The sequence below is a fragment of the Anas acuta genome, chromosome 4 (genome assembly GCF_963932015.1).
Source record: "Anas acuta chromosome 4, bAnaAcu1.1, whole genome shotgun sequence".
Taxonomy (NCBI): Eukaryota; Metazoa; Chordata; class Aves; order Anseriformes; family Anatidae; genus Anas; species Anas acuta.
The window spans coordinates 32,290,131-32,578,488 of NC_088982.1; the positions used below are offsets into that span (position 1 = coordinate 32,290,131).

The 288,358-nt window shown below is 37.6% G+C and overlaps 6 protein-coding genes and 4 long non-coding RNA genes across 20 annotated transcripts; 4 read left to right on the forward strand and 6 right to left on the reverse strand.

The window, feature by feature from the left end:
* The first annotated feature begins 12,083 nt into the window (after positions 1-12,083).
* Positions 12,084-30,746, forward strand: MYOZ2 (myozenin 2). Of its 2 annotated transcripts, XM_068680607.1 has the most exons (6): positions 12,085-12,245; positions 12,816-12,919; positions 18,283-18,452; positions 20,960-21,089; positions 22,859-23,042; positions 30,308-30,746. In XM_068680607.1, exons 2-6 carry the CDS (start codon positions 12,844-12,846, stop codon positions 30,537-30,539), a joined length of 792 nt encoding a protein of 263 aa, XP_068536708.1. In that variant the 5' UTR covers positions 12,085-12,245; positions 12,816-12,843; the 3' UTR covers positions 30,540-30,746. The 2 variants fall into 2 exon arrangements, with proteins under 2 accessions (XP_068536709.1, XP_068536708.1); XM_068680608.1 differs by lacking the exon at positions 12,816-12,919 and having other exon boundaries at positions 12,084-12,245.
* Positions 21,917-46,200, reverse strand: LOC137855918 (uncharacterized). 2 transcript variants are annotated; one of them, XR_011096046.1, is made up of 3 exons: positions 46,051-46,200; positions 30,038-30,114; positions 21,917-24,698 (listed from the first exon to the last, which is right to left on the reverse strand). It is a non-coding gene; the product is annotated as an uncharacterized lncRNA (long non-coding RNA). The 2 variants fall into 2 exon arrangements; XR_011096045.1 differs by lacking the exon at positions 46,051-46,200 and adding an exon at positions 34,907-35,175.
* A 23-nt stretch (positions 46,201-46,223) lies between these two features.
* USP53 (ubiquitin specific peptidase 53) lies at positions 46,224-84,627 on the forward strand. 3 transcript variants are annotated; one of them, XM_068680586.1, is made up of 16 exons: positions 46,224-46,363; positions 55,543-56,273; positions 58,599-58,691; positions 62,527-62,661; positions 64,139-64,252; positions 64,339-64,421; positions 64,755-64,860; positions 65,671-65,817; positions 66,333-66,482; positions 66,953-67,124; positions 67,937-68,086; positions 69,152-69,295; positions 69,534-70,266; positions 73,635-73,708; positions 79,603-79,702; positions 80,512-84,627. In XM_068680586.1, exons 2-16 carry the CDS (start codon positions 56,130-56,132, stop codon positions 81,494-81,496), a joined length of 3,330 nt encoding a protein of 1,109 aa, XP_068536687.1. In that variant the 5' UTR covers positions 46,224-46,363; positions 55,543-56,129; the 3' UTR covers positions 81,497-84,627. The 3 variants fall into 3 exon arrangements, with proteins under 3 accessions (XP_068536687.1, XP_068536688.1, XP_068536689.1); XM_068680587.1 differs by having other exon boundaries at positions 46,251-46,368; XM_068680588.1 differs by lacking the exon at positions 46,224-46,363 and adding an exon at positions 53,157-53,282.
* Positions 84,628-85,720: 1,093 nt separating this feature from the next.
* LOC137855916 (uncharacterized) lies at positions 85,721-86,800 on the reverse strand. The gene is made up of 2 exons (XR_011096042.1): positions 86,366-86,800; positions 85,721-86,269 (listed from the first exon to the last, which is right to left on the reverse strand). It is a non-coding gene; the product is annotated as an uncharacterized lncRNA (long non-coding RNA).
* A 2,196-nt stretch (positions 86,801-88,996) lies between these two features.
* Positions 88,997-91,773, reverse strand: FABP2 (fatty acid binding protein 2). The gene is made up of 4 exons (XM_068680614.1): positions 91,669-91,773; positions 90,820-90,992; positions 90,102-90,209; positions 88,997-89,241 (listed from the first exon to the last, which is right to left on the reverse strand). Exons 1-4 carry the CDS (start codon positions 91,733-91,735, stop codon positions 89,191-89,193), a joined length of 399 nt encoding a protein of 132 aa, XP_068536715.1. The 5' UTR covers positions 91,736-91,773; the 3' UTR covers positions 88,997-89,190.
* An 8,119-nt stretch (positions 91,774-99,892) lies between these two features.
* PDE5A (phosphodiesterase 5A) lies at positions 99,893-231,371 on the reverse strand. 6 transcript variants are annotated; one of them, XM_068680596.1, is made up of 22 exons: positions 231,194-231,371; positions 214,449-214,560; positions 149,642-150,224; positions 148,109-148,198; positions 137,878-137,949; positions 136,713-136,802; positions 135,389-135,526; positions 134,154-134,221; positions 131,971-132,079; positions 128,638-128,722; positions 124,311-124,486; positions 122,767-122,826; positions 119,925-120,071; positions 117,719-117,844; positions 116,352-116,446; positions 112,905-112,992; positions 111,655-111,755; positions 111,488-111,565; positions 109,651-109,714; positions 109,000-109,074; positions 108,399-108,482; positions 99,893-105,105 (listed from the first exon to the last, which is right to left on the reverse strand). In XM_068680596.1, the coding sequence occupies exons 2-22, from the start codon at positions 214,541-214,543 to the stop codon at positions 104,968-104,970; spliced, it is 2,562 nt and encodes an 853-aa protein (XP_068536697.1). In that variant the 5' UTR covers positions 214,544-214,560; positions 231,194-231,371; the 3' UTR covers positions 99,893-104,967. The 6 variants fall into 6 exon arrangements, with proteins under 6 accessions (XP_068536697.1, XP_068536699.1, XP_068536696.1 ...); XM_068680598.1 differs by lacking the exon at positions 214,449-214,560 and having other exon boundaries at positions 231,194-231,370; XM_068680595.1 differs by lacking the exons at positions 214,449-214,560; positions 231,194-231,371 and adding an exon at positions 163,611-164,020 and having other exon boundaries at positions 122,776-122,826.
* LOC137855919 (uncharacterized) lies at positions 207,407-213,840 on the forward strand. 2 transcript variants are annotated; one of them, XR_011096047.1, is made up of 2 exons: positions 207,407-207,641; positions 213,769-213,840. It is a non-coding gene; the product is annotated as an uncharacterized lncRNA (long non-coding RNA). The 2 variants fall into 2 exon arrangements; XR_011096048.1 differs by lacking the exon at positions 207,407-207,641 and adding an exon at positions 213,047-213,318.
* Positions 231,372-252,580: 21,209 nt separating the features above from the next.
* Positions 252,581-256,161, reverse strand: LOC137855230 (uncharacterized). Its single transcript, XR_011095615.1, has 3 exons — positions 255,873-256,161; positions 255,581-255,638; positions 252,581-255,130 (listed from the first exon to the last, which is right to left on the reverse strand). It is a non-coding gene; the product is annotated as an uncharacterized lncRNA (long non-coding RNA).
* Positions 256,162-268,804: 12,643 nt separating this feature from the next.
* Positions 268,805-272,533, forward strand: RPL7L1 (ribosomal protein L7 like 1). The gene is made up of 7 exons (XM_068680619.1): positions 268,805-268,960; positions 269,107-269,215; positions 270,296-270,459; positions 270,633-270,770; positions 271,026-271,135; positions 271,363-271,575; positions 271,815-272,533. The coding sequence occupies exons 1-6, from the start codon at positions 268,947-268,949 to the stop codon at positions 271,569-271,571; spliced, it is 744 nt and encodes a 247-aa protein (XP_068536720.1). The 5' UTR covers positions 268,805-268,946; the 3' UTR covers positions 271,572-271,575; positions 271,815-272,533.
* A 692-nt stretch (positions 272,534-273,225) lies between these two features.
* MAD2L1 (mitotic arrest deficient 2 like 1) lies at positions 273,226-276,006 on the reverse strand. Its single transcript, XM_068680620.1, has 5 exons — positions 275,865-276,006; positions 275,519-275,665; positions 275,312-275,432; positions 274,776-274,879; positions 273,226-274,018 (listed from the first exon to the last, which is right to left on the reverse strand). The coding sequence occupies exons 1-5, from the start codon at positions 275,938-275,940 to the stop codon at positions 273,846-273,848; spliced, it is 621 nt and encodes a 206-aa protein (XP_068536721.1). The 5' UTR covers positions 275,941-276,006; the 3' UTR covers positions 273,226-273,845.
* Between the last annotated feature and the right edge of the window lie 12,352 nt (positions 276,007-288,358).

The following is a 288,358-nucleotide window of genomic DNA, read 5'->3' on the forward strand; positions in this document are numbered from 1 at the left end:
ATAACTGCTTTCTAGAAAGTAGTGTTTTTCCAGCCAAAGTATTTTCAGAAGCGAGTATGATAGGATACAATATTGAGACTCAACTGCAGGTCTTCCTACAATGAATGCATGCAGTTTCCATTGACATTCAAAGAAGCTATGCATGTGCTAAAGTGCAAATCTTATTTGGCAAGTGACACTACCACACAGCATTGCAATCTACTGAGTACAGACGCAAATCCTGGTTTCATACTTTTGCACTAACAAAGACACCATTAGCTGACACTCCCTTCCCTCAACCAATCGTGTATACACTTGTTTTCATTTAAATATATTCCTGTGCAGGAAGGGCAGCAGAGGATAATTTATTTTCACATAAAAAGATGAGCAGCTATACTGATTAATGGGAACATAATTTTCATAACACTGGGATACTAAAAAGAGAAAGAAATGTGGGACAAGTTATGTAATATGTACTTACTGAAATATGCCGCATGTTTCCGAAAGGAGATTTGATCCTGCTGTCTCTGAAGTCAACAGGACCCATGCCACTGAGGTAGACCTCAGTTGCTTTAAATCACAAATAAATTTCCATTAATTTATTCTAATTTACAGCAAAATATTCTTGTGAGGATAGTATCAGGAACATATTAAGGAAGAAGAATGAAAAAATACTACACCCAACAGCAGAACAACGCTGCATGACATAATTTCTATTCCTACTTAATAAAGAACAGTATCATCCCTGTGACACTTAGAACTAAAACTTGGTGATACCAATGAGAACAAGAGCTGCCTAGCCCAAAACAACGGGGGGTAAAGCAACATTAACATGTTTGCCCTTTGTCAGGACTGCAAGTTCTTCCATACTTGGAGATGCTAATCTGAATCACTTACAAAAAGCAACTCTACCCAGATGAACAAGTGTCTGGAAAGAAACCACTGTTACCTAAGATGACACTTCTTTTGGAACTGTGCTGAAGTTTCCAGGATAGCCTCATCTCAAGTCAAGGGCTTATAACGTCTGTAACATTTTTTCCTCGGGGCAGCAGGGATATCACATAATTTTTCCATTTTTCCTGTAAAACAGGACTAGGTGCCTGGTCATAGGCACTCATGCACATCTGCAACAAGAAACTTTGATTTGCATTTTTAGATCAGGTCTACTAAGTCAATGGGGTCACCTTCTGAAATTATATTACAGCCTACACAGTGACTTAGAAAGGGGATACCAAATTATCTGGGTCTCTTCTACTTCAGGTTGCAACTCAGCAAGGAGAGCAGCCTCCTGAGGGGTGATATTCTTCACCCTCCCTCTGCCATGGGGTTGTGGAGAGAGATGCTTCAATACTGTGACTCCAGTGAGGTGCTGTGGGAGTGCAGGCAGGGTGGCTTGGAGAAAGCTCCTCTCTCAGTGACACAGCTGCTGCAGACAGTTTCACTGCTGCGTGACGGAGGGAACCAGAGACACGGGGCTCAGGAGCTGCACAGCTATTGCTTGTCCTGAAGCCTGTTGCAAACTTGCAGTCCAAAGCCCATTCTGGGTATGCAGACAGTGTCATGTGCTTGGAGAGAGGCTGAGAATCTCCAATGAAACCAGACCCTGGTAGATGTACTGGATGCCCCCTTACATCACGACACACAAGTTACCTCCTGGGCCAGAGGAGGCAAAATTTGAACCTACCTTAACTTTATAGCTTAACTTTATATTTAAACCTATAGCTTAATCTTCTGCGTCTCACAAGTTTACCTGCACATAACTTGCATTATCCACCAATGGTATAACAGTGCGTGTTATCGTAGACAAGAAGGAAATTTGTTACATTCGAAGTAAATTTGTTGGCAAGTATTTTTTATATCAGACCATGAACAAGTATAACAGTAGAAAACATATAGAAAATAAAAAATACACTTAGAAAAAATATTTGGAAAATATATCAGATATGAGAATAATTTATGAAATTTATGAATTCATTAAATTCATTTAACCCAGTTTGTCCTACTGTACTTGCACATGTTTAAAGGTAAATTAAGGAATACCTGATGAAAAAAGATAACAACCAAAAAAAACAAGACTAACTTCCATTAGCTGCTACTTTAATTATCATAATTTATTCTCATAAAATATTTGCCAACATAAATGCAATTTATATTTAACCTGAGTATATGTGGTTGTGAAGCTGCAAGGCTGTACTATGATCTGATCTCTGTATTTCTAGTGCTGAGAAGGATTTCATAAAAGTGATGGAGACATTTTTTCTTAGGAAAAAAACAAAACAACAACAAAAAAAATCAACAAACAAACAAACACAAAAACTAGCTGTTTTTCTTAAGGAAGCTTAAGCAAACACTTTTCAGTTAATGGTTATAATCAAGTGGATGCTGATCCATTCTAAAGTCTTGTGAGGGTAGTAATTAGAAGTTATGTTAGATTATATTTTTCATGAAGACAAAGAAATCTGAAAACAAAAGAAGAAAATTCTAATTTGAAAGGTGATGACCTCTGAATACAGTTTGTAGTTATAGAAGAGGGCAGTGTTCTTTCAGGAAGAATTCAGTTGGCTTAAAAATATACATATGAATAAACATATAGCCCAATAGGTTTTACACCCCAATACATTTACCAGTTGGGGAAAAGAATTAGAACAAGTGACTAATGAAACCCGAGACTCTAAAGGAACGTTGACATTGGTCATGGAACCAGAACTCCACTGAAATACTATGCAGAGCTCCAAGGCAAGATGATGAACTGTGCAGGGCACCAAACAATGGAGGAGCAAACTGAAACAATACTGAACACCTGGTTTTAGCAAAACAGTACAGAAAAACAGAGAAACCTAGAAGGCTACTGATGACTTGTTTCTCATGATTAGTCTTCCTGAAGTTGTTTTACATTATTTGTTTTTCTTTATTCCAAGGCTTTGCAATATGTCTTGTTTCTTTTATTTTTATCGTCTATATTCGTTTATTTTATGTTACAAAAAACATGCTTGCTTTATATATTTGTTTCGGGAAGAAAAAAAGTGTTTAAAATAACTGAAATGCCAGTAATAAAACAGTTACTGTGTTAACCTTCTGTGGAGCGCTTCTTGCCGGATGGTGATGGTTACCATGAAGTATTAGTATCAGCCACAGAAATGTTTTCACAGCAGGGCTAGCTATGGCTGCCAGCCAGGCTGCCTGTTTTTGAAGTAAATCAAAATGTTGATAACTGTTCTCTTTCTCAAGGGTGGAAAAAAAAAAAAAAAAAGGAAGCACTAAAGTAAGCTTTTCCACCTTATTTGTACTGCTTTTTTTTATACAGCAGAGATTTCCTGCCAACTTCTTCCTAAGAAAATATTTGGCCACCTGATTTTTTTTTTTTTTTTTTTCTGATTGACTATTTCCTGCCAACACAATCCTTGTGAGTGCATGCCACAGTGTTCTTACTTAGCCATAATTCCAACTTCTCTGCCTTTACACGCAGGTGATATTCTCAGTTTGGCAGTTTTTATGTTTAGTCTTGAAATAATTTCAGCATGAAAAGCTATATAAGCCATACTTAATAAACACAGGCTTGATACTGCTCATGCTTTGACATATCAATTGGACAGAAAACCAGTTCAAATGCTCTTCCTAACTGTTCAAGTTTGTTTCTAGCTCTGGAAGCTTTTATTCCTTAAGATCACCTTACAAGTTGAAGCAGTCTGAAACTTGTGCTCCATCTTGTCCTTGGAATAATAACCCCATAAAAATCCAAGAAAGTATAAAATCAAACAGGTATTTATTGATATTGATATTGAAATTATTTTCCCAGATGATTATTCTCAGCTTTGTTTACCAGTACTTACCATTTTAAGGTTGATTTTAAAGTGGTGGAATATTATACTCTTGTTTATTTTTAAGGTTTCACACCATTCTGACTTAAAGACAAACAGATGAACTGTAAAATGAATATCAAGAAACTTTCCCTGCTCATAACAGAAGATGTTGTCCTCTCTGAGTTAGTTTCATACCACCAAACTTACAGAAGCTTATCAAAGTGACATTTTAAGCATGATGACTATGTTCAGAGTTGGTTGTTGAGAGAAGCTTTAAAACAACTTCTCAGATTAAATTTACCAGAAACAGGTTGAGGAACCCTTAAGAGTTATAGGACTGCTTAATCAGTGGAGTCACTTGAAAGTTAGCCCGTGGAACTGGGGAAACATTAGGTTTGAACCTCTCTATGGCTACACTAGTTTGGGTATAACGGTGGCATCCCTATCATGCATGGGGTAGCCATGCCCGACTATGGACCTATCTCCACTCTCACAAAAAGGAGCTGCTCTCAGCTATCCTTTATGGTGACTCCTCCAATTCACAGCAGTTTAGGTGAGATAGAAGCCACATCCAAAGTTTTTGTCATCTGATGGCATTTCAGTAACTGAAATTCCTATTGAAAAGATACTTGCAAAATGAACACCACCAGCATCACTGGGTAAAATTAACAAGCTTGTAGCTGTCTGAAAAGATAGAAAAAAATTAAATGGTTATGAGGTATATATATATTCTCTAAGTCAGGACTGAGGCAGAGCAGCAAAGAAAAGCCAGAGCAGCAATGTTACTAAGATATCAGGATTTAATACCAAGTTTCAAAGTATTGTTTTAAATTTCCAACTCCTGCATTCACTAGAATCCCACCTTTCCTTAAAAAGTGAGTTTCTACTCACAGAAAACTGATAACATGACTGAAGTGCATATCATAAAAAAGTCTGCATGTACAGCCCCCCCCCCCCCTTTGAGACTTTGAACTTCCTTTTGGAGTGGGAATGTAATACTGTACAAGTAATATGCAGTCAAATTATTATTGCTTTCTTTAAAAAGGATAGTACCAGTATCTAAAGCTCACAAAATAAAAACAATCAGACATCTGAATACTGTAGTGAGGGCATCTAAATATATTCACTGGATATGGAAAAAAGAAGCTAGAATTAAATGAAATATAGAAAAGACTTGTTTCCAAACAAATATCAACCTGCCAAAGACACACACAGATATTCTGTTTGCTATGCAACACTTAAGAGGCAAGGCTTCACCCTTTAAGGGCTTCTCACACAGACCTAATAAGTGCTTGTGACACTGTGTCAAACTGCAATGTTGTTATAAGCAGTGTGAAGACTTGCATCACTTGGATGAAAGAAAAGAATAAACAAACAGCAAAAAGCAAGCAATATGTCAGCTTCACAGTGCAAAGGACCACCCATAGAAATGAGTGGGTTTTCAACTACCAATCATCAGAAAATGCATGTTCTAAATTAAAGTTTCCTGGCCAGCTGCTGGCTCTGATTAAGTCTTTGACAGTCCAGGCCTGGGTTTGTTGTCATAGCTCTTGGGATTAAATTAGACTCTTAGCTTTCTGTGTTTGTTTGTTGTTTGTTTGGTTGGTTGGTTGGTTTTGTTTGTTCGTTTATTTTGTTTGTTTCTAAATGCCAATCTGTTAACTCTCAAAGACTGGAAGTAAAGCATGAAAGTGTGAGTCAAATATAAGCAATAAATCTGGAGAAGTTACCCCCAAATCTGTTGTCCATGAAACTAGAACCATCTCAGCAGTAACACAGCATCCCAGGGGCTGCTGTGGCAATTGTAACGTTCTCAGTGAGAAGTAGAGGCAATGCAGTGCCTCCAGGAAGAAAGCAAGCTCTGCCCCATCACTACCCCGAATGGAAAATATATTTCCAATATGCATGTCCTCAATAGAGAAGTGTCCCACTGCACAGAAAAAAAAATGCTGTTGAAGAAAAGTTCCTTGCTCCATGTACATTCTGTTAGAGATTTATTTTCCTTTCGCCAAATACAGGCCACAGTCTCCAAATGAATTATAACCATCCAACCATTCCTTTCAATGAAGGGAACTATTTAGCAAGTGGAAAATAGGATGATTAAGCCAGCTGATGAACAAGGACAATATTTACCTGTCTTCTTCCTTATGGTCATTTTATCTTACAGACAACATTTAAAACAGGAGGGTTTCTTTTTTATTTTATTTTGCAAGCTTTTAATGTAAATTGTTACTAGATATGATGTAGCAAAAGTAAATACTACAAAATATACCATTATGTTTCCTTTTAAGAAACTTGAGGTTCACCTTGAGAATACTCAATCATGAAATGTCTACCTATGGATCCAGAAAAACGATGACAGTCTTTCGATCTTAAAAACAAAGGCAATGCTCCCAGTACTTCGAGAAGTTGATCAAATACATTTTACACTATCGAATGCTTTGTATCAATACCTGAAACATACTGATCTCTTCCCAGTCTGTTCAATGCATCTACAGAAAAATTACCAATGCAGCACATACTTGCTAACCATTTTATTAGATACTATTAGAGTTTACTGTAACTCCTTACTAAAGTATTATATTATTCAATATTATTAATTATTTCAATATTAAGTAGCAACATACAGACATAGAAGTGACTGAAAAGTATTTAAATATATTTTTTTCAATAGAAAAATGGATTTGGGTGAAATAGAGATTTTTACTGATACAGATTGACATAAAGACATATCCATAAAACCTGCTAGCTAGCAATTAAAAACAAAAAAGTGAAATGTAGATATTTTCATTTTCACCCAAAAAGTTGTATTTTAAGGCTACAAAATAAAAATAATTCACTGTTCAGATGCAAAAATAATGACTTTTTTTTTTTTCCCCAAGCTGAACTTAAACCTGCATATATTATGTCTTTTTTCCATACTTCTCATATGTGGGGAGGTATGTTCCAGATAACTTTACAAATTCATTCAAATGAATTTGGATTCAGAAGTGAAAGTAGAGAACCCTGTAGTGCCTCTGTCAGAATGCAAGAAATACTTCATAAGAACTGTAGCAAAAATAGGTTTTACTTTCATTTATAACATGTCTGAGGTTTAGGTTACCTCAACTTTAGAATTTAGGTAATATCTTCTTCTTTAGGTCTATCTTCTTCAGTATTTGACTTGTACAAAAACATAACAAAGCTTCCTACTACTGAAAAAAAAAAAAAAGAAAAGAATAATAATAAGAATGTCAATCAGTTAGATCACGCTAAGGTTGTGAAAAACAAGTCTGCAGATTTTCCTGAAGTTGACAAAACTGACAAAGAAGATTATTCTATGCATTCAAGATGAAAATACAAGTTAGGAAGATCCGTGACAGAAAATGTGACAAGCCTCTAAAGGATTTTGTTTTAGCAAACATATTAAAATATAGACTTTCTTTAGTAACTTGTTGCTTGACAAATGGAACAAGCTTTTCCCTGATGTCAGTCTTTATTTACAATAACGTCTTTATTACACACCCATTATCTGACTTTAGCATGAACAGAGCATGTTCCATACATATATGGAAATCCCTTATTTTTGCACTGCTTTATTGACCTCCACTTCTATATTTTCTTCTAAACATAGACTGAAGTTAAAAAAAAAAATAAAAAATTGTAAAGTGGACTTCAAAGTAGATAAACCAATACAGAGGGGAGGATAGAGGAGGGGAGGGTTAGAGAAGTGGATGACTGTGTAGTTCAAGCCTTTTCCACTTGCCAGCCTGGGCTTCCTTTTAAGGACAATTACGCAATTTAGAGGAAGCAGTATGATGAGAAAGATCCCACAACAGCTGGAAAAGACAATACTAAAAGAAAAAGTCTTACTCAGTTAAACAAAAATGACTTTATGGTAGAAGACAGGTAAATGTCCTTGTTCACAGGGTGACATAATCATCCCTGTTTGCCACTTGCTAAATAATACTTCCTCTCATTGAAATACATGGTTTGATTTTGTTATGATGTAACATGCTACTGTAATTATTTCGCTTTATTCATTATTATGACATTCAATTAGTCACATATACATATGAATAATGTTTTAGCAACTTGGTATAATTTATGGGACCTGAATTTGTTTGAGCATTATAAAAGTAAGTGGCATTTAGCAGCATCAGTTCTTGTTTTGCAGCTATGAGAGTTAAACATTCTTTATTCCAAATGCAGTGACAGATGCTTATTTTATTTGTTAATGACAAAATCTTGGGACAGTGGTAGTAAATTAAATTCTAGGATAATTATCATAAAATATCTCTTCAATTTCTGAATCATAAAGTTAACAGATAAAAATATCTGTCAGGAAAGTTACATGTTCAGTCATCTGCAAGTTGCTGTCACTGCTTTTATTGTGGAACAAAATACGCTGTTGAAGTCCAACAATGCATATAAACAGCAATAATCAGCAACATATAAAACAAAAAAAAAAGTTTAAAAATAAATAAAAGTAGTAAAAACGTTCTTAAGACTCTAATCAGAAGCACTTTGCCATAAACATTTGTACTTCTACATGAATAAGTAGGATGAATTCACAAAGAAATCAATAAGATGAACTTCCAAACATTTCAGTGTTTTTGTCCTCATTTTTTTCCTTGTGGCCACCAAATGTGACATGTGATACTCTTACACTATTTCCATTACCAAGATACTAAAATATTGCAAACAAAATCAGAAATGGCTTCTGGATGCATAACTGAAAGCTTGTGAAAATCACAAATGAAATATATGTGTGTAACTGAAATACGCGAATACTGTGTCTTTGTGAAGGCCAAACAGGAGCTCCTGGATTTTCTAAGTGCTGGAAACAAAGCTGAAAGTGTAGAAACTAATTCCAGTATCAATTACAACAAAAAAGCAAAACATGAATCTAAAAGGCTAACTGGTGGGATTGTTAAATAAGGGTTACTTCTTTCTAGAGGTTATCTATTTTCAAACAAATTACACAAAAAACAAGATTGAAAGACAAATCTAAACTCAAGTTCATACCTACGTCCTCAGGCGGGAATCAGTATGTCTAAATTATCTCCTATTAAAAATTGAAAAAAAATGTATTTCCATAACATTGGTCCAATGCCCGCTATCCTCCCAGAAAGAAAGTTCTTAATATTTCATTTATACTTCTGTTATAAACTGATTATTTCTTAATTCACATTCTGTGAACGAGATCAGAATCCAGATTACAGAATTATTTCACATGTTAAGAGACTGCTATTATGACCCCTCTCCTTCTTGTCCTCTAAGCCAAAATAACTAAATCCTTTTCTTCTGTCCTCACAGGTAATAATCCTTAGCATGTGTTGCCTGGATTTTATTCAGTTCTTGACATCTTTACATCTCATTTAACGAAAATCAAAATGTTCCAGCTCCTCAGTGTCAGAAAAATGAGACTATCTTCCTTTTGGTATTCTGTTCACATAGCTCAAAATATCTGCCTTTTTTTTGTACTGCCCTAGTAACTAATATTTATTTTGTAATTCAATGTAAATACTTCTGCCACATTATTTGTGTAGTTATTCCTTAGTTTCTTTCTCTGAAATTGATTTTTCTTTCTTTTATGCAACTAATCTGCATTTTATTTCTTAGGTAAATTTTATTGATTTTGAATAATTTATTCTATTTTTCAGTGCAATTTTGAGTGGGAATCCTACCATATTCAAGAACTTGCAGTTATGCAGAAGTAACAGATGGCATAATTGTATATGCTTGTATAATACTCTGAAAGCATGATTCATCTTGCTCATGTATTATTTATTCTATCAAATAACTAGTAAATGGAAATCATAATAGACTAAACCCTGGACTACTGGGGATTGGCAATAGCAATCCCAGTCTTTGGGATGCCTCTTCATATACCTGCCTGGACCCAAAATTCAAGCTTAAAGACAAGTGTCAATCAGCTGTATCTCCATTTCAAAATTTCATTTGGATATGGTCTTCTGAATTGCATTTGACTTTTTCCCCGTTCATCAAGCTAATTAAATGTTTAAATTCTTTCCTGCAGACTGCTTGTAATTTTCCTAGGTTGGCACTTAGCTGAGATTCTTGGCTTCATCACTGAAGTTATTAATGAAAACATTGATGAGCATGAACCCTTGACAGACTCTTTCAATTTCATTTGACAGCTTGGTGGTGAATCATTAATTCCTAGAGTACAAGTTTCCAATGAGTTGTGTAGGAGTTTAAAGAACATTTGTTCTTTCATTTGCTTAAGAAAATGTGGCATATTATCAAAAACCTTACAAAAGTCAAAATATTTATGCCTACTGCTTACCCCTTCTATCATAGGCCAACAACTACTGTCAAATAAAGAAAACGAATTGGTTTAATAAATTTGTATTGGTAGTTTCCTACCAGTTTAACATCCTGCTAGTGCTTAGAAACTGATGATTCAGTCATTTATATTTGGGGTGAATAAAAGAGATGTAAATCTGTTTCCTCTACAACACTTTCCTCTTTTGATACCAAAAGAAAAATGTAAGTTAAAGCAACACTCATCTTTCTTGTATGTATGGAAAGTAAAAATTCAGTAAATGTTCTGTGATGACATGCATCTTTGTAGCTCTTGTCACCTCAGCCTAGTTTCTGAAAGTCTTGGAAAAATGTGCCCAGAATTACAGAGTAACTGCCATTGGATGAGACTTCTGGGGGCTCAATTCCCTGTTTAATGTGGGGCCTACTACGTCTGCACATGGCTTTGGCCAGTCAGGTTTTCAGGGGACACAAAAAGGAACTATTTGGGTTGAATTAAAACAGGATGCGGTAACATACTTCGCATTAAATTGTTGTCTTCCCTTTGGTTTCATTATCCTTCCTGTTCATATTCTGCAACTTCTCTTCTCAAATATGTAGCAGGAACTGAAAGGTTCATTGTGTACTTCTTTAATTCACTTATTTTGTGGGAGAGAGAAGGGAGGCTTAATTTTTTATTTCAAGAGTATCTAGAGATCCACCCTAATTTTCCCTTCACTTTACTGGAGAAATCATTGAAGGCCTCCTGACAAACAGATGGACAGCAATCTTGCCCATTAGTGAAATTGATAAGATTCAACCAAGACTTTGATCACGTTTGCTGGTAGCTGATCCAAGCACAATAAACTGAGAAAATAATTACTGACAGGTAACAAGAGCAGGTAGATTGTGATAGTGAGGATTAGAATGAATATCTCTTTGGGGCAGAGATGTCTAGGATCTCAGAAGAATGTTTTGCAAAGCTAAGTCTAGGAACAGAAATCTAGAGGGGAAAAAAAAAAGTAATTTTTTGGTTGAATGCAAATGCTTTCAGGACATTAAATCAGGCACATACATCGCATCTGTCTCAGAGTGCTTGCTGTTTGTAAAGTTATGCACACTGTGTTGATGTATTTTATTACTCTCCAGATTCAATTTACAGGCAGAATTCCTTTCTCCTGTCATATCAGGATCCAAGCAATTTTCTTTTTCAATACCCCAAGCCAAAAAAGACCATAATTTTCCAGAAGAAATAGAAACTTCACAGAGCAAAGCCAAATCCTAATAAGAAATACAAAAGCTTCTTCATCTTGCTGTTACTGCCCATAATTCAATTATCAGCATTCAGACAACAGGTTGTGGGGAGAATGTTTCTTTCTGCCTGTTTCTTTCTGTCCAAAGTTGTTTGCTGTCACGTAATATTTGTACTCCACATATCACACATTTCTTTGACAAGCTGATACAACAGTATCCTGGAATGTTGAATATGACCAAGTTTCAAATTACTGCAGATTTCTGCTCCTAATGCACAAAGAAAATTACAAGATTTTGAATAAGAGTTTGAGAAGTGTGCTTGTTGAAAAATTACTCCCAGACATTTATAATACTGACAATTACTCCCTACCACTTATAATACTGAAAAAATTCTCATTTCTTTATCAGAACAGACTTTGTGTATCGGCCATCTGCTACTGACTTTAGCTATCAGCTACTATTGAAGCATGGTTTCATCTTTCACTAAGGATTAGCCCATGCCATTCTCATCTGATAGTCTTGCCCATCCATATATTTAACACCTTATTTTTAAATGTCTCTTTCCTGGTTATAACACAGAGATTATTATTCTCAGAGGTGATGAGGAGATGATCTGTACGCGTATGAGAGGAGCATTCCATTAAATCTTCCAATAAGCTCCGAAAGGGACATAAACTCTCTTTGTTGTGGGTGCAGCTGAATCTTTTCTGTTCTCTTCTTTTGCCAGGAAGATATGAGTGGCTGGAGTGTTTGATGCTATATATAACTAGTTGATGTCAGCTGGATGCCAATCCCTTTGAAGAGGATCAGCCCCCAGTTTGTCTCGGTACTAGGTACCATGCAGATCCAAGCACAAGGGTAGAAACCATCCTGGACCAGGCAGGTCATCCCCATTCATAACTAACTCCTGAAGCTTCAACTAAAGGGTTGAGAACGCTTTTATCTGCACAACAAAACAGTAGGGTAAGTGTATTGTTTCCTGAAATATTTTGACATTGTCTGTCCTACAAACTGTCAGATAAAAGACATTTATGTAACCTCTTGACTCTGCAATTGAAAAGATGTTTATTTTTTTACCTAGTCAAATTTGCACTTCCTTTAAAGATGCCAGAGCATCTTATTTAGTTGCTCAAATTCTTTATTAGATTAAAAAAAAAAAGCAAAGAAAAACAACAGAATAACATTTCTGAAAACATATAGCAAGTTATAATTAAAATATTAATTATGAATTTAAATTTTTTAATATAATTTGTAGATGTGAGAAGGCCTAGATCACCGACACTGATTTTGCTACAAAATGTATATATCCAACTCAAAGTTCATTCCTTGGAACTTTCTATCCATCAGAATACATCCTAGCATCTGTCTGCAGGCAAAAACTGCAGTGCATTTTGCATAATTAAAACCACTGTATTTCTAGATCAGGAATAACTAAATTCAATATTCAGCTGTTCTAACCATGCTATCAGAAATTAAAGTTGGCTTACTACTGCAAGCTGGCTCAACAATATAAAAATGTGTGTTTTCTTTCAGCAAGGAAAAATCATATCAGAAAATCACAATGTTATCACATTCTGCCATGGTCAAAGAGAGGAAACAACAAGCATCAGCCATTATGGATGAAATACAGAGAAATGGTATAGCGCTGAACCCAACTTACTCTATATGCACTGTCCTCTAGCCCTCCCTGAAATATTTTTAATCACAGAGTTTAACTCTCTTACAGCTTTGTCTCTGGGTGTTTTGCCATAAATAATCTTGGGGGAGTATCATGCTGCCTATGGTAACTAATCCTTTTGTAGTTGCCTCTTTTCATTTGAAAGCTATTTTCAGATGAACAACTGCTGTGAAGGAATGAAGTAATCTAACAGCTGATGTACATTCTGCTAGGATAGCCTTTCAGAATATTATTTGGGGTTAATAACATGACTTCATTCCATTTTAAAAGGCTATCATTTGAGAAACATGCTGATCTGTCTGCATCCTCTTCTTTTGCTCTGTTTCACTTTGCTTTTTCATATGAATGATATAAATTTTTGAAACAACTGTTTACAGCTCTGTTCCTCCCATGCATAATTAATCTTTGTAACTAACAAAATTTACTAGCAATGTGGCAATTTTCTTTAGTGCATAGCCACCACTCTTCTGTTGTTGCACTGATGAAAATGCAGACACTAAGAAGGTAGCTTGATTTGCAAAAACAAGTTCTTAAAAAAAAGTAGGCTTCTAGTGTGACACCTTCAGAAGCAATTAACTCATCTGGGAATACAAGTCTTCCTGGCTTTCACTCGGTACGTACTGGATGTTTTTGGAGATCCTTTCAATCCTCCCTATGAACGTTTTTTATCATATGAAAAATATGATAAAATATTTTAGCATATGAAAAATACCAATTTAAAAAAAGTGATAAACACCCCACAAGTCTCACTGAAGAAAAAGAAAACAAAACAAACAAGAACAACCAGCAGGGAGCTCTTTTAATATTTAGATTTTATGAAAATCATACTGCCTACATCAGAAAAATACTGGACATTACATTCCAGTACTGAAAATCTTTCTTGTGGTCTTTTGCTCCAAAGAATTTGGGGATGGTTTTTGTGCTCACTAATTGACCTGTCTGATTGCAGAAAGAGTAGGACCAGAGACCTAATGAATTCAGAAAAAAAGAAGCTACAAGTTTCACTGCCTGGTCCTAGTCCTGACATTTCCATATTTTTTTTTCTATACTTTCTATTTCTAAGCAAATACCTCTTCCCCCCTTCCATTCTCCACTGAACACACAAGTCTGAAACCCAGCCTGCCCTTACAGATTTCATTAGAATTCTATTATTTTTTTTCCACTGAAAACCCAAGTACTATACTTGCCTGAAATTGCCTGTAAGCTCTTCGGGGCAGAAAATCTGTCTGTCATATGTTTGTTTAGATCCAGGCAATTCATGTGGTAAATGATACTGTTCATAGTAATACTAATAAATGTACCATACAGTTCTGGAAATCATTGGAATTACTGGATAATCTGTGCTGATGCTTGCATTTACTTCATGTTATCTTTGTTTTCATTATTTATGTATTATCAGATTTGCTGTCGAGTTTAGATTTATACACATAGATACTACAGTTTATTCTACAAGATATGGTATGATACATGGCCACTGAAGGCAATACAGACTCTTTACATGTATGTTCTAGTTCTATGTCTTGGATGTCTGGGACACTTAACGTTAAAAAAATACAAAATTACATGAAATGTGTGTGATAAAAGTCTGAAATTTATAACTGTAAAAGCTCAGTGAAACCAATTTAGAAACAGAGGATAACCAAAGCCATAATGAGACAAAGCATACACTAGTCCTTTGGGACCAAATCTTGGAAAAATCAGGGATAAATCTGTTTTTTAAATGACTAAATTCAGTTCTTTTAATTTCGAAAATGTATTTTTCCCCTAATTGTTAATTGAGCAAGTTTAACCTGAGACAAACTGCTGTCTTTCTGGGTTTTGCATCAGTATTAGTAATGAAGATTCTGTATCTGTAAATTGCATGAAAACTAAATTTCATCCAGAAAAGAATCTACCTTGTTTTGCAGACCTATAAAACTCTCCAGTGTTAACAGAGGTAAACAGTAATAGAAGATTCTGTAGTGCAAGTCCCTGTGGCTTGTAACGATTCTCAGAAAGTATACCCGATATGTTCTCATTTTATCCCCTTTTATTATAATGCTTTCAGGTAAACAGTTAAACTCCATGTAAAAGAAGAAAAAAAAAAAAGCAGAAACAGTTGTGAGTAAGATACAAAGTCGTCCAAGTTTTTACCAGTGTCTCAGTTCTGGGCTAGGTTAGTAATGACTGAAAGCCCACATCTCCCTGTGGTACATGACTTTGTGTTCTAGTGAAATCCTACATGTCACTACATGTTGCAGTATAGACACTACCTGTAAACCCTCTTACAGTGTTAGAAGAGAGAGGAACGTGGTCACCTTCCTAACTGTTTTTTCTCTGGCTGACTTTGCTTAATGTTAAATTTCCTAAGTCTGATTGGCAGAGGTATACATGTATATATGTATGTTTGAGGAAGCCGTTAACATTCAATTACACTTAAATCTCATGTCTAGTTCTGTCCTATTTCTTAAATTAATTCTTCAGTAGCTATATGATCTTTTATGATGGAGTTACACATTCTTATTCCTGATACTATGAAAAACTGTATCATATACTACGACACTCATTATTAAAATTTATAATCCAGATGAAGGTATTTAGAAGATTGTTTACTGGAAGATTAAAAGGGATTGGGGGAATGCAGGAGAAAATAGATAAATCATATTTAAATTAAATCTGTTAAGATTTTAAGGGCAGGATAGGGAGGGCTTGGCAGGAACAAATAAAAACATTAAACTAGAAAGTTAAGATGAGGATTGAACTACAAATTAAACTTCCAGTATGAATGCCCATTTATGAAGTGGACTTGGAGATGTTTTCTTCCTATCATCCTCTAAATGTCCCCCTTTTCTCATTCTTCATCACCTTTCCTGCAGTGACACTGAAACAATCCCTAGACACATTATAAAACCAGACAGCAGATTAGATTTTAGTTGGCAGGGGATTCAAATGAACTTCACACCTATGCTTCTGGGATGCTGCCTAGATACACAATAGTACACAACTGTAGGTTACAAAGTACCTTGGAGCCTACAGTAAACATTAACAAGAACAGCACGTATGTAAGGGAACAGCAAGGCCCAAAATAGTTAACATCCAGCATGTCCCAGAAGAATATTGAGTGGTTTGGACAGAGAACTGCAATCATCTTGGCACCCCAGTCTCTTAGGACTTACGTATTACCCACTCCACAGACAATGAAGACAAGCTTTTTCTACAGGAAAATATTGCTGATCTGAAAGGTAAACTTCCCTTACTAATATAAAACCATTCAACAGTCCATGCCCCTGAAGTAATCTTGAAAAATAAGAACATCAAAATATGAGTTGTTGGTCAACATGTCAGGCTGCAGGCCAATAACTAGTGCGCTTATCTCAACCACAGAGCCAAAACCCCACCACTATCTGTCACTGATATGGCTTATTGGACAAGCTGAGTCATTTTCTTCCATGTTAAGAACTCCCTGTTTTGTAGCTACCCCTTAAATATCAGAAGGGTGTTAGGATTCTTTATGCATACTATTTTTAAAGCAGAAGTCCATGCTCCGGTTCATGACACAGTTAGCCTGCTCTTTCTCCAGTTTAATCTACTGCAAGCATTTGATTGAAATAAGTATGAACAAAAGAGGATCAGCAGTGACGAACTCCACGGCCACAAACCTGTTTGATTTAGTACACAGAACACTCATCCTGTACAGCTTGGGCTAAACAGAGCACTGATCTCAGTTACATTTTCCTAAATGTCAGCAATCCACATTGCTTTTCCATCATAAAGTTAGTAGGAGACATATGCCATGCACTCCAAATGAAAGTCTGAAACTAAAAATAAAACTCTTTTTATTTTTTTTCCCCCAGCATATGCAAAATTAATTTTGACATTAGGGACCTACCCAGCTAATTAAACTGGGATTCCTGTCTGCTTGCCATGGAAGCAAGATACAGTGTTTTACATCTAATTTGCTTTCTTTTTGTTTTAATGCATTAAAACATATATTGAAGTTCATACTTTCAAGACCTGTAGATAATTAGAATATGTAAACAATAGGAGGATTTATTATTAAAGAAATAACAGAATGTGATACTGAAAAGTGGATCAGAGAAACACACTGCACCAATTTGATATAATCCTCAAAGCATATTGCACCTTCCCATTTTTCTTCCTGAAGTTTATGAACAACTGAGGAGAATAGTTTTAACTAATAAAATGGCAAATATTAATGTAAGTGGCAATAGGAAATGATTTTCTTGAAAATTCAGTTTCTACTATATGATCTAATTATTGTTGCATTTGTTCAATTCTACAAAGTTCTAAGCAGAAATAAATTAATACAAAAATAGTTTGTTCAGTGTTGAAGTTATTGTATTCTAAGGTCCAAGCCTTGTCTATAGGTTGAGAACACCTAGTGAGAGACTTCAGTCACTTGGCTCGCTCATTGCCACCAGCACCCCAAACTCCAGAACATCACCACAAAGATAACTGGTACTTTCTGATATTCCGTGTTCTCTATTTACAGTCTCAGTTGATCTCCTCTTCCATGCTTATGCACCTTCATTTTCAAAACCCCTAGGAGCTCACCAAAAGAATACAAGATTTTTTTTTTTCTTCAACGGTGAATAAACTAATATTGCACCTAATAATTCAGTATCTGCTTATGTCATTTTGAGAAGACTTGCTTGTAACTTTCCCCCTAGACAGAGTAAAAAATAAAACATTCTAAATCTATCGTTTCCTAAAAGCATGTTGTAATTTGTTCTGTCTCTCATTTTCAACACCTTAAGCTTTATTTTGAAGCTTTCTTTAAAAATAACAAAAAATACAACTTAATACAGACTTTCTAATACAAACTCTTCTTAAAGTAGAAAATGGCCTAGATTTCAGAAGAAAGTGGGGTTTTAAAGAGTAAGTCATAATAAAATGCTTTAAGCAATAAGAAACTGGTAGCTGTGCTTAAAAGGAGCAATCTGCTCATCTATCCAGTGCAGGGCAAAAAGTTAACTTAATGTTTGATTTGGGAATGCTGAGGTCAGATAGAATTTTGTTCTAGGTTTCAGCAGAAGCCAGTTTTCACTAGTCTGTGTGCAGGACAATATAGACTTGATTTTCAGAACAGCCGAATGTCATTGAATTGAAATAAATTTGGAGCTTGGGGTGCTTAGCATCTTTGAAAAACAGGTTTGTGGTGCTCCAAAATTTTAGAAAATGATTAATTTCACTAACACCATATGAAGCTGCCTCATGTATTAGATAAGTATGCACTGATGTGTCATCAGGTTTCAGGTGTAGGGTATGTGACATCAGGCATTTATGAAAAACAGAGGTATGTATTTATCCCTTGTATTTCAGTCTCACCCAGCTTAAACCTTGGAAAAAAGGTCAGCACCCCAAGAGATATCATGGTAGAGGAACTATCGACACTCAGCAACAGAGGGGCAAGACTCTTCAAGAGACGTCAGCGGAGATCTGACAAATACACGTACGAAAATTATCATTATGTAACAAACAAGCCAAGAAACGTGAGTATTTGTAATAACTTATTAATGAAACACAGTGAGACTAGCCTGGGGTTCCCTTGGTGCTCATGATACATTATGTACCTGATTTATTTGTAGCTTCAGGAAGAATAAGAGTAAAATACTGTACTAGAACAATGTTAATATGAAGTGAGCTATTTGTATCTATTGGGCTCCTGTAGAAAAATAAAAATAAAAAATCTGAAGACCTTAATACTTCAGGACATCAGATTCAAATAATTTTCATGCAAATTCAGATTCAGGTTACTAGTGACTGGAGTTCTTGTCCTGCAATAATGGGCACATTGACTACTGAAAGTTAACTAGTTAATGATATTCAAAAGGTTGGAAGAAGTAACAGTCTGTTTTACACATCCAGGAAGTATTCCTATTAAAATAGGGTGGTGGTCTCAACATAGTTGCCAGGCAGCTATGTGACTCTCTCAAATGACAGAAATTTTTGAGACTTCTTGCCTTCCATGTCTCAGCAAGGGGACAAACGATGAAGCTTGTCACTGAAAGACAATTATTCTCTGAACTAGGCCCTCAGGAACTGGGTTAAAGCATTAGTGATACCCTGGGAATCCTCATGGGAGGAACTAAATGCACCTGATGTATGTCTCATTTATTGCCTTTGTGAAATACTTAAACCTTTTTGTTTGATCTCTGCAAAGAGGGAGAAAAACATTCATAAATTTTGTCTGATTCTCCAATGTAATAATGGTTTATTCATTTAACAATGAATACTGTATGCCCAGTCTAATAAAGTATGCAAGCAGCCCCTCTACTTCCATTGTAATTTCATGTCTTTATTGTTTTAAATCCCACATATGTGATGCTATGATTATATTAGCATCCGAACCCTAGAGAATCCATAGAAAGACTTTGACTGAATTCTTTAATCAAAACCTTCACTTGGAATAAAAAAGATAGTGACTATATGTAATGTATTGTTGTGATAAAACCTAAAGTTTGTATTGGTACAAACAGGGAATGAATAATTGATGAACCAAACAGTAAAACATCAATGGCTTTGCTCAAACTACGTTCAGTTTTATTAATGAAAACACACACACACACACTTGCAATTAAATAAGAAACAATAAAATGAATGCAGTTTTTTTGAGTCTATTGAATTATTTTTTGTTTTACGGCATCTCATAAGGAGATTTTGGGAGCAGAAAGTAAGATGCATTTGTAATTTACTACTGTCTTGCTAATCCAAATGCTGAAGGATCTCTCTTCTTCTTCCCTGGAATTTCCCCCAAAAACACATGCATACTGCACAGTCATTATGACATTCTGACACGGGAAGAAATGATGCCTCTTTGGTTTCTGTTCCCCTCCCTTAAACGCCTATTTAGCCACCACTGGTGATATCTTCACCAACGTTATGATTCTGGCTGCCAAAATTAATATTTCTAACATATTTTAGGATGGCTCCAAAACATACTGCCTTGATATATTTTGTTTGCTTGTATGTTTCAGGTTAAAACAAGTATAGTTTCTTTGCTTTCCTTCTTTAAGAAACTCATACTCTGGAACTGTCTATATTTAAATTACTTTTAGCCTATGTGTCATAGCTAAAATAAGATACTGACTTCTTATAAGACTCCCATCTATATTTATGCAACAATGATTAAGCCTTTAGATGTTTCCTTAGAACTGATGACCCAATAGGAGGGTGGAAAATAACAGCATATCATTAATCGCCAGAAAGTGGCCTGCACTGAAGTTGTTATTTCTATTATAAATACAGGAAAAGAAAAGCCCAAACAAAAGCAATTCAACAAATACAGTGCATTTTCAACCTATATAGGAAGAGAAGCTTTGATGAATCAGTGATTTGAAACTCATATGCCTTAAACCTGCCGGATTTCTTGAATCTTTGGGCAGCAAGGGGGCCCTGTCTGGCACATCACAACTTCTAGCATCTGTGATCCATGGGCCCCCCTGCCAAAGTGACCAGCTTTACTCTTTGCTGTGAACTATACAGCCCACAGGCACAGGTAGATATAGTGGTGACTGGTATGAGCAGCAGATGGGATGAAATCTCTTCTTAGACTACCTATTAATATTCAAATATCCCCAAATTTGGAAACAGTCAGAAAACTTAATTGGATGGTAATGAAGCTTCAGGAGTCTTGTTCTAGCTCCCAACACCCCCAGTCCTTTGAATAAATCCATCACAATCACACACTTGAAATACAGACATTTAAAATTGTGCTGTGATAACATTATTAACACTGATAAATTATTCTTTTGCTTACATAGCCATTGTAAGAGAGTTGTGAAACTGTTTCATCTTCTGGGTAACAGCCAGAAAATCCAGAGGAATGCTGTCTAGCAAAAAGGGTACCTAACAGCAGGACAGTGTACCTTTGGATAATATACCCTAGGTCTCAGATCTGGCCTGTAAGCTGAAGTAATATTCCATCCCTCAACAGAGAATCAGAGGGACTCATTTTTTGCCTGTGCTATCAATGATATTTATTTCTGTTTGAATGCAGCGTGGAGAGCCCATGCAGGGTGTTAAAATGGATGGCCTCAGTGTTGAAGGAATTCCCCAGCATGCCCCAATGACGCCTCCTAACACACCTGATCCCCGAAGCCCACCACATCCTGACAACATTGCCCCAGGTAATAGATGAATTTATAGACATGGAATGCATTTATTACCCATCTCACAGCAGACGAAGGAGCTCTTTATAAAACAATGTCATTAACAATAATTTATTAATGGAGTTACTATTAGAAATACATAAATTGAGTCAGATAACTAATCATAATCACCCATGGAAATTTAAACCAGTTGCTTCTGTTCGTTCTTAACGATTTGATATGTCCATTGTACTACCTTTCCCTCAGCTGAAGGCATGCATTATTTTCCAGTGAGACTGCTCATATATTTATTGATCTTATAAACATTGAGAAACAGATCTTCAGATTTAAAACCACATTAATATACTGACTTTTCAATGCCCTAGTTTCTAAGATACAACACACTGCTTAACAGTCTGAAAGTTATCCATTGTAGTTTAATTACCTGTAAATGGACATCTGAAGTCATTGCAAGTTTTGCTGGAACCCTTTACAGATAAGTAACTTAAAGAGGAATTTGCCCCTGGCTGTATACACTGTTCTGCTTTATTTAAGTCCTTAACTGTGAGGGTACTGTTGTCTTTATTTAAAGCAGTGAGCTACAGGAAGGCCTTATTTTGTATTCTTTGAAGACTAGAGAAGGCTAATTTGTTTTAATTAATTTATTCAGTGATATAGCCCTTCTTCCTGTTTATGAATTATCCATGAGCAGACTGTGGTTTTTACAAATTCATTCTTTGTTCAGAATTACTCAATGCATGTTTTGTGCAGACCTTTTCCAGTCTATGTAAACTAGGTCAATGCTACTCTGTTAGTGACAGCTAAGGCTCTCTGCATCCATGGGCCAAATACAATGCAAATTGAGGTAATTTCCATTGCTAAAACATGATACAAATCTTAAAGTTTTCTTTAGGCAAGAAATATTTATTTTTGGTGAAAGGAGTATTTATTAAACCACAGGGTGTTTTTTTTTTTTTTTTTTTTTTTTTTTTTAAGCTTACAAAAGGCAACAGCATTAATTTAAAGAGCTAGATGTCATGTGAGGGTAAACAGGAAAACAGATTTTCCTTGTTTTTCAAATAAATACTATAAACTCATATATTAGAATAATCCCTTGCTGATTCTAATTCTTCAAATTGCACAGTAAGGTCTGGGCTTTTTTCCCCTTATGTTTATTTGTGCCATATCGTATTTGGCTTTAGAAGAAATAACACTGAATAAGGAATTCACTTGTTTAGTAAAATTCTGATCAGAGCCTGATCCTCAGATGATTATACAGAGGGGAAAATAAAAACAAAAAGAAAACAAACCAACCAAACAAACAAACAAAAAAGATGAAAATGATCAAAGAGCCATGTAAGTATGACATTTTAAAGCATCAAATGGAGGCAAAAAATCTGATAGAACGGCTGGGACCTTAACTCCTTTTAATGCTTTTGGGAAATCTCATCTCTTACTTTTAACCAAAAGACTGTTTTTAACATTTAATTGTTAATTCCGCCCAAGGTCTGTGTAGATGTGCTCCTTTTTCAAATAGATGCTTATAATGATAGAAACAAACTTAAATAAAACTAAAATAAACTTACCCTCAAAAGAAGAGTAGAATACTTCAGATCAGTTATCTAAAAGGCTACAAATACCTCCTGTGAGCTTTCTGGTATTGTGTTGCTTTGGTTAACTCACTTGATTCAATTGTTCACAACTAACTGTGAAATAATGGTATATTACTTCCTATTTACATAGGATGACGGTAAGGAAACAGAAAAATCAATATACTGTTATACTGGTTTACCTGGATCTCCTTGCAGGATATTCTGGACCACTAAAAGAAATTCCTCCTGAAAAGTTCAACACTACTTCTGTGCCAAAGTATTATCAGTCTCCTTGGATAGAAGCCATTAGGGATGATCCAGAGCTGCTAGAGGCTTTATATCCTAAACTTTTTAAACCTGAAGCAAAGCCAGAACTGCCCGACTACAGGAGCTTTAACAGGTAATTTTGAGTGAACACTGGCTTTTATGGAGCAGTGAAAAATTACTCTGAAATGAAATGTATCCACTGCCTGTAAAAAGACCCATCACCTGTTTTTGCAAGTATACCCGTAAGCATGAACAAACAGATTACAGGTAGCAAACAAGAGCTTTAAGAAGGTAAATAGTTCATCTCAAAGTGTGGACCCAAAATTAAATTCTAGAACCAAGAATGTTAGATTAATTGCTGAAAATATTGAATGAAAGAGAGAAAGAACAAAACAACCACAGAAATAGAAGTATTAGAATCCAGTGTACTGAATAAATGTGAAAAATGGGATATAGCAATGCCTACAGTATTTCTGTTGACTTTGGCAGGTATGGGATCATGACCTCATAAGACCTACCAGGGAAACTCTCAGTAAACACTTGGCTTGTAAACACTGTAATGCAAACCACATATATTTTTCCTTTCTATTTTTTAATTTTATTTATTTACTTATTTATTTTGCAACTCACACTCTACAGGCTTATATTTTTAGGCAATGATACTACAATGAAATCTATCCCTCTACCAATCCCTCAGACCAGTCAGTTAGCAGCTTGCTTTTTTTTTACCACATTTAACTTTTTTTGTATCTTCAGTAACCTTTGGTAACAAATCAACAGATAGAACATTACAAGCAGACTTGAAAAAACATTTGAAATAAAAGGGGATCTGAGACTGAAGTTATTTGCATAGTAGGTAGCATACTGAATACTGAGGCTTTCAGTGGAACTTCTTTATATATTGACGATACTGAGTTTGGAAATACTTTGAAAGTTTTAAAACACATTCTTACTTAAGTCCTTTGCTTTAATTCATGCCATTCACAGCATCTTTGTATATCAAAGTCATGGACAATTTTTCACTAAATGATCCCTGGTAAGCTACTGACACCTGAGACAAACCAAAACCTCTTTGTCAAAACACCAAATAGATGGCAAATTAATAATAATAAATTAATTAATTTTTAAAAAAAGGCATGGCAATATAAACACCACAAACATCACTTGCATTCCTGCCATAGAGGCAGGCCTCAACTATGAACTCAAGGAGAAAATACTCCACAATGCAGCATCAAAATTGGCACTGCCGACACTACATTAATTTTTACATCCTAACAGCAATACACATCACAAGTGTGTAGCACAATCTTGTCAGCAAACAAAATAACAATACAAATCAGAGAGATGAGCCACAGCTGCCAATGTTGGAACAGTAGCTGCACAGTTTATGTACTATGGTTATTGTAACTGAAAGAAAAAAAAAAAAAAGCCAAACATATATGTATATATATAGAAACAGAGCCAGAATCAGTAGTCCCTCACACAAATGAGATTTTGAGTCCAGCATACAAGTCATCACTGTTGAAAGACAGAATCAGACAGGGCACAGAAGCTCCATTAATAGGGATATGTGTCTTGAGACAGTATCTCATGGCTTCTTTGTGAATTTCTAGCTGCTTTGTTGTCCCATAATCTGTTAGTTGTCCTCTATACAACACTAACTGTTCAGATTTTGTTCTATGAAGACTTGCTCTGTGTATGATATAGCAGAACCATAGTTCACCACAGTCCAAATTTGTTGAACATTCATGCATTCATGTAAGGGAAAGGTCAATATTCATCCTTGGAACTGCCATAAAAAAAATAAAACCTGGCATGTAATTCTAGATCCAGATTATGAAACTGGTAAATTGAAAATGCAGGAGATATAATCCATGATATTTAAATAAAGCAACCACTCTCCTCACTGGAAAAAAAAATCTGCATCCACGTCAAAATAAAAAGATACCCGGTGAACCTAAAAAAGCTGTTTGATACATACAAGGCACTCAGACTTATGTTTTATAGCAAGAAAAACTAGATCCAAAAGAAATTAAGAACTTGCAAAATTGCAATTCAAGATGCTAGCCTATTGGAGTCGATCTCAGAGCCATGAGTTATGTGTCTATACTCCTGAAAATGCATAGGAGAGTGGGATGACTGGTTATGGGATTCAATACAGCCAGCACACTGTACCTATCAAGCTAGCCAAAAGAAAACATTACAGAGAATGCTTCGTGTGATTTAAATTCCTCTTTGTCAAGGCCATCAGCACCTAATTATTGCTGCCTATCTTCAGGTCAGGGCTAGATTAGGGGCTTCCTTTCCAAAAAAAAGAGCAGAGGTCACATGTATTCTTTAAAAATGCATACTCAGGAATAAGGTTAATTTCTTTGGAAAGAGCATTTTCCTAGGATGTGGCCAGCCTGGGTTTATTTCTAAAGGAATGTCAAACCCTGCGAAGTATAACAACATGGCTCCAGGCTCTTCCAAGGAAGAGGTGGGAACATTTTTCACTTCCCTTGTTAAGACTTGTACCACAATACAGAAAATAGTAAACTTATTTGGGCCAGGGGAACATCTTTTTTTTCTCCAGCTGAACAATCCTTTTTCTCTAGCTGAACAATTAAGTAGCTCACGTGGAGAAAGAGAAACCAGGGTCTATATCTGAGTTCCCAGATCTTTTCATGTACTTTAGTTATTCCTTACAGTAAAGGAAATAAATATTTAGAAGCAGAAAACAAGACCTACACCTCTCTGCTATTAGTTGTTCAGCCTGATATCTAGGCTAAGATTCATACTCTGTCTAATCCACTTAAACTTGTATTTTTGGGCAGCATTTGTGCTTCAATATGAAGGGCTTCATCCCCTCTGGAATACTCTATGTGAGCAGTTAGGTCCATTCTTACAAAGACATCTCTTGCAAAACAGCTCTGGTCACATTCATGCTATTATTTGACAGGGATTCGACAGTACTAGCCATGGTTATAGAATGAAAATGCTTTTACTGAAAGCTTGCTGCTTGTATACTGTGTGTGTTTTCAGGGGTGGAAGTTCAAGCAAGATTTTATTAATTAGAGAATCACAGATGAGTTTTGGTATAAGATAGGTGCAGCTGCCGATACAGCTAAGTAAGATCTGAGTATTTGTGGAAGGAAAACTTTCAGGCACCTCAGGAACTTAGCAGCCTATGGGTTTTGGGCATAGAGTGACGTATCTCTTGGACTTTTATGTCTGTATCATAATAAGCTATTCTGTGCATCTAGGTCACAACATCCTTGATTTCTTTAATTGCAGTCTTGGAGAGAAAGCAAAAAAATGTGATATAATGATGCCTTTTTTTCTTTTTATCAGTGAGGGTATCAATCAAGGCTTTCTATCATGATTCATCATTCAACAAAGTGCCATTATGTCTCTTCTCCTGCAAAACACTAGTACAGTCATCATTAGTCAGAACGGGGTGTGGCTAACAGTAAGTGTGATGCATAGGACTTCCCAAAGGAAACGGGCCTCAGATTCTACACAGTTCATTCATTTGTATCTGTTAAAATGGCACGTGGACTTTCCTAGACATATTCAGGTTCCTTTCAGTTTTCTTTGCTCCAGGACAAACTAGCAACATGACTTTAGCAGCTAGGGACCTCAGCTGTGTCTGAACAGCCTCACACAAACATGGCTTAAAAGTTTACTCAGTACTCAAGAGCACTCAGTTTTTGTTGTTGTTGTTGTTTGTTTGTTTTTCTCCACTGCCAGCAACATGGCAGCTCTGGACCAAGTACCAATATATTTTTTTTTTTTTATCATTGGCTTTAACAGTAGCAGAATCAGAACTATGGAATTCACAGAATTATTAGTTGAGGTCTAGTAGGCATTTTACACTGCAGAGATCTTGCAATTCTGGCAGGTCAATGAAGGAAGAAGCATTGGAAGCAAACAATAAACACATTTGCCTTCTGAGGCAGGGCTTTCTGTAAGACAACCAGTAATGGATGAATTGCAGATAGTAGTAGGCAGGGTACATGATCAGAGAAACTGGGTTCAGAGGGTTTCTGTAACAGACTCTTCAGACAAGGCTACCCTTTCTCTCCTAGATGACAATGAATCTGCTAGCAGAGAAATGCTGCAGAACAGAGACATGTCATCTGATTTCTCTTTTTAGTTTATTTCTTACTAGAAAATTAACATTTGCTGAGAAGTTTGTAATACCAGTTCATTTAGTACCTTTATTCCATCTGCTTTCCTGAAGCTGGATAAAATGTCAAAGGTAGGATTATGAATGACACACAAAGCACTACGTCTTGCTCACATAAGACAAGCAAGTCTGACTGGTTCTGCCTCTCCTACCAGAAGAATTATTGCTCAGCTTTCTCAATTCCCAAAGACTACTGTTTCAAAAACACTACAGGAATCTGGTCCATCTGGACTGGGCTCTGCTTGTATTGATTAATGGATTCTGAACTCTGTTGTAAAAATGCTGAGAACCAGATCCTCAAAGGAATTTTGGGAGCCTAACTCCAAATGATGTGAGAGATTAGTGGAAACTCAGTGCTTAGCCAGTTCCTTAGAATCTTTGTGAAATTGGCACTAAATCTTGCATTAAGCTACCCTGAAGCTCTGAGTATTTCACAGGGTCAAATTCCCTGTTGCTGTGTCTTCTTTTTGCACAGAATTAACAATAAGAAGAATGTTCAGAGAATGACAGTCCCATTTTTAACAGTGAAACTCACATTTTTCATAAGGTGATGCAGTAGAAGGTGTTAATCTGATACAGTTAAAACATTGCTTCAAACTTTCAAAATCAACAACTAGTGTCCTATGCTGAGACAATTCAATGTTCAATGAGACAGACTGAGAACAAAAAGAAGAAGCCCTACTAAGTCAACAGTGAAAAATAAACATGGTTATGCCTCATAATATTAAATCACACATCTACTTTTTAGGAATATGCGAAGTAATTACTAAACATCTTATATTTCCTTGTGCCACTTCCTATGGCTCTGAACCAGCATTTCCGTCCTTACTATGAGCAGTGACTACTGGAATTTTTACACGAGTTTTAGGCTTCTATACAATGAATCAGAGGTCAAGTGATACAATTGATGTCCACACAACAGAGGTCATTATGACAGCACGTTGTCAGACGAGTTATTGCTCACAAAAATATACTGCTGCTATAAAGGAAAATTAACATCTAGTAGCCAATTACTATACTCTCCTTTATGTTGATTACCATGTGCTTCTGCCTAGCATGCAAGAAAGGCCTCTCTGAGGCCACATTTTATATAGGAACAACATGATTATTTTTTTTCCCCACAAAATACCTTTAAATTTCTCTAAAACACTCTTGTTTCTGTTACCAACAGAAAATTTCTGCACTTAAAAGCAAAAGGTACTACAAGAAGGAATTTTAACACTATAGAATTGTTTGGAATTTTATACAGCTATTACTGTTCCATTCATCTTGATATTCCTTTGATTTACATATTGATGAGAATTAAATATTACGACAATGTGAGACTGTGTATCTTAATTAGAGCAGCAATTAAAACAATCTTTATTATCCTGTAATGCAGATCCCTACATTCACTCTGTGCCAATTACCAAGCAATTATTTTTAATCAGTATCATACAGTATCCAATTTGGCACTGTGACCTAGAAGACAAGAAAAGCTTGATACCACAGGCACTTTATACAAAGAACTCACTTTTGACCTCAAGAGAGTTAAATGCCTGGACTGATTACTACTGCAAAATCATATCGTCAATTGAGAAAGAGTTTTAGAGCTTAATTCAAATCTGTCCTCTTCTCTCCCTAAATATGCATGCCCAGAAATTTCATGATTTTTGTATCTTGCAAGACTGACCTTTGGAATTGTCCACTAGTCCTTTTGCCAAAATCTGCATGTGAAGCTGAATCAGTGAATCATTTGTGTAATGACAGAGAAATGCCATTTCTTTTAGGTCACAGATTCATTTTTTCTGGATTAATCTCTTTATTTTTGTGCGCTTAATTCAAAAAAGGTTTTATCCATAGTTACCTTGTTGAAAATTCTAGTCAGATCTAGTCAGATCTTCAATTTTTCTCTTTTAGTTTCTGTTGGTAATTATTTCTCTGGGCTTCTACTATAATACCTGGAGCCACTAGGAATATATACCAGCAGATCTGTTTGGTACCAAACACACAAAACCTACAAGGGCTAGAGGAAATCTGTTTTAAAAAAATCATTTTCACATGCCACTATATATGTATCTTTGCAGAAATCAGTGTTGCTGTGTAATTTTAAAATCTTAAATCTCTTAACTGGCCAGACGATATCCCAACAAAGTTATGCAGCTAATCAAAATGCAAAGCACAAGTCTGTTTGCTTATAAAAAGGATTCTGGAAAAAGTGAGAGACCTCTCCTTCCCCCCTCATCCCCTCAATTTTTTACAGCCTAGAAATCTGAAAATAAAAAAAAAAAAAAAAAAAAGAATGAAGGGAGGTATTTTTTAATACTATTGCTTAAAAATATCTGCAAATGCATGTAGCAGTTAGTTCCTGCTTAGTACTTCTTATCTTTTAGTTTCTCAGACTTACCATCTGAGGGAACACGTACTTTTAAATAACATGAAAAATACTGGCTGCAAATTAGGGCCAATTTCAGCAAGTGTTTCAAGGTTTAATTACATAAACATTTTCTTCAGGAACAAAGCTAGAGTAAGAAGTCCTCACCCATTCCCCTCCTTTCCATGGCTGTTGTCTTTGGCTGTTCCTTTCTGCTTCACATTACACTTCATTGCCTCTTCACTTGTATTGTTACAATTGTTTCAACATAATGATAAAAAACAGATTGCTGCAATAATTCTCCTCTGAAGTTGTTTGTGTGTGTGTCTGTGTGTGTGTGTGTGTTTTGTTTGTTTGTTTGTTTTAATGCAGATCACATAAATGACCCAATTGTATCACATATCCTACATACGTTCTTGTTCTTGCTGGTACAACAATGTGATGCTGAAATATAGTCTAGTGGGAGGAACAGGCTGCTGGGGATAGGAGAAAATGGGGTGAGAACTTCCTGAACTAGTTACCTGCTAGGGAGAGCGTGCTGAATTATGATTTTCAGACTTAGAAATTCACCACCAACAAAATAAATTTAGTAACTGTGACTCACCAATTAAAAGTTTTTCTTGCAACATCTATTTTCCCTTTGGATTTTCTGTCCATTGGTAACTCTGAAGAAGTCTTTATCTATGGGAAAATATATCAGATATTAAAGACAATTTGCCAGAAAAGCAATTAGCATACTTTTCCCAAAGGTGTTAAAATGTAAACAAGAAATTACATTACATCTTTATAATTAAAATACCTTCTATACTTTTGATGCCTGTGAGAAAAATATTTTTTAAATCACATTTTAATTTAATTTCTCTAATATCTACAGAGTTGCCACTCCCTTTGGTGGTTTTGAGAGAGCATCAAAGCTGGTTAAATTCAAGGTACCAGATTTTAATATGCTGATGCTAAATGATCCGAGATTCATGATCCTTGCAAACCCTCTTGCTACCAGAAGATCCTTCAATAGGACTCCTAAAGGATGGACGTCTGAGAATATTCCTGTAGTATTCATTCAGCCTACAGATTCCAACAATGTTCCAGAAACAGAGGACCTGTGAGAGAAGCTGCACTCTATATCATACAAAATGCTGAAAGCTGCACATCCATGTGTTTTTGGTCCAAATACTACTAAAGGCTACTGATAAAATCTTTCCCTGGCAGCTGGCATATAAGTCATAATGTCTGATGTAATGTCTCTTCTCTGGCATTTAATTTTATCTGTTAACATAACATAAATAAAGTATTCTGGCAAGTATTGGCTGCAATATTTTGTACGTGTGTTTATATATTCTTTTACTTCACTGAAAACAACAACTTTGGTAAAATCTTTGCTAGTCATTTCAGAACATGTGCATTAAGATTTAAAAAAAAAAAAAAGTGACACTAATATCAACGAATTTGATTTGATAGATATGCTGATTCTGGTAGAACAACTGAAAAAAGCCATGACAACGCACTCAGAGCACTCCTAGTACTGCCTGCTTGAGAAGAGCTCTGAGAAACCAACCTTTTTTTCCCCAATCCCATTTCAGCCAAAGTTATGTTCATCATTCATTACTTCGGTGACAGCAAGTTAAATCATTTTCTTCTTTTCCGTCTCTAACTCAGCAGCTTTAATTATGGACATCAATGTCCTTGTCATATGGATTTGTTTACGGAAAATGCAGTAAATTTGGCTATGACAAAGACTACATACTGGTATGAAAAAGTACAAAGGTATTTCCTGGATGAGTCTAGAATGTTTGTTAATCACAACTAAAAAACCTACCAATGACTGGTCATGTCAAACATACCAAATTAGTCTCATTGAGCTATGTTACCACAAATGCATTTGCTAATAGAAAGAAATTTCATAACACCTTTCCCCCTACAGCCATAATATCTTTTAGCATGTGAGTTTTCTTGTTCTTGATATGCTGGCAAACTCTGACATTTTAGAAATACAAGTATCAGTATGGATGTACTCTTACTAGATCCATAACTTCAAAGAAGGCAGGCAAAATCAGTAAAAAGATGCTGTTCTTCAGTGTCATTTTTTAAGTTACAGCTACTGGTAAGAGGAAAATATAGTTTAATAATTGCTTGTTTCTAAATACTTTATGTTTGATAAGTATCCAACATCTGTAGGTTGGATATTCTAACATACAGTTTAATTTGTATGTTTTGAAATAGGAAATAGCTTCAACCAAGAGGCCACTCCCCTTTCTTATATCCTAGATGCTTCTCCAGGGCATAATTGTCTCTAAGCATGCACACAACAAACAAGAGCTTTCTGGATAACTCAGCTACCTATTTTTTCTTTAAATCAGAATATTCATAAAGTTTTGCAAGCTCTATAGTGACATGTTAATCAAATTTTAGCTCTAAATGAAACCCACAGACAATGATGATGGTAAGCAAGTAAAACAATGCTTTTTCTAGGTATTTTTCTTAACTAAAAGTTTGGTGGTGTTGACCTACAAAAGTGAGTATTTCAGCAAGAATCTTGACAACTGAAAAAAAAAGAATGTTGGAATGGATTTAAAATGGAAAGACCAACAGAAAATTCTGCCTACATTCTTGTGGCTAAAATGTGTGTCTGTAAAAATGGTTCCCATGCTTCAATTCTGGTTTCAAGGCAGGTAGTTGGCACAGAAAATTGACATCTATTATCTTTAAATTACTTTAAAGTAAAATATTTTTGGCTGCAAACTGCACAGCCAAATGTACAACTCATAAGCAAAGTTGTAAAGGAAAAAAAAAAAAACAACCTCACTGACAGAACACTTCCCTAGCAGGGGATTAATTTGGGGACCTTAACTGTGCACAATGTACAATAATTATATGGAAAATGATAAAAATTATGAATTCTTCAAGCCTAAAAATGCAAAAGCTAAATAAAAAAAATATAGTGAAGAGCGATGTAAACAAGTTCTGGAGCTTGTTTTTTATAAGCTGCAATAAGGTATTATAAGCTTGCTTGAATAGAAATATGAGAACATTGGTGCATAGCATATACACAGCAAGGACTATGAACAAAGGACAGAGCATATTTATTGTCTACTCTGTAAAGATAACTTATATGTGTGGATCAAGCCACCTTGCTTTGAATGCAATACACATGATGGTAACTTTCGTTGTCTATATATCCAAGGATCCAGTGGAGTAGAATGGGCTCAGGAAGCTTAAGATTTTTTGGAAGCACTGAGTCTGCTATGCATGTGTTCATTTGATGGTCCAAATAACTGCGTTAGATGAGGCTAGAAATTAGTGACAGTCCTTACATCCTCAAATTCTAACCAAGACTTCAGGAATAATCTCTGATCTGGTTCCTCTAATTAAAGTCATCTACAGTTATCAATTGCAGCAGAACCCTGTTCCTCCTGCTTTACTAGCTTGACTACCATAGAGCTATCTACATACCAGTAAACCAAATGTGCCCAGAACTACTATTTTTAAAACTGAGGCCAACTGACACAGAAGCGTGCAACCATGCTATTTAATCTTCCAATATTGGGTGGCTTTTGATGAACCACCTTTTGGGAATAGGCCTTGGACCACACTAACCTCTTGAACCATGTCTGGGAAGTGCTTAGGAGCGTGTTAATTAGCAGAAGCGAGGACTGTGCAACGTGCTAAGCATTCAGCAGCACAGAGGATCAACTGCCAGTGTCCAGGAATGTTCCCTGGCTGCATCACTCTAGATGCAGCCTTATTGTGCAAGTCCCACTGCAATAAACAAATCTCTCTGCCAAAAAAAGCAATTTCTTTGCCACAGAGGAAGATTTTTTGTTAAGGTTGGGGATTCAAAGATTTTCTAATGACTTCAGTGAGTTTCAGCAAAGGCATTTACTTTGTGAGAAACTTATATGGCAATTGAAATGTATCCTACAACAACAGGAGACTAGCTTTGGGTAGAAATAATGAAGGAGTTCAAATATCAAGATTTGTATTATTTTTTTAGACAAAGATATGGCTCTGAAGTGATAAAATAAAGGGTCTTTTTAGTTATAGGTCTGGAAAGATATATACAAAACAACTGACATATCTAAATTTTCATTGGCGTTTCTAAAAGCTCCTGCAGCTAAGAAGTACAGCTAAAAAGATAAAATTAAATGGAAAAACACGAGCAACAGCTTTATACAAATATAACAATAACAAGTATATAAGTATTTTAGAAAATATGCTTATAACAGCACATATACTTTATCGCACAACACTCATATTTGCTTCCAAAAGAGAAGGGATCTGAATGGTGTGGTGAACAGGCAGAAATGCAGTAGGGGTAAATATATAGCTTAAAAGGTCTTTGTTCCCAAAGCTTTTTTTGGCCTCATTTTTATTTACATTAAGGTAACCATTACAGCAGTATAAAAGGGACTTTAAAATTCATTTCAATGTTCTAATCAACAATGTGGTGAACTGAGGAAACAGATCTGCCATTTCCCAATCTACACAAAATACTCACTGATCACAGTGTGTAAAAATGTAGTAGCAACGTTTTTTTATTATTTAAAAAAATACCAAACACATATGCGCCTTAAACAACTTTATGGTATGAAAAGCCCAAGTTAATGGTTGTTACTGCATGAAGCATTGACAATAAATTGTTATCAGCCATAACAGTAATCAGGAGTCTGTATTTTAATCCTATACAGTTATGGCCTGAAAGCATGCTTACTGATAGAATGACATCCCTACTCTCCATACTTTGTTCAGATTCAAAAAAATTATATATTCATATTTCACTTTACTTAGATGAAGTTATTAGGCCAAATTATGCCTAAATGTAAATTCTACGCTGGCAGCACTGAAATAAATTCAGAAGTACTACACACAGTAAGTGATCGGAGATTCTTGCTTGAATCCAGCAGGCTAGAGACACTCTGATGCTAATTTCTGCTGCTGTATTATTTGTTTATGATTGGGATAATGAATGTTTGTAAAAATGGGGTGAAAAAAAAAAAAAAGATATACTCTCTCTCCCCATTTCAACAAAAATTGTAGATGATTTGTTTTCTATTAGTTGGTAACAGAAACCATCAGTACCAAGAAACAAACACTTCACATTAAGTCACTTTATTACTTTCTGCCTCCAAACTATTTGCTTATACCTAATCTTCTACTTTGGATGTATAATTTCTTAAATGCATCCACACTTCTTAGGTGCTTTAAATATGTCAGCACGCCCTCCTGTATATTCTGCACAACCAACAACTGTGGAAATGAATTAGTAGTCTATTGTCTCAAAGCACTGCAGTGTTTTCATTAGCTTAATAGGCTTTGCTTCAATCATAGCCAGGAAAAACACATTGGAGCTGGATTTCTGATCCCAGTGAAATCAAACAAGGGTTTTGGCTCTGACTTCTGTGGAGGCAGAATTTCACCATTCATTACATTTACTGCATCTCAAATCTGTATTTGTAATTGAAATTTATGCCATTACCTTAAGCTACTATGTGTTCAGCATCCGAATGGATGTTTTAGATTACAGAGCTGGGGCTGACCACGCATACAGTTGTTTGTGCATGGTACATATGATGAAGTACAAACAACACTCATCAAGCCTCAGAAATACTCTGGGAAACTGTACAGAACTGTGGAGAAAAATATGAGCAAAATATAAGAAAATATTTTCTGAGCAGGCACTAATAACCTGGAACCTACAACCATCTAATTCAGTTCTTAGATGGCATTACTAACCAGCACAAAATATTCCAGACCATCTCTGACAGGAGGAAAAAATGCACTTCTTGAAATACTGTAAGAAAGTGAAGCATAAAATACTATACGTATTGGGTTAGAATTTCTTAATCCGTGGTCCATAAATTGTTAGCAGTCTAGACAGAAATACCAGAAGATCCCCATATGGCTGACAGTCATGTAGTGCTGTCCCCTTCATTATTCCCAGAGGCTACATACTGTTCAAAAACAAATAAAGTACTCCAAATTATTCATACATAATATGGCAGTCACAGAGTTCTTACGTAACTGGAATGGAGAAGAGAGATGATAATAAATTAAACAGTTATAAAATACAGCCAGCATATTGATATAGTTTAAGAAATGAAAACTGAACATAAAATACTCTAACTAAAAGGAAATTAAAAAGCAGCTGAAAGTTTTTTTGTTGTTGTTGGTGGTGTTTTTTTTTTTTTTTTTTTTTTTTTTTCCCCAAGAAAATTATTTTAAACAGGCTGCAGGCTGTTCAGGCTAAGTATAAACCACTACAGAGTTCTAACCCTTCCCTCCAAAAAAGTCAGCATGGTAGAAGAGAGGAGCCTCAGCAAAGAAAGAGACAAAGAAAACTTCTCTGCAAGGAAACAGTAATTACACTGTCTACAAACAAATAAAGGAAGCTATGACAGAGGTCTCCACAAACGATATGGAGAAGATGAGGAGGGGACAATAACTAAGGAACAAACTGACTCTTAAAATGATAAGGAACAAACTTTAGAATTAAACAAATGAATACTTCTTCAAGAAACGCCTAGTCGTGGAACTTGATGCTACAGGATGCTGTGGATCAAAAAGTATTAATAACTTCAAAACAGAGTTAAACAAATGCCTGCTACAGATAATGGCTCCAATGTGATAGGAATTTGGGGCTTATTGTTGGAAAGTGGAAGGCTTTGTTAGAAAGATCACCCCACATTTAGCCAGTTTATTTCTATAAATATCTTCCATTAGGCACTGTCAAAGCTCGGTAATATGGAAGAAGGATCAGAGAGCCCTATGAAATACTGTCTGGCAGGCTCATGAAAATCATGTGTACTACAAAAATCATAAGTACTATGACAAATCATAGGTACTACAACAGTACTAGCAAGTGTTGTTAGCACACAGGTTTATTCATTTACATAAAAATATCCACTATGGGAGCAGCTAGAGGAAAGCCAAGTTCCACATGTGAACGAGAACACTTAAAATTAAAACAACACTTAAAAGTTAGAACCAGAGAGAGCCAGGGTTAACTTAAAACCTCCCACGCAGAGTATGGGCGCCGCAGGGAACACAAGAGCCTGACCTCAGCTACGCCTTTGGCAAGACTCCTGATCCTGTGCAGTGAGACCTCACCCTCCTGCATCCACGCTCACCATGTTCCTTCCACATGTTAAGTACACATCAGCCCACAGAATATCAAAGGCAGTTTTAGTAAGTGATGATTATGATACAAAGTTCAACAAAAATGAATAAAAGTGAAAGGAAAGATTCACTTTACCGATTAAAACACAAGAAGAGCCTCAGGTAAAAATAGTCTGGAAAATCCAAACTTTGTATGGGGTTTGTCATGGACTGGTTTTGGGCAGAACATATAATTTATTCCTCAGCTTTCCAATTAAACAGAAATACTAATGCAGGCTATATAACTTTTTTTTTTTTTTCTTTTCATCTAAAACAAGAAATGTTATGATAAAAAAAAAAGGAAGTAAACAGGTTTGTGCAAATATGCACATAATATTCCAAGTGCATAACAAATACCACAACCATTACGGGTAGAAAAACATATTGCTTTCATTTTACTGGAAATAAAAGATATAATACTACAGTGAACAGATTTTAACTGATTTAAGAAAGTATTAACAAATTAGTATTTGGTATGTTTTTAAATAAAATGATGTTAACTGTAGTTCTTAAGAAGTCCAAATAACTTCTTTCTTACAGTTCTGTTTGGCCCAAACCATCAACTAAATTCAGTACAAATCCATTTCAGATGGAAATTGTATTTCCTGTGAACAAACTATTCATCCAAAACACCTGGTGCCGCATTTGCAATACTTCCCGACTTGACAGAGACATTGTGAGACAAATTTCAGCAATGCTTTTAAGAGGCACAGGATTTTTAAATCACCATAAGAGTAAAATTAAGCCTGAATATTGCGAGCCAGCTATTCTTTCAAAAGCAAATTGAGATTAAAATATTCGACGGAGTTTGTGCAAAGAACAGCCTGAACTTTGCCAGTTCAGAGCTGGCTGTACTCATTAATGCAGGAATGCCCTCAGGCTGCTTTGTGCGGCAGGTATAACTTAGAACTGGATTTCTCTGGAGTTCTGAGGGACACGTGGACAGTCATCTTCAACATAAACACACACACACTGAAAAAAAAAAAAAAGACAAGGATAAAACCAAAAAAGCTTCAAATCCCTTTCCCATTCTCAAAAGGACAGTACCCTTTTTCAAGAAAATACATCCAATTCCTCTGAAGCAGAAGACGGAAAAGAATGGAGAAGGGCTTAAAGGGACAGCGTAAGGAGCAAGGAGATCTCACATGGCACACAGAGCAGCAGGTTAGCAATTCCCACAGGAGGAAGGCTTGCAGTCATGCAGTAATCTAGGGAGTATCACTCCACTTCCTTTTCCATTGTGAAGTTCCACTGTTGAGCCAAGTTACTCAAGCTAGGCAAAATATTAACTTTAAACAGTAGTTACTGTAGTCATTACACTCAAGATTACTGAACGATGACTATACAAGATAACTACAAATGACTATAAACAAACATTTGAGACATGACAGACTCTTCCTAGGCCGACCTATTGTACGTCAAGAACCCAAACAAGGCTTAATCCTGGCACTTAAATTCTAGCAATATGTCATTCCTCAAGTTCTTAATGAGAACATTTTGACTATTTGCTGGCAAGGAAAAAAGTAAGAACATGCTGTTCAAATAGGAAGAAGAGCAAGCTGACCAGCTACATGAAGCGTTACTGAACTATAATGGAATGTACTTAATTTCTGGCAGGATTTTGTGTGATACAAATACATTTCATTAATGCACAGTTTCTGAAGAGAAAGTGATACTACACAGAACTCAAAATAAAAACAAAGAAGTCTCCATATATTTAATTTCACGATTTTATCATTCACGTGGCTATAGCTTACAAAATAGGCACAGAAACAGACAATGAGGAATTCAGAAGCCATCAGTGGGAAGGAAGCAGTGAAGCAGCTCTGCAGCACTACGGTTCTCTAAGATGGACACAGGAGCCTTGCTCTTCTAAAAGGCAAGGAAAGCCACTAGCAGCACACTCTGTTCAGCACAGCGCTCATATCCATCACCTTTAACACAGTGAAGAAATCTAACAGTTCTCTCCACCTCCTCTGTCAGTCTGGTTTAGACTATGGTTACTTCCAGCTAATACATGGGACACTTCAGACCTGAGCATGTTCTAACTCCAGCGTGATGAAACACAGGACAAAACAAATTCCATGCTCTTATGTGTGTTCCTTGCACATTACAGTTCATTGTATCATATAATGAGGATATTTTCTCTCAGCTTGCAAGGCTTTAGAGGCTTGAGCAGTTAAAAACAAAACAACAACAACAAAAAACAACTTTAACTTCTAATTCATGCTTTGTTGGTGTTATTTTCTTAACAAAACATGTATTTTTTTTACTTTTTTACTTTTTTTTTTTTTTTAAACAAGCCTCCTTTCCTTCTTTCGTTCCACATTTATTGCAACCAGTATATTCAAAGACTGTCAGGTCTTTTAGCCACATGATGTGGCTAAACTAAACAACCCAAGTTCCTTTAGACTATTGTTCACTTCTCTAATAGGCCTTTTTTTTTTTCCTTACAATTCTCCTAAGTCCAATTAAATTATTGTGCACTTCAAATCTGTGCACAGTTTTAGAGCTAAAGTTTCACCAGTCACATGTACCACACGTGGCATTAGTACCTCCTTATCTGTACAAGAAATACAGGGCTGAATTTACCTATGACTGAGTTCATCTTTTCCACAGGAACATCAAATCAGTGGTGCATAGCCACCCTCTCTGGTTTACATATCATGCTTTCAAATTCCATCTTCCATTTGACAAGCTCTAAGTTTATATCAAAGAGCCTTTGCTATTACTCCCTGAGCATATGACCTTGTGCTTTGTGTAACTGTTTTTTTCCCATTGTATTTCTCTACTCCTCAAGGTCATCCAATTATTCTGGTAGTACACCACCCCACAGGGAATGTTTCCCAAGTTTGATGTCAACAAATTTCATTAGCAAGTTCTATTCTTTGTGCCAAGATCACTCATGAAAATATTAAACAACACCAGTTTCAATATCAATCTTTTGACAGAGCTCTAACAACTCCTCCCTGCCATTCCGTGTAACACACCACCTTTCCTTTCGGGCATTTCTTTGCCCATCTGACAACTCATTTATTATTTCCCCTCTTCTTCAGTTTAACAAGTTCATTCATCTCAAAAAGCAGTTATTGCATTACAGAAAGAAAGCAGGCATGATACATCTAGAGAAAAGACGTTTACACCTATTTACTTGTGTGTCCTTAGCCTTTTTCTTTAATCCTCCAAAATCTGTTGTTTGTTTTTTGTTTGTTTGTTTGTTTTTAAAAAAATCTTTACAAGCAGAAGATAAAAAATGTCTGTCCTCTATAAAGAAGTTATGTAGATAGCGTCCTGTCTACGTAATGCCCATGTTACAGAAAACTATTTGCAGTCAAGATGTTCATTTCAGCACTGAGCCTCACACAGAAAACCCTTCCCCTTGACTCGAGGACCTAGTAGTTCCTATGCCTCCTTCAGTCGCCCAGAAAGGAGTAGTGACATGCTGTTACAACAGAATCAATAAACAAGGGCTACAAGTCTTTCAGGAGAAGTTAGTATTGGCCTGGCTTTTAATTTATCTGACAACACTCCCAGAACAGCAGAACATAGTACTGGACAGTTCCTAGCTCTGGGAAGGGAAGTAAGAATGGATGTCTCAGCACAGTACAAACAGTACAAACTCACCATACGTTTCAAATACCAGCATTTCTTTTTTGTTCAAACTAAAGTAATATATGCTCAATTTACACCTGTTGAGTAACTTACTGTTTTGCAAATGAAAACCAGCTCATTCTGTGCATAGAAGTAGGGCTAACCATTTTAATGTTGTACTGGAGACTCTATTTTTATTTTGAGAGCTTTTATGGAAACTTCAGAAAGGATTAAAAAAATAAAAGAAAACCAGCAAGCTAAATCCAGAGACACAATGATCACAAAGAACATTTAACAAATCAACTGTTTTTTTTTTTTTTGTTTTTTTGTTTTTTTTTCCTTTAAATCAGCCTGTTCTATAACACAATCCTGTCAAATTTGCTTTAAGTGTAGACTGAGGTGGGGACTCAAGGACTCAAGTCATATATTTTAATTCAGTGTTCAGTTTCTCATAGAGGACAAAACCACTGTTTGAAATACTTGCTAACACTTTTGCATTCTATTATCTGAGGTATCACATGTATTTTAAACTCTTAATGAAACAGTACGTATTATATAATATAACTTCAACCACGGAATTACTCAATTCTGTATCTATTGATAATTCCTTTATTTTTATTTTTATTTTTTCCTTAACTTTGCTTTATGTTGGTTTTCACCCAGAAAGCTCAAGTTAGTCAGAGATGGTCTATGTGAATCCTAGGAATGAACTTTTTAAGGAATCATCTCTCTCATTCTTCTCTTTTCCTGTTGCAGACATCCATCACCATTGGCTTATACCCTAAAAGCAATGAACTAGACACACAAATTCGAAAGGATTGTGCAAGACACATGCAAGACAAACAAAGATCATCATTAAAACTTTGTTTGCTAAAGCACCCAGATGATGACACAGTTTCAGAAAAGGGCCTGGCATGTACAGCATGCATAGAAGGTTCTCGTACTTCTGCTTTTCCAGGAATTCAAGAAGTAACTTTAAAAATGTAACAGCCTAAAATAGGAGAGGATTTTGGTTGCATTGTTGGCCCAGAGAGGTAGATTGTTGGACTGGAAACTGGAATATCTATTTCATTTGCAAGATATATACCTCCCCCGCCCCTTATTTCCCTCCTTCCTAAAGAATGAACACAGCCATGCACACACAAGTCTTGTTCCAGGACTATTATCTTCAGTAGGTCTGGAGAAGAACAGAAACCAATGTTTCTTACTCTCAGGGTGAAATTCTAGATGACTTCAGTGAAATTGCTTCTGGCACCCTATTGAATATCTTAGTGCTTGAAAAACTACTGGGAAAGAATTTATAGTCTATAAATCCTATCCATTTATAGGATAGTGCACGGTCAGTAAGAGCAGAACATATTGTGTTTGCTCCTGCACCTACGGTCAGATAACTTAAAAAATAGTGTGTTTGTGCTCTGTGAAAGCTTGTCTACAGCTACTTCACTGGAGAAGAGAGAAACAAACGACTGGAGGTTTAGAATCATGAGATGCTGTTGCATGTTCATGAGATGGCATGCAGCAGGCTCCTCCCTGTAAGTCTGTGATGCTTGCCTATTTCAGCTCTTTTGCAGTCTCCTGCATTCTGTATTTTTAACCTAGCTAAAATAAATCAACCCTTCTTAACACTCTCATTGCTTCTGAAGCTTTATTTAGAGCTTTGAGGAGTAAAACCAAGTGATGCTTCTTCAGATGAGATCAATATTTGTCTTTCATTTATGGCTTCTAATGTCCTAGTTTTTCCCCATCCTTCTCTTCTTACTGTCAATAGTAACCATTGTTTCATTATTTCATTCTTCTTTTTCACCTTTAATTTTGTCATCACTATTCCATACCTTCCTTCTCTATTTTTTTTCCCCCCAAATAGTATTTCTGCTCATTATGAGCTCAGCTCTGCATGTTTTGCTCTTATGAAGCCCTTCCTCACAGATGCTATATGAATGAAGCAGGGCTGCAGCATGATCATAAGCAGAAACATAGCCAGAAAGGTTACTAAGAACAAAATACCTTTTAAACATAGCATTCCAGGTAAAAAAGGAGTGGGAAACTAGTTCACTGAAAATCATGTGTATGCCCAAAGGAATCTTTAAAGAAATGCTCCACTAGCCTGTTTGGATGTGGATATGTCTGTAAATTTTAGCCTCTATACAGGATGTGGGAACGAGAGAGCAATCAGATGACTAAGCTTCATGTGACTGCCTGCTACAAGCTACATAGAGGAAAACTTTGCTAGAGTATGTTTAAAAGAAAAGGTGGTGGGTGTATGTCCTCATGGTAGGGGAAACACGAGGACTGGAACATAGCTAGGTAAATTGCCCACAAAGCAATGTGTCCTCACTTAGCTTACTGAAAGCTTGAGATTTTTTTTTTTACTTGTTGTGCTTTGTTTTGGATCTTTTAGTGATAATACAGATGACCAAAACAACCTAGAGAACAGATGTTGGACTAAAATGTTGTTAAGACTTCCTTTCAGCCTCCCTAGCAAATGCATATGACTATTATTTTATGTTTTAAGTAACAAGAATACTGTTTATTTTTTGTTTGCTTTACTCCCATATGGCCCTCCTTCCTACCAGCCTGTTTTCCTTCTAATAGCTAACCCTTGCAGTATTATAAAGTGCACTGCGCTAACCTGTGTTCAGTGAAAACCACTGCTCCTGAAGACAAATAATTGTGTGAGTGTCTTGGAATTTGAAAGTTTTTTCTCTTCCCTGGGCAAAAAGTGATCTGACAATTTCCCAAAGGCTTTGAGAACATGGAAAATCAAGTATTCATAATTAGTTAAGCAACACAGCATCTCATGGAACCTTCTGCCTTAGATCCTACATGTTAGTATTGTTGCTAATTCAGTTTTTGCAAAAGCCCCCGGTAAGTACAGACACAGTTCTCAGTAAGTACACAAAGTTGATTTCACATGATTATCAGCTTGTAAACAGGAAAAAAGATGGGTGCAGAAGAGCACCATGACAAAATCTATTAGCTACCCAACAAAACACGACTTAAATCAGTTTTTTAAAAACAAAATTTAGTTTTCTATCCCCCTGAGAAAATTAGAGACAGCCATAATGTCTTCATAAATCATAGGAACGTGAGAAGGGTAGTAACTGTTTGAAAAGACTGTTGTAAAGATGTCCCAAGTGTTAAGAAATACAAAAGAAAATGGAGAACAGGTGTTCCAGCACAGCTAGAAGTATGAACGTGGTCACAGAAACACTATGTATACAAAATGCGTGACAATAAAATTATTTCAGATGAAGGAATCTGATCAGACAGCATCAACAACAGTATGGATCACCCTGGATCAAAAGCATTCTAACACAAAAATATACCATGTTGCGTGCAGCTCTGAAACACAGATTTCCAGCTCATTCATCACTGAAAAAGAAGTATAATGTCTGCAGTTTTCAGGAAAAATATTTAATGTAATTAATTTTAAACCTTTGAATGTCTCCTACAAATAAGATGTTTACTTTAGTACCTAACTTTACATAAATATGGTTTGCCCTGGATTGGACGTGTGCCAAAAGCCAACCTCCTGGATGTGCTGAAGGATCTGGTTATGGTCTTTCTCCCACTCTCTTTCAGCCGTGTGTTTTGTGCCACCCTTGTGCCCCTCCCCACAATCAACCACTCTGCCACATCATTCTTTCTGCCTTTTGAAAGTCTTACTATTGGTCAGTTAGCCTGGAGCCAAACTGAGTGGTTGGATTACTGAGTAGAACTATGAATACCTGTTTTAGTTTACTCTGGATCCCTTTCCTCCAAGTTTAAGACCTTTTCAACTGCCCAGTCAACTCCCCTGTTTAACAACGTATGTTATTAATACTATCAAACTTTACATAAACATCAGTACTAAAAACATGTAAACATTTTTCTGCATCCCTGCATCATGCATAGCACATATCCTGTACTGACAACTACAAGAGGAAATCACTTGCCCTTGTGGCATTGTTTTGCACTTGCACCATTTATTCTAATTTTAAAGTTCTTCTTTTAGTTCATTTGGGGCTTCCTGTGCCACACCTGTGTCATTCTCGGTCTGTACTGTGTGGAAGACTCTATTAAGATCCCCTTGTAGAAAATCTTAAAATATACCATAATTAAAGCTCACAGACTACATTTCCTCTGAGAAAAAAAAGAACAGAAGAAACCGGTATACGTCCTAAGGGACTTCTAAAAGATTAGCAATGAAAAACAAATCTGTGCTGAGGAAAAGGGCAAAGGCAAACAAGAAAGCAGAGTACACGGAGAAGCAAAAATATCAAAATAAGGTCATAGTTGCAGTGAAGTCATAATGCTAGTTTGGGATTCACAGACGCCTTTGCATGACTGGCTTTGCAGAGAAGTAATGCAGGGATCAAGGACTAAACAGATACTAACCAAAATGATACGCACAATGTTCTTTTTAAATACACTATAACAAAGTGTACTAACATGAAAGTGGACTTTTTAATGGTAATATTTAACATGCTGACTTCTAATGTGCCTTCACTTAAAAATTTATGCTGAAAATTAGAGATTCAAACAATACACAGCTAAGAAAGTTCTACATAAGCATCAGAACATGGCTGTTGTGCCAAAATGCCGTATGAATCTTAGGACAACGGGAGAAGCAACTATTATATTCCCTTCAAAAATCACAAAATTTAGGAAACATATACTGTACCTGTTACTGTGAACAATGTAAAAAGTATCTGTTAAGAAATCATAAAGTATATACATCATTGGCCATAACATCTGAAAGTCTCAAGAAAAAAACAAACACAACTAATCTTGTATTAAAGATCTCCAATTTATGAAAATGACTATGCAAGTCACTGAAAAGTATGTATATACATATAACTATATAAAGTTTGGACAATTTAATAGTAATTCTCCCCCAAATATATAATTTTTTGAAGTAAAAAGTTGGCCACTTGATAATAAACGTTGGACAGTGAAACTGAGAAAATTGCCTTTGCCAGCAAGCTTCTTACACTAGCAATATAATGGAAGAAACACTAGCAAAAACAATCTGATCAAAATGGATTAAAATTGATTTTTTGATGAAAATGGATAAATGATGAACAAAACTGTAGCATTTACATGAGGCAGTGAACTCATTTGATACAGTGCCTCGTGCTTCACACAGTATCTTCTGGAGCAAAACATTACTGCAGCCTGGATGATCTAATGGAGATGAGGGAAGTGAACTTTACAAGGAAAGGACTTTATTATCGCAGAAGGTTGTGTTGCAAAAGTGAACGTGCATTCATACACGTAAACACGTGTCCAATCCTGAAAGACCATAAAAAGGCAATTGGAAATATGGGAGCGTAAAAAGTCATGTGCTAAGGACTGGTACTGGGTGTGGTAACACTTGTATTTTCATTACTAGCCTAGAAGTGAAATGTGTTAATGAAATCTACATGTTTATCCAAGAAAACAACAGCAAACTACTTCAGGTACTTGAGCAACTAGAAACACGAGTATTCGTCAACATACAGTTCCTTTTGCAAATAACAAAAGGAAACACTCCTCCCTCCCCAAAATAATAACCAGATAAAAATAATAGGGAACATGACTTTGGGGCGATGACCCCAGGGCAGATCTTTAGGTGATACCAAGTAGGACCTTTCTGGAAGGAAGATTCTTTTGTGGAACTGAAACGCAGGGCGGCTTTGGGGTATGTGTACACTGGCTTGGGGTCTGCCATCAAAGCCGCCCTCATCCCAGCGGCACCCCCGTGCCTGTGCCACTTCTGACAGGCGCCCAGTAGCCAAACAATTACTGGAAAAACACCCGCTGCCCCGTCCGCTTTACCAGCCCATTAACTCCCCAGCCCAGCGGTTTGGAGCAGCCCCAACACCGGCCTCCTGCCTGCGACCAGCCGGTTACCTCAGGGCTCCTCCCGGGGAAGAGGCGGGAGGGGGGGGGGTAACGGAGCCCTCAGCCGCCCGCCTGAGGGGCGGTAACGGCCGCGGCACCCGCCCAACGGCCGGCCTCGCGCCCCTGTGAAGGGAGGGAGGGAGGGGGCGGCTGGCGCAGCGCGCAGGCGCGGAGGAGGAGGAGCGAGCGCGAGACCCGGCGTAGACGGAGGAGGAGGAGGAGGAGGAGGAGGAGGGAGGAAAAGTTGCCGCGAGGGCGGGGCCGCGCCCGGAGTCGCCCGCCGGGAGGGGGCGAGAGAGGAGCTGCGGGGCCGGGCGCTGAGGTGAGGTGAGGCGGGGGCGCCGCGGCTTTGGGGCTGGGGACGGGGGGCAGCGGCACGACCCCCCCCCCCCACCCCGCGTTCCCCCGGTGCTGCCTCTGGGGCCGTGGCGCGCGCCCGGCCGTTGGGGGGTAACGGCCGCGCCTCAGGGAGCCGCGCGCCCCCCCCTCAGCGGCTGGGAGCTGGGGCTGAGCGAGGTCGGGTGGGCTGGGGGAGCCGGGGGGGCTCCGCGCCCGGCTGCTGGGTCGGGCAGAGCCGGGGCGCGGGGTTAATGTTTAACGCCGGAGTCACGCTGCCCGTCGGCGGGGTTCTGGGGAGTGTTTTCGGAGGCTGTAGGGAACAGGAAATGCCAGCGCAGGTGGTGTGGGGCTGTGCCGGGGGGGGTCGGGTCCCAGCCGGCAGGTACCCCCTGCAAAGCGCTCCGGAGCCCGACCGAGCCGGAGCCTGCCCCTCGCTGTGATTTCTCGATGCAAATATTTGCGAAGAAGCTGTTGAGGAAACCCGTCTCGTTCTTTCCCTTCCCGAAATAAGTGCGGCTTTTGCATGTCTCTGCTTAATCCTTTATTCTGCGCACACACGCAAAAAAATTTCCCTCCTGCTTGACTTTGAAGTTGCTAGGATTATTTTAAGAGCAGAAACTTAGTCATGTGAGGAGTGTTTTACCTAACTGATGGTGTGTGCGCGTCTCCTTCCCCCTCGCACCTGCGGCCGCCGTGGTTATCCTGTCCTGCGCGGTGACTTTGGCTCTCAAAGCAGGGAGAGCTCATGTTACAATCCGAATAGAAATTAGTCTAAATAAATAACAAACGATGTTCCCTTTCCTTAGCGTTGTTGCAGTGTAAGATGTCTTTACAGTTTTTTTTTCCTTTAAAGATCAAATTACTTTGGTAAAAAGTTCTTCTCCTGGAACAGGAGGATGCTGACGAAAAATACACCTAAAATGTGCTTGATTTTCATATCAAAACTTGATAGTGCAGAATATTTTCCAGTCGCACAGTGCATGATGTACTGCTGGCAGAATTGTTTGGGTGTGAGACCCACGAGACTTCAGGGACAGCATCAGTGCTATCGCCGTTCAGTTACGTTACTTTCCACGATCCTGGCTGTGATGCTTGTTGCTGTTCCTCAGCTGATGGCTCTGTGTGCAGTAAAACAGTCACTTGAGGGGCATAGGGATAAGAGTAGAACACTTCCAAGGAGTTCTTCAGAAATGTTTTTTTAGGCGTCAGCAGAAACAAGTTGGATTTTGGCAGGGCCAGGTTAAATGATGATGTGCTGAGGGTATAGCAGGGAGATGGACTGGATCGGAGTTATACATGTGAAAAAGGGTTTTAGATAGGCTTGTGCAGACTTGTGTGTGTGAAATGTAAATGTTTTGAACGTTCTCTTTTCTTCTATGTGTGGGGTTAAAGATAATACTCGTATTACCTTTCCTTGTAATTCAGTTACTTAGTCTTTCGTGGTGGTTTAAGAAATCGGAAAGCTTTTGGAAAAGGAACTAAAACCTGGTGTTTTGCATTTCTATTAATTATCAAGCATTCACTCCAAAATCTAAGAGGCAAAGTTACAGTTTGTAACCCTGTAAGGGTAACAAATGTTTCCAAGATACCTTGTAAAGATACTTTCTATCTTTCTGAGGTTCAGGGAGTATATGGTAATCTTTGCGGAAAACAGGTCATAAAGGATTGGGAAGATGGAGAAACAAAAACATATGTAGTTTTGTTTAATAGTATGTCTCACAGTGTTTATGAGGACAGTCAGGAATAGTTTTCCTGAGATTTCATCACATTCAGATCGATTTGAGATCGTTTTGACTGGTCTTGTACATGTATTTAATGTATGCTGTGATACTTGAATTCAGTAGGGAGAAGGGCTCATGTGAGAACTCAGAGGTAACTTGCTGCTCTAGGGCATTTGGGTTCCAAACTTCTTACAGCTGAGACTTTTTGCTGCCTTCTCTTTCCTACTGCTTCTATTCTGCTGCTTCATCTGAATTCATCGGTTTAACTAAGAGTTTCTGTGCATGATGATTCACTGATTCACTGTAAATGTTGGCTCGTGTCATATGTTGGGAATCTGTATTCTTTCAGATGTTTCTACAGCCACAATGGGAACTCTGAGTAAAGTTGGTTCCTAGTTGTAACAGCCCAGAAATGCTGAACTGTGAACCTGTTGTTTTCTTCTAGATGCAAACAGGAAAGTTTTCATTGGAACAGCTTAAAGAAAAAAATGCATCCTTTCAGAGAAGCCATCTGTGATAGTATCTATACTTCTGCTTCTCCCATCCTGAAAGGATACAAAGAAGTATGACATGCAGGAGCAGTGATGTGGCATGTGAGGGATAGTTAAATGGACTGGAAAATAGACAGTAGAGATCTTTTAAAATAGTAAAAAAAGTCTGGTTTTAATATCTTCAGAGGTTGGTTAAAAGGATTTCTAGAGAAATGGCTGTCAAATACCATTTTTGTCTCTGGAGGACTTCTTGAGTCAGTGATGGAAGGTAGAAAGAATGTGTCAAACCAATACCCATGGCTGCTATCCTTGCAGATGGCCCACAAAGTCAGGGCTAATGGCTACAGCAGGAGATAGGACTGACCAAAGTGTTCTGTTGCAAATATGTGCTGTTAATGAAGGGTTTTTGCCCCGTCTGACGCTTCAGATACTGAAAACTTCAGTTCTTACAAATAGTGTCCTTTGAAAACAGGCTGAGGACTACTAACAGCATTAGCTGTATGTTGTGTCAACAGATCTCCTTTGCCATAACATACACCATAATTCAGCGTAGTATTAAAGGTGAAATGGGACAGGATTGGTGTAGTGGCCAAAAAAATTAGTCACATATGAAGTGATGTAGGAGTTTATTCACTCCAAATTTGTCTTTTTCTACTCTTTTTCTTAAGCAACATCACTGATTTTTTTTCCAAAAGTCTGCGTGTGTGTGTGGAAAACAGATGGTGTCCTCCAGTATCGTCACAATACAAATCAAGATTTTTGGTCTGTTGGCAATTTTAAATGACAAACTTTAAAACTGCAGGAAATGCTCTTCCAAGTACTCATTTTTTTTGCTGTTGTAAGTTGTTAGATTTTTGATGGATTTCATTCTGGTGGGAGAAAAAAGGCAACCACATTCCTGACAATGCTGTTCTCACTACAGAAAACTGATGGTTTCCCATCATAAGTTTGCTTCTTTTCAGTACATTTAGTCACTCTTCAGTCCAAATTTTTGTTATCTAAATTCCTAAGTTGTGACATAGATCAGTTTAGAAATTGATCTACCAGAGTTCTCAGACCGTTGGGTGGGTTGCCAAGCTCAGCACAGAGGTGTGAGCTGCCAGCAGAAGCAGAAAGCTGAGTTACTTGAAAGTAACCTTAGTGCTGGGCACCAGGAAGGTTTGTCATTACTCATCTATGCAACGCGCTGGGATGCATTGTAAAATAAGGCTGAGATGATGCAAATAACTATTCTTCAGCCAAATTTCAGACGCAGTCAACAACTTTTGAACCTGTTGGCAGGTTTCCACCCAGTTTGACAGAAGGGATAAAGTCTTAACGATGATGATGTACTTCCAGAGTAATAGGCTGCTGGCTGGAAGAGAGAGACATTGTATGGAGATGTTGGGTATATACCAACTCTGCTGCATGGCTAGGGAGAAAACTGGGAGCTTGTTCAGCTATGAGACGGCTGCCAGGAGCCAGGCTGGTAGCTCCAGTGTTCACAGACCCAACTGTTTATCTCGCTGGTTTTAACTGAATGCATACCAATGATGTCTAAACCCAAATATACTTGTAGAAAGTGGTTTATGTAAAATAGTAATTGTACCATTTTCTAAGCTAATTTAGTAGTATTATTCCCTCCATTGAGAAGACTGTGCAAACCACAGTTACTGAATTTCTAGGGTATACCTACCAAACTGGTGATAACATGCTGTTTGCAGGGTAGTGCATTTGTTGTTCTGGAAGCTATAAAGGTAAGTATGCAAAATTTGTGACAGGCATATATGTAATTTCTCCGGTATGACTGCATGGCTAAGGGTAGCCTGGTGGGATCATTGATGACCAAAGAACAGTTGCTAAAATTAGGTAAGGTAGAAGAATATAAGCTGATAAATAGCTGTTATTTTAAGAGTTCATAGCCTTTGTTTAGCAAAGCTTTGGTAGAGAACAGTCATCCGAAACTGATCCCTTTAGTCTGAAAGGCAAGAATATTTCTTTAATTCCCAGGTGATAAAATTCTTCCATAGCATGTCATTCAACTCTGCATGAAGTATCTGCTCTTGAAGACTCTGTGTGGTTTGGACAAATTATGATCAGTCATCAGTCACCCACACCTTTGTCAAGCCAGGAGCTTAACGAAGAACTTCAAAACCCCAGTGGCTAATAAATGCTTTGGTGCTCCTGGTGACACTGGCTTACCGCAGATGTGTAAGGACCATCTTCAACTCCTAATTACAGTCCTGGAGAATATTGAATTTAAATGAAAGGAGTCAGTGGTCTGTGTCCCAGTCACCAAAATGCTTATCCAAACCTCGTGGGCTAGGGAAGGAGCCACGGCTGATCAGTAGCGTCACTTCTCTGGTTTATGGAACAGCTTCCAGCGAGAGCAGGCTTGTTGGCAGAGGAATAATGCTCCTGGTGGATGGTCCAAATCAAGCTAAGTTTGCTGTGACTGAAGAGCACGTGTCCTTGCCAACATCCTCTACAATAGCTTTGTTTGATCCTGGCTTTTTTTTCTTCTGTTAAAGAAGCTAAGAGACATTTGTACAGAATAAATTTCAAAACAAGATGCTACTATAAACTTTCCTCTCCTTAGGGAGAGGCTGCAACAGCCAATACGTGCCAGATGTTAATCACATTGCTCACGGCACAGTTGGAAGGCTTTTCTACAGTGGCCCCCCTTGCTAGTGAATAAGTGACATGGTGTACTTAATACAGGGTGGTAGTGGAGGAAGAGAGGCTGGTGGGATTTCCAACCCCAGAGCAGGACTGGTTGGTCATATTGACCAGAGAACTGGGTTGAGATAGGGTTATTTCACACCTACTTTCTGTTCCTTGTTTTATGTGACTACTTTTGGGGAGAAGGACAGCAGTTAATAAAACAAAGGGACTTCAGTGCAAAGACCTGGTGGAATTGCAGAGAAACTTTTAAAATGAATAGCTATTTGATATACCGTTCTTACTTTTTTTTTTCTTCTTTTAAAATTGATTCATGCTTGAGTTGCTGGGGGATGTTTAGTTTGACATATGCAGCTTAAAGAATGTGTTTATAGAGAGTTATTTTAGAAGGTTGCATAAGGACAACTTTTAAGCAGTCGCTTCTGATTCTTCTTGTGTTGTATTGAAATTTACTAGAAAAGGTGTACTGATGTTGTGGGTTCTTAATAGAGGCCATATGACTGTAATATCTCAGTGCTCTGTTAAATGGATATTTGGCCTGCATATGAAAACCATGCAATGAATGTATTCTGCAACATACCATTTTATGATAAATAAATAGGTTTGTGTGCACTTACCTGGTGTGATAGCTGAAATACTTTGTATTTACAGCTCTGTGGATGTGAAATTAAACAGGAAGCATCTTAATGTGATGCGATATTAACAGAGAGCTAGCAGAGAACTATTTTTATGAAATTCCTGCAGTGAATCACAACTCTTCTGAAACCCATCCCAACACCTAAATGCTCACTCAGTGCATGCACTGTTTGTCTTAGGACACTCCTGAAATGTAAAACAAAATGAGTTTTCTGAAAGTATTGGTGAATGAACACTTCTTATCTGAATTGTTCTGAAATAACTTTGTTTCCAAACAATGTGTGTATTTCTTATCAGTTAAAGTATAGAGTAGTTTAAATTCAGAGTTGTGTTCCTTTGCCCCTGTTCCATATCGACGCATAAATCTCTTTTTCAGAAGCATGGTGAAATTGTTTTTGAAATATGCTAAGAAACAGACATTGATGGAAGCTCTTCTGCCCTTATCACTCCATATAAGTCAGTTCCAGGGCTGAAAATGAAATTGACAGAGAAATTGACGTTTCTTTAAGTATGTTACATTTTTTATCTGTTTTAGCTATTACATAGGTGAAACAGAACCTTATCTCACTTCTGCATTTAAAAAGAAAAACACGTATGTTTCCCGAACTTAGGGTGAGTTTGGGTATATCATCAGGCTTTTCTTCAGATGAGAAAATAACTTACTAATGGAGCAAGCATTCACTCTTTTTTTTTTTTTTTTTTTGCCTGAAGATGAATCCTGCAATTCTTGTCTGTCCTTGGTTTTCTTTAAATAACCAACTGTAGTCCAACTTCACAGACCCCTCCTTAATGCATTCATAGTTGAATACATAAGACTTGTTTTCACCTGTAATTTAGATACTAGAATCATTCATTTTTGCATATAACTTGTGTGTTCTAGCACTAATGTATAGCCTACCTTACTTTCCATTTAGTCCTTCCCATATTACTCAGCTGCTCTAGGCTGAGTGCTATTTACACAGAAATGCAGACAGCAGAGGACAGGCTAGCTGAATCAGCAGTGGTGGTGGAGTCCCACTGTTGGAGCAGCTCTGGAGACGTGAGGTGTGATGTATTAAGTAGGGCACTTTAGGCTGGGTGACCCTGACAGCAAGTCTGGTGCTTCTGGGTTAGACCCGTATTGATCGTGTTGCACCCATATGTCAAAGGTAGCAAACTCAGCGAGGGATGTTTCAGGTATGCGGTGGAGTTCAAATGCTCAGTTCCTTCGTGGCTGCTGCAGGCCATCCAGGCTGTTCCTGATCCACTCTTCCCAATTTTTTTTTCTCTTCAGTGTACCTGTTTTGATACTGCTGGTTACCAAAAATTGTCCATCTTACATTTAGCTTTGTCTTCTGGTGCAACAGCAGGAAGGTGGAGAAAACTGTACAATCTTCTCCATATGGGAAATGAGGTAAAGTGAAATTGAGAACTCTGAATTGCCAGGGAAATGGGGGCTCAAGAAGCTTCCCTGTGAGAAAAATGTAGTATGTCAGTTTTTCAGCATAGATATAGGAGTACTAATTCAGAAATCAGCAGAAAATATTTTAACAGTTGAAAGAGTTGAATATGTAAGATTTTTCTGTTTTTTTTTTTTTTTTTTAATCATAGTTATATCTAGATGATTATTTTTATAGATTTGAAGTTATAGTTCCACGTGATAGCAGGAGACTGATCAAAATGATGCTTTCTATTACTAGATGTTTCTGATACAAGGTACTGTATGTGTGTATATATATGTATTATGTATGTGTGTGGGGTGGGGGCATATATATATATATATATATGTAATCAGTTATATGCTTTTTTTCTTGGCTCCTCTTTATTCATCCTTATTTTCCATTTATATACTGTAGTGAAACTTTAATGAAAATATTTGTTAAAAATATTTTTCACTTGCACTATGTGAATCTGTTACCACCTCTGCATACCTGACTTGAGACAGTCTTTAATCTTCTGTATTAAGCTTCATTTTACCCTTCCTTACCTTCACCTCTGCCCCTGTTTTCTATGAGTTTGCTCCTTTGCAGAAGAATAGTTGTTATGCTATTGAGCGCTTTAACTTTGGGTTTCATGTGGAAATAAAATTTGAAGTTGATACTCCCTTTAATGTAAGGTTCTAATAATATCTTAAACTAATATTTGTTTACAGTTACCCACTGCATCTTTTTTCTTTTTTTCCCTTTCTGGGTTTATTGAAGTGAACATAAAGAACACAAAATAATCACATGATAGTCTGTCAAGGTCAGTTTCCAGTTAGATTTCAGATTCTTTGCTCAGTGCTGTCACAAATCACACTTACTATTTCCAGTATTATTAGATCAAATTACTTACGGGTGAGATGCAGTAACATCAGTAAACAGAAAACATCTGATTATGCACTGGGCAAAAGGGACTTTTGGTTATGCTCCAGTTATTGATTTTTAACAATACAAGCAAGTATAAATGTTTCTTTTTACTAAGGGGTTTTAGGGGTGCAAGTCTTCCTGCAGTTATGTTTGAAAGTCATGTGGTATGTTTCTGTGGTGTTCCAGCTATACAATATTTGAGAGCAGTAGAATTGCTTGATGTGAATGTGCTGGTGGTAGCTCTGAGCTGGGTAAAATTATCTTCTAGCTTATCTGTAGTAGTTGGGCTACTGTTTTTTTTTTTTTTTTAATTGCTCACCATTCTGAAAAGGCTTTCATAGTGGAAAAAAATTATAGTGAGAAAGCTGCAAGTTTTGGTGTATCCTGACACATCCTTAGTATCTTACATGCTTGTAAAATTTAAGGTAGATTGTCTGTGATGTGAAATGCCCATATTTCACCTTTTTTTGTTGTTGTTTCCCCTTTCCCAAATACGTAGTCATAATTGCTTTGGTTCATTCAAGTTTATTCTGTTCTGTGCTATTACTTCAAGTATGTCTGCGGATGTTGTAATAATGCCAAACTGATTGGATAACCCATTGTTCTGAGAGGATCACTGTATGGACTTTAAATGTGCCTTTGATGGTGTTCTGGCCGATGAGTCATTTAACTGGAAATACGTGCCTTCAGCAAGGAGAGACTTATTGTTGGAACTGGAGAATCTTGGAGTTGGTTATTGGGGCAGTCACTGGTCTAGGACTGCTATTGAAACATTCTTGCTCTGCTTCTAGCTGTGTTTCTCTAGATGCATTAAGAAACAACTAGATTGATGATATATTTTTGTAGTGTTTACTAAGTAGTACAAAACTTTAAAAGCTGAGAGTCCATCTGTAACATCTTCAGAATCTTAAAACATAGGCTTAAGTTCATGTGATTTGTTGGTATACTGAAATGAAAATCATCTTAGGTTTTCAAGTGTAGAATAAAAATATTTATTTCTTGGTAATCTTTTAATTAGGCTTTGAGATTCGGAGTTAGAATAACACATGTCATGTGTTCTTTTTACAAGCAGTGCAACATATTGTTAGCAGGATCCAAACTTTATCATGGTCTCTGGAGGTGTACAGTAAACTAGAAAATAACTGATTATGACAGACAAAATAATTTTTCTGTCTTGAGAAAACTATGGGGTGGAAACTTTCTTCTTTTCTTCCCTGATTATTGCATCTCCCTGTATATTAAGCAGTTGTTACAGCCATCTTTATTTATTTAGATTTTTAACATTTTTGAAAAATCTGGTTTTAATTATTTTTTTTCCTATTTCAGATTCACTTGAAAGAGAATGAGATAAACATGGAGTCTTCTAAACTGGAATATATTTTGTGGATCACAGTTAAAAGTAAAAAGATGGATGGAAGTCAGAGAAGAGGAATATAATGCCTGTCAAGTCAGAAAACAGGAGTATAACGCCTGTCAAGAGTCTTCCATTTCTGTGATATGTATAAACTCATGATATAACACAATTCATGATTTATAGTAATACTTCATTGATACCCCTGGAAGAAGAAGTCGATTACTGTGCAACTTGCTTAATAAGAACTTTTATTCTATTAACTTTTATGTATTTTAACCTTAACTGGATAACATATGTTTTTTCTTTTTTTTTTTTTTTTGAAAGTTTCATTTGAAAACTTCTGTGTGGTTATATTTTAACTGACAGACTGATCCTGATAGATTGCTGACAGCTGCTCCTGGAATAAGGACTTAAACCCCTCAGTGGTTACTGTTACACAGGGTTGAATGGAATGTCATGACTTTACAGCGATTCTCTTAGGACCTTCTTCATTGCCTTGCACCCATCATATCCTTAAATATTTAAGTGTAAATAGTGCAATTATAAACTCTGGAAAATAATGGCATGGGTGAAATTTTTAAGAAAACCTGGGGGTAACCTTGGAAAAGTTTATCAGCCTGGAAGTATATTGTCCCTGGCCCCGACAAAAGGTTTATTAAATGAACCAGGACAAAACAGCTGCTTTCTAAATAGTGCTGTTCAGGTAAGAAAAATTTTTGATTTATTAAATAGTTCTCATTTTGTTGCAGCTTAGATGATCACAGCAGGGAAAGGGTTCTCGTGGAAATGCTGTTTTTATTATTTGTATTGCAGTATGTGCATTCTACAGAAAAATACACCGTGTTTTTCAGTGGTGTTAAATTCAGTTCTCAATTCATTAAACATTTTAATGATGCTAATTGAGACAGAATGTTATGGCTTTCTGGAACTGACTTTCCTGTAAAAGGTGGCTATCACAGAAAAAAGACAACGGTGGAAATAACTTTTATTTAGAATTTGATTTCAAGGAATTGATTGTGAATGTTAAATTCATAATTCTGCCAAAAATGACAGCATGTTATATTGTTTGCATACATTAAGAATAACAGTAAAACTTTCTTTTCATATTTGACAGCTTATTACTCCTAACTTAGTGTTTGAATTTTAAAACCAATGTTTGTTAAATGTAGTGTTTTTATAACCTACCAATTTTATATTTTTTTAAAAGGTACAGCAGCCAGTCCTACTACATGCATTGAATAGGGTACTATTTTTATTGAAATGCTGTTTTCTCAGAATTAGTACATGAAATTGTGTTACTGGGGCATATCAGAAGATGCACATGCAGTTGAAAGCTTTGGTTCTAATTTTAGGAAAGCCTTATGGAATTAGTAGAGCAGGAGATACAATTGATACCAAAGAAATATGACTTAAGTATCTTTTTACTCTATATGCATATCTATTACAGGTCAAATTCTTGCAAGTATTGCCTATGTACTGTTCTGTGAACTTTAATTGAAAAAAGCATTGCCTGTTTAGATCTTAAGTATAGTTTAATAGTACAGTGATATTAGCATGATAAAAGTTGGTCTTTTACAAGCCTGTTTGTGACAGAGAATATGGGGATGTAATTAATTCTGTGACAAAACAGTGCTTTCCTTTCCATTTTTTCCTCAAGTTAGAATACTAGCAGTAGTTTAGTTTTAGGTCTTTTTAAATCAAAAAAGTAAAAGTTTTTTTAAAGATGTGCAAATAGAGGGTATAAGAGTATATTTTGTTGTAATGCTTAGATTTTGGCCCTGGTCGTTTGCAAATTGTACAGAACTATTTGCCAAACTGGCAGAGGTCTTAATAGATGTATAGACTTCCCTTAGGAAAAAAAAAAAAAGGCAGAAAAAAAAACATCCAACAACAAAAATAAATCTTAAAAATGGTCTGGATATGAACACAGGAGGTGAGATATGTACATGCCATACAAATATGGTATCTAAATAGGTTTAAAACAAAAATGTACAATAGGCTCTGTAGAATGAGTTTGCTGCGTTGGATTTAATGAGAACAGCATGACCTATATTCTTCTTTAGTTTTGGTAGTTTCCCCTAGGGTGCCCTGAAATTAAACCCTAAGTCATTTTTAGTTAGGCTTTCAGACAGTCCTAGTATTTTACATCATACTGCTGTTTATCACATGGTGGGTGATGATTGGTGACTGCCCTTTTAAAAGGAGGAATGTGTTCCTTTCTTTCCTCTCCTTTGTTCAACCTTCAGAACTGAGGTTCTAACATTCCTTTTCAAAAATATCCTAATTCGTTTTAGCATTTATATTTATAGATACAAATCCAGAAGAAAAATTTCTAACTGTTGTGTTACAGTGTCTCTCAAGAACTCATTTTTATGGCAACTTTGTGAACTACTGCAGTGATTGTGCAACTAAGACACTAGATACTGAACGCAGTATAGCGCGACTAAATTGACATTACCTTTGTATACAGTAGCTACACAAATAAAAGGTAGAAACTTGCAACTGATAAAGCACCAGTGGATTATCTTGATCTGTGGAAAAACAAATGTATTTCAGCGATAGTTTTTAGTAAGAGAGCAAAATGAAATGCTGTTCACATTTTGCCTAGCAATTCAGTTTCTGTGTCTTCATCTCTTTTATTTTAAAGAAATCACAGAAGAGGGAGAGAGGAAAAATGAGACCCTATAGCTTTCTTCCTTTTATGTAAAGCCATAAGATACACTACTGCACTCTCTGTACACAGTTAAGCTTGCTTCTTGTTTCCAAATGAGCATTTCCAACACCAAGTATACTGCAGTTATTTCAAAAGTTTAAAAATGAGATCTACATTTTATATGAGAGTTGTGAATGCAAACCCTCCACAATTTACTAAGCTAATGGAAAAGGATCATCATTTATCAGTCTTGGTGCTCATGTTGTAAATGTTATGTAAAATCAGGAAGAAGAGAAAAGGAAATCTAGTGGATGTTATTGTGTTAGATGTAGAGCTTTCAAAATGCGTTACTTATTTTCTGTGCATCTTTTATAGGTTTTATGGCAACTTGACATATTTCGACGAAGTTTGAGAGGTTTAACTGGACACGTGTGCCAGGGAGATGCATGCATATTTTGTGCTTTAAAGGTAAATAATGAATAAAAATCTTAGAACAAAGCATTATGCATTTCTCCCTATACGTCTTAAAAAATAAGGGAGACAATTTTACTGAGATGATGATTTAATGTCCTTATCATTTTTATGTCTAATAAGAATGTCTCGTTTTTGTGATTGAATCATACTTGTATGTCCTTTAAGGACATTTGTAACAAATGTTTGTAACATATTTTATATTATAGGAGAAATATTACAGTACACAAATTTGCAGTCTGATTAAGCATACAACTATTGTCTGTTGTAAGACAGTATAACCTAATTGAAAATTTCTAGCAAACCTTGTAGAGATCTGTTTTTTTCTATCTACGTACAAATGCTTTTGTTCTTTAATTCAGTGTTTGAATACAATAACATTGACTGAAAACGTCTCAGGATTTTTTTCTACTGAGTAGTTGATGGTAACTGTACCAAACTTAATTGTTTCACTTGTAGGTAGTGAAAGGTAGGCAGAGGTACTAGAAATTTAAAGAATGCTGGTAACATATTAGAATTGTAGAAGTATGTCAGATCTGCAAGTCTTAACCAGCACACAAAACTTGTACTTCAATTTTGTAAGTCATCTGAAGTCCAGAAACAAATGAGTTCTGTTAGGTTCTTGCTATTTCTGCTGCAATGGTATTTGGCTGCCTTCAGTTACCAGGGAAGAACTGTAAACATTGTATCTCATGTTCCATTGGGATAAAATTCCCAATGAAAAATGCATAGGAGTTTTTGTTTTGTTTGCTCGTTCTTTTAGTAATATGTACTTTCTACTTTTACTGACATCAAAGATGGTTTGGGTTTCTGTATAGTTATATACAGAACCAAGAATCACTTGTATGGAGAGAGCTGAAAGGGTCAACACTATTTAAAAATGAAATTAATCAAGGAAGTGGTTTTTGGCTATACTAAATTGTAGGCAGGGATAAGCCAAGTATTTGTCAGGTGTTTCCAGTTAGAGTTTATTCACAGGGCGTTTTACAGACCAAACTTTGGTCCTGAATAAACATTTTGAGGCAAGAAGTATTTGCAGTGACATTTAGTCTTTCAGGAGGTGTATAATCTATGTATTCTGTGTAGTTTTTTTCAAACCATTTTAGTGTTTATCATGATTGTGATATAGCACAGCTGATCTCTCCACTGATCTCTCTTTTCCCAAATATAGCTTTCCTAGAAGTGTTGTTTTACCTCTTTGTTTAAAATGGTTCATTTTAAAAAGCAAACAAGATGAAGTAGGTTTAGATGCAACTATCCATATTCAGACCAGCTTCCTGAGGCTTTTTCCCAACCTTCTTACAAGCTTTTAACTCCACAGAACTTAATGGGGCTTTCTGTTTTACCAGGGTTTTCGTGCATATTATATGTTCTTCTGTGTGCTGGACACTTGGTCTTATTACTACATGAAGTCCAAACCGTAACTCGGCACACCTCTCTTTTTAGATAAAATCTTTAGATATAGTCTTTTAGTGTTGTGTGTGCAAGAACTCATGTTTACATCTGATGTGATAATCTGCAGTAAGATTTGTGTCCTATCCCTTTTGATTTGACCCATATTACACATTAAGTGCTGGTCATATATCGTCTTGTTCAGTGATGCATTGGAACTGCCTTTCAGAAAATCAGAGGGATTGAATGGTGGCAATTTCTGGAATGTATGTATACTACAATGTAATCACATTGCTAAAATCATAGTAAAAATACTGTAGCAGTTATAAGGTGCTCAGAAACATGAAGATATCACTTAATGTCAAGTTGCAAATGAATATAAGTAATGAGTTGGAATGTGCCAATGGTGAATTTGTGAAGACCAGCTGCTTTTTTCTAAGCTAAACTTGCCATTTGCTGTACCTCAGTACTCTTTTTCTTTGTAATTACTGGGGCTCCAGTACAAAGTGAAATAGGTTTTGCATCACTTTAAGTCACCTCTCAAAACAACATCCTAGCTCCTCTGTAAGGCTACTGCAATTTCGAACTTGTGATTTTCTTTATTCTTTCAAGTATCTGCTCTTGAAGGTTTGATTACTCCCATAATGCATCTTCTTGTGCTGTTTTTCTAAATGGCTTACAAAACCTGAATATTTTGCATTGCTTTGACTGTCATGTCTTTCTATTTTGATAAGATCCCAACAACAATGATAAGCCATATTGCTGCCTGTTCTGTAATTGGTTAGAATTGAATTGGTCATTGTTTTAATGACATAATTGCATTCTTTATAGCTGTGTGGCTAGTAGCCTAGGTATTGAACCAGAAACACCACTGTGGTTAACTCACTTGGAAGTATCTGTCCTCAGTCATTATATGCACTACTGGTTTTGCTTTCTTGGCTTATTAAAGATACTGGCTGAGTGATTCTGTTTGTTCTGCGTTCTGAACCTGGGGCATTTTTATATTCATGTGGTGTATGTGCAGGATGAGGATGCATTTCAGCAACCTGTTTGTGTTTTTTTTTAATGGTTTGGGGCTATATTAACCCTTCTTATTCAAAAATAAGAAAGTGTTTTTTCTGTTGTATTTTTTTAACCTTTCCAAAAGGAATTTGACATTTTCTCCCTATATAAGTGCCATTCTACGGTTTGATGGCTTTTTCTGAGCCTGTGGTGTAAACTAGTAAGTTTACTAGCTAAGCCAGTAAGTTCTGTTTTACTCTGTTCAACTATTTTTTAAAAATATTGGTGTTCTGTGTGTTAAATATGTTTTTTTTTTTTTTTTTTCCTGGGGACTGCTGGAGTGGGATTTAGAACATGGAGGCTGCTATAACGCTTTTTGGCATGAGAGGGAAGTTTTAAATATTTGACAGGCACTTATACTGGAATGCATTGTGTTTCAGTGCTAATAAAGTAGCGTTTTAAACTTTGTATGTCTGTTGCTTCTTTGCCTTCTGTACGACAGATTTATTTTTTAACCTAGGAGGCTGATGTGAAGAATGAATATCCTTATTTATATTTTACATGACTTCTCCTGATGTGCTTTGTTTCTCTTATTTTTTTCTCAGAAGTTTGACTTCAGAGAATTTTTGAGAGTGGAATACACCCTTAAATGTCTGCAAATGTTTTCTCATCCACTTAGTGGCTTTTAACTTCCAGTTCTTTTAAAATCAGCCTTCCTTACTTGCTAAATATGAGGTCACTTACATGCATATCTGCCCAAAAGAAAAGTAATAGCCAACTGTCTCTTCTGGGAAATGAAGAAAAAATCAAATGCAGTTTATTTTCATGTTTTTGAACTACAAATATTGACCCATTTTCTTGTCTTACCGTATACACTGGTTGAGTAGATAGCTGATTTAATAGCAAGGATTTTCAGTATTCTGTGTAATGGGAGGTTTTTTGCATATCCATCATTTTAATAAAGATATGATCCTGTCTGAAGTAGTAATGTAAATGTGTTATTTAATAAGTGATATATGTTAAACTAAAATTATATTGTGCCCCTAAGAAATACATTCCATCTATAAAGATGAGATACTTAAGCATGGACCACTATTCCAGTGGCAAAATTTAAAAAAGCTGCATAATTACAGACCAAAGTTTTGTGATGCTTTTGGGAGCTGAAGGGCTTGCTTTCTGCATTTTTATATGCCTTGTTTTTTTTTCCTACTAAATCAGAGTTCCATTTGGTAGCTTAACTTTTTATAATTGAACAAGTAATGGTGAGAACATGGAACTTGAGTAACTTTAAGGGAAAGTAGTCATTTGTAAATTTTAATATATTTCTGTTTTTTATATTTGCTGTTTAGGCATGCTGCATAAGAACTGATCTGTTTGAATAGAACTGCAGTGCATAGTTAAGTGGCTAATTAAGCTGAGTAATCATATTTCTTCCTAGGCAATATTTTCACAATTTCAACACAGTCGAGAAAAAGCACTCCCATCGGATAATATGAGACATGCCCTGGCGGAAAGTTTTAAAGATGAACAGCGTTTCCAGCTTGGATTCATGGATGATGCAGCAGAATGTTTTGTGAGTATTCTTTACAATAGTCAAGTAGGATTATGTTAGCTTTATAGAAAGGATGCCAACCTTGCTTATTGTTTTGGTAAATTTAGACTCACAGGTAGGATACAAGTAGCATAATACTGCTGATCTTGTTTATGTCAATTTATGGAGACACCCACAGTAAGTAGTAATGTGAGATGGAGTAATCTTGCATTTGCTCCATACTTTCTTTCCTAACTCTGTGCCTCAGACAGAGGGGTGTGTGAAATACTACAAGGGGTGAGTGAGGATAAGGAACTCTCAATTATTCCCAAAAGTTTTTGGATGGAGAGAAGGGTTCTCTTAACACCTGTTGAAAGATGTTCCATTTCAACTAGCCAGCTCATCACTGGCATCTCTGCAGAAGAAATTTCCATTATCTTATCCAAGAGTGAACAAAAACTTGATCTCTTGCTGCAGTTACTTGCTGCTTCTGTGAAGTCTCTCTTCAAAAAGCGTGAATGGTTATTGTGGTCATAAAAGATGACTCATGGTCACATTGATATTGGTAAAGAAACTTTTCTGGGAGGTCTGTCCTCTGAACAATGGAAATCGCTAGCCCTAATAAAAAATATAACAGGTACAGAAAATATGTTTGCTGCTTTGATTACTTTCAGCTTTCAACAACCTCTGGAATTACCCACAAATGAACGCCTACCTACCAGGTGCATTTTCAAATACATAGGAAAATCCAATGAAGAACTCCTTAAAGTGGTTGTTGTGAGTGTTTGCAGACAGGTTAATGAATTGCAGTCAGGAAAGGGAATCTCATCAGTTCTTCATCTAAGTAGAGTGTGTTGTGACCCCTGAAAATATCTGCTTCCTGAATTATCTGCCTATATTTTCTTCCTCCCATTACCTTTGGTGTTTTTTTTTTTTTTTTGAAAGAGGAAAAAATGTCTGTTCTGATACAGGGGCCGAACAAATGACGATCATAGTACCTTTTTTCTTTTTCATTAAAAATCTTTTTCATTAAAAAGACTGGGGATGGGATAAGGCATGTGCTATTTATAAGCTTTTTCCAGGCTTCTGTCAGCAGTACTCATTGTGTTGGCACAAACAATAAACATGATCAGAAAATACATAGAGAAAATGTACAAGTGGGAAGAACAACTGAGACTGAGGCCTGATCCAAAACATATTTCAAACATTGCATGCAATGATGTTAATATTGTCTTAGTATTTCTTCATGAAGATTCGCGTCCTTCATAAGAGAACACACGCTAGGAGAGTTGGAGTTGGATAACTGATGTTTAATGCTGTTTTTGTTATATTAAAATTTGAAAACCTTTCAGTGAAGAGAATTCCTATCCGCTTCAGTGTGAATAGGGACGGAATTAAGTACATGTTAAACTTGTAGGTTGCCTGTTTGGAGCCAAGAGGAGTAGTTGCTGGAGTATTAAACTGGAATATTGCTTATATATTCCGACTTCATCAGTTTGTTTTTGTTGTTTCTTTTTAGGAAAATATCCTTGAGAGGATTCATTTTCACCTAGTGCCAAACAGTGACACAGATATGTGCACTTCAAAATCCTGTATTTCTCATCAGAAGTTTGCTATGACACTGTATGAACAGGTCAGAGTAATATTCAATTGCTTTAACAAATAGTTTGTTTCTGCTGTCATGAGTAAGTAAAAACAAAAGGATTTTTATTTTTGTAGTGTGTATGCCGCAGTTGTGGAGCATCATCAGACCCATTGCCTTTTACGGAATTTGTGCGTTATATTTCTACAACGGCCCTGTGGTAAGGGGTTTTATTCTTGTATTTGTCTACTTCGTGTATATATACACTCCCAGTAATATGCCAGAAAAATGCTGTAAGTTAAAAGTGAATTCTTCTGAGATAGTGTCCCAAAGTAACATTTGGATTTCAAAAACAAGATGTAGGGAGAGTTTGACAAAAAGTATACATTGCTACTGTTTTACCTATGAATCTTTTCCTGTTATGCAAAAGATCAGTTGAGACTTGGCAGAAATCTGTTTATTCTTAAATGGAAAATAACTGTGGAACTCCTTTCTTTTATATATATATATATATATATATATATACATATAATTTTTTTTTTTTTTTTTACAGTAATGAAGTAGAAAGAATGATGGAGAGGCATGAGCGTCTCAAGCCAGAAATGTTTGCAGAATTGCTGCAGGCAGCAAATACTGCTGATGACTACAGAAAGTGTCCTGTAAGTAAACAAAGATGTTCCGTGACTTTCGTTAATATATAATGGAGAACTCTTTAGGATGTTAAATCAGGCTGAAGTATTCCTCTAAAAGCCGGATTCCTTCTGGCCACTTTTGTGCAGTCTAGCTTAGGGAAAGATTGCCTTTAAGTTTAATCCTATTGCTGCAGTTACAGATAAAGTTTGTACTGGATGTGTAAGTAGCTGGTTAGAAAGTTGAGTTATTAGGCCTATACTTTCACTCCATGTTAAATATACAGCTAGGACTTCTGGTTAGTCTGAATGGGTGTATTGTTTGAATGAAGCACCTTTCGTTCATATGTACTAAGAGCTTGAGAAAATTGTCTTTAATTGGAATAATGTTGTACTTTTATCAACCAAAAAAAGTCTCCATTAACTTATTCTGCTTCATCCTTCTCTTCTTCAAATGATGCTTTATCAATACTATTAATCTGGGAATCATCAAGAAGGGAATAAGAAAGTATAGAAATAACCTTAAATTTCCTGGGTATGGGTAACAAAATCATGATGGTGACCTGCATGTGTTCAGAAACTTCTATTTTAGGGTGATGACTGGATGTAGAAGTTTAACTGTAGCCTTCATCAGTGTTTATGGTATTTACTTTAAAAGCATAAAAAAGTGATGATGAATTTTTTTTTTACCTGTAAATTGTTAGAAACAAAAATCATAATTCAATTTGAGAATTCAAGTAAGTTGTTTTTTTGTTTTTTTCCTAGTAACTCAACAAGGAACCTAGAGGTTTCTTTTAACATGTTTTCCTTGTCACCACACTTCTTTTTCCCTTTCTCTAGAGTAACTGTGGTCAAAAAATAAAAATTCGTCGTGTTCTTATGAATTGCCCTGAAATTGTGACAATTGGTTTAGTCTGGGATTCAGAGCACTCTGACCTGACAGAAGAGGTTATGCGGAATCTGGCAACACAACTTTATCTTCCTGGGGTATCTGACCTAAAATTATTTTTTTATTCTAGAATTTAATTTTATATAAATCTTACGTAAATACAAATATATGCATATATGCATATGTGTATGTAATTATATGTATTTAAAAATCAAAATCAGCACAATTTAACTTCAAAATTTATAGCTAACATTCTGTATAATGTGCTGCCTAATGTAGTTTTTCTGAGAGGAAAAAGTCTTCTCAGAAGTGTTGGCCTTACACCTAAGTATGAAGAGGACTATAGATAAATTCCTAGTTGAAAATTTAAGAATATCATACTCAATTTGAAATTTGTAGAATTAATCCAGAATTACCACTTTGCCCTAACAGCTATATAAAAAAAAAAAAAAGTTAAAATAGACCTATTAGGAGCAAAGATCACTATTAATGAAAAACTGAATAATGCAACAGGATATTTAATTCTAATTGTCTTGGTGGAGTGCCAGTAGTTGACCTAGAAATCAAGTGTAAGTGTGTTACATGCTTTTAAAAATATTAAATATTTTTACAGCTCTTCTATAGGGTTACAGATGAAAATGCCAAAAATAGCGAACTTTTTCTTGTGGGAATGATTTGCTACACAAGCCGACATTATTGTGCCTTTGCCTTTCACACCAAGAGTTGCAAATGGGTGCTGTTCGACGATGCTAATGTAAAAGAGGTAAATGCTGTTTTTACTGCTACCAAATTTAGTGATCTTCAGTTTTCTAGAATGCATTCTTCTGTCACAACACTTAAACAAGTCAAATGAATGTCTTTTTTTTTTTTAAACCTTTTTTTGAACCTTTAGTTTACTAAATCAGTTTCACAAATGAATTATAGAATTAACTTCACCACTTAAAAATGCGAGATACTTCATAATGTTAATGCACATCCTGTCTACTTTTGAACTTTTCATTCTTTTTATGAAAGACTTAACACTGCAAATATAGTCATCAGTAATTGATGTTCTGGCTGTTAGCCAGTGTAATACTGGTTCTAGATTCTTGCCACAATTTACATAAACTTATGCTACAGTGTTGAATCTTAACATACCTTTAGAATTAGGACATGGTTACTTGCTGTTGATTGAATTATTCTTTCTATAATTCTCTTTGATGGCTTTGATACAATAAGATTATTTTTTCTTAGATCGGAACAAAATGGAAAGATGTGGTCTCCAGGTGCATTCGATGTCACTTTCAGCCATTGTTGCTATTTTATGCTAACCCTGATGGCACAGCTGTATCTCCAGAAGATGCTCCGAAGCAGATTATTCACTGGTCTCCAAACAAAGTAGTAGGAGGAAGTGGGGAAGACTTAGGTAATTCATTTTTTTTAATAATGATATAAACTAAGAGGAATTATGAAATGAGGATTATAAGGGAGGGGGTAATGGATTAGCTGATTTTGTTCTTAAATACTTTTATCAGTAATTATCTGAAGGGTCTCAAAAAAAAAATAAATACTAGTATACATACTTCATACTGGAACTGTCTGTTTTGTCTGTTATGGGAATACAAATTGAGACACATGGATAAGGAGTGGATTTTTTTACTGAAGATTAGTCATTACTAAAGTTATGTGTAAAATAGTTCTTTCAGAAGAAAATCTAGTATATTTGTATATGCAAATGTTCTTAAGCATGTATTGGTACATTGAAAATACTGCTTAAAACATTATTAATTTAAACTCATCCATCATCTTTTTAAAATACTGCTTAAAAAATGCTTTTTATAGCATTTTACCAGAGCTTAATACAAATACAGAGAGATATTTGGAGTGTGTGTTACCATATGTGTATGCACATGCACTTTTTCTAAACTTTAAATATAACATACAAGTAATGTAAAAGGCCAATTGAATTTGACATGTATCCTCTTTACATAATAAGTCGCAATAGGACATGCACTGCTTCAGGGAAGGAGTGGAGCCTATTCTACTGCAGCCTGCCATTATAAATATGGCAGGATACAAGATGTTACAAAACCTTACTGCCTAGCATATTGAACTGTGGTGGGTTGCTTGTTTTTTTGTTTTCTTAATCCTAAATTAAGAATTCGGTTTTGAATTTACACACTGGAAGATTTAAATTAGTAAGCCTCTAATTCTAAAGACAGATATATTGTTTGTTAGGGTTTGAGAAGCATTCTGCTCCTAAGTCAGACCACTTGAAAGAGAATGGAATTGGAGACTCTGCTAGTCAAAGGAGTAATAAAAAACTTCAGCCAGATAATTCAGCCTTCAGCAGAAGCCACATTCAGGCTAGTGGCGGTAGAGGTCCAGGTATGTACCTTCCCTCCCCTCCCCCAAAACCAATATGTGGCTTTTTATGAAATATTTATGCTGGTGCCATAACTACCCCTCATTCTTCCTGTACTAAAGTGCTGCTTGAGGCCTGCATCCTTTTCTCAAACAACTTCATGCTTTCCAGCCATATTGTCAGTTAAAAAGCCCATTAGAAAGTTTAAACTGATATGATCTGGTGGAGCATGTGGCTCTGCAAATCATTGGCTGTTTGGGGGAACACTGTTTCCCAACAGTATTGTGATATGCAGTATTATTTTTAATCCTGTATATTAACTGATGGTTATGTCTGGGGGGGGGAAATACTTATTTTATTATTATTTTTAAAAGGCACGTTTAACATATTTTATAATCTATTCTGTCGGTAAACCAGACTTCCAAAACCAACGAACCAAAAAAGCTTTAAGTAGCAATACTAGGGAGTGACTGCTGTCTCATATGTCTGCGCATTTGCTACAAACTTCCCATACTGGGAGAGATGTTGGCTCCTCTTACTTGAGAGATGTTTCCCTTCTGTCTTTTCTTTCAATGTTGAATTGCTAAACCTTTTCAAACTTGAGAATGCACATCTTGATAATTCTTTTTTTGATGAGGCGATGACCCAAAAAGTGAGGAATTTGTTGTCCTTAAGCAGTGGCTACTGTTTTCTTAAGAATAGAACTTCCCATTTAGACAAGATTAAACTTGGATTAATTTTGTAGTATAGTTCATAAAAGTTGAGGTAAACAGTACATGCTTTGAAAATGGCTTGAGTATTCAGTCTTAAAAAGACACTCCTTTAAGACATGCCTGAGGTAATGCTGCTTTGGTTGCTTTCATTAGCTCTGTTTAGTGGACTGCTTGGAGATACCTGTATGCTCGTACCTGTGCTATACATCTTCTGTTTTCCTAAGAATCTGTGGTTTATAATTCATTAGTCTTTTTAAATAGTGCTAATCATAAAATATAAATGTTATGACACATACATGCAAATACATTTGTGTATTTTGATCATGAATAAGTTTTTATTAATGATAATTGACAAAATATATATATTTTTTGCAGCTAAGTTAGTTTACAATGATCAAAAGGACAGGCTAAAGGACATATCCCGAGAGTGTGCTCAGAAAGCTGCTGATATGAAAAACTTCTCATCTTTACGAAAAGATGCTGACAGAGGACCAAGAAAAGAGTCTGGGAGACAAAGAGGTACACTTTAAAAATATGACCAGAGAATCAATGGTTTAAACAGGTTTTAGCACACCAAGATTTTTTTCCTTCGTTCTTCAGTTTGCAGTGTTCTGAAACGTGTACTGAATTTGTTGAGATAATATAAGAAAAATATGTACTGAGATTAATATTTGTTATATTATTTTTTGTAAGTTAAATTATTTGTGAGAACTTTAATGCAGCTTTTTTTTTTTTTCTCCCTCTTCCTTCTTACCAGATTTAACCGGGGAAGATCGTTCCTATTTTAAGTCAGGATCTCCTCCAGTTGGGAATGGACTTAGACAATGCACTGATCAGCGCATATACAGCAGTCAGGGGAGAGGACCATATAAGCATGACAGTGCACCTCACCAAGCAAAGCTTTCTGTACCGGTGCTTGGAACAAATAAAACGGAAGCTTTTACAGCTGGGGAGAAACCAGTGGTTAGGACCCGGACTGATGGTGTCACTGGCTATGACACAGACTGCAGTCAAGACTCTAGAGACAAAGGAAGTATCGTCAGCAGCAGAAGCAGAAGTAAAGGCTGGAAACCCATGCGGGAGACGCTAAATGTAGACAGCATTTTCAGTGAGACTGAGAAGAAACAGCATAGCCCGAAGCACAAGGCAACTGCGAACAGTAAGTCTAAACATGAAAAAGAACGGAGCTTTAACCATTGGCCAAAAGAGAACCAAATCCAGAAATGTTTAATGACTATATACGAAGATGAAACAAAACAGGATACAGGAAGTAGAAGCTCTTTGGATTCAGAGGGGAAAGGCAACGCTGAAAAAATCAAAGGCTTTGCAGAGAGAAAAATCCATGGTGATAACTGGCAGATCCAGAGGACAGAATCTGGTTATGAAAGCAGTGATCATATCAGCAATGGATCTGCAAATCCAGACTCTCCTGTTACTGAAGGAATCAATCCAGCTGAGGTCAAGAACGTTAAAGACGGCACTTCCTGCAGGTAATGCTAGTTCTCGTAAGAACTTATATAGATTGTACAGAAAAATAAATTATGTTCGTGTATTGTTTCATATACAGTCAAGTAAGTATACTTTTGGAACTTTATACTTTTTATGCTATGTATGTGGAAAACTAGCAATATATCTAGAAATATGAATGCAGTTGTGAGTCTTGTCTTATCTTAACTCTGAGGCTGCAACAGTATTCAGTTCTGTTTGGCAGGTGCTGAGCCAGAGCTTTGAAGCCCTGCTGAGGGGCAGGGGTGTTAATTTCAAATAATTGCAACAACTCTTTAATTACAGGGGTTTCAAGCTGCAGGTAACTTGCCACCTGCAGTGGAATACAACTGTCTATACAAATCATATCTGTAATAGTTGTATGGACAGGCCCTTAGTGAAAAGATGGGAATGGCAGTACATGACTCTTGTGTATCGTTTCTAGTCATTGTTCTGAAATTGAGATTTTTAGAACACCTAAGGTATATATTGGTCACTTGATAATTGGTTGAGATGTTTGAAATCTTTGCTGAGAAGTGTAAAATTACTAAAACTGGCTTAAAAAAAAAAGAATGGTTAGCAGCCAAATTTTAGTGAACTTTCTAAGAATTGCAGTAACAAGTATGCTGTCCAGAGAGGTTTTGGAGTCTCCATCTGCAGAGAAGCTCCTAACCCTGAATGTGGTCCTGAGCAGTAGCTGTTCTGGCTGACCCTGCTTGAGCAGGGGGTTGGACTAGATGATCTCCTGAGCTCCCTTCTGACTTAAATGATTCTATGGTGCTGTGAGATAAAGTTGTCAACCTTCTGCATACAGTTTTCTGCACTGTGTGTCTTAAACTGTATGTGGAAATTAATTCCTACTAGAATCTATATATTCTTATTCTGAATTTTGTTTATATCCATAAAATGGAAAAGCACAGTTATTAGACCAAACTTATTCACAAATGATTGCTAGATTTGAGCATGATTTGGACACGTGTTTTCATCTGACTTTTTTTTTTTCTTACTGGGGAAGGGAGTGGCAGGTACAAAGAACAAAACTGCTCTGACCTCTCTAAGTAGAGATGCAAAATTTAAAACGCATTTCATAAAGCATGTAGAAAGGTATCAAAGCAAAATTTTGATTTAAAACATTCAGAATTCACCTTCTGGGTGAAATAAAATGTCTCTGATTATTTTGGCACTTCAAGAAAGCAAAAACAATCATTTGCTTAGTTCTCAGTTTCCCAAGGAATTATTTTATTTGGCATACAGAAGTTATAAAAAAAAAAAAAAAAAAAAAGGCCAAAGAAACAGACTTACCAAGACAGGACCAAAGGTTCATCTAGAGTACTTTCAGTCTGCACCAGTAGCCAGCAGCAGGTGCTTATGGAACAAGTAAAGAGGATAATAATGGTTGTATTTTGGAGCTGTATTCTTCTGACCCTAGTGTACTTGGCTGTTTTATGGACTTTCCAAACGGGAGACTGAGATTGCGGTATCCAGTTCCAATTAAAACACTTTTATTCCATGCCTTTATCTTTCCTTTCTCTGTTCCTCTCTCTGCTCCTGTCCCTCCCGACCAACTAAGCAAAACTACACCATGCAAAACCCTTATGGGCTTTATTTGAATAATGATATGAATAAATATGAATATTTGAATAATGATACAAATAAATGCATGTACACTCCCTTTAAACCATGTTTAGAATTGTGGTTACTATAGCTGCCTTGAACAGTGATTTCTACAGTTTAACCATGTTTTTTTAAAATGTCCTTCAATAGGTAACTTAATGAGATGACCAAATACTCCTTGTATCTTTTTTGAGAGACTTGTAAATGTAAATAACATGATTCATTAGGAATCTGCTTACACTGTTGTTTAACCTTTTGTCAAAGAAAAAATATACTTTATCTAAATACACATGATTTCTTGGGACTTTCCAGTTTTATTGGGTGACCAGTAAAACTTTAGACCAATAAAATCTTCTGAAAGATTTTATGTGATTGGTATATAGAAATGACTGACAGTACCAATACCAGAATCCAAAGGAACTACTTGAATTATTTGACAAGGTGGAAAAAAATGACTTCTGTTTTCCTGCCTTTTAGGTTCCTTCTGCCTTTTTCTTTCACTGTTTTTCTTGCTTTCCTGTCCTTTCAATAACAAGTCTTTTATAGCAAAGTTGCCACCATGTATCTTCTCTGCTTTACTTTGGAAGAAGGAAGGAAATAGCAGGGTGTTTGTCAGCTCCCTGTCAGGGTTGGTAAGGCACACTTTTTGCTGAACTAGAACAGCAAAAGTTAACAACTCTGCTGAATTTTCCTCTTGCATCTGCAACTGTAATCTTCTGGTTTTCTTGCAGTTTGAGGAAAAAGTGAGAGACCAAGTGGCGATATCAATTCTGTTGTTGCAACAAAGTATGAATATAAAAGCAATAAATAGCAAAAATAATGCATAGCAAAATGTGAAACTAGGAAAACAGACGAGATAGAATGTTAGCTAACAAGTTTCACATATTTAAAATGTTGAGGGATTTCTGCACTGAATTCAAGCTTCTCATAAATGCTGCTGTATAGGTGTTTCACTTTGAAATAATCAAGGTGTAACCTATTAGCACTGAAAATTTGTTTTGGACATGGGTGATAGTGATGATAAATTGGAATAGACTACCACACTGGTAGTTTCCTTTTGCTGCACTAAGTGGTAATTATTGGGGGGAAAAAATCAAATAAATGGAATTGTGTGTCATCTGTTCTGCTTGAAAATCACTCTAGAAAAATGATATTCAAAACAGTTGTGCTTTCTCAGTTGTGATCTCTGTTAGTATGCACTCTTTAAAAATTTTATGAAGCTTTTTTTGTTTATAGTGAGGAAAAAGTGCAGTTTGTATTCCTTTCTCACTAGTGACACATTTCTGTTAAGTTGTTGATAGCTTTGGAAATCGACTGTCTTTATTAAGCAGACCAGGGTGATACTACACAACAAATTGTCTTGATTATTTCTGCATTGTGCAGTGGACATCCTGCTTCTCTACAGTGGGGCTGGGATGAGTGGGCATGTGCAATCTCCAGAACAAACCGGGATACACCAGCCCCATGAACTGTATGTTTTTCAACTGTCCACATTAAAGGATGCAGTTCATCCTAAATTCATCTGCGTCATTGCAGCCTGTCATGCATGTTAGGTGTGTTAAAAGTATTCAAGTGCCACCTTCACTATTTTATGTATCTTCTGTAAAGCATTTTAGTCAAAAATGCGGCAGTAATGATAACAAGCGCCAAAATTACACACAGGCAAAATTTTTATGCTTGTATGCATTCAAGGAAGTAATGTTTGTGATCACATGGCAATAGTTGAACCTTTCAAATTATGCGTGTGCTTATTTTACAGTGAGCAGAACTTGTCAACCAAAAAAGCTGAAAATGTGTTACATTCCGTATCCCAGCAGAACAGAAACTTTTATGGTAAGAATTTTAACTTGTATAAAGAATAAGAAGCTTTCTAGAAATAATTTACATATACCAATATTGCAATACTAACATACTGATATCACATAAGAGATTTCTGATTTTTTTTATTTTATAATGTTGCTGCAAGTTTGTCCTGATATTTCATGAAAGTGAAAAATGTATAAAAGTTATCATTTTAATGGCAACACATAATGTTGTTTGTACCTAGGTCAAGAAAGGCATGGAGTTGGTGGCTGTTTTGTGCCAGTGTGTAACTTCTACTGGCTGGTGTAGGTTCTCTGTACAAGCACCAGAAACACAAGTTTTTACCAGTACACATGATTTTTGGATGACGTTATGCTGGCATTCACTTTCACTGCCTTTAATCAGTATTTTCTTTTTAATCCAATGCAAATGGTTAAATGTGAATGCTCATCTCCAATGCACCCCCCCCCCCCCAAAAAAAAAAAAGGCAAAATTAAATGCAGTCCTTCTGTCCATTCCCCGTGTCTTCCCAAAAAAAAAACACTTCCATGAGTGTTCTTAGTGAATACTAAGGGAGATTTTTTTTAAATGTCTGGGTATGCTGTGGTACCCTTTCTCTTCCTTTAAGATAAGAAGCAATATCAGGAAGAAACAACTTGTAATAAGGAAATCTACTTCCTTTTACATACTAATATGTCTGCTGCGTTTTTATAAATGCCGTGGCATATAAATATTATAGGTCAGCATGAGGCCAGCCAAAATCATTATCTACTGTTGCTGGAACAATGGAATAGTGCTCGTACAAAGAGGTGCAATAAATATTAAGACACTTCCTCAGGAAATGTTTGATTTTTTTATAGGTATCATACTACTTTTCAAAGAATTGTATACTACAGATTCTTCTAAGACTTAAATTTGAGAGAGGTGATGCATATGCCATACCACATTGTTATTCCAATTACTTTTTGGTTGTAAAAAGAGAACTGATTTGGTAGTGTTTTTTTTTTTTCATCTTGACGAAAGCAAAAGCCCTCAAACCCAATTTTGCATGGAATGCAAAGATCTAATTTTGTATGATATTTTTTCTACTGTAGTTCTGTAGTATAACTGTTTTTATCATTACTAATGGAAAAAAGTATATAAACACTGGGGTAGCAAAGAAGGAAAAAAAGCCACTACTGAAAATATAAAAAAAAACACTGTCAGAATGAGAAATAGTTGGGTTCAAACAGTGTTCCAATTTATTGCTAAATATTCCCTAGAGATTACTGTGTACTGTACTTGATTATATTTAAAATTTTGATCATGTTACAAATACTTCTTCAAAACTGTTACCTATTCCAAGTGATCCTCACAGTTATCATAAAACATAATTGTCATAAAGCATTGGTGTAAAATTCCCATCTTTCCATTAATTCTGTTTCACTAACTGGTTTCGTAACAAAACCATATTAATTCTAAATTAAATGTGAAATTTTCATGTGTGCATGTTTTGGAAAACCACTTTTACTGTAAAAGATAAATGGGCTGAAAAGAACTCTGAATAATTTGATTACGTACATGGCCAAGGTTAAAGATTTAGACATAGGTTTTTTGCTTGTGTAAAAAGTGTCAGAACACCTTTAGGAAAAAGAGTAGTAGTCATTTACAGGTACCAGTTGTACTGCCTTATGTTATGGTTCTGAATATATAGAACTGGTAGGTAAATACCATATAGATTCCTAGAAAATGGTACTTCAACAAGGAAATATCTAGTCCTTTCTGAGAGAGGAACAAAACATAAGAAATGTTTGTTAGCTGCTCCTGGCAACTTGAAAAAATAACTTATTGTCTCTTCTTGAGAAAATAACCTTGAACTTTTAATTATGCCCACTGTTTGCATAACTGTGCTTTGCCAGTTCCCGATTTTAACAGGAGCTGAATGAGGCTACTGTTCAGTGGTTCAGGAATTCTGTCCTTGACTTACAAAAATAAACTTATTGTTAGAACATTTTAAAGATAGTAACGTATCACACAGTGGTTATGTAGATCAAATGGCTGCTTCTTTCACTACTAGTAAGCAGTAGATAACTTGCACTAAAGCAAATGTCCCACATGGCCAGCAATTAAACCTAGAAACTGTGTTTTCTAGATCTTATTTTTTTCAAAGTTCAGAGTACTTTTTGAACTATCCCTTCAGTCAAATAAAACGGTAATTCAAATGGAGTGAATGCTGATTGGAAAAAAAAGATGTGCTCAGCATCAATGCCTTAAGTTAATAATTCGTTCCATTTGAAAACAATTGCATCGCATTTGCAGAGTGGTGTTTTTAATATTGTAAATCCAGAGCTTTTTCTTTTAATAGTTGTTGAGCTCACTAGTATGAGACAATTTCAACCAAAATCTTGAATCATTCGGAAGCTCTTGTGAATATGGAAACAACCCCCAGACTGCCTTTAATTCTTTGTGACTTCAGAAAACCATACTTCTGAAAAAAAAACACACGTATCATCCTAGGAAAAACATACAGTAATATTTAAAATGTGCTTCTAAAGGAAAATCCAGTTGTTAACCTTTCTGCTGCTGTCTTTGTCTATTTTGTTTGAAGAACTGAGTAGTGAATTGAAGCATCCAGCTACTTACTTTCCTTAATGCAAACCAGAAATAAACAAATGTCTTTCTGGAGTGTCTATAAATGACAGATGAAAGACAAACAAAAACCCTCAGAACGAAATTCTAAACTTTGAAGGTTTCCAAATGCAGTCAGATAAGCCTCAAAGGTTGAAATTTTAAGTGCTCTCATTTCTGTTGTTCACTTTATGAATATAAGAAGTTTGAAATTTAAAATCAACAAAGCAAAGGTTAAGGTTCAGATTTTAAAATAAAGACCCAATAAACTTGATAGGAAGGGCAGATCGTAATGAAGGGAGGATAACAGTTGATAGTCTGGTGAGTTGTTTCACTTCAGAACTTACTTGAGCTCTCACATGTGCAAGTATTAAAAAAAAAAAAAAAAAGTAAAGCTGTATTTTCATTTTGCCTGGATGTTAAGAGCCAAGGGAAAAAAAAATCTGCTAAAAAGTATATAATAAAAGTTTTACAACTGCATGTTGTTCTAAAAAGAGAGTTTATTCAATAAAATGATTTTTTTTAAAGATTTTTTTTTTTAAATACAGTATTTTTAAACAAATTATAATGTGTTTACCTTCTTTTCTGGAACAGTTTTTGTTCCACATTTCCAAAGCTTCCAGTAAGTTCATCTGTGATTTCAGTTGAACACAGAAAAATGTCCATGTGCAGGGAGAAGAATTTACCACAGGACATTCTTACTGGCAACTTAAAAAAAAATAAAATAAAACAACAAAAAACACTCATCAGGAAATCAAAACTACAGGAAACATGCAGCTAAAACATTAGTAAGAATTTGATTTTTTTTTATGTACAGAAATTGGGCATTGCAGAATTGTACAAATGTTCTGTATATGTAAATTAAGTCATTGTAGGAAAAAAACTTTTGCTTTACTTGTTGGCTATAGAATGGGTATTAATCTTTTTACAAATCTAGATCGGCTATTCAGCTGTGAAAATAGCTGTTGATAAATCTTTTAAGATTGGCTTGTATTTGAGAAACCAGAGCTACCTTTACTTATTGGTAAGCTGCTTGTGACCTGTTGATAAGGTTGTCAGTCTGCAGCTGAGCACAGTGCTCATGTGTCCCATATTTGGGTTTGCAAAGAATCTGGAGCCAAAATTCCCTATAGAGCCTGCGCCTGGTTTTAACCTTGCATGGATCTCATGTCAGCAGAAGAGAAAATAACACGTCTATTTTTAAGTTAGCTGGAATTCTGAAGACAAATCACCTGGTATTGCTGAGCAGCTTTGGTTGAGTGTGCCATAAGCATGCTAAAGAAACAGTTTACTACCCTTTGCTGCCGCCTCCTGACAGATTTATGATACTGCCTCTTGGAAGGACTTAATGTGCTAAATTCCTTCAGAGTTTGTCTTGGAATGCACTTCACATCAGTCGGGTTTTGGAATTAAAGAGCAGTTGTACATGTATGGTCAACTTGTATGTGATTTTTAAGTAGGAATGCTCTTGTATAAAAACCTGTATATTCAAAGACTTAAAAACATTAGCTACAGACATGGTTAATCTAGAAAATTATTTGACTAATTTATTCCTAGACTGTATGCTGAAGGTGGGTCTGTGATTAAATACCAAACTGAAAATATTCACAGGAATTAATGCGACAGGGTCTGTATTTTTCTCAGTAAAGTGATTTACAGTTCATTAAAATCTGTAGCAGAATGAAATGTTTTCTATTTGATTACCTCAGTGTTAGTTATCTCTGATGCCATGGCCTGCTGGAGAAGTTTTGAACTTCCTTTCAGGTTAGTCACTTGACCCTTGCCAGTGTCACAAGGGCACATTCAGTAACCATGTTTTCACATAAGTGTTCTTTCTAGGGTTGTGGTACTGTTTACCATGCTGGAATAGCAAGAATTTTTTTTAGTTTCAAGGCTCGAAGGAAAGCTGTATTGAAGGCTTTGTCTCTTCAGGTATATGCCTTTTTAGCCTCTACAACCTGTGTCTTTGTCAAAGATTTAACTTCTTTAATCTTTTATCTGTTAAAAGATAGGGCAGATACTGACCCTTGAAGTAAATCTCCAGCATTGCCCCAAAGTTTTTAGTTTAGTTCTCCTCTGTTGGGTTTTTGACTCAAGTCAAAAATGAGTTCATGAGTCAAAAGAATGCTTCCAAGACTTAAAAACTGGGAAAAATAAAACATGCAAATAATAATATATATTAAAAAACCCACAACTTATTAAGATTACATCAGTTAAGAATAGATACAAATTTTTATAGCTTTTGCTGATTAAAAAGAGGACAGCCTATGTTAGCTAACTTCCAACAGGGTAAATTAGTACTGCCTGCTGAATCAGATCATTCCACTGGAATTCAGGCAGTGTAGGCTGCCTTTTGTGAAGTACATTGCCATTTTTTATGAAATAAGCAAAGTAGTTGTATGGATATAGTCCATACATTTACAAAATACAACTCTGATTGACTGCAGAGCAGGTGACTGGTTATAATGGACCAATTATTGCATTAGGAAGACTTACAGTAACTATCTTCCAACAGAAGGACCATTGCTTGTCAGTTGCCAAGAGTGTGTTTTCTTCTGTGTGGTGTCAACATGGATTCTTCAATGCTTCTTTTATTCACTGTTAACTAGGAGCTGCTTTGTTCAGAAGTTGTGTATTTTTAGAGAAAAATTCTTTGCTTTTGTCTGTGAATAAAAGGAGCTTCTAGAGTGTGTGTAGTACTGCTGGCCCGAGCACTCTTATGTTTGTGCTTAGGGCATGTGAGTGAGAATGCTCTCTGTCTGCTTCATATCTCTGCAAACTGTACAGTTATTGTAGGAGAAGTAACAGTTCTAGCATTTTTTAAATGTTTCAAGGATGCATAATGCATTTCTCTAAGAAACAAAACACAAACAAAACCCCACTCTTACAGTATACATTCTAATTTGTTAATAAGTCATGTGAAAATTCAAAAGTAGTAATATATTATTACAAAATTTATTTTGGATATCTGAATAAAGGTGCTTTCATTAAAAACTATTTTTGAAAATGTATTTGTAATTAGATGAAATGTATCTTGAAAATATCTCTATAGGACTTAAACTGTGGACAAAATTGTGATAATTACCTCTTTTCCGGCAACATTTAAAAAAGAGAAAGAACGTTTCCTCCAGATTACTGTGGATGAATATAAGATCTGATCTGTGAAGAATTTTTTCCAAAAATGTTATTTTGACTTCTGTCAGATCTTGACAAGAATTAAGTTTCTTGTTTTGTTGTGTTTTGTTTGTGTATAACCTCTAAGAAATCACAAAGGAGTTGGACTGTATTTTGCTTTAAAATATTTTTTCCACCCCCAGACTTGAGGAAGGACCCCATCAGTTCAGAAGTTAACTACAAACCTCACGTTAATTTCCCAACAGAATTACATTTGCAGGTGCCCAGTCCTCCAGTGAAGAGGTAAATAATACTAATATTAATTTACTATATAGTATTATTTAAAAAAAAAAAAATCTGTAATGCGATAGTAATCAATATTAAGTATTGTTAAAGTATAGTTAAAAAAGATAAGGTATTAAATCTTTTTTGACAGATAATGCCTCTTGCATTTTACATAATTTATAGGGATAAAAGTTTTGTTCTTGGAAAAAAATAAATTAATTTTGTTATTTAGTGGATGGAACCAAATAATTTATGTAGGCATCTTACTGGAGCAATGGGTTTTAATATTTTTGTTTTGAATTTGTATTATATAAACAAGTATTGGTTAACCAATTTTGTGGTTAATGCAATAACCCAATAAAGTTTTCAGAAGTTTGGCAGGAAGGGGGTATTGTCTGTTTAGAAGCTGCTGCAGTATACCTGTTGTTTCTGATTTGAACTGTAAGTGCTCAGAACCTCTTGAAAATCAAGAATTAAAATGCAAGTTTAGTTCCCCAAAGTAATACCTAGCATTTGAAAAATGGAATTATCAGCTCAAATCATAAGGATGCTTAGAAGAAAACCAAATTCATATTTGATACAGTCCCGAATCTTGAAATAATTTCTTTATTATGACTATTTAATATCCCACAAAGTTTTCTGGGGACAGTGTACCTTTCAAATGAAAGAAGCTCAGAGTGATTTAATGCAGCTTTTAATTAAATGGCTTATGTCAGGTCAAGAAGGCAGTGTTACCAGAGCTGTCACCGTAAAAGTTGCTTGCGTCATTTGTCATTGTTATTCCAGCTTAAATGGATACTTATGTCCTCTGTGTTTTTGTATTTTAGAGCTGAAATGCCTGAGAGTAATAGGAAACTTCTCCCATCATCAACTCTACAGCCAGTTCTTAAAGAGGTGGTGAAGTCAGAAAGTAGGAACAAGGCAAACGAACCAACTTCTTCAGAGTGGCTTAATCCAGACAGGTTTGAGAAGATGAATGTATCAGTATATTGTGCTGATGGCGTACCCCACCCTTATACAGAAAACATCTGTGGAAGGAAGCCAATCAACAATGATTTTCACTCCTCCTCCCATCCACAGCCTCTTCATGCAAGGACGTTTGTTCCCAAGATGGGGTTTTTGGCTTCTGTGCCGCAGAACCCACTGGAAAGGCCCGTTGTGCTGCCCCCTCCCTGCGAGCATGCCGGGCACCCAGTCCGCAGGGCAGATGCTCTTTGGGTGCCAGAAGCGGTTTACCAAAATCTTCCTCCCCCTTTACCTCCAAAGAAATATGCTCTGAATGTTTTGCCAGGATCAGAAAGTAATTCAGCAGCTGATGTAAAAGCGACAGAAGCATTGCAAAGTAACCCATTAAGGCAGGCAGGTACACCTTTGAAGTCTGCATCAGAAGCAAATGTATTTACAAACGAACAAAGGCTCAAAGAGCCATTTCAAGGGAATGAGTTGTTTGTTCATAAACCGGATTCTCCACCTAGCTTATCAGTTAATGACTTTTGGACAGTGTCTGAGAACTTCTTAAAGAAAGGATCTCGTCATATGGGACCAAGTGCTGGCTATGTGGATGGCAATGACAGTGTATCCCTAACAACTTATTTTTCAGTAGACAGTTGTATGACTGACACATACAGGATGAAGTATCATCAGAGACCCAAGCTGTATTTTACCGATAGTGGAAGCTTTCACAAAGAAAAGCATCCACCACCAGCTGGAGTAGAACTGAATGCTCCCTACCATGCTACTCATGAGCCCAGGCATCCCACATCCGAGCAAAGGTACAAGGCAAATGTGGAAGGTATACATTGCAGTAGATAGCTATAAAAATAAAAATCTGGATCTGACTGTTGCATTTCACATAGTCTGTAGACGGGCACAAGCCTTGAATCTCTGTAAGTCGGTACCCAGTTGGCTGTACTTTGCCTAGGAGTTATGACTCTGTACATGAATATGCAAATAGGTGAGCAGAGGAGAAGAGGTGCTAAACTTCTGGTTCTTTGATTTATTACTGTAGTTGCCTTAATGCTTACCTCCGTTACTTGTCTCATCTTCTACACTTTAGGTTGAAAATGGTCCCTTTAGGTATATGCATTTTACATGAGTGGGATCAACTAGATGTTACTGATTTATTCTTTTCTAAGATTTAAATAGTTGCAGTTTAAAAAGCGTTCCTTCGGACTGTGGTCACTAAATACTTAAACAAAAATGGTAAATGTATTACCGTATATAATGCAGTAAATACAACGGAGCAGTATTTTTCATGACAGGTAGCAGGACATTGTTTCTTCAGCTGACTTCTCTGAGAGTCTGTGCTTTCACAAACCTTCAAGTGTCTTTAATACAAGGTCGTCCAGAGATTTTCTAACTCTTTTAAAAGCCTTAATAATAATTCTTTACAAACTGTTTTGTTTTGCAAATGCTAGGAAAGATTTTTGAAGGGAATTCAAGTAAATGGCAGTAATGTTATCCTATTAATATACCTGCTCTGTTTGTACACACTTTTGAACTTGCACATTTATGAGATTTGTTCACCCTATAAGCTATATACTTTAACTTAGTCAAATTAAGTTTAACCACATAAGCTACAAACTGGTATAGGAAAATAGGATGCTAATTTTAAAATATGGATGTGTTATACAGTTATCATATATGCATTTCGGTAAGGTTTTGGAATTATAGAATCATAAAACAGCCCAGGTTGGAAGCAACCTTTGAAAGATAATCAGGTCCAATGTTTCTTGTGAAAAGGCAGCTTAGATGAGATTATCTAGCATCCTGTCCAACTGAACCTTGAAAATCTCCTATTATTGGTGGCTTTCAGGATGTGATTGGACAGGATACTAGATAGGTGTGTCCCTATGGAGGTTGTTCCAGCAATTGATTGTTCTCACCGTTAATAAAAATAAAAAAAAAAATCCTAGATCAAGATGAAGTCTTTCTGGGTGCAACTTGTGACCCATTGCCCCTTGTCTTCTCCATGTGTCTCCTTGGGGAGAGTGAGCTTCCATCCTGTCTGTAGCCTCTCCTTAAGTACTTTAGGCATTTTTGCTGTTTATGTTCTGTTCTGATTTATTCTACAGTTGCACACAAAGTCAATGTTGCTATTTATTGAACTTCCTATCTTTTCAGCTTGACATTTTAAGCAATGTTTAATAGGGATCAGTCATAAATTTATCGACATTTTTTTCCATCTTCGGAGCAGTTCTACAAATGGCTAAGTACTGTAATAGCAGGGAAGTCTGACTGAACCTGCAGCCGTTCAGACTTAAGGTGGCATGAGAAGAGGTTCCTCTCTTTCTCTGTTCTAGCACTCTGCCTGCCATTTAGGCAGGTCTGGCATTTACCGTGTCTTTTGGTAACCTGACTTACTTCAGAAATAAAGCAGATTTATTTGGCATTTTTTTGGTTAGGAAGTTAAATCAGTGCATGGAAGTATTACATGATTGCTGAGGCAAAGCACATGGAGCAGTGAGGATGGGGGAGGAAAGAAGGGTGAATGCGATTTTACCCTCCTGGTGACCCTGAGTGTTAGAAGTGACCTCCTGTGTCTTGTGGTATCAGAAGCATTGGCTTAGGCTTCTGTTCCAGTCTGTTGTAACACTGCACAATGTGTAATTTAGAATTAATGTCAGGAAGTCCTGACACGATCTGGAAAAGCCGAACCTTATAATTATTTGTGTTAAACTTAAAATTGGGGTGGTGCTGATGACATCTAAACGTAAATGCCTTTTAGTTAAGAAAATAATGCAAGCAGGTTAAAAATGCATGGTAAACACACTTGATTATGCTTGCACTGTTAGTTCAGAGGCTTTTTTAATGTTTATAAAACTTATGTGAGTTTTAGTGCTTCAACAAAACGTTGAAAATTGTTTATTTAGTGTGATTAACCAAGTTCCACATTTGGTTATTCTTTAAGGTCAGTGTTTTAAACTACTTCTAACTTATGCTATAAAACTGGAACATGATGTATGCAACAAACCAGGTATCTTAATCTTATTTTTGTCGTCTTGATCAAAACTTATTGTAGCACTTGGAAAAAAAAAAATATCTAGAGTTTATAGTGCAAATAATTATGCATGTTTAGGGTTCCAGCATGGTTGCTGGAAAACAGCAACTTGAAATTATCCTTTCCTAAGCAAATCAGTGGAATAGAGGAAAAAAGCCTTGAACATGTAAGAACTTGGAAGATTCCTTATTGTAGTATTTTTGAAAGATTTCAAAACTTGTAAATTAATCTTTTCTAGTGTACCTACAGCCATGTTACATAATATACATAGCCAGTTAAGTAAAACTGTCTTCTAATACTTGTGTAAAAAACAAAGATTATGGAATTTGTATATAATGTATAATTTGTAAAAATGTTTGCAAAAATCTTGTATTTGAAATGACAGTATTTTTATGTATAAATAGCACAGCAACAACTGTGAATGATAACAGCTATTTTTAAACATGCGTAACAATGTTCATACTTCTGTACAAAAAGCAATATGAATGCCTATTACTGATGCCAATGAACTTGGTTTCCAGTAAGCACAACTGGTAAACTTATTTTTAAAGTAGCTGCAGTAATTTAGATGTACTTCTGTCTTCTTGCTTTGCTTGAACAATCTTACCAGACAACTACTTAGGTGACCCATGTTTACCAGGTATTTAATAGTAAACAGACAGCTAATTCAGGCACCTTTGTTTTTATATTTGACTCTGCACTCCGTGTATGTATGTAATATTTGCTAATGAATATGTGATAACTTGTTTTGACTTACCTAGGGTGCCTATTTATTTTTTTATAAATGTCCCCTTCTGGCTATAGATTTGTATAAGAGCCTAGATGATTTTTGTAACAGTAAATACATTAACAAGTCTTGTAATTAATATATTTTTCAGTCTTTAGAATTATTTTCTTGCAAATTCTGCTTGTTCAAACTATCAGATTAAAAACTTAAAGTATCTTTGTCTCTGTTCATTCTGTATGTCACACCCAAACCCCCACCAAGATCCCCATACCTTGGCTTTCCGAACTACATTTTTAAACGATGATGGTTAATACTAATGCTTGTGAGCTTTGAAGAGAAGGTGGTTGTTAGCATATTTGAAGTAAAATTCATTTTCTTAAATACTGGTTTGTTAATAAGCTATTTAGCTATTTACCTATTAAAATTGATTTATGCATTTTGTACCATAATCCCATAGATCTGGTGACAACTGGTGGAGTATACTTTATAGCTCTACTCTATTAGGGGTAAGTGAAGTGAAGTTTGCTTCTGTATGCATATTTAGGTACTCCAGGGGTGTATGAAACAGCTTGAGCTCAAAGTATCAGAAGCTTGTGCTTTGATAGCTTTGTTTCCTGAGACACATAAAACCCTGACTTTCAAACCTGGCTGAAGGAAAAATATAAATGGCCACAGAATAGCTTGAGCTTTCTTTTAACCTTCTAAAGTTGATTCAGTCAACATTTTTTCTCAAGTCTGCCTTATAAAAGAGAAATGGAACATTGCACTGCTTCCATAGTAGGTTGTTCTGTTGAGATTTCAGTGTGAAATCGTGTTGGGGAAAAAAACACAGTAGCGAACTTGTCTCTTTAATAGTCTCATTTGAAATAAAAGTTAAAAAACAATTTTCCTCTGTGTGAGAATGCAAACATAGTTCAGTTTTTTTCTATCCTGAGTCAGGAATGCTAAAACCACTTTTTAACGAGTACTACCAACCCCTGTCATAAATACTAGCAGGTAGTATAAAGCTTTAAGCTCCCTTCTGAACGCATGAACCTGATAGATAATTGAAGCTATTATCAACTGAAGAATTGTTTAGGAATAAAAAAAAAAAATGTGTACCCACTTTCATGACTTGAAACCTATTTAACTCAATAGCAGCCTCTTCTCAATGTGTTAGAGGATGCTGAATGCCCTACACTTGAGTCTCTGAAGTCCAGTTATATTTTGTATCTATTCCCAGGGGAAAAAAAAAAAATATATATATATATACATATACTTCTCACAATTAAGGGTATTTACAAGGGAAAACTACACAAGGCAACTGAACTGCTTCCACCCATAGTTAAAGATTTTATTTCTAAAACCTGATAATCTGGTAAAAATCTTACTCTGTGTACTCAGCTTACAAAATTCTGATGGGGAAACACAGAAGTTGAAGGGCTGGTACTGCTTACAGCTGCTCACAGATTTAGGGAGCAGCGTTCTTCACATGTAACCTGCCTGGGAAGGCTCTTCTCGTAAACTCCCTTCTTCGCTGTTCCCAGCCAGATGTCAGTCAGTGGGGCCAACGTGAGACAGCAGAGCTACATTTCATCTTTCAAGCAATAAGGCCTGCGTTACAACAATGCCCGTCTCCATGAGAGCCGCATTTTATTGTCAGTACAGTCCGTCCTGCCGCTCGCTTTTTTTTACAAAGAGTACGCGTCTCCACAGATACTCAGGCACAAACGACCAAAGCGCAGCCGGGACGGTTCCCGTGGACTCCGAATGCACAGCGCGGGGTGGGCACGGCTCCCGCTTCGGGAGGTCCCCAGGTGCGAGCGGCGGCTCCCCACGGCCGCCTCCTGCCGGGCGGCTCCCGCCGCTCTCCGCGGCCCTGCGGGGCACAGAGACGCCGGGTCAGGGGCTCCCCGCGGCACGGGCCCGCCTCAGCACCCCCGGCCCGGCCCTGCCCGGCCCGCGGCCCCCCGACCTCAGGGCAGCAGGTAGATGAACACGAACAGCGCCAGGTCGAAGAGGACGAAGAGCCACAGGTCCAGCCAGTACGACTGCCCCGACAGCGCCGGCGCCGCCACCGCCGCCGCGTCCCGCTCCGCCGCCGCCTGCTCCCGGCGCCGCGACCCCGCCGCCGCCGCCGCCATCTCCTCACGCAGCTCCGCCACGGCACGGCACGGCGCGGGGGCGGCGCTCACTGCGCAGGCGCCTGCGGCCCTTCCGCGCGCGGAGCCAATGGGAGGCGAGCGCACGTAGCCGCGCGGCCACACCCCAGGGAGGGGCTGCGGCTTCACGTGACGGCCGTTGGCGGCCGTTGGCGGCCGTTGGGAGGGAGCTGCTGCTGTGGTAGCTTCCCTCAGCCCTGTGCCGCAGTGTCAGCGCTGCTTCTGGCAGTCTGCGCAGGGATCTGTGTGGGGATAAACGTTCCCCGCTTGCCGTGTCAGCTCCGTGGAGGGCGGGGAGCTTGCTGGAGCAAACCGAAAGGCTCCCTTGGGAAGTCTCGGTGGGAAGATACCCAGGGAAAACGTACTTGTCCTCGCAAGCTGGTGGCAGCTCGGACACCTTCAGGCAGCGTGGAGGAATTCATGCACGCCGTGGGTTTTAAAACACGCAACTACATAAAAAATTAAAAGAAACGAAGCTGCACAGCCTGTACTGCCCTCTGACCTGCCAGTTCACTCGGAAGGAGTGGTTTTCATTCTGTCTAGAAGAGTGACTAGAAATTGGTGATTATACTAAACAAAATCACCTTCATTAGAGCTATTAACCACTTTTAGCCTTGCATCAAGAGAAAAAGCAGTGCTACGTGCAGATTACAGTTGATCCTACCTCAGCTATTAGAGACTGAATCATTAATTTTTTCCTTATTTTTCAAGTACAGCTGCTGCCTGCAGCTGCCTGAAGTATTTGGGGTTGTTGAATACTTTTTAACTTATATCTTCAGGTTGTTTCTCGCTCCCTTCCTATTAATTTACCTTTCAGTTAATGGCCTTGTATGTAATCCAGAATTTGCTAAAATAATTTTTTAAATATTAAAAACCAAATAAAAAGCCTGCAAAACAACAACAAAACAACAACAAACAAAAAACCCTACTTAGTAATTATCCCTTCTTTTTGTTTAGCTTTTCGTACGTTTGCTCTCTAATCTTACATCTCTTACAATCAATACTGGAAACGAGAAATTCCGAATTGTTTTGACGAAGGATGGGGCTCCCTAATCTGAAATCGAATCCAGTTGGCGTCATGAGAGCCTTTTGTCAGAAGAGGGAGCTCTGAGACCCTGAAGACTACAAAAGCATAGGCTGGAGAGGCTTCAGCTGTAGAAATAACCGAAGAAAGAACATTATCTTTTCTACCCAGCATAAAGACAGTCAAAAGAGCCAAGAAAGTTATGAATGGAGGAATTAGAAAACAAACAAACAAAAAACTAAAAGTGTAAATGTGCCTGTTAAGAAACAATATTTGATGCCAGGAGCTCCAGCAGCATATGAATAAGCAGACAGCAGAAGGCTATTCAGCTGCTTCCCATCCTGAGGGAATTGTGTGCTGATGTGCTGTAAGAGATTACAGCTGCACTCGTGCTGTGGGTTAGAGCTCGGGGCTGTCCTCAGGTCCCCGTGGAGGTACAACCTTTTAGCAAGGTTCTTACATGGCTCAGCCTTTTTCTCACTGTGACATTAGAAGGAGGAAGGTGCAAAGAGCTCAGAAACAAGCAGAGAGTCCTGGGGCATGTTTGCTGCAGGACAGAAGTGCCCGCAGTGCCCAGGTGTGTTCTGGTGCTGTGTCAGCGACCGTGCAGGGCTGGAAGAGGATGCCCTTTAGACACGGGGACAAAGACTGGATCGCCACAGGGAGGCTTAGTTATGGGGACACAGCAGATCTAGACTAAAGCTGACCCTCATGAGGCATTTTTATTGCCACCCCTAGGAAATAATGCGACTCAAGGGAGTTGAGTCTGGGGTGAAATCAGCAGTTACAGACTGAGCGATGTGAGCAGAACGTGGTACATGCATTTGTCACCCATCAGAAGCACCAGTACTTGAAGCCAGCTTTGTCTGAAATCATTCTTTATCGTGGTAAGATACCTTGAATATTTTTATTCATGTCCTGAAAAGAAGTCTCTGACATTCTTCCTGAAACAGAATAATTTTGAGCCCTAATGTATTGGAACAATTCCAAATCCGTATGTTCCAAATCCATGTCCACACTTTAAAAAACAAATATAGTGAAATTGCTTTATGTGAGATATCTGTATGTCATCAGCAAGTGCTTGATATTACTCCTATTGATATCAGCAAGGCATCTGAGATATCATTTGAACCACTGAAGTGAGAGGTATTATCTGACCATATTTTTATTTACTGTGCATTTATATTTACTTATAAGAGTTTTAGAGGCTTGGGGGTTCCCAGGTTTCTTGTAAGTTTTACCATCCTTATTACACAATGCTCAGCACACAGAGAAACCTTTAATCAACATAAATATAATGGTAAGCAAACTAAGTCACCATTTAAGAACCAGCGCAAAAATATTTAAGTTCTGATTATAGAACATGATTTTGCCAGCCTTTCACAGTCAGGTAGGACTTCATACAAATAACACTTTAGCATTTGTTTCAAATTGTAATTGAATTTTGTTTATTCAAGGCAAAATACTAAATGTAAACAAACGTTTTCAGTAGCAGTAAGTGATCACAACTTTTTAGGTGCTGAGAGAGGATAAAAGGAAAAACAACACAGTATATGTAGAAAAATGGCCTTTTATCATTGGATTTCAGTTCTAGTGCTGTTCTGGGTGAAGAATTTAGCACTTTTTGAAGAATCTCTTGGCTTCAACTCCTTCATACACGTAGGTCTGTTCAGAAATTAAGAAGAAAAATCAGTGACTGCTTTCATAAAATCTAATTTCACAGATTCTATTGAGAAACAGCAGAGGCAGTTTAATTAATTGTGGGGCCTACAGGACCTCATAAGGGCTCTGAGGAAAGGAATGTAAGGAAAGCAGCCTATTGACAATAGCCATAAATTCTCCATGCAAACATTTTTTTTTTTTTTTTAAGAAATGTGAGAGGTTAGGCTGTATGATTTTGATCTCAGATCTCACACCTGGTTATTTATTTTTAAGAAGTTTGTGTCCAGCTAATGGAAAAGGATCCTGAAACATTGTGATTCACTTCAGTCTCTGGCTTTACTGCAGAGCAGTGAGATATTTCCCATTTGTCTCAAGCTTTCCCTTCTGTCATCCACCCAGCCCACCCCAACCCCAAGCTTTGTTTGAAAAGGGCACTTATCAGACACTGAGCGCATTATCCTGTATGAGCTCCTGCAGTAAGGCTTTTAGAAGTCAGAAAAGGGCCCTTGCACTGAAGTATGTATATGTATACTTATATATATACCGTATATATATGTATACATATATATTATGTATGCTATATATGTAGTATGTATGTACCTTCCATATATAGCTTGTATTCAGAGATGTCAGAATGTGTTGATAAGATACAGTTTACATAGGTAGGAAAAAAATCACATCTTAAAGTTTTATTTTATAGTTTTAAATTTTAATTTATTACTAGACTTGAGGATTCTAACTGAAGACAAATGAAGTTACTTGGCTTGAAGAAAGTACTTTCTACTTTCAAAACAGCTCTGAAAACGTGCTTATTTTCAGGTTGTTATATATTTAAGTTGCATATGAGTGACTGCTCATCTCACCTGAACGAGTTCATCGCCGACGATTTCTCTGTATGCTTTGAGTGGCTTTCCATTATCTTTTCTTGTAAATGTTCCTACAAGTTTATCTCCTTCCAGGTTCCAAGAACCCTGTGATGGGAAATATATATATATTTTACAATAAACACAGCATTATGTGTTTATTTTGATTTGATTTAAATATATCTGATATCTGATTTGATTTAAAGACTACAGGAGTGCTTTAAGGTGAGCAGAGATTAAAACAGTATAATCAAGTTTTTATGACATAGTTGGACAGGATATAAAAATGAAATATTAATAAAACTAATAGTTTATTTAATTCTCTATTTGTCAAGCTAATTTTTTTAGTGCTCAATTGATTTTACTTTTTCTCTGTATAGTTAATTTCTTACAATACCCTCACTACACTCTAGGTGGTGTACTTGAGTATTATCAAATGCGAAATTGCACGTGCCTGCGTTTTTGCATGTGAAGATTGCTGGATACCCTGCTTTTGGGGCACTGTACAGAACGCTGAGCTTCCTGTTACAGTGTTAAGCCATTAATAGTTAAAACTAATTTGTGATCTTGTATATATGATGCAAGCATTCCTGGACAGTCAGACTTTAAAAGTCAAATTTAAATTAGAACCTAGGAAAACAGGTCATTGATCCTGAAATTGTACTTCAGAAAGCTGTTACTATATAATAAATATATAATCATATAAAAAGTATCTTACAGTAAGTTCAGTCCCATCAGCCAGACTGTATTCAAAGCTGACTCCCAGAGTGAATTCAATATCGATGGTACGGAAGTTGCTTGATTCTTTGACAATAAATTTGTTTCCATCTTGTTGAATAGTGATCTTCAGATTATCATGGGCTCCTAACTTCCTTTTCATGACGTTAACACCTGGAAAAATCAATTAACATAAATCAGAAAAAAAAAAAAAAAAAGAGAACATCATATTTGCATCTTTGTAGTGACATTTATGTGGTCAACTGAGTTTAGCCCAGCAATCTGACCCAGATTTTTATTCTTCTCCACCTTTTACTGAGGCAGTGTTCAGTAGTACATATATAATACAAACCACTAGCCAACTGGAATAGTTGTTTATATCCATATTACAGGCATTTTGTACAAGCTTAAAGTAAGCATCCACATGTTAAAATGACTTGAATCATGTGTGTTCTGTAAAATTGAAGACCAATGGTTTCCTTCCTCCCTAGTTCTTAAACCAGTTATATGTTATCAAAATAATATCCCTGGTATAGAATTCTGTTTAAAGTTTACCATTCAAATTCTCTGAACATTTTCCACTAATGTAATCTTAGAAGTCTTAGAGATTCTTCTGCTAAAATAACTCTACTGGAATTAGCTGGATTGTTTAAGATAATGTAATTAAAATCAGAATCTTTTTCTACCTCTTTGTAGAATCTTTTGGAAGTAAATGCAGGACAGTGTACTAGGACAGAGTAGCAAACAGCATAAGACAAGTTAGCCAGAAGGTAGTGCACAGACAGCTTGAGTTTGGAGTCAGCCATAGCAATATCAAGCTTTTAGAAGGCATTGGAGAAGTAAGGCTTACCCATGGTCTCCATGAATTTTTCATAGTTTTCATTTCTGTCTACTTTCCAAGTACCATTAAACGCCATCTTTCTGTCTGTAGGAGGACTTCCGTGAAGTAGCCGAGCTTTGCAAAAAGAATTTATAAACTGGCTTATCATGAAAGCTATTTACACGATGATGTGGCTGGCTAAAGCTCAACTGCTGTGCTGATCTTGTCAGGGAGAGGTTTACTGTAGTTTAATCAAATTTTCAAATCGTGACCAGACAGCATGCTGAATCTCTCCCTTATTGCCCAAAATGATGATAATATCTTGATTACTCTTCTTTATAAACAATCATTAATCCATTCATTTTTTTTTCATCCTATTTGACTTCTGGTAAAAATTGTCTATCTAGTGAAAGTAATGATTAGGCTAAGAAAGTTTACTGACATTTTCTCTCTCTGGTGTATAGAAGGTCATGCTTGAGGGAGAGTCTCTATACAACTAGAGAAACTCTATTTACCCAACAAACCAAACAGAAATCTCTACCTTGTCTATTGGCAGAAATCTCTTCTACTCTACATAATAAACATCGAGTGGAGAATTTACTGAGTGTCTGTGTGTAGTTTCAGAAAACAATTCACTTTCTTCTTGTCTAGTGCTGAGCTATGAAAATTGTGATGGTATTCTGTATTCATGTGCTCACTCAGTTTAAATTCTGAGCAGTTTCTAAAGATTGTGTACATTACAACACACTCAGCGTATGCTATCTGTTTTACCCATTCCTACAATAAAAAAAAAGATGCCACAAAGAGAATATACGTGATGTTGTTGATTTCCATAGGTCCCAGGCTTTGGCTGTTCAGGGATAATGCTGAACTTGAGCCTACCCTTACTTAGCTTCTTTCCCACACAATAGCTCTTCTTAAAACTGAGCAGTTTGCCTGTACCAAATTTGTCTGTAGCAAATTTAGGGTTATAAATATGCTGTTCTTATGGATGGCATTAGCTTTACTGTCTATTAGCTTCAAAATGTAAATTCTGAATGCTGAACTGAATTTTGCTTAGCACACAGGTGATGGGGTTGTGCTCTGCTTAATGAATTTTAACAGCCTCATGTTATGATAATCTTGTCCACCTGTGGATTCCAGACTGTAGCAAGAGGTTTTACTGAGGTGCAACCCAGTGATACTTGCTAGTTACCAGAATACTGTGTTTTTTCCCTCCAGTCAGCTTCACTTTGAAACCAATGCTAATGTCATGTGCCAAATGCATGGTTCCTGGGAGGGCGCTGTACCCCCAGGGGTTGTGCAGCTGGGAGAGAGCAGAAACCCCCAGACATATCCCTTTTCTTCATGAGAAGGTTTACCCACAGGTGGCAAGGATTGGGGTGGTGGACGTGTACTCTTCAGACTGCGGCTTGTTCTCTCATCTTCCTCTGTTTCAGCTACTGTAGTTCCCGTCCCTTGTAGCTACAGTCTTTCATCTTAGAAATGCCTTTTTATTCTCTCTAAGACTAAGAAGAAGCAGTCTTCCATTCTTCCTGTACCAGCTACTTGTTATCTTCCTTTCCTTCTTATAATCCTGTCATTTGACTTAGGGAAATACATACCTGCTAGTCTGGAGATTGGAACTGGATAAAAGTCAACCAGTGCTGAGGTTGGAGATGTGTAGTTTTATTAGCACCCTGCTAAACCCAACTTGATGGCTCAAAGAATATCACAGGCTGTGCCCAGTGCTGTGCTACTCATGGACACCCATCTTACCCTTTAGCCAGCTCCAAAAATGGCCAAGATGAGTGTCTGTTTTAAATTGGATTATTTCTTCTTTTTTATTGCATTAGAGTATCCCTTGACCTTTGTAGTTATCATTGCCAATCTATATTATTTATGTAGTACATAGACGTAAACGAAAATATGATGTCAGGTTATAGTTCACCAGATTTACAGTCTCCTTTTTTATAGTCTTTGCAGAAATGTTCTTTCTGTCAGTGGTGTAGTCACTTGTCTTGAATCCAGTAAATAACTGAGGCTGTGCAGCAGTTCAATGTAGAAGAATATGTATATATAATTTTTGTGTGAATGTATAGCATACAGCATTTTTTATATGAAAAGACTGACATACTTGTTTGGATTTTTTTTATTTTTATTGGTAGATATTTTCAAAGTAGTATATTTGGTGCTTAGCGACATGGTTTAATGATGAGATTGATAGAAGGGTGATGGTTGGACCAGGTAATCTTGAAGGTTTTTTCCAACCTTAATGATTCTATGATTCTGTAATTTAATAATGGCAACAGGTCTCTAATTTACATTGTTTCAGGCCCATATGAAATCAAACAAATAGGAAGTTACTGTTTATTTTGAACAACTTCAAGAGAACTTTTCTAATTTTTAGGTGGCCCTGCATTCTCTCCAAAAACCTGTTAATTACTTTCATTTAAGAAATGTTTAAATATGTGGAGTAGTCTTCTATGTATTTAAACAAAATTAACGTTGCTGCTTGCTCTCCTCATTTAAACGATCTTCTTAAGCTCTGAAGACAAAACTCAGAGTAGTGATGTTCCACAGATTTATGTATGCATTTCTGCATCCAACTTAGTCCAGCAGTTCTCTTGAACCTTGAAAAAGAGAGTGAGTCTTCTGGAGTGAGTCCTAAACTAGCAGGAACTTCTCTCAGATGTGCTTTTCCTGTCAGCAATCTCATGGTTTGCCTCTCCCCATTTGTGATTCTGTGGCCTCCCTCAGAAGTCAGGCTAAGCAGCCAGCTCCAAACCTTTTCACCATAGGAGCAGCACTTGGTTGGTCCTGAATTTTCTGTTAACAGCCTGTTGCTTCATTTCTTCCCCATTTTCCCTTCCTTAGCATTTCTTTTCACTGAGCATGAATCCTTAGCATCCTCTCCAGATCAGCCCCACAGCTGTGTTAGTTAAGCAAGAATCTCACAGGTGGTTGATATTTATGAGTTTTATGGAGTCTCTGCATTGGTGTGGCACTGATGGCACAAGAAGCTGTTCTTCCCCTGAGGTCTGGTGGAATATTAGTGTCAGAACAAGCAGCTGCATTTTTATGAGATTTAACTCACACTTTATGAGTTACTTAGAACTCTTAACACACTACAATCTGACTTCAGATTTTTTGCATGTAAAAGAATGATGCTATGTATACTTCAGGGTTGAGTTCTTGCAAAAGCTGTCTTTTTCCTTCTAGAATTATAACTAAGATTGTTTTTGTATATATTTTTTTTAAATGTTGGAATCCCTCACTATCCCTCACTATCCTTTTTTTTTTTTTTTTTTTTTTTTTTTTTCTTTTTCCCCCTTCGTCTAGCTTTTCTTTGTGTAGATTTCAAAGCTGCATTGAAAAATCTGTTTAGTATTGCTGGTTGCATGGAAATCTTGAAAGCTAAAGGTGTGGATTCTTGTATTTGTGGCTTTCATCAGTTTGCCAGCTGTGGGATACTAGAAGAAGGCAAACTTAACTTTGAAGTTTGATCTTTAAATGAGGTGGATGGAATCAATGGTTAACTTATACTGCTTTGCCAATCTCATCATGCCAGCCCATGATAAACACATCAAGCTGTATTATGAAGATAATTCAGAATGAGATTCCAAAGATCAGGGTGGCAAAAATGCTTTTGCAGTGGGTTGCATTCCTCTATCCCATTTATTGTTTTGTGACTTGTCTTCAAGTTGTTCAGCCTAAAATTAGCAAGGACAGTAAACTCTGCTGTACCACAGAGTGGTACTGGCTTGGGGCCAGCGTAAACGTAATATACTTATATAAATATTATTACATATAATGTTGTTATATATAAATATATATATATTAAGAAAGATATGAGTCTCTTCATACCTGCTAAAACACGATGCAGGTTAACTGATGTCTGTCAGGTAATTGGGAACTGATTTGGCAGTGTTTCTGCATGTTTTCTGTTACAGGAATCTTCTAAATGTGCAGGAATGAATAGCAAGGATAGCTGGGCATTGATGTCATTTAAGTACATCTAGATCCCTTGTCACAAAGTTTGACTGAGAGTTTAAATCACAATACTTACATTTATATGCCTATAGTAAACATAATTCTATGTCAATAAAGCCAACCTTAGGATAACTTATGGGTGGCCTAGCAATAAGGAGTTCAACATAGCTTGACTAATGCCATCTCTTCCATAAATGATTTCCAAGTATGTATTGTAACTGGATGTTCTGCTGCAGCAGGCTTAGATCATACTTGAACTAGCTTTTGTCCTATTCCAGCTGCCCACTTGCTGAGTTTGTTTTTGTTTTGTTTTGGTTTTGTTGTTGTTGTAGGCTTTTGTTTTATTTGTAGAACCACAGAATGGTTTGGGTTGGAAGGGACCTTAAAGATCATGTAGTCCAACCCCCCTGCCATGGGCAGGGATGCCACGCACTAGACAAGGTTGGCCAAGGCTCCATCCAGCCTGGCCTTGAACACCTCCAGGAATGGGGCATCCACAGCTTCTCTGGACAACCTGTGCCACTGCCTCACCACCCTCATAGCAAATAATTTCTTCCTTGTATCTAATCTAAACAAACCTACCCTCCTGTAGTTTAAAGCCATTCCCCATTGTCCTATCCCTACACGCCCTGACAAAGAGTCCCTCCCCATCTTTCCTGTAGGCCCCCTTTAGGTACTGGAAGGCCGCTGTAAGGTTTCCCCAGAGCCTTCTCTTCTTCAGGCTGAAGAACTCCAACTCTCTCAGCCTGTCTTCACAGGAGAGGTGCTCCAGTCCTTTGATCATCCTGAGGCCATGAGAGCAAAGCAGAGGCAAAGAATCACATCCCTTGCCCTGCTATCCAAACTGCTTTTGATGCAGCCCAGGATACAGTTGGTTTTCAGGGTTGCAAGTGCACCTTGCCAGTTCATGTTAATCCACCAGCACCCCCAGGTCCTTCTCCTCAGGGCTTATCTAAATCCATTCTCGGCCCAGCCTGTATTTGTGCTTGGGATTGCCCCATCCCAGCTGCTGGGCCTTGCCCTTGGCGTTGAACCTCATGAAGTTTGCACAGGCCCACCTGCCAGGCCTGCCCAGGTCCCTCTGGATGGCAACCCTGCCCTCCTGCATGTCAGCCACAGCACTCAGCTTGGTGTCATTGGCAAACTTGCTGAGGGTACACTCGATCCTACTGTCTGCATCACCAACAAAGATGCTAAACAGGGCTGGTCCCAACTGTTTCAAGCAGTATCTGGATACTGCTGATAGTGCAACATATTTCAACATGAAACTTCACCATTTGAAGATTACTTAGGAATTTCCACGGTGCACAGAATGCATCTGTCTGATTATTTAGTAGTGGGCTGTGGATCTTAAAACTTACTCTCAAGCGTCTGTATATGCTCCTTTATAATATGTGTGTAATAGCTCTGTTCCATGAAGTGCTGCATGTTGTTGAGAGTTGACTACTGGAGAGATCTGAAGTGCAAAGGCTACTTCACAATAAACAGGAGGTTAACAAAAGAATCTAGAAGCAAAATGCAAGGATTTCTTGAAGAAATACTAACTCTGTTAGTCCCGTCATCTACTAGTGTACCCTAAAACGTGTCCTAGGATTACCAAGAACAGTAGAATCTGTCCTAGTCATAATGAAGAGGAAGTGACATTGAACTATTGCCAACATAAATAACAGCGTGCTTCTCCAGTAAACGTTACACAAATCTCTGAGTATTAGTGCCATTTGTCACTTGTCACATACAGACTGATGTCAGTAGACCTGTAGGGCTTTGAGTCAGGCTTGATTTAAACATGTATCTTAGTACTCTTATCCTGTGTTTTCTGGGTAGATGCTTTGTAGCAGTCAAATCTGGGGAAGTAGTTAATGAACTAACAGTGTACAGTGTTGAGTTTGCACTTATCTTTTCAGTTTCTCCAAAATTTGAACTGGCCTTTTGGTTCATTTCAACATAGCTGTTTGCTGATTGTACGCTTTTTCTCTTGACTATGATACAGCTCCAAACTCCACAAAAGATTATTGTGATTATCTGGATTAGTGACTTGAATCTAATCTCAATCTGTAAAATAACGATTTTTTCTGAGCTCAGCATAATAGCAAGGGAGCACCCTACACAGCTCAGGTAATTAAGCATTTGCATAACGAAAGGGAAAGATGACTTCAACACAAACATTCTTTTCTTCATGTCTTATGTAAAAGCAGAAGTGGGACCCAGATCTTAATTCTGTCCAGCTAAGAAATAGATTTTGTGTGACCTTGATCAAATTAACCTCTCTACTTATCTGTGAACTGAACTTCCCTTACATTTAAAAAGCCATTTATGTCATAAAATAATATGCCAGTGACTTGATCAACTACTACTACAAAAAAAAAAAAAAAAAAAAAAAGGCTCAAAAAAGTAATAAATAATGCTTGTAAGTGAACTAATCACGTGTAACTTAGTGGAATGATTTAACTGCGCGTTTTACTCCCAGTGTTTGTTAAAGATCTTTGATGATGTTAAAGAAAAGAAAGCTATGTAAAGTACAGAGCTATTTATCAGCCATTATGAACTGTTGGGAGGGCAACAGCAGGCTGAATTGCTTAGCCTCATATTTCATCAGGAAAGAGGATTTTATTTTTGACAGTACAAATTCAGAACAGAAAATAATACAGCTGTTTGAAGAACAGTTTAATCTCTCAGGAAATGTAAAAATAAATTTCTGTGTTAAGTAAAATAGAGTTTTGGAAAAACTGCAGGAAGTACACGCAACCAAATATTAGAAGAAAAAATTTGAATTGAGTATACTGAAGTGAAAAATTACTGTGTTTGTAACTTTTGGTATTTTTCAACTTAACTTTAAGTTCTAAAGTTATGGCTCCATAAGTGCTGAAAAATGCTACTCTCCTCTGAAGGGCTGAAAAACTTACTGGCTGCTAGATGCCATAAATTTAGATCCTGAAGCTTACTACTGCAGCAAACTCATCATTTAAATTAGTCTGTATAGATCTTAAATAGTGATCCTTCACTGGTGCACATCAGCAACAGCTGTCACCACTGTTACTAAAAAAAGGTGGAAGAAGGGGCTATCATCTTTTCCCGTTGTTTAAAAACGGTCATCACTGTGCAAGATGTGAAAGACTGAGCCTAATATTCTTTTTCACCTCTTCACCAAAATACCCTAGTTCAAGGTGATATTCTTTTCTGGGTTGGGTAAGGAACGTGTTGCAGTATTCCTGCAGAAAACTGTGCCATTTCTCCAAAATGAATTCAAACATTCAGCAGGCCAGTGAACACCAAGCAGGAGCATGCTTAGGTTGGTGACTGGGGTGGAAAGATTGGAGTCCCAGCAGCAACTGGTTACCTGATATATGTAGATATACACAGGCAGTTGTTCAGTTGCACTCACAAATTGCAGTTGGTTTGTGCAAACAGTGCTTGGGTTTTGTACTGAACTAAATCTGGCCCTTCATAACTTTTTGAATGAGCCTGTTGTTTGTCAGGGATGTACATACTTGTTGGTTTTGCCTAGAGCTAAAAAAAAAAAAAAAAAAAAAAAAGTTAAGCCAGAAGTGTTGCTGTGGAGAACCTAATAGCCAAAGAACAGTGCCAAGCAGCCCATCAGTCTAGATTTACTTCTAGGATCAGCAGTTTGCACATGATGCAGCTTTTGGTGTAAAGAATAGAATTTTCACAGTTTTGTTGGAAGTCACTGGGTTGACTATTTCAGTCTCTCTTATATGCTACCTAGAACTTGATAGCCAGGGACAGATGTTGAAGATGGATCTGTGTAACACTTTTATTTGCCTACTACCAACCTGGTTTCTGACAGCTCCTAGCAATTGTAGCTGCACTGCTCTCTAGTGGTTAGTAGCAGCAAATTATTTTTTGCTGTTAAAAGAAACCCCACTGTCTCATGTCAGTAGTGCTCATGTTAGAGGTATCTTGATATTAATAGTAAAGTTTTTGTCAGAATTTCTGGGTGCTAGAAAAGTTATTAAAAATGCAGTAAAATATGTATTTGCAGAAGTGATGTCTTGACTCAGGCAACAGTGAGGTGTTGAAAATTTAACCTCAATAATGCTAGCTAACAAAGAGTAAAAATTATTTGACATTGTCCTTTTTATTTTAAAAAGCATGAAAACAGTACAAAGAGAAGAATAAGTAACTAAGCAGCAGTTTGACCATCAAAAATAATGTGACTCTCATATTCGCTATCAGCTGTACAATTAAGAAGGACTAATGGTTCTCTTAAGTAATGTAACTAGTTTTACTAAATAGTCATAGGACAGAAGCAAGCGAGAACACATAACATTCAGAAGACTTTAATACTACTTAAAGGCAGAACATTATATACAGAGTAACCCAGTTAACCTAGTACAAAAATACTGTGCCCAGAAACTATATATTTATTCAAATATTTTTAAGATAAAAGAATGCAAGTGGACAAACTCAGTGGCTAGTGACTGTGATTAAGATTTTTATTAATCAATAATAGAAATGTATATTAAAACTATTTACAGTGCATTTCACACTACATTCTTCAAGAGACACATGCATGTGTCTGCCACGTGAATATACAGAGGGCTCAAATTCTAACTTTGATTACATCTGTAAGGTACCTTGGGCATCAGCAGCAATAGCTGAATGAATGCAGTAAAGAGCAGGTGAGGCAGGTGTTACCAAGGGTAAGAGTTTGGTCCCTCTTTATTGGTGGAAAAGGTGGATTTGACCCATTCCTTCACTTTCTATCCAGTCTCCCACTGAGCTCAAGCCAACACCCTCTGAGGTAAACTGAAATTACATAATTGACTTTAAATGGACACTTGAGCATGCCTTAGACCCTGGCATGACAAGCTCATGCTGTGAAAGTTAGTGGAAACTAGCTATTACATAGCATTGTCACATAAATACACATTTACAAACAGTGGTACTTAGATATGAGTTTCTCTATGGAAACAGGCTTTATGTGGAAAATAAACTTTCCTATGCGATTTCCATTCATCTAGCAACGACAAAGATAAAGGATCTTGAAGTCACAATTTGCTATATTTAGCAAGTGTCACCACCAATTACCAGGCCACACTCTGTGATGTTTCTTCTTCCTGTGAAAGTCCAACCCAAAAAGTCCAGCCCTCGTTATTTCTCATACTCAGGCCAAAGTCGGATTTTTATTCAAGCTCCAACGTTCAAGCTTATCTCTCAAATTAGTGCAAGTCCCCGAAGAAACAGAGCAGGGGAGTGTGAAATAAAGCTGAAACCTTGTGGAATGTAAAGTGCATGTGATTTGATGTGAAGATCGACCTACAGCATTGCAGAGACAAGACTCTTAACTAAAGCTAATGTAAAAATTTACCTGAAAGCTTAGGTCTCTGTAAAACTTTTAAAAGTGTAAGAATTAACTATGAATGAGGCACTTTTTTCCATCAACACTCTCTGCTATTTTCTCATGCTTAACTGTGAGGGGCACCAACCAGTTCACTCAGGAAACATCCCCTAATTTTAAGGGGTAGATCTGACTTGTCATAACCTTTCTGTGTAATAAGTTGCACAGTCAGTTATTCAGTAATTCTGAAAAATCTTACACAAGAATAAGACTGCTCCAAAACTGGTAGTTCATGCCACTACCAGATAAAATGCATTGGGTTGGAGTTCAAAAACGTAGCTTTACATGCACTGAGTTGGCAGAAAGTGATGCACAAAATCAGGCTTCAGCCCTCTCTTCTAAAGAGAGATCAGCTGGTTATCAATGCAAGAGATTACTCACTTTTATCATTAGCCCACTTGCATTTGCATTCTGGCACGGATCTGAGTGATTTACTCTTGAATTTAAACTGATACTGCTTAAAAAAAAAATTAATTCCATCTCCAAAATCAAAATTACATTTTTTCTTTTTTTCTCCACTCTTTGTGGGTAATAGGACTATATATTCCACAGCTAATACTGGATGTGTGGCTAACCTGCTGGAAAGAGAAGTACTACCTACAGCTTAAGAGCCTCATTGTTATTTTTAACTAGAAGATCTAGAGTTAATCAATAATTTTGTATATGTTAGTACACATGAAATTTTTTTTCAAAAGGGGGACAAAAAGAAAAGTGCATTTTAAGCATTAACCTGTACTGTGGTGTGACTTCAGAAGAATATATTTGCATATCTGAGAACAAGTAGGATCATAACCTGTCTTAATTGAGACAAGGATTAAAAATTAGTGGGACAAATTCTGTAACCGAAGACTTAAATAACAAAGTTCACAACAGCTTTAGCAGACATAAGACTGAACTGACAAAGTGCTAAACTCCATTTCTGCTTGTATCTTCCGCTTGATTTCTTTAGCTAAACAATGTAAGTTAGGGCAGAGTATGGTTGAAAGCCTACTAAAATAATCAGATACACAATTCATGATGAAATTTATGATAGTGGCATGGCTGGATTTGAATTCTGAAGGCAATGAAATTCAGTCAAAAAACAGCCTGGCTTTTTTTTTTTTTTTTTCATACTGTCACCTATCTACATTATGAAATAAAATAAAACTTCCTGCAAACAGTCCACACAAAGCTATGAGACGAAACCAGCACCCTTTGACTTTGCCTTCAGGCAGAGTGAAACACTACAGAAGCGATTTGATTGTTCTCTGAATTTTCACAAAGTACAGCAAACTATGCTTTTAAGATTCTAAAACCAGTAGTTAAAGTGTTTCTTTTTGTAGAAATATATACAGATACAGGTATATTGTGATATTTAAATGTTTTATTTACTAGGAACTATATTTCTATGAATGTTCCAATCTTTGTAGTGGAAGAGATTCTGTGGGATAAATGTGTACAAATATGTAATTAAATATATGCACATACTGTATAACTTTGTTCGTTCTAAGTGAACCTTTGAAAAATGCAGCTTGTGCATTTTTTTCAAGTCAAAGGTAAGAATCCAGCATTCTTTTGTAATAGTTACAAGCTTATATCATAATAAAGCTTTGTTGAACACACAATATAGCAAAGAAATATAATACTGGAACCTTAATGTAAATGATACATCACTACACTGTAATATCACCATAGTTGATTCGCAGTGTTGTCACCATGAATTACTAGTCTCAACCATACCAGCAAGAATGCATCTTTATATACATATACTTTGTTCATATTTATATTAAATACGTATTTCCTCAGTTGACATAATAATTATAGTTCAGCATCTCAAACATTCAAGGAAAAGAATATACAAGGACTATGCAAATGCTGAAGCAAGATTCCTATGTATCAAAAAGTACCTAAAAACATTGTATTTCTTTTGAGGTGGGAGACTGAGGGGGCAGTATGCTGCAATTTTTCTGCATGTCTATGACCTATTACATACATATATTGTACTGTGTATGCATATAAATACACATATGGAACACAGAACAACAATAGCTCTGGAATTCTTAATTATTGTTGAATTCCATACTTTCTTGGAAAATCCAAAAAAAAAAAAAAAAAAAAAGAAAACAAAAACCCCATAGGAGAAATACTTCTGTAGAAAAAAAAAGTTTTCAAATACAGCTGCAATAATATATTATTGGTAGTCAGAGAAATTTGAGATGGGATTTAATCAGTGACAAATAATACAGGTTGGCAGAAACGCTGCAAAATGGATGAATACATTATTCTACATTTTTAAAAAATTTAACATATTTTGTGGAACATTTTGAAGCACTTGCTTCATTTTTTGTTAGCTGCTGGTATTGCTTATTTAAATGCATAAAAAGAGGTTGTTTTTGGTGTCATTCTAACCAGCTACTAGAGGTGAGATTGATAGTCTCCTGGGAAGACAAATTTATTGCAATTTCCAACAAGAATTTTCTGGATTAGTGTGATACCAAATAACTCCTGTCCTTCAAAGTATAATACTAAGTATATGACCTTTACATTATACTTTTTTGATTTTAACTAGAGTCCTTACTACAGATAAAAAAATAAATAAATGAACATTTTCTGTCTCTGTGTAGCTGAAGTTATGCTTACCACTAACCAATCTTAGCTTGCTGACATTAGTCTCTTAATCCTGCTCAACCAAAGCAGTTGTAATCTCTTTGTACTACTCTTTTTAGGTTGTCTTATTTGTATATTTTCTTGAATTGGTTCCCAATGATCAGTATAAAATAATTTTTATGATTCATCTTCATTTGAAGAAGTATCAATGCCTTCTTTTCCTAGTGCAAGTTAATTAATTCTTACTTTTCTGAACATTAATGCCTCATATACAGATGGTAAATCCCTGTAGCATTCTAGTCTGTATTTGCTTTCAGTATTCTTTTTTCATATTCCTTTAAAACATGGTGGATCATTTTTTACATTAACTAGTGCTGCTAAAAATGATTTTTAAAAGATATTAGCATAAAATTTTCTTCAAAGTGGTCATAGCCATTTCATAATAGCACTGGTCCTTGATGGTCACTGGAAGTATGCCATTCCTGCATCATTCTGATTCAGATTTCATCTCTTGCAGTCATATTCTCTTCCACTTTTCCTGCCTGTGATTTAGTTTGTTGGTTATGATGATGTAAAATTCAACTTCAAAATGAAGTTAAAACCATATAGAAATGATCCTGTTTAGTTTCCATTTCTCTTTTTGCTTCCTGCAGACTTCTATGGGAATCGCTCTTCCAAGGCAACCTGTCAGTTATGTTGCATTTCATCAACAACAAGCAATTTCCATTATCCATGGATAATTATGACACTTGTACCACATAATTCCTAAATTCTCCATTGCCTAGTAATTCACAGGGTTTTAAAAAATTGATGTAAGACATTTGCTAAGACATTCTTATCACATGAAAAAGCTACTGGGTACACAAATACTGGGGCTATTTCACTGCAAAGCCCAGTTCTGTCTCCTGAAAGAAGTCAGCACAGTATATGCTGGATTAAGCTCCCCAGAGTTAGTCCCAATCTTTCTTCACAGCCTCTGGGAAGAGAAGAGGCAAGACCACTCATTTCTTTTACAACCTTACACAGCAAAACTGGAAGAGGAAAAAAGGTGCGAAATGCAGTAGTCTTTAAGATACTGGCCACAACATGATCACTGAACAACTATATACATCTATAAAGTAATAGGCTTTCAGAGACAGTCGAGTAACTGCACTCGTACCTTCTTGTGGAATAGGGTAGCATAAACTAACTTTACAGATCTTTTTTGATCTCACTCAGATGTCATAAAAGAAATATATGATCTTTATATAACCTTTGCATATACATGGTCATGCTATATCTTGAAATGTGGAAAAATAATACAGCAGTGGCAAAACATAATCCAAATCCATACAGTGTTTAGTAAAATGCAGTACTCCCCTATTACTATGTCTTCTATGTGAACTTAAGCTTGTGGTTTTAAAATCGGCATCTCAGTTCCGTTTGGCTTGATTGCTTTCTCCATTAATCAGATTCTTCTCTTGTTGTTCAGCCAAGGATTGCCATTTCTGCCTATTTTTCCTACAGCCATCCAGTAAAGGGTAGCAGGCCTCTGATACATGCGTTAGGGCCTGAAATAAATTGTAAAACATGTAAAACAGTTTAACAACAACAAAAGTGTTCTTAAAGTTGACCATTAGAGAAACCAGAATGACTGAAATACGAGGTCTATTTATACCTGAAACTGAATTTGTATCTTGACGTTTAAGGATCAACATCCTGTTGCACTTCAAACATGAATATAGTTACCCAGTAAATTGAACTGTATGACAGTGTCTGTGCAGCACATGATACACAGGTGCAGGAGGAACCATCTTAATTTTGTTGTGTTATGCACTAATGACCCGCCCAGGATTCCTAGTGAAGTACCATGGATGGACTTTGTTTGCAAGCCAGCCCTTTCTACATATGGCAAGGCTGCCATTATAAAGATGACCTTGGAATGGGAATCAGAATCAGATGCAGAGCAGTTATAGTCAATGTGACCATATTCACTGATGACGTCACTACTGATTCAGAGTTGTCCCCAAAATATTTGAATTCAAGGCAATTAGCACCTGCTAGATAAATTCCATTTGGCACTTGGTGCCTCTGGGAAACAGCTGTAACTGAAGTCTATCAAGTGTTTTTCATGATGTGACTGTGACGGTATAGCAGACTGAAAGAAAACTGGGTTGGTATTTAAATATAGAATTGAAAATTAAATAGAAGAATAAACATTTTTGTGTTTTTCTGATGGAAGTGATGAATACATATTCTCACACGACAGTGACACTTACTCCTTACTTGCATGAAGGGTTCTGCTGACTTCTGGAATGAAGTCACCCTATTCAGAAGTGTGGAGTGGGAGTTTAATATTCAGACAGTGCTGGACTACAGGGTATGGGCAAGAGTGAGACCACTGATTCTAGAACTACTATGAGGACTGTTAAGTATGTAGAGAAAAGTCCCAGTTCCTCTGCTGGTCACTATATATATTTCAAAAGTCAGAATTTCACATGGGTACTCTAGTGAATTATCAACTTGTATAAATCTTCATAGTTCCTTTTGGCTTTCTAGACAGTGTCATTAGTTCCAGTAGACCTAAAAGAATTATTCTTGATTTACACCACTGTAAGAAGAATGGGGCTCTCAAATATCTCTTGAGTATTCCTGATTTATTTATCTGAACATATCTAAACAGCAACTACTAAATGCTACACTTTTTTCTATTAAAAACTGAAGAGTGAAACATGCATTTGTGTTTTTTACATATTCCTGAACTTAAATGGAAGGCATGCAGATCAGTTAGCATAACTCCACTGGTTATCTGTCTAAAACAAGCCACACAGCTTCAGTTCATTGGGATTTGAACAACTCTGAATAACATGGTAAGTCACAAGCTTGCAGTGCTGCACTGGGCACTCACTTCATCATTGTTTGTCAAATTCCTACTGACTAGATGAAAGCTAAGAAATAGTTGGTGAAAACGCTGTAGTTATGATCCTGTTTATTGTTTGCCATTCTAGCATTATACTATTTGAGAGTGAAATGTGTGCTCGTTCATTTTCAAAGTAACATAGAAGTTGCTTATGTTTTACCATTTATTACTCATTGAACTAAGATCTGTGTAAGCAGCTGATATCCCCTACCTGTACTCCAATTAAAATAAACAGTGTGTCAGCTCACACTGTAGCCCTTTTCTTGGATTTACCATTATTGTTACTGGTTTTGTCACTTCCTCATAGGCTCCCCATTCTCTTTAGCGCTCTCTGCCCTTGCAGATAAGTCATGCTCACTTATCTCTTCAGTTTGGACACGTGCTGGCTACTCTGAGCCTACATAAAGTCCCATAAAGTCCCTGCTGCCAGCTTGCAACGTGTCATTCCTGTTCAGGACAGACTTTGAGACAGGATGAAAAATAGGAGTGATAAGCAGAAAGCTGTAAGAGGCAACATGTACATGCTTATAGCCCCTCCTGTATGCATGGCATCTCGTTCTTTCTTCCCCAGTTAAAGAGAAAGGAGAAGACTCCTAACATTTGTAGGTGCTCTTGGCTGCCAACCAGGAATTAGATTGTCTTCAGTGCAGCATAACAAAGCTGCAGTTACAAAGCAGGGACTAAGTCACTAGTAATTGCTCACACACCTCATTTCCTTGCAGGAACTGTACAAGACCTAGGTACAATTTGTACTAATATTATTTGGTAACTGTTGATGTGTGATGCAGTGCATACTTCAGAGTAAATAACTGAATGTTTTCTGATCTTTTCATAAATGGGAAAATAAAGTTCTTCCCAGCAAATAAAGCACAGTTATACAGTCTCTGGAGCTGTGGACATTTCAGACTTGTTCAGATATCCTGTTCAAAGAATTTTCTATCTGTATAGTGTGTACCTTTGCTCAGCTACTTAAGTCTTCTTTCAGCAGCTTAACTACTACTGGAGAAAGCTTTCTGAGGCTTCCCAGCAAAGGCTGCCTTATTTTCCTGACAACATTTTTACAACACAGAAACATGCAGGGGGCAGCAGCTAGTAGTTCCCTCCTTCCTCTACCTTTGTGTTCTTCCAACTGGTGGATATGGATTCTTTTTAGAAAGATTTACTTTGTAAAAAGGAAAAAGCTGAATAATCACCTTTGTCCTCCCATTGGAAGGTTAGACTATTTATTCTTCACCTTTCTTTTCTTTTACCTCATTGCCTGTAAAACACTTGCTACAGTCTCAGTGGACAAGCTTTCACTCTAGTGCTTTACTGGTTTAAAAAAGTTAGGAATTATGATTTGTTTCATATTTTATCTGACCAAGTATTTACTTATGCAGTTTGTGACCAGGATGAAAAACACTTTAATGAATACTCTCATGCACTGCTTTTGTGTGTGATGAGAGAGAAAAAAATGGATGGGAAATTTTGAACTCAGGTGAATTTCTTATGTGTGTCATATATCACCTTTTGCATGAAAAATTCTGAATGCTATAGAACTTTTAAACAACACTCTTTATCAGTGCAGTACATGGATACCATTCTTTCTACAGATAGCAAAGGATTAGACGTTTTTGTCTTTCCCTAATGATCACAGCAGCTCACTGGCAGAATCCAAAATATAACCCAGGGATCTAATACCAGTCGACAGAACACAGCAATTACTACTAGATTTGTAAAAATTAAAACAGCATACATTAATCAGCCAAACATACCATGAATGGCAAATACTAAAATAATCATTTCTCCAACTGGATAATGCACTCAATTATATATATATAAAATCTTATTTTCTTTCTAACTTGGGTATTACAACAAATTTTGTTCTAATTTTAAATCTGAAACTATTAGGAGGTACACTGAGCAGTTCTGGTTTTAGATATTTCCAGTTCTAAGGCACCATACCTCATACAGCTGCAAACAAACAGCGTCAATGAATCCAACCTGCATGCTTGGAATTTTGTTTTTCTTCTCTCTGTTCATTAAATCCTGCAAATAAGAAGTAAATAAGCTCTATGTTTAATAAGCTCTATGTTTAAATGCATTTAAAGATGAAACAAAAACAAAGGGTCTGGAATCAAAAAGCAGCACCTTAAAAACACAGCAAGCTCAACACAGTGAGGCATCAGTACTTGTTATAATGCAGGTAATTTGACTGCATGACTAGCCTTAGAAGGTTGTCTTTGGACTGACAGAGCTAGAGGAATAGAAAAGCTTATTTGTTTAGGACAGGCTGCAAATACGTACGAATTTAGGAATGTACTTCCTAGACAATTTAATAATACTGATTTAGAAGAGATAATGCTATCTGTTCTTCTGGCTCAGAGATAATGACGTAGTGTTGGTGTCTGGGAACCACAGAAGAAAACTGACTGCTAGGAAGACAGGGAAGGAGTTGGTCCTAAATTCTGGTCACTGACAGAAGTGGTGGCTTTTAAAAAACAGGTGAAGTGCTATTTGCAGAAGCCGTTTAAAGAGAGGTGATTCTATATCATCTTCCACTTACTGTTGGTTCTATGTTGAGTTCCTTCCGCTCTTTATCGCCCTGATCAAAGAACTCGGCAGCTACAAGCTCAGCAATCTGCAAGAGATTTCACACGTTGAGAGCTATAAAAGCTTGCTTGCCTACCAATGATCAAAACTGTTTTCTGAGTTTCCTACGTCTCCTTAGGATACATCAGATTGGGATTCCCCGTAATGAGAATCTTCAACCTAACAGCCAGCCTTTAAATTTCTTTACATAGGTCTGTGCACAGAAGAAACACATGCATGTGCTGATACTTACTCTGACAAAGTAACATGGATAAAATGGCACAGAAGTGTCTTACCACTGGTAACAGCTGGAATGATCCACATAAAGGCCAGCTGATACTAAATATTGTTGTATCAGTTGACTACCTTTTACTAACACTGAAATGTTACAAAAAACAGAGTCATGATTCACCTTCAGACTAACCTACTAATGGGCTGACATAGCTAAATGCACAGATCTTGCTGCAAAGACCTGAGAAAGTCTTCAATCCACATTTAGCACTTTGAAGGACTGCTTCCTAAGGCTCTGTGTTCCACCCTTGCCTTTGCAATACAGGTTGGATGGAGGAAGCAGAAGACGTCATGCAGAGTTTGTATTTAGGAAGCCTTAAAATTAAACATATACCCGTTGCTGAACTGGCCATGGTTTGGTTATGGCTGATAAATCACAAGCAGTCATCAGCATTGCTCTACAGAAAAAAAAAATAAAAAATTATGAATTACTATATTATGAAATTTATGTAGACACCAAGACAAGTGATTAGTAAATAGAATATCCAATTTCAAGAAAATTCAAGTCAGAAAAACAAGTGAAATTAAAGCAAAGTTATAAAGATGTCCAAGGCTTGCTGATGTGGTAGACCCTCTACAACTTTCTTGTAAGGGGGTGTTGAGAGGCAGGAGACCTTTTCTCCATTAACACCAGTGACAGGACCCGCGGGAACGGGGTTAAGCTGAGGCAGGGGAAATTCAGGCTTGACATCAGGAGGAAGTTCTTCACAGAGAGGGTGGTTGCACACTGGAACAGGCTCCCCAGGGAAGTGGTCACTGCACCGAGCCTGTCTGAATTTAAGAAGAGATTGGACTGTGCACTTAGTCACATGGTCTGAACTTTTGGGTAGACCTGTGCGGTGTCAAGAGTTGGACTTGATGATCCTTAAGGGTCCCTTCCAACTCAGGATATTCTATGATTCTATGATTCTAAATGGGCAAATCTGTACCAACTCATTTGGTGGATTCACATCAAATGAACTGTTTCATTCTATTTTGCGACTGGACAGACAGCGCATTTGCTCCTGGCAGCCAAAAGGACCAGCTGTACCCTGGGATGCATCAGGCTCAGCACTGCTAGTGGGGTGAGGGAAGGGATTGTCTTGCTCTGCTCTGCGCCAGTGTGGCCTCACCTTGAGCACTGCGTGTGGTTTTGGGCACCACAAAATAAGAAGGACATAAAACTATTAGAAAGCATCCAAAGGAGGGCTACAAAGATGGTGAAGGGCCTGGACAGGAAGACGTATGAGGAGCAGCTGAGGTCCCTTGGTTTGTTCAGCCCAGAGCAGGGCAGGCTGAGGGGAGGCCTCATGGTGGCCTGCAGCTCCCTCATGAGGGGAGCAGAGGGGCAGGAGCTGAGCTCTGCTCTCTGGGGACAGCGACAAGACCCAAGGAAATGGCATGGAGCTTTGACAGTCTGTTCAGGGCAGTGGGCACAACCTGGCGGATTTCAAGATGCTTTTGGACAATGCTCTCAGACACAGGGTTTGAGTTTTAGGTGGCCCTGTGTGGAACCAGGGGTTGGACTCAATGATCCCTAAGGGTCCCTTCCAACCTGGAATAATTCTGTGATTCTTTAATTTATTCCTCTCATTAACAGTGACTACTATCTTTATTGGCAGTATGAGGGTCAAGGACTGAAACAGAAAAAGACATGAATGTGACTAAATGAGACAGGTTTTTAAAGGCACTGAATTTGAAATAGGACAGTCTTCCTTTCTGAGACAGCCTAGGTAAACCTGCTTTTCCCTAGCTGTGCATTAGAAAGTGTCCTTCTATTATTAACAAATATATATATATGTATATGTAGATATATATATATATATATATATAATTTTTCCACTTCCGGTAAGGAATCCATTTAAAACAAACTGCCAGTCCTAAATCTTTATTTATGGGTGTCAACAATTCAATTATTAAGTATAAAGTATCCACAGCAAAAGAACATGGTACTTAGGAATCCTATAGAATAGAAATGCTTCTGTAACTCCACATGCTACTTAACAAAAGATATTATTACAGGCTGCAGGCTTGGTAATTCACACCCAAGGAGTGACCTGTGTCACCTGGACCAGTTTGTACACATCCAGAGCACACAGATCTGCTGCTTTTAATGTAGTTCACAACAACATGGCACAGAAAATTGGGCACCTAATATTAATTGTCTTTTTAATCATTTTGCATTTACTTACAAAAATAGCTCCTTCTGCATAGGATCTTCCCAATTAAATTGCTTCTTCCTTAGAAGTTCAAAAAATTCTCCTCTCCTCCTTTAAAAGAAGTTAAAAGATTTTACAGTGTGCTGACACAACACAAATATCAAGCAGCGACTACCCAGCCAAACTTGCCTCTGACTTACTTTATGTATAGTGCTAGGTCTGTGGCAAGAATGGCTTGTTTTATCATTTTCAGTGTGGCCTTGTATTCCTCAATGGAAAGGCTGCTGAGAATCTGATTTCCCTTTACAAAACAAAACAACAACAACAAAAAAAACAACAGCGTTACTGGTAAAATAGGCAACAACACACCAGTTTGCTAAAATCTGTCTTAGATACTGAATCATTCCAAGTTGCTTATTGGTATCTGCTGTCATTCTTTTATCTGCTTCCTTTTGAGGATTCCCCAATTTAAAAATAAAAATTCCAGTCTTCTTGAGTAATGGCAGAATGAAAGCTGTGCAGCACAGCGTCATAACTGACTTTTACAAAATGAAACTGCAGGCAGAGCAACAGCAAAGCCTTTGAGTCCCTTTCATTCATAAAAAATAAATTTGCCATCATCTGCATCAGAGCATTTCTCTTTCCTTTTTCCCACCCTTCCCTTAAGCACAGGAATGGTAACAGGTTCCACTATCTGCCTACACACCTCACGTAAATTAAAATACTCTCCTTTCATGAAGCAACATAAATAACAAGCTAGTACGTAGAAAGACAAGATCAGCAGCCCATTGTCAAACCAAAGCACTACATAGTTGGTGACATGGCAACTTGCCTCCACATTTTTCCATATTTTCCTGTCTGAACAGGAGAGAATCACTGCAATACAAAGGATGCCAGAAGTATCACACCTGTGATACATGAACATTGGAGATATACAGCTTTGAAATGATCATGCATGATGAATAACTGGTCTTAGAATTAGTTAATAATAGAAGAAGAATGTAGCTTTATTTGCATATTTACTTAGCTTAGGTTTGGCTTCACTTTGGAATGTAAACATCAAGCAGTGTTTGGTTTGGTCTCATCAGGACTGCTCTGTGTATGTGTAGGCCGGAATGTTTTTAGAAATGAAAGCAAGAACTTGGGCTTGTCCAGTGGTTCATAAGAGGTCATGAAAATGGCAAGAAAGCTTTTTGTTTCCTTTGGTCGAAGGAGGCAGGTATTCAAGGATATTAGCAAGAATTCCCTTATCAGGCAACAGTTGGAAAGGTTTGGTGGCCCTCAGAAATGGAACCGTGATCTCAAAACTGCTGCATTTGTTTTCTTTACCCAAAAAGGAATACAGATCACTTTAGGAATGTATAAGAGCGGGAATTTATCCAAAAGCTAAAAATAAAAAGTAAAATTGGGAACGGTTTCTTTTCAGCATACACAAAAACGAGGCACTCACTGGACTATTCAGGATCATCAGGCATTGATCAAAATGGTGATGCTCCATGATAGAGTGGCAATAGAGTTGAGCCAGTGGATGTTCACTTCTGAAGAGCAAAAACACCAATCAGATGGAGAAATCAAATTACACATAATGCTCATCCAGAAATAATTTCCCTTTTAATGTCCTCTTTTTATTATCTGTTCATCCCCACCCACCAATGCTTGTTTTTAACCAGTTCCTTTCCCTCTTCTGTATGACTGGCTAACAAAATGAATATATTTGGAAAGATGTAGGAGGAGTACAGATAAAAAGACAACAGTGTTACTTAGAGCACTGACAACTCCAGTCTTCTGCCTTCTGTTACCCGTAGAGACCAGCTGGACGCAAGGAGTGTGAATGTAAAACGAGGTCTTGTAAAGGGGTCAGAGTTCTTCCACAAAAAGGAAAAGCAACAAGAAAGGTTTCTTCACCAACAGAATGTGAGTGAGTTTCAGTTTCTGTTACATTTTGCACACCTGCCTGGCATATTTCATCAGCTATACTGAGCTTGCAACTAATAAAGCAGACCTGATCTAAAGCCCACAGATGTCAATGGGTAAGTTCCTGCTGGCCTCAATGGACTCTGGTGCAGGCCCCCAAATGTTGCACAGATAATTTCCTATTCGGCTAGCAAGTGTACCGATATTTCGTCACCATTCTCATGACAAAACTACTGCAGTATCATTACCTTCCCTTTGTCCAGGGCAAAATCCAAAAGGGAAATAAGACGTCAGTTGTACTACAGGCAGTGGAAAAACAGCATAAAACCAAGTGCATGGATACAGAATTTAAAGTTTAGTCTAGAAAAAAAATAATTACTGTTTGAGTAGCTTTAGACAAAATACATCAAATTCCTCCTCTGAGGATTTCTAATTTCCCCCATTCCTCGTTGCATAACTTTCTTAGCTTTTGCTACTCTGTCTTCATTTTCAAACCCTGTTCCCACATTGGTTACCTCATATCTTTAACTAAAACAAGATTCTGTTGGAAGTCTGTTTTGCTGCTTATCCTGAAAATATCACTCTAATTATAATCTGACCTACAAATGTTTAATCATGTGAGAAATTCTGTTTTAGTGTACAGTTCCGTAAGACTTTTGGTATGGTTAAAGATCATTCACATGATTAAGTGGTTGCAGGATTGAGTCCCTATGTAAAGTACATGCACACAGAAACTCAAAAGCCATGAGAGGAGCCTCCAGGGATTTCAGAAGCACAGAAATGTGGAGAGAAAGATGGAAAGACAAACAAAAACGCACAAAGGGAGATTAAAGGATGCAAGTCCCTGGGGATTATGGGCTGGCTGCCCAGCACATCCTCTGAGACCACTGCAAGAGGAAAATATACAGCAAATATGCTTGCGTGTTTCTGTTAGAAAACAAATTGTAGGACAGTGCCAATGCACACTGAGTGAAATTCCCATTGAGTTAAACGGGATGCATGCTATGTCCCTGAAGTTCATCTTGATCGAAGAGAGAAATATGTGAGAAAAATCTTACGTTATCTTCCCAAGTAGCGCACCAAACTAGAGCTTGCTCAGTACTTACAGACCCTGATTGTCTGGGAAGACACAAGTTCTGGAAATAAACTCAAGCTCCTAGTTCTGTACTACATAGCATTTCTGTTAAACCACCAAGCCAGGGCAAAGGACACCACTGCTTTCAGAACACAGTGGTTTGGTTATGCAGTTTTCATACTCTGTGCTTGCCTACTTTACATGTGGGTTTGAAAAAAAAAAAAAGAAAAAAGAAAACAAAAACCTCTGCATATCTACAAAAGGCCTTTAAACAGTTCATTTCCTGTAATTTCTGCTACCAGGACCATTTTAATTTTTGAAACAGTTGCTTAAATAAAAAGAAAAAAAAAATCATATGCCAAGTCCCCACTTGCTCTGCTTCCAAGAAGAAACAAAAGGGATCCTTTTCTAGAAAAAAATTGCTTTTCATTTAATTTAAATGTGGAATTTAAAAACAAAATTCATGGAACTGTTTTGTTGAAAAAGAATTCAGCTGTGATCATTTCTGCTTTACAGCATGTATGAATGTTAGATTTTGCTGTCTATGACACTTTCCCAGGACATTTTTGAGAGGAGATGACGCATCTCCAGATGTCTTCCAGGAAATTTATTTTTAAATAAATAAAGCAAAAAATAGCTAACCAGTTCTAATCACTGCAAGGCTACAAGTTGCTGCTGGATTCCCCTATTTTCCCCATTAGGGAACTACAAAAAGGTTACTCTTTCAATTTTGTGGCCTTTTTTTTTTTTTCGTTTTACACATTGGTCTTCGTGTTATTTTTGACATGTATCTGAAAGGCAGGAGCTTTCCTTCAGCTTACTTATTTTCTGCCTTTCAGTATTCTCTGCCTGAAACAAACTTTTCTTCCCCTAATATCTTACTTTACACACAGCAAGAACAGCTGACCACTTCTGCCAAAGGTAGCTTCAAAACCACTCCCCAGCTCTGCCAGAAAAAGACACAAGTATACATTTCTGGGTATCTTTTCCCCATCTCTGGTCAGATCAGGACACATCGCTGTATCACAGGAATACCATTATATCATGTTTTAAGTCAAGCTATTTATTCAATCAAAGAATCATGTAGTGTTATTTGAAGTGAATACTAAAGTCACTGAAAAACACATTTTGTGCTGATCTGAAACTATTAATAAATTATTAAAAAAAATAAAATACAGAAAAAATTTCAGAAGAGTTCAGATGATTTTATTTTGCTAACTTCAATCTACAATATTTTGTTTAGTAAAGACTCTTTGTTTCAAGGCATTAAAACACATCTTGCCTTTTTGCTTTGTAAAGGCTTTTCTGTAATTTCAGACTTGATCAAAAGTTAGAGTACAGATAACCCAAAATAATGCCAACCAATCATAAATTTGTAACGTGGTTTTAAATATGTGTCCTATCCAAATCAACTCTGAATTCTGGAAAACCATGGCTAAATCATGGGTGAAATGATCCGAGTTCCAAATGGTGCGGTGACTGCTCTGTGTCATCAGGATGGCTGCACAGCTCAGCTCTGGGCTGGCCCAGGCTAGACGGGGAACAGCTGGCTGGGCAGCAGGCAATCTGAAAAACTGCACGTTTTTGTCATGCTGTCGCTTAGAAGCTGGGACCTTTTGCTATCTCTGTGTGGGAACGAGGGGGATGGGACATCTGGAACAGCAGCAGGAAGATGCTGCCCCTGCACAGTCTCTGAAGAGTTCAGGTCATCTGCCATCGCAGTTAGCTAGCTCAGCGAGGTTATGTGTCTTTGGCCTTGAATGTTTCAGGCTGTTCTTGCACTTACTCCTATGTAAAGACCTTCCTTTGCACAGTCTCACGTTGTCAAATCAATTAGAGTGTACTTAGTTTAGTTCTGTGATTTTATGTATTCGATTGTTTTTATTTAACTTTGTTCAGGCTACTTACCTTTGTATGTAAGAGTTGTTCACCCCTCTGTGATCCAGATCATGGCTTAGAGCTGCTATCAGTAAAGCCAGTGTTTCTAAGTCAGTCAGTTTGCTCTATATGCAAAGAGAAATACAGGAAGTGAGTTAGCTTTGTGACAGTTTAGTTCTGGCTCCATTACTTTTAGCTCAGCTCCTACATAATCTCAAAGAAGTTAGGCTACATTCCCTAAATCAGTAGAAAAAATATGAATGTCCCAAATGTCCTTGGAATAATCAAAACGGAAGAATGGCATGCTGTACATTGATCACTGGGCAAATAAATTAACAGAAGTTCAAAACCCACGGAAAACAAAATTAAGCAATATCAGATTCAATACTAAGAGCTTATTCTGGAGCTTCAGCAAAGATTAGTGGAGAGGTTACAGTTTCTCTTTCATGAGTATTTCATACCATGAATGTTGTTTAATAGAAATGAATAGAAAATTTACTTAAATGTGAGAAACAGAGGTTGGACAAAACTACAATATTCATGCAGCATTTTTTTAATGGGACAAGAATAGCAGGCGCAACAGTCAGGACAGGAATTTGAAGAACAGCTAGTGACAGCACAGCCACTGGGGGGCTGTGCCCTGTGTACAACCAAAAATCCAGGTTTTCTTCAAGCAGTTACAACTTCTGTGGATTGTGTCTGTGTTCTAGATAGTGCAGCCTGTCCTTCTTAGTCTAGTCAGATCAGTTTGGAAATGACTAATTTTATGTTTCTCTTAGGAAGATGTGTGTCCTATCGCTTGTTTTTCCTCTCAGATGAAAGGAAATTGAGAGACTAATGTTCAATGCAATTTCTGAGCCCAGAATCTAGGACATGAAAATGAGAGTGGAGTGAATCCAATGCAGTTAGGAATACAACAATTTATGGAAATTGCAGTGGAGACTGACAGGATTCCAAAAATAGCAAGCAAGCTATCAGAAGCATCTGAGATTGCCATACTGCACACAGAGCAAATCTACCATGTCCCATTCTTTTCCAACTAGAAGGAATATGAATGTATTTGCCTTTGTCTCTTCATAAACCAACTAGTAACAATGGTCCGTAATCCAACTGAGAAACACGTTGATTCAAAATGAACAGGAAAATTTTGTTTTCTTGAAGAAAAATAAACAGTAAAACTGAAAACATATTTTGGAAAAGTCTCGAATGCAAGTTTTTCTTATTTTTGGGATCATCTGGCTCTTCAGTATTTGTACCACAGAATGATTAGACTGAAAACTCTGATCTCATTAGCGATCCGGTAAAAGGATGAACATCTTAACAACATGACAACTGGAACTCTGCATCATTACAGAAGTTAGCCAGAAGGTTCTTAAACTACAAACAGCAAAACATACCTGAATTTTACCAGACTTTAAAGCTGCAAACATGCACTGCGCTGTATTAAAGGCATGTCTCCAATTGTGATAAGCAACATTTTTCCGATAATTTTTCTTCACACTTAAAATCCATCTGCAGAGAACCTTAAGAAACAGCACCACATAGTTAACTGTAAATATATTCAAAAAATATTCTTTTTAGGACAACAAATCATCCTCAAGATACTTTTGCAAACTCTCATACAGAAAAATTTCCTTTTGCCTCAATTAAATTCAAATATAACGACATACTTGTATGTTGTTCTTGTCAATCTAGATAAAAATGTGCTTACAACCATCAGTTTAGCCTCTCCTTGAGTATGTAACACTTGTGGTTTTGTTTTTTATTACTACTGGCCAAATGTTAGTATTTGTTATGTTAGTTAATAACTGTCGTTAATTCAGAAACTCAGTTATATTGAGCTAAGTGGGAGAAAAAAATACTTGCTTGTAACAACATATGTCATAGAGACAATTTATTTTTGAATTGCAGAACTCTCTTAAGAGTTGTTTTGACAATGAACATGTGGCTTTTCACCCATATCAGCTTGTCAAAAGACAAGCAGTTTTGGACTTTGGAAAGCAAGTATGATAGAAAGGCAGCAATTACTATATTGCTAGGTTGTATTTTCTTATGAAGGAAGCAAGTATGTCCTGTATCTTTTACACAAAGCTATTACAAGTTGTGGGTTATACTTTACTTATAAGAAAGTGAAAGGCATGAAGGCCAGATAGTAACTGGATGTGTACTAACACAGATCCCTTGGTTTAAATGCATACAGCATACTGCTAGATGTTAAATGCTGGCTGAGGACCTTGGCCTTAGATTGTTCAAGATGAGTTTTAGTGTTCCTAGTGAAAGGTGGCAGAAGTGAAAATCCAGTGTCACTCATACAGATGAACAATTACGCACAGACAAAAGCAGCAGTATTCTGTGCCTTTCCACTGTTAAATAAGGAGTATTTTGCTACTGCCAGTTTTCTTTAGCTCTAGTATGGGAAGACAGAGGTGTAGCTTCAAAGATGTTAATGCTCTCTTGCTTCTACCGATATACGTACCTACATGTCTATTGTCATGGTGCTATCTTGTTGGTTCAAACCCAGTAGAATTGCTCCACTCTGAATTAGAAGTTACACCCTCTCTCCTCTGTTGGGTTGTACCCCTTAAAGAGGTACAAGTTTTTGGCCTTACTGCAGAGGTAAAACTAAGTATTGTGATATTCAAGAGATCAGACTAGGTAATACAGTACTGCTTTCTGTGCTGAAACTCTACACATCTAAATTGTCCTATAAGCTGGTGATCTAGAAATTAAATACCTGTTCTCCCTTGCTAATCTGTCTATGGAGTCCTCCAAATGAATCTTGCATTTTGATACTAAGCTTTGGAAGTTTTATCAAAAAATATAAGAACAAAAATTAAAGCATTTATAAATGAATGTTTTTATTAATAGAAGTAATGTGTATTGACTGGAAGGCCCAAGAGATCACCTAGTCTAACTCCAGGGCAAAATCAGAATACCTGTCTAGATTACCAAGGACAGATGCATATCTACAACTAGGTCTATTGTTAAAAACCTCCAGTGTAATTTTCACAGTCCACTTAAGTAATCTATTTCAGTCTTTACTATCTCCATAAATATAAAGTCCTCCTAACATCTAATCTAATCTTTTGTGGGGGAAAGACTAAGCTATTTACTTCTCTTACAGCCTTATATGGACACAGAAAACTTACATTACTGTCCCTTTTTTTAACAGTCTTTCACTTACTGAAAAGTCACTAATATCTCCCTCCTCAATATTTTGTTTTCTGGAGAAAATCAGCTTAATCATTCAAACTTTCCTAAATATCCTAAAGTGTTAGTTCTCTCCCCAGATTTTTTAAATTTAATTTGTATCTCTGTGTATCTCTTCAAACATGAACTACAATATAATTACTCCATGGGCATTAAACACTATTCCTCTGCCAGTGAAGAACAAAATTTGCCTTTTTTTTTTTTTTTTTTTTTACTATGGCACATTACTGACTTACACTGTTTCTGATAATAATAGTCCTGAAATGTCCTGAAACTAATCCTTAACACAGGTTTTCACTTATTTCTATACTGTAGGCTTGTTTCACTATTATCTTGATTTTCCAATAATTAATTTGTCTCGTTATGTGAAGCAGCATCTGACAGCTTTTATACCTCATGTTTCATTTGGAAATTCTGCACCAGATTGAGGTCTGTGAACATTCGAATTGTGCACAGTGTTGTTTCAAAATCCGATAGCTCAAAATCACTGAAGTTGAAGTCAGTTAGGTTGAGAGATTGTGCAGATGGTACTACAGCAGCCTAGAGAATAAGAGAATAAAACTTATCATAAGAAAAGAGAAATCATAACATAACTATCTGCTTTTTCAACAGAGAAGTAGTGAGATACTAAATTTTACCTTCACGTTATGCTGAAACCTCATAAGTACTTCTCATTTATCTTTCCTTAGCCTTTCTTCTTTAACATTGCCTTATTTGCTTCCCAGATTTAACAAACACTTTTTCCATAGATCAAGAGGATAAGTAAAGGATTACATTGTCAAACAGTCTGTTACCTATGTCACCTAAGAGAAATTACAACTAAGAGTACATATGAAATTGGGAGATTGAGAAAATAAGGCAATGTAGTTTGTTTTTATGAAAGTACAGACATCAAAATCTGTAACTGTTGGTGTTTTTCTGAAAATGGCGAGGAAAGATGTCACCGTAGACTTGTTAGAACAAAGAATTCCTAGCAGAATCCACATTCAGCACTGCGGTAGCCAGAACCTGTCCACAGGCAGAGCTTTCTCAGGGCTAAAAACCTGAAAAATTAGGGTTTACCTCTGGTCAGATAATATTTAAAACCCTTGAATAATGTTTTCAATGTATTTAGAGTACAATCATACATCTTTACTTTGAAATTCTAAAGTAGACATGCAAAAAAACCCCCAACAAACACTATACTTTTAAAAATCTCTAAGTTCTATCAATAATCTTCCAACACATCTCTGTGTATCACAGCTCTACGTTTTCTAGTTATAAAATTCAGAGTATATGTATCAATTGCCCCTCAAAATGCAGATGCTAAATTTGTTAACACGTACATGATTTCTTATGTTATAGATTAGAATCAGATAAAATCAGTATCGTTTTTTTTTTCAGTAAATAAAAAGGTGGAGTTTTCAGTACTACTTCTTTCCAGTTGTTTTACTTCAATGTGGTTTAAAAGAAAATCAGGTAAAAGTGGGATGGCAAAAGAAGTAAGTGTTTCATTTGCTTTGTATTATAGAGCACAGGTTGCAGACAGTATCCATGCCCAAAAGCAGTGACTGATGCAATAGGACATTCTGGCACTATGTGGTGAAAGTGAAAAATTCTGTTGTATCAGATTATTTTAAAGCAAATCACATGAAATTATATCCAGAATGATCACCTTAATCTATTTTGTCTGGCTTAATATAAGAATCCTGAAGCCAAGTAAATCGCTATTCATCTGCTGACCCTCAATAGTAGACCAGAAGTTGTCATATACAGTGCGTTAGCTTTAGCCACCAGTAAGGGCCTCTTTCATGGATACTGACTTGTTATGTCACCTGGATCACATCTGCACACATGAAATCAGTGTTGTACAATCTGACAACTGGAACAAACTCCAAGCAACATCTATCTATCACTTCAGGAGAGGTGGGTTTATCAGTTAGGTGTTCCACATGATTTCAAAACTGAAATCTTATTGTGAAGTGTTAATGGGAAGATAGTCAACACAAAGTAATACTAACTAGGGGAAATACTAGCACAACGATTTCACAGAAGTTCTTGTAAAGTCTTTGTCTACTCCCTCTTATCTCCCCCCCCAAAAAAAAAGTCTCTACACCTGTCCTTGGCTGACATTTTAAGTTAGATTTCAAGGAAAGAATCATCTACATACAAAAGGAACCACCACGCTTACATATCTTACATCTTTCCCTGAATCCTTACTTAAAATGGACTTTTGCTACGAACTGATTTTTAGAATCACCTGCCGCTCTCCCATTACTAAGAGGAGAATCTAAGTTTGAGAACGTTAGCTTTTCAGCTTGGGTAGCAGGTGCTGCCTTTGTCACTATTTATTAAAAACTTAAAATTAGGCATAGGCAAACTGATGTCTTTAACATGAGTGCCTTGATCTATAAACTCACTTGCCCCATCTCTGTTCAAGTACTGGTAACTTTTTCAGTGCACAGAAACATCAAATAGCTTCATAAAAAAAAAAAAAAAGAAAAATACAATGAAGTGTTGGAACTATCAATGTCTATTCTATTTTGTGAGTACAGAGACAAAAAAAAAAAAAGGGTAGCAATGATCCTGTATCTGAAAGGGTACATGCTGACAGCAGATATTTAAAGAGCAGGATTTGTCTCTTTTCCGTGCTTTAGGAATGAAGCCTTAATTGATTCAACTAAAAGACAGTGCAGGAATATTAACCGTCTGACTGTACCATGTGGATTTTTAGGGCAAGGGTCTGTAACCGTAGGGTAATTAAGAAGAAAACCAAAGCTATTGTCAGTAGGTTGAAACTCTATGGTTTTGCTCCTCCGATCTAACTTTTTCAGAAATCTACAAATTAAAAAGTATTTGAAAGCTATGGTTTTAAATTAGAGCAGCCACATGCTGTTGATAGGCCATAAAGCTATACCAAAGATATAAAATATGCAAAATTCAGACTTAGCTGCCAAAAAGATTAATGAGAGTTTGCTTCTGAAATACCTGATCATTGGGAGTTGATAGTATTATTGCACCAACTGCTGCGGTCATTTAAGCTCACGAGAATGGCAGTCATTGTGTCAGTGTCTATTTATATTTCTGGCTTTCAGGTAATTGCAGCTCTCTGTACATCGTAATGTTAGCTTCACTATAATTTTTATTTCTGGAAAATGTGCTTCCACATGTGTAGAGATCACATCTGTGTAAGGTACTGCCCTTCTTTGTTACATCAATGAAATATTTCTGAAGTAATAGTAAAAAATTCAATTACCGCTGTTACCTGCAGCTCCCTCGTTTCCTCCTCTGCAGCAGAAGCATGGTATGAGAGAACCTAAAGAGAAAAGGAGACCTTAGAAAAAACAAAAGAACAATGTGATAAAAGAAGGAGGGAGGGTTTTAACTAAAGCAGAATTTTTTAGTCTGCAGCTGCATCGTGTTGCACTTGCTGATGAAATCTGGTGTCCATGCAGGGCCTGCTCCGGTTTTAAGGAGCTCCAAAAGCATACGGGGAGATATCTGTAGCTTTTACAGATCTCCCACAGCACAGAATCTTCTTGAGATAATTAGGCCAAGAAAATGTAAATAGTTTCTATAAATGAGCAAAGAACTCTGATTTTCTCTTTGGAAAATTTTCATGCTCCACTTTCAAAGACAAATAATTCATGAAACAGCTATAATTACGAGCCTGACATTGTTGCCATAATAATCCTTTCAGGAGTTTATTCAGACATAAAAGAAAGTTTTGCCTTAAATGAAACTTGGCAGAAAAGTCTGAAAGAAAATATGTTTGTTTTAAATTAACAAAATAAGCTCATGTTTTTTAGCTGTGAGAACACAGGACATGAAAATGTTATGGATTTTTTTTTAGCATTTAAGAATAACTTTTTTTTTTTTTTTTTTTAAAGAAGCCGATTTATATATTAACCCACAATATTTTTCCCACTATGGGATTTATAGGCATGGACTTCATATATTATCTATAAAGTGCTATAGTAGGAGAGAGAATTGCTAATTTGCCAGATAAACTGGCAGCTTCTTTTTAAAGAACTTCAATTATTTTGACAATAATTTTACCACCTTTCTATTTAACATGACTTAATATGGGCTTATCTGAGAGCAGTAACATTTATTTTAGAGGCTACTAGGTACATAACTCACATTTTAGGAAACCTGCAAACACTCTATTTACATAAAGAATATTAGGAGATCCAAATCTACAATTTTTTCACTTTCAGCCTCAAGCTATCACCTCTCAGCTTCTCAGATTAAAGCATTCTTTAGCGATTAAACTTAACAGTAAGCAATTCAAAGGCTGAGACAGATGACGTTCATCTTGATATGGTTTTATGGAGTCTTTGACTCCAAAGAAATTGCTGAAAACCTACAATAATGCTGCTGTTACTCCCCAAACCAGTTTGTCTAAAGGACTGAGCCAAAATCATCACAGAAAACCTCAGACAAGAAAAGGAAGCCCCTAATCCCCCAAACCATTTCCTCTTCCTACGCAACTGAACAAACCAGCTATGCTGCCAATGCATAGCTTCATGCAGAGGAAAAGATGTGCTCAGTTCACTACTAAATCTCATGAGTAAAGTTAAAATACAATACCAAATGAAATAGTCTGCCATCTAGATACAGAAACCAGCAGAAAAATTCCTGTGCAACTCAGCAGGCCAAATGCTGTTCTCATGGGGGAGCACAATTGCTATTGAGTATTCATGGGAGTAGCTGCACTTCTGCATAGAACAGTGAAGGTCTGGAGGAAGTTAGGATCTGTTTTGTGTCAATTAAAGACCACCTAGATTTTGAGCTCACCTCTAATGTCACCATCTGTTTGGCCATTGCTCTTTCTACAGCTTCATACATCTGTGTATTCTGGATCCCCAAGCCACAAAAGATGACAAAAGCTTCCAGGAACTCTTCATCATTTCTGTTGAAAGCCTTGATTTTGCCTGAATTTTCTTCCATCTTATTCACAAGCTGGCAAACCCCTAAGTCAGGATAGAGAAATTTAAAGAATACAGAGAATTGCCAAAATACCATCTATGGTACGGTACATCAAGGGAAAAATTAGGCCTAAGACTGTTTAGCCTACAGTACAAACCACCGATATACATTAAAGTGACACGTCGTAGTGCTATAGAATTTTTCATCCCAAAGTTCATTAGAGTGAGTTCACTGTATTACAGAATAAATACTAAAATATCATACACTACTTGGTAGACCCAAAAGCATTTATTAGGATTTATAAGCCAAAAATTTGGGTGAAATTCTAGGGTAGTTTTCATCCTGACTTTTATTATTAATAGTATTCTAGGTTGATTTAATCCCTAAAGACGATTTGTCCTTTGGAGGCTAATTAAATTTTTGTAAGCATGCCAAAAGAACATTTATGAAAGTCAGAACATTGGTACACTGAGTTTTCACTTCCTTATTTGAGTCAGTACTGGAAATTTTTTAAAATAAATGAACTAAACAGAAAATAGCCATGTTGAGGCTTGAAGTTCAAATATATTTGCTGACTCCATGAGGATACGATTGGATTACAGCCTGCTCCAAAGACTACTGAAGTCATCCAAAAGCATCCTACTGAAATCATATTGTTAATTTCAAAATTGCTGATGATAGCATCTGTTTATTTTTTGTTAATAATTTCTGCTCTTTAGTGCCAGAGTTTTCTGTGCACTTGCCATTGAGAGGTTTGACAGGTAACTTCTACCAAGCCTTCAGATTGTTTTAAGCAGAGGGAAATTCACATACATACCTCAGTTTAGCTTCACCTAGCAAACGATGGTAGTTTTTGCTAAGAAATCAGAATATTAATTAAAGCAGCTGCATCGTAAAAACATGTATTTGTCCTAAACTGCTGTGAGAGTGATTATAGTATTAAGCAAGTTCAAATGTTTTCTCACTCTCATAAGTGTAAGGACTAGCAGTTTTAAAGATAAAAGCTAATTTTTTCCTGAACAGTTACAAATAACTGTCCCAGTGAAAGTCATAGTTGCAAATTAAGAATTCTAAAAAAAAAAAAAGAGAGAGAAAATGCAGTATTCTTCATTTGATATAAATTGTAATTGCTTACAAGTTTTTATATTTTATGTATTTTATGAAGAACATTTTGCAGCAGAAACAGTAATTTATTAAATATGTATTTAACCAGCTTACATTAAATATGTATTTAACAAGGATACAATAACTATTTAATGATGTTTCCAGAACACTGTTTACCAGCTTTCAGGTTTTCTTGCTCTAGCAGAGCTACTCTTCATTTACATAGGCTATACAAACAGAATCTGAATGCCTTATACTTTGCCACCATAAGGTCCGGGAGGACGGATTTGCTTTCTCTTTATTGATAGGCAAGAAATTATAACAAATACTATTTAACAGTAGAATCAACAGTGAACATAATCGGTTACTCTAAGGTTTTATTAGTAATAATAATTTTTTATATGGAAGTAATTCTAGCATCGTACATTTACAGACTAAAAAAAATTATGGTTTTTGATTAAAAAAAAGTCTGTGACGGAACTAGTTTCTATCTTCCCTTTTACAGTAAGTAGAAAAAATGAGGAAAAGAATGTTGCACATGTGTAAACTATATTTTTAGAAGAACAATGGCCTAGCATGTAGAAATGTTAATGTCTGGTGACACTATATGAACACCATCCTATTTCCAAATTATATTGTGTTTGAAGAACTTTAGTATCCAAGGCTCCTCTAGAGAGATCAGTAAGATTACAACTGCAGTTGTAAACCATTGGGGCAGGGGTTGTGGTATTTGAATATTGCAAAGAAGATGCCACTTTAACGGATTAGTAGATACTTAAATGGTATTAAAAATATGTAATTTTGGAGAATAAGGATTCACTAAGAACAAGATTAACCATCCCTGGGAAAAAGAAGCTGACTTATAAAACCCAGGGAAAATCTCATGGAACTCACTTTCAAATCTCTGTTTAGTACTGTTTATAACTTTATAATTATTTCCATAGCAACTGTGATGTAACAAACACAAGAGTCAGATTCAACAGTGAATAAGCCACAAGTGCAAATGAATTCTTAAAAGGCACAGCATTTGGATACACATAAATGCCTTTAAAAAAATGGGAAAACTACAGCAAATATGCTGTGTGCTATTTAAGACTCTTAACTGGAATGTTTTTCAAAAGCATTCAGGGGTCCCAGAAGCACTCAGGGGTCCTCATGTTAGTAGTAAAGGTGTTCAAATTTCTTTTATTGGGCCATACTTACAAAACCACGGAAAGATTCTATAAAATTTTCAACACACATCTGAAAAATGTATAAGTCAGGAGAGTAAAAAAAAAATAAATAAAAATATATATCTTTTTCTCTCTCTTCAAGTAAGATTTGCTTGCTTTTGCTGTGGACGGTTTTTCCTACCCTCACTACCCCTCTGTACACCCCACCCTCCAAATTCTGGTTTTGGGTATACTAATCTTAAAAAAGGGAGACAAAATATTTTTATACAATATGTTAAAGGAACCTATGGGTATTGTCCCTGAAACAAGTTTTTGATGTTGCGCTGTTAAAGATTTGAACATTAGGTGGGCTGTGAAACCTGAAAGGACTTTGAAGAACATCTACTGAGAATTGCTCAGATTTGAAAAACCCACCTAAAAATGCTGCCTGACTGAAACTTTCAGCTTGAAATTTCACAGAAGAAAAAAAGACAAAAACAAAACCACAACAATACAAAAACTCCATGTGAGATCTGACGTAACTTTTATCAGTAGTTAACAGGATAGCAAAGCAAATGTAATTAAAACTCAACAGTTCAATTTTCATCTTCGTCTTCTAGAGTCTGGTAGAATACAGAAAACAAAATAATACAAGAAATCATTGAGGAGGCTGGTATAAGAAGAAATTTCACAGAATGCTATTCAGTAAAGACAATGCTTCTCTTTTTGCTTCAGGAATTTTACAAAATGAGCTGTCTTCATGGAAAAAGAGTCTTGCATTTACTGAATACATTGATTACGTAGTTTTGCCATAATTCTCAAGCACAATTACTTGAAGACCATTAAAAATGCAATCTTGGAACATTTTCTTGACAAATTCTGTAAAGCTGAGGAAGTTGGATTCACACTTCTATCTGGAAATTAATATATTTTATGTTCTGTTTGGTTGTGGAACTTACTGATGCCAGCATAGCAGGCTGACAAGCATTCTGCTCTTCATGGGACAGGGAGGCCCTGGTAATTTTCAAAAGCATCCTCCTCTTGCCTAAGGTGAATCTGAAACTTAAAACTCATTACACTTATTCCCTGAAGCACTGTTAGTACCAGATCCTCAAGAAAATTTAGGCATTTATTTCATCTTGGAGTATCCAGACCCTGGCCACCTAAATATTTCCAGGGACCTAAAGATAAATAGGCTTCTAAGTTTCCGTAAGTATCTAGGCCTATGTGGGCCTAAGTGACATCAAATTACTTATGGAAATTTTACCACAGGAAACCATTGGGCATTCTTTAAAAAAGAGGAAGAGTTCAAGAAAAGGCAAAGGAGATGCTGCAACGGTATTTGCGCTAGGTAGATTTGGGCTTTTAAATTTAGTGTCTTGTAATAGGACTGTAGCCTTCCTATGCAATCAGCTGGTAGAAGCAGGCAACTCTAAAGGGCAATTCATAGCAACAATTCTGCGTAGTACTTAACCTTCTCATGTATGAATCTTTCTGTAGCCAAATCTGATTTGCAAAAACTGTCACCATATACGCAGCCTGCTTGCCTTCCCACATGCTATACTTTCAGAGTACTACCTCTGTTCCCTAAAAGCTCAGAGCTTATTTACTGATTTACAACTTGTCTTCCTTTCACTGCCTTGTAACAGTGAGAGTGGTATCTGACTCTCTGAAAAGGAAACAGTGAAAGTAATTTTACTTATAGAAAACTATCAAATGCATAAAGCTACGAAAATGGTGAAGTATCACAGGAGAGTTGTAGGTAGCTGGTAACTTGTAAGGCAAGCAATTTACAGGCAAGGTTGCAATGGACTTAGTTGAAAGCATGACAATTAAGGGTCTCTTCCCCTGTGTTTAGATTCCACGTTGCTGAGAGTTCACTGAGGAGGCAGAAATATTGCTATGACAAGTACAAAAATACTTTTTGTAAGGATACCTACCTATCACCTTATTCTTTTTCCCATTTTTTATTGGTGTACACAGCAAACTCTTTATGTGTTGATTTACATTTTCTGCATTGTCATTCTGTTAAACAAACAAAAAAATACAGTTACAATTTTTAAGACTAATGCTTAGGTGCCTGAAATGAAAATGATGTAGAGCTGGGGCCTACAGCTATTCTTGGTTCACATTCTCCTTCCAAAAGCAGTCATGTCTTCAAAGAGCTTGCACATCTTTGGCTGGATGGTATAATAAACAGTACATCTGATACAAGATTTAGTGAATAATAATAATACAGGTAAAGATGATAATCATCAGAGTTCCCAGTGACTTGTGTAATTGTGCTAAAAATGTGTTAATTTTGTAATAGGTTCTTTCATTTTGCTTTCACAAAAATCACAATTTTGCACCAAGACAAAGTATTCGACTTGGTGCAGCTGAAAATGGATCAGCGGGGCTTTAGGACACCTTTCTATTCTCATCAGGTGAAGAGCTGTGAAAGTAACTGACTTCTCCCATTTCCAGCATATTCCCTTCACTTACAGTATGGCCACATAAAGAACGGTTGTCATAAAACAGGAGTAGCTACCTGGCATTGAGCTAATTGTACATTTTGTGACTAAAATTTTTGTCAACCCTTTTGGTTCATTTGAGACACCTTGATTAACCCAGTGATGTAATGAAAAGTCTGGTAGTGGAGACCGAGTTATGATCCAAAGAATGACCAGTTTTCTGACTAGGTCAACATACTACAGTCTTCCGAAGACCTTTTCTCATTGCTAGGCTGGATGTATTTTTTGCTGTCATACCCCAAGAGAAGGGCACTGACTTTATCTAGGAAGTGAGAAGGTGAAAGGGTGGAACAAAATGACAATACACCTTTTTCAAATATCTGGTGAGCAAATGACCTAGATTTGCTCTGTCACTCTTGGACCCTGGAATAATTTGGCAGTTGCTGAGAAGTAAATGAAGGCCAGTCTCTAATTGTATGTGACACAAAAAAAGTGTGTATACAATAATATTTCAGATCAAAAGTGCTTGGGGATGGATTGTTTGGTTGGCTGTGTTTTTTGTTTTGGTTTGCTTGCTTTTACTGCTGTTGCTTTTTTGTCTTGTCCTGTGCAAGGGATCGAAGATTTTCTGTGCAGGCTAATGCTTATACACTCTAATGCTTATAAATGGCAATAGAAGTATGATTCTTTGAAGAAAAGATGAAAGGATTATATCATGACAGCTACTTTACATGACTCCGGGAACTTAATATTTAGTAGCCCATTATCAACACAATAGATAGAACAAATCAAGAGTTGGATTTGCTGGTTTCTGAACTGCAGGCAGAAAAGATGTACCTGTGAAATGAGCTGTAAAAAAGGCTAGGAATCAGCATCTCTCCTTGCTAGACCTCTCCAGCAGGGGTGGTTAAGAACCACTAAGTCAAGTTTGCATGAAAATTGGTTTACAGCTACCTTAAGGAGAACATGCTGTTTCACAGTAAATTTCAGGTGCATTGAAACTCAAGCTTGTCTGGATTGGACAAGACCACAGTGTACAGTGTTTAAAAATACACTTGTCCCAGTACTAATGAAAAGGAAGGAGACTAAACAAGAATAGGCATAAATTGTTTTAAAGAGTGTTGCAGATATTTGAACTTAGTCTACTACCCTAACTTGGTTGGTTCAGGAAAAAAACACATAGGCATGGCTGCTGAATCTTAGCATTTGGCTTAAATCCTGCTCTTATAGATAGCCTGAACCTGAAGCAGGCAACATGAGGGCTCTCCTGTGAAGAAACTCATGCTGTTTTTCTGCCTCACATCACTACGTTGGTAGCTGAGGCTGCCAATGCATTTAGAAAGCACAAAGTTCTTTTCATAAAGTGAGTAAGCATGCTGTTGAACGTTCTCCAAAGAAAGAGGCAAGCTGGGGTTTTTAGGTTACTAGGTACGCCTGGGATTTCCCTCATACCAGGGCTTGTCAGCTTTCAAAAGATTTTGCCTCCACCCAGCCTTGAGACTGCTCCTATACAGTGGTGGAGATGCAGCCACTGTGACTGTGCTGAAAAACATTACCCAAAATTCCTTCTAGCCTAACTGTTGTTTTCTTTTATCAGTTTCTTTCACATGCATAAGGTGTAAATCATCTAGATTCCACGGAAAAAATGTGTAAGAAGTTTAACCCTACTGACAAAGTGAAAGGCTTGTTTTAGAGAATCATTTAAAATGACTCCAATAGTATTCCTTTTATGTATTTTACAATGTCTTCAAAATAGTCACTTATATCTGTATTGATCTAACGCAGCACATCTACCTGATTCTGTTTTAACTTCCACTCCTTCAGTTAAGACAGCTTAGGGCCCTATACCATGAGGTGGTGAGCACTCAGTTCCTGTCTGTGTTGCTCTGTCCTTGACAGAATCCCCCTCAAAACATCAGTGAAACCTTGCACAGAGAAAAAGGGGAGCAACACAGCTCCCCACCATGCTGCTTCTCCTCCTTTCCTCTTCCTGGAACAATGACAGTCAACACTGCTTTCTGAGCTTTTGGTTGTGTGACACAAAACAAAGAGTTTGATAAAAACCTGCTGATCATGACAAATCTCACCCCTCCTCTTACTCTCTCCCTGAACCCATCTACCTAACAGTCCTAACTATAATAAGAAGACTTTTTTTTCAAGTTTCTGCACTGAGAGGAAAACACAGAATTACACTTTTGCTTTATGTTGATGATTTCGAACGCAACCTGATTGTAATCTGAGTTTTGCAAAGTGACCTCCCTCCTAGCTCTCCTGTATCTGTGCGTTGTGGTGCACCACACCACAAGCTCATACCTGATGAAGTGTGAAGCAAAAACTTCCACAGAAAAGTGAAATTGTTCCTTCTCAAAAGCAGCAAAGAAGTTGCATACATACCATTAATCTTTGCCAGAATGAGAAGGGAAAGGAGGGAATGAAACGGAAGGAACTTTTGAGAGCTTCCCAACAATTACAGTAAACTACAGAGAATTGCTGTGAAAACCTCCAGCTGTCCTTCACTTAAATGCTTTCCAGAGAATAAACTGCAAGCTCTCTACATCACAGTTTCCATTGACAAATGAATGCTAACCTTTTTAAATAATGGCTATAGGAATACCCTGCTCACTGTGTGAGTATTGTACCATCTTCACTAATAAAGAATTTTATAAAGCAAACATTGTACCTTCCTTTGTGTTTGTGGAATTCTAACTGTGGCCATCAAATTAAAAAAAAATAAAATACTGAGGGGAAAGCAAGAAAGATTTGAAAGGGAGACAGAAGAAAATCATTTCTGAATTTCAAAGGTAAGCTTGTTTTACTTACTGTCCAGGGAAATCTTCTATCTTTGCAGACATCTGGGATGTTGAGAGGCTCCATAGTATTCTTGACATACTGAGCGTACATATAATTGATTTTATTTGTATCATAGTCCCTAAGGGATAAAATATTATTTTTATCTGCTTAGTATGACAACAGGCCACTTCATTATGCAAAGCAGGTAACTGTAAATATCTTTCACATATAAGGCCAAGAAAGATATAACCAACAGCTATATAACAGAATTGAGTTCAAATTTTGTACCCTAATCCAGCTGGCATCACAAAATGAGAGTGGATAAATTTATACACTACACCATTTCTTTAACATTCCAAAATGTTAACACCAAACATCAAATTAAAGAAATAAACAAATCATTTCAGTCGATGCAGATGAAGGATAGAGAATTAGCAACTGAGTTTACGGTGAAATAAACAAGTCTGAAAACAAACTATTCACAGATCTCACACCCTTGAAAAGTCAATACTGGATGAAATTCACATATTCTTTAGAGTGGGTACAGCTGGTAACATTCGTGAATTTCCTACTCGTAAGTTTATTTCAGATTTGTTCTAAAGGTAAAAGAACCATTGTTTGCATGGGATTCTGTTCCTGAAATAGAGGTGTTTTTTTTCCAAATTGGGGCAGAAAATACCTTCAATCATCTCCTTTGTACAGCCACGATGTATTTATTAAGGGATTTCAATTTTATTGGCCCCCTTTGCTGGCATTGGAGAAGGGCATACATATATGTCCTAATAATGAACCTATTCCCAGCAAGCTCCTGAAGTTTCCTCTGACATTTAACTTGACTTTACACCTTCTGGTGTAAGTGTATATCCAAAGGATGTTCACCATGCTTGAGGAAGAGAATTATTCTCTCATTATTTCACCAACTTGGTTATACAAGGCAATACCCCATAATTCTGAAAAAGTCTGATCTGGGTTTAATTCAGGGTCCCTGATTACATAATAAGCCTGAAATTATATCTTGTAACATAATACTTTCCATCTAATCCACGTCATTTTGTTTTTTTGTTTGCCTGAAATTGTGACCTTAAAACAATGCAGAAGTTCTAACTCCAATTGCTGACTCGTAGAACAGTCTTTGCAACATAACTGTGCTGTCCCATAAACAAAATTCAGATATGCAGCTAAGGTTCCAACATTCCCTATCAGTTATGAGAAATAATTTACCGATGGCCCATGCAAGCAGTAAATTACATTTTGAGTGCCTTAACCCTTAACTACTAACCATGAGTGGGATAGTGAATAGGAAGGTAAAATCTGTCTCTCCCGTTCCCACAGTATAGAAGAGGAAGTAAACTAGTTATTCTATGATCTTAGTACCATTTTATACATCTGAACTTTCTGACTGTATGTTGTCTAAAATCCTACTACATATCAACAGTTATTTACTTAAGCCACGCATTTTCATTTTCAAATATGTTATTACATTTCATATAAGAAATGTTCACTGAAAAAAAGATCAGAGGTATAGAAATTTCCATTTCTCTCCTGACACTACATTTGTCATAGTGTGTTTTAGATACTCTTTGTCACTCTTGACACTATCTAAAACAACTTCTTGTCATGACAGAAAGGTAACAAAGACAGTAATTTTCAAAACTTAAATACAAAGGTTCAGAGTAAATTTGGAAACTATGTAATCAGAGTATTTTAATACAATTATTTCTACTTCTTTCCATCCTTCCCATTTTAAATTTTTAGTGGTTTCTTGAGGAAGACCTAAAAATCTGTCAGTCATTATTCTTGATTTTGTTAGTCATGTCCTTTGATCCACCTTTCCTATCTATAAAATAAGAATAATGCTTATCCTTCTTTATAAAGTTGTTTTTTTTTTTTTTTTGATTAAAATCATATGCTTATACACTGTTTGGTATCTGCTAATGTGGATGTGTCAGCTTCCACAGCTCAACCCTGAGATGCAACTATGTACTTTGACCTGACAAAATGAAGAGAACAGGCATTGTTCTCCTATTCTGCTCAGAGTGTTCTTTTTAAGGCAATTTTTCTATGTACGTTTCAGGGCAAAACCCGCTTCATAGCAGAAATACATGGTACCCAATGGAAAGGTGTGGTACCATGTCCTTTATTATGAAAAACAATATTGAAATCAAAATTTCTTCAACGTTCTCCCATGATGAAAAAAACTTTAATTGTTTTACCTCTTCAGATTTTCAGCTGAATCCTCTAATTCTTCAGATTCCATGTGAAACACACTAGAAAATGAATCCTGGAATACCAAGAAGATATTTTAATATATTGGTGTGGTTATAAGTTAGAGTAGTCGTATTCATTTGAAAAGCTTATGCTTGTGGCAGTTAGCAACACCTATTCTGTAATAAAGACAAGTATAAAATTAACTTCATTTCACATCTAGCAGCAATGGTGCAGAATCCGGTGACACAATTATCTTCTTCAAATGTCACTGAAGTGTCTTGAAACTCTACTGATCATTCTGAGAAGAAATGCTGGTATTTATAATCTGTGCCAAATTTACCTGTTAGCACAGAACTTCCATATTCTAACATTCATCCAATTCCAGACCAGGAGTGTATAATAACTACTTTGCTTGGGGAGGCGAAAACATCAAAGCCTTTTAAACATGTTGACAGGTCTCTGTCTTTCTTTTCACATAAGTTTTTTTTATACTTGAGAAGCCTAAACGTAGAGAGAAATTAGACTCTCTCTGTACTAAGCATTCAAACTACAGACTGGAAACTAGGTGCTAGAGTTTGGCTGACTTGCAGGGACTGTGTGAATATCTGAATACATACATTATGTAAATTCCTCTTCCACATTCCTGTGTAAGAATGACTTTCTTAAATACAGGGAAATATTATTGCAACATAACATCCTGCTCCTTGTTCTGCAGCCTATTTTGAATACAAAGGAAATAAAAGTGGGCAGATAGGAAAGGAGTTTGTGCTTTGCTTCAGTGAGCCAGGATCTTGGGAGAGGCCACGATTCTCTTCAGATACCTTGTTTAGATACTCCATGTTGAGATATACTCAAGAAATAAAAAGTACAGTCAAAACTGATTTTGCACATCAAGTAAAAGCCACATTGTTTTTCACCCAGACTTTTCCCTTTTTCTGTCTTACATCAGTAGCCAATAAAATGAGTTTTAAGAGTTCTACATTCAGATCTATGCCACGGGAGAGAGCTTAGAGCCATAGTTTACCAATAGGTAATGCAAAATGACTGCATAAAATGGCAGCCTGGCCTACAGAAAGACCTAATCCTCTGAAATCAACACCTGCCCTGACTGGATGCCATAAAAGCAAGGGCAGACGAGGAAGTGGGTCTGAAATGCTATTGAATCAGAAGGGAGGGAAGCCAATACCGCTCCCAGGGACTTCCCAGCACTTCTGCCTTTTAACAAAGGAAACGTACTCACAGTACAGTCTTCATCCACTATGAAGATGGTACACCTCTGCACCTGCATGAACGATATTATAGTGGCAGCTATCTTCTTCAGAATTACTTCCAAAGACTGTTGCTCTTCAAAAATCAGGCTGGCAAGATCAAGAAGCACCTGGAAAAAAAAAAGGTCTTTGGTGAAAATTTGACTGATTGTGATGAAAGCAATAATTACAGTTCCTACTCTTTGATTCTTCTTCTCTTCCCTGAATCAATGAAATGAACACGTGTCTGTGACAAAAATTAAGTTTTGTCTGTCATACAGACTGCAAGGCAACAGGAATTATTAGCCAGTTTGGTGGAGAAAATAGATTGCCTAGTTAGCTGTCTGGTGTTTCCGGTCAGATCAACATTAACAGCTGATCAAATGAAATTTGAGAAGTCCAGACAGCACACAGTAATTTGCCCTTAAGAAACCTAATAGTTTCCTATGGCTCATGTGTGCATTGTAAAAACATCAACTGTGATATTTAAATTACTGAAGACTTTTGAGTACAACTATTATCTGTTGTAATTCAAACAGAGCTTAATGAGCTCATTTGGTGAAAACATCATTTAGGTACAGCCTGCCGTATTTCAAAGCTGCTGCTGAAGGACTTAGCTACTTAGATGTGGTCAAATTATATTCCCTTTTCCCCACAGGAAGCATGGAACCAATTTGCAAAGATTACCCAAATTTGTACCAATTTACAGACACCAATAGTCACTTGGAAACTCAGACCTACCAGAACGCTATTAAAACAACTGCTGCCTAGTTGTTTCTCCAAAAACTTTTCGTACCATGTAGGGCAGAGATATTCTACCCATAAAGGCTATGGCATTAACAACCCATCAGTTACATAGATGGCTACAGAATAAAATTACATTCCTCTAGGAAATTTAGTTTCCTGTCTGATCATTACAGAAAATATTGTTAGTGACTATTTATAGTTGTAGGAGACTAAAAGAGCAATCTGTATAACCCCTGCCATGCTGTAGGGATAATTTTACCTGAATTTTCTGGAGTATACGTGCCTCTGGCTGTGTAGTACACAGAGTGAGCCACAGGATAACTTCAGGCAATACCAAGTATATTGACATGGGATGAATTTTGGACATGTAGCTTTAGTGTTTTCCCCCGCACTTTTCACAGCCCAAGATGAAATGTACCAAGCTACTTCTCAGTGCAGTTAGAGCTCTACAGTACTAGAGTAATTAAAAATCGCCGAGGATTTGCTACCATATCAGAAACAAGGAAAAGGTGCAGATTTTAGCTGACCATCATAATTTTTGTATTCTTGGGACAAACCTGTAGATCATACCTGATTACGCCTGTTTTCAAGCAAAGATGTTTCATACAATTGAGCATTATGAAGAACAATTCCACAAAATGCCAAATACGCAGCAAAATCCTGAAGACAAATAAGCATAAACATCTGATGAAGATAACGTCTCACAGCATCTTAACTCTATTCAAAGATAAGCTCCTACATTTTTTTTCACTTTAAAATATGAATTGATATTTAAAGCTATTTTTGCCATTCACATTCCTTTTTTTTTTTTTTTTCTCCAGTCAAGAATCTCTTCTCCCTTTTTAAACAAATTGTCTTTTCAGTTTATCCTGGTACAAGTAGGATTGGGGTAAGAAGCAGCACAGAGGAACCAACTCGTCTTGCAATAATACAGATTTTACCCAGAAAAACTTGGTGCAGACAATCAGCCTCTGTTACGTTGGGAAATAGAAACAAAATTTTGCTAACATAGCGAAACCACAATTTTTTTCCTTATTTGAACAGGATTACTTCTTATATCCTGTAAATACTCAGTATGCATTTTGTTTTAAAGGGGAAAGTTTTCAAAGGGGAACATTAAATCCTGGTATTTATTTATTTATTTTTACTGCTGAAAATTCAGTCAATTTCTTCAGCCTTTGTGCAGCCTCTTTTGCTATACAAATCTAAATGTGAAGTCTGGAAATGTCTGGAAAGCAACTTCATTGCGAGAATTAGGAATCAAGGTGCTGTCTACTCTACTGATTATCTCATGTATTATTTATAATTTATCCAAGGTCTTTTCTCTTTCTCTAATTGCTGTATTGAGAAGTGATGCAATATTTAAAAATAATCACTATGCAAATTTTAATATTCAAAATATGCATTGTCAGATATGCCAAGAGAGCTATAATCACTTCATAAAAATGATGTCTGTTATAAGCTATGGAACTGTCCTACAGTGCATTTCTGTAGAGTAAACCTGTATTTGACATGTATGAGAGATACCATTCTGAAAAGAAATTAAATTATGTCACATCCACATTTCTCATGGCTTTAAAAGGAAAGAACTCCGCAATATTACCAGGAATTCTTACTGTTTCAGTGGTTAATTTTTAGTAACTTTAAGATGTCTGATCAGTGTGAAAAGCAATAGCATATCTATTCCCTGATCCCCTGTGACAACAAAACAGACAGAAATGTCCAGCTTCTATACCTTTTCGTCTTGTTCAGTGAAAGTCCCACCAGTTCCTGATTTCTTATTGATTGCTTGAGCCACACCAACAACCTAGTGTATTCAAAAGGGAATAATTAGATCATTTTTAAGGAATCTGTCATTGGACTTTATTTCCAGACATACTTATAGGAAAAAGTAAATGATCGTTTTACAGGTAAAGAAGCTAAGCCAAGGGTAAAACATCATTCACAGGACATCTGTGACAGACCTAAGAAACAAATCTATATGCCTTGAACAACATTAAAGACTCTTCCTTGGGTAGTTCCTTCTGCTTCTGGCACATGGCTTAAATCCTTAGATTTCAAATGCACTATGTATTAGGAACAGCAGCTAACTGGCTTCATAAATTAAGGCTGCTCACATAAATCAGAGAATAGATAGTAACAAAGAGCTTTTACATAAACTATAAAAAGATCTGGTACACTTTATGAAATAGAGACATTGACAGACCAGCTCTATTTACTTGCTTGTTGGCTTGTCTACTTTGGGATTTGAGTGTAAAAAAACGCAATCTGGTAAGATTACACATCTAGTTTTATTCTTATAAAAGTCCTGTCTAAGTTGTGTTAAGTTTTGAGATGATGTTTTTTTAGTGTAGAAATGATCTGTGATAAAATTTGATTTCAGGTTTCTGGACATAATTACATGAATTGGGAGATTAAAATATGATTTCTTACAGAAAAGAAAACAGTCCTATAGAGATGATTGAGCTACTGGTGCTTTTGCAACTTTCTACGCAGAAAAGAATTAGCCAGGAAATGTGATTTTGTAACAAAAGATGTTGATTTAGATTTAAAAGAAACGTAAAATGAATGTGAGAGTACAACACAGCTGAAGAATGATGCTTTTATTACTGCCAGTCTTTGTGGAGTTCAATTCTGCATGCTGGTGAGAGCCTCCCAGCAAACCAATCTGCCTCGAAAACAGCAAAACTATTCCTAAATATAAAAGTGAAATTCAGATTTTTGCTTAGTATTGATTTGTTTCTAATGTAGCCTCCAACTCTGCTATTTTGGGAGAAATGAAACTGTATGGCTGTTTTGGACTTGCTCTTACATAGTCAACATAGATGTCTTAGTGATAATTTGTGTCTGTTTTTCAGAGCCCAAGGGAAACAAGAGAATTTCAAGAGACTTTCATGTGAGTCTGTATGAAGACAGGGAGCATTTAGTCAAAAAAAAAAACAATTCACTGGGATAGTATTTCTCTAGATTCCTTACTGCAGTTATTTAATCTGTTTTCTGGCAGTAACCATTCTGTCCTGTAAACTAGTTTAAACTTTTTCCTGGATCCTCCACTTACCCTTTTACTTCCATATATGTACCCTTCTGAATCATGTTAACCATGCCACTTCACAGCACACTAAAACTGGAAGGCACTCAGAAGTGAAAGAGAGGATTAGCACCAGAGTAAGAGGCAGGAGATGTAGGCTGGAAACTGTGAGGAGCTAGAAGTCACTCACTAAAACCCTGCACATCATTACAATTAACATGGTTACATCTATTTAAATGGCTGGATCTCCTCTTCTGCTAAGGCCAGTAAATCTACAGTGCAGTAAACTCTGAGGCTAGAATTTGCTAGAACAGATGAAGTTGAGTACAATAACATGAATGGGTATGTGGTAATAAGCCATAAAGTACATGTAAAGCTTTTGATTCTTTTCAGACATTTTTGTCAGATCTAAAGTAAATGATTGACAAAACAAAACAATTTGCTTTGTTTGAAATCTAAGTAGTGTAAGACCATTGCAAGTTGTTAATGACAGCATATTTTCATCTTGCTTTTTTGGATAAACGATATCAGAAAAAAACTGTGTGGTGTGCATGTTTAAAAAACTGTACTTGGCTGTTAATCATTTCAATGTGCAACTGCTATACTGAAGGAGGGGATATAGTTATGTTTTTGTAATGGAAAAGACAACAATTTACCATCTCTCACACCAGCATTCCCAAAATACTGATGTTACAAGGTCAGTGTTCCACAGCATGAATCAGTGCCAGCTGTGGGCTCAAAAATGTCCATCTTAAATAAAGCTCAGCTGTCAAGTCCATTCCATACAACCCAGTTCTTCCCACAGTTAACTTCTCCTTGACTTCAGGGAAAACTTCTTACCTAGTGAACATTCTCACTGTAATAACAATGTACCTGCCATATATACTTCTAAAGCAGACTTTGAATAGTAAGCAAATCCTTTAATAAATGTATGTTTTTACGTTAACCCGCACGTGAAAAGGCTAATGATTAGACCTTTTCCCACACCACTGTCTTTTTTGGGGTTCTTATTTTTTTTTTTCCAGCTTTGGTCCAACACAGACAAAGACAATTATGATGAGTTCAGAGGCATCATTATGGAGTTTAAGAATTAAGAGGTGAGTACTTTCATTGTGCATAAACACCTCCCCCAATGAAAGGAAGACCTGTGGTGCTTAAAAAAGCTAAAAAAAAAAACAAAAACCAAACAAACAGTAAAAATACCACACCAATACAGCAAAAAGACTATTTCGCCGTGCAGGTTACTCATACATTAAAAAAAAGGCATGTGCTTCAAGAGAAATGGTCATTTTTGTATCTTTGTTAAGGTCTTCCAATAAAAGCTTTTAACAGAAGGAAGGAGTAATGAGGAGAGTAAACCTGCTAAAAAAATCCTGCTTGTCTTGATGATGATAAAAATTTTATGCAGATGACAAACTGCATAAAACACTTCTTCTTGTAAAAAAAAAAAAAAAAAAAAAGGCAAACGGTTGACAAAATATTTTTCTGTTGTTCTGTGACAGCCTAAGAGCCTAAGTTTTTAAAGAGACTTTTGTAGTATGTGCCATTTTTCATACGAAGTTATCAGTTTTAAAGATTAAGCTGGTCCAGATTCTGGCCTTATTCTGTTTTATATCAGTACAAATTCAAGTGAACTTCACTAAGATGTGTATTAGTTAGACATTGGAGTCTTTCCTACAAGCAGGTAATTAGGAGGAGATGTAAAAACTCAGGAGGGTTTGTTCCTGTTACTAATGTAATTATGTAATTAGGACAAAACTAAATCATGTGAAAGCATTTTAGGCCATGGAGAACACAGGCTTGCATTTTAGTGAATCCTAACAGTGTGAAAACCAAAAATTAATTTTTTTTGAAACTTGCTATAAACAAATCTGAAAAGACGACAGGCCTGATCCCTCCACCTGGGAGTTACATTCACACCAGCACAGATTTCGAATCAAAGGTGACTATAACTACTATGAGCTCAGCTATACAGAAAACTTACTCAGATAACAGGTAAATTAAAGTGTGAAATCTGTATGACAATAAAGAAGACACGTTACTTCATATCTGAAATAAAACATTCTCTGTAAATCCTGAAGAACACTAAAAAAAAAAAGACAGCCCACTTGAAGATTCACTGATGAATGCTCTGTTCCAGTCTAACAAAAAGGTATTAAGTTACATAGGCACATTACTTCATCTTTCATTACTTCTTTTACAAGCAGGCACCAAATTAACCTTCTTGAAAGGGGAGTCCTGTAGCACTAAAGCAAAGATACTTTTTATTTGTCACTGTCTTGTTATACCTACTGAATTATCCTGCATACTTCTTGTTCACCCAAGGCAAAACTACTAGGCCAGAGAGGGGCTAAAACAGCCGTGAAAGGGGATAACTGCTAGAGAAAATCATAAGAAAGTACTATGGACTGAAGAAAACCAAGATTAAGGGAGAGTAAACACTGCAGTAATTATTATTTGCTTATATTTAGAGACCTGTAATCTTGTGTCCTAATCCTTAAAGTAACTAGCAAGCTGTCAAGTGCTACGAACTGATGAGCTTTATTCCCAGTCTGACTAGGTTGGTGTTGTATAAACTAGTCACGCAGCTCCTAGCAAGAGCCTTCATCCAGGTTTGCTGTATTGGAAGTACAAAAGGGGTGGGCAGAAGCAAACATGCTGTATGTAAGGGACCTCAGTCCTTGGTCTAGCCTTCTTTAAGGCCACTGGAAAAAATCCCCTTGAATCAGAAACCAAACGCTTTGTCATTTTCCATTCAGATGATATAAGACAGACATACGTCATGAACACAGAAAGAAGTTTTGATGGTGGAGTAGTTCTCTGTCAATCCCCAAAAAAGAGGAAAAAATAGCCACCAATTACTAAGTCAGAACCCGTACCTGTTTTACCACCTCGGAACACAGCTCTCCTAACTCTACTCTTGCTGGCAACACAGGCAATCTTCCAGTGCTGCTGCTTGTTCTGTAAGCTTTCCTCTCTAGCTCTACCAGTTATCCAATTTAATAAAACCTGATCCACATTATAGGGAGAGATTTCCTCTAATTATCAGAGGACATTATTTTCACTCTTTTCTACTGTTAGCTGCCTCCTGCCTCTAAAAGTAGCAGGCTACCTGGAGCATCTCTCAGTAGATGATGACTGAGATATGAGTTTTACATGGATTGTTTCATGCTACATTTTTTTTGTATATTAGGACTCCGGGCCTAACTCTGTAAAAGCTATTCCAGCTCTACAGGGAGCTAGTACCTTTTTTAGTTGGTTCTGACTTCAGTTGATTTAAAAATACCATTTTGTGTCCTGAGAATAAATAAATAAATAAAAAATATTTTGCTGGCACCTGAAGAAAAGTGACATTAAGCCAAAGAATGGTAACAGGGAGAGAAAAACTCAACTTTTATCTCATTTTAAAGACAGAAACATATCCACATGAGAGGACAGACAGTGGTTTTAAGCTTATTGCTCTCCTGCTTTTGTACATCTTTGAATCAGGCTTATAAAACTATCCTATAGGGACAGCCCTGTATTTACAGACTTTCATTTTTAATCAACAAAACTTTCACATCCTCTTCTACCATTCTTGCCAACAGTAGCCTCCGTGATTCCTAGCAGTCTAGCTACTATAATGCATCTCAGCATTAGTTGAAAATCCTCCCAAGCAGCAAATTACCGATCTCCATAATCCTGCAGTAAGACTGCTACTGGAACTGGAGGTAGTTTGTTTCAAGGTAGCTTGGCTAAACTGCAGTCACTGTGATGCGTTGTACCTGAAGTTGGCATTGTGGGAAAAAAGAATTCAGTTGGCTAACCATAACGTGCCTGGTTATGTTTTATAAAGTTCAGCAGGATACTCTGAATGGCTGTTGTAAACAGAATACCACCCTGATGCATGCCGAAAAGCTTCCCAGTGAGAGAATAGGGCAAATTAAAACAAAACAAAACACAACTAAACAATTGGAGTGATCATTGCCAGAACAGAAGATTTGCCTTGCCAATTAGTGGGAAGTTCAATTTCACATACTTTAGGCTCAGAGCCTAGCAGACAGGTCTCAGTTAATTCAACTAAAACTTCTCACATAAGAAAATCCTACAGATTTTAATAGTATTTAAACCAAAATAGTATTTTGTGGAAATTATTTTGCACAGCAGAAAGGAAAAAAAAATCATTCCTGTACAGCTTCTACTACAGCTATGATGACTCTTCCAGTCAGGAAGCATCCCCTCTGCAGATATTGCAAACCAGACAGCTGTACTGAGCCTTGTATCAGTTCTCAATAACTGCATAAGTTGCTTCAAGCTAATGACTTCCATTCACTATTCAGTTCTGTAAGATTTTTTTTTTTCCAAAATGAGTGTTTGTTTACAAATGTCTACAAAACCAGATGCAAGTAATTATCACCTTGAGAATTTCTCCGACAACTTCTGTAGTCTTTTTTCTGGGTCTTTGAATCCAAGACCAAGCAAAATCAGGGGAAAAAAAGTGCTACTGCATTTACTCACTTCATTAAGGGTACTATAGAAGGCAAATCAATAGCATTTGGAGCTTCTGAAAAAAAAATTGAAGGTTTAAGGATACATACATAATACGAACAGCAACAGGACGAGAGGGAATGGACTAAAGTTGCACCAGGGGAGGTTTAGGTTGGATGTTAGGAAGAACTTCTTTACTGAAAGGGTTGTTAGACACTGGAATGGGCTGCCCAGGGAAGTGGTTGAGTCACCATCCCTGGAGGTCTTTAAAAGGCGTTTAGATGTAGAGCTTAGGGATATGGTTTAGTGGAGGACTTGTTAGTGTTAGGTCAGAGGTTGGACTAGGGGAGCTTGGAGGTCTCTTCCAACCTACATGATTCTGCAAACCTTAGATCTTCTGCCACTAGTGATAAAACCCTGATTTCTGCATAAACACTATAGCACTAAAATGGTTAGTATTAACAGCTACAGCTAAATCCTGTGGCCATCACTTTTTTTTTGTAAAAGAAATAGCCTTGATAGCTGTGGTATGAGCTGGCTAATACTGACTTTTCATTTTTTTTTTTTTTTATACTACTGACGATGATAATTCACTCTGTTTTGAAGGTTTTGAGGTGTTCCCTGATACACAGAGTAGGTCTATAGATTGATGTCTTGATAATTATACACATTTCATATATTGATGTGAATATGTTTAACTGTAAAGTTATCTGCTGCAACAGAAGAATCACCAGAAGAGAAACTCTTTTAGGGTGAAAAATGTAGTCTTTGCTATGGCTTCACATTCACCTTAGGACAATTTTAAATACTGGGATAGCTTTAGATGATTTGACCTAGAACCATTTTGTTGTTTGTTTTAAGCAGAGGGCAATTCAGATTACTCAAGGCCTGTCTTTCTCACTGTTTTATTCAATGGTTATAAACAACAAATAATATAGTTTAGCATGACAGAAAGCGTCACATGGCAATCTTTCAGCATATGATGGGGTGGATGGAATTTCTGTTTAATTATTAGACATTATAAAGCACTGATTTACAAGTGCCAGAACTTTGTTCAAAGACCCTGAAGCTACATACCAAGCTCGGTCAGTTTGTATTTGCAGTCTTTCATGGGAAAATGAAAACTCTTTACAAAGCTAGCACTGTACAAGCTTCTATGATCTGATATTAGATGACATAATCAGCAGAATTTTCAGGATCTGAAATGCAACGTTTCTCTGACATTTGTGTCAAGTAGGGGACTGAAAAAGAGTCCTGCTATCAAGTGAATGTGATTCCATTTTTGGTATGCATCTGTGCAGAGGTATTCATTTTCACTATTTGTCCTTTTAAGATTACTATTATTTCTTGAGTCCTTTTTATGAGCTCTTCTTTTCATCTATGGAATTTCTTATTAGTAGTTATTTTTAAGTGAGATGTTGGTTTCTCACATGCCTCATGGAAATACAGGAAAATGTGAAAAACATCTACTGGAAAAATCTCCGTACTTCAGCCGGCCCAGAGGATTTAATAATCAGCATGAGATTTTCTTAATCTCAATTACTTACTCTTTTGTTTTAAAAAATAGTACCAATACTAAACAAACATACAAAAAAGTCACAGTTGCTTCTCATTCTCAGTGTTTATTTTTGGATGTTTTCCAGAATCATCTCTTGACTGTGACTGCTGACATCCTAGGCTAAGGAAGAAGTCGCTAGCCTCCAAATTTCTAGAGGGGCTTTGGGAATTTATTTATTTATCACAGGGAGGAACCCATATTCTGTTTTATTTATTTATTTATTTTTAAACAGAAAAAGCAGATGGCAAACTAAAGGCTGATTTTCCCTGACTCCAAAATCTCTCCAGAAGCATGTTAGCAAACTGTTATGGTGAGAGGAACAAAAACCTCCTGGTATAGACTTCAAATTCAGGAAAAAATAAGTGTTATCTTTTCCTAAGAGAGATTTTCTAGTTTAACCCCTTCAAATTATTGCATACAAGAATGAGTGTAACAGACTCTTCAAACTTCACGTTGGCTGAAGCTTTCAAAATAAACATGTTCCTGCTTCATTTCTACTTGCTGATGCACTTAGGAGTAGAAACCTAGCTGAAGATACGGCCAATTGCAGACTTACTCAGCCTGTAAGTCATGGTGTTTCACTAACAGACTACAGTTCTTATTCTTTCCCTACCTACCACAAAGGCACAACGAGAAGTTTGTACTTTGGTGCTCCCTGGCTAGCAAGATCTTGTACTTCATTTCTGATCCCGCTTATATAGAACACAGCATTTTTTCTTCTATTCAACAAAAAAGAAAATGGGATGGCATGGGTGAAATTTAAAACCTTGCCTGACATGGAACGCTGCTCCACAGCGTTCTTGAGCTACAGGCTGGGAGAGGAATGGTTGGAGAGCTGCCAGGCAGAGAAGGACCTGGGAGTGATGGTGGACAGTCGGCTGAATATGAGCCAACAGTGTGCTCAGGTGGCCAAGAAGGCCAACGGCATCCTGGCTTGTATCAGAAACACTGTGACCAGCAGGGCTAGGGAGGTGATCGTCCCCCTGTACTCGGCTCTGGTGAGGCCGCACCTTGAGTACTGTGTTCAGTTTTGGGCCCCTCGCTACAAGAAGGACATCGAGGTGCTTGAGCGGGTCCAAAGAAGGGTGACGAAGCTGGTGAGGGGCCTGGAGAGCAAGTCCTATGAGGAGCGGCTGAAGGAGCTGGGCTTGTTCAGCCTAGAGAAGAGGAGGCTCAGGGGTGACCTTATTGCTCTGTATAAGTACATTAAAGGAGGCTGTAGCGAGGTGGGGGTTGGCCTGTTCTCCCATGTGCCTGGTGACAGGATGAGGGGGAATGGGCTAAAGTTACGCCAGGGGAGTTTTAGGTTAGATGTTAGGAAGAATTTCTTTACTGAAAGGGTTGTTAGGCACTGGAACGGGCTGCCCAGGGAGGTGGTGGAGTCACCATCCCTGGAAGTCTTCAAAAGACGTTTAGATGTAGAACTTAGGGATATGGTTTAGTGGGTACTGTTAGTGTTAGGTTAGAGGTTGGACTCGATGATCTTGAGGTCTCTTCCAACCTAGAGATTCTGTGATTCTGTGATTCTGTGATTCCACACAGCATCTGATTTGCTCATCGGCTGGCCCAGGGCCAGCAGTGGCTGCTGCCAGCTGGAAATGGGAAGACTTCGAAGCAGGTTTGGGATTAGGAGAGGAAGACTAGAAGCATTGTCCGCAAGGTAGTGTCAAGTCGGTTTCAAGTTCTGTCCTTAGAAGAATTGAAAGAGTATTTTAAACCAAAATTTGCAATAGGTGAAGAAAGGAAATCCTGGCTGATCGTCTGGGTCAGCTACAGTTAGATTCAACAAATAAACTCAGTCAAGAGTTTATGGAAAATGGAAAGGCAAGAAAAAGAAGGTATGATATCTTCAAAACAATCTTGGCAACATTTGTTTTTGGAGTTTGAACTTTCTGGAAGCAAATGATAAATACTCTGAAAAATAAAGGAATTGCAGGAAAGAAGATCTTCATCTTAAAGCTCTGATGCACACTATAAAGAACCCTATGCTGTGCAAGCATCCTAAGAACTGATGATGTACCTGAAGGCTACTGCTTTCAGGATCAAAAACCAAACAAAATACACACACAAAAAAACCACACAACCAATTACGAAATCCTAACTACCTCCCTAAGTAAAACAGTGGTGCCTGCTTTTTTTTCGATCCCAGTTTTGTGCTTTGTCTTCACTGAACGTACTCTTGAAGTGGTCAATGCTAGAAGACCTAAGTTTGTAATAAGAATTCTCCCTACTGCAATTGTATCAGGTAGGGTATGAGGTAAGAAGGTAGAACTTCTGTGAGAAGTAGCACTGATGGGAAATACATGCAGGAGTTCACATTATTTTATATTTGAAGTAATTTGACTTTACATTACATGACTTATCAATGACTTCACTAAATCACATCAACACCATGTGTTTTCAATGCCTGATCTTAAGCAGTTAATGTGTTTCTTAATTTATTACTTATGAGCTGAGTTAACAGAATGTAATAGCCTTTTATACAATGATAAAAAATAATTTATGTACTCTAAAGAACATAACCTAGATAAAACCCAAGCTAAAGCACAGTAACTCTTAATTGCAATCTGAGTGTGTGCTGAGATAGACCAATAAACCTGCAGAGAACTTTAACGCTGACAGATACTAGGTACAGGAACCATGAACAGCACTTCCAGAGTTAAACTTGTATATTCTACTTCTGCATCTGGGGGGTTAAACTCTTCTTGACAATTCCCTTTGGCTTACATTACTGAACTAGATAAGATAAAATTAAAAGTCTGAGCAATCATAAGCATGCAGTCTTTTTTTTTTTAAAAAAAAAAAAGATACGGGTTTATGCTGTAAGATAATGACTGACAGCTAATAAAAGTTTAAAGAATTAGCATAGCTGGAAACTGTATGACATGAAGTGAACCCAATGCTGCAACTTACCTCTTCCCTATGATTCTTTATTGGCATACAAAGAATACTCTGAGTCTTATACCCTGTGATCTGGTCGACTTCTGCATTGAATCGTGGATCCTGATATAGGAGAAAAAAATAGTTAGTTGACTACTTGCTTAAAGACTGTTTCTTTTTCTTCCCTGGTTTAAAGGTTAAAAAAGACTGAGCTAGTAATGGAACCTTTATATAATTATTAACTGTTACCTAAGATAGCAAAGTTGTTACTGCTGGAGTGGGTTAACAGGAAAAAAAACAAAAACAAAAACAACAAAATAACATTTATGTGGAACATGAGTGCCTGTGGATAAATACAACTGCCAGAAAGAACAAGAAAACAATTTTAGAAGAAGCCTTTCTTGAGCCTAGACCATCATTATAAAGAACTTGTGCATGGAGTAACTATCTCTAGTATAGCTTTTATCATCAAAAGGAAATTACAGAAACATACTGAAAGACATATGGCCACAGAAAAACAAAACGTCCTGAAAGTGGTTAATGTTTTTGCTTCTACTCACATCTTTTTTTTCAGTTGAATGTTGTTATAAAACTTTAAATCTCACTAAAATATACATATAACTATATATAAAGCTGCTGTTCTTTCTCTAATAATTGATTTCAAGTTGAGCATGATGACAAGGAAGAACTTTTAAAATACAAGAATAGATGATGCCCCATTGGAGACATATCAACAAAAGCATTTCCACAAAGTGCCTAAATAAGTGTTTGCTGAAAATTAAAACAGCATATGCAACCATACTGTGCTCCTTGCTGCTTCTGAAGATTACTGAGAAGTACTGAGATTAACCAAGAGATGATAAATCAGAAGTGGTAATTTTTTGCCCCCTATGCTTGTATTAGTTAACTAAATTTTCTGTCGTCCCTAGATTCAAAGCACAAAATAAGCATATCCAAACAGCCTGGAATGAAGAGATGTTAAAAGGAAGTGTAAGACAGGTCCTCTCCCAGTGCTGGATTATCTTTCCTTTTTCATCTAGCCTTGTATTAAGTTATGCAAATTGCCAAGTATTATTTCATTTGGGAGACTGCTATACAGTTCAAAGCCTCACCCTGTTCTTATTCATTCAGATCCTGCTCTTTGTGCCCCAGATATGATAAACTTCTCAAAATTATTTTCAGTCAGAGGACTATAGTTTTGCAAATAATTACTCATGCTTATAACTTCATTCATTTTGGTGTGGTAGTATCTTATGTCCTTATACATAAACATTTATGTGTCCAAAGCTAGAAATGTAAATACTGGTGTGTACGTAACTGGTTAAGATAGGACTGAAAATCTGACTGTTGAACTTAAATAATTGATTTTGATGCTACCGTTCCTCTAGCATTAGTCACAGCTACAAGTTTCTGCATCTGTGTGCATGTGTAATACTTCTAACAGGAAATTTAGTGTCAGGTTTGCCTCTAAGTCAACAAGGCTCCAAATAGATATGCTAAAATGACAAAATCACATCAGCTTTTTCTAGTTTCAAGATTTGTTCAAGATAGCTTTTCTTGGTTTACCTCATATGCATTTTTTATGTTCAGAGGCTGGCCGATAGCAGCCACATGGCCCACGATGCCCTTGTTCCACTCAAGGCGAATGCAGCTGTTTGAAGCTTCTTCTAGGGTGGAGCCTTCAGCCACATCAAACAGTCTGCTTACAAGAAACTTCTCATTAGAGCTATCCTCGCAGACCAAGAACAGGGAATAGCGATCAGCTGCTATAAGCTCATGGATATGTAGGAAAATTTTATGGCAAAGTGCTGTGACATCCAAATGACTAGAAATATCTTTCACAAGTTCTAAGAGCCTTGAGCACTGATCCCCTGCACTGGTCCCAATCCTTGGAGATTGCAGAGGCATCTGTTCCTTCTTTTCAGAGCCAGAGAGGAAGCTCACTGCTCCTACTGAGTCCTTGACAAAAATAGGCCGTAATGGTCTGTCAAATTCAGAAGCAGAGATTTTCCTTGCTGGCGTCCCAGAGTTGGTGGTCTCAGCACAGGCAGGCTGGTGACAAGCACAGGATTCACTCTGAGACTTGGTTCCCTCCTTGCAGACGGGGATGGTATGAACTCTCTCAGCAAACCATGCATTAACCATTTCTCTGTAAAACAAAAATAAAATGTAGTAAATCATATAAGTTAAAAATCTTTAGGAACTAACACATATTTGAAGAAAACACTACAAAGAGGATAACTTTAAACTTTTTCATACAGTGAACATGAGTGCACATTTAGAGTTCCACCTAGAGGAAATGCTTGAATAGGCCAGAGGAAGACTGCTTATTCTGTGGCTTTCAGAATACAGGAGGATCAAAAGTCTACACTATAATTTAGTGCTTGAAAAGTTCGGGTCCCTTCCATTCCTAAGATACGGAATTATTTATAAGATGTGTGTGTATATATATATATAAAATTCTGTGTGTGTGAAAACAAAGCTTTCTGTTTTAATTCTATTTTTCTAGACCATTTCTTAATGTTTTAAACGATAATTTTGAACTTCAATTCCATCAAAGCACCTGCAACCTCTCCTATTTTTATGTTGTTCTTATGTTGTTTGTCCACTGTTTTAAGTTAATTTTTCCTGCTGTTTCAGAACTTACGAAAAATGCTGTTTGAGTCAACATTCAAGCTTGGCTTAAAAACTGTCAGAAAGAAACACGAATATTTCTAATTCAAACCTCTTCAAAACAATGAAAACATGTTTTCATACCTCTCCCATTTAAGCTCCTTGAGGATGAAACTCATTGCCTAATTCAACCCAAAATAATGTTTTTGAAGTGTTTAAAAATTAATACTAAACTTTTAAAAATATATTTTAATGTTAAATCTCCAGAACTTCAATTATATCCTCCCTAAATGCAGCCTATCTTGAATTATCCATAAACACATACATAAAAAAAAAACCCTATACTTTCTTATCACTATAATATTCACTTGTCCAAAATCCTTTTTTTTTTTTTTTAAAAAAAAAAAAAAATCATTTACTCTATGCTGTGAGGAAACTTTGTCACATGATCTACTCTCAGAAGAAGTGCTTTTTCTGAATTACATAATGTTTGCCCTACAAACAGCAAATATCCTATTTAAACGTCTGATCTTTTGGAAGCCTTTCATGGTGGTCATATTTTAAATTTGGGATATTTTTTATTTGCTTAGCAGACCACAGGAATTTCAAGACTGAAGCTGAATGAAACCATGGAAATTAATCAGGGTAGTCAGCCTCTGATCAGTTACATGCATAAGTATAGTTGTTAATTGTTAATTCAGAGTAATATAACTGATTGAAATCTAAAATCCACCAGTACTATCTTTATTAAGAAGCAGTCCATAACAGGAGACTTATTTGTCTTATATCAGTTGTGAAAGTGTTCCTCAGCTTCTGCAATCACATACAATTTGGAGGCCTCAACTGTAGGAAAACATGCTATGAAAAACTGAATTCATTTAGGAAACAGTGTGTTTTGCTCACTTGAGCAAAAGAAAATCATGATGTTACCCACCCCACCTCTTTGTGAACTACTTAATAATTTAGCCCCCACCTCAAAAAAACGTTTTTTTTTTGGTTTTTGTTTTTTTTTTTTTGAGGCAGATCTCATTCAATACAGCACTATGAAACAAAGTCCTTCTTTTATTCACACCAGTGCAACTCCAAATAAGTAGGTAGACTATTTTTTTTTTCCCTCATCATCACGCAAAACTTTACACATATGGGTAATATCATTCACAGCCTCACTGACCTTCAAGGCTGAATGGTCAATGTGGTCACACATCACGTGTGTGATGCACATCTGTGAATCTTCTGAAGATGAGAGTCTTGAGTTGTAAGGGTCTTTGTCCAAAACCACTGAATGAAATGTTGGACACAGTTAAGGCGGTGGGAGTTTTGCCTCAGAGTTCCACCGAGCTAGGATTTCATTCCTTGTTTTTACATTTTCCATGAAGCTCCTGGAACAGCGCTTACCGTAGCAGTAATGTACCTCAGTCAACATCTATTATAAATTTCCCAGCAATACAAAGCTAGTCCAATTACTGGAAACATGGTGCCAGAGAACACAATGAAATTCCATTGTTATTCTGAAAGGGTTTTGGTTCATTGCTTAGCTACTTATTAGTAAAGGAAGTAAACTCTGCTTTTTAAGTATAAAAGCTACCAGTTATCCTTCTGGATTACAGCAGCAGTGTATACTTTTTGTGAAGTCATCTCATCCAAATACTTCATGCAGTGAAAAAACATAAAGAGCAATTAATGTATTATTAAGACTATGATTTTAACAAGATTATTTGATAGTACTTAATCAGCATAAATACCAGATGTGGGAGTTTTGACCATGTATTGTTGAAATATGTAATATAATTTGCACAGGGCAAAATCACACTTGCAAAAGCTGTTTCAGTGAGAGCCAAAATAAGAATCTAGCAACTGATAACGTTTGGATTTTTCATTTTAAAATTGAATGAGAAAGCAGAATAAAAAATAGTAATGAAAATGACCAAAAATATCCTTAAGAAAGAGAACAAAACGCAAAATTTTTTTTAGGTAAGCACAGTACAACTTCTAAAATCAATGCTTATAACTTGTCATCATATGTGCTTTTTATTTGGGTTCTTTTTGGTTTTGACATTAATCTCAACAGAATCAATTACTTGGAAATTTTATTTTTTTTTCTAAACAAAATTGAGCATCTAGCACTAAAGCTTCAGAGACAAACCTGAAAACATGAGCTGTGTGCATGTAAAGTCTCAGACACAGAAAAGTAAATAGAGAATGATCAATAGTTTGAAAAGAGGGCTTGTGAGCTGAGCTAGTTTCACATTTGTGCATGCTGACTTGATTTTTGAACGTAGAGGACTGGCATCCGTGTAAAATAAGATTTAAAAGAGACTGTAATAACATATAACCGGACGGAAGCTTTTTTCAACTAGCTAGCAATTAGGTACAGTGATTTGTCTAGGCACGTTTGGAAATGGATCGGTGTGAACCTGTACTATTGCTGAATGACAGCAATTTTAGAGTAATCTGATTTTCTGCTTATTTACACTTGAGGAAGTGAGAATATAAAATGCTACCATTTTGGTTAACTCTGTACACTGAATTTACATAGGTGGGTATGTTGATACAAGACATAAGGCAGAAAAAGATTCAGGTCTCCCTTATGGACAAAACAAAAGCTAAAGCAGATATTTAGTTTATCATTTGAAACTTGCCTTTTTACTACTACTTTACTTTTGTGTAATGATGTCCTCTGGCTTTAACAGTGGAGTAATAATAATCAGTAAGAACAATACATGCTGAATTCTAATACCACTCCTCACGCTGTGGCTATGAAATAAGTAAAAAGCCAAAAAGGTAAAAACTATGTAAAATAAGCTTTCTAATGTTTCTCTATCTGCTGGAGGTTGTTGAGGGATGTGGAACATAACTGTAAAGCCTTTCCAATGAAAGTAATTACATTTCTTTAATAAGGACTGACTACTTGTTAGCTGTCTGCATTACTTATACAATGCTTTGACATTGAACAGAACTGTATGTGAAGCTGCATAATTACAAGCAACATATTCCTCTCCCCCTTAATGTCCCTTAGATGATGGTCCAATAAATTGCCAACACAGTATGAAATTTCCAAACAGCTCTGTAGGTTCACAACAACACCAAAAAAATCCTTAGCTATACATTTTAAAGCATGGTTTTCAACTTCAAACCATTTAGGCATTTTAGTTTAGGCAACAGGAAAGCTGCTCAAATTCAGCTGGAATAAGAACAGTGTTCACTGACCTTTACTGAATGCCTCTTCTAACAAGGAAACTATTTAGCTCGTTTTACTCATACAGTTATGGGTGGAAGAACTAGCATTTCACATTAACTGGCATATTCTAGCTCTATTTGAAATCTATGAGATGAAGTCTTGACGTACATTTGCTCGTTGACTTTCTATCCTATTTAACAATGTATGACAAATATTATTACAAACAACTATTTTCTCAGCATGGGGCTAGCTCAAGGTATCTGACACCAGACACATACCAAACCACAGGTAAGTGACTGGAAATTAGTAACAAGTGCTAAATGTGACTAAGATGTGGTTTTGAAAGGACTACGTGAAGAAACAAACACTTGTGACCACTCTATTCATACGAGTAGCCTTCAGTAAGCACTGGCATTGTTAAGAGCTGACAGTAAGGACCAGGCCCTTGCAAAAATTATGTTAAGGCGAAAATAAGTTTAGAAATTACAGCAGTGTGTTAAACAGGAGCAGATACTGATTCATAGTGATCTACACAGATAGTTAAAACCAATGCAATGTTTCCATCACAGCAAAGCTTTTCAGTCACTGCAGGTTAGGGAGATACAGACATCTGCACTCATTCCTCATGTGCTGCACACATCCTTCTTTGCACTATGATCTTTTACTGCGCTGTGAGCTTCCACCTGAGAAAGCTATGATTTATTCCAGAGTTCATAAGCATGACTGTGAAGTAGCCATTCTTTAGTCACTTCTTTCCGTCTTTCCTCTCAACTTCAAAGGATCACGATAATAGTGACTGCTGAATTTGGCAGGTGATCTCATCAGCAGATGATAAAATTTGAGAGGAATTTTCAAGAGGGAATGAGAAGTAGATAAAAATACAAATGAAGATAAAACATTTTAAGGAAAAAGATTGTGTGATCCTCTTTGTAACCACTTGTATCCAACTACACACTTATTATCAGCATCGCATTATCACTCAGGAACTTTAGAAGAGCTAAGACTCTTTGGCCCTGGTGTGTTAAAGATTGTACAGGAAGTAGAACCATCCTTGAAGCAAGAGGTTTGCAATTTGAATAGGCAACAAAAATAGAAAAATCAGTGGTTGAGAAAACATAGGCACAAGGAAGAGACAGGGTTTGAGACAGTTCAAGCAGTTATACCTCAAAAGAACCTCAGCTTGATTTTCTGTGCCTTACTTATCAAAATATGCTGACCTGACACTAATTACTATTCTACTCACACACCGGGAACGTTAAATAATTTATTGCGCCCATCTTTGTGTCCTTGAGATTATCTTCAGAATGCACCACATACTTCTCAAAAAAAAAAAAACAAAAAAAAAAACGGGGGGGAGGGGCCGCAAAAAAAAACCACAAAACCACTTGGTGAAGATGTTTAAAGAGTAACAGCGAAATTATAGTTGCTTTGCTCACACATTCATATATGTAAGACCATACTCGTGTGACAATTCAGTGAGCATTTAAAATCTTTGGACAAAATCTGCAAAAACAGAGCACAAAAATATTACTGAGAGGCAACTATGATAGTACGCTGCATCCTACTCATCTTGCACTGAGATAGGTAGTAATTACAGTACCATGAAAGTAACAGATGTTGAATGGATTTTAGTGAAACAACAAATAATTTCCCATACATTTCCTCTGTTGCTCATAAATTGTTCAAGTATACAACATGCAATATTTCAGCAGTTGTGTAGGATGTTTTGCTAGCTTTTCATTTAAACTAGCAGTTACTGATAATACACTTCAAGAGAGGGATTCAATCCAAACTTGCCTACTACAGAATGGTAGCTTCTGAGTATCCAAATTCCTGTGGCCTAATCCTGCTAGTGTTGAAGTCAACAATATTTCAAGCCGAGCCTGATATCTATTTCTCAATTTCTTTCCTTAATATAACCACTAGGTGTCTTCAAATTTCTTTCCTGTGTCTTGACATAAATTAGATATAGAAATGACTTAACGGGTTAACAAATTGAAATCCATTCAATTTTAACAAATGAGCATGAAATTCACAACAAGCATCTTGGATATTCAACTTGCCTTCCCATTTTCTTTCTAGTACATCCTATTTCACAATCATGTTTGAAGTGGTTTTGTTTCCTTTCTAGCTATGGAAAGATTTAAATAAACTGTTCAAGACCTCATTAAATGGAAATACTAAAAATAACTGTAAAAGTATGTTTACACATGAACTAAAAAAAAAAGACAAAGACAGTAACTGCTTTTCCTTAAACCCTTGTCCACTTATAGTTACTAGAGATGCTATTCCTATGTGGTAGGCAAATAATTTGTGAAGACAAAATATGACTTAAAGTTGATGTCAATTTTTGGGCACAACTTGGTTAAATATATAAACTTACACTTAACATTAAACATGTAAGTTGTCCGATGGATTTCAATTTGAATACAAATCCAAATGAAAAATTCTGATTCTGGACTCAAATCATGGTCATGAAAGAGTAAATTAACTTTTCTAACTATGAAATAATATAAATCTTGTCTGATGCTCATATTATTTTTAAAATAGGAGGCAGAGGTCAATTTATTATTTGAAGCAAAACTATTAGAAATGGGAAACTCATTATCAGACTGTTCTAAGCTATTTTCACATTTTCTTTAAGAAAACTGCAAGCCTAACTTTAACAAGAGCTGTCTTCCCTAAAATGGGCTTTCTTTTCACAGTATAAAGAAAGACACAGTAAATCCTATGAGATTGAAGGTCAAATTCTAAAACATGACCTTTTAGTTCTCCTCCAAATGTTTACTTCTCATTCCAGGCTCAAAAAATCGTAAAAATAACCATGGATCTAATTATTTTGTTGTGGAAAGCAATAGCACAATGCCAGTGGCTTTGGTGAATGACTGATTAAAAGTTAAGCGTACACCTGCCTGGAGACTTCCCATAAATCTTAGGCACTGGTTCAGTTCCACTTAAAGTCCCAAAATAGGGGTTGAGTAGGACTTAAGTGGTGCAGAGGCTTTGGGCTGGCCCTCTGTGCTGGGGTGAGTTCACCATAATGCACAAATAAATGGGAAAATATATATCTTTTACCAAGCAAATATATTTTGTGGCTATATTTTCAGTGCCAGACCTAATGTGAAATTACAACCATTGAGTAATTCACAAGGGCCATTTAAGCAGGGTTTCTTTTCTGGCACTTTGTAAATAGCTCCTTTTGTATTTAATGCTGTCCCCCACCCCCCCTTTTTTTTTAAAAAAAAAAGAAAAAAGTAAATCTCATAAATCAAGAAGCATTCCATATAAACATACATGTTTCTTTCCAGTAAGGAAAATAAAGACTTGTATTTTGTGATTTTATTAATTATATTTCATAGAATCATAGAATATCCTGAGTTGGAAGGGACCCTTAAGGATCATCAAGTCCAACTCTTGACACCGCACAGGTCTACCCAAAAGTTCAGACCATGTGACTAAGTGCACAGTCCAATCTCTTCTTAAATTCAGACAGACATTTATTTATGACAAAAGCAAAATGCCTCCTCTTTAATGCTGAAAATGAAAATAGGTTGTTGCATATTAGTTCAAGTCAAGAATGTATTGTCTAAACTGGCTTTGTTTCTTACTCTGGATCATATATTCTCCATACAGCGCAACTTTAATCTAACATTTGAATAAACATGAATATAGGCTATGATATTTAAATGTACTTTCTTTGATCTGATGACATCACAGGTGAAGTGTCATGGATTTTATCCTTGTGCTTGTTAGCTAGCAAAATTTCTACACCCTAAAAGCCTCCCTTCAGCTTCAAAATCAGATTGATGTGGTGTTTTCATTTTACATCCGTAGTCTTTATACTAATCCTGCGCAAAGACATGAATTTCCTCCTCATGTAAGCAGCTGGCAATTGTGAAGATTCAATAGATACCCAACATAAAAGTTTCATGAACTTTTACAATTCTAAAAATAAAATAAAAGTGTCTAACTTCCCTGTCTCCCACAAGGGCAACATATACCTCAACTCCACTTTCTTTCCCATTGCCATAAATTCAGACCCTGTTCTCTAAATTCATCCTATTAAGAGCAACAAGAACAGAAATGAATTTCAAACACCTATTGGTATTTGCACAAGCACTGTAATACAATACTAAAGTTACCCTGAACCCAAAGAAGGCAGGAAGATGTTAACCATAGTCCATCTTATTTTTTACCTGGCCGCTAAGGTTCACCAATAGTATTTTAGTTAATGTGCTGACACACCTATTTGTTTCTTGATTGCCTAAGGCAAACAGTAAGTACTAAAAACTTGTTCTCCTTGCAGATGCTCAGTACTATCTGCTGACTAGTTTACCTTCATGCCAAAGCTTCTGTGTAGTTCAGCTTATAGCTTTTTGGGAATTAAAGATAGAAATCACTTACTAGTCATTTATAAGTGTTTCTCAAATGATATTTTCTTCAGTCTCCAGTATTTGCTGTTTTAAGCATTGTTTCCAAAATACTCAGGCACAGACCTAATTTTATTTCCAAGAATAAATGCCAAACATACTTAATCACATTTACAACTTCATTAATGTGGATAACATTCAAAAAGCATTCAGGATGGTAAGAAATCAGGAGATTAAAATATTTTGGGATGTACTTTGCAGTTGTCAAGAAAGGCAAAAGGATATAGAGATTATTTATAAATGAAATAACTATGGAGATTGTAAGACCTACAAGAAGACTTTCCAAGATTTCATAGAAATCTTTTTTTTTTTTTTCCCTGTATTCCTTGCTCAGAAAAAGTTCTGTTAATAGCTAATAAAAGTAAGTGGGAAAAAACATTCACATCCCTGCATTAACACCACTGCTTCCTGTGGTTTTCTAGACATGGTCCAAAGAATCAGTGGGTATGCCATCCACTTGTAAATGCTTCACATCAAGTAACTTAGAAAAGCAAATCTACTTTCAGCATACTTGAAAAATTTGCATAGAATTCTGTGCCTCCACTGGAAAGTTGTAAGAGGTCCTTCAATCACAGAAGTTTAAAAACCACTGCCTACTTACCATGGTCACATTAAGGATGGATATGGCTCATACTCTAAGGATTAGTATTTTTTCCATAATTATTATTATTTTTTTTTTTAAGAAAAGCTAGACCAAAACGCATTTCAGTGCAGAATATTTTATATTCTTCTGTCTTTTACAATCTGAATTTTCATACACTTGCTAAAAAAAAAAAAAAAAATCCTTTCAATTAGAAAAAAATAAGCACACATTACCAAACAAAGCAACGACATCCTTACAGATAATATTTATGAGATTAAACATAAATCGCCAGCTCAAAAGGAATGGCATTTTTGAAAAGCCCTCTAGACATGGAGACTAGAAGGCAAGTGTCCTAAGTACACCAGGCAGCACATTACAAACTGATTGTCCGCCAACCACCAAGAAGAAAAAACAACAACTGTACTCAAGTTATTTTCAAAGTAATAAATGTAATTGATATATTCAAATTGTGCAATCTCTGAATTCCAGCAAAGTGCAGGTTCCCAGTAAATGCCACTTCTGGAATCCTCAGTGAAGCACTATGAAGTACCATGCTGTTAAGGACATTTATTTTTCCAAAAACCACCCCACCTTAATTCATTTGTAAATATTCCCCAGCCCTGTTTAATAAACCAAGATGTATTTATAACAAAATAACCCTATTTCCAGTGAGAGACATACAAGGGTTGGTTTAATAATTTATATCTGTTGTGCCATACGTTTAGGAAGCCAGACAAAAACTGTCTGGAACAATGCAGATGTCTCTAACCAAGAAGAATTTTTACTTTGGTTGTTTTGGCAGCCTGCTGCTTGTGATCGCAAAGAGCACCAAAAGAGAATCCCTCTCATATCTGTAAGAGTAGGGACAAGCAGGAAGTTAGAAATACACAAGTATTCCACAGAGGGTTAAAATAAGTATGAAGTTTGAATGTGAAAATACAATAATTATTTTTATGGAAATATAGAATGATAGAACTTTAGGAAGACAAAAACGGCAACAGATTCAGTTGTAAATGCAGTACAGGTTTGTGACAATAACATCAAATTATACTTTAGAGCTTCTGAACATAAGCTATAAAGTGTCTGTAAACAACACTATGGGTAAACTCAAGGCAGTCTAAAATAAGTATTGTTTTGCTTGAAAACTCTTCTGCTTTCTGGGAAGCCAAAATATGATACGCAATGCTAAAACTTTGAAAGAGGAAAAATAACAAGAGGAGCTGAAACAAAAAGCAAGGAATAAAATATATTGCTTAGATGTAGTAGGAGCCAGGCATTTAGGAATTCTTGAACCCCTAAGTGTGCAGTAAGAAACCCTCCAGCCAGAAGGTCTGCCAACCAGCAGACTGAATCCCTAAGTGAACCAAATTTGTCTCCGATAAAACTTCACTGAGTGCTGGTGACATACTTCCCCTTTGTTGTTCTGCACTTTGATCAGCCTGTAGCACTTCATGGATAATAGCTATTTATATTATCTCCATATACTATTTGTCTCCCTGGTACAAAAGAAAGTAATAAATAACTGATTCTGTAGCTTCCTACTTATGGGATCACAGTTTATTCACATACTGTTAGGAGGGATAGATTTAAAGCTATTCATTTGTACATGCTTGTGGGATTGCAACCTTGTGCTGTGCAGGTGGAAGTCAATCATCCGAGCTTTATCGCAGGACTTGTCAGTGCACCTAGCCATCGGAGACTTGAGGGAGGCAGCAATGTGGCCTGCCTCCAGACACCGTCAGCCTCGAGGCTTTGCAGGATCAAAACACAAAGTATAAACCCTTTGGATATAATTATCTCCTGCAACACATTTTAGGGGTGAGGACAAAAGCAGTCATTAACCAGAGGACCTGCTGCCCTTTTCCCCAAGCATCCAGAGTGCCTACTGATGAGCCTATCAACTCTGCCAGTTGTCACACCCACACCATAAACAACAATTAATACAAACTAATAAAAGCAAATGTTTTCTTCTGAAGTGCCACCCTGTCAGAAAATGCGCAAGTTAAACGATGAAAACTGATACTAACATGAAACTGATGCATGCAAAATGAAAGTTATCACTTGCTCCAGGAATATAAGATACGACTCCCATACTTAATAAATAAATAAAAAACTGTAGCATAAGACCACCTAAAGTATTTATTTTATTAGTATTAATTAGACACCTAATTCTACAAACAATTTTTTTTGGAGGCAGAATTACCAGAACACTGCAAGAGTGAATTAATTACATAGAAATATAAATATAAAAATTAATGCCTAGCATAAAATGCAATTGCTAAATTAGGGTCTGACTCTAAGCCAATTATCATCAGTAGAAAGGGCTTGTATTACTCTGTAATAAGTGTTTTTGCTGGTGATCTGTTCCTGCATGCGAATATTTGAAGAACAGAGAGAGAAACTTTTGCCATTAGCAATTATGCCAAGTGATGAGGAGTAAAATATGCAAGATATGCCTCTGCTCTGTAAGATACCACGGTAACTAACTTTTGGTCAACTGCTTTCAGGACCTGTGAGGACTTACGCATATTATAAAAAAGAAAAAAACAAACAACAACAAAAAGATCAGCAGTAAATTAAGATTAGAAAATAGTAAAAACTAGCTCAGGGAGCACTGTTTTACATGACAGAATAAATCTAATGCTAATTAACCGAAACATTCACGGCATAGTCTGTTCAATGTACTGCTGTAGCACAAAGTTTCAACTAAAACAAAGCATAGCATTAAATGTTAGTGGGTTGTGTTTTTTTTTCCCTTTTTAAACTCCAAAATAGCACTATCATGTAGAACATTAAACCTTTTATCAGTTTTACAGGGTATCATTTCAGTGAATAAAACTTGAACCATACAATCAAATAACTCACAACTTGCCTAATCACATACAAGCTAACATATGAAAGAGGCATTCCTTATTAAATATTTATAGTTTGCTATTTAGACAGTAATGCAAAAAAAAAAAAAAAAGAAAAAAGAAAAAAGAAAAAAGGCACTCCATGCAAAACGACAGAGAAGATAGTTTTGAAACTAATACAATGTTTTCATCTCTATAAAACCATCACAATTACTGCCAAGCAACAACTCCAAGTCAACAGTTTTTCTGCAAAACCTCTAAACGCAGAGGCATTGCTGTCACAAAGACACGACTGGATTGCATTTGTGGAACTACTGCCTGCTTCAGAACTACTCAAACACAAAGCTGCCTCAGCGTAAGAAAAGAGACTAACCAAACCCCTCCATGGGGAAAACAAATCTGACACAGCGGTTACTATTAATTAGCATTCCTATTTGTTCAATAGGACTTCCAGTTTCCAAAGGAAGCGTGACAAGCTGGACTAATAAAATGCTACTTCTCAAAGCTGCTAACACCCTATTTCCTGGGCAAACAAGCAACCCTTCAGTTACATACCATGCACTAGTGTTCTGTAGAATATCAAAGTTAACCACTTCCATCAGCTATACCCATGCACAGACTTTTTTAAAAATTCAACATTTTAAAGACTTATTTAAAGGCATTTTTTATTACTTTTCTGCTAAGGAAGAAGCAGCAGAGGAGAGGGGGATTGCATGACAGATGGTCACAAGAAAGCAGGTGACCCCCAAAGCCTTCTGGCTTGCTGCGAGTCAATTATTAATGGGGATTTCTCTTCTTACCGCCCCATCCCATGCAGAGAAGAGCAGCAAGTCTCATTCAGAATGCAGCCATCCCTGCTAAGTGACTTGGGAAAGAAGTAAATCAGCAGCAGTGAGCAGATGGAGAGGAGAGGAGAGGAGAGGAAAGGAGAGGAGAGGAGAGGAGAGGAGAGGAGAGGAGAGCCCGCGGAGGTGGTGTGTCCAAGGACCAAACCACAGGACTTACTAACCCGAGCTCTCCACTGAGATATACCGTGGGAGCCGCAGACCGCCTGTGCTCAGCATCCCCACTGCTTTGTTTATCGGAAAATATTCAAAATGGAAACCTGACTCCACTTCTAAAAATAGCTGAATTTACTCAGTTTCAACTCGAAGTCCCACTGGTGAAGTGTGACAACGGTGAGCAAATACCTCGTCTTATCTCCAAAGGGCAGCATGTCAGTCCAGGGGGGAAAGCCCAGACGAGCTCTTCGGACCTTTACATTAGCTCTTGGCAAAAACCAAACCCGCCGAAGGACGGGAAGCGCGGAGCAGCCGCCCCCGGGCGCAGGGGAACTCGCAGCCGCTGCCTGCCCTGCGCCGCAGCCCGGCTCCGCGCTGCCCCCTGCCGGCCACCACGGCCGCAGAACGGCGAGCCCCAATCCCAATCCCAGCCCCAATCCCAATCCCAGCCGGTCTCGGCCCCTAAACCTAAAGAGCCAGGGGCTCGGCTGCGCTCTTTAAGGACAGTCCCAGTGTGGGGGTGACAAGTTGCGCCTCGCTGCCCCTCCCGGCCGGCCGGCATCACCCAGCGCCTCGCCGCGCTTCCCTCGGGCCGGCGGGGCCGGGCAGGGAGCAGCCCGCTGCCTGCTGCTCGGGGGCTGCTGGGGGGCGAGGGCAGCCTCCGAGGGGCGAGGACAGCCCCCGAGGGACGAGGACAGCCCCCCAGGGGAGCCTGTCCCGGAGCCGCCGCCGGCTGCTTTCGGTCTTTGCTCTTTTCGAGGGTGGGGGTGGGGGAACGGCTTTTTGCTTTCCTTCGGGGGACAGCGAAGGAGAAGCGAGGAGCGCCCTTTCGCCGCCGAGGAAGGCTCTGCCTCCGCCCGCCGCCTCGCCAGCCTTACCTTGTGGCTTTCCTAACAAAGTAGGAGCGGGCGAAGTCGCAGTGATCGTCCAGCCACGCTTCCACCGCTTCCTGCTCCGGCGGGGGGCGGCAGCTGCGCTCCATGCTCCGCTCCCACAGCCCTGCCCGCTCCCTCCGACCCCCTTCGGCGCCGCCCGACCTCCTCCGGCCGGGGGCCGCCCCCGCCCGGCGCCCAGGTGCTCGCCCGAAGCGGGCGGGAGGAAGCCCCGGCCCCGCCGCCGCACCTCAGCGCATCCCCGGCCCGCGGCGGGCAGGCGGCTCCACCTCCCGCAGCGCCCCCGCCCTGCTCGGCACGGCTCTGCCCGGCTCGGCACGGCTCGGCTCGGCCGCTCAGCCCCGCCGCAGGGCACCGGCAGCAGCCCCCCGGCCCCGCCGCCCCCGCTGCTCGGCGCTGAGGAGGGCGGCGGCAGGAGGAGGCGTCCTCCGGGTGCTGCTTGGCCGGGGCAGGGAGAAACCCCAAAGCGATGAAGAAGGGAATTGTTCGCCTGCCGAGGGAACACCTCCCCGCCTTCGGTTATTTGCCCTTCAAGGTGTGGCCTGGCGAAGCCCGCTTAGAGAAAGCGGTGAAATCGGGAGGCTCCGTGGAGTGATTCACGGTCGGGTGTCGATATAAGCCCTGGCTTTTCGATCCTTCTTGCCTCCAGCGAGGCTTTTAAGTTCTCTTTAGACACTCAATGAACGCAGCCTCGCTCTGAAGATGCTCCAGACTCACAGCTACTTTTTTTTTTCCCCCTCTGATATTAGCAGGATTGAAAGTCTGGGTTAGTGCTGAGCATCACTTTCCTGTACTGTAGTTCCACTTTATCATGTGCACGCTTTTACAATCATTTACCGCATTCCCAAAAAACCTTACATGAAGTATGATGCACAGGCATAGTTTCCTGTGTCATCACATACAATATCTTTGGAGGTTGGTATCAGTAACAAGTAGCAGCAGGTTTCTGTGGAAAGGGATATACAAGGTCTTTAAAATAATTCTCCTGTATGATAAACTGAGAAAGGTAATAGAAAGTAAAGGGTTTTCTGCCCCTCTTAAAGCCTTTCAGTGTATGCAGGGTGCTCAGACATATAGCATGCATCCCCGCACACCTTTGTGATTTTTGGCAGTGCACGTAGAGACTCGCCTCCAGCCCCGGCAGGAGAGGGGGATTCTGCAGCATGAGCAGAGGCAGCGGCAGGAGCTTCACGGCAAAGGGATTAAGAGCCTGTCCCTGAGCTTGGGGGAATTTTTTTCCTTCTGTGTCTTTGTGTAACATCTGTCTTTTGGCTTCAAGAGTTTGTGTAATACGAGCGCATAGCAAGGGAAGGTTTACATCAACATAACTCTGTTGTACAAGGAATCTCAGGAGAAATGTTCACGGTGACCAAAGAGCAAGATGTGAAGATAAACTGGTCAAGACATGCCACAGGAGTCAAGCCACTAGTCCAGGCAAAGAGAAATCTTTCAACAGGGAAATTCAGAATTATCAGGCAAACCACATAAAGAGACAACACAGCAATAAATGAAGTTGATGTTTAGTGTCAAAACCTGGAAAGTATGGTATGTTAGAAAAAAGAAGATAAACCTGCCCTGGAACTCGTAGATTTCTAAATTAACTGTTTCAGTCAGGAAAAGACTTTTGAGGCTACACTAGACATGGCAATAAAAACTTCTAAGCTGGGCAAAGCTTTCAGAAAACAACACTATGTTAGAATGCTTAAGAAATACAAGAGAAATGTAAAATACAGAATTATAAAATGCAGATTCCATAAATATCAACAAGCAGTTCCCAGAATATCTCATAATGGTTCCTTAGTACTGCTCATCCCATCTCAAAGCACAATTGCAGAATTATCAGAGGTGGTCTAGATGGGAAAGCTAGGAATAAGCAAACAGATGGAAATCTCTCTTCTGTAAGGAGACAGGAGATTGTTTACAAAAGGATGAATGCAAATATATAATTTGATTACTGGTATTTAAAATAGAATAGGATTTTCTCTCTGTCTCATAGGAGAATAACAAGGTAATGGTCAATGATATTATGTCAGCTGCAATATGTACCATCTCAATTCGTATAATTAGGAGGAGCACTAATAGAAATAAGCATGTTTACTGTAGTAGCATTCAGTAAAGCCCAGTCAAGAACAGATATGTGTTGTACTGAGCCCCGTAAACAACAACACTGAAGTCTAGGCTGGCTGAGAAGTAAGTGTACAGCATCCCTGTTCATGCCACAAGGTCCTGGGACCCTGTAGGGTGAAGCTGCCTGGACTGTGGATAGCTGCCCAGGCTGGGGGAGCATGTATGTGACTTTGTACTAAAGGAGCTGGGCAGGACAGCAGCACCCTGCGCTTTGCTCAGGGTTGATGGCCTCTCCATTATCCATCCTACAGATAAGAATCAGTAAAGCTGATGCAGATGGTTGTCTTCCTGTGAATTCTGTGGTAAAACATCAGTTCAACAGACTAAAGAATAGCATAGTCTTTCCCAAAAGAAACAAAAATGGAATGGTTGGGGGGAAAAAAAAGGATACTTTCTCCATACCCAATGAATTTTCATGAATAATAATGAACATGCTGTTTTCATTTTTAAGGTGACGGGACAGGGTGAAGGCCAAACATAACAGAGAAGTGAATGGTAAAATTGGAAAAAGTCTTGCATGGTTTTGGCTTCAAAAGTGCTGTGAAAAAGCTCCATGTATCTTAACTCACACCCAGCTTTCCAGTTTGTTTCCAGAACTTGGATGACAGAACTGATGTGCGGTAGCTGTAAACATGAAAAGGATTTGTGGTAATGACACACAAATAAATATGTCCGGTTCAAGTTTAAAAGCTACTTGTGGCAAGGCAGGGTGCTTGTGAGCTCAGTATAGAAACCAGAATGCTTTTCCTGCACAAGGCCTTTCTATAGCGGGACCGGCTGAAAGAAAAGCTTTTTAGCTGAAGTCTTTGTTTGTATATTTTGCAAATAGTGTAGCATAAGGAGATAAGGAAGATGGGATTTTTTTTGGTATGTGCAAGGCACATAAATCAGAGATGCTGCTAACTCACGATCAGATGTAAGAACAAGTATTTATACAGAACAAATAAGTTTGTAATCAGAGAATTATTTCTAAAATATTTATGCTGAAAGAACTCTTTATTTATTTAAACATATTAGAAACTCATTTATTTCTATAACATTCCCCTTTAAAATGGAAGAAAATAAGGTTTCTAATGTCACCATGGTTGACTTATTTGTCTGACTTACTCATTAGATGAATTGGAGCAACATTTAGCATTGCTAAGAAGTGGGAATTGGCTGTCTTTCTACCATCCCTTAAATCTGGAAAACAGTTGGACCTTTCTGGCTCCTAAAACAAGTTTAGGACTGTACTAAATTGCCAGTGAGGCTAGAATATGGTAAGGTAGAGGAATCTATCCTACTTCTTTATTTGCCAGCACTCTTACACACACATGCAAACACGCACGCAGTGGAAGAAGCCTAATATTACTAAAGCAAGTTTCCATTTCCCTCCCATTACTTAAGTTGTATGAAGAGGATAAAATAGCAACCAAAATCTAATTCATTTAAAATCTAATTGTTACTTCAGTGATGAAAACACTAAATCATGAGAATGTCTTATCAGCTCCTTCTCTCAGTCCTTTCAAAATAATTACTGGAAATGCTTCCGAAATAAACATAGTTTTGCAGAGCTGCTCACTCATTGCATAACCTGCCTTCTCCTCTGGGATACCATTGCATATGTCCTACAGGAAGCCATGTAAAATAGTAGCTTCCTCCTATTTTGATTTGAATGTGATTGAGCATTTGCGTCAATCAAAGTACCATGCAAAATTGCTGTTAACCTCAGGAAAGCAGTGGCTTTGCAAACTTGTTTGTAATACACAGACATTTGTCTGGAAAATACTGTCTAACTTCATCTTAAAATTAGGAATTTGAGTTTAACATATTAGCATTTAATATGTTAGTTGACCAGTGTGCTCAGATTTTAACCTCTCCTACTTTCTGTTGAAAGTCTCAGAATAAATTCGAAGACTGTTACCAAGTTTCTCTCTTTTCCCCAGCTTTCTCTCCTTTCAGCTAAGTAGTGCCAGTTATTTCCATTCTTCCTTGAATGGCACATTTTTTAGCCCCCCAGTCATTCTTTCTCACTGTGGACTTTTCCCAGATCATCTCTGCCATTCCGGTGGTGTCGCATTGAGCTAGGATCAAGTAGTCCAGTTGAACACAAATCAATAATGAATGAAGTGGAAGGGATATTTTGGGTACCTTGCAGGCTACATTCCTGCTAATATAGTCCCCCGTTGGGTATGTCTTCTTGGCAGCAGTCTGATCTTGTTGACTCATGGTGACCCACTGTACTCTACTCCCTTTTTCTAAATAGTTGCCGTGTTGTCAGATGTTCCCTGTGCACCTGTTTACTTCTGCTTAAGTGCACTTTCTTTTTCTTTAACCTTTTTAATTTCATCCTCTGATAATGACCCACTTCTCCAATTTACCAAGGTTATTTTGAATCCTATGCCTGTCCTCCAGTGTATTCTTTGCCTCAGCAAGCTTAGTGCAAATTTGCTGAAGGACACGGGGCTGGGCAATCACCGGGATGATGCAGCTAGGCAAAAATGGACTTCTGAGCATGATTCCTTGTTTAGTTAGCTAGTTTCTTGTGCTGACATGCCAGACCCACATCTTCAATGAACATGTAGACACAGCCCTGATTTAAGCAGGGAGGTTATGCGTGGTTGTGTCACAAGAGACAGAAGCAAACCCAGTGTACTGACTTGTTCAAAGGGCCAGGCTACAATCCCCTTCAAATGTCCACCCACGTAGTCCATTTCCAGTTGCATTCAGCAGACACTTCTGGGCTTCTAACATGTTGAAAATTGAAGCTGTGATCAACCTGTTCTGTTTTTTAACTTAGATACAGAGTTTGACAGAGTTTAAATAGGAATTAGTAGGTAAGTAGGAAACTTATGTAGGCCAGATTTCATTCTAGGCCTTCTCGTTGCACAAGGAACTTTTTTTTTTTTTTTTTTTTTAAATTGGCATAATACATAGTTTATTTTTTAACCATCTTTTTAGCAACTACTAGCTAGTTAGTTAATAGGTGTGTTTAGTAGTAATTCTTTTAGTGTTTGTCATCTCAAATTTAAGTATTAGGTTTGTATGTAACCTTTCAGATAAATATGAAGACAAAGTATAAGGGCATTTTTCTTAATTATGGTCGCTGGAAGAAGGAGACCTCAACATGCAAATAAAAAAGTGATGGACTATATAAAGCTAAGATTATTCAGATGTTTTTCAGGTACAGATCCTTGCAACTGGGACCACTCTCTTTTAGGATTGTATGGGCTGCTTCAGTGTATATGAGGAGGAGAATTCTGAATCCAGGGTAGGCTGAAGTGTGTTACTCTGATGGTGATCTCTTCATATTTTCCTAACAGTATGCCACAGAAGCTCACCCAAAAATTCAGTGTTAATGCAAGGCTTTAGAAAGACTGTTGTTTTTATATAGGGACTTGAATCCAACATGTCTTCTAGTATGTTGTTCACACAGTTAATTTTCCTTGCTACTGAATGTTTCTACCATTTTGCCTTTTCATTTATCTGTCTTCCGTAGCATGTATGGATCCTCCTGTTGGTTTTTGTTTGTTTGCTTCTGATAGATTAGAAAGCCATCTACTATGCCATTTATGTATTCAGAGACCATAATTCTCTGATAAACTTCTCACAAATGAGTTTCTAAAGACTCCCTGTCATCGCACATTATTAGTATAGTTTCTGTCAGTACAAGGCCTTGCTTTTCTGGAGATGCTGTAATCAGCACATTTTCCAAGTAATGATCTCTCTGAAATCATTGACAGTTGTAATAGTACCAACAACACCTACCTCATCATGTGCAATAAGAGTAACTTTTGCATGTTGCCTACAGTTTGCTTTGAGAACTCAGGTCTACTTGGGTCTACTATTACCATTTATTTCTTTTCAGAGTCACAGCTTTTTATAACATCATCTTCCATCCTGGATATGAGACCTCTGTTCTTTGTTCTTTGATGAACAATTTTGTCTCCTCTGTGTTAAAATATAGTCCAGACCTTACTAAGTAATCTTAGTTGGTCTGTATTAATGGCCTGCCCTTCCCGTTATTTATCACTATAACTTTTTATCATTTGCATCTCTTTTCAGCAATAATTTTCTATTTTTGTTAACATCATTCAGTATGGTTTGGGTCCACTTAATACAGACCACATTTATAGTATACTTTTTTTTTTTTTTTTTTTTTTTTAACTACAATATCTGTAAATCATAGAATCATAGAGTCATCGAGATTGGAAAAGAACTTGAAGATCATCTGGTCCAACCATCCCATTACCACCAGTATTACTCACTAAACCATATCCCTAAGGTTATGAGTCAAAGTCCTAGAGAAATCTGTATGAGTTTCCTTTATCAAACAGATACATAATCTCATGGGAAAACAGGAAGTTTTTTTCTGACAACCCAATTTTCTATCTAACTATGTTGACTGGCGTTAATTGTACTATCATCCTTTAATTGTACACTGATTGCTTCCTGTACCAGCCTTTCCATCAGTTTTCCTGACGTTGATGTCAGACAAAATGATCTGCAATTTCCTTATTAAATAATGGAACAATGTTTGCTTCTCTTCTGTCTTTGGGATCTTGCCTGGGATTTCAAGACATGCTTTTCTGAGTTTGGTTCTTTTAAATTTTGTCTTACTGAGGCTCTAGGGCTGTTAAACTGGTATTATTTTACTTCCTGATGTTTTGGAATCTTAGTGGTGAGCATATGATTTCTGCCTCAGTAGATCCCAAGGAATATTTCAGTGGCGCAGAGCTGGTCAATCTTTCTGTTTGTTACTATCAATACGAAATCTTCATAGTCCAGGATATAACATGCAAGAATATGTTTATGCGGTTATTTTCATTACTTCTGTCTTACCATGAAGAGGGAAAACTGCTGTGTAATCAGAAACTCTGTGAAGCATCTGCTATATACTAAGGTGCCCTGTAAATTTGTATCACAATGAAGTCCCACTACAAATAGAAACAAGTAATAGATTTGGCTAGTGCCAAATTTTTTAAGCATTTTATGAATCTAATGTTATACTTTCACTGACATTATTTATTTAGACTAATAGGAGATGATCTTGTCCAGATTCCAAAGTAATTAATCATTTAATCAGTAATTAAACATTTCCCAGTGGAAGACATTTTTGAAAGACAAGGTATTCCTTTGACCAAGCTTAACTGTACTTAACTGAATAAATTAACTCTTTTTAACCCATTATAAGTAAGCATACTTTAGTTACTGATTTACTGATGAGAACAAACTTCATTGGTGTTCTATATGCATTACTGATTCTGGAAAAATAATTATGAAAAAAAATCATTGCTACACTTTCTAAAGAACACAATTGGAGTCAGGATTTCTTTGTACTGGAAGCTGTGCAACAAATATATCTCTGTCTTGGGTGGGTACATCATCAAATATTTTTTTTTTTTTTTAAGTTACGGTAGAGTGGTTAGAGTGGAGGTTTGGACCCAGTCCAATAAAAAGCCTACAGGTAAACACAGAATATATCACTGAAGTATTATGCATAGGGCATAAAAATGTTTTCAGGGCATTTTAGGAATTTGTAGACATAGTCTGTTAATTAAGTAGTGTCAATCTATGGCTGGGAAAGTTCAGCAAAAATTAAACAATAAAGAAGATGAATAGAAAGATTACTTACACATAACATTGCAATTATAACCTAAAAGTATAACCACAAAGCATTCAGTGTTTTGAACAAGCAAGGTAAATGTGTAAGAGATAAGATTGTATCTAAGGAAAACCATGGCACTGATAAGGCAATATATGGGCTTGTATGGCATTTTAATTATACTCAAGAATGAAATGTATGAGAGTATTCTCATGTAATGAGAATTTATAAGAACCTCTTTTCAATCTCATATATTGAGATTGAATACTCATCACTGTATTTATTGTATTATGTTACAAATACTTGTAAACGAATGTGTCTCTATTTCTGGATCCTATTATTATTATTATTATTATTATTATTATTATTATTATTATTATTATTATTATTATTATTATTAAAGGGGTATGGCATGCTCAGGATCCTTGCGTTTTCTCCTTCCGGTTTCATGACCATCCCTCAAGACATTTGTGGTGTAGACATTTGTTCAGCCAAGGGAGTCTGAATGAGTCTATTCAGTGTACCACTCACTGCTGATCCCAAATCAGCAGAAATCTGATGAAAAGGTGTTCCCTCCAGTGTCTGCTCATGCTGCCTTATAATTTGTTTTTAAGCTTTTGCTGACCTGAGGATCTAGGTAACTAGTTTCTGTCTAGTAAATAGAAGAAAACTGTTGTAGAGCAAATTAGTGAAATGGATCTTTAGATTCTCCCATTAAATAGCTTTGGGTCAGCACCACCCTGCCTTCCTGAAGAAGCAAATCTGTATTTTTTCAGGAAAATAGTGAGTAATCTAAGAGCTATACTAGGTCCACATTGCAATATCTTTTCAAGCTTGATGCTCCATTTCTCAAATTGGTACTTACATTTAATCACTGGAAAGTTGCATTCTGTTCAGTTTCTGAGGCAGGGCCTGTCCCTGGCCATGTGGTTCTGCAGCATTGAGCATAATTGGACCTTCAAGTGCCATTGCTAACACAAATGACAGAATAAAACATTTTTCCTTGGAACTCAAATACAAATTGCATATCTTAAAAGCTTTTCTATTAATTAGTGTCCTCCCATTATATCTGTGAAGACAGATAGTTGTCCCTAGTCCTGTACTACACATGGCTTTAACAAAATGGAAAGATTTTGTGATTTGACTTAGTACAGTGAAAAAGTTTTTCTCATACATAGCTAAAATCACAACAGATGAGTCACTTGCTTTTTGTATTGTGTTTATCCTTCTAAGCCACGAGGGAGCTAAATTTTAATGCTTCCCACAGTTGAGGGGCTACCCAGCTACTTCTGACAGCTTGTGCCATCTCTAGGAGAGCAGTGGTGTGCTGTGGGCTGTAGGCAATTTCTGATTCTGGAAAGTGGCAACCCTGACTTTGTGTCACTTCAGAAATTTCAGCCAGCATTCACTTTGGTACCATATGAAAATGTAAACTGTGGCTTTCATTCTTGCAAAGCAAAATAGTCTCCTGTCCAACAGAGGAGACAAGTACCTCTTTCAGATTAAGAACGCTAGCTGCCCACCCCACTTTTAGGCCTTCAGTGAAGATTATAGACTGAGAGGAATGAGACCACGTGAGAACAAAACTGCCAGAAAGAGCTAGATAGATGGGGACAGTGATATGGAAATAAGCATGCAATACTGCTAGCAGTCAGGAATATTAAGGGGGCTCTTCATGAGCCTAAACCTCCTGCCAGCTGCCTGCAAGCCACGAGCCACACCTGACCATCCATCTGTCTGTCTGGTCTCTTTCAGAGACCTGAAGAAAAAAAATATTTAATTTTTATTTGATCTGGTTGAGTTTATTTTGTTTTTCTTTTATTTCCCATGTAAAATAGTTATGTGGAAGCAGAAGTTGATGTGGTGTTCTTGTTGCTCAAATAATACCATGAGCACTCTTGAAAAACCCAAATGCGGAGCCTGTGAGGAGAGCTGAGTGTGGCTGGGTTGATGGGCTGCAGCCTTCCCCGTCAGCTCACCCTGTGCCAAACACATACACATCCTGTGCTATTTTGATCCTTTCCACAGGAGGCCAGAGGTGCAAAATGGACTGAAATTCAGGATTTGTGTGCGTGTGGTACACGGTCTTTATATGTCATTTCATTTTCCTTTGATAGTGACCTAGCAGAGCTCTTTCTGTGTGTTGACAGCTGACTTTACAGATCTTGTGAGGAAATGGCAGTGCTGACTAGATTTGTATTGACATGATTGAGTTCTGTGTTCACAGCAAAATGGAAAATGTATATATGTATGTATATATATGAATATACAACAAACAAACAAACAAACAGACAAACCAAACAGAAACTAAAATCCTGTAATGCTCATATCCTCTAATATAGGAAGAAAATATAGAAATTTAAGCTGATTTTAAGCTAGTCACTAAAGTAGAAAGCAAAAGCTGGAAGTGCCCCAGTGCTTTCCAGCCATAAAAACTTGTAGAATGTAGATTTTAACACAGATACAACCCTGCTGAGCGTTCAGCTGAAACATGCATAGTACTATTGTTTTCATTTGTTAAGAGTCCTTATTTGCTGCAGTTGTCCCTGAAGGGTTAGGCTGTTTCTCATTCAGAGTGGCTCAAAGCATTAAGACAGCTGGGTCACTTCACATCTCAGTGGGAAAGATTCAGATTGAAACAACCTCTCTCATTCAAAACTTGAGTGTTTTTTTTTTTTTTTTTTTTTCTTTTTCTTTTTTTTTTTTTCCAGGATTCTTGCTGTTTCTGAAGAGCTATGCTCATTAACAGTAGTATTAAATAATTTCTGAAGCCCTTGCTAAAATTAAAAAGAATAAATAAGGTGCAAGGTTTTTCACTTTGTGTGTTTATCTACATCTGTCAATATCTGTCAGTTCCTTTAACTCCAGGATCCTTCAAATCCTGTAGCCAGCATCAAACAAACCTGATGGAAGGATAAAGATAACAAAATAGTGTGAACATCTCAAAGAATAATAGCCCAATTGAAGAGACACACTATTAATGCACTCATTGAGAGTCAGAGCCTCTCAGGAGACCACAATACCACAGCAGAGAGCCTTGCAGAGACCTGAAGCTTCAGCTGGAGGTCTGCACCATCCCAGGCAGCCTTTAGACAGTGAGGTCTTTCCTGCGTGGGCTTTTTGCTGCCTGGAGCATTAGCATAAATCAATTAAAAATCTGTTACTCACAAAAAACTAAACACAGTTGCATTTGTTCTGATGGTCCCAGAACAAAGAGCTCTTCTACTTCAGGCTGGAATCTACCTGCTCTTTTGCTTCTTTGCCTCTGCTAACATTGAACTTAAATGATTCTTATCCACTCCTTGCAAATCAGTATGTAGATAGCCTAACATTTCCTTCCTATTTTTAATTCCTGTATGGAAGGAGTCAAAGAGATGTCCCTCTGCATATTGCCCATCACCCTATCAATATCCTTCCAATCTAAAGATCAAGATTTTTTTTTTTTTTTTTTTTTTTGTGTCTCTAGTGTTCTTATCACATTTCATCACATTTCATTTGTGTTCTTATCATCACCAGTGCTTGAAGATATCTTTCACAGCTTCGCAAAAGCACACTATCTGCTCGTATTCAGATCTTCCGCAGAAAACTCCTTTCATAGCGCTTAGAAATAGAAGTTAATAGCAACAGAGAGCTATCATTATCTGAACATGCACACCAGTGGTTCTGATTTATTGCTGCCCTTTTGATCTCACTGTATACTTCTCACAGAGCTGTACTTCTTCATAAAGGTCCTTGGGACATGGAGTGGGCCTTTGTGTTTTGTCCATAGTATTGTTTCTGTTCTCTGACTGAATGTCTTGACCTTTAAAAAGCAAATCTGAGCCTGCCAAAATGTGTTTTATTTAATCAAGAATCTAATTCACAGATAGCAAATCTCTGTTAACAGGCCTGAAATTCACTCTGTGTACTGTTCATGCCAATCTAACATTGCCTGCACAAATGTTCATTAAGCTCAAATAAAAAGAGCTGTAAACACAGACGAGGAGGCCTTCAAAAGGATGAGAAAATCTTTTTCTTAATAACTACTTTCTTTACACTGATAAAAGAGGTAATTAAGGTTAAGATTAATCTGTTTTTATTCAAAAAAATTATAAAAATATAGCTGATACTTCACTCCTCAGCATAGCACATTGGTCACCAAGTTAAGCACAATACAACAAAGTGAAAGAAATTAAAGAAAGCCATTAAAGGTAAAGACATTTGTGTAATCAACAACAATGTTCCCTCCAGTACAGGACATTACTGACCACCAGAAAGCTGGTTGTACTGTAGGCTTTGATGGTTTTCACTGACTACAAAGTAGAATGCAAACTTCTACATAAATCCTTGGGTGCTAACACAGGAACGCAGCTGTGTAATCTGAGCCATCTGACCCTGGCAAAGTATCAGACTTTCAGCTCATTGCCTAAAGAAATTATTAAAAAATAAGTGCTGGGAGGAGTACTTGTTTGTTAATGTTGATCAGATTAAAGAAGTGAAATAACCAAAGCAATATGAGCAGCACATAAAAGCAGAGGAGTGAAAGGAAAAAAATGCTTTTGAAGTGTGCCCCAGGCTCTCTCGGAGAGCCTCTCATCGATCTCCCTTCCCATTCACCCTGTCAAACAGCTGGCACGGTGTGTTCTCTGCGGGCAGGCAAGCAGCATCATTCATACAGCTGTGCTACGTGGAGCACAGATGCTTTCACTTGTGCTTGGTAGTTCCTAGCCAGCTTCCAGAGTTTTGGCAGAACGATTCACAGATGTCTGACACACACAGATGAGACAGAAACTCATTGAAAAGGGATATGAGTTAAAACATGGACTCCTCTTACTGTTGGCTTTATCAGACTCTAAGGTCCGTCTCTGTGGATCTGATAGGAAATGATTTTTGTACTTTGAATTAAAATTCCTTCTCAGAAGTTACTTATCTCAGCAATTAAGGAAAGAAGCCCTTTCTACTTTATTTTTATGTAAGGACTTTGAAATGCTTGTGGAGGCACTGATCTGTCACTGGTAAGTTTGAGGTCCTCATCCACAGAACATAGAGTATGGCTCACTCATTAATGTGCCCGAACTGCAACTTAGATTTCCTTGTCCTAGATGAGTCTCAGCCTGTTCACATCTCTTGGCTCCCTCAGGACACTGCAGTTTTGCCAATAATGAAAGTAGTAATGACTTTCTTATGTTAACACAGTCTACTGGAAAGTGGCTGGAATAAAAAAATCTCACTTATTGCACACTGCCGAACAGCCTCCAGATGGGTGGTGGGCTTTGTTCCTACTAACTAGAAAGTTTCCTTGAAAGAAGAAAGCTTGAGGAAGCATATGCTATTCACTTAAGTGCGTGCTCTCCTATTATTTGTGGCTTAACTCATGCACTATGCTTGGCTGCTCTGCAGCATCTGATTCTCTTGTTCAGCGCTGCTGCTGGGCATCTCGGCAACCAAGCGGAGGTGTGAGGCTGAAATTGCATCCTTCTGTTCTTCACAGTACCACACGTCTTCTCAATGCACACATTTGCTGTGACTAAACCACCAGGTCAAGAGCTGTTTTCCTCCGGGCAGTTGCACAGAGCACTCTGCCCGGTCCTTGCCAGCATTTATGTAGAAGCAGTAGGAAAGCTACTGGGCTTAATGCTCGTAGGGGAGAGTGCAGAATTCAGACCAGAGACCTTTCCCATTATTCCTAAGAACCAAACCTATCCCATGAGATGTCAGTAGACACTGAGGTGGCCCTATGCACATTTATAGGAAAAGGTAAAAAAAAACCACACAGCAAATTAATGAGTGACAACAAGTATTTTAACAAGAGAATCTATTTTTTTTTCCTTTTCACCACATGTTATGCAATGTACAGTGAACACTGTATTTGCTGGCAAAGGAGGGAAGTCTGGGAAATCTATTCATTTTCCTCCACATTTAAACAAACAGTTTCTCATAACCATGACCAAGAAAGGAAGCAAAAGTACTTAGCAAACTTATATTAAGTGTTCTTACTCAATGTTTATATTTTGTTCCTGAAAAATATACTGACTGTATTGATAGCATAGTAGCATTCAGTTCCTGCAGTCTGATGTGGGAGAGGGCTCAGTGAATATTTTTAACCTTGTATGGAAAGTTAATTTTGTTTTGAAAATACCTGCAGCTCGGTACAGTCTGAGCCATTCTGAAGCAAAAATTGTGGCCTTCAAAAAATGTTCGTATGACTCCCATAAGCTAATCATATCTGGGAGAAAGAAGCTGGTAGTGCCCAGAGATAAGATGCCCTCTGAGGAAATCTAACACTTCCCCTATCTTTCTAGTGTTATGGTAATGTGATTTTAAGATAGAGGTCTTATAAACACCAAGGAAACTCCTATAGGAAGATGACTTCTTTCATCCAGAAAGCTGTCTTGGGTTGATTCCAGATTGCTACATAATGCCATTAGTAGCTAAAGTTTTACAGATTTACAACCAATGGGTAAAACTATGATTTCATTTACTGATCTGGGAGTTTCTGAAGATAAACACCAGTATTTATGAAATTGTATTCTATTCCCATAAGTCTGTACTTTCAGGTATTGTGCAAGAAGTTCCTATCGTGGGAAATGCAAATCAAATTTTAAATATGTGATGGAAAACAAAATTTGGTTTTGAAAAGCACAAATATTTAAGTTTTGTTTACTTTGTATTGTCTTCTCATTCATTTTCAACATTTCATGTTACAGTTCCCTTGTCTGTAAGTGAACTACTTTTACTGGTTAAGGATGAGCTGTGGCTTCCAAATGCGGTCTCCTAAGAAGGAGATAATGAAGAATTACTGCTGCATTTTAAGAATACATCTGAAATACTTGAATGAATGATTTATATTTCTTTCTAGAACTTATCACCTCGATCATCACAATAATGTCCCTCCAGCCACAGATGGAATAAATTATAAACAGCATTGCGTGGCAGATCTTGGATTTTTAATGAACAGTGTTGCCATTGTGTGGTTGGTTTTCCTCAGGGATGTCTCCACATCTTTTGCAGAGCAGGAACAAAATGTTTTGCTTTTGCTGTCGACTGCCTTGAGATAAATTAAATTAATTGTAATGAAGATAAAAAGGAAGAATTGTGAAAGACAGGTATTTTTTAGCAAGGAGTGGCTTCTGTGGTTCCAGCTGGAGCACTGGTAGCTTTGGAAACACATTTGGCATGTTAGACTCAACTTCACAGGGCTACTTTGTGTGTGCAAAGCTGTGCTGGATAATCCTTGCAAAAAACACATTTGAAGATCAGAAGCCAGATCTTTGTCCTGTCAATGCTAGCAGTAGTTTTGTAATATTCAAAATCTCCTGAGATAGAAGTCTGTGCTTAGTTTTAGGACATCTTTCTCCTTGGTGAAGAGAACACATTGCACATTACTCTGGTAATGACATATGATGCACAGATTATTGCCTGTCATTGACTTTGCCAAATGCAGTACAGCAGTAGAAACAGCACTGGCTTACATGTAGGATGGGAAGTAGCTGCAGTGACACCTGGATTCATCTTTGCTGTCCACTTCATGGTCATACTCTCATCATTACTGCAAAACTAAATACATTGGAGAACCACAGTCACTCTATGCAGTGGGTCAAATTCTTCTCTTTTCCCTGTTCTTCTCTAGGAGTTAAGTGATTCAATTCACTAGGGTTTACCTAGATTTATGCCAATGCAACAAAAACTAGAAGCTTATTCAAATCAACATTTTGTTGATCTTCTTTGGGAGATCTGCATCCAAAGTGGTGTTTCTGTCAGAACTGTAAGGAAGTGCCAAATCTAGATGATGCTAATGTGTTTATTTCACCTTGATAGTTTTGCTTTAAAAGCTTTTGCCATGTTTCTTTACACTACCAGATTCAGCTTTTTCAAAAATAACACTTTTAGGACTTGTATACCACAGAAGTGGTCTTGTCTCTGCCTTTACTTCTGTCATGGGAATTCTTAGCACTGTCCATCAGTCTGAATACATGTATCTCTGAGTGGCTAAGACACTGGATGAGCCATAGCAGCCCTGTGAACCATTGCTACTCAGAAAGTGCAGTGATGTGCAGTGAGAACTGAGTGGGTTCTCTCTGTGATCGGACGAACTAAATAGATACCTTCTGGATCAAAGAATATTTGTTCCAATGCCTTAAGTACCTTATTTTCCGTAGCTCTGTGAGCTTAATTCAGATTTACATTGGGAAGGAGAGGAGATTCAAGTTCTTTTTGCTCAGGAATAACAGGTATAAAAGTGAAAACAATACAGAGCCTTGACAATTATTTCTTGGCAAGTTCCAACTTCCCATGAGAAGCAAACACACATGCTTTTTTCAAAATGACGCAGATGTCGCCACATATCCATAGCTTGGAAAGACGCAGATGGACTCATGTTTTGAAAAATAACAGGCAGTCAGTTTGGAGAGGAAAAACAGTCTTTGATATTTTGTGGCTGTTACTTTTTGATACAGGCATGCAAACAAGGCAGCCCTGCCTTAACAGAGGGACGGCTGGGGTGTACCGTGCAGCACTTCACCCTGCATTTCCACAGCTGCCAGCACTCGCCTTGGAGCCTGGACGTGATTTACCCTGCCTGTGTGGGAGTAAGCGTCAGAGGGACCTGGTGCTCAGGTCTGTCCTGATAGCACGGGACAGCACCTAGAAATGGCCAGATGTGTGTGCCACGGAGGCTCAGCACTGGCTGGGAGCTGCTCCTCCTCAGCCTGCTCTACTGTTGGTACCGGCTTGCTCAGCAGAAGGGGGAGTTTCCACCTCACAAATTAACCTGTGCCTGCAGTGGAGACCAGAAATAAAATACCTGTGAAAAGATAGACAGAAAGCCTGAGCTGTAAATCAGAGAAAGACACTGGATGTCTTAGTGGCTCAAGTTCTCACTTTCATGAGAAGGGCTGCCAACAGTGCAGTTTCTTGCCATGCCATGCACAAGTAGGATCCTAGTTATGCTTCCATCTGGTTTTCTGCCATTTTTGTCTAATGGCTTATTTTTAGTGGCTTCATATAGAAAGGAGTCAAAATTCCTCCTCTTCATTTCTACCACTGTTACAATCTAGGATTATGTTTTTTACCACTCATTGTTATTATAACTAATTGTTGTTACAACTGATTATTTGTTATAAATGATTATTACTTTCTGGCCATAAATTAAAACAAAACAGAACAAAACAAAACAAAAAATTGTTCCTGACCAAAATAATGCATAATTTAGCAACTCTCATGGGCAAGAATTTACACTACTTAATTGTCTTTGCCTCAAATGGCTGAGCTGGAAAACAGGTATAAAATATTTATTTTACTTTAGAAAGAGATTGTGAACTTTCTTTCATTAATATTTGCAAGAGAATTCAAATAGGAGGAGTGATACCATGTTGAAGTATTCCTGAGGAGAGGAGAAAGATGTGGTCAATTCACACTATATATTCAGAAATCCCATAAGGAGAAGAGCTCTGAACATAGCCTTGGCACACCAGCCTGCAATGCAGCCGTTGCAATCTGACTGACTTTGCCCAGAAGAAATGCTATAAACATGTGGGACTGGCTTGGGCATAGACTACATTTCACTTTCACTTTAAACTAGAGGACTGATCTCTGATCCTTAATTGTTATTATTCTGTGTACTGACAATTAAGTTGTTTGATACATGGTTTGATACACAGGGTTTTGGTCTATATTGATTACGAACCAAGGGACAACAGAGGTTACTCTTTTTCCTTGCTGGAGTCTCTACCAGTGAGGGGATGCTATTGCATGTGATCTCTCAGAAACTTCTTAAATCTCTTACCCAACCAGCCTAGAAATACTGATATATATACCAAAAGTTTTCACACACTGCCATGAAGTACTTAATTATTAGGGAAACTTAAACTGCTTTTACCACTGCAAGAATAAAATCGTCCCTTTGGAACTTGCCTTCTATTACAAGGAAAAAAAAAACAACCGACCAAAACCAAAACCAAAACCAAACCAAACCAAACTAAACCAAACCAAACCAAACCAAACCAAACCAAACCAAACCAAACCAAACCAAACCAAAAACAAAACGAAACAAACAGACAAAAAAAAAACACAACCAACCAACAAAAAAAAAACAACCAAACAAACAAAAAAACGCCTATAATTCTCTCCAGAAACTTCATCAGAAAAAAAAAAAAAAAGTTTTTTGGGAAAGTTCTCTTTGTGTATGTGTGTGTGAGACATGGAAGTACACAAGTCTCATCTCACTTCAAAGGCAGTTATAGTTAACACGATAATGTAACAGTTGACATATTCTATTGTGTAATGCCCTGGACTGGAAGTCAATAGGTCTGATTTCTAACATTTCTTGCCTATGAGCTTATTTCTCCTCCTACATCTAGCCTGTCCCCTAGGAACTAACATTCTAAATTTACAAGGCAGCCTCATATCGCAGATATTGCACAGCTCTAAATACCGGGAAGGATGTAATTTGGTTTCTCAAGTGCTATTGTAACACATATAATAATAATATGCATTACCTTGGGAGGTCAGTTCTCAGTTTTATGGTTAGAATCAAGATGCTAGTGTGGAGTTCAGTTGTCTGGATGAAGACAGCTGTGGGCTATAGAAATGCTATGTGTTTTAAATCTGTAACTTTACCTATGAGTTTGCAGGCATTTCAAATGTGCTTTATTCTTTGAAGGTGTGTATGAAAGTGTGTGTGCAGGGATGGAATTGGTTAAATAAGTATAAAAGCCTACCTACAAAAGTTGCCTCTGTACATAGGGAAACAGATGTTTCTATAAATTATAAAAGAATCTATGAGTAGTATAGAAAATTATGAGCATTTTAAAGTATTTACTGAAAAATTCAACCCAGCACTAGATACAAATTGGCTTTGGATTCCAAGATTCCAAATAAACATATTTTTGTCTCCATAGATTTATGCAAGCTGTTCTAGTTATTCACTAATTTCCTCTTAGTTCTCAGAGCTGTGTTTATACTTGGTTCATTTGGCCTACTTTAGCATCCTCTTCTACTGCTAGTTCCTAGGTTTGCATTTCAAGTTGGATATTCTTTTGGGGGCGCACAGCACATCAGTCCCTTAAGGGCTAAGTTTGGAAAACACAACATCAATTGCTGTGAGTAACTGTCTTTTGAGTCCACTGAGTTAAATGATGAATTTCCCAAAGCTTTCTAAAGAGCCATTTCCAACTTTAGACTGGGGCATGTGCTCTGCTCTCTGTTTAATAAAGTGACAGGAGGAATTGCCTTAATCAGAAGCTAGAAGAGGAACAATTATGTAGTCAGGTAATTTGAACAACTTTACAAACTAACTCCACACTGCAGAATAATTTTATTTTCCTCCAGATATTAAAAATATTGATAAGAAATCACTACAAATTATGAGTACAAAGTATTCAAACCAACTCATCTGCATTTCTTCTGGCAAAGTTCCAGAGGTCTAGTTTACTCTGACAGAAAAGATTTTTGGCCAGATACTGTGCTGCTATTGCAGCTCCTTTGTTTTAGCACCAGCAAAGAGAAGCAGAAGAGGACCAGCCAGCTTTCGTTGGGGCAGAAGCTGAAAAGATCAAGTAGGACACTTGATATTATATTTAAAAATAGCGAAAAAGAAAAAAAAGGCTACTAGCTAAGGTTAGAAGGAATGAGATGTGAGTTCCTTTATGACTACTTTGGGTATCTTCCATGAGATGATTAGAGAAAAATGATATAATTCTGAAAAGATAGCTGAGAAAACAGAAATAGCAGTTATTCTCATGAATGCTTTTGTAGGCAAAGCCTTTCATTATCGCTGTTCAAAATGTGCAAAAGGGCAAAGTAACAAGTGTAAATACATTTTGTTTTTCCTTTGAAGCAATGCCCAGTGTCACTTGAGCTTCATTTTTTCAAGTAAGTAGGAATACAATGATACAAACCCAGATGGTGTTTGCTGTTATTGGATGACAGATGTTCTCTTATCCTTGAGATTATGCAGTTAAGTGTAATGCATTTATAGCAGGGTTATGCAAAATACAGAGTATCCTCAGCTCCATTAACCGCAAGGGCAGCTGGAGGGTCTCAGTACCTCCCAGGAGGTGCATAGCACTTAGGAGTCAGGGACCTTATTAGCTGAACTCTTAACCTAACCAATTGTTTTTGAGATGTCCTGATCATCATTTTTTTTTCTGAAATCAGCATTCAGCATCTTTGGTATCGTACTCTAGTGACCCTCTTTAGAGTGAGATCAAAGACCTTATCCTCTTTGCAGAAAATTGATCAGATGCCAAGGAATTGTGTGCCTAAAATGCCTGCTTGATTGATGCAATTATGTGAATGCAGTAATATGACTAAACGATAATCTTATTGAAACACACATATATACATTACACAGAGGTAATAAAGAAAGATAATATAGTCTTAGTGCTGCAGTAGAAAATGCTTCATAAAAACGGAACAGTTTCAGATGTTGGGCAAGTTCCCCCTGAACCTAATGTTGCTGCAGTAGAAAAGTATTGGGCAAACCCTCTAGCCAGCCTGGATGCTAAGTACACTTTGGCCATGGCCATCCTAGAATTATCAATGAGGCTGTCTTTCACCTTCGAATGAGAGTTCTTTAGAAATGGCATCCAGTATTTGTGAACTTCTCAATATGAACCCTGAGATGAGGCTGGCATATGTAGAGAAGTCAAAGTCAGATTTAAAGAGCCACCATATGTGTTTATAAAAGGGAAATACAAACACTAAGTGTGCATACAAATATAATCTTCCTACAAAATTCCCAAAGAAATGCACTTTGCACAGTGGGGCTCTGGAGATCAGCTTTTATTTAACACAGGCACAGATCAGGATCACATTGTGAGAAAGGTCTGCTAAAGTCCTTGTTCCCAGATTTTGTGATCTCAGTTTGAGGTGAGTGGTTTCTAATTTCCAGAATTTGGTTCTATTGTGTTGTGTTGCTCTGAAGTGCCAGTAGACCTACACTGAGTAACGCCATGCTTGGGTAACTTCTCGAAATGCTAACCCTGTTGCAGTCCCTCTGCCTGGCACATAGTACTCCTGAGCCCTATTGTCACAGGATCCAAGCACTGCACACTAAGCTCCATGCAGGAAAATCCCTGTTCATTTGTTGATTAGTGAAAATAATGTATGTTAAAAAGTGACTTCTGGAAATTTTGGGGGGTCACGCATTATTTACATTAATCAACTAATGAATATAATTTCCCATTGCATTATCCACTTACTGATGTGGATGTCTCAGATTTCTCTGATACTCCTTATCATTGTCTTCAGTCCTGACTAACATAAATAGGTTACTAGAAAGAAAACTTCATTAACAGTTGTTAGAAGGAGTTTCTGCATGGTATTAGATTGGTTATCAATTTTAAATCATTGAGAAAGTAACCTCTTTGTTATTTTGGGACAGATTTTGTAGTCCAAAGTACAATCACCCATTCTTAACGTATGGATTTTAGGAGATACTCTGTATGGATATAGTTACAGAGCAACTGTAACATAATTTAAGAAAACATGCCTGGGGGTTCATTCAGCCTTGCTTTAAGAGTTCCTAGATTCCTGCTGAGCCTGAGCTTTGACCTTCTGTGAATAGAAACAGGAGATAGTGACTACAAAATGAATACATTTCCTGAGTAACAGAGTACACTATCAATTTTATATTAGTGCATATTAAGAGGATTTTTCAACAGTTAATTACAATATTATTTCATTTTATATTTTGGTGCTACAAATATGATGATTTCTTCATATAAAATTGTAAATTTGATTTAATTGTTGTCTGCATTTTGAAAAGCATATTTTTCTTTGCAGACCATGAAATATCATTTTCTTTCTAAAATTTAATCTCCAAGGAATTGCTGCTTTAAAAAGGAATATTTTATAGCAGCTCACTCTATTTTTTTTCTCTTTTCTAAACAATGCTGTATTTTTATGTAAGCAATAAGCATGCCTGACAGCTGCATGAAAAATATGATGTGTATAGTGCACTTCATTTATTTCTTGACATAAGAGCATAAGTTGAAAAAACACAGCAGTTTATAGGAATTAAGTTATGACATAAAACAGACTACTTATGTCAAGAGAAGGAGACAATTTGCAATTAAAAACAGGGAACGGAGGAGTAGCTACATAGTTCATGCAAATCTTATGTGAATTGTGTAAAAGTATGAAAGCGACTCGCTGTGTTCATATGACAAAATGCAGAGCATTGCCATTCCAGGACAGAGTACACTAACAATGGAGTTGTGTTTCATTAAGGAAGGACCTAAACACTAAATCTCATCAGTGTACAAAAAACATCACTTATGGAAGTCATGGATGTGAAAATGTCTGATCACCTCCTGTGACCTTGTAAAGGTCTAGGGCACTACTTGTTTGAAGCATGCAGTTTCTTGCCACAGCCTGGAAAAGGAGGAAATTTATTATTTTGTAACCTCACCAGCCACTGGTAGGAGTTACAGAATTATGTTAAACAAAGCATATTGTCTGCCTGAAATTATAACATGACTTCAGAGGGGCCAGACCAGCTTGAAATAAGTATTTGAGGTTCAGTATGCTTCAGGCAATTTGCCCAAAATAATGGGTGATGGTTAACAATTACATGTGGTTTTCAAATACCCATCCAAATTTCCCTTGGCGGCTTGACAAGATGGTTAGTTTTTACAATTTTATACCATTAAAATCAGAGGTCAAATAAAGTGTAACTATCCAAACATTAGGCTAATTATTACTACCCTGTGTCTGTAAAGGGCTTTGTTCCATGTCAAGACTTTGACACTTCAGCGTAAATACTATAACTCTCCTCCCCTACCATCCCTCTCTTCCCCCTCCCCAACCCACACACCAAGTGGCATTTAAATAAGGCTCTTCACACTATGTCATAAATATTAATGACATGAAACTCAGGGCTTGGCATTTTGCATTAATGGCCCTCTTCATCACTGTTTCACACCTGGATTGCAGCCAAACCCTATGTAACTGGCTGACATTTTTTAAAACAATGTTAATACTGAAATGAAATAAAATGCTGAGATAATTTTCACAAATTGTTGGCAAACCCTCTTTTCACATTGCATGTTTGGGATGTCAATTGGCATGACTTCTTGAACAATGCCCATGGTGTCTTGGCATGGTTCAACTTCTAATTATGGTTTTTGCCTTTCAGCTACTCCCTACAATACTTCCAAACAAGCCGTGGATAGAAAAATCATAATAAAACTTGGGCTGCTTCTGAAAGAAATAATACAGTTTTCCCTACACTCCAACATTTCTGGTTGTCTCCATACAAGGATTAATGACATTGTTGGTAATAAAAGAAGATTTGTTTCTTAATTCCTGTGGTTACTTGCATCAGTTCTGTCCTTTCAGTTTGAGCTGTACAAATTGTTTGAAGTTGTAAATTAAACAATGAAGTTTTGGGGATATTTGAGACAGTTTTCAAGATTTAGTTTATTGTTTTCTGTCTACTTGAATTAAATACATACAGCTCAGTCTCCAGAATGACACTGACATAGTCCTGAGCAACCTGCTCTGGGTGGCCCGGCTTGAGCAGGGGGGTGGACCAGAAGACCTCCAGAGGTCCCTGCCAACCTCAACTGTTCTGTGACTGTGTGATTCCGTGATCCTGTGATGGCTCAATCCTACAAGATAATGAGCCTGCTGAGCAATCTGCCAGATATTGGCACACTTCCTTAAACAGTAAGCATGTGTTTGGCTGTTCTTGCCCTTCATTGTTTAACTGGATAAGGACCAGAATGTTCCTATCTCTTAGGTTTGAGCCTTGAAATTTCTAGACAATTACTGAGAAGCTGAAATTTCAGTAAAACAAGAGGTTTGAATGAGAAAAACAATAATTTGACTTTTCCTTTTAGTAGAAAGTGAAAGCAGAAGGAAGAGAAGCAGAAGCTTGTACAGGGCTCATGGAAACAGGATGTATTTTGCATGTGGCATATGTCATGACTTTCAGTGCTTCAGCTAAACAGGATAAAGAGCAAGCCAAAAGTACAGGATCATAGGGCTATAAGGGACCTGAAGTCATTTAGTTCAAGGCAAAAGCAACAACCTTTGGGTCCTTCATGACAGATACTTGTCAGCATGCTCTGAAGTCTTCAGTATGGATACAGAAAACCTCAGTCAAACTCTTCTGCTGTTCATGGTCTTCTCAAAAAAATTTTTTTGGGAATATGTAATCTGAATTTTCTTGTTTGAATTTTGGCCTGTTACTTCTGCAGAGATATAAAGTAGCCTTCTACGTGTCTGAAAGACTGTAATCAAGCCTTCCCTCAGTCTTTTAGGTTAAAAATCCCACTTTTTCTGTATTTTATCATAATTCATATTTTATAGACCTTTTATCATTTTTATTGCTATCTTTGGGACTGTCTTTGACCAGTACATAAATTTCTTGAAGTGTGGTCCCTGACCTAGGCACAATAATCCAGTTAAAGCCTTATCAGGGCTGAGTAGAATGAAGAGTTGATTTGCAAACTTGCATCCTATCTGCATTCCAGAAGGCCGTTTCTGTGTTTGCAGCAGCATGTCGTTTTTAACTCATATCTGGTCTGTGGTCAGCTAATTTCTGTATCCTTTCCCAAATGAATTTCTCCATCAATAGCTCTTCCCCATTTTCTCTCAGTATGGTTTCTTATTGATGAGTGTGGTACTTGCACTTCTGCAACATGAAAAATATCTCAAGTTTTCCATTCTTATCTCCAGTTCATCAAGATGTTTTGAATCCTATTTTTGTCCTCTGAAGTAGTTACAATGTACCAGACTACATTTGTCTCTAAATTTAATGAGTCTATTCTCTCATCTGCTATTTGGGTCACTAGTGAAATATTTTATACCACTAGACCCAGGACTGATCCCTGTGCAAAATCCTTTAGATGTATTCTTCCATGCCGATATATAAATTTTGATAACCTATTTGGCTTTGCACACATATTAGAGATCATTTTCCTTTGCTGGTTTATGAGGATTGATGTGGTCATTTGAGGCAGTATTACAGAGATAACACTAATGATGATAAGTATTTAAGATTCATACTTTTCCCCTTCATCAGGATAAGGAAAATCTAGGGCTGATCATTCAAATTGGTTCTGACATATTTTTTCAGGAGTTTTTTAAACTGGACACTGCAACTGTAATGTCTTTAGAGGTTATGTATCCCCTCAAGAGCTTTTCTTGTAAAGAATACAATTCTGAAAAGTTTGGCTTGACATTCTTTTAGTTTGAATACTCATGATATAATGTCAGTATGCACATTTAAATGTTTGCTTAATATAATGCCTGTATACCGAATACATCATAAACGATCTCTACTGTACAATGATAAGTTCATGACATACTTCAAACTCAGATAAGTATTTGAATTTTAGAAATTGAACATTTGGTGACTGGACTTCATTCACTCTGAAAATTCCAGCCTCTCAGTAAATTCAAAATTATTGAATTTCAATATTCAAAATTATTGTGCAATAAAAACCAGGATGCAAGTTTTGTGAAGATCTCAAAGTTCTGAAAGTCTACAGGTGTTTGCATTTTGTTTTGCTCCATATTACTTACATCTTTGTTTTATTATGCAAAGTGTTTTTAAAAAAAGTACTGTTAATGTAGGGATGTTTATCAGATGTATGTCCAGCTGTATATAAAACATCAGTGGACCAGTCTAAAAAAGATTGTGGAATGGACTGTGATGTCCTGCTGTTATTCAGGGGCTTGAAGTATTTTGTAAATGCTTACTTTTAATTTACGCTTGTACTCAGAAATATGGAACGCTTTGGTTCTTAATTTAGAACCTTCATACCACGCAGATCACCCAGGAGTTTACAACTAGGAAAGGCTGTTTCCTTTCATTGCTGTCACCGTTAGTATTTGCTATACAACAGTAGCTGAAGTGTTAAGTGTAAAACTCAGAGTATTCTCTAGTTTAATAGTGGAACCATGACTGCACTCAAAATTTTTCTAAGCAGAGGGAGTAGAGAATTGTCTGCCTGAAATAAAAAGTGCAAGGAAAAACCTACAGTATTTGTTTTCATGATATTTTGGAGTAACAGTGAAACAAAGTTTGACTTGTAAGATAACTGCCAGTTTTGGATGATAAAAGTAATTGCTGTCTGGAAGTGGTAAATACATGTGGAAGACACAGAGAACAAAATGTTGATAAGGATGCAGGGCACTTAAGAGATGCTGAGGCACAGGGTAAAGGCTAGTTCTCAACTACTTGTCAAATGCAAGTATTCTACCATAAACAGGATCCCAATACTCTTCTCCATAGCACTTGGTTTTCTGAAATATTAAACACTTGTTAAGTGTTAATTAGTTCAATTCATAATGTTCCCTGTAGGAGAAAATAGTGCCTTCAAACTTTGTTTTACTGAAATTGAAACTGTCCCTGGAGGATTAAGTTGCTTACCCCAATTCAAAACAGAAACAGATTTGAGGTCCAGGTTGTCTCCTGTATGAATAACGTGTTTAAACCTATGAGTTGGCAAACACTTACAAAGGCCAAGAAGTGAAGGAGTCTCAGACTTTGTACAAGTAATATTTGTGGCTCTTTTACAAGTAATAGTGTTTTTTTTTTTTTTTCTTTTTTCTTTTTTTTTCCCCCAGTCATACAGAGAGACCTTGAAGTGGTATCAGCTGACCCAAACACTGTATACCTGTGGAATCTGTGTAGAACTTGATCTACCATCTCCACAGCTAACATATTTTCCTGGTGCTCACCCAGGAAAATGCTTATGCAAATGCATAAATTAATAGTACTGTTCACATTGTGCAGGTCCAACAAGCTGAACTGGCAGAAGTTAACAGTCTGTGTGTTTCCATCCTTCCTTTGAAGCCCTTGCAAGGAAGAACTGCTTTAATCTACATTTTTTTTCAAAGTTGTTCTCAAACAACTTCAAAACTATTCTAGTATGAAAGTGTAGGATGTCAGTGTGGAGTCTTGGTACCTCTGAAAATATTCATCATCTCTATGAGTGTCTTTAGGGCCAGGCTATGTAAGGAATATTCAGAACTGAAGCCAATGGTACTTATTTCTGTCAGCCTTCAGCTGCCTACAATGTGTTTAGAGCTGAAATCTGTGGTCTTCCAGTTTGGCGCAAGTGTACTTAGTTCTTGATAAGCACACATGAAGTTTTGGTATTTGGTGTTGCTGTTAAAGCCCAAGAGCCTTACAGCAGAACTGTAAGCCTAATGACATTGCTCTGAGGTCCACATAATTCTGGTTTTAGAGAAAGATGCATGTATAAGGGACCTATCACTTGATATAATAACAAATTTACTTTCACAAGTTGAAACTAAAGATAAGGATTTCTACTGTGGCTAGACAAAAAACATATCCTCTCATACAACTAACTGAGGACATACACAAAGTCATAGGCTCAAATCTTCACCATGGAACTGTTTCTAAATAAATGGATATGTATTGGTCAATTGTTTATTACTTTCTTACTGCTGATATATTTTACAGACAACTCTATGATAGCAGCAAAGCAGAAAAACACTACAAAAATATTCACCATTTTTCTGGCAAATGCTTATACTCATTTTTATTTACTTCTTGTGACAATATGTTTTCATAAAGTGAATGCTAGACTTTATTGAGATAATAGACAATAAATTGAGATTAATTTGATTACAAAATCAAATTAATTTAATGATTAGATAGAGTTTGTTTCAAACAAAATTAGAAATATGAAAGACCTTCCAGTCAGGAAGAGGAAACAATATCAAGAAGCTAAGTTGAGCAAACAGCTCAGATATTAAATTGTATATATTCATTGTATATTAAATTGTGTATATTCAGCACTCAGAAAAATTATCTTCACAGATAGTTATGGGTTGACATTAGTTATCTTGTTGAAATAAATAACGAGTAATGAAATACTGAGTAATTTTTGAATGAAAAAGGTATATTGAGAGACAATTCCTCAACATGAAATTCAGCCGTCTCTACTGCCTCTTTGTTCTGTCATTCTCACTCATGTGTACCAGTACTGTACTTCACAGAGTATTCCATAATGATTGGTTTTATAAAACAAGATATGACCCAACTAAGTAAAGAATAAAAAACATTGTTTGGACAGTACTGTCATCTGTTATTGTCTATATGTAGCTCTAACTGCAGAAGTATCCTGTCTTCTCATTTTTATGTAGATGAATGTCAAGCAAGCAATGTTCATGTTGCATATTCCCTTGGTCTATCTTGCAAAAATCATTAAGGCCTGACTTTTCCACAGAAAGGAATGCAGAATGCTGTCTTCTTGTAAGTTTGTGATTCATGCCTCCTGTCAAGGCTACCAAACCAGTAAAAACACTGGAATGTAAAAAAAATAAGCATGATTATGTATTTCAGGAAAACAATTTTCTCAAGAATGTTTCTGGAACAAATCTTCAGTGTTAGCTATTTCTAGTTCATATATCAGCGACAGAGTGCCTACTGGCACCAACTTGTACTATGCAACTGTCCCACAGGACAATGCTTTGCTTTAATGTGTTTAAGGTGTCTTTTTTTTGGATTCTTATAGCAGCAAATCTTTTAGCAGTTCATTACTTAATGGAAACTAAACAAAGCTTCTTCCAGGAAAGAAAATGTTGATCTCTGTCACCCCAGAGTGAACTTCTTTTCTTAAATACATAACACATTCTTCTGGAAAAATATCTTCACTTTAATTGAGATGCTGTAAGCTCTAAAGACAAGAATATGTCCTCATTCATCCATCTTGCACAGCTAAAATTTCAAAGCTTTCTAGGCAAAAGAAAAGGAATTGCAGAAAATACTTTTTTTGGGGTATAGAAATTTACCTGTATGATATAGACAGACTTTTGTCTGTCATACTCATTAAAAATAGCAACTTTCACAACTGAAGATCTCAAGGGTAGGCCCTTATACATTAGGGCACCGACAGACCTGCTTTTTTCTCTACTAACATATTTCTTCAGGTGTTTTTCAACATTTATGGAAACTCAGTCTGCTTTCTATTGTCAAGACAGCTCACAGCTAGCAGATTTCTTCGTCTGAGTGTTAAAGTGACTACAAATTAGCATCTATAGCTATGTCTGTATCTGCCAGACGGGCTTTTTCACAGATCTTCCTTCCCACTAGAACTGCCATTGAAGCACCCGTATTAGTCATCCAAAAAAAGTTAGGACAGTGCATGTCAGCCACAGTCAGACATGGCTTTGGCAGCTGATAACATAATCATAGGTTTAGAAAAATATATAATAATGGCACTGATCTGTGGTCATGAATATCATATACTTTATGTACAATTTGAAATCATTTTGAGCAATGTTGGATCAGAAGAAATGATCTGTTTCGGATTTTACTGTTTCTGTCATTTCCAAAGACGTCAGGGATCCATACTGGATATGTACTTCCACATTGGCTTTTGCAAAACACTTTACCAGTCTTTTTGTGGGAAAATGTTTCTGCACAGAGTTGAGTAACCATGAAGCATAATGCTCTGAGTCTCATGGAAGCAGTGAGTAAAGGAAAATGGTAAGCTATTTTGCAGATGTATTTTGGAAATATGCTTTCAAAATGTTTGTCCTTTCAAAACATGAAATTAAAAAAATTTCTCTTAAAAACAGAACAGTCATTACTGTTCTGAGTTTCCACTGTAAGAAGCCATTGCTCTTCCTTGTTCTACTATATCAATGAGTTTTTCTCACTGGAAAAGTCTTCAGCTGGTGGAAAAGAAACTATTCCTGAAATCAGTGAACTCAATGTTAAACCGCCAAATCAAGTTCATTGCTCCTGTTTTTCCTCCCATTTAACCCATAGTTCCTGAAAGTAATACAGTTCCCAGAAATAAATTTAGAGAACCTAAAATTGAAAACAGATCCTTTGCATTTTCTTTTCAGGATAATTGCATATTTTGTTTTTTATGGAACAACTACTATCTGAATGTATAATATATAGCAAAATACTGCTTAGTCCTTATACAAGCTTTGTATTTAGGACTATTTTTACTTTAAACACTTGTGATTTATACAAATATAACAAAACAGGACACTATATTGTCTACACCAAAGAGCCTATGTTTTTGAATTTAGTGACTAAATTAAGCAGTTAGATAATGCACAAGGTCTGCTATCCAAAGTCTGCTGTACTCCATTCTGAAGTTCTGCACTGGTTCATGGATTAAATTCAGATAACTTGAAGATAATTTTCTCAGAACCTCTATCAACTGTTTGTTATTTTTTAGATGAAACAGTTTTCTTTTTTAAATATTACCACCATATAAGCACAAGGTTTCTCTGTAGACTATGTAAATAATTGATGACATTTTTGTTAACACTTTTTTCCATTGGTTTAACACTGATAGGTTTTGAGTTCATTAGATTTAAACAAAACATTAAAATTCATTCTGTGTTTATGTGTAAAATGTGAGATGGGCAGAAAATAAACTAATGTTAATTTTGGTTATATGGAATGATAATGTTTCATAAACATAAGAAAATCATAGAGACATGAATAGTAGGACAAGCATTCAGCACACAAGCACAGTGTCATAAAAATTTCCCTCAAAACTCAAAGGATCCGATCTCTTTTCCATAATTTGTCTGCAACATCATTCATGAAGTTCTTATTACTGCTTATACCATATTATCATTCGAAAAATCTTATGGGTAAAGGGCTAGAAATAAACTCTTTGAGATGAGTAGATGAGTAGAATTATAATTCACGCATTTTTTTTTTTTTTTAATATATATATAGATATTCTTAACTTCATATTCCCTCTATTCCTTTCTTATTTTCTTCCTTGGCTTTCTTGTCCATCTTGTTGGTTCTTTGACCCTCTTGCCAATTTGCTACACCAAAACAAACATCTACATGTAAGGTTTTTGCTTGTTGGACTATGTGTAGTGCATCATTGTAAGATCACTCTTATCACACAAAAATAGGTGAAATTTACATAGATTTCCTGCCTGGTCCTAGCAACTGGTAAGACCTAGGTCCATTATTTCATGCTTGTGTAGCTCTTTTGTATTGCATGTACCTGGCTTACTGGGAATCTTAGAATCATTCCATAACATATGACATAGGATTATCATAATGGAGTTATGGGCTTTTTTACATTATGGTGAACTGTTTTGGATTTGTTTCAAAAGGGACTTCAAATGCTGATCAGGACAGGTCTTGTCACTTAATCTTTCCTTAGTTTTATCAGTCTGGGTATGATTCCACAAAGTTCAGGAAGATGTCTTCAGTCCAGAGGTCTTACAAAAAGAAATAGACAGAGATAGCCCCAGCAGAATAACTGTTTAAATCATCCAAAGGGAAAGCCATTTTTCATGGATCTTTCAATATTTTTTTCCTGATCTCTACAATGCCTTCATATAATTTCTGATATTTGCTTTAATAATAATAAAAGTGATCATGCTCAATGACAAAAACATGGTTTAATAAAATATGGGCATAGAATGCTTTTCAGTATCACAAATAGCTTTGTTAATTGTGAAGTTAAGGAGCTGAATGCCTGATAGATGGTTTTGAAGGACAAACTGGCAGAAATGTATACCTAGAAGATGCCTTTCCAGAAAGAATAGAAACAACTGGTAAGGAGTATCAAGTGGATATTACTACAGAATGAAATCCTCATCTGTGCTTCAACATCTTTGATTCAAGCCCACTTTTAAAAATAAGGTTATCAAACTGCTCATATTTCAGTGCTTCATCATCTCTATAAAGGTTCCAGACACTGGCATTTTGTAAAATGGATAAACAATTTGTTATCTAGTATCTACACCGTTCTACAATCCTCACCATTTTGCTAGTACATTGTCACACTTAAAGTCCATGATTGCCTCATTTCCAAGCTTCAGGAAATCTGTTGATAGGTCTACAAGAGTTCCCCATTGATCAGACAATAAAATGCGCACAAAGAGACTAGGACAGATTAATATTAAAATATCAAAAGAATGATTACTTTCTTCTGGATGAGGGATGCATTTTGCTTTTCCCTATACTGTCCTTCCGCAACATATTTCTCATCAGAATACACGTAAGCTGGATATAGAAACAATGGTATTTGGATATCGTACTATGGAGAAATGCTGCTTAGAGCTAGATTTAAACGTTCCAATTATCACTGCATTGAAAAAACAAGTCAGGCTAGTCCAAGTCAAATAATACGAGGAGAAAGTGATCAACATTCAGTACTATGGGGGTGAAGTTGTATTCTCTTTGTTGTATTCTCTGGCTCTCTGAAGGACTTTGCCTGCAACATGTCCTCCCCTGGCACTGTACTGCATTACTGTGCTGCCAGTCAGTGCCCAGGAAGAACTGTGGAAACTCAGGTGATCACTCTGTTCTGTCACACTTCCTGGCAATGGCGAAAATTGGAGAAATTTAATTAAATCTCTAGAATTCCTGGTGAAAATTAATAAAAGCAGCTCACTGTTATGTTATGCTGTTTATCTCTTTTTCAGGTCTTTGCCAGACTTTAAAACTAGAGATCACTTAGATGCAGCAGTAGAGAAGATACAGAAACTACAGTGAATGTAGGGAGACCAGGCTTACTGTGGAAAGCCAAGGCAGTAAGTAGCAAGCTTCCTCCTACATGCTTTTCAATCACCAAGCATGTACTGGGCATCTGGCCTCAGCAGCTCTCCCACCTTCTGAAAGCAGCCATAAATACCCAAAACAGGTCTTATAATTTAAGCTCCAGCTTCTCAGTGTTTCCTTCTCATATCCTGACATAAAGAAGGAAGAAAGCAAAAGGGGGAAAGAAAAGCATCATAAGAACTGGGGGAGTTAGAAGGGCAAAAAGACTGCTGCATAAGCTATTTCTTGGTAAAACTGGCTTAGTTCAACCCTTGGTCCCAAAGGTATCTTCAACAACTCTAGAATCATAAACCCCCTAGTTGTGGTTAGTGGGTGAATATTTTATTCTCACATTCCCTTATTTTCAGGCTTTATGGCTTCTCAAGGGCATTGTAATGTATCAAAATTCATCTCTATGTAATCATGCATGTGACTGGCTGGCTGTGACTGTGGCTCTGCCTAGTTTTTGTAGAAAAACAGGAGAGCAATCCAAGGTGCCAGGTTACTCTTCTCACCTTGTTGAGTTATGTCACTCATCCACTTTAATAATAAATACACTTAGGGTAAGTGTCATGAAAGTGACAGTACATAAGCAGAAAAAATTTTGATTCAAATTATTTTCAATTTTCTGTTTACTGTAAAAATAGGGCTTCTTTAATAGATAATCAAAGTATAACTAATCCTGTATCCAAATTTAATTTCATTGCAGAATTCTGTAGGTTTGTACTAGTTTAAATATTAAATTTCTACCTCAACAGTTTCTTCACACAGGCTGGGCCAGATGTCCATCTGGTATAAATTAACATTGCTCTGTTGATGCTACTAGAGACAGGAAGATTTCTATCAAGCTGTGGTCAGTTCCTGTATGATTAAACATATATTATGTCATGCATTTGGGTATAAAATGCTGTTGAATCAGGATTGATTTTCAACCAGTCTGTACTTTATTTGCCCTGTATGTTGTAATGATTATAGAAGGTGTAAAGCACTGAGCAGTCAGGCTTGTGTAACATGGAATTATGTTCAGTGGGACTCAGGGAAAAAAAGGTGAGGGTGCCTGCACGGAGTGCTCTGAAGGTATATCCATGTAGAAGGGAGATTAGAAAGGCAAATAGATTGCTAAGGAATTGAGGGACCTATTATTTAGTGTTTACGATGAGAACTAGTGAGGATTTAATGAAAATGTCAAGCAGTTCATTAAAAATACATACAAAGGAGCTGTTTTTCCTATTGTCATCGCCACTGGATGTTGTGGAAGTCAAAAATAGAAATGGGCTCATAAAGCATTAAAAATGCAATGAGGGTAGGAATATCAGTGGGTACAAAGTATGATGAGCTGGATGCAAACCATACATCAAGAGGTCTCCAGTTCATTAATTGCTCGCAGTAAAGATGGACCCTTACATGAGGAAGCACATGTGATATACATCTGCAGATTTTTTGCTCCTCTCCTAAGTATGTGTGACTAGATGTGTGTTTGGATGTGCTATTCGGCCAGCTGACCTGTGTTGGGGCACTGTACAATTGTTTTCACAGCCTGTTTTTATGCCATTCATGATGCATGTTGTATTGGTAGAGGTATATATATTGATTCAAATGCATCAGAATATGATCCAGTGGAGCAGATCTTTGGCTGATATTATTGCAATTGCATTGGTTTCAACAGAGCAGTGCTGGCACATAACAGCTGGGGAACTGGCTCAACCCCATCTGTTCCAGGCCTTAGCCACCAATGTGCTATTTGGTTACATGCTGGTGTAGTACTGTGAAAGTTAATGCAATTATAGAAATATAATATTGGAACAATGCAGTCATGAATGGCAACTGTTATGGATTATGCTTTGGTCTTTATTGTAAACTCAACTAAAATATGCCTTAGCTTTCAATGTTCTGTTATTAATGCTATTGAAGCATGAAATGTAATGTGAAACTAAACAGATTGAAGCAGAAAGAAAATTATGATTTAAGCTGGAACAAGTCATGAATAATGAAAACTAAAGAATGTTGTTTTGTGCCCTCTTCTGTGAGGCTTTTAAAGTAAACACTTATTGCAAATGTCTAGTATACATTGAACTTACTAGAATGAAAAGTCTGATGCATTGGGCCACATAATTTAATGCGGGGTTATACACTAAAAAGTCCTAGTCCTACATATCATAAATTACAGTAAGTTAATTCATGTATATTATTGCAAGCATGCTATTCTCAAAAGAGATTATCTATGATATAGTTTGTCCCTATGGAAGTTTGTTTATGATGTTCTATTCTTCTTGAGCATGAGAAGAAAAAAGTCAAATAGTGAATATTATTGTATTAAGACAAGTAGTCTTTCCAAAATTATTATTTTCCATTTTTTATTAGTCTGCATTTTAATATGCTATTGTCAATATCTGTAATAATCCCACTGTCAGAAGAAAAATCTGGGAATGCAACAACTAGACCTGAGGCCTGTGCATAGAAATACTACTGGGGAATTAGTATTGATAAATTATTTTGTATTTTATGGCTGCTGACTTAAATTCTATGGACAATCTAACTAAGATATCAGTGGGCTTAAAAAGTATGTAATAATTTTCATAATTTTGTCACTGCTTCAGTGGAGTATTCCTTGACATCTAAGCTTTGTGTGAAGTATACAATGCAGAGAAACATCCAAATTACTAAATACTTTTATAGGCATTTCACACATTTTTGTTCTTCACATATAACAATTCATAGTTTCTGCAACAGGTGTATGAATTCTTAAGCAAGAGCCTATCTACGAATAATTTTCCCACTGTATCAACTTGCTTTGCATTTTCTAACTATATGTATATCCTATATAATATGTATGAAATCATTATTTCTTACCTACCCGTAAAGCTTATTTCCCAGACATATTCATGATATAGAAAAATTTCCATATATGTTTATTAAACTTATTTACTAAACTACAAATTGTCAGAAAGTAATTCTGTAATAAAAAGGCCTGCACAAAGATACCCGATTAGTCCTTCTTTTCCCTTAGACAAGTGAAAATTTCTGTTTTTAGATAAATTTGTTCAAGATAAAGAAAAAAAATTTGACATGCTACCTAATGGAGCTGCCATATTCACTTAATACTTCAGTGTCACCAAGTGTTGCAAGTGTTATCAGTTGGCCAAAATTTCAAGTATTTACACAGATCTACTAAGGCTGTTTAAAAACTTGTTTACTTGATACTAATTTCCATTGATCAGCTTTCACAGAATCACAGAATATCCCAAGTTGGAAGGGACCCTCAGGGACCATTGAATCCAACTCCTGGTTCCACAAAGGACCACCCAAAAACCAAACCCTGTGCCTGAGAGAGTTGCCCAAAGGCTTCTTGAACTCTACCAGGCTCAGTGCCATGACCACTGCCCTGGGGAGCCTGTCCCAGTGCCCAACCACCCTCTGGGCGCAGACCCTTTCCCTAACCCCCAGCCTGACCCTCCCCTGTCCCAGCTCCATGCCGTTCCCTCGGGTCCTGTCGCTGTCCCCAGAGAGCAGAGCTCAGCGCCTGCCCCTCCGCTCCCCTCGTGAGGGAGCTGCAGGCCGCCATGAGGCCTCCCCTCAGCCTGCTCTGCTCTGGGCTGAACAAACCAAGGGACCTCAGTTGCTCCCCATATATATTGCCCTCCAGACCCTTCACCATCTTTGTAGCCCTCCTTTGGATGCTCTCTAATAGTTTTATGTCCTTATATTATGGTTCAGTGGATACAAATAGGCAGAGGTCAGCTGAGACCCTGTCCCTATAATTTTTAGTGATGATCTAGAGCAGTGATTTCAATCCACATCAGACAGAGAAAATCTTTGTTTAAGGCTCAGTTCAGAGGGATTTTCAAAGCACCCTGGCAGTGGAGAAGATTACTGTAAAATGTGGCAAAACTGTGCATATAAGTTGACAGATTTGTTGAGATCTGATTAATGACAAATTTTGAAGCCAGGAAAGTTTCACAGATTACTGGATTTTAAGAAAATGTCATGGAAAGTCTACAGTCTGCACCCTTCCACTGATTTCATGTACACAGCACCAGCCTTCTGAGGTTGTTTCAGGGCACCATTAATCTATTTCATTAAGCAATCTCTGGCAACAGTTCTAGTCTAAACTCTTCCTTTGGAATAATTAAATATAGTTTTAACAAATAAATATTTTAAAACTATTAATATTAAATATTTAAAAACTCTCTTAAAATGCTTTTTAAAGTGTTCTGTCTGTCCCTTTTTTTACGTGTAATGATTTTCTGTATCTTGATTTAATCTTTTCATGTTTTTTATTAAACAATACCTACTTACCCTTTCTTTCTTGTTTTTCAGAGAGTTACTGCTGCCATCACACATGAAGGGTTCCCCTAGCAACACAAAAACACACTTTTCCTTGGAGCTGCATCTCTGCAGTCTAAAGCGCTTAAATCATGACCTTTAGCTGCAGCTTGTTCTGAGATTAATTAAAAGCATTTTAAAAATGATAATCACAAAGTAGCACATTCTTTGATCTGCAGAAAGCTGAACTCAATACTTGCATTTTACAGTTGTATAAGGACTCCAGATCTTGATCTTTCTTCTAGATTAGCAATGAAATTCTTGTATACTGGGTTTATATAATATCCATTAAAATGGAATTAGATCCTTGTTTTGGACTTTACATTGAGCTTTGTTAAATCCTGTCTTTACTGAGTTTGGCAGTATGTGGATACAAGAAAGTTTTGCCTAAGGACTACCAATTGCAATGAAATCTGTTTATACAGTTTTGCATTTATTCTCTGTCATAATATGTCAGCTCATACAGAGTTATTGCACCCTCCATAAACAGAAGGACACATGTATGCACACACTTCAATTTTCTGAAGTTCACCCAAGCCTAACTACAAGGAAATATAACGAAGAAAGTGACTTGACATTCAAGATCTGTTTAGCTTGCTGCTTAGTCTTTCCAATGGCAGAGCTTGAATGCCTGTGCTAAACCCTTTTTTTGGGGCATTTATCTCTTTCCCCCTTAATGGAATAAATTCCTTAGAAAAATATCTCATCAGACTAAGTTTACCTTAAAGAATTAAACCCTCAATGAGAGTGCAAATAGGGAAATGTAGTTTTTCTTTGTTATTTTAAATTCCTGAAAATTACCTTCTCAAAACATTTTCAGCAAAAAAATAAAAGCCCACAACTTTGGTCTTTCACTATCATCACTCTCCTTCTTTGTTCTTCCTGATATACCATGTTATTTATTTACAATAATCTATGCATATGCTAGCCTTTCATTATTTTCAAGCCGTTAAAACTTCAGTACCAGCTTTGGCAAAATTCTTCAGACCAAATTTCAAATCACTGATTTCACTGATTATCAGTCTCAAACCCAGTAGCTTAAAGTAATAAGCAATACCTGTTTGAAAAACTTTCCATGATGGGGAAACGCACTAACTTGAAGACCTAAGAACTGCTCCTTTTTTTTTTTTTTCTTCTTCTTTAGTCTTGTCTGGTGTTACCAGGCAGTAAGTATTCAAAGCTCTGGGTGTAAATAGTGTCTGATTTACTGCCATAGTGAGGCAGATAGATTTATAGGGAGCTCATTGTTTGAGGTGGGTAAATGCAGCTGAAAGTAAGTTTTTTACAAGACAAATGTAAAACCATCCAATATAGTTAACTTCTACCTTTGGTCCCTTCCTGCAGGTAAGCCCAGTACATTCAAGGCCATCTGATGAAAAAAACTCCCAATCTTACATAAAGCTCTTTCAAATTTGGGAAAGTTACCAGTGCCTGAGTGACAATACCTGTGGACAGACCCTGTTATAGATCAGTATTCGTAGCTCAAAGTTCACATTAAAAGTTTTTTATTTGCAAGCTCGTGTGATGAAAGCAAAATAACTCTTGGTTCTATTTTAAATGGTTATACAGGGAGGATATCTGCAAAAGCAGTACTTTCATCTTTTGTTTGAAATGCTGGTTTATTTACACAGCGGATGAATTGAACAGACTTAGAGTGCTGTCGAAAGCTTTGGAAATAAACTATGGAAATCCTTTCTGTAAGAAAGCTCAGTCCTTTCAGTTAGGAAAGAGATAAGATATACAACTGAGAAACATAACAGAGAAAATTACAAAATTAAGTTCTATAAGTAACTGTTGAATGACTGTAAATAACAAAACTCAATAAATAAAGACCATATACATGCCACTTAAAATTGTAAGTGATAAATAGATCTTATCTTTTGGTAGCATTTAGCCAGTAAATAGTCCTTGTTTTTCTGCAATATAGTATTTAATTTTAACACTAAAAAGTGCAACTGAAAAGAGAGAACTTTTTCTTTAAAGAAATAGAAAACATATGTTTTTGTTTTAGATTTCTGTAACAGTTTTTTTCTACAGGCTTGAACATAACAGCCTGAATTTAGAGAAAAATCATTACTTTTGGGAAAAAAAATCTCTTTGAGAACTCTTTCTGGAACATAGATTTAGAGGAGTCAGTAGAAATAATTGAAAATATCTACTAATCTATGACAAATATTACTATTAAATCTGAAATCAATTTCTGTTTACCATCCCTCAGACTCCACAGTGAATGTTTTTGTAACTTTGTTAAAAAAGGATGAATGACTACATTTGGAATAGCTGTGGAAAAGTACAACCTTTTGTTGTACTTAAAAATAAATAGATAACAATTTACCATGGAATGGAGACAGGAAAAATTAAAGTGGAGGTTTCTAATATTAGTTTATCCATTCTGCTCAACAGGCAAATGGCATTTCCAGTGTGATTTGATTTGTTATGGATATTTCCCCAAACTGTCCCTTCCACAACACAGATAGTATTGCAGGTGTGCAAAGCAACTTGTGTGGGGGACCAACCTGGCCATTCACAGTGTGGATTCAACTCAGCTAGCTCAATTTTAACTTCTCACCCCTGTTAGTGTTGTTTTTGTATAGGTAGAGCTGATTATGTCTATTTTATTATTTTCTTTACCTAATATTAATCTATACAAATGATGGGTCATTAGCTCTAGAAATAGATCTAGTTTTGCTTGTGGACTTTTAAGTCTTTTATGATGCCTGAATCTGAGGATGCTTTACAATATTATGCAACTACTGAAGCAGGCCATTTTGTCTCTAAAAGAATAAACTGTGGTGGAACACAATCCAAGAAAGTTTCCAGGAGAGGAAGCAAAAAACTTGCTGTTTATTCATAGCCAGATGTACTTATCTGTTTCTGTCTGTTTGCATTAGTCCTGGCTCAGCTTTCTTCTAGTTTGTGGTTTGCAAGTATGAAAGAATATTATGACATGCTGTCTCCCAATGGTCCCATGTAAATAATTATGAGGAAAGGAGAGGTAGATGAAGTTACAAACAAACTTTACAATTTAGAGGATATTCTGAAATTTCATACCCAGAAAAAACATGGCATACTGATTAATATGTATCACTGCTTTCATTCATACTGCTAAATTTCTGGTGTGTATAACAGGGGATTGCTGCAAGCGGTTCCCAGCTGGAAATGACAGATTATATCCTTGTGGACAGCATGAATGAATGAATGGTTTAGAAACAACAGAAAATGCAATTCCAGTTGGTCATTGTGAAAAGGAAGGGTGAAAGGCTACAATTAAAGACCAAATTATGCAGGATTTCCTAGCTGTACAATAAATACTTCACTTAATGAACTAGTAGAGAATGTCAAGCTTTGAATTAGGAGCTCTGAAATGAACCAGAGAGATAAATGGCCAAGCAGGACTGATTTTTAGACGTGAACAGGCTTTTTACCTTCCTGTATTATTTTGGAGTAGAAGCAGGTCCAATCATGAGTGGAATGCCAACATGTAATTACATTATATGACATAGACGTTCAGTGCGGGCTAAAAGGGACAATAAACTCTGAACACATCTGGCATATTTGTGCAGGCAGCCTCTATAAAACTATTTCTTCATAATACCTGAGGAGTGTTTGGATTCATGCTTTCCACACCATGGTAATGTGAAGAACTACCATTCTGTAGATGAAAGATCTTAGCACAGCAGGAGTTAATGAAGAGACCAGTCTATTGTGAACAGAAAAAAGGCCCGTGAATATTTGGGAACTTTGGAGACTTAGAGCCTGAAGGTGAGGAGCAATTCTCGCAGACTGACCTGGGAATGTGATGGCAATCTTGTAATATTCAGTATTTTAATCACAAAGTATTTCCACTGAAATAAACTGAGACCCAGAGTATGATCAGGAGGAAGACTCCTTTATTCAGCAGATTTCAAAAGTAATTATATTTATGTTTGACTGAATTATTTATCCACCTCTGGAAACACAAGGAAGACAGGAGAAGAGCTCATCAAATAACATGTCTGACTGAATTCAGTGAATTTTTCATTGAAGTCAGGAACATTTGGGTCATGTTCTTACAATCCATTTTCCTCCAGAATTGCTTCTTGGGCCTAACATTGCTGAAACTGAAATTGTTTAATGACAGGAAGAAGAGAGAAAAATCTCTTAACAGAATCTCAGAGTTTCACCTTCCAGTTTTTGCAGGGACCAGATCAGCTGCAAATGAAGGAAGAATTGAAGTCAAAGGGAAGAAATAGTTTCTGTCCTTGCAGAGGCCAGTTTCTATGTGAACCTTCAAAACTGCAGATGCTCATAGTGACACTCGGGTGGTATTTACGCTGCACTGAGGAGATGAAAATTTCAGTCAAGTGATTTCAGCGCTAGTGCTGAATTTAACCAGCTGTGTATCAAGCACCTATACATGAAGACCTGTCTGACTTTGATTACAGATACTTAACAAATTTGAATATTGGACCAAAACTTTGACAATGATCAGGTGAGGTGCCCAGAGCTACAAAGGAATTAGTAATACAAGTAGAGACTACCATACCCTGCCTATCAAGGTCTGTCCCACTGGCCTGAGGTTCAAGACCCCTGTAATTACTCAATACAGTGGGCAATGAGATCAACTGTTCTTCCTACCCTCCCTCTACTGCATGGCCCTGCCTCCCTCAGATGCCAGCTCTTCAGCAGATGTAAATGAGTGCACTGATGATATTAGAGGAGTTTCAGCTGATTTCACAAGGTAACAATGTAGTCCCAAATTGATTAAGGTGTTCTTACCATTTAATGCAAGAGCTGTGTTCTTTACAATTTAATACATCACGACTGATGAACTATAAAATGTTTTTGCTCAGGAGAATCAGAGTTCAATTTTACACATTTGGAAAGATAATAATTAAAAATATCACACACTGATTACATTGCAACAGCATGAAAAACATAATATTGAAGGGGCCAGTTGGGCATATTATGAGAATCTTTCAGTGCAGGTTAGCTGGGTAATGTTAAATAGAGTGCATTTTGATGATAACAGGAAATTACAAAACTGCTGATCATCAGGCAGAAGTAAAGAAAATATTAATTTTTAAAGCCTGCATATGGTAACCCAAGTGTATTTGAATAACTCTGAGATAAAATATCTCCATACTGAAAAAGGAACCAAAGTATCCCCAGAACATACCCAGACTTCATTTACCATGCCTCCAAACAAAGCTTTTTCTCTGTGCACAGCTATGTAGCTGCACAAATTCATGATTATAGTGTCATTAATCTTTCCTGCAGTGATCTCTACCTCTCAGCTTTTACACATTCAGAACCTGGGTCAAATTTGACCTAGCAAGCTTGTCCTTGAATACTACCATTTACAAAGTCCAAGTTAAAAAAAAAAAAAAAAGATAATAGAAAAATCCACATATTATCAGAACTGCTGCATTTTATCAAATAACTGCCACCAGCTCTCGCCTGAAATAGTTCATTTGCAAAGCTGTTGCCACTGAACTGTGGAAACCGACCATCAGTCAAAGGCTTGTTTTGCTCTTTTTTTATAGTGATAGCAAATGAACTGCAGATGGAGCGCTGTTTATACTTTCCCATCATCTCTGGAGTGCCGGGAACTGTTGCTGTGGTGTCATTACATTTAAGCAGGATACAGAGAAAGCAGCAACACTGGAAATATTTATTAACTGGGATAGGGTCAGTTTGACTTGTACTATAGGAAGAACATCAGGGTGCTTGAAATGGAAATCTGAGCTTGTTTTTCACCTTAAACCTGTAATGGGAAATACTGCACAGAGAAAAAATAAGTTTAGCATACTTAGTGATCAAACAGAAAATAGGGAGAATCCATTCTTAGATTGCATGTAGCTTCATGTCAGAAGGTGCTTTTGTTTGTTTTGGGTGCATATCTGAAATCTCTGTTATGAAAAAATTGACCTTTTTGGCTGTGACGGATGAACTCTGTCAGGTTAAGGCTACATTCCCTTTCTCAGGTGCCTACCCCACCTTCCTGCAAAAGTTACATTACAGGAGTTACAGAAGTGAATAACTGCAGTTAAATCTGCCAAGCCGCAAACTACAGAAGCTACGGGATTGGCATGTGTTTGCCACAAGGCAATCACCTCTGGCAAAGAGATGAATGAACAGCTGAGACTAGTAATACTCAGCATATTATGGATAAATCTATCAGTGCCATCCATCACAGCCTTTAGAGAAAGGGAAAGCAGATGTAGATTCAAACGTGACTTCCTATTATTCTTACTGTTTATTACAGGAGTACAAATGTCCAACAAAGTATTGTGCTTGGCATTAAACAGAAAAGTTTCTGGCCTGTACAGGGGAGTAGACGTGAGGAGAAAGCAGAACTAAAAAGGCTGGTGCAGCAAACCAAACTGTCCAACCAGCCAGAAATGTGGAGCAACTGCTCACGTCAGCACACTATCTCTGTTGATATCAAGGCAGAAATGACCTTTAGGCAGAAATTCACAGGAAGCAAGTGCAATGGCTTTGGATTTGGGAAGCTTGTTTTTTAGTGTTGTATTGATAAGGTGTAAATGGTTTTGTGCCTTATCATAAAGTTTGATCCCAGGTGCTGCACATGAAGCAGGGTAGTTTTGTCTTGCATATGATGTTGCAGCATCTCTACTCCTCCGTTGGTTCTCTAGCACTGTATAGTAAATGCAGAAAAGGCATTGTGGACTCATACTTCATTGAACTGCACATACAAAGTGGCAATCTTTGCTTATGGTTAACATTGCAGTAGGCTCACATTGAGGTTTCTCTGCAACTTTTACAATTAGTAGTGCAAAACACTTGCTGGACAATAAGGAAGTTATGTTGTAAAGTAATGTTTTTCTGGCCAAGCAGACAAAGTTCCTTTTGTGATACCATAACCTTGATTTTGTTTCTTTATCATTGCTTGTGCACTTCCCAGCTTTCTGTTATCAGGACTTTACAATAGCTCTCTCAGTCACTGATGTGACTTACAGAGCTTCTACTGCAAGTACAAATTAATGGATAAAGCCTGGTATAGAAAGTGAGCAAGACTATGATTAATCTCTTGAATTAACGCTACCTTGCCTCATGCACAACAAATACCACCTGGTGTAAACTTCTACTGCCACATTCTCCAAAGAGAGGAGTCCCCTCACAATGCAGATCCAGGATAGCCAGTTCCTCACAAACCAGTTTAGAGCCCTGTCTTAAATTACTGTAACACAGCTCTGGGCAGAGTGGATTAGTACTGGCTGTGAAGATACCTACCAGGTTTCTGTAATTTAGATTAAGTATAAAGCTGATCTCTCTCTAGCACTGGGATTAGTAAACCTGCAGTGAAAAAGCTGGGTTAGCCACCCTGATTTCAGACCATAGTGTCTCATGCCTAATCTGTAGCTATATTTGGACAAAGGTGCTGCTTGTTTTGCCCCTGAGCTACTGTAACCAGCCCTGTGCATTGTATGTGATCCATGAAAACAGAAAGCATCGTGGAAAGGCCTAATCCCAGGTGGGAAGTTAGGCCTAGTCTAGAATGAACTGCTAAAAAATACCGAAGCTGAAGAATATTTTCTTCCTTCTAGTGATTTTTGAGGAGCTTTCTGTCTAAACTTGCTTTCATAAGCTCATGTTTCCTATGACTTTCAATTAATGCAAGCTGTAGGAAAAATTCAGAAATAACTTTTTCATGTGGCAACCTATGTGTTGTAGATAACCATCCTCTGTTTTTATTTAAATAATGGTTTGTCAAGGCATTTGTTCTAAACTGTCTTGCCTTGATTCAACTGAAACGTGTTCAGTTTCATTGCTGGCTGTAGCAATGTGCATTATTACGTGTTTAATATTCACTTAACACTCACTTAAAGATTTTATTACAGCATGCTTTTTGATAGTGCCCTGCTTATTTCTGGAGAGGCTTTGTTCCTCTATCCTTGTTTAACTCAGGTTAAAAAGAAGTGAAATTTTAACGATGCTGGTAGAATCTTTGAATATTTGTATTGGAAGGGATTTCAGGAAGCTGTTGTGTCCAAGTCAGGCTATTGCTGATATTGGAGCAGGGTGCTTGTGGCCTTTTCCAGTCACGTTCTCGGTTCCTGAGGTTTCACAGCCCATTTGGTGCCCCCCAGGAGGAGCCATCATGAAATGTGCTCAGTGCGGACCCTCATCTGCCCTGGGATATGCTCGCTAAAGACCCTGGTATGGCAACCAGTGACTGTGGATCTGTCAGTCTGTTTCTGAAAACCTTTTTTAGATTGCTTGGCTTTCCTCTATTGAACATGTTCTTTGAGCCAGAGGAAAGTAAATGTTCATTATGGCTCCATGGGGAAACAGAACAGCATAGGATATAATTTACTAAAGGTCAGGAGAGGGAGATATGGGAGGATATTTTGGCAGCCAAATCCAATCATGAACTTGCTTTCTGTTGACTTGATCTAGTTTCTTCTGCTCCTGCTTTATCATCCTCCTTTTTTGTCACTCAGTGCCTCCTTCCCTGAATAGTGTGACTTGCATTAGTTCTTCTGACCTGAAAAAATATAGTTTTAAGAACACCAAAGCACATACAGCTCTTATTTATTTATTTATTTTTTTAACTTCAGAACTACTCATTGACTTTCCTTAGACTTGAAGAAAATGTAGGTTATCCTGTCTAGTGGGTTTCTCTGATTTTACTCAGCTGTAGTTATATGTAATTAGAGAATGCAGATAAATGCTATTGTGTGAGAAGGCTGGGAGAAAAGTTCCCTTCACAGACCAGAGTCCCATGATCAGCTCTGACCCTGAAAGTCTCTCCTACCCTGTGGTTAGAAGGAAATGATGACAAACTTCAAGTCATAGGAAGGGATGGTATAAGGATAGAGTCACAAACCTGCACAGGGCGAGGACCAGGCTGGGTGACTTGAAAGTCATTTTTACCCTTGGGCTAGACTCTAATTTCAGTTCTGCTGGGGTAAATTAGGCGTGACTTTACTGACATCAAAGGCTCTGGTCAAGATGATCTAGATTTATGCTCTTGAAGCTGAGGTCAAAACCACCAATTTTTCTAGGTTTGTTCAAAATGAATGGGTGAAGTATGGTCAAACCTATGATTTTATTCTTTCCAGTGGGCACTTGCACAACTCGGTATTCACAGCTGGCTTTCTGTCTTAAAGTGCCACTTTTTGACATCTGAACTGGCAATTGTCAAGCTACAACTATTCAACTACCTGGTTCTGATGGGCTGGGTTGGGGGCCAGCAAGCTCACAAAATAAGAATGCAAAGAGGGTGTGAAGTGATCATAAGAGATCTGTAAGATCTTTTAAGAGGACCGTAAGAGAGCTGTATTGGATTCTGTGGAGCAGGGGATTCTGGCTATTTAAAAAAGTTTCTTCTCAGTCTTAACCATTTTCTTTGTGTGCTTCCTCATTAAGTTAGTGAGCCATAGGCAGGATAGAAATAGAAGTTTCAAAGTAAAAGCCTGTGAACTTATTTTTTCTAGTGTTTTCCTGTAGGATAGAAATGTAGGCATCAGGTAACTGCTAAGATACAGATCCAATTGCAGGTTGTTGTGCTTGACTAGATGTCATTCTTAAGTTGGAAGCTTTTACATACACCAGGGATGCCTTTTCTCAAATTAGCATCTACTGTTTTTAACTTCCAGTACTTCCGTTCTTAATTATATCCCATCTTGTAGCCAGAAGTGAGGCAAGAACAGTGTCAGTGCAAGCAGCATCTGCCTCTCTATGTACACATTAATCTTGATGTGTACCACACATCTTAAATTTCTCACACAAAACCTGCCTGGCTGCTGTAGGAAGCTGTGCTAAAACTTCCAGAGGTTTTTTTTCCCTTAGGGGTAATGCCCTTAAACAGGTTTTAATTATGAGCAGCTTTGTATTGCTTTAGAATGGAGGAATTTCTTCAACAACACGATAGAATAATTAAAAAACAATCTGTTAATTAGAAATCTAGTTGCTAGCTATACTGTTTTATGCGTTTTTAACTTTGAGAAGGAATCATTATTTCCAGACACCTTCACAAACCAGTAAAAGCTGAAGTTGCTAGTTTGGGTATTTCCTGCACTTATATGCAACGCTGTAGTCTGGGACTGAAATGAAAAGAGTAAGATTATTATTGTTATTATTTTTAATAAAAAATAAAACTGAAACTATTTATGCTTCTATGACTGAGGGTTGAGTATTAAATATTGGTGTCCACTAGGTGGCAATGTGATGTGGCATTGTGGCTGGGGACGTAAGGGGGAATACTGGAGCTGGCTGTGAGAAGCCGTGCCCTGGGGTTTCTGACAGCTCTGCTTACTGGCAGGGGCTGCAGTTTCATTCAAGACCCGGTCTGCATGAATCAGTTTTGGTTCCGTGGTCTTTTGTCACTTGCCATCTGTAGTACGTGTTAAACATTCTCCATGTCCTTTAGCAAGCAACTATGTTCTGTTGTTTCAGCTGTGAACCTGCTAATCTATTGAAGTGATATCTTTTAAGAAAACGCCAGTTACCTTGTGCAGCTATGCTGAGTTTGAAATGTGCTCAAGTCTGTATACACTGTACTCAAGTTTCCAGCAATAGGAAATAAGAGCAGGTGGGGTACTCAGCCTACCTAGCAAAGAGCAGGCAATAATTTAAGAATGGGTTTTGTCAGGAATATTTTCTCTCAGCCTACCCTGTGGTCATAACCTTTACAAAGCACTTTTTAAGGGATTAAAAACAAATCCTCCAGGATTTCTTCCCATTGAGGCAAGAAGATAACCCTGAAGAGCACCAGCAGTGCTCAGCAGCAGCTGTCCCCAGTTGTGGTTTGGAGGGCCAGTGGCTGTAAGCACCGGCGTGCTGTCTGATTACTGGAGGTGGAAGTGAGTCCTGCAATTAGCAGTCCAACACTTAGCAAGGGACATAGCCAACTCTAAGGTTTAGCATGGTGTGATCTTCATCCCAGGTGCCTGTCATTTGATGCAGGATACCCTGCTGCAAGAAGGTGTATTTTCTAGTCAGATCCTGATGTCAAGGGATCAGGCACCTGTGGCACAGTGGATGTGACAGGGTTAGTGGAATGTAGAAAGCTGTTGAAGATGGGGAGTAACTCCACACTTTCTTTGTATGTTAAAGTTTTAGTGAGATGCTTCTGGAAGCACATCAGTCTGCATTTTAAACAGGCTTTCAGACATATAACTGGAAGGTTATTTTTGTTCCTACTTAATCACAAGTATGGATTTGAACTTTACCTCCTGTAAGTTTGCAAAAACAGACTTGTAAACTTTAAGGAATAGAGGTGCCTGGAATCTGGCTCAATTTCAATATCTAAATTTGAATAGCATCTTTTACCCTCTTTAACTCAACTTAACAGCTGTTAAAAAAGCTCTGATTATGAACTCTACCAGATTCTGGCATGTTTAAAGCACCAGTCAACAAGAACTCCAGATGAATTAGTGGAAACTTTTCTGAGACCTTCAAATATCCTAGCCCTTTCCTTCCTTTCAAATATATTTTTACTAAACAAACAAGCAAACAACAACAACAAAAAAACTTACAATGCCATCTCCCCTTTAATATAGCAATAAAATTACTTTGCAGACCACCAGTTAAAAGATCTGTCACTAATGAAACTTCTATGGAATTTTATTCTTGTTTTCTGACTCTCAAAACTAAGGCAGGTGTTAAGAAATCCATATTTATGGATGGGCTAAGAATCTTTATTTGCTTACAGTGAGGCATTTCTCAGTTGTTTCGTGAGTGGCAGAATACTATTTCACCAGCAATAAAACGTTCACCAGCATTTCTTTACAAGAAACAGCTGCTGCTGCCACAGCCCCAGCTACTGTGGTGTGTTCCTCATGTCAGTTGCCACAGCCAGTTCCTAACGGGGCAATCTGAGTCAACAAAAAATTAGGCAAGCATGTTCTGCATTTGGCTAACCTCCTGCTGAGGTGTAATTGTTGGCAGTACGTATGGCAAATGCCTGTTACAAAACTTATATTAAAAAGGAAGCTGCTGTTGTGAAGTTGAACACTACAAGCATAAAACAGCAGGACAGAGTTAGCTTTTTCCCCATGCCTATTATGGTATCAGTCTTTTGCTGTGTGATCAGTCCCTACAGTTTTCTCCCATGCTTTAAGCTTTTTACTTTGTGCAGAAAACAAAATTGTATTCTGCTACAGCTCTGACTAAAATCACCTTGAAATAATGTCATTTTTATTAGCATCATTTCTCATGTATGCTCAGGTTTAGCTTCAGTCAACATATTTGCGTGCAAACAAATATATTTTGGTAAGATGATGTGTTCTAAGAGATAAAGACGAAAAAACTCTTCACAAAGAAGTAGTTCAGAAGGGGTAGAGTTAGAGGCCAGAAAAGGACATGGTAACAGTGAAAAGATCGAGTTTCATATAATAAGAAGCAGTCCCAGTATGCACATTGCCTAGCCAAGGTAAACAGCACAATACGTTACTGTATAAACAGAATCATAAAATATATGATCCTCTAATCTTAAGGTGGCATCAGTTCTGTTGTAATTACCTTTATTATGGATAGGAAAACCTAGTGTGCTTCCAATTCCCACACAGGCATGGTAACTTCTAATCGCTGGAAAACAAATAAAATTCTGCAGAACTTCATAAGCATGCTTAAGTTCCTATTTAGCTATGGCTTGGGAGGTGTTTAAGGAGAAGAGCAGTTTATTTAAAGCATCTGGATCTCACTAAGAAGCTGCCTTTACTTTATTATTATTATTATTATTTTTAAGCTTGTTACTGCATTTGTGCAGCTGGACTGATAGAAAGGACAATAGGTTGCTTAGTCACAAAATAAATTTCTACATCAGCCTAGATTTGAATGTTTTCTCTGCATTTTGCTTTAAGTAATGTAAGAACTTGCAAGAAGTGATAGCATTTTCACTTACAGTATAACTTTTAAAGTCTCAAAAAGGAATTACATTTTACAGCTGCAGAAGGCTTTGTGGCTTCATTTTTTAATACTTTTTGTTCCATCGATGCTGTTCTGCAGAAATAGCTATCCATTTGCTTATTCAAGAGCACTCAGAGTACATGATTTAATGAGACTCCATCTGGTTGTATGCAGTGCTGCTGCTTAGGGGTGCCTCTGGGATATTGGCAATGCTGTGGCCCCACATCACTGCAGGTGTCCTTGTGCTGGGAGCAGCAAGACTGGGGCTATGTTGTGTGACGTGCTGCATGTTAAAGGTAATCAATAGACATAGTGGTACATGCCAACTATTGCCTGAATCCTGTTGTTTATGCTAATTATGAGTCTTCCTGCTGGCTCTTTGTCTGCTCAGTATACATTTTTCCAATTATTTCCAATTGGAACTTTTTTTTAAAACAAAAAACAAACAAAACAAACAAACAAAAACAAACAAACAAACAACAAAACAAAACAAAGCAAAAAAACAGAAAGTGGAGACCTGCGGTCACATCCAGGCTCTGATTGTTGCCTGCTGTATTCTTCCCATATAGGTCCATTTACCACACTTTTAATGAGTTTCTCCTCTCACTGCATTAAACTATGCCAAAATGTAGAATGTAATTGAGAAATAATGTATTAATTCTCTTAAGGAAATTGGGAAATCCAAAAGGAAATTCCACTTGTAAGCCTCTTCAATTCTGTTGATACAAACTAATATTTTTTTTCAGTTGTCTACTTGAAGAGGAAAACCAACTGTATTCAGTTTAAGATGAGCATTACCTTGGCTATTTATCACTGTGGTAAGTTAATGCCATTTCTGACATCATAGATCATATCCTTTGGGCTCATGCCTAACCCAGATAAATCATTTCAATTGGTGAGAAATGGAAAGAGATTTTATATATATATATCTTAGGCTTTAATTTGAATGTAGTACATATTTTAATGAGAGATGTGAAGAGGGCTCTTGAGAGAGTAAATAAAAATGCATTAGAAGCAGCCATTTGGGCTTCAGATCATTTCACGTTTTCAACTTATATTCAAACTCAGATCTAACTGCTAGTAGTGAACTGGAAAGATCTGTGGTAACTCTTAAAGTGCTTAACTCTCTCTGCTTAACTCTTAAAGTGCTGATGATCACAGTTACATAAACCAGTAAGTGAGAAAACAGAACTTCAAACATGATTTAGTCCCACTCTTTTATTCATGATCTCTGCAGAAAAAGGCATGGAAAACATCATTATCTTTTTATCACATAAATAAGATACTGGTACATCTCTGACTACCTCTGTGGAAGAAAACATTTCCTACTCCAAATTACAGCAGCTACATGGATGTCTTTTCAGAGGAGCCATTTTTCCAGCTGGGATCACAAGAATGTTTTGTGCTCCCTTTCCTCCCACCCTACCTTTCAACTGCTCCAGTGCTTAAGTGGTGTGGAGGTGGAACCACAGACCTGCAGCAGCACAAAGGAGCCTTGTGAGGGCTGTGGATTTCATCCATTGCATTGGTGACAGACCCTGAAAGACAGATAGTACCTTACTGTAAAAGTAGTACAGCAGCTGTGATGGTCCTGTGTGTGGCTGGAAGTGGAATGGCTCTTTTTTAAATGTCTGCTTTTATTCAGAGACATTTTTTTTTTTTTTCAATGTTGACTAAGATTTTCATACCCTTAACAAAGACTGATGTTCCTCACTCACCTGGCAATTCTTAAAACATTGTCAGGGTTTGAAACTCTCCACAGTCCTAGGACAAGGCAGAACCCTCAGTAAATGCACCACAGGTTCTTACATTGGAGAACTCCATGAATGCTGCTGGGATGTCTGCAATTCTGTATCAACTGAAAAGGGAGTTCATGTGTGCTAACTAGTTTGAAGAGAGGTAACTAGTTTGAAAAACAGTAGACTTTGGCAACTGTGAGCATGCCAAGCCTAGTGCTTTATAGGGTGGTAGAATTGGTTGCTTTATTCTATTTTCCTGTGTTTTTAAATGTTTTTGTGAAGTAATGATAGCACTGCAGGTAGTAGTGATGGGGAGCTAGATAGAAACATAGTTTGTATGCGGACCCCAATGTGAGAGGGTTTTGAAGCCTGAGTAGTTTCCTTTTAGGAAAAGTTTATTTTATTGTTAATTATATTCTAACTGAATTTCTGAGACTGTCTGCCAATCCCATTTCTTCCAGGCTTACAAAATAGCAAACTGATTGCATGCATCCATTCTTTTGACCCTGTAGAGTGATTAGGAAATAGAAAAGTCACTGGGCTACCCCTGGTAGCAGGGTTCTGGGTTCTAGCCAAAACCACAGAAGCTATAATTGGTGTGGAAGATTTTTCTTCTTTTAATTGTGCATTCATACTTGACCTCTTTCCAGTCTTCCCAAAGTCATTAGCCACTCCTTTGGAAGAAGAAAGGCAAGAGGCACTACAGCTTGATTTGTCTGACCCTTCAGCTCTACTTTCTTTTGAAAACAGAATCACTACTTCTTTATGCAGTTTGGATTACATAGGCAATCCAAATATTCAAGATTCAGTGGCAAACAGTAATCTAGCAGGCAGATTTTTCAAAGGAGCTTGGTTCCAATTATTGAGACAAAGGACGAGATTTTTAGGAAAAAAACCCGCTTCTATGTCTCTTCTGAAAGCTTGATAAGGGCTATCAAAATAGCTGGTGAAGCAATTTGTATGAGAATCTTAAGGGCTTGAAGGAGGTAAAATCTGTAAACTTCTGTAAAATCTGTAAAAGGAAAGGGTTTAAACCCCATCTTGCATGCTCACATCATGAGAAGCTGTGAGTAAAAATTAAGCTTGTAAAAGGAAAAAGTTTTTTTTTAAAAAACAACAACAACAAAAAAAAAAAAAAACAAAAAAAAACAAAAAACACTCAGCTCAAGAAATGGGCTTTTTTTTTTTTTTTTTTTTTTTTTTAATCTGCTTTGATTGTCCAGCAGAAAGCGTAGTATTTTCCCCAGCGTTCAGGAAGTGTTGAAAGACTAACCTGTCAGATAATCTGACCCAATAGGTCTGGAACCAAGATTCCTGAAGGAGTTTCCTTTGCCAGAAGAGTGGTTCCAGAAACATATTCTTCTAATAAAATGACTCTGTACCAGAGACAATAAAGCAGAAACCCAACATACAACAGAATGGTTAACGTTTTGGATAGACTATCAATTTACACCCTATAATTAATATAACTATGTTTTATAAGTATTGGGTTAATTGCTATAATCATATTTAATGGTAAAAATGAAAAACTACTGTGTTCCTGTTGAAGATTTAGGACCATTTATGGTATGTTCACAACTCCTTGTCCTTAATAACATCTCCTGTGGGAATAAACATCTGTGGCTCAAATCACTATATAGTATTGTAGAAAATATGCCAAGACCTATACTATGTAGTGCTTCATGCAGTTGTTTCAAAATATCCTGGAGACCAGATGCACATCATAGAACAACATGCTGCAATGTAGGGCCAACAATTGCATTTGGTATCTATGTCGTCCAGTGTATAGAAACAAAAGTCAGGACAGCTGATTTAATCAATAGAAAATACTGAATTTGGTTAATATTTTATATGGTTTAGTGATGGTGAGATTTCTTTGATAGTATCCAAATGTAAATACCACTAGCAAAGTGTAACTCTAGGTTAAGGTGACTTTCTCCCTGTAAGGGGGAGTTTGGCTTTGATCTCAAGTAACTGAGACAGAAGTATCAAAGTACAGTAAATCCAATGTAATACTTTCTTGCCCAAAACACACATTCCAAAGCACTGGAAGAACACTTTTTTTCCCCCTGAATATTTACACAAGAAAACAGATGAAGAATAATAGCTGTTCGTGTGGCAAGCAGGATACAGTTCAGGAAGCTCATGAGTGACTAAATGAATATACTGTGCATACATCTTGGTATGCGATGCACCTCTAGTTCCATTTTGCTTCTGCATTAGTGCGTGGTGTCAGAGGAGAAGAGATCTCTAAAGGCAAAGCAGGTGCTATTCCAGTAACCCTGAAACTAGGAGGAAGCCTAAAAACTCACCACCTCTGCGTGGATTTTCTTTCTACTTGTTATACAAAGGTTACTGTATGTTAGACTCACATGCATATGTATTTTTTAAATGCAAAATTAATGTTTTGAGGGAGAGATTTAATTTTCAGGTAGGGGCTTAAAGAGCTCCTTGGAATTTAGGTATTCTGTTCCATGGTGTACACTCTCTTGAAGAAGGGATCACAGCCTTCCTACATGCAGGTAAGGAAGGTGAGATGGTAGAGCAGAGCTGGCTGTTGGGGCTGGGACAGCTCTCACTGAGGAGCAGGCAAGTGGCACTGCCTGGCTGTAGCTGTCAGGCTGTGCTGATGCAGCTTGCTCTGAAATGCTGCCCTTCTCTACTTCCCTTCTAATCAGTTTGAGGTGGCCACTGACAATGCCAGGTAACTGGTAGGGTGCGTAACTCTGATTTATATGTTTTCAGCTTGAATTATCAGATTTTTATTTTTATTTTTTTCAGTCAGAGATATGTATGAGAGCATACTTCTGTCTAGAGAATTTAAATCTGTTGTATAGAGCCTATGATTTGCTTATAATAGTAAGTGAAAATGACAGCCTTTTTCTGTTTGGGTTCTCCTTTCTTCATGCATGTCCAGAGGAAGCATACAAACCACATTTCTGTTTTATTTGACTTCTCTGTGGTATGTTCCCATCAAATTTGTTTTTCAATTAACTGTAAAAAGTGCAGGATTTTGAAAGCTGTAATTCCAAACTATTCCCAGCTCAAGCAGCTGGGCTTTGTGCTGGGAAATGTCTTGGAGGCTGAATGAGGAATCCTTTTCTCTAGGCCATGTAGAAGTCTTACAGCTGCGAATATGGCCTTGGGGTTAAAGCAACTTCCTTGGAGAGTTCATCTATAGATGGGCTGGCTAAGCAATTTTGTAGTTATGTAGCATGACCTTGGTCTCTTTTTCCAAATCCTTGCTGCAGGGAGAAGAATGTGATGATTGAAGATGTACATATTCTACCTTCTAAGGCCCTGCTTTTAGCACTCACTGTACATCTACTCTTTGTGAAGTTTGGCTAATACAGTGCTAAGCATGCAAAAGTCCCCAAAGTGAGCATGGCTGTGCTGGAAGTGTGTGTGCCTGCCTGGGTGTAAGGTGCTAATGGGTCTTGTAAAGTGCAGAGGAGTCCTGGGCTTGGCACTTTGCTGATGTGGATACCTTGTTTCTTGTAATTCAGGTGGCTTTGTACCCTAAATTTTCATCAGACAATTTGGAAAGACCCAACACTATATCTGCTTTACAATTACCTGGAAAATAACTTAATTCAAACTTGGTGATCAACAAGCTGGACTTGTGCAGCTCATGTTTCAGGGTATTATCTGAAAGCCTTGTAGGTATTAGTGGACAGAACCCTGGTGACTTGGCACTCATCTACTAAACTCTGCTCTAATATTAAAAACCGACAACCTAACCTCATCATGTTGTTGCTGCTTTGTTTTCTATTACAAAGATACACAAATTCAGTTGCACATTTGTTAATTGCTGGTTGAGATAAGGTATCAGACAATGGAAATATTAAAAAAATATTTTTTTCATATGGTATGCATATCAATATGGTATCCCTTCTTTTTATGTGTTATTCACCAGAGTAAGAATTTGGTTCGGAATATTAAACAAGAAAAGGACAAGTTCTTTCCTCTGCAATAAGAGCTGATAGAGCAGAAGGTACTTGGCCTATACTGTAAAATCCCTTAAAGAGCATTACCTGAAAAAGATGCAAAGAAAATCTCAAAGAAGTCTCAATATTTAATCTTCTGCTGATCATGTGAGGAATACACTGGCAGAAGTCAAGGCAAGAATTTAATAAGAGGGAGAAGGAAAGTAGGGTGTGAAGTATACCCTTAAAAATTAGAATTAATTTTCTAATTTGAAAGGAACAGCAGGCTTTATTAGTGGCTTATAAACAACACTGAAACCTGGAAGTGACAATTAGCAGCAACCCACGGCTTGTTAAGTCCATGATAGAAGGTTACAATTCATATGCCATCTGGAAAAGGAAATTTGGTTGAAAGCAGCTCTTAAAATGAGCTCATTGCTTGGTGCTAAATACTTTTCTGCTGGAATGTCTAAGAACAGCAATAGAAATAGGTGCAACCATGGCTCTCAGAATTTTTGTCATACTCTGGAAATACTGAGAGGAGGAGGGTGACTGATAAGTCAAAGGTAAGAAAACATTCTGACTTGGAGGGTTTGTTTATTGAGCACCCAGACTTGTGGAGCTGTGGTAGTAAAGGAACACTGTTCGGCCAAGAATGAGGGATAAGAGGGATGGATAACAAATAAAGAGTTATTGTATGCTCTTTGTACAGAACCCCAAATCAACAAAATAGAAACTGATTAGAAAGTAAGGAGACACAAATGAAATATGAAGGCATAACTAGAATTTTTTTTATTTTTTTTTTAATTATCTTTATCTGTTTGTGGCTTTGTGGTTTTCCAGTGGTCTGAACAGAATGGGAAAACTTGGAAGCTACAGAGGGTGTCATTTCAGTAGTCAAGCCATATAAAGGCTGCAATAAATATATAAATAAGCTGATCAGTGTAACAAGTATATTAATTTGAGTATATTTTTGGATGCCTTGTCTAAACTTGCAGCCTAACTTATAGGCAATGTGTGCTTTGAGACTGACACTTGTGATTTGGTTGGACCATGCCACATACCACAGAAAATTTCTGACATTTTCCTAAGGAACTTATCCTGAATTCTCAGTGAGAAATTGAAAATAGAAGGACAATACAAAATTAACAATTAATAATAATAAAAAAGAACAATATAAAATCTGTACACTAAGTGATAGCTTGGTCAAATCTATGTTGATCTCCCACATAAGAGAATATGGGAGAATTTGTTTTATTTAGGCTAGCAAAATAGGAGACAGGTAATGGGTTTTTTATTAGTGTGTTAAAAGATGAATGTTATAAGATTATTTAAGCTAAGTGTTAAAGTTGACACAAAGAATTCATGGTGACTTAAAGCCATTTTAGATTGCAAAGTAGAAGAGGCTTTTAATTTTTAAAGGAGAGTCTGGGGTAGCTATCTTTCATTCGAGTTAAGGGTGGTAAGAAGGCAAGCTACTTCTGTGGTGGAGTTTGTGAAAGATGAGATGATGTGGTGCCTGAGGCAGCAGAGATTGGGTTTAGTGATTTAGGACCTCACCCCTTCTTGTCATTTTTTGTTCCCATGATAAAAATAAAAGTAGGTGAAGTAGGTGAGAAGGTGTGAAGGGGAGGGGAGTGTATTCTGCTCCAGTCTGCATTGTCAAGAGTAGTAATTAAATTCATAGTAACCACCACGGTGTAATTCCCTAACTCCAAGGGGGTGGGGAGGACTTTAAATGTAGATGCTTTATGCTAGAAAACAGCATAATCCCACTGTCCAGGAACTAACAGAAAATTGAACAGAGGTCCTGCCTTCCAGAATTCCTTAGCCCCAGGAAGTGTCCAAAGCGAATAAATTTTATTTAGTATTTAACACTACATATACAAGTAGCAGCAGCAATTAAACTTTCAGAATAATTACAAATAAAACTAAAATCACAAAACTGATAAAACTACCTGTTAAACACAGCACACAACCTACAGACCTATGGCATTGTACATGGCGTTGACCAGAAGCAAGATGTGGGTGTTGATTAGTTGTAACAGTTCTGTAATTAAAATCAGACTGCTGATAGCTGTGTCTGCCTATGTTTCTTTGAAAGTGTTTGACCTCATAATATTTGTTGACTAAATGACCACAACTAATTACAACTGAAAGTGGCACATAAAAGTCTGGAGTCGTGGAAAGATGTACTCACGAAGAGCACACCTCCTGACTGTGGGCAATGACTACTGTAAGACCCCAAACCAACTCTATTTTCATGTGCACTAAAGACACTATCTGCTTGCATTTATATTACGAGATACTTTATACAGCATAAGTCATCATTTTCGACTCTGGCTACTCATCTTTATTGTGGTCCTATGCAAAGATGTGCTGTCAGCTGCAATTCATACTATTAGTCATACTGTTGATTCAGCTAGTCATTCCAAACTCTTGTATCAGTTTCTTATGTCTTTTATTTGAATTAGTGCTTAACTAGTACTGTATTAATATGTGAATATATGTATATATATATATATATATGTAATATTTCATACTAATACTAGTACATGTTGCTAAAGACCTTCAGGAATATTTTAAAGTTTTTTGTTTGTTTGTTTTAAAGTTGTACTTACTAAGATTGTATTTGCTTCTATAAACAGTGGGACTTCCTAACGGCATTCAGCTTTGTAGTCAGAGTAAGGTGCTATAGGATTGTTCCCTTGGCATGGGAAAGACAAGAAACTCTAATCACTGTAAGCTTGGTTCAAAAAAACAACAAAACAAAACAAACAAACAAACAACAACAACAAAAAAAACACCACCACAAAAAAACAACCACTATTACATGAGAGTTATCTGTCACTAATAAATTCTTACTTGATGGATTCTTTCCTTTCTTGAGGGTTGGAGTTAGATGATCTTTAAGGTCCCTTCCAACCCCAGGCATTCTATGATACTAATTGGTAGAGATTTAAACCTGCTATATTTGTATAATTACGATTCTAGCTGCATGTTAATCTTGAGTATTAGCACATAAAGTTAAATGTTAGTATATTGTCTTGGTAACTCCTGAGATCTTAAATACTGTGACATGTGGTATATTAAAAACATACTATTTATTTAGTGTTCTCTTCTGCTTTATGCTGTATTTTGCTCTATACACTGTGACAGAACAGCCTGCTAAAAGAAATTCCATTGCAGAAATCAGTGGTAAGATGAGAATTTATGATAAAGTGAAAATAGTTAACTTGGAAAACCGGTATCTTACCCTGAATGAAGCATGTCTTTTTGACATACATTCTTGTTATCTGCTGATTTTAGCATTTAAGAATGTTTTGGAATAAGACAGGCCTGGCTTAAGAGAACTTGGATGAGCAAATTCTCTTGTGACTCTTTAGGAAGCTAAAGTCTGTGAAAGAACTTCAGTTGCAAGGAATATTTTCTGTGTAGAAGGCAAAAAGGAAAAACTTGAAGCCCCTATCACACACAATTTGCTGTCTGATATTTTTTCCCTGTATGTAGCCAGGTTTCTCTGAGAAAAAATGTTAATGGTAATTGCTTTTTCCGTAGTCGTGTAAGGATTTTGTTAACAGATGCTGACTGATTCTGTTCCGTGCCATTGGACTGGTGATTCTGAGTATTTGTTCTGGGCTGCCAAGTTATGAAATGTTGATGTACAAGCTGAGTGTGAATAAAAGTTTTATTACTTTGAACAAGACTTCTCAGCTAAAATCTCCCTTGCTTACATTTACCTAGATATTAATGACCTGTTAGTTTAATGTGGACATAAATGTCAGGTGGACTAAAACAGATCAGTCTGTTTCTTAGTTTTGTTCTTCAAATGTTTAATAGCTAATATCAATGGGCTTCACTCTTTTTCCCTTGATGCATGTTTACTGATTATGTGGTCACCTTTTTAAATAGAAGATAAACCCACAAATCCTATGGCTGCTTTTAATGTAATTCCTATGAATTATGATACATTACAGTATGTCTCTGCTTTCACCAATGAAGGAATGGTTTCACAAAGGGCGTACATGTGCAGAACTTTTTTCCTTTTTTCTTAAAAATTATATCTTTTGAATAATACTAAGGTCTTCAGGACTTTCAGTTATGCTGGGGGAAATTTGAGTTAATCCTGCTTAGGTATGTCTCAAGTTTTAAAGTAATCCTAGAGTATTTTAAAATTCTAGATTATACCTATACCCTTGCCTGTCATTCATCTCTTCATAAAGAAATTTATCTGGTAATATGAATAAAGAAAATTAGTGATATTGTCTGTTTTCCTTTTGTTATTCTCTCTTCTCCTGTTTTAAGACAAAGGAAAGACAAGTAAATACAAAGAATTGCATGCTTCAGAAAGAAAGTCAATCTTTTAAAGTCAAGAAGAAAATGAAATTTCAATAGCTTACTTTAAAAGATTTTACTGTTTTCAGCAAGATCTGGTTACTAATATTTAACTAAGATGTATACTTAAGTAATTTCTATGTAATCCAGAAATACCTAATTTTATGTCTGGCACCTGATTTGTACGTGTGCACAATGACTCTGTGGCATGTGACATGAATCATAGGTATGACATTGTGACATGCAACTTGAATTGTAAAGCAGTACTTTTCTTTGTGATTTCTCTTTTCAGAACTTCAGGAGCCCAGTTAGAAGCACAACCTAATTTTACATCTTTCCTTCTTCTGTACTGCTAGCATACATTCATTATTCAGTTCAAGTTTAGATAAACCAGATATTTTAAAAACATCTTGTGATCTGATTTATGTAAGGCTTTTTGTGTCTGGTATTATATTTTGCACAGAAATTAGGAAAGGTCATTTTAAAAATCAAGATGAAATGTAGCTTTTAATTACTACTTTTTCTGGACACTTACATGGTTGTTTTATCAGAATTGGCAACCCTCATCAACTCCCTTGATTGTCATGATTCTAATAAGAGGCTGAAAATACTTATTCTAAGAATAGGAAGACTGAATTTATTGCTATTAGAGAAAATGTTTAGGCAGACCTATTTACTTTGGTACCAGTAAAATAATTAATAAGCCTTGAAAACGGTTCCTGAAATTTTACTTAGTTCATCCCTATTAAAGTATGATAGGTGAGCTAATAAAGGGCAGAGAAATAAGACTAGCAGACAATATATAATATTTCTGGGGGGGTTGAGAGCTGCAGATAACTGTTACAATGTCTGGAGTCTGTGCTGATTAAGGAGAAAGACTACTTGAAGCTGTAGCATAAATTTTGAAAAGAGATCTCCAGTGTTACGTACGTTGCATATCTCTTCCACGTATATATCCTAATAGCATTAATGGATCAAATCTTGCAGAGAGGTGCATGTATGCAGAACTTTATACTCATGATACTGAAGTTAGCACTTGGGCAGGATGAAATCAATTCCAGGGACCAAAGAAAATCTAATTCTTAAGGCTACCTATACCTCTTTCATCATAATGCCATGTCCACACAAATACAATCCTCCACAAGATTTAAGAAACTTTAAATAAAAATAATGGTTCTTATTATTAGCTTGAAAAGCTTTGGATGTAAATATTATCACTGCTTGTAGAGGGAAGAGCAAATTAAGCCAGATCTTTGCAAAATATTTCTGAAGCATTTATTTCTTTTGCCTTGAAAATAGTTTTGGATGAAAGACTTTCAGCCTGCTCCAATTTATCCAAGCCACAGGTACAGACATGAGAAGCATATGAGACTTCTCTAGAAGAGGTCTTGCTATTTTAACAACTTAAACAATTTCCTTAACTATATAGAATGGATGCAGCTCAGATGGTGCTGTTCAGCTAAAATGTTTGTATATGTTCTCTGCTTAAGCATTTGGGGGCTGTGCTCATACATTTATTTAGATAAATGTACATGTCCTCAAAAAAGCTTTTCTCTGGTTCATCCATCTCAGTTGCAGAAAAAGATGAGGCTAACAGCAAGTTGTTGGTGTTGGCATGCAACAGTATTTCTCAGTCTTTCTCCTTTCCTTTCAAGGAGAAAATGCAGAGGCTTTTGGTTGTAGGGCAATGATCTAAACAAGCATGTTGCCTTAAGAGATGAAGTGATTCAATGGTAAAATGGAACTGGATTGTAAGTAAAAGAGACAATGAAATAGTAAAATACCTAATTCAGGGGAAAAGTGGGATAGAAGCTGACTTTAGGGAGATTTGTGACCTATGAGCAGAGCAGATGGATATAAAATGAAATGAGAACCAATCGGGCTGTGAAAAGCACAGGGAAAAACTGAAATCTAGAAGGCAAATCCTGTATCACCCCCAAACAGTCAGGCTGTTGCTGATCCTTAGCAGCATTTCTTACCAAAGAAAATATGGTTCTTACATTTCCCAGAAATGTAACTTTATAATGATCACTTGCATTTGTCCATTTAAAAACTGAAAAATCAAAGGCAATTTTTATTTAGGCCATACTTATCTCCAAGTAGAGAAGTATAAGTATTTGCTGCTGGTGCCACACAGCCTTTTCTAAGTTGTATGCAAGGATGGCGGCTCTCAACTTTGCCTATGTGAAATAGTCTAGGTGAGCTCTAAGATAAACATCTTGAGGCTGAGATACACTCTCTGGAGCCATTGGCCTCTCTGGAGGAAGACTGTGAACCTTCCTCCAAGTGCTGCTGTGGGTGCTGATAACACCTGGTCTTAGAGAGAAGGCCATGGCAGAGGGCAGCAGGGATGTGCTATGTTGGCCTAGTGAGTACAGCTGGGGTACAGATCATATTTGGGTGACTGTAGGTGGTTTGTGATACTCACACTGATTCTGGTGCAGATACTAGGCTGTGTAAGTGGGCATTACTTTCTTCAATGCTTCACACTCTTTGTTTCTCTATGCAACTAGCACCAGGCATAACAATGGGAAAGGGCATGGCTTTGTCATACAGTGTGCAATGTAGGCAGTAGGTAGCACTATCTGTAGTGCTATCCCTTGTGCATCTTGTATGTGTGCATGTGGAAAGGGTGTTGTTCCTGCTGTTAGCCCCATATCTCCAGTGGTTCACACAAGAAAGAAAGAAAGTCTGGGACTCCTTAACATGGTGTCTTTATTCCTTTGAAATATGACAGTATAAAAATGATCTCTGCTTACCTGACAGTTGCTTACATATGTATTCACAAATCTACTTAGAGATAAATATAAACACTCTTTTTTTTTCTTTCTACTATCTCTGCAAAGCTACAAGATAAAGGGAAACTTCTATTCTAAATAAATTCTAATTGACTACATCTACCTGAGGCACTGCAAGCCTACATGACACTGAATTCTTGTTACTGATGACAGCGTGTCAAGCAGAAGGGATCAGGCTTGATGTTTTCATAGTCCAGACTATAATTGTTATGAGATGAAATTAAGAAACACCTTTCAAGTTACACTTTATGGTAGAGAAAATGTACGTAGATCTAAAGTAATTATGAGGCCAGCCTTGCTTATACAATTGGGATTTTGGTAACCTTGAGTATACAGACATACTCCACACTATAATATGGAAGGTAGGAAGTCTTCATGGTCCTGGGCAGTCTGTAATAAATTTGTCTCATTTCAGATCTGGGCTTGACCATATCTTCTATCTTTATTTAGAGAATAAACCTGACCACATCTTTTAGAGAGACCAAGCAGCTGCCCAAGAAATTGATGTGTGCTGTATTGAAGTGCTTTATCTTATAAGAAAGCTGAAGAAGCTTCTGCTAATAACCCATTTCTAGCTACTGCTTGAGTGGAGAGGACATTAGATCATCATGATATAAGTGTCTAATTCTATATGGAAAAGGAAGGGAAAATTAGAGAATTTTTCCCCATGTTTTGCAGGCAATTGCCTCAGTTCCTGAGGAAGTAATACAATACATAGTAGATTGGCATTAAGAAATGAGAAATTGTTTTGAGGTCCCGAGGTCTGTGCAGACCTAACAATTGATTCTGAGGTCAGATTAGGCTCTCTTCTTATAGAGGGTACCTAGCAAATACCCAGGTCTACAAGCCACAGACTGCCTTTAAGAGAGAAAAAGATGTAGCTGATCTGTGTTAGCCTTTGTGCTGGAGAGCTATAGTGTCACATGTTGTTTTAGGAAGTTACTCTGAAATGAAGATTCTGATTTTCAGAAACAAAAAATACTTTTCTGATATGGAATTGCTATTAAAAAATTCATCTTGCTATCAAAATATCTTGCAGGCTAAATAAGAGCTTATTGGCACTGGATATGAAAGGTCTGAGATGTCATTTTTTCCTATCGTTGTGCCAAAGTTATTTAAGTCACACCTGAAACTAACAATATGAAACAGGCAGTTGTTGGCTATCTTGTAAGAAAGATAAAGCCCTATTCCTAAGTCTGCTTATGGATTTCTGGTTTTAATAACTAAGAAAATAAATCTGACTTTGCAAAACTGCTTTTCTTAATGTACATGGTTATAACTGTTGTGCAGTCTTTGAAACTGTATGGAAGACAGAAGTAGAACTGATGTGTATTGTTTTTTTCAGAATGCCTCTAGCTATGATTTTCCACTTAATAGAGATTTTTTTTTTGACTGAAGGACTAAAGAGCAGACAGATGCTCAGAGTAACCGATAGGCATCTAGGAAAATTTGAGCTCATGACAAACCAAAATCTTTTACAAACAGATTTACAATTAGTTTCATACAGTCAGCTACATTCTGATTACATTTCTGAGCACTAGAGGAATTCTTGGTGAATCCGAAAGAGAACCTCACCTTTTCCCAATATGCCTCATGTTCTGTCAGCTATGCAGAGGCAATGGAAAACATTTGTCAAAACAGATGGCAGCACTAGCCCCCCAGCCATTGAATGGTTAGTTCAAGGTCCAGTTAATGGCAGGTGAGCCAAGAAACATTTGGAGGTTTAGTTTAACATTGAATATACCCCAAAGAATACACTATTGCAATTCCAGGACTTCTTGGCTAAGGCCAAACTCACAATACTGCAATAACAGTCATTTCATAGTCTGCACTTCCAGCCAAAATGAAGAACTGCTGAGGTGCATGAAAAACAAGATGTAGCAGTTAACATGGCTTTCAAGGATTTTGAAAAGACATGTTCAACAGCTGGTTCAGTCCAACAGAACGTTTCTTACCTAGCACTTCATGACAGTCTCCTGTGCCATTTGGTTGTTTTTCATACACTGGGATAAATATTATCATAAAAGCAATTATGCATATAGAATATGCTAATACAAAATGTGAAAATATCTGGATTTTCTATTAAAGAATGTTGGCTTGTTATACCAAAGTAAGTTTAGCAGGACGGTTAGGTACAAATGTGGAAACTATGACCTGTGTAGCTGAAATGTTTGTAATTGCTGGCAGCATGACTACTAAAACAAAACCAGTTGCAGACATGTTGTCTTACATGCATCTTATGAAATGGACACTGGGGTGCTTTGTGCAGAGTTTCCATTTTTTCTTTAAAAAGCATGGATTAGGGTTTACATGGGTTGCTGATAAATAAGCAGGTGTAACTTGAGTTTGAAATATGAACATTGAAAATGCACCTACAAAGGTCTTTGCAATACCGATGTCAGTGCTTTATATTGACTGTAATACAGATTTTAGCACTTTCTTGTATATACTATAAAGGTGTTTTTCTCTATGGAATGAATAGGATGCAATGCTACTTGTTACAATGCAGTGAGTGCAGTCTTACACTGCACCAGGTCTGTCTCTTCCTACATATCCTTTGCCTGTATGTTAAGGAATTGGATATAGATTTTAAGACCAGGCCCATAGCACTGTTGAAGACATAAATAACCTCTTAGTCTTAAACTCAACCACCTGTCATAAAGTTCAAAATGTTTTTTCCTGGTTGTATCTCATTACACTCCTTTCTATGCAGTGCAGGGAATGTACAGTCTCAGCTTAAAATCAAGAGCAGGGGCTGAAAGATAACTAATATGCCTGCTAGTTGTCAGACTGTTTCTATTCCTCGATTTAATGTTAATGACTTCATAAGGATTAGTTAAGGTTAAAAAACCTACTATACTTCCCTTTTCTAGAATTTCCTGAATCTACAGGATGGACTTCTAAAGTGATGAGTTAAAGCCAAGTTACTGTTGACTGTACCTTAAGCTGCTAAACAACTTAAATTACTTTCTTTATCTTAAAGAATTGTAAAGTATTGATCTGTACTATATCCTGCATAATTTGCTTTTGACTGTGGAATGAAAGCAGGTACTTAATTACTATAATGGTGGTTTCAAATTAGACTGAGAGTACATATTTTAAATCTATCTTTAGTAAGATATGAAAATCTTGTTTTGAATAAATTATTCACTGACACCTGTCCACAGATTATTTTGACTGTCTTCAGATTATGTATTAATTTGTGGTTTTAAGACACATCTTTTAATACATTTTTAGAAAAGAGGAATAAAGACTTTTATAGTCACATTAGATGAGAATTTAAGAGTACTTGCTGTCTAAAAGAAGCAAAATGTACAAGTCAGGTGAAAGTTGTTAGTTGTAGCAAAGTTAATGAAGCTATTGTAATTTGTGTTACTGTGTCCTTTTTTCAAAATCTTAGCTCTGACTAAACTTGGGGATTATCCCCATCTAGAGTAAAGAAGTTCATGGTTAGCCCAGGCCTTTTCTTTGCTTCATGGAAATTACAGGAATCATGTTCCAGAGGCTGTTGGTGGAAAGAGGTTACTAAAGAGATCTCTGCCTGTTCTGAGGTGGTTGTTCTTATCCTTGCAGGGTGTTGAGGAGAGAAAGAAGGGAGAAACACGAGAGAAGCCACTTTAAGCTATTTCTGCATCTGTAATAGATTCATTCCTTCTGGCTCAAAATATTACAGTAGCTAAAAGATGCTGTAAACTGCAGCGGTGTGTTGGCAGCTGTTAGTGGCTGACCACTATTTCTCCACCTTGGAGGAAAACGTAGGGTTGTAAAAGGTGATATCACTACAGAAATCATGTACTTCCATGCTCACTCAGTCCTGGTGATTATTATGCAGTTAATTTGGCCAGTAAGTCATCACTATTTCCTGCAAACTGGAGATGGAGGATGTAGAAAAAAAGCTATTAAGTTTTGCCTTAAGCACTGAAGATCAGTGCAAGAGTGCTGTTCAGACGTTAACACACTTCAACTGGCATTAGTACTCAACTTTTAAGATAGTGAATATTCAAAAAGACTTGATTGTTCATCTGCCACTGATGGTAAAGAAGTGGGAGGTAGTTATTAGTACTAAGAACCTTAAGAGTTCTCTCGACAGATAACAGCTTGCTCTTGACACTATTTTACGAAGATCATTTGCTTAGAAGAAGCACTTTTTTTTTTAACTGTATCAGAGCTTAATCAAGTATGCTGTTACCTAAATATCTCTATAGAAACGTATCTGTCAAAGATAGATGCAAAGATCCAAACTGAATGGCAAATAATTAAGATTGCCCAATTTGTTTACATTTCTCTTTTAAGTAAGTCTTTCACTGTATAGTTTGATGCTAACCAGTCATTCCTGGACTGAAGATTTTGGAAGCAGTATAAACAATTTTTTATTCCTTTAAATATATTTGTTTAAAACAGAAGAAACCTATAAGTGATCTGTTTTCAGAAATCTGGCTAATGAACAAGGCATTTCTTACCTTTTGTGAATGTGTTCAGTACTGTACAAACAAAGAACAATTATCCATTCTTCTGTAAACCCAGGTGTTCTCATTTTAACCTCAATGACAATACATTTTATTTAATGCTATTCCATGACTACTGGTCTTGATGAGCTTATATCATTTTTGCTAAAACAATTGAAACTTAATAACCTGCCTATTTCATACTTCTATTCACATTTATCTTCATTTGACAGGACTTCTTTCTGATTTTGACTTGTTGTTCTGAGAGAAATGAAGATGGCCTGCGATCTCTTATTACACAGGATAAGCAGATCAGATAATTCAAGGTTTGATAGTGTAGTAAATTCAGCTGTATGCAGTAAGCCATTACTGTTAGGCCATCTTAAAGTAAGAGTGCAGTTTCCAATTCTTTCCTAAACAGCATCAATATGCTAGTCCTAGCAAGTATTTTCTCATCCGGTATAAGTTTCTGTTTTGATTTCAGAATGCACCATGTCATTTTAAGTTGCTAAATGGTACGATTTACTAACTGTTCTGAATAGACTGATTGTTGGCATCTTGTGAGGATGGAATTCTAGCTGTTCTTTTCCTAAAATACAATCAGTTCTATGAAAGTAGCATTATTCTTGTGAAAACAGCTTTTATGTATTTCTTTGCATGTTTATTCTCCACATTATTATGCTGGAAAACCCTTTATCTGCCAGAAGATCTTCTGAACACCAATTACAAACCATTCTGCAGTCCATACTTCCTATGTAAATACCACATGACTTTAGGTAGCAGGTTCTATAAGTACATTATCTGTAACCATCTTTTCAGATTTCTGAGCCTTATCACTGCTGCATATTCAAAGCATTGCACTTTTATTGTATTTGTCATCTAGTTATACTGTATAACATTTATCCAGCCAATTTACTTTCAGTCTTACCTCAGTGTTCACAACCTCATCTTGCTGAGAAGTCTTACCCAGGCTCCTTATCCTGAAAACTTGGGGCTTTTTATTTGTTTTATTAACTCCCATGGCTTGCAAGCAGTCCAACTTTTGTTCAGTCGGTGCTCGGTAGGCTGGTGCATGCCTCTGCACTGCTTGGGTTTTCTTTAATCAACATATGGGGTATAATATATTGGTTGTTTTGAGTCTGATGTCATGGGAAAAAGTGTTGCTTGAGTCAGTATGGAAACGTGCCCAGATACATTCAAGTTGTTTCTTCCTTGACTGTAGTATCATCTGCTTGAAACTTTTCACTTGCCTTCTAATGGTTATTCCTGCTTGTCCACGGGCTGTTTCCAGTCCAAATATAGTGCTACTTGATTGAAAAAATCTAAGAAGCAGTTCTCTTTTGGGCATGTGTTTAGCAATCTCGACTAAATCCCTTCTGAAACACCATGGTCCAATTTGTCATAAAATGACAGGGCTTGCTAAGGCTGTCCCTTTGGACATCTGAGTGACTTCTGTGTCTGCAAAGCCTGAAAAACTCTGCTGAAATTTGAAATGTTTTTCAAACTGTTTTCGCCCCCCCCTCTGAACTCATCACAAGGAAGCAGTAACCTAGGGTACCCTCATGATACACTTACTGAGCCATAATCTGGATTGTGCAACAGATTCAGGGTTGTGCCCTATGCTGGGGTGGGTTTTTTGCACTGAAGAAACCTTTCAGATATTATTTGGGAATTAGCTTAAAAGTACAGCTGAAATGGTTTTAGTAGCTTGGCAGTTTAGCTAAAGAATATTAGTCAGGGTAAACTAATGTAACTCTTAACAGAGCTGAGTTACAACAACTGAAGAAATAGCCCTAAAATTCTAGGGAAATCATTATACAGGATGAATAGATCAATACAACCTTGAAAGGCTTTAATCTCTCCTGACATGTATAAATAATGTGGAGAAATGAACTTTCAATTAACTTCTCTTGTTAAATATTTCTATTTTACTCTTTCTGCTGATGGCATAGTTGCTGTAAAAAGACAACCAACCAAACAAACAACATAGAAATCTGCTCAGGATAAAGCTGTCCAGAGATTTATCTTCAAATGTGTTTACCTGTTCAGGACAAGGGGTCCAGCAGACTTCAGAGTTTGCATGTTCCTCTTGCAGTATTGAAAAAACTGCAAAATGTTACAGCTTCCATTCTATAAATACCAACTGGGATGTTTCTGTAACTGTTAACCCAGCTGAATGGGGTTTTCCTGGGGACAAAAGATACCATGCTAACTTGAAGGTTGTCTTGCTGCCAGATTTTAAGCTCCTGTTATAAATCATTATGGTTCTTCAGAAAACAGATGAAAAATATGAATGTTGGCAAAAACATCCTTCACTAAGTTTGTTCCAAAAAAGGCTGAACTATTTTATATCAAACTTAAAAAAAAAAAAAAATAATCCAGAGTACAAGAAGAAATTTCAACCTGCCTGACGTCTGATGTTCTTGAAAGCCTAAGTATTTAATGAAAATAATTAGGCAGACTAAACTGTCAGTATCACCATGTGCTCACCCTTTGATAACTGCACAAACACTAAAGGGAAGAAGGGTCAGGATATGTCCTTTTCTGTTTCTCTCTAATAAAGAGTATCTTGGCAGACAAGGTCCTGTAACAGAACTGGATGGTACAGGTCTCCAGTAGCAGAACTGAATATAATGTGCTGCTTATTAGCTACCTAGATACTTTTTGAAGATAGGGAAAAAAAAAAAAAAAGTAGACTGCATTACAAAGATGTATAAGAAGTGGTGGTATGTGTAATCACCACTTCCTAAGTTTTTCATTTTGCCTAACTTTTTCCAGGACATTTCCCAGCATGTAGCCAATTTGTCTTGCAGTTTTCAAACTATTCAGAATTTCCTTCATCTCTTTCACTGAACAAAAAGAAATGACCATTACAGAAAGTGGTCCTGGTTTGCAAGTGCTGCAAAGCATTTTCTGGCAACATCCTTTTCTGGCATTTGAAGTTGTGCTTCATATCATCTTAGTTTCATGTAAAATGACTTTGGTCAAACTCTCAGCAGGGACACTGGTAATGTTTAACACAGTATCAAGTGAGGTCTATCTCAGTGTTGTCTGACTGCATGTGTCTGCATTAGAAACATTATGCAATGTGGATGGCTGGGGAGCTCAGTGTAGGGAGATCTTTGGTTGCTTGTAGCTGGGTATGGAGGAACTGCCGAAAGCTGCAAAGCACACAGTGAAAAGGGAAACTGAGATATCCTCAGACAGTACTCATCAGTACTCCCTTGAGTGTGTGTAGTTCCACCAAAGAACTAAAACCATGGGTATAGTGTTGAAATAATGCATATTTTACTACCTGAAACACTTTGGATTTGAAGTGAACAGGGAACTAAGTTATAAAACAAACATACACACCTCATTGAAGTCCATCTCTTCTGGATACGCTTAAACTTCATTTAAGATGATAATTGAAAATTCATCTACAAATCTACTCAAAACAAACTCATTTTGAATGTAGTCTTCATGTCAATCAAAAATGGACTGCTTTTTGTTAGCTTGTCTCATCTATTACATTTCCTTATCTCCTACCTATATAGTGATGAGGTGGACCATGTATTCTCTGCCTTTGTATTCACCTTTGTCTGTTGCATAAAGCGTATCTTGCTTAGAAAAAAGCATCTGGCCCTTAGGAAAGCCATTTGGCAGTGACAAGTGAGCACATATTCTGATATTCAAATCGAGAGGTCATGTCCTAAGATTTGTTCTTAGTTACTAGTCTGTATGACCAATGTTTTTAAAATACTGCTGGAGATATCCAGGATATTTTAGCTATTTATAATTCCTATTGTTGTAACTCTCTAGGGATGATTAGATTGGTTGACTTCAGTGGTGTGATAGCTATTGATATAAATAACTTTCCAGAAGATTTCCTTATGACTTCAGAACATCTTAGCCAGTAAAATATTTCTGAAGAAGTTTAGTTCCTGAACTATTTTCTGAAATTCACACCCTGCACTGATCTGCATACAGAAGAGCTGAAAGTCTTTAAAAGCTAGTCTGTGAGTGCCTAGGCTTCTCAAAGAAATCTATTATACTCCTAAGTCAAACTTTTAGGAGTCTTAAGCTCAAGAGCTTCTTCATTTCTGAATATTGTGCTTTCTGTTAAGTTTGGAGAAGATGGAAGAAGTGCTTACCCAGATGAAAGCCAAAATAAACCAGATGAATTGACAAATGATCAGAAGCAAATAACATAGCTTAATGAATAGCTAGGGAAATCTGGCTGAGGTACAGAATCATTCAAATCTCTCCTCTTGTTGGAAGCATCCTTAAAGTTCTGCTGTTGGAAAATCATGGAATAAGTCTTTCCTGTGAGACTTCCAGCCTTTCCTGATTTCAGCCAGGAAAGGAATAGTGGAAGAAGTGTCTCTTACTCTATTTTGATGCTTCTAATCCCTGATGATCCTCATCCCTGAAGAGACGGGAAGCAGAGGAATGGTGTGCTTGTTTGCAAGTGAAAATGAACTAACATAAACTTGCAGTTGTTCGTTCATGTGGATTATTCCATTCCATGCTTTGGCTACAACTTTAAATCATGTTTTTGGAGACTAATGCTGAGGAATAGCTCACTTTTCCCTAGCTGGACCAAAGATTTCAGGCAGTTCAGAGATCTGAGGTAAAAAAAAAAAAAAAAGTAACCAAGCTCAAACTGTGCATGCATACTAGTAAAATTTGGATAACCTCAGATTACTTGTGAAAACTTGAATTCTTATACATGATCTATAGTTGACTGGGAGGCCTTGAATGTAATAAGAATTTGTCCCTATAATTCAAGGATTTAAATATATATATATTTTTAGTTATCAACAGAAAATGGTGACATTCTTAATTCTTGCATCATTTTCAATCATACGGCTTTTCATGCAGATAGCTGCTTCTAGCCTATTAGGTATGCAGACATTATAGCGTCATATAAAGTTTTGCTTGATTATTGAAAGGACAGATACTACTCAGGCAGCAAAATATTCACAGTGTTTGAGGAAACTGAAACTCTTCACCTTACCAGAATGAAGTAAGTGTTATTCCAGTACTAAATACTTGCCTTAGCATGGCGTGCTCTTTGCTACATAGAAATGCAGACATTCCTCAGCTAAGCAGTGTTCCACACACCCTAAAACCTTCCTCAGAGTGACAGTCCTGCTTTTCTTGGAGAATGTTTTTAGAACCATTTTGGAGCCATCTAAAATTGGAAACCTCCAGAGAATGAGCCAATCCCTTGGCCAAGGAAATATGAATATATTTGAAATTTAGTAAGACCTCTGAGACTTGCTTAAGTCATAATACCAATCGGCCAGTGTGGCTGTGCAGACTGGGACAAGCTGGAACCAGGTACTCCCTGGTGCCCTGGGAGTACAGTCCTCACTGGCAGTGGTAAAATTAGGGAGTTTCTTGAGGTAAAAGAATACTAATGGCACTCTTTCTGAAAAAAAATAGTAATTCCGTAATGAAAACGTAGAGGATTAATTACAGTGAAACAAGTGTACCATTACGCTGAATTAGTTCAGCTTGATGATCTTGTCACCACTGTAGATGGTGGTGGCAAGCAGCAAATTATCATGGGAATTGCAAGAAACAGCATCCTGGCTTGTATAAGAAACAGTGTGACCAGCAGGGCTAGGGAGGTGATCGTCCCCCTGTACTCGGCTCTGGTGAGGCCGCACCTCGAGTACTGTGTTCAGTTTTGGGCCCCTCGCTACAAGCAGGACATCGAGGTGCTTGAGCGGGTCCAGAGAAGGGCGATGAAGCTGGTGAGGGGCCTGGAGAACAAGTCCTACGAGGAGCAGCTGAGGGAGCTGGGCTTGTTCAGCCTGGAGAAGAGGAGGCTCAGGGGCGACCTTATCACTCTCTACAGGTACCTTAAAGGAGGCTGTAGAGAGGTGGGGGTTGGCCTGTTCTCCCACGTGCCTGGTGACAGGACAAGGGGGAATGGGCTAAAGTTGCGCTAGGGGAGTTTTAGGTTGGATGTTAGGAAGAACTTCTTTATGAGAGGGTTGTTAGACACTGGAACAGGCTGCCCAGGGAAGTGGTTGAGTCACCATCCCTGGATGTCTTTAAAAGATGTTTAGATGTAGAGCTTAGGGATATGGTTTAGTGGGGACTGTTAGTGTTAGGTCAGAGGTTGGACTCGATGATCTTGAGGTCTCTTCCAACCTAGAAATTCTGTGATTCTGTGATTCCCTCTATAACAAATTAAGATGAGTATCCTTACCAAAGGAGGTGCTCTTCACATGAATATAACAAGAGCATTTAACCCCTTTTTGCTTTATTACTGAATGTGATCTCCTATGAATTTCTTTACCCACAAACTATTTTGTCTGTCTTAATTGTATTTTCTTGAAGTCATAGATTAAAGCTAATGATTATGTCCTGTTTTGTTTAATGAACTTTATTTGATGACAATAAGATGCCTAACTTCTTACCCGGATCTTCTGCAATGACTTCTGTAACAAACTCTTCACCCATCAAAGCAGGTACTGAACCATGGAACACCTGAGCTAAGACCATCGAGTGCTGTCGTGAGCTAAAGCTCTCCAGCAGATTTGTGAAAAGGGATTTTCACAGGTGAGGGGAGAGATTTGATCCAGCCAACTGTCTGTGTTTCCTCCCCTGGAAATAAAGGAGATATCGTTTAAAGTTCAATATTATCTGAAGATATCACCAGGATAGATGTTTTTTTGCTGCAAACTGTGGCACTGAGGAAGCTGCAGCCTGGCAATTGAGTGTCACTGCCTCCTTTCTCTGTACTGCTGCTGCTCCCTGGTGCAAGGGAGAGGTCACAGTAGAAATCCCCATTTCATTAGATGTGTTAGGTACTGTTCTGTTCTAGATTGGCTATGATAATGGCAGAGAAAAAGAAAACTTGCTTGTTCTCATCCCTGCCTTTTAGAGACTTATTCTGTGAAACAATCTAGGTTAGAAACAATCTATGTTACTCTAGAAAAAGAAAAAAGGGGGGAAAAATCATTTTCAAAGACTGAAGTTAACCAATCTCTTCTATGCTGCTTGGTCTGGATTTACTTCCAAAAAAAAAAATAAATCTATAAACTTTGACTCTACATGGGAGTGATTCCCTTTAGTACCAAGGTAATTGTTCTAATTGGTTTTAATTTTCAATACTAAAAAGTAATCAGAAGCAAAATATAGTAGGAATATTCTTTTTTTTTGCTCACAGAAAATGAAAAACATGCTTTTTTTCTCACTTTAATACCACTCTATCTGTAACTAAAAATTTCTATTTTTGTCCCAGCTTCTGACACAAAATGCATTCAGATTTGATAGAATAACTTGGTTATATTGGATCTAAGCTTCAGAAGAAAGCATTTTTGTTCCCTATTTTTTATCAGAGACCTTTCTAAGAGGAAAAAAAAAAAAAAAAACAAAAAAAACCCCACGCACACACAACAGCAAAAAAGAAATTCTTCATGATTAATCTCCAGGAAAAAATCAAACAAACAAAAAAAACACTTTAATAATATGTTTGAATTGCATATAGACACCTTTGCTAATACATTTATGCACTTGCCAGGCTTGTGTTGCAGATGGCCACTGTGTCTGAAAGCTTATCAAGTTACCCTTTCCTCATGCTAACAGATGGTGAAGCAGCAAAATGCTGGTGTCACTTTCCAGGTCTCTGGTCCCTGTGCTGCCTGGACCACTGACTAAGAGAAGGAAGGTCATCCTGCGGCACAGCACTGGCATGCTTATATTTCAGTAACTAAATGCAGCTGGGTGCTAGCTCTGATGTTTGGAGAGAAATTGCAAGATGTCCTGATAAAACTCTAGTGTGCTGTTCTTGGGGGGTCTGGGGTGATTGTCCTTCATCTGAGCTTAATGTCATTTCTTCAGAAAATGAACTCACACAGCTGAACACTTCTTAGAATGAAAGATATATAATATACATGTATATATATATATATATATATATATATATATATATATATATTTTTTTTTTTTTCTGAAGGATTGCTTTTCTTTTGTCATGTATGTGTTTTAAAGTGCATGTGCTCCTTAGATAGGTCTTAGGCCCGTCACTTCAATGCTGAACAACAAATTTCAGCACAGTGCTTCTAATATACCTGTTCATAATATTTGCTTTTCTTGCTTTCAGAAGGCAATTTCACTGTAGATCAGTAAGCAGTGTCCAAATCATTATGCCTCCTCTATGAGCCCTTTGTGTTGCGGTGTGTGGGTTTGATTTCCAGGCTTTATCCAAGAGACCTTACTAAAGCATTACTAAGATATCAAAAACACATCAACAGCTGCTAGGCTTTGATATTTGTATTGGCTCCCCCCCCCCCACTTTGCATAATGATGTTTCCCTGCATCAGCTTACATTAAATTATCATGTAATTTAGCCTAATAAGAAAACATGCAAGGGAACAAATGAAAGCTCCTGAGCTTTTGTTATGGACTAACATATAGCATTATACCATAATGCTTGCTTTGTGGAATGGTGTAGCTCCAGAGGGGCCATGGGGATGGATGAGATGAGGGTAGGAGGGAGCCCCATTACTGAGACTTTCACTGAGTGTACAAAAGCTGCATTGCTGCTGCAGAGAAATGTGGACTTCTGCCTTTCTGTTTCTAGCTCTCAGCACTGCTATGGTCAAAAAAATGTGGCAAGGTTAGGTTTAGTGGCCCGCCTTCTAGTTGTCTTTGAGACTGTATTTATCTGCGTGTCTGAAGATACTTACTTGTCTTGGAGGCCTGAATAGCTATGGATGTGTATGCATTTCATTTATATATAGGGAAAACAACTAGAAAAAGGTTGGAACATTGGTTGAATAATTAATTTAAATTTGAAGGGAATTAAAAAAGAAATCTTTGTTTTATTGTTAAGTCTCTGGACATGAAGTAGTTATAAGATCTTCTAGTTATTCTGTATCAGGGGATTAAAGAGGACCTATCAAACTGTTTAAAATTTGGTAGGTGAAGAAGGTATGCTTTTCTTCTTGTTGAATTAGGTGTCATAGGAATCCTACAATTTATGAAGGTGACAAAAAATAACTTCACTGGCTTTTGAGGTCAATGATAATGATAGTTTGGGGATTTAGTTGGCTGCTTGAGCCCAGATTGTTTAATCAGTCTCTTTTGGTTCTTGCTGTAGCTTGAATATGGAGTGAAAGAGAAGCCTGCATTTATGTGGGGATGCAAGAATATGGATGCAAACAGCTGAGCCACCTGGCTCTTTGTATTCAGGCTTAAATCTGAGCATTTGTCCAAACGAGCCCCTCAGGTTCTGTACTCTCACAGGGAGCAAATAATTTAAGACATGGAAAAAGAAACTTCAGCTTAGCTGCTTGAACTCAAATTTCAGAGAAAGAGTCTTCCTAGATTTAACAGTATACTCTAAGTGCAAACGTTCAGGCTATACCTGAGCAACTTTGAGCAACTTTATCTTTTTTTTTTTTTTTTTTTTTTTTTTTTTTTTTTTTCATCTATGGCAAATTGTCTTCCTACAGGAGAACTGCAGGCAAAAACAACTCTGCTGCAGAGAAACTGGGGCGGTGGGGATATTATCATTTGAGCTGCTATGCCTGGTTTTAGGGATGTTTTTGCTGTGAGGGTGACCTAAAAGCAGAGCTAATAAATGCAAGAATCTTTCCTTTGGTGCTTTTCTTTTTGCTCCTGTTGCAGATCTGCAGTTGATACATGATCGCTATTTCTTTGTGCATATGACCTTGCATAACAGAACAGCTGAATGTAAATGTATTTTTCATAGCTTCCCTTAGTGTTTGCACTGCACAGTCTTCTCTTCCTGGAAGAAGCTGGCATGTCGTTGCATTTTTTGCAAAACTAGTAAGTTTCTCTTCAAGGGGTAAATCAGAAAATCATAATAAAGTACCACAACTAGGCAACTGTGACGAGATATTTTAGAAGCAGCTGAAAATGAAATGAAAACCCCTTCAAACTTGTTCATAGCCCACTCTTGTTAAATCTTTTCTATAACTGCTGCCTGTATAAACAGTAGAAATTAACCTTTCTTTGGCTTACTCTAAGAATAACACTGCTCTGAAAGTGGATAGCTTATTATGTGTAGTGCTCCACATGTACATATTTGAAATATTGATCTTTAGAGCCCAGTAAGTACTGTAAATTACTTTTGCAGTGTATTCCTTACTCTGGTGTAACACCTTGTCAAACTCAGTTGTGAAGTGATTTCATACTTTTTTGGACATTTTTCTTTCCTTTCCTTTTAGAGTATTTTGGTTAATATCTACACACGATTCTTTGGAAATTTATGGAGTTTATAAAAGCTGTCTAAATAATTAGAAAAGGTTTGAAAAAGAAATGAATGCAACAAAATCATTTATTCAAGATTCAAACATATGCAAATACTCTGGGTTCTATTAAGATACAGGATCATCAGCAGTTGTTTATGAAAAACTAGTGTATCTCTTAATTTGGAGCTTTGGCACATCTTTTGATTATCATGCAGCTTCAAATATCTGCTGCCCTACTTTGATTCCCATGGCAATGTCTTTCAGGAGTTCTCTTGGTTTAAAAAAAAAAAAAAAGGCTTCACAGCATGACTAGGAGCCTTAAGGTAGAGAACAAGGGCTTTTCTCTCCTTGCACAAATGGGGAATGACAGCAGCAGGCAGAAGAAAACTTCAGGGTGAGTAATGGGAAATCTCTAGATATGTTGTCTTTGTGATGTTAATGAATTGGAGAAGGATTCAAGGTGAAGTCTTTTTCAACTTACTTTTAAAAGTGAATAGCTCCAGTGCTTACACGATCACCACAGAAAGTGTTAATGGAGGTTGCTGAATACCAGGTTCTTTTCAAATTGTGGCCCTAAGCTACTGTAGTTCTGAAATAAGGTTAAATCAATGAGGTGAGTACAGCCACTATCCATCATGGTAATAAAATAACACAGCATATCTTTGAGCAGTCTGAACATAGGGAATTTCATAAATGATGACTTTTACAAAGTGATTATAACAAAGAGTTGATAGTTTTTGTCGCAGGATAGACAACTTTTGTGTACACTTCTGTGACCTCTCTGGAAATGAGAAAGCAAGAGAGTGGTTCCTGTAAATGTTCTACCTACTGAATGTCTAGCATAATTTTGACATTCATTTCCTTTATCTTAATGATCCAAATATCTATATGACAGAAAATAACCAGACTTATACATTTGTTAGATTACTGCTACGACCTTGATCATACCCTGAAGCTTCACATGATCACAGCTATCGTTGTGATTAGTCATTTTTACTACTGTCAGGTCCTCATAAATTTGACTGTGAAAATAAAACATTGTAGAAATTATTAAAATACATTCTTTTGTTTGCAAAATCTTGCATTTTCTTATCATAAATTATCTTAGCTATATTTGCACATGCTATTTAAAACTTAATAAGCAAAAAGTAGTGCTGTTAGCATGAACCAAATAAATTAAGGACAGCCAAAAATTTCTGCTCAAATAAACTATATTACAGAGCTGTTCTTACTTTGAAAAGTTATTTGTTATCTGTTATAGAAAGAGGGATTGGGAATAGATGGAAGCTTTGAAACTGGTCTGTGTTAGCACAATGAATGATGAAAAATAATAAAAAATACTGATTTTACTTCTTATGGGCAAAGCATTCTTAATTGTTAGTATGGCTAACCCATTGCTAAATGTCATGTAAAAAGCTGAATGAGAAAATTAGATTCTCAAATATAAACACAACATGCCAGAATTAATTATTTGTTAGGAAACCATAGTAAAGTAATATTCAATTTTATAGATGCCTATTAAAAATCTTTAATGCACCAGTAACCTAATTCTTGGAAGAAAACTACATCTCAGCAATACTTCCATAATTAAGATTTCAGTTCCCACCATCAGGCTGCCTTCAGGGATCATGCTGTCATGAGTCTCAACCCATTTTTATGATATCTGATATTATTGTTTCAATGCAATACACAACTTCACATTCAGTTGGAGCAGTGAAAATATTATGGCACTAGAATGTTATTTTTTTAACAGATGGTTTGTACCTCTAACAAGGAAAGTTTTATGAAATTTGTATTGGCTTGATTTGCAGAAAGCATACCCATTTCGTGGTTCACTTTGACATAACTTTTCTATTTTACATTACTGCGTGGTGCATAGGGACAGAATTGTTTAAATTTTTTTTTTTTTTTCCTTGCCTTTATTTTTCTTGCTTTTGTCTTTAAAGAGCTCCAAAGAACTTCTGTGTACAATGTGGTTTGAAGTTGAAAAAGGTATTCATTTTGAACAGGCATTTTGTTTTAGTAAGTATCCATTTCAGGACCCTTGTGTATATATTGGTGTGAATGGCACAGCTTCAAAGGATAAAGATGAATGCTTCATACTTAGTGTTGAAAACAACCTGCTGTCAGCAGAAAAGCTTTTTGAACTGGTTGGAGCCCAGATCTGAGAAGTTATTAATTTCTGACATCTCTTAGGCTATCTCTTTTCTTTTGAGCTTTCTACAATGAACATCACTTAGTACAGCCAAAATAAATGGCACCGTTCTGCCCTGAGTGGGACCCTGGATATTCTGCTGTCTGTGCCAGAGTCCTGGGCTTGAGCAGGGTCATGCTCAAGCACCCAAAGAAGTCACCCACCTTACAGTTATGTTAATATCTCCTCCACTAGCAGTCATGTGTAAATCCTTGAAATCTGGAGTAGGTGCTTGAAGTCTACTTTATGAGTTTAAGGGATTTAGGCCTGGAAATTTTGGCTTATCCATTTCAATATTGGGAGCATTCACCTGAGAGAGCTGGAGTTGTTCAGCCTGGATTAAAAAAGGCTCCAGGGAGAGCTTATTGAAGCATTTCAATGCTTAAATGGGGGCTGATAAGAAATATGGGGAGAGACCTTTTACGAGGGCCTGCAGTGGACGAGGAGTAATGGAGTAACCTTTATACTAAGAGGTTGTAAACTAAAATGGTTTAAAATGGTTTTAAACTAAAATTAGGTACAAAGTAGAAATTCTTTACTCAGAGGGTGGTGAGGTCCTGGCACAGGCTGCCCAGAGAAGCTGTGGGTGCCCCATCCCTGGAGGTGCTCAAGGACAGGCTGGATGGGGCTTTGAGCAACCTGGTCTGGGGGGAGGTGTCCCTGCCCATGTCGGTGGGTTGGAACAGGATAGGCTTTAAGGTTCCTTCCAACCCATTCTGTGATTCTATGATCTGCACACAAATGTGAAACTTAACCTTTCTGAAACAATCTTTTTCTGAAAGTGAGCTGTAAAGATACTGCCTACTTTATGGAAATGTTTATTTATTTTATTTTTTTAAAAAACCTTTTGAGCTTAGCAAGCTTGAGCTAGAATGTGAAAATCAAACTATGTCCTCTTTGCTTATTACGCCACCTCTGAGAAGGAATATTTTGCAATCTAGGCCAACATACTGTAAACAACGCCTAAGGCAGACAAGTCTCCTGGTTGTGTCAGTTCTGTGGTCACAGCAAGTGATACTGGAGGAGAGAGGTAGATCCAGGTGAGTGACTGCTGTGCCCTGGCTGGGAAGGGACCCCTTCTGGTGCCTCTCTGATTCCAGCAGCAAAACCCTGAACTCTACTTGTTTCATCTTACAGTGAGCCCAGCAAGATTGTCATGTGTCTGGCACAACTCATGCTTAAACTGTGCTTTCTGCAAAGGCCCCGGCAGCGTTCTTGTGCAGTGCAATTCTCCAGAACTGCAATAATGCTGCAGGCTGTATCTTAGAGGTGCTAGTTTGTCCTGTTTGCAGCTGTGGCACCTCCCATGCTTCATGTCTAAGGTGAGGCAATGGGAGTGGTGTGCATGTAGATGTGCATGTAGATGTAGCATTAAGAAGTACTTGTATGTTGTAAATTCTCCTTTCAGAGGAGGGAAAAAAGAGAGTGTGGCCTCTTTTTTTTTGGTTGCTTGCTGCCAATTTCCCCTCTTCTTTTTGTTGGCTCCATGCCTCCTGAAGGCAAGAAGGAACTGCCCAAAACTGTGTGAACATAGCTGATGCTGCAAAGAATCCGTAAGAGCTCTGTGAAGCAGAGTTTAGAAACAGAATAAGAAAAAAAAAAAAAAAAAACACACATCACAAAACATTACTTTCAATATTTTTTTTTCTGTCCAACTCCAATTTCAACTTTTTGAAAAGGATCCATTCCAGTTCTTGAAACCAAACTCTTCTATGTGAATTGACATCAAGAAAACACAATGTTAGTTAGTCCAAGCTAGTGGACTTGAAATCTATTTTTCTCTGAGAAAGGTTTAGTTACTTATGCTAGAATGAGTTGACAGTTCACAGAAGTGAGTAACGCTTTCTGTAACATTGTGTTCTCTACTTCTGAAGAAATACTGAAATTCAGTGTATTTATCTTCAGTATCCCTACTGGACTCCAAAGATTTCCACAGCTGAGAGAATAGGAAAAATATCATGGAAATTTGAAGTTCAGCATCCTCAATAAGAAAAAGCAAAAAAAGCAAGACTCTTCTGCTCAGTAGTTAGATTTTCATCCTTAGCAACAACATTTTTAATATTTCAAAATAACTCTCACTGTAATTCAGTATCCCCTTCTGGTGGCATATAAAAAAATCCCACAAATTTTTAATTTTACCTAATTTTTACCTAATTTGGAACACAGCTAAAAATAAACAGGTTGATATCCAATATTTTACCAGTGACTGCCTAAACATAACCTTTGAAAAAGCTTTTTGCAAATACAAATTACTTCTATAGATGAAAATTAAGTGGACAAGTATTTAGCATGAAACATTTTTTTACCTCCTCTGAACTTGCTTTTTTTTTTTTTTTTTTTTTTTTTTTCTTCCCCTCCATATATTTGGTGCTAGTTGGAGCACTAATACCTAGGATTTCTCTTCTGCATAGTGTTTTCAGTGGCTTGTTAGACAGCAGGCTCAGGTCACAACAGAAGAGCTCGGACAAAGGCTGCATTTAATGCAATTTGTTTCTTTCTCTCTAGCCCTGTTTTTCTTTGAATCTGAAATGCTTTTAATTTTCACTGCCATAAATTAAATTAACCCTTGTGAAATAGAGCTTGAAGAAAGGAAATATGAAATCAATACATGTTTCCTGAGAAACTGGTGCATGTGGAATGTGCTTTATTCATGCATAAACCAATTATTTGTAATGAACAATTAATAAATGGCATCTTTCTTTGAATGTTTTATCGAGAGGGTCTAAAGTAGGTTATTTGTAAAAATTTACACAACAGAGAATTTTTTATTTATTATTTATTTATTTGTTTATTTTACTTCCTGGGTGTTTACTATATATAGCATATCTGAGCAGTAACCTTAAGAAAATGTCCTTTAAAAATTCATGGTCCTTCACAGTGTCACAATCGGGAAGAGAAGGAGTTGTTAATGGCAAAAGAACAATTAATGTTTAACCTGAGGAATGGTACTGTAGCCTGTGGCCTTGCAGAAAGTAGCCTCCATTAAATGCATGCTCAAGAAATCATCAAACAGCATTGATACACTAATGCTGTAAGTTCCTGAGTTTTAGAAGATAGATGCGTTATTTAATTCCACTTTTTAATAACAGAGGAAGTAGATCTATTTAGGAAAGGTAAGGCGCAGTCCAAGCTTGCTATGCTAGATTAATTCATGGCAAATGCTGAGATAATGAAAAATGAAGGGAATAAAGAAGTGAGATAGCCAGTACTGACTGTAGGTAGGCCAAAGACTTCTGGCCATGATATCTTGTATTCCTCTCCTAAAGGCTGCAGCTGTTCATCCGTAGAGTGAAGTTTTACATCCTGCAACACTGTTCCCCCCTCATTGACTACGCTTTTGTTGTCAATGCGCAAATATGCTCTGTCTGAGCAGCAGAAATATTTAAAAATATTTAATGGAGGTACTAGCAAAACAGTTAATTGGAAGGATATAGGTCCCTGATCATATCCTAATTGAGAGAAAACGTATCTTCATCTTCAGCCAGAAAACAGATGTTTTACCACAATTCTGTTTTGCAGAAATGTTTGAAAAGGATTGTTTAATTCCTCATTGAAACAAAAACAGATTATGAAACCTTGACAGCAATCACCAAATGGAATTGCTCCCTCTCCAGCTCTGTGCTTCAGCCTGATACCAGGTGTCTCTGCCGATCCTGGCTCAGATTTCCCTGCTTACTTGGTCAGTCCCTGAGCAGCCAAACGACCAGAGCAGTGCTGGAGCGCAGTGCTTGCCACACCAAGCAAAGGGAAGGGAGGAGAGGTCACCCAGTGCTTCCAGTAGAAATCAGGGAGCAATTCTCCTTGCTCCTTTAGCTGTGCATTTTTAAAGTTATGAAAGAAAATAGGAAGGGAAAAAAGAAACAAAACAAACCAACCAACCAAACAAAAAAACACGCAGAAAGGGCAGAAACTGAAGAAGTGAAAACAAGACATTTCTGTGGAAATAAAGGGAAAATGATTCCATAGTAAACTGGGAGAAGTAGTGTGAATTAGCAGTTTTGAAATCTCTGAAAGGATAAGACTGTATCATTCATAACAGAAATAATATCAAGTAAGCTCTGTCTGGGTGTGGACATCTCCTAGCTAAGACCCTGCCCCAGCATGGGACATGCTCCATCTCCATCTTCTGAGGGGATGCTGAAATGTGTGGTGTGGTGGAAGGTGATGTGAGGCATGGACGGATGAAAACGAGCCTCAAGTAGGTGTTTGATTTGATGAGATTTAAATATGTTCCTGACAGAAGCTCTATGGGCAGCAAGACCTGGTCATATGGGCATAATTACTAGCTTTTTCTCCTTTCTTATTCCTTTTCCTCTTCTCCTATTTATATGCTCTTAATTCACCCACCCATTCCATTCCCGTTCTCTCCTTGCTGTTTTCCTCCATATTTCACACTCTTCTCCTCCTGTGTTTTCCATATGCTTTCTTTCCTGCTCTTTTTTTTTTCTTTTTCTTTTTTTTTTTTTTCTTTTTTCCCCTACATTCTTCCCTCATGCCATGACAGCTTTTAGTTACAATGAGAAATGACATATTGTGAAGGTGCTGTATTTTCCAACCTCTTCCCTTACTCACTCTCAGTCGGGAGCAAAATGTTCCTGGTGTGCTGCCAGATGAACCTCTTGTAGAGCTACAAAGCTGGCTCCTTCCCATGCATGTACTCCAGGGATGCACTCCCACAGCATGGGCTTTTTGTCGGCTATTTCCTACGTGGCTGGCCTTCTCTTCCTTTCCGGCGCAGGACCAAGCAATTATAAATCAAACTATTTAGAAAAACTGTCCTTAAAGACCAGAGGTAGCAAATCTATTTATTATAACCCACACCTTTCTGGAAAAAAAAAAGAAAAAAAAAAAAAGAAAAAAAAAAGAAAAAACTTTTACATTCAAAATGTAATTGTTATCACCTGAAATTTAGCATGGCAGTTTGAGCCATTCAAGACAGCTGTGTAATTACTGTACTCTGTAGGGTGGGTTGGGATGAACTGGTGCTTTATTTGCACTTCCCTTCAACCTCGGGGTTACATGGGGATCTAAGTGCCATCTACTTGTGTTAACCAAGCAAACCCAGACAGTCTTTCTTATAATACGGTAAGACAAGACTTATCAATTTATTCTACTGTAACTTCTGGCCTCTTTCTTTAGCAGCTGTTTACATCTTCAAGCTCATAGGCTTGTTATTTGACATTTATTTGCAAAGGACGATGCATGCCATCTATTACCCCAAATATCTTAAAGTACTTAAGTCTTCTAGTGTATTCCCCAAATTACTGTACTCTTCAAAATATTTTTTCTTTCCTAAGTATGTTCTGAAATTGTGGAAATAATACTGTTTTCAAAACTGTGCATCAAATTAAAAACTAGAAAAGGCTGTGGATGCGTATCTGAGAAGAAAAAATAGCTATTGTACAAATAGAAAATAGAATATAATGAAAAGCAAGCTTATTGGTCATGTGAATGCTAACTTGTAGCTTTAGATCATGAGATATTGTCCCAGTTTCTGACTTTAAAATTAGATTCCTTTTAGTATTAAAAAAAAAAAAGACAATAAGATTAAACATCTTGTGGCGTGTGTCAGTGAAGGGGGAGGCATGAAGCTCATGGAAAGCCGTTATGTAACACGTCCCATAAACACGTCTGTATTTATAGCACCTTATTAGTTATCATCTATCTTCTGCTGAGATGGGAAGCCTGTGGATCTGTTCCTTATATAGCCAGCAAGCATCGCTCTGCCTGTGCTGTATTTTGGCTCCCCCAGCGCCTCCCGGTCTTGGCTGTGAGCTCTGGGAGGAGTTCAGTGTTCAGAGGAGTTCAGTCCTTCACCTTGACTAAACTTTATCACAAAAGCAGCTTTCTCTTTGGGGGTCAGGTATTTTAGAATTTAACAGTTTATTCCAGAATAAAAGGAAATAATGACAGTAAACACCTTATCTCCATTTGTATTGGTGGTTTCCAGATAACAGAAAATGCACACATGTGGGAGCGGTACCCCAGTGGGAAGACTTTATGAGGAAAATGCACTCAGGCTGAGTGTTTTAGCATAAAAACTGGACTGTACAGAGTGATGGTTGAGGTGGAGGAATCTGTCCCCAGCCCCTCAGAGTTGGACTAACTAAATGTCTCCAATGCAGAAAAATCTTTCAGGACACTGGCACAGGCTGCCCAGAGAAGCTGTGGATGCCCCATCCCTGGAGGTGCTCAAGGCCAGGCTGGATGGGGCTTTGGGCAACCTGGCCTGGTGGGAGGTGGCCTGTGGCTGGGGGGAGGAACTAGGGTCCAACTAGATCTTCAAGGTCCTTCCAACCCAACCCGTTCTGTTACTCATCTGTTCACATCCTTCATGAAGCAAAAACCATGTCTTATACCTACTGTATTTCATTCAAGTTTTATTCTCTTGGTTTCTAGAAATATCAGTATTCGTTACCTTTTCTGGCCTCGCACTGCACTGGAAGTCTCTGCCTACTCTGTACTGCTTGTGGCCAGACCCAAAGGCTGAGCATATGGTGCTCTCCATTAATCCTTTCAATTATCATTTTACAAGCTTCTGGCTGCCTGGTTGGAATATGCCCTCTCACAGCCATGTGCCAGCTCTAGCAAGGCTACGCAGAGTCACTAGGAAAGTCTGCGTCATGAAGTATTGAGTTTTAATTGCCCATTTTTTCTCAGGAAATTCAAAACAGAGGATGCAAATACATAAAGCAAGAGAGCGTGAAGTAAGAGGGATTTAATTTGTTCACATTTCTGATATGCCTATAATTAATTTGCTCTTAAACAGAGGCAACAGTTCACGAGTGTGCTCAGACTTGAAATTTCTCTGGCTACTGGAAAGAGATGGAAGAAGGAGATGGAGCTGGGTGCTACTCTCCGGTCCTGCTCTCCTTCTCTTTAACTTCAGACTGGGCATGTTCTGGCCTCCATGACTGTTTCAAATGGGACATCCACCTAGTGTTTTGGTCTGTTATTTACTAGATTCAAAGCTTGCAATTTGATGCTTACAATTTGTGATTGTTGCTGCTGGGCAGTGGACTAGATGAAATGCCCTTCAGCAAAATGTGAGGCATTGTTAGCACAGGAATTTTACATCACCAGCGAGGCTATTTAAAGGTAGGCAAATGCATTACAAAAAAAAAAAAAAAAAAAAGCTGTGAGGTTGCTAAGGAGTCATCCATTCCGAATAATAGTAATTTTAGTTAAACGATGAACACACACCAAGTTAGCATGTTAAAGAATAGGAGTAATAGATGTGTTCAGAAACTAGCAAGATGTACTTAGAGCGGCTTGTGCCAGCAACACCAGCTTGCCTGTACCAGCCTTGAGGGATTTTGATTATATAGCAGCACGAGGGCTAATAAGGGCATGTCTGCCTCAGGCATGGTCCCTCCAGCATCCCCTATGGGTGTCCTCAGTGTCAGCACTCTCCCCCACCAAGAGGCTCAGAGCTAGAGCTTTGCCCTTGGGCCCCTGATTATAAAACAAAACAAACTCTGGATAACTAGAAAGGAATTCCCCTTTTGTTCTTTAAGCTCCTTGGGTGAAAGGCCCTGTAGAAATCCCAATTACTGTTATTACTTGTTATTAGTCTTGGTAAGAGATCTGGACAAAATCCTTTTAAACAGGAAGTTCTTTTATGACTGTCTTCTGAGCAACTCTAATTGAATTAAATTTTCTCCCTCTTCAAAGATCTCAGAAATATCTTTGTACACACTTAATGTCTGTGTGTGTTTGTTATGTTGATGGTAATTTATTTGCAGAGCATAATTATGGGAAATTCCTACAGCTTGTGATAAAGTGCACAGAGCTGGTCACCACAGCAGGTTTTTTCTCAGTCTTGAGTGACCCTGATTTATTCAGAGAAGTCAAGACCTTTTCTGGGGAAACAGAGGTTTTTACCAATGATTGTGTCATTAAAAAACTTTGCTATTTGCAGTAAGATTGGGAAAGTAAAGACCCAGTTCTGTGGCTTCATTTTCTACAACTCCTTGGTCCCTTTTTGAATGTTAACCTGTCACATACAACTTATTTCTTTGAATTTGCAGAAGAATTATTCTTAGCTATTGTTTCAAAGCCAGTTGTGCAGTAGCTCTACAAGTACCAAACATTTCTATGACAGTTCAGAAGAGTTAAAGTATTTTATGGGCTTGGATATGTAGCCGATGGGAAGTAGGTATGGCTGTGTGGGAGTTGTGCCATGAGCTGTCTCAGGTATTTAGGGAAGAAATTTCATAATTTTGAAACTTTACTTGAGAATAAAAAAAGAGAGAAACGTGTGCCTTGTGGTTGATTTTGACCCTTTTAGTAGGGTGAAGGCTAGTTGGCAGTTACTGTGAAAGAGATTTCCCCTGCAAGTTCCCTGTACAAATAGGGGTGAGCAGCTTACAGCCCACGTCTGTTTGCTACAGCCTTATCTTTTTCCACTACAGAAAACTGGGCGTAATCTTCTTCAGCTGTGGTGCTGGCTCTGCAAGCTAACCAGGTTGCTTTGGACAGGCACTTCATTTCTTGTTCTAGCTCCACATGAATTTAGGATCTCAACCAAACAAAATGTCCTTTCAGCTATGCAAGTGTGAAAGTGTTTCAAAACATGAAGTGACAGTGATGCTGTGCTATTATGTAGACAAAGTAGACAAAAAATAAAAGCAAGATTAAGCACTAATCCAATTTTAATACGTCTGTGGAAAAAATAATAGAAGAGCAAGTATGAGACAAAGTACAACAAATATTTACCTACAGTGTGCAATAAACTTGCTCTTAACATCCCCAGGAATCCAGTGCCCATTGGTTACAACAGAAAGAGAGGAAAAACAAGGCTTATAAAACATCACAGTCTGGTAATTTAGCTGTCAGAACAGAGCCTTTTGTGGGAGGCAAGAGTCGCCCCGAGTGTAACTGCATTTACTGAGCATTAGAAAGTCAAGGTACCTAGTTCATGGGAACACAGAGAGAGAAAATCTGTCTGCATTGAAAGCTCTGAGCCCCACTGAGTTCACTGGTGGCTTAAAAATCTCTCTTCCTCCCTAATTGTGAGCCTCTCTGTTTTAAGGTGTTTCTGAGCTAAGGCAGCCTCCTAGCATGACCTGTCAAGCCCCAGTGCTTCCTAGAGTGCCTTCAGGACACCATGAGACAGCTGTGTCTCCAGCTTGTCACTTTTGTTCCCAGTCCAGTGTTGCTCTTTGCAGTGTGGGCCTTGGAAGAGAGCTTTGCAACTGCTTGCAGTAGGAAATTCTCTTCTAGTCGGATCGTGAGGCCACAACCCTGTAAACCCCTGTAACAAGGAAAGGGTCCCATCAGGCCATGTAAGACAGGTGATCAACAGAAGAGTTGGTAAACATCTGAGCTAACTGCCTGGACTTATCCCTTACTGATTTATCTGTGTTTAACAGACAAAATTTAAAATAAAAACAAAGAAAAAAAAAAACACCGCAATGATAGATTTATATAGAACAACAGCCTAATGAACTTGAAGTGCAGCACAGATGATTATACATTGAAAAGACTTTCTAATGATGAACATAGAGGAGATGTACAATAGATTACATGGAGAATTAACGAAGTCTGGAAAAGCACAGGAATAGCTGATGCTGCTTTATCATAGGAAAATTGATTTTAATCTCTCTTGAGGCCCCTTCCAATCTTCTAATTTTAACATCTGCAGTGTTGCTGTATGGTATATCTGGTCCTCCACAACAAGCTGCCTCATGCCATGCATGCTACCATGAGTGCCAGTGAGAGGCAGAGGGTTCACCATCAAGACTTGCACTGATGCCACGAACACATTCATCTTTATTTGCGCTGCATCTTTTGTTAGCCCTTTAAAAGCATGTCATAGACTGTGACAGTCTTGTCTTCTTCCCAAACCCGTTATGTCTTCTTCCTTCCTGGGCTGAATATCTCTTAAAATTGCAGTAAAAATGCTGTACAGCATTTGGTCTTCTTTTTGAACTTTTCTAGGTTTTTCACCAGTATTGAATATAGTTCAAGAAGTGTTTGAACAATGTTTTCAGACACAGAGTTTCATTTTTGGGTGGTCCTGTGTGGAGGTAGGAGTTGGACTCAGTGATCCTTGTGGGTTCCTTCCCACTCAGGACATTCTATTATTCTGTAGTTACATCTATAAGTTAATGTATATAGATATACATGTATATCTCTATGTACACATTTTCGTATCTGCTTCCTTTATAAGGGCCTTTGTGTTGTAGTTTAGTCTATTTAACTTTGTTGCCTCTGTTTATGCTCTTATTTACAAATTCCTTTGTAGAAAAATAACGTAATTTCAGTTAACCTTTTATGCTGCAATGTGACAGAAGTGGCCTTTTTTTCTGTATTTCCAAGTGTATTTCTTCTATATGAAAGATGCCATCAACAAACACTGTAGGTGATGGGGTTTTTGTACCTAAAAGTCGTGTTGATCATGAGATCACTTGTGCTATTTACACTTAACACAAACTAGAGCACCTTTTGGGTTGTCAATTCTCTCCTAAGGAAGTGCTTAACTCAAATGGGACAAGGAGGTCAAAAAAGTGTTTCTGAAAAAGAAGCATGTCTTAAAGCAAACCAAGCAAAAATAATAAAGAATGATAACTAATCCTGCTACTAATTGCTTTTTAAGAGTGAATTATTTTTCAGGCAAGATTATTTGCGGTAATATATGAATAGGAATATATATATATTTTTTTTGCTTAAAAATTTAAACTTATGACTGATAAAAAAGAAAACTCTTAATGAAAATACTACCAATAAGTAAGTGTAACTTAAACAAAAAGCTCATTTTTACAAAATTAATATGTGCCTCCTCTTATGTTGTAAAGAGCACAAGTTCAACTGAAATTAAGTTTTGGGATGAAGAGTATGTTTCTATTTTCACTGTAGTTTAATAGCTTCCTATTAGATTAGTGTTATATAAACTAAGCTTTAACATAATTCTATTTTTTATCCCTTTTTACAGTCAGTATAATAAAGATACAGGACTAGAGGATAGGAAGTAACAAAATGCTAGCTGTCAGAATATGTGGCCAAATCTTCCTTTTCAGCTCAAAGTGCACTGGCGAAAGGAAGGGCAACTCTAGGAGACTGATGCGAGTTTCTTACTCAGTGGCCCCATCAGGAGAATGAAATATGAAATCTCTGTATGGTTTTCAGATACCACTAGTGTAAAATACATAAACAATGAAAGCACAACAACCAACAGACCCCTCTGAGTGGAAAATGTTTTATACTTCAAAAAGGGCAGACTTGCAATGGACAGAAAGGAAAGCTTGAACCTAAGAGCTTGAGGGAAATGTGTCAGAGAGGTGCAGAGCCCTGGAGAAGAGAGGCCCTGGAAGTCAGGGGCTGTGTTCATCTTCTAGCTTAGCTGTCAGACTGAGAAGGATGCAACAACTGCTTTGTTATATACCTGGAGATGCATCCAAAGGAGTTTAAGTCAGACCATATACAGCTAATTGTTTGTCATAAGTCCTGCATAAACCGCAAAATATTTGAAAATAATCTTCCTCTTTTTCACTCTTGCTTTATTAATAGCATCCTATTAAGTCACTTAGTTGTCTGTTTAAGTATCCTTATGATTTAATTCATGGATAAGTTTGTTCTGCTAATAGGCATTCACTGATAATTTGCAGCTACTGAAATGTGCTGGCTTACAACAGGCTGCTGATATTTGCAAATTTGTCCCACATTTGTCATGTACACACTGCTCACTGGGGATTGCGTGTTTAATTTCTGGTAGCCACCTGAAGAAGACATGCAGACATAAAATGGATGGCCACTGAAGCAACACTCCTTCAGTCTCTCACCTATACCCTATGTTCTCCAGCAAGTGAATAGGCATTTGCTTTATGTTTCAGAAACCCACTGATTCTAATTCAATTCCTTTATACCATTATGTTTGCACCAGCAGTAATTGTTCTGAATGTATTCTGGGTACAGGTCTTCCAAAGAGTATGCTAAAGCAAGGCAGGAGAGATTTATGAGAAAAGTGAGATAAATTATAGAAACTAAATAAACTTCTAAAACTTATTAAAACATATTAAACTGTGTAACTCAAATCACTAGATTTCAAAATAATTTGGAAGTGATGGTGGGGAATATTTCACACAATAGTCGCAACAACTGTAGAACCCATCAAATAAACAAACAACACAAAAATACTTCTACTATAAATCAAGTTAAAAAAAAAATCAGAAAAAATGTTCCTTTTTTTTTTTTTTCTTTTTTTTTTTTTTTTTTTTTTGTCTTTTAAATGGAAGACACTCTTAATGACCAGAGGGTAAGAAACTTTTCTTCAGGTTACTTGCTGGCAGGTAGTTCAGATTCCTAAAGGACCGCAAGGTTTGTCAGCGGTTGTGCTGCTGATGCAGAAAGAATATGAGATATTGGGAGCAGACTGGCAACGATGCATCTGGAAGCCTCTGCTGAATGTCCTGAGTCCTGGTCGCTAGAGGTGCTGTAATGATTGTGAGACCTATGCAGAAGGGGAAAAGAGATGACGGACAGTAAATACCTTGTGGTTAGAAGTGGAGTGAAATTGAGAAATAAGTTAATGACAACAACAAGTGAGGCTACAGCATCAATGCCTTGATTGGATACTCATTGTAGCCCATATGGGCTTTTATCAGGAACAGTCAGTGATCACAAAAACCATATGTGCAGCAGCAGCTAAGCCTAGCAAGCTGGAAGTTTTAGCTACAAATTTCCTCACTGTTAGTGGTGTTAATATGAGCCAAAGTGATATTAATTTTAATTAGAGCTGAATGAAGACTGAAAAATAACTAATTCACATTTGGTCCACTAACACCCCCAAGTTTCCCTTTTGGCTCCATATGGAAGGCCTTACGTTCACTTTCCAGAGACTTTCTGTGTGCAGCAACAGCAAGCAGTGGAAATGCCCATGTGTATCTGCAGAGGTACTCACACTACACAGGTAGATGTGATTATTCTGGAGGCAGCTTGCGGATTTGGTGCTCTGCAAACTGGGGAAGAGAATCAGCAACAAAAAATATGCACAAGGGACCACTTGTACAGTGCAAATTCTGAAAAGCAAGCCTTTGAAGTGATGTGAAGAATTCACGAGCTATTCATCATTTGAAGTATTTTTATCCAAACCATCTGGTGGGTAATACATAGTAATAACAAAACACCACTAAACCCAGGTGTCTGTTCACAGATCATTACAAACAGGCAACAGGGTCACATTTCAACAGTACCTTCCGGGTTTGAAACAGCTATAAAGAAGTGAGCTGTTGAGACTAAATCCCTATCTGAATTAGAAGTAAGCACTGGGCTATACAGGTACATGCTGTAACGTAGTCAGCCCTCTCTAGGTTGTGGCAAGAATGTTTTGCAGCTCCTCTGTGACCTGCAGGTGCACTTTTGTTGATAGGAACCAGGGAAGGGAGCTAGGGAGGGGACCGGGGCTCGTCCTGGCAAAGGGGAACAGCTGCAGCAGGTCCCTGCAGCCCCAGCACGGGCACCTCCTTGCTGACCCATGCTGCTTCCAACAGGAGGAGAAAGGGCACTTCAGAGCAGTGGGTTTCGATATCCCGTTATGTTTTGTGTTGTTATCTGTATGCTGAACCCTGCAGATAGTAAGTTTTTCATTCAAGCTTATCTTCCATAAAGGTAGCCAGTCCAGATTTGAAAAGAATGAGAAATGGAGAAGCCATTTTTCCCATTCTTTCTTCTTATTTTACTCACATTTTTAAAGTGTTTCTGAACAGAGACTGTCAAATCTGGGAAGGGGTTGAGTTTGAAGGTATTTGTTTCCATTTTCTGTTGTCTATTGAAGAGTCTTTAAGAAAAGATTTTTCTTTCTCAAGGAGATACAGAAAGCTAAGCTAAGGCACTTAAGTTAAGCAGTATGAAAATATACAAAACCTTTCTACATCAGCTATATAATAAACTCAGGTGCCTCCTTCAAGAAAACTGAGAAGACATCAAATGAAATCACAGGTTTATATGTAAAGTAGATCAGATCCATCCCTCTCCTGCAAGTTTAAGAGCCTTTATTGATAAAACCTGCCCTGCTGATTATCTTTACCGCATCACGTAGAGCTGGCTCCTGCATTAGGCAGTGACTTGACACAGCAGGTTTTTAAAAAAATGTGTGTGTTTTTCTGATATAACTGCAGTGCATTGGATGCAGAGGAAAAAACACTGTTCCAAGAACAATTGTTCTTTTGAAGCACACCCATGCACCCAAATGATTTCTTTCACTACTAAGGTTGTTTACTGAAAGGAAGGGAATAGTTTTTATTATTAAAAATATGAAATATTTTTGTCTATATGATGTATTAATAATGTACACTATAATCAGTATGTGTGCAGAGAAAAAATGAAACTAGCAAGACACACTTATTTTTCTGTTAATTGGTTTAGAAAGGGGACTCACATTTTCCTTATTAGCCCTTTCTCAGAATAGTCCCTTGAGTCCCTTGAATCTTAGATGTCACACCACAGCATCTGATATTGAAAGGCCTTGATCCTGCTGGGGGTTGTAGAAAACTGTCAGGGAAGAAGCAAGTCCTACAGAGCATGGTGCAGAACGTCAGTGCAGTCACTTTGAATTTTTCTGGTTTATTATTGTCGAGGCTTGCCCCTCTTCTTATCATCCCCCTCCAATGCAAGGCTGAGCACTGTAAAAGCTGTTTTATTTCAAGAAGAATGAATACCCCTGACATCTCGCTCCACCAGTCAATGGATGAAAGTTACAACAGGGAGGAAGACACTTCTGAGAACCAGGGACCAAGCACCACTTGCTGCAAGTGCTCTTCACAGCTGTTGTCCAGACAAGGGTACCTGGAGCTAACCAGCCAGCTCCTTGATCCCCTTCTCACTAATTTCCACCTGTACTCAGGTCTTTGACAAATTTCCTCATCCTTTTAGCTTTCACATACGTGATTACTGTTCATTGCAAGAATGGATTCATTTATCTAGGGCTGTTTAAAGATTTGAAAAGGATTTGCTCAAAACGCAGGAAAACAGGACAGGGGCAGGTGGACATAGAAGAAGGACGTGCAGTCAGATTAGATCAGCCCTTCTTCTATCAGTCCTTCCTGCAGAATGCAGGATTATTTGGCTGTTCTGTGACAACACTGACTTTTTTTTTTTTTTTTTTTTTTTTTTTGTATAGAGTTGACCATTGACGGAAAATACAGTCTGTGCACAGGATCAAAACCTTTTTAATTTAAGTATAAGACACTTAAATGTTGTGTGTTAGGTGGCATTTTCAAATGATGTTTTGCATCCATCTGATAGCTTGAATACTTGAAAGATATTTTGCCAAGATAACCACAGAACTGTGAGTATTTGAGAATCCAATTTGTGCTGCAGGCCCGAATTGATAATGAAAATAGATTTCCAGTCTTGCAGGGGAAATATTGTCCCAGAAAATGGCATGTAGATTTGCATCTTCCTAATATGCAAGTGGCTGGCAGATGTGTCATGTCAGTTCTAACTCTCAGGAGTCTGTTATAGGGTCAAAAATTCCTCTCCTGATCTTTGACTCGCCTAACACCTCCTTGTGTTTTGCTCCAGACACGTCTTTTTGATTTGTTGGACTCCTGACTCACCAGCATTTTTTTCATAACTCTTTTAAAGAGAACTGAGTCTTTTTGATACTTGAATGTGAGGGTGACTGTAATGAATGGGAAATAGTCAGCAAACAGAGAAGGCTGGGCACCAGCTGCAGAAGAAAAGGGAATGGTTGTCCAGAGCTGCTACCAATGTGTCTACCTTTTCTCCATGTCTTGGTTATCCAAACTATTTTGCAGAGGTGCACTTGCACTCCAATCTTCCCTTCCCTAGCATTCAAGGAGAAGAGATTATATCATAAAATAAATAATAAAAAAAAAAAACAGTGATATGGGGCTTGGCATGACTTATAAGAACAGGTAGGCTCAGACAAATTAAAGGTTTATCTATCTATAGTCTTTTTCTGACAGCAACGAGAAGTAAAGTTTTAGGAAGAATGAAGGAAACATGAAGTGACAAACCACAAGAATACTTCCAAGAGCTCCAACTGTTGCTGCTTAGATACTTCTAGAGCCAGAAGGGGTGTCATTTGTAATCAATATCTCTGTTTTTCCATGAAATTGTTCAGTCTTTGATGCATGTAGTTTTAGCTTTCTCAGAATACGTCTTAACTACAAGTTCATGTGTTGGAAGAACAGGTTACCTGTTGTGAACCTGCCTCCTATTATTTTCATCTGAGGTTCCCTTCTTCTTGTACTGGAAAAAGGAGTAAACAACCACCACACTAATTGTGATTTTACTGACTATTTTCTGCCATATACTTTTCTTTCAGCTTGTGTGTCTATTCTGTTTAACTGCTCTACAGATGGAAACCATTCCATATCTTTTATCTTCTTTCTCTGAAGCTTTTCCAAATCTACTTTTGTATCTCAGGGGGAAGGAAGGAGGGGTATAGGATGGACAGAGGGGGGAATGAAAACTGATCAAAGCTGTAGCACTCAAAACGTGCTGAGGGTTATAGAAATGTGATGATGGTCTCTAAACTAAAAGTTTTTCTAAAACTTTGTTCTGAGTCCCTTTTCAAATAATTCTGAATTATTTTTATCATCCTAAGCATAGTGCTGATTTTTTAAAAATCTATACTAATTCCAAAATCTCACTCCCATGCTTAGTAATTACCCTTGAACCCAACATTACATGTATGAATATTTGAAATGCTGCTGCATTTTTATTCACCCTTTTTATTTTTTAAATTTATTTGAACTCTTTTAGTGTAACCTTTCGGCTCAGTTACTGAGGTTGCAGGTACTGAAGAATTCAGCTTTGGTAATGAGCTAAAATCCCACCCATAAAAGGTTGTGGTTTTCATGAGGAGAAGCCTGCAACCATCTCCTCTCTCCCCTCACTCCTGCCACACATCAGCAGCTTGGAGAGTCTGGGACACAGCTCCTTCCTAGGGGTAAAACTGTTTCCTTTGCGCTCTGTGTTTCCTATCTGGCATACCCTGGTCAAGTACGAATGCTCTGTCTCTTTATCTTGACTAGGCAGTTATCTCAAATAATTGTAGGCAAAATAAAATGTTCCAATCAGATCTTTCCCTGCATAAATTAACAGGGAAAAAAGTGAGAGGATCTTTATAGCCCTATTGCCATGCACTGTTACAGCACTCAGAATCACAGCTTCATTTAGAGCTCAGTAGTACAGTCTACAAACTAGTAAAACTATTCTGCTGTGATTTTACATACATTAATGAAAATCATCTCCCATTTATATCAATTTAATTTTCTTCAGATGAAAGAAAATTTTATTCTTTCTTCTTTCCTTTTGTTTGAAACAACAGCTCCCTCCCCTAGTCTCCACAACTGGACTTGTTAAAGGATTTCTTGCAGTTTGCTGAGTAATAACTTGGGCCATGAAGGAAGAATAATTAAATGTGTGTTTTATTTTGTTTTGTTCTGTTGATCGAAATAATTCTATAGCACTACCACACTTGTATCAGAATCATTGACATTTAGGACAGAAATTACATCTGTGTACACAAAGCATTTCCTATGAAGTTGTCTGCATTGAAGTGACAAACCTCCTAATTAGCCTACTCCTTTCCATCCCTTTCTGTGGTTCCCCAGCCTGCAGTGTTTTTATGAATAGCTCATGCTGTGGTGTACTTACGAACATGCTTCCGCTACCTAAATGGCATAATTAGTTGCATTTTTATCTTTAAGGTTCAATTAAAAAGTAATCTAGTAGGAGGCAGGATTCCCAATTACTGAATGTGGAAAAGACGGCTATTCTGCTCTCATTGTCTTTCATCTCAAACATATTGCAATCTGTCTCCTTTATCATAAATAAAATGTAGCTTTTCATCCCTGTGGAGATAGGAGAGGTCGTAGAGACCTGTGGAGACCATCTAGAATGATGTCTGGTTTTGTCCCCCCTTTTTCTTTAAAGTTACAATTAAATTCATAGTACACACTACTCTCTGGTGTGGTTAGTTGAGACAGAAAACTGTTTCTTGTAATTGGAAAACATTATTTTTTCTATTTCAGGTTCATTAATCAAGCCTTTATAAACACCTTAAAGCAAAATTAAATTACTTTAATTTTCATTTCTTACAAGTCTTTCACTTCAGAAACTTGTAAATAGGTACCACCACTCTCAGAAAATGTCAGAACTTTTTGATAGATGTAAATCTCTAATAACACAGAAGCTCTTAAAACACCAGGCGTAATTTCCATGGACAATAACTGAGAACGGTGTGAGTGGTTTATTAGTAGTCTGCTTTTCTTCTAGTGAAGTATTCACAGTAGTTTCTATAAAATCAAGCTTTCTAAGTTGGAATATTTTCCAACACTTGACAATGAATCGCACTAAAGATAGAAAAGAAATCACAGCAGTAGTTATTACTCAGCTGGGAGAGTGCTAGAGGACTTGGTCTTGCAAACGTGGGAGAATCCCACATTAAAAAGTATTTGAAAACTGCCAAGTTGTTGCTTCTCACACAAGAGGCAGCGTGAGGAAGGCAATGAAGCCACAGCTGAAGGAGCAGACTGAGCCACGATCTCGTGTTCAGACCTACCAAGCGCAGCATTGCCTCTAGATGCAGCATTCCTCTCTCCTGCAGCCAGTCCATTGTGGCCCAGCCCAGCAAATGTCTCAGAGTGGGACAGGTCCAAAGCCAGCTGTGGGGCCAGGGGAGGCAGGGGGATTTCTCATAGAAATAGGTGCTTGCAAGATGGGGTTGCTAGTTATATCACAACGAGGGGGCAAGCAACTTGATTGTGCTGTGGTGACTGTGGTATCGCTCTGTCATAGTCAATGGAGACATTTTATTTACGTACTTACTTGAATCTATTTATAAGATGCATACCGCACAGTATTTAGAAAGTTGTGTTTTAAATAATACTGAGTTCTGGCTGATCCTATTTCCTTTGAAATTGGTGAAAACTTCAAAACAATGCTAAAATATTTTGAAAGCTTTTTAAAAACTGATTATAAACATATAGACTCCTTTTGCGTCAAATGTGTGCTCATGTATCAGGAGGCCATACCTGGAGAAAAATTCTCAAAAATCCTGTGGCTGTTTCTTGGACTTCCCGTGGATGCAGATGCAGTGAACTCTGTTACATGTGGGGTTTATCAGGCAGTGTGTATCTTATGGCCAGGATGGATTCAAACACCAGTATTTTTCCATAAAGCTATCTGCAATTTGATACGGTGCTGCAGGTGCAGTTTTTCAACAAATTGTAAGGTCACAAAATAGACTTCTGAGGGGTTAATCATAAAGTCTTCAGAAGGCCAAAGAAAGCAAATGCCTTCAGTAAAAAGACAAGAGCAGAAATCTGAAGCATGAAGCATTTCCTTTCAACATGTGCAAAACGCAGAAATGCCAGATTCTCTTTTCCTGAAAAATGCTGTTATTTTTTTATTAGAAAGTCATATTCTATTTACACAATGTTGGAAATGAAAGGAATAAGCATCTGAGTTAGATTTCTTGAAGAAAACAAGACAAAATATTTGGAATAAGTAAATAGTTTTTAATTTTTGACTTTATGACTTAGCTCCACTGTAGGAATTGTTTTTCAACACTTTTTTTTTCTCTCTTTTTTTTTTTTTTTTTCCATGGAGATGCAAACCACAAAACATATGTTTTTAGACCTTTTAATTTGACATATTAGGCGGCCACTGTCTGCCAAATAGTCACCGATACTAGTCCCATTCATGTCCCTTCATTACACCCAGACTACTCTCCTTGAGGAGCATTTGCAGGATTTCTGTCAGAAATGTTATTGTTAAGGAACCCTGTTATTAAAATAAAAAAGCATGTATGCACAATTTTCACAACAATATTTTTATTAGTCTATCTCCATGTGATTGTTATTTTCATGAAAGAAAGTCCTAGACCACACAGCTTTTTTCTCTGTTAAACATTGGTTTTAGTGTGCATACAGAACAGTTCCTGGGCCTCTTTCCAAATCATATAAACTTTTTCCTTAAAAGATCTGAAAATGGGCATAATTTAAGATCACAAGGTATTTTCCCCATTAAAGTGTTCCCCAGATTAGATCACGATCTGGTAAAATAAACAGAATTTAATTTGTCTCCTTTTACAGAGAATTCATTACAGGCAGGTTTCAGATTGGGACATGGTTCACTGGCAAGAGTGATAGACTTCAAACATGGTTCTTTTTTTTTGTTCTGAGACAGCACATGTTGTCTGTAGAGGTTTTGTGGAATTCAAAATGAATTTAATGGAGCTTTATGCTCTCCTGTTAATGTCAGAGGATAAAATAAGGCAAGAAGTTTTATGGACAAGATGCTTCACCTCCTGCCTCTGCTCCTGGAATCCATGCCCCGTGTTGTTACCCGCACCGTGTTTCCTTTCCCGAGCAACCTCCCTGAAATGCAGGCACTGATTCTGCAGCCAGGTCAGCATCGTCCCTCCTTTTATCCTACACGACAGATTTTGTCCCAGGAGCCCTAACCACGTGCATGCTAAAGTGAGTACGTTTGTGACATACTCATCTCTTAACTACATTTCCATACTTATATTTTACCATGTTTACTTTTGTTTACACAATTTCACACATTTTACACATTTTTGTACATATTTTTGTGCTCAACTAGCAACATTTCTGTTACTTTTTTTTTTTTTTTTTTTTTTCCAAGCTGTATATGTTGCATTTTCAAACAGTTCAATACTTGCTTCACAGACATTGTCTTGCTTTATATTTATAGAGCTAAATGGCTTAGATAGAGTTATGGAAACATGGCAGTGCAACATATTGCTATTAACTAAAGAATAGAAATGTTCTTTATTCTGTGGCAGTTACTATTCCTATTAACTATCCACTCGTAGAAATATTAAGAAAAACAAGAAAAACAGTAACACAAGAAGCATAGCACTATCTAAACAGAAGCATAGTAAGTATAAAGAAAGGGCTGGAAATTTCTATTGCAGTAATCATGTCATAACAAATTCTTTTGGGGACATAAACTGTTGTCTAGGATTAAAAATTTAGAAATTTAGAGTCTACAAATGCCATCATTCATAGTTGAAAAAAAAAATCCAGTAAAACAGATGACTAGCACTTTTGGTGCAAGTTATTCCTTCTATGGCTGTGTACAGTTCACCACCAGTGCATCCAAAAACAATGGTTTGTACCCCAAATAGCAAACATCTCCATTAATGGAAAGAGGAACATTCAGATGCCTCCAGAAAGCTAGGCCTTTGGCATGATGAAAACGAAGATTTAAGCTGCGGCTAAAGTCCACACAATTAATTCCTACTGCAGTGAGGAATTAATTGTGTGGACTTTAGCCGCAGCTGAATGTTCCTCTTTCCAAACAAGAGTTATGGTCCTTTAGGAGAAGAGGACTACATCGACACCACAACAAAACAAAACAACAGCATCTACTTTTCTGAGACATGCCTATTAACTTTTTGTATTTTTAATGTATTTTCTAATGTCTAGGTCTAAGCAAGACCTCATTTTCTGAGAGATGCTCTTTTTAAAAAATTCTTCCTTTCCAGGATGCTCCCTATGGAAAGATATCTGCAGCCTTTTGATTTCGGTCCCAAAGTCACGCTTTCAAACGCAGCCTCCTCAAAACAGCATAAAAGACTTGCTGCAGCTTTGTGTCCATGAATGAAGTAATAAAAATGAACATTAAAATATACGACACAAAATATCAGCCTGAAGTATCACAATAAAATGAAAGCTGGCAAGACACTTTACTCAAGAGAGGGAACCAGATCACGTAAGGACTGCAAGGGGCAAAGGAGAGATCTGCCTTTGTTTGCTTTCGTTTGCTTTAATGGAGTCCCAAGTATAATGAAGGGCTCTGCTCTTGGGCAGCTCTGCAGCACCTGTGTGAATTGTAGAAGCACTGTGAATAGATTCAAGCCAAGTTAGGCAGAAACCATGAAAGATGTTTGTGAGTGTGCTGCAGCAGCACTCCAAAATGGACCAGTGTGGTTAAAGCAGGGACACTTAGTCATGTGTAAAATATTCCAAGTTTTACCTATAAAGGAAAGCAGCTCAGACAAAGCAAGGCCATCTGAGAGATGCTCTTTTTAAAAATTCTTCCCTTCCAGGGAGCTCCTTCTGGAAAGATATCAGCAGCCTTTTGATTTTGATCTTCCCAGTCAACCTTTCAAACACAGCCTCCTCAAAACAGCATAGCAGACCTGCCACAGCCGGTAATGTATCAAAAGGTAACACGCTTTGTTAAAAAATACATTGTGAGGAGTTTTATATTTTGAAATTAAAGTGGAAGAAGTCTCTGTGGTACAGAAAAGGGGTTATTTTCTATTCTGCTGATGAAAAGGAAGTCATGTTTTCCTGACTTGCTTTATGGATGATTTATTTTGATATGACACATTCAATTTTGGTCCTTAAAAGCAATCTTTTCTGTCCCCACCCACCCTCCTCAACCAAGCAGGCCTTTTTCGAATTACATAAAAACCTGGTTTTCAGAAATAATTTCCCTGGGTGAGTTCTGAGCCTTATCTGAGGTGTGTTGGAGAAGTATGGAGAAAACACACTCACACAGGTCCTTCACCAACAATATTGAGGGGAAGCCACTAGCTGATTTGTGAAGTCACTGAATAGCAATGGCTGCAAGTGGCATGACTAAATATCCATCATTTTGCTCCAGCCTTTTGAAAATGGTTTTATCTTTCATTCTGAATGACCTGTAAATGAGGAGGAATCATTTAATCCATCACTGACTGATGGTGACAATCATAAACATGCTGTCATTGGTTTTATCTGTAACAGTTAATGGAAATCTCAAAAAATATAAGGTCTTATGAAGAAAAATGAAGACAATAGGGACTTAGAGTGCTGAAAGTCAATTTACAACAGCTTGCTGTATAGGAAAGATAATATTTTTTCTGACTAAGCCTGCAAATGAGGACGTTTGAATAGTCATTCATTAATATACGGTAACTGTTAGTTAATGTTTAACAAGTCAGCCCGGCTATGCTGCTACGCTGTGTGACATTTCATAGCAACAGCACTTGAAATATTTATTTACTTATTGTTTCCTTTCCATAAATAATGAAATACCCAAGATCTTACTTGTATTTCCCTTGTTAAACAAAACACACTTGTGCGTAGATTTAAATGGGCCACATTTCCCTTTGTGAGCTGCCAGAGACTTCAGCTATTTCTATATAGAGCAGCTTACCCTCATGGCAGAGTGAAATTTATTAATTTGCCTCTTTTTTTTTTTTTAATAAAACTTTCATATGATCTGTTTCATGTGCTTTCTGCTCCATAATCCAAAAGATTGCATCAAAGAATAGCTGGTGAGAAGCTGGTTTTACTCTCCAAGTCGCATGCTCTTTGCAGAGCATGTACCTGAGCAGGTGCCGGAATGTGGGCTCCCATTTCTAAATACAGATATTTGGGTATTAGGTGTCAAAAGAGAAGTGGCCTAATTTACAGAGTTGTAAAGGTTTGCAGCTTTATTGAGGTGAAGCAGTTAAACTTTGGCATTACTGAGCTTTTTAGTGAAAGTCTCTGATTTTCAGCTATTTAACTGAAGAGTTAACAGTGGCTGGTATAAATCAAATGATTACAGATGTAATTAATGCAACAAATCCAGCGTGCAGGCATGCAGCACACTTCTACCCTCCCTGGCCAAGAGGAGGCTGCAGAGCACAAGTAACACCTCATCAGATGCAGCATCTCCCCTCCGTGAGGCTATGGCACCATCTGCGGGTGAGATTGGTGTCCAAACCATTTGCCACAATTCCCCCTTCTCTCGAATAAGAATTTGGGAAAACAAACGAACAAACAAACAAAAACACCACCACCAACAACAAAAACACACGCGCATAAAAGCATTGGTGTGTTTTTGGTTCCAGCTGTTTGCCAGCTATGCCGGTCTGTCTGCTAAAGCCCTGCATTCATCTGTGCTTTCCTGTCATTCAACTGAGGACGTTCAGTGCGATGTAAAGAGCTGGATTAGGCTGCTCTCCTCAGTCCTGCTCTCCACCTTCACACATGATATGCACACTCCAGATGCTGTCCCAGGCTTGCTTCCCCCATCTCCTTAGCCCAGTGCTCTGGTTCATCACAGTTCCCCCTTGCAGAGTGCATGCTTGGGTCCAGCCCCAAATCCAGCAATACTATACATAAATCCTGACTGTGTTTCTATAATCTTGAAAGTTCCTACAGGTTCAGTGCAACAGTCCTTTAATATTTACTGTTTCACTACTTCTATTTTTTTCATATTTTTCTTTCCACAGGATTATCACAAGCCAATTTGCAGGAAGTACAGTGACGAAACCTCTGAGGTTTGGGAGTAACAACTCCGGTTCCTGCCTCCTTTCTCTTCTTTGTTTTATACCGTATGTTGGGAATGTTATCCAGGAAGACGTTTGTGCTACGAATACTTCAACATTTGGATATCTTGCATCAGCAACCTCTGTTTTGTCTGGATAAGTTTTCCCTGTGCTTGGGCAATTTCCTCTTCAAAGCTTTTGGCATGTTCGATGTAAACGTCACTTTACCTGGGACTGGCAGGACACAATTGCTCTCATTCGACACTTGGAGAGCACAGAGGGTGGTTGTACCTGCACTGCCTCAGCTTGGTCGGGCAGCCCTTTCTGACTGGGACAGGCACTCTGGCTGGTGCTGGGAGTTGACCGACACATGAATGCAAAAGGACAGCGAAGTGTAAATTTTAACTCAGAGAGTAGTTACATTCTAGTGAAATTTGTAAAGGTTCCATCAGCAGCCATTTGAAATATATATTTTTACTTTATTGTTAGAGACACAGTCGCATTCAGACATGCATTTGGGCAACCGGTTTGTCTGGGCCCGGCAGTGAAAGTTGGTGATCTTTCTGCCTATACTCTGGGACACCCATCTTGCCTAACCTGCTTCTTTCTCGGGTACACATGAAAACCTGATAATTTCCCAGCCCTGAGAAGAAATATCTTGTATTTCAGTCAAGGAAAGTGATTGTCCCCCTCTACTCTGTGCTGATGTGGCCTCACCTCAAGTACTGTGTGCAGTTCTGGGCACCACAGTACGATAAGGATGTGAAACTATTGGAGAGTGTCCAGAGAAGGGCTACAAAGATGGTGAAGGGCCTAGAGGGGAAGACATACAAGGAGTGGCTGAGGGCACTTGGCCTGTTCAGCCTGGAGAAGAGGAGGCTGAGGGGAGACCTCATTGCAGCCTACAGCTTCCTCACAAGGGGGTGTGGAGGGCCAGATGCCGATCTATTCTCTTTAGTCAACAGTGATAGGACACGAGGGAATGGAGTCAAGCTGTGACAGGGGAGGTTCAGGATGCATATCAGGAAGAGGTTCTTCACTAAGAGGGTTGTCACGCACTGTAACAGGTTCCCCAGTGACTTAGTCACAGCACCAGGCCTGTCAGAGTTTAAGAAGCGTTTGGACTGTGCTCTCAGCCATATGGTCTGAGCTTTTGGGTAGACCTGTGTGGTGCCAGGAGTTGGACTCGATGATCCTTGTGGGTCCCTTCCAACTCGGGATATTCTATGACTCCATGATTCTGTGCTTTGACCTGCCTCTGCAACCTCTCCAGACTACAGCTGGCAATGCAACTCCCCATTCCCCGTCCCTACATGTGCTCCTCACACCGCCCCTACTGCCCCACAGGTGTGACTGTCTCTTCCTACTGCACAGGACCGTGGCCATGTTCGAGACCCTTCCCTCAAATGTGGCTGTGCCCAGCTGCCAGCGTGCGCATCATGTGTTCTGTGTGGCCCCCGTGTCCCCACTTGAGCCTACGTGGCCTTTCAGCCAGGACCTGCTCTTTGGGGCTGGGAATGGCTTCACTTGGCAGCTACTGGGAAGGGAGGGAAATGGTCTCATTCCTCCTGCTGAGGCCACGTGTGGCATTGAGGTGAGAGGCAGCAAGGCAAGATCTTTCGGAAAGGCATTTTGCCTGTCACAGGCCCCTGACATGGTGATGCTGCTCTTGCACCGGGACAGACACGACAAAGCCTGAGGTCCGTGCCCAGGCACTGAGACAGCCATTTGACGCCCGGTAGGTGCTGGGGGATGACTTCTCCTCCCAGTCCTCGTACCCCTCAAAGTGCGCCAGCATCTCATTTCAACACAGTCAGTGCTCGGGGCTGCCCTTCCACGGCTTATCTCTTATTTTTTTAAAGAACCGCCATCTGGTTGTTATCCCCAAAGCGCGCGGGCAGCCCCGAGCCTCTCCCCTTTCCCTCCGTGCCCCGTGCTGACGCCCATCCCGCCCCCCGGCGGCCATCACACGCCCCGCCCGCTGCATGCGCACGGCGGCGGTGGCAGCGGCAAGATGGCGGACACGGAGTGAGTGCTGTGAGGGGAGGAGAAGGAGGAGGGGGGCGCGCATCGGCCGCCATCGGCGGGCAGCGGGCGGCGTGGGGCCGGGGGGCGGCCAGGGGGCGGCGGCGTGTGCCCGGCCGGGTGTGTGAGCGGCTGCTTGTGCCCCGCAGGACGAAGCGGCGGATCCCGCTGGTGCCGGAGAACTTGCTGAAGAAGAGGAAGGCGTACCAGGCCATCAAAGCCACCCAGGCCAAGCAGGCGCTCCTCGACAAGCGGAAGGTGGGGGCCGCGGGGGGCCGCGGGGGGCTCTCCCCGGGAATCTGCTGCTGTGGTGTTTGTGGGGTTACGTGTAAAACTTCTGTGCTGTGCTACCTACTGTGTATGTCCTGTTACATACGTGAAAGGCCTGCTGTATTCCCAGGGTGGAAGTGGAAGCCAAACTAATAACGTTCAATATCCCCCTTTCAAGACTCTCGTTTGAAAAAAACACCCTAATAATGTGTCTGATCAAGTCTCTGCCTGCTCTGAAAATCTGAACTAATTTCACAGGTGACTTACAATGCGAAGTAGAACTAAAGACATGCACCACTATATTCTTTAATTCGAAAGCGTGTAATATATTTTAGGTATGTTATTGGCTAAATTCATGAGGTAAATGCTAAGTACTTGCACCTCCTTATATGAGGGAGCACTGTAATTTAGGTGGATGTATGTGATCCTGAACTAAGCATAGACATTTAAATATATTTTAAATTAAAAAGAAATATGCTTTCTCTCTTATAATTCTGAAAAGTTTTTTTTCAAGTGAGCTGGGCTTTCTGTGTTTAAATTAGTAATACTCAATTGAATGCTTCTTTCTCCTTTCTTGCATGTGTACCTTTATAGAAAAGGAATTAAAAGTTAATTTATTTTGGATGGTTACTTTGACTCATAGCGGACTATTACTTTATCATGTGTTTTATCCAGACATGTTGTTTCTGGCTTTCCAGATGACTAACTGAGCTGTGTATGTGGCTGTGTCCATTTAATTTGTCCTGTAACTGGAAGCATTCTTGGTCTTGCTCTGTCTTATTGCTAACTTATTCTGTTGAAAGAACTCCCATGTTCACTGGACTGTTCGCTGTTTATGAACTCCCATGTTCACTGGAAGCTACAGCTAGCTGCTTAAAGTTTATAACTTCGCATGTTGTCCCTCAATTCTGTATCATTTGGGCTTGGATTTTCAAATCTATTTTCTTCTTACTGCCTCCAAAAATGTAAGAGCATAGTTCGTGAAGTTCTGAATTTCATCTGGCCTTTGAGATGGTAGCTTCTAAGATTGTTGGGAAGGGTAATTGTTTCTTATTCTTTTGTCTTTAGTACCAGAAGGGGAAACAAATCCAGTTTAAGCGCCTTGAGATTTTTCTTCGAGATTCATGGCGCAAACACCGAGACGAGGTCCGGCTGAGGCGCATGGAGCAGAAACCTGGACAGGTGGTTCTGCCTAAGGAGCACAAACTAGCCTTTGTTGTGCGGATTGCAGAGTAAGAAGTCTTTGTTACTCCTTATCTTTATTATTGCTGCTGTTTGTAACTGTCACATCCTTTCTAAGCAAAGGGAGTGTGATCAAGCCAGACGGGTCTCTGTGCAAGTAACCTGGGGCTGTTTGGTGCTGTATTAAAGAAATATGGTAACTTAGTATTTTTTTCTGATTCAGGATTAGGGGAGTGAGTGTGAAGGTAAGGAGAGTGATCGAGTTGCTGCGGCTGAGAAAAATTTTCAGTGGAACATTCGTTAAACTGTCTCCATTAACGCTGAAGATGCTGCGGATTGTGGAACCTTACGTGGCATGGGGGTAGGTACTATTCACAGGATTTCATAGCAGATTGTGTGTAAACATCACATCTTTCTCATGTTTCATGTGCTGTCACAAATCTATAGCTAGCTTGGCCAGTAGTGGTCTTTGGCAACTTTACATTTAAATCTTGTTCCTTTTCATCTTTGCAAACATATATTGGTTACTTTCCTACTTAAGTACAAAGAATTAGGATGGGACTTTCTGCTGCATTGTATCTCTCCAGTATGGAATCTGATTTCTGTTTTTATACAGATACCCTAACCTGAAGTCTGTACGAGAGCTTATCCTGAAACGGGGCCAAGCAATTGTTAACAAGAAGAAGGTACCTCTGACAGACAACATGCTGATAGAGGAACATTTAGGTGAGGAAGAACACAAGAAAATGAATCAAGGGGAGAAGGGGGTGCTGAGAGTTTGCATTCTGACCTGAGGGAAGGGAGGGAGACAAATTCTGCAAGACTTGCATGTGGAAGACTGCAGTCCTTGGGTAATGTGAATAAAGATAATACCACACACATGAGATGTGCCCCTGTGTGTGTGGTATGTGTGTTTGTTCATTTCATTTTATTTATTTATTTTTTCCTTGCAGGGAACTTTGGTATTATTTGCCTGGAAGACCTTATTCATGAAATCTATTCAGCTGGGAGGTATTTCAGAAATGTCACAGAGTTTCTGTGGCCTTTCCATCTGTCAGTGGCCCGCCATGCTGCACGAAATAAAGTGGGTTTCCTGAAGGAAATCGGTAAGCCTGGCTGCAGAGGTGAAGGAATCAACCAGCTTATACGTCAGCTGAACTAGACAGGTGAGGAATGTCTGTAGTCTAACTTCTAAATCCTATGTTACCCTTTATCTGTCTTCCTAAGAATAACTGTACTGTCACCAGGTCACTACAGAAGTGACTGTCAGGGTCAAATAGTGAAGACTGCGGGTCACATTAGGTATTGGAAAATCCTGATGGATTCCTCCATAAATACTAGACTATTGGGAAATTTCATTAGCGACTAAAGGGACTTAATTTTATTTTTCTTTCTTGTTCTGCAGGGTCTTTGTGAAAACATCAGGATTGAGAACCTGTTCGTCTTCACATGTAATTTTCACAGACCTTGACTCTCTCCAGTGATCTGCTACATCTCTTGATTCTTGCTGCCTCTTAAAAAATAAACATAGATGGAGATACATTTTGGGCTAGTCCTTCTTGAGGAAGAAGAGAAACTGTATTTGGTGCAAGAAAAAAGTGACTTGAACTTCCTGGAGCAATCTGGCTTTGCTATCTGTAAAAGAAGGGGTTTTATTTTTTTTATATATTCCTTCCTGCTGACTCCGTACCAATTACATCCTGAATAACACCTTTACTATAAAGCATGGGTTGTCACTTCCTTATATAAACTTGTTACAAATGACTTGCACCCAGTGCTTTCATCCAGTCCTCCCCAAGGGAAGAAGTGCTTGAAATGGTTCTTGCTGTTGAAGTGCACCTCCTTGTAGATGGGTAGTGCAGTCAGCAGGTTGTTGCTGACAGGCAGAGGAAAACACTAGGATTTACTCCTCTGTTACCACAGGGAACAGTGTAACTTCTTGCAGCAGCTAGATTGTATTTATTTTAAAATCCATGATTTTGCCATACCGATTTAAAAAGTCTTTGCAGCTGTGCTAGATAGGAACTGCTAGAGATAAATATTCTCTGGTAGGAAAGCCCGTATGCATACTTCACAGCTGTATTACAAAACTATTCAGTTTTTTTAAATAAACTCTTAAAATGATATTGTTATACCACTTGTTCTCTGATTGATTTATAACTGCTTAAATGGATAAGTAACTCAACTGTGGCTAGAGGGAGTTCTGAAAATATGCCATGTACAAAGAGCTCTGTGACTACCCAGTAACCATCTGTTAAACATGCTTCTCAGCTTGCAGGAGGCTTACCTTACTTTCAGAATAACAGTGGAAGTACTTTGAATCTTCTAGATGGATGTTAATACTCTGGCTGAAATGAACGTAATAGTTTAGCTGGAGGAGACCTTCCCAGGTCATGTAGTCCAACTGCCTGACCTGCTCAGGGCTAACCAAAAGTTAAAGCACATAACTGAGGGCCGTGTCCAGACAGCTCTTGAACACTTACAGGTATGGGAAATTTAGTGAAGATAAAGTAAGCGTACAAAAGTTTTATCAATGTTAGAATATACTAGGGATATCGAAACATGAAGGATACATGAACCCATTTGAAAGGCAACACTGCTTAACTATTAGGTGTTGTGGCATACTGCTACTTGAAGACTCAAGTAGAGGGAAACTAAGTAATGGATTTCATATTGACTAGATAGCACTTTTTGTGACTCAGGAAAGGGGTAAGGTAACTTGAGGTTTGTGTTTTTTTCATAAGTAGGCATGCCTTTAGGTTACTGCTTGACAGGTGAGAGCTAGAGTTCATAGAAACATCTAAATTACTACAGTGTCTGACTTAAAAAATCAAGTTTTATTCCATAAAACAAGAATACAAACATAGAAAATATTTGACAGACATTTAAAAAAAAGACATACACTGAAGCAGAACAGCACTCCCCAGAAGAACGGAGGCCCCCCCCATACAAGGCTTCACATATTTGAGCTTTTTCTGATAAACAGCTGCTTTCATTGTAAAGAGGTACTCATCACTTCAGAATTGGTCTTGATTAGTTTTGGATTATTCCTGGTAATAGGAACATCTTTATGTGAAAGACTGGCATGTCAGGAGCAAGAATTTTAATGTCAGTCTGCTAATAGAATGCAGTTTATACAGGATCCGAATTCTACCAACTAATCCTAGACTCGAGCATTATTGGCAGTGAATTCTGGACAGCTTAGCACACCATTACTTTGGTATGTTCAGTTAAGTAAGGATTTGCCTACCATTATGAACACCTTATTTAGACCTCTTTATACAATGCCAGCATAGTCTAGTGTTACACCACATTATCAGACACGCTTTGCCTTTTTTCTGTACCACACTTCAGCAAGAGCAATGGTGTGTTCATAATAGCTGCACTACAAACAGAAACTATACAAGATGACAAGATATGTACAAGAACCCCTGTCTCAGGGAAAGGAATCCTTTTTGTAAGCTACCATACTATTTACTTTGTGGATCGTGGTAGTGAAGGAACGAAGGCGAACCTCTTCTGAATTGGCAATGAATTGTGGTCCTGACTCTTCCCACTTTTCTGGCACAGCCATGTCTTTATCAGTGTAAATCAACAAGTCAAAGGCACCTGAAAGCAAGAGGAAACAGATTAACAGTTATACACACACAGGAAGATGCCACGTTTGACGTTAGTGACTCTTCTAGGATTTGAGACATGCCAACGATATCAGAAGTTACACTGACACTACTCATGGAGAAAGAAAGAACAATTAAAGCATAAAAAATAGTCCTGGTTAACATTCATGTGCACAGCCATCTTACTTTTCTCCTGAAATGAGTATGACGCAATTTTTTGTTTTGAAGTGTGTTGCAACACCGTGAGCTGGGCTGTACATGGCACTTAGTTCAGGTGATCTCAATGCTTAGCATTTATGAGTCTGTCCACAGCTGTAATCACAAAACATTTTATTTATGAAAATTATGTTCCTCGGAGTATATTTAGTTTCATCCAGCTAGTTAGGTCACCTTGAACTGTAACATTTTGACAAAAAGAGCTTCAGGTAGTTTTTGGAGAAAGTACTGCTAACATCTTCTAATGAAGTTGTTCCAAGTTCTTCAATGAGAGCTAGAGCGCAGTATGTACATTACAAATTACTTTCACTACTGTGCAGAGTATTTCACCTGACACACTGCTTCCACGCTGTACACACTTGTAGATGATCTCAGTCTGACAAAACCTAATGCTCTCAAATGCAATGTTATATGACACTTCAAGTAATAAGAAAACCCAAAACCAAAAATAGCCAAACATTTTCTACAATGGAAAAAGTTGTTCAGGCTTTTTGAAAATGTTTGATTGTTTCAAAGAAGATGTGAATACTCACAGGCAGTTTCCAACAGAGGCAGAAAAGTTACTGTGGCAGTTATCTGTCTGATAACAGACCGAATTTCATCCTGAATAGCTTTCTGAGATTTTTCTCGGGGTACACTGGAAAAATAGGAAAATCATTGAGAGAGCAAATTTCAACCTACTGTAAGAACAGCTTTCTGCTAAATTGCTGGTGGTTTGTTTGCTGTGATCATGCATAGGAGGGGCATTCTTTTAAGCCTTAGTTAGGTAAACAGGCCTGGAACACTGTCAGCTTTACTTTATTTTTGTGAAACTTCACAGTATTTTTAAGGAACACTGATTTATTTTCAGTCTGGCATGGATGAGAAAGTTTTGGCAGAACAATGGGAGGGAAGCAGTTCTTCAAGCCACAGCAGTTATACAAGATTTTAGGTTTGACAGGGCACCTTCCCTGCTCTTATTGAGACAAAGCTGTGACAGCTGCTCAGAGGAGGCAGAATGGTGATGATGCACAGGGCCATCGCCCGGTGCCTGCTCCACAGCCAGGCCCAGAGGCACACCCTTACTCACGTCTCGTCCTTGGCAGTTTTGTCGCACTCTATGTCGAACTGCCACCGCTCCAGAACCTCGTTGCTTTCGATGCTGGAGATGACCACCACCAGGCGCTGCACCAGGCACTTGCAGAGCCACTCTGAAAGAAGCAGCCCGGGCACAGTTAGCGGCGGCGCCGAGCCCAGGCAGCGGCCCTGCGCCTCCATCCCCCACCCCCCCGGGCACCTTTCATCTGCTCCACCACGTTGTTGAGGTAGTTCTTCAGCTCGGGGTCGGTGGTGACCAGCAGGGTGAGCCCGTACTTCTGGACGCGGGTGAAGGTCTCGGGGGGGTAGATGCCCCGCTGGTACAGGATGCTGTTGATCCCATAGGCTGGGGGGCGACATGAGGCGATATGAAGCGACATGAGGCGACATGAGGCGACATGAGGCGGCACCCCGCACCCCCCCCCCCCCCACCGGCCGCCATTTCGCGTCGCAGCACGGGGGCGAGCGGGCTGCCTTCCTCCCCACTCCTCCTCCTCCTCCTCGTCCCTCCACACCCCCCCCCCCGCCGCCCCTTAGCCCCTTACAGAAGAACTCGGCGACGATCTCTGCGCTGCCCCGCAGGGTGATGCCCTGCTGCTCCCGCACCGCCTGCCTGGCCATGGGGCCGCCCGCCCTCTCCCCGCCGCCCGCTTCGAATCACGGCCCCGCCCCCCCCGCGCAGGCGCGGTGCCGCGGCCGCGCCCCCCCTCCCGCCCCGCGGCTGCACGGCGCCTGCGCGCGGCGCGGCCGTTAGCGGGCGGCCGTTGGCGGGCAGCGCGGTCTCCTCACGGAGAGATGGGGGGGATCTTCGCCGTCCTCACTATAAGGGGCTGTCGGGCGCAGAATAAAATCGTTTATTACAGTTTAAGCGTCTCACGAGTTTTGGGTGCTGTGGGGCCGGTGGGTGTTCGATCCGAACCGCCCCCTGCGGGAAGGGTTCTCAGTCCCGTAGGGTCAAAGCGGCAATGGGTAACTCACAGAGGGGGAATTGCCTATATGGTCCTTATGGTCCTATATGGTCCTTACATAGGCTAGGTGCTCAAAGAGCGAGTCACTAGCGTGGTTTGTCACAGCAACATATTTTTATCAAAAGCCAAGGCTATCTTTTGGTTCCAGTGTTCACTCTGACAGGAAATACGGTTTGTTTTGGGGTTTGTGCTGCTGCTGTGATTAAAATGCATAATATGGTCCTGCTCGTGTGCTGGAAATTCTGAAAGGGTATAATAGTTTTATTAATCCAGAGAACTTTATTCAAGGCCTTGATCACTAGTGACTGTGTTACACATTAGTCTTCTGAATAGAATATTTTCTGATTAAGTATAGTGTGTTTCAAAGCCTATGGTAAGCATTATTCATCCTGTGGCAGCATCAGTAATGCTAAGCCCAGCCTTTAGTAGTTAGTTTGCTGTTTTACTACCCACCTTGTGCACTATATTACCCTATATCAAAATGGCCTTAGAACCTTTTTTACCTCCTTGGCTTTTCATACATTTTGCCCCCTCAGCGGTTTCTGAAGGGCTGTTTACTTGTTGTGATAGAAATAAGAGCTTGAAAGCACTGTTGCATGAGGACAGGCAAGCATAGTAGAGTTTTTGATCAATATTTCACGTTTCTCCTCCAACTGGCTTGTTACTGTCAAAAAACAAATGGGAAAACCAAAACCAAAAACAAGAAACCACCCAAACCAAAAAATGAATGAACCCCAATGCTCCTAGAAGCAAAATTCAGCTAAATATAGCTCTGTTGGATTCTTAAGTCTCCCACTGCAATTAACTGATTTGATTTTCCACAAATTTGTTTCGCTGTGTTCCGGCGTAGAAGGCTTGAAGATCTGTTGTTGATGTGACCGTGCAGATATGCCTATCAACAACAGACTTAATTGTACCTTGCTGCCATGCCAAGAAAAACCCTTTGCATGTTGCAATTTTAATTTTTCTGTCTCCTTAGGGAAATACTTTTCCCTTTTATAATGTGCCACTACTTCTCTTTTAATTTCTTATATGTACTGTAAGTGTAATCTAATGGTAGGAACCGCATATTTTCAATACTTCTGAACTTTTTACAGTACAAAGCTCCTAATATTTTCCTTTGTCTTTTAACATATACTACTTTTTATATGGCCAATTCATTAGTTTTAAAAACTTCAGTCTTTTTAGTCCACAAGGTAGCATCTTTCTTTTTATTAACCTTTGTATTTCTTCTGCCAGAAGGTTCTTCATCTTCACCTCTATTTTATCCTCATGTCAGCAAGATGTTCCTGTCCTTCCCTCTGCCAGTAGTTCACTTGCATAAAGGTTTAGTTATGTGACAGTATGTGTGCTGTTTTTCATTTTGTGTTCCCTCATTATCTCATCTTTGTTTTTCTATTACAAGTCCTAATCTCCACAACACTTGTCTTCATTTTCTTCGACTCTTTTAGGTCAGTGTCACTCAGCTTTTCTGCCAGGTCAAGCCAAAATCCCCCAACAGAGGCACTTAGGGGATGCGTGCTCACCATCATGTATCTAGAGCTGTAGTCATTGCTTCAACTGAGCCTGGTGGCCACATCAGAGCACACCATGGTGTGCTGGGGACGCATGCACTGAAGTCCTTTTGTCGTAGTACTGAATGAATGAGCGTGCTCCGTGCAACGATGATTGTGTTGCTTCTGATTAGGGCACCTCCGGGAGGCTGCGGGGCTCTCACAGAGGAGAACAGCAGGGAGACTGCCGTGGGTTAGTGAATGGTTTGTGTGGCTGACAGCCTGCTTCCTGACCAGCTCGGAGGGACTCTCAGGAATGAAGATGACAGGCTGAGTTATATGTTCTGGCACATCATGAGTTGGCTATCCTTGCTTTAATTATCTCATGCTAAAGCCTTAATTTTCATAAGGAATGTGAAATCCCAGTTGCATTTAATTTGGTTCTCTTATGTTTCTTCATTCATTGCTCTATTTCTAAATTATAGCTTGATGTTATGACAGATTTTTTTTCTCTTTCTGTGGAAGGAAATGTCCCCTATTTATCTTGGTTTTTCTGCAGCATTTAATGATTGCTTCCCCATGGCAATTGTCAGTAAACCTGTGACAATCCAGATCACTGCTATTCCTTCACTTCTTTTTTTTTTAAGGCAACCCTAGTCATACTCCTGTAGTCATTCAGCAGACTAGAAGAAATAATCCACTTTTATTTTATTTTATTTTATTTTATTTTATTTTATTTTATTTTATTTTATTTTATTTTATTTTATTTTATTTTATTTTATTTTATTTTATTTTATTTTATTTTTTTCCCACCTCAGGGTGATACGGTCAGGGTAGTAAAATGGTTTGTTAAAATAAAAATTCCGTTTGTTACAAGAGCCCTCTTATCACATTAACAAATTGTCATATTAAGCCTCAGTAAATCCATTTTTTCCTATGCAGAGGAAGAAAAGCTTACCTTAACAAAGCCTTAGTGCTTTCCCGTTCTCCGAGATCTCAGCCTCTTCTGAGGTGTCTTCTCTCTCACTTCAGGAGATACTCTACTCGCTAGCCCACAGATACAGCTAGCCCTTTTGCCTTATTCCCTCCTATTTTCTGTGCATTGCTTTGGTTCCCCTTAGGGGTTTATAATTCTACCCATCACTAGTTTTGAGTGCTTAAAATTCAGGGCAGTGTTGAGCTCATTCTTGTTCTGCAGGTTAGACGTTTTGCTCCCTTCCGTACTCAGTCCAGCTTGTGGTATTTTTACATCATGTGCTGGATGCTGTCTTATCCCACAGTGGGCTGAAGTCCTTCTCAGCTGGCTGAACTTCCATGATTTTTGGTGAAATTGTTACTTTTCTATTTCAACTTTTCTATTTCAGCTGTTTAGTTCTCTGTGCTGAGGGAGGGAGTGACATTGGTTGGTTTCCAGAAGTGCTCCCTGGGCATAGAGCAGGCCACCTACCACCACTGTTCCTTTATCTAGGAGTTATTTTAAAACCTGCTAAAATCTTCAGCTTACTTAATTTTACTGCCTTCCATTGTGTCTTCACAGCTTTCATCCAGGATTCCTTTTATGATTGTTATTACCTGGAGCTAACTCTAGAATTAATGTAAAATACTGCACTTTTTGACAGACATTTTATTACCAAGCTCAAGTTGTTTCATTTTTTTTGTTGGTGGTGGTCAAGTTTCAACAAACAGTCTTCGTAGCATTGAAGTTTGTAGGATAAGTCCAGGTACTTGGTGTCAGCTGTCAAAATAACTTTATAACATTCTTTTCAAGTTGGCTGATGCTATTTTTATTTTTTTATTTTTTATTTTTTTTATTTTTATTTTTTTATTTTATTTTTTTACAATGTAAACCATGGGATATTATTACAAGTAGCCATACTGCAGTTCTTCATCAACAGCAAGGAAAGAGTGATGCAACTGGGAAAGAATGTCCTGAATTTTAAATATTAAAAAGAAATTGACTTTAAAATGAGTCAGCGTGAGCTAATAAGCTGCACTAGAATTACTCTGAGTGGACTTTTCAAAGGGAATTCTTCACTTGGGTTTTTAACACGGTGTAGAACTCTGTAAAATTACTTTTCATCTTAACCATTATCAGTGATACTGAATGTACTTTGAAAGTAAACTTATTCAGGTAACTTATTTCTCCTGGAAAACTAGAGAAGTGTTACGTTTCCTTATTTAAGCCAATGTGAGAGCAACAGTTGGCTTGAATGAAGCAAAATAACTTATGGTTTTGACAGCTACTTCTGTGTAACAACGTTCTTCCTCTCACTCTCCGAGACCTGACGTTTTTCTAAAGGGTACTTAGAAAATAATTACTGATTCTTCTGGTGATTTTACCTCGTCACTACCAGGAGATGGCACCAGGAGCATAAGTTATCTGCATCCTTTCAGTTTAGTCTGAAACTACAGCAAGTTCATTTTACAGTAGTTAAGTAGTTCAGTTTAGAAAGTTTTAGATGTATTTCTTTGCTGTTTTTTAAAACATGTTCCAGAATGAAGGAAATCCTTAACTTGAAATGCAAAAATAAAAATGAAAGTGACAGAAATCAAATTTGATTTGATTTTTTTTCAATGTCTGTGTTCTTTTTTTTTTTTTTTTTTTTTTTTCCTGCCCACATCCTGCAAGTTGAAGGTGAATTACCTTCATTTTCACCCAAACTAAACCTAATTGTGTAGGTTGCCTGTCTGAGAGATGTGAGAGGTACATACATATAGGTCTTTTTGTCTGTGCAAATGCTTTTCTCTTTGTAACACAGTTTACCACCTGGTGCTTTTGGCACGTTTAATACATGGAGTGAGAGCTTCTTCCACAATGTGTCAGTCTTGTTCTGGACACCAAGTGTTAGGGCACATGTATGGTTCACTGACAAGCCTCTGAGATGCCAGCAAGAACATTAATATATTGTTGGTATAGTTTTAAATGTATAGATGTATAGTTTATCAATAAAAACACTTTTTGTTGTATTTTCAATGTTTACTTTTTGTTGTTGTTGCACTAAAGCAACTAAAGCAACTAAATTTAACTGCTAAATAATAATTTTTAAAGGTTTCAAGTGAAGACAGGAATCCTGTTTCAGAATCAGTAATAGCAGAGCTTGAATGAACTTTCTGTGCCTCAAAAACTTTATAGTGCTCAATGATGTTGTGTTACAGTGGTAACAGGTAATATGAAGTCTACTGAATCCAGCTTTTTACTAAATCCCCAATTATGCACCAGAAGGTTAATAATTTGAAAGATGAATGTTAATCCAGTTCATGTTAAGCTCCTTTCATGTCTGAAGTTCACATATGTAGAAATTAATGGACAGATACAGAGTTCTCAGGTATTTTAGACTTATTAAGCTAGTATACCACTATTTAGCTTTAAATTCAGAACAGGTCTTTTGTAACACCAGAGCAGACTCATCAGCAGAGAATTAGGCTGTCAATGTGTCCTCAAGTACTGAGGAGCAAAGGGGTGCTGAAGATTGGTTAGCATAGTAAATGTGCCTTGATAGTATCACAAGGACTTTTGATAAGATATTGGTGCATGATTACAATGTGTTTGATGATAATTGTTATTTTGTGATTGCTTTCTATTGTGTCATTTCTGATGTATAACCATGATGGACTTGTTCAATTGATTGTGTTGCATGGAATACAACATAGGTTACATGATGCCTAAGAGTTATAATGACTGAAAAGGCAAATAAATGGTGAGCGGCATATTGTTAGCATTAGAAATACCTGAAGCAAAAGTACAAATCATTCCTTAATTTCCTCTTGAAAATTAGTCTCTGCATTTTTTTCTGCATTTAGATTAGATCAGGCAAGTTACGTGCCCTGTTGTCAGAATGTTAAAATTTTCAAAAGTTTTCTTTTAGGTAGTGAACGGCTTATGAAAATGGAAGAGAATGGCTTTCTAAATAAGCTATCTATTACCATATGGAAGGAAGAATTTTTAGCAAATGTAGTTTATTTCAGTAAAGCTATCCTTTTTCATGTTTTGGGAAATTTTGTATGCCTTTCTTCAAAAACCAGACCCAGCCAACCAACCAAAACAACAAACAAACAAACAAGACCATCAGTATGTCATGAGAGTGACATTATCTGAAATATTTTATGAACCTTGGTACCTGTCCCTCTCAGTTCAGTTTGCTCCCTGGGAAGTCTAATCCTGTAGCATGGAGACAAATGCCTGATTTATAAACTTTCTTTGATGTTTCCATCAGAATTCACCTGCTCTTCTGGTTAATAGAAGAACCATGAACTGTCTATGAATGAGACAGATTTTTAAAAGTACCTTTATCTGAAAATCTGGGCAATACCTATGTACTTACATTAATAGCTTAAAAGTAGTTGAAGTTGTATTTGCACAAGAACAGCACTGAACTAGGTATGGGTCACATCAGGCACAAAATCAAATTTATGCAACTCTGCTTTAACTGTAAATAGGCTCCTGTTTCTCTCACTTCATCACACATCACATGGAAAAAGAAATGTTCTTACTTATTTTTAAGGACAGTCAGAAAGTAGTAAATACTTTATTTTTTTATTAGAGGTGAGACGTTGATCCATTTTCAACCAGGCTGCTACATGAGAAGGGAAAACTATTTGGGTTTGTCTTTGCTGTTTTAAAAATAATAATAAAAAAAATCACTTAATGATAGACTGTGGGACCACTTGCAAAGTAGCCAGGAAAACAAGTGAAGAAAGGATTTGCTGGAACAATCTGAATAAAATGATTTTATTTTATAAGTCATTAATGAGCCCAAAAGGACATGCTATTTATTCACTTGTTTGTTGCGTAAGTCAGTACTGGCAAAGTTTTTAGGAGAGAAAACTAGAGAAGATTGGAACAATATTTGAAAGTTCATGCTAGTTATCTACGTCTCCTGCACAATGGATGGCCTCGTCCAAACCTCATGATCTGATGTTGCTAGGAGCGTAAAAATGGAAACCAGATGGCTTAGTAATGTGAGTAGCAGTTTGATGTTAATTGTTCCCTACAGTCTCCCTTCCTGGAAATCTGATTTGAGCGAAAACAAGGCATTATTGCTCAAGGTGAGCTAGTCCTTCGCTGTAATCTGACAGAGGTAGGTGATAGGTAGATTGAGGGGAGATAGTTGCTCCAACAGTTGGATCACTATTTCAACTTGGAAAAATTCATTGGGCTAAAGCAAAGCTTACGTTGTTTGTGGTAGCTGAATGATTCTATGATCTTTGACCCATGTTAGCTGAATGATTTGCCACATCGTTGATCTGTTAAGTTTCTTTAAGCCTTTAAAGATGTTAACGAAGAAGTCCACGGACATGGACTTGGATGTATTGAAGCAGCAGCTTAAGGAATAATCTGACATTTGTCAAAGCATAAAAAAACATAAATATAATAAACATAAATATTTTCATTAAATGCAAGGTTACTAGAGTTATTGGAGAAGTACAATGTAATCTGTTAAAAGAGGGATTATGCAGGTCCTCTGCTTGACGAGGGGAAGCCATTGGGTAATACCTGACCACCTAGTTGAATTGAGAGGAGGTGACATTGCTTTGTTGTGCTGTCTGCTTAAGCTACGTGTTGGCCCGTGGTTTCTGGGTTTGGCCCCTGCTTTCTGCAGGGACTGTGCAGTGTGACTGTATGATATTTTGCAAGGTGACACCGCCCTTTACGGTTTCTGCAGCTGGCACTCAGCACTGTTTCATTTGCATTCTTTCTTGTTAGGGACTTTGTATGAGCTCGTGCTAGTCACTTTAGGTCTAAGTTTCCAACAAAAGACTTATAAATCCTGCAAGCATAGGTACTGCAACGTCTAGTTGGGGGTGTGTGTTGGTTGCTGCCATCTTTATATTTTAAAGAACAGAGAGGTTCTATTTTTATTTATTTATATGTAGAAAGGATGAGATAGTAATGATTCCTACACCCATTTAACACTGCAGTATCAGAACAGTCATCTAGCATTGAGAAGACTGAGGTTCAGTAACTTCTGCAACCAGAAGAGATTCAAACCCTCTTCTCCCATGGTCAGAAAAGTGTTCTTGGCATCAAGCGTTAGGCTAGTTTGACTGGGCAACAGTCTCCATCCCATGTGTTGAAACAGTGCTGTGGAACAAAAGGGAATTGAAAATCCATTTGAAGACAGGAGGGAGAAGGAAGAGATTGAGTTTTAATGGTCAGAACTGGCAAAGATAGTCCTGAACTGCAGTTCAGCTGCCCAGTTATCTTGTATTTCACGTACTCAATTTTCCATACAATTTCACTTTGAATAAACTTTTTAGCAATGGTAAAATCCAAGCTTACTCTATCCCCTGCTCTAAATTAAACTCTTGCCAGAAAATATCTTTTAATCTTTATTTTTAACAACTGATGCATTTATTTATATGAATTTTCATTGTAAACAATGTTAAACCCCACAAAATTATACTAATGGGAAATGATGATAAAGACATGCCACCTTAATGATGATAGTAAAATGTAGGGTTACATGCTGTAATAAGAAATGTCCCGTTTTAATTACTTGAATTATTTCCTAAAATGCTATAGGTGGATTCACCGTGTCTGCTTGTTGCCTGTGCTAATTTGCTAGGTAAAATGTCCTGCATCTTTTTGTGCTCTCTTCAACGTGTCCGAAGTTGCACGTAGCTCTTTCCACTCAGCAGCATGACCAGATTGCTGAACTCTCTCTGCCAAAAGCTTTATCTCACTGTGAATGGCTGTCTCTAGTTACTGCCACACACGCGTTTTGCATTACATCGATGTTTAGATTTCCACTGCAGAGCTGCCTTAACCTTGCTGTATCCTTGGGCACATGTTGGCCAACCAGGTTGCACATGAATTTAGAAGCTGTAATAATCTGTGCTGACCTGCAGGCTTTTACACATTACCCTTGCTGATTTTGCATTATGTTTACCAAGCAAATGGCACTGTTATTTGTAAAGAGGGAAAAGTAATCTTGCTAAGTTCTCTGCAGACAGTAGATGAAATGCACATGGCTACTCCATCTCCAGTGACAACTGTGCTGATATTTCCTGAAAAATACAAAAAAAAAAACAAAACAAAACGAAACCCACACAGACAGTAACAAAACTGGACCTAGACTTAAACTAAAACCTGGAGGAAAGAAGCAGCAATAGCCATGTTGCATAAACATTCTTCAACATTAAACAGGATGCTGTAGAGCCAAAGGACATGATCTACTGATGGGTAAGTGTACTAAGCAAAAACTTTACATAACACCTCAGAACATGCAGTAAATTAAAACAGTTTGACAAATGACCTCAATATGGGAGCATTCTTACTAGTAAACAAGAAACTAGAGCTCAGGAAGCACTGGATTTACTTCCACGCTCTTACTTACCCATATCTTGCTGTGTCATTTTACCTCTTTTTTACACCTGATCCCATTCTTCAATTTCACCTGCTTCAGGATGGGGCAGCTATAGTCATGGTACCGTAGATAACATAAGTTTGGAAAAACTTTGTGATGTTTTTTCTGGACACTGTTCATTAGCTACCTCTGCTCGAGAGAGTTGCTTTGGTATTCAGAATAAGCTGAATTTTACAATTTCTGAACACAACTGAAACTGGAAAATGATTGGCTTTAAATTTGTATGGAGAAATAATAGATGGAAAACTACTGGTTGCACAGTGTTTTGAGACTTCTTTAATATTTTGGCAAGCTATTTAGATATTTTAAAAAGGCCCCATTTCTTGAGAATGATAAATTGTTATTAGACAACCTTCAGTTTGTTAAAAGCTTATAAAAATAAATTACTAGATAAAGAAAGCTCATGTCTGAGCTGTTGTGACAAGTATTGTGACCTGTGTTTGTGTGCAGATGACAGCAGTTGCTTTTGTAGAGCTTCTGAGAAGGCAGCAGCACTTTACACCTTCACAATTCGATGTTTCATGTGAATATAATTAAATACTGGAAAATTTGTTTAGTTTCTAATTCACAAACTGTTCCTGACCCATGTATTAATGAAAAGTGACCCCAAGTTACTATGGCCAGATTTGGTTAAACACAAACATATATTAGTTTGAAAGAAAATACTGACCTATGTCATGCAACCACAGCTGCTGTTTATATGGAGTATTGTTATTGTATTAAATAATTATTGATCTTCCTTAAAGCAGACTATATTGGTTTAAATAATTTTCCTTCTTTATTGTTAACTTTAATTTTTGCCAGCATTTCATTCCTATTCAACCCTGTCATGACATTTCCCCCTCCCCCCCCCCCCCCCCCTTCTTTTTCTGGTTACAGCTCTATTCTCATTCTCTTTGAGTGGAGAAGGAGGACATAGTCTGGGAGTAAGGCATTAGGACTGCATGTCTCCCTTATTCCCACTTCCAATTTGTAGTGTGCAATTATCAGTATCTTTAACTGCATTAAGGTAACATTTTGTGGAGCCAGTCTTTTCTTGGATTTTGTAAAGGTTCTGTTACTTATTTGTATGCCTGAGGAATTGGCCTGAGAATGATTTTGCTTATATTTGGTTAACCATATTACTAAGTGGAACACTAGAAACCATGCTTATGTTAGAATAGGATTGCCCTTTGTAGCTGGACTCACTTTAGTGAAGCAAAATAATTGTTCCCAGGAAAAAAAAAAAAAACACAAACACGTTCCCATCAAACCTCCATTCTATTTGACACACTGATTGTTCATGCTCTGAGAATTTAGAAATCATTTTTAGTGATTTATGGACTGCTCTTGCTAATATTTCCATGATCCTGTTAAAAATGAGTGTTTTTTTCCTCAGTGGCCAACTTTTGTGTTTTAAATAAGCAAAATGTCAATTAAACTAAAAACAGGTCTAAATCATGTATATACTAAAAATTGGCAACAGCTTGCTGGCAGATTTTATAAGTTGTCTGAATCTGTCCATATCGGAGGAAAATGAAAAACAAGTTCTGAATAATGTAACAAACCAGGAAAGGTATAAATTTACACGGCGTGTCAGTGAAGTAGTCACAAGTAAGTCAAGTTCAAAATACTCCTCATTTATCATTACGATGTTTTATGCCCTGGTATTATTCTCAGATATTGTTTTGTATGTGTATATATGTTATGGTGGATTTTTTGTGTGATGATTTTTGCAGATAATTGAAGTGAGAAACATACACACGTAATTCAATATGCATTTATTTGTAACACATTTATTCAAGCACTTTGAAGGAGATAGAGGATCACAGAATGACTAAGGGGCTGCTGGAGGCCATCCAACCTCCCTGCTCAAGCAGAGCCACCTGGAGCCAGTTGCCCAGGACCATGTCCAGACAGCTTTTCAGTATTTCTAAGGATGAAAATCTCTAGGCTGAACAGGACAGCTCTCTCAGTTTTTCCTCATAGGAGAGATGCTCCAGTCACTTAATCACCCTAGTGGCCCTTCACTGGACTCTTTTTCAGTAGCTCCACATTTCTCCTGTACTGAGGAGCCCAGAACTGGACATGGTAATTCACATGTGGCCTCACAAGTAGTGGGGAACGATCACCTCCCCTGACCTGCTGGCAATGCTCGTCCTAATGCAGCCCAGGATGCGATTAGAGTTCTTTACCACAAGGGCACACTGCTTGCTCATGTTCAACTTGGTGTCCAGGTACTTTCCTGCAAGGCTGCTTTCCAGCTGGTTGCCCCTCTCACATTCAGGTGCAAGGAGTAATTCTACTCCAGGTGCTGGACTCTGCGTGTACCCTAGCTGAACTGCGTGAGGTTCCTGTCAGCCCATTTCTGCAGCCTGTCAAGGTCCCTCTGGCAGTGCAACCCTCTGGTGTATCAGCTGCTCCTCCCGATGCTACTGAAAGGTTTATTCTGCAGGGAGGAAGCCCCATAGGAAGAGTCTCTTACATTTCTTATAACGTTTGGCAGAACAGGAGAAACTCCAGAGATCTGCAGCAGAGTTAAGCGGACCAAATGAATCTGCTTTACTTGTTTCTTCAGAGGTAGGCTCTGTGACCTCTTCTCTGTCAGTGACAGCACAGTGGCTCTGCTGCTTTCAGCACCTGGTGCTGGGAGAGGTGGGTGGCAAAGTTTGGCACCTTTGTAAAGTGAAAATATCTTTGGTTGCTTCTGTTGGAGAAAACAGAACACCAAACAGAAGTCTAATCTTTTACGTGTCCCAGTAGTGGCAAGAAAGTGGCAGTTAAACAATGAATCTGGTATAGTTACACCACAGTTACACTCATGTAAGTGAGAGCAAACTTTACCACAATATCTATGAAGCCAGATATGTCTCTGTAACTTGCAACAAGTATAGAGGATATTTATAACCTGATTACTTCTCTTAGTTTTTAATAAGTGCCCCAAACTGGATGCTTTAGTAAATCTATTTATTTTTCAGTAAATTATTCTGGTCCTCATATCATTTTTGTTTACAAATGATTAAAACAGCAGCTTTTTCTCAGTAAACAGGCCTAGCACATCGTTCTGCTTGTTTACAATGAATGATATGAAAGCTGTACGTATTTCCTGCAGAGAATAGTTTTTTTTCTTCCCCTTTTATGCTCAGCTGGTCTCAATGTATTTTATCATAGAAGAGATCGACTCTTTGATAAAGCTATTTGGCTATTAATGCTGAAAGGGGGAACAGGAATA

Excerpts from the sequence above, each read along its gene's own strand:
- RPL7L1 (XM_068680619.1), top strand. Across the intron at positions 270,771-271,025 it reads GAACCTTACGTGGCATGGGG|ATACCCTAACCTGAAGTCTG; the intron begins GTAGGTACTATT and ends GTTTTTATACAG. Across the intron at positions 271,136-271,362 it reads GCTGATAGAGGAACATTTAG|GGAACTTTGGTATTATTTGC; the intron begins GTGAGGAAGAAC and ends TTTTCCTTGCAG.
- MAD2L1 (XM_068680620.1), bottom strand. The coding sequence starts at position 275,940 with ATGGCCAGGCAGGCGGTGCGGGAGCAGCAGGGCATCACCCTGCGGGGC. Across the intron at positions 275,433-275,518 it reads CGTGGTGGAGCAGATGAAAG|AGTGGCTCTGCAAGTGCCTG; the intron begins GTGCCCGGGGGG and ends TGCTTCTTTCAG. Across the intron at positions 274,880-275,311 it reads AAAACTGCCAAGGACGAGAC|TGTACCCCGAGAAAAATCTC; the intron begins GTGAGTAAGGGT and ends CTATTTTTCCAG.
- FABP2 (XM_068680614.1), bottom strand. The coding sequence starts at position 91,735 with ATGGCGTTTAATGGTACTTGGAAAGTAGACAGAAATGAAAACTATGAA. Across the intron at positions 90,210-90,819 it reads CTGATGGGACTGAACTTACT|GGTTCTTGGAACCTGGAAGG; the intron begins GTAAGATACTTT and ends TTCCCATCACAG. Across the intron at positions 89,242-90,101 it reads TCGGCGATGAACTCGTTCAG|ACCTACGTGTATGAAGGAGT; the intron begins GTGAGATGAGCA and ends ATTTCTGAACAG.
- USP53 (XM_068680586.1), top strand. The coding sequence starts at position 56,130 with ATGGCATGGGTGAAATTTTTAAGAAAACCTGGGGGTAACCTTGGAAAA. Across the intron at positions 58,692-62,526 it reads GCATATTTTGTGCTTTAAAG|GCAATATTTTCACAATTTCA; the intron begins GTAAATAATGAA and ends ATTTCTTCCTAG. Across the intron at positions 64,422-64,754 it reads ATTTCTACAACGGCCCTGTG|TAATGAAGTAGAAAGAATGA; the intron begins GTAAGGGGTTTT and ends TTTTTTTTACAG.
- PDE5A (XM_068680594.1), bottom strand. The coding sequence starts at position 163,714 with ATGGAGCGCAGCTGCCGCCCCCCGCCGGAGCAGGAAGCGGTGGAAGCG. Across the intron at positions 109,075-109,650 it reads CATGGCCAGTTCAGCAACGG|ATTGCTGAGCTTGTAGCTGC; the intron begins GTATATGTTTAA and ends AATCTCTTGCAG. Across the intron at positions 108,483-108,999 it reads AACTCAACATAGAACCAACA|GATTTAATGAACAGAGAGAA; the intron begins GTAAGTGGAAGA and ends TCTTATTTGCAG.
- MYOZ2 (XM_068680607.1), top strand. The coding sequence starts at position 12,844 with ATGTTATCACATTCTGCCATGGTCAAAGAGAGGAAACAACAAGCATCA. Across the intron at positions 12,920-18,282 it reads GGATGAAATACAGAGAAATG|TCTCACCCAGCTTAAACCTT; the intron begins GTATAGCGCTGA and ends CTTGTATTTCAG. Across the intron at positions 18,453-20,959 it reads TAACAAACAAGCCAAGAAAC|CGTGGAGAGCCCATGCAGGG; the intron begins GTGAGTATTTGT and ends GTTTGAATGCAG.